This window comes from Zalophus californianus, chromosome 6, assembly GCF_009762305.2.
Source record: "Zalophus californianus isolate mZalCal1 chromosome 6, mZalCal1.pri.v2, whole genome shotgun sequence".
NCBI classification, from domain to species: domain Eukaryota; kingdom Metazoa; phylum Chordata; class Mammalia; order Carnivora; family Otariidae; genus Zalophus; species Zalophus californianus.
This window is the reverse complement of record NC_045600.1, coordinates 73155057-73417653: the sequence shown is the minus strand read 5'-3', so window position 1 is coordinate 73417653 and position 262597 is coordinate 73155057. Positions and strand designations below refer to the sequence as shown.

Genomic DNA, 262597 nt, shown 5'->3' with positions numbered 1-262597 from the left:
CCCTCAGTCAGTGGGGAACAGGAGCCAGTGGATAAATATTCCAGCTTCCTGTTCTCCCATCCTCAGAAAACCCTGAGAAGCATTATGTACCTAATCTCAGTTACACATCTTTCTACTGGCTTTTTCTTAACGTCTCACTCTTCCACTTTCTCACAAGTCCTGTCTCCTGGAATCATTCCCCAAAAAAACCACATCCAAGTGTCTACCACGGGGAGCCCAAACATCAATAGTACTTACTATTCCATCTACGTATAGTTCACAAACAGAGGACGCCTATCTATGGTGATAGAAGTCAGAGTAGTGGTTACCTAGAGGGGGTTAATGGTTGGAGGGGGTATGAAGGTTGTTTCTGGGGTGCTGGTAATGTTCCATATCCTGATAAGGGTGGTGTTCACACAGGTATGTTCATTTTGTAAATCTTCATGAAGCGGTATGCTTAAAATGCATGCATTTTATAGCACATATGTATACTTTAATAATAATAAGAATGCAGGTGTTGAGGGGTAGAACTGCCCACTAAGGGGAGAGTGCGCTTTGTAAGGGAAATTGGACTTACAGGTATTGAAAGAGATTAATTTTTCTTTAAAAAAGATTTTATCTATTTATTTGAGAGAGAGAGAGAGCATGAACAGGAGAGGAGGAGGAGGAGAGGGAGAAGCAAAGCAGACTCTCTGCTGAGCAGGGAGCCTGACACAGGGCTTGATCCCAGACTCCCAGACTCCCAGGATCACGACCCGAGCTGAAGGCAGATGCTTAACTGACTGAGCCACCCATGTGCCCTGAATGAGGTTAATTTCAATGAGCACATCCATCTTTTTTGGATAATGCACTGTCTCTCTCATCCTTGGCAATCAGACATGGATTATTAGGGATTTGTTGGAGGCACTGGGAAAGGATTGTGAAATATTACAGTGAAAGCAGGGGCAGTAAAGTTCACCTGCAAGAATGCATCCCCTTGGGGGGCGCCTGGGTGGCTCAGTTGGTTAAGCGACTGCCTTCGGCTCAGGTCATGATCCTGGAGTCCCGGGATCGAGTCCCGCATCGGGCTCCCTGCTTGGCGGGGAGTCTGCTTCTCCCTCTAACTCTCCCCCCTCTCATGTGCTCTCTCTCTCTCTCATTCTCACTCTCTCAAAAATAAATAAATAAATCTTAAAAAAAAAAAAAATAAAAAAAAAATAAAAAAAAAAGAATGCATCCCCTTGGGACAGGCCCAAGACATTGCAACATTCCTCCAGGTGTGTCCTGCACAGCCAGTTTCTCCAGCTTTGCTGGGCATTCAGTCTGTTTCCAAGACTGCCTCATCCAGGGCTGACCCTCCCATACTTTTTCCTTTCCGGCCCATTCATTCAACATATTTTGATGTATCAGACACTCTGAAACACTTAGGGTAATATTTAACAGTAATAGATGTAGCTCCTGCTCTCGAGTGCCACTCTAATAAGAAAAACAATATCAAGTAATCAGATTGCTGAGTGTGGCTGTAATTAGTGCTACAAAGAGATTCTTGGTTCTGGGAGACCCTGCAGGGCGGGGAGGATTCCTGGAGAAAACACTTGAGCTGAACTCTAGGGGTGAACTAAGTTCACTAGGGAACCAAATGGACAAAGGTGGAGGGAGTGAGCATGGGGAGTGAGAGGCATGAAAGTTTGAACAAGGGAAGTGAGGAGCACGTGAGAGAGAGGCTGGACAGGCAGGCAAGGAAAGACCGTGTATGCCATGTGCACTGTGGTTAAGAAGTTTTGTCATTATGTTTTGAAAAGATCACAAAGGCTGTTGTGTGGAGAAGTGATTGGAAAAGGATCACAGTGGCTGTGGGTATACAGGAGGGTATCGCAGTAAACCAGGAGCAAAGGAATGACAACTTGGACTGGAATGGTGCCCGTGAAGATTGGGAGAAAATAAAAATGATTGGACACACATTATAGGAAGCACAGGAGCTTTAACAGTAGCTATAAAAATGGCATGTCACTTTTATTTCTGAACAGAGCAAATATAATCAAGTATTTACATCAGCTAGATACAGGAGTATGGATTATGTTAAGCTTGGTGGTTGTTCTTTCACTAGCATATTTCTTAGGAAAATGGTGTGTGGTTATGTTGCAACTGAATTGTGCCTAGGATATTCTGAAGCTGTTAAGTATAAATACTCTTCAAGGAGAGGATTGAAGATTGCCAAAATGTTGCAAAAAAGAGGGCGGGGTGGAGGAAAACATGGCTATGGGACCACAGACACCCAAAAGGCTTTGCAAGGAAGGCAAAAAGAAAAACCAGTGTATACAGGGCAGGCAGGAGGCTGCCATCTTGGTGGAAAAAGTTAAAACAGCATTCCTCAGATACACCAAAGCTAAAAACAAAGCTTCCCTAGGTTTGTAGAGATATAGGGAAAATAAACCTTCAAGTGCATTCCTCAGATACACCAAAGCTAAAAACAAAGCTTCCCTAGGTTTGTAGAGATATAGGGAAAATAAACCTTCAAGTCATTTGTGTGAAGACTGATTACTTTGCCAAGTGAGGGACTGTGCTGGAGGGTTAAGATTTTGAAGGAAAGATGCGTATCTTTACACTTAGGAGAGTGCATATGAGGACAAGACAGGATAAACTTCAGAGTAGTACTGCCATGTGCCTCAACCACAGGCTGAAAGGGAGATAGTAGGGACCAGTGTATGTACCCAGGCAGTTGCTGGGTCCCACCAGGGGAATGAATCAGGACTGTATGCCCAGGATAGGGAATGAAAACACTGACAGCAAACACTGAAGCCATCTCCGTAGGTGGTCAGGTAACAGTGAGCAAGTTAGGTTGCTGCTTCATCCCCCCACCCCGCCAACCCCCCACCCCGGAGAGTCTAATAAAGGCTGCTCCTCCTTCTGCCCAAGAGAGCAGACCACTGCAGCATTTCTAGCAGTTAAGCAGGTAACTTTTGGCAACTAAAGCCCAGCAGCTTGTCACTTTGTGAATGACCTAGCTGCTGCTACAGAACTTTTGTGGAGTCCATATAAAGTTCTGGGAAAAGGGCACGTTTGGCTGGCTGAGGAAACTAACAAAATGGAGTATCGGGGTTCTGAGTAGGGAGAGGAACACTGAGTGAGGTCGGGCAGCGAGCTGGCTCTAGCTATCTAGCAGACCTCTGGCTCCACTACAAGCCCTCTGGGTGGGTAATTTCTCCCAAGTAGGGTCAGGAGAGGCTTTAAGGATCTCATTCATAATCCTTTAGAGCAGGGAAAAAATAGGCAGAAAATGTAAGACTTTATGGTCCATAGGAAGATTTCTTGGATGGGAACTACTAAAGCTCTTTACCAAGCAGTAAATGGGTGGGAGTTTCTGAGTCACTGAACTTGACAGGTAGATTCTCAGGTTCAAACTTTTTTGGTCACTTATGTCCCACATTCATACCAGAAACTCATTATCGAGGCTTGTATGAATCTGCAAAGGTGACTCAACCTGTCACTGAATCCCTTTCACATTAATAAATCCTTTTGGGAAAGACCAAATCCTTTTTAGGACTTTTCTTGTAATGACATTGCCAGGTGCTTCTAATGGACCATGCAGGCATCCTGGTAGAGGGTCGGAAGTTGTATAATCAGGGTATTATCCTGACAAATAATGATTTTTACAAGATATTTGTAAAGTTTGAGATAGAAGAAATAATTTATAATAGTGCCCCTGGGTTCCCCAGGAAGAGCTAAGGAAAATGGATGGGAGACTATTCTCTGTATTCTTGCTACATTTCTAAAGCCCAACCATGTTGCATAGCCCAGCAGAGTTTCTGCTCTCAGCCAGGTGTTTTTCAACACGTGTTTGCAACTGTTAAGTCTATGAACCACTCTAGTATTCAGTGTACAGAATCAAGAGAAAAATGGTTATTTTACCTCTTGTTAAATTTGAGAGAGAAGGCGCTGGGACCCTAGTCTGTTATCGTGCTTTGGAAATAGTTGTGTCATTTTTTGATTCAGGATGTAAGCTCAAAGATACCATTTCCTCTCCTTGGGTCCAAAATCCAATGGATAAGCCAGATCACAGGCTGAAATGTTGGCTCTACCATTTAATACCTATGGGGCTTTCAACAGGGCACTCTTTGAAACTTACGAATTACTTCCATACATATGTAATAGGATTGTGTGAAAATCAACTAAGATTTTATCTTAAATGCTTGCCCAGCATCATTCTTGGATGCACAAGGCACCCAATGACAAGATGGGCTCCCACTTAAGATTTTATTTTGCGAGAAACATTGCTAAATGAAAGTAACACACACTATGTCTGTACTTGTAGATGTCCTACCAGTCAAGTATTCCATGTTCGTCTACGATGTTCTAAGGAAGTCTTCAACGTTGAGGTCTAGGGCCTAGAAATACGTATTTTCAATGAACTCAGGACATGGAACACCTCGGAAAGTCACATTTGGTTCACCTAAGTTACAGCTAACGTATCAGTATCTGTACATTTTAAAACTACTCATTTTGTAGCACTACACTATCCAGTAAGAGAGCCACACTATTCAGATTAAAAATAAACTGAAAATCCGATTACTCAGTCACATTAGCCACATTTCAAGGGCTTAGCAGCCATAGAACTAGCACATTAGTCAATGCATCTCTCCCTCAACCCTAGCTTATCTCACCTTTTAACCCTATCCAGACACCTCTCCTTCAGTGCTTTCTATACTTTGGCCATAGATTTCAAGGCAGGTACAAGCTCACCCTTTCACCAGATGCTGTCATTTTAAATAGTGTCACCATCATGCTTTCTTACTTTGAGCACTTGTCTTAACCCACTTAACACGACATGAACATTCTTGTACTAACTTATTAGCCAGCCAGTCACCCAGACACCCTCTCTAAAGGCCCTAATTCCTCCCTTCTACCTTATTTACCTTGGAAAGGACACTTTGCCTCTCAGTGCACGGGTTCCCTGTGTTGCTAGCAAACTGAAAATTACTGTCGAGTCCCAACTGCAGACATTTAATTGGTCTGGAGTACACACCTGGGTGCCAGGATTTTAAAAGCTCCCTTGGTAATTCTAATGCACAACCAAAGTTGAGATCCATTCAACAACTAATTTAACATACTATAACAGTATTTTTATTCATTTTAGGTTTATGAAAGTCCTGTAAGAGTCATTTTGCACAAGCAAATTTTTGTCAAATCTTCAGAACATTTCTATTTCCTTCAACTTCTTTGTGGGACTCCTAAAAATCTTGGGCTTCTACTCCTATTTAGTTAGCTACTTGTCTTTTTGGCATTCACCCCATTACACTATCCCTTCTATTGTAGTCCTGACTTAAGGCAGAAGCCCACCCCAGCTCAAACAGGGCTTTAACTCCAACTCTCTACACAGGTCCTGCTTTTCATAATTGGGATATTGTTTTTTGATTAAAAGTTACTAATGCAACCACATTTTCTTTTGAGGCCTTCCTGATTAGGATTAATTTAACTAAAATTCAAACATGGAATTTTCCAACACCCCTAATTTATTCTCCTCTCTAAACATTTGGAATTCTGGCATCCCAGTCAGGTATACATCTAAATCTAGCCTTTTCTGTACAGTTTAGCTGGCCCAATTCTTACTTTATCCCAAGGTCTTTACAAAACTAAAACATTCTCCAAAAGAGTGCCCCTTATTTGTCAAATAAACACCACAGTATAAATAATACCTGTTCTCTATGAGATATAGCATTGATAAAACAAGTGAGGTTCTTTACCGTTACTTACCAGCCCATTCTATACATACGTAGCTCATGTACTGGTCACTCATTTTTGTCGTATCTGTGTTTACGATTTTTAACTGGCTTCAAGGTATCACGGTACTTTTTTTTCTTCCATCTAAAACTCAACCTAATGCATTTCCTTGGCCAATGTGATCTGATCTAGGGTCCAGAAACTCAAACCCCATCTGACAGTGGCACGGGTGAATTTCCCTCACATTAAATAAAAAGGTCAACTTCTATGGCTAAATTCTTCATTCTCCCAGGCCACAGGCAATGATGATTTCTGATTCTCCTAAAAATACAGTGATTTCCTACTTCCCAACTACCTCCACAACACATCCCACCATATCATCCAAGTTACCTAAAACCACCAGTGTTTGTGAAGTAGTCTCTCAGCAGTTCCATTTCTTTACTTAGCGTATCGTATCTGCGGGCTTTGCTTCCCCTAGCTTACTCTTTTGAATCAACATCTACTGCTGAGTTAATTCACTAGATTCCTTTACTGATATTTTATAATTACTCTATGGCTAGAATGATGCTTACTTTTATCTATCCTTCCATTACATTCTCAATACTCATTTGACTGCGTTTTAATTCCTTTCTGATTTACCGTAATTCTATTGTTCTTGTATTTTCCCATTCTCTTACACCTAGTTCCATCTGTTAAGGGAGACTTTAAAACATGTATGTACTGACTAGCACTACTAATCCTTGCAGGTTTCAGATGTTGGGGTGCCAGGTGAGCTGAAATCTATTGGGAACCCTCTTTTCAAGTGTTCCAAATGTCATCCATTCCAATCCAACAGCTTTGTTAGCTCCTTTCACTGGTGAAATAGCAAATTAGGAAAGTACCTTTGCCAGTGAACTCCATAGAAGTCTCCCCATTAGAAATTATGTAGCATCAGAAATGTTCCAAAGGGATTTCATTTAAGTCATCCACCTTCTTCATCCAATCTTGGCTGGACACTGCAATCTTAAAGGCTTCCAGGCTATTTTCTTACATTTCCTGGGCATACTGGGTAAACCATTATTCTGAATTTTATAATACCCAACAAATGCATCACCATATTTTACTGTTTTTAAAATCTTACTTCTAAATAGCTTAAGGCCTTGGCCTTTGAGATAGTTACCCCAAATTCCCTCTAGACAATTAGCTGACTCTGAAACTGTCAAGCTTTTCAACCCCACCCACACTGCCAACCCACTGCTAACCCTATGAGCCGGCTGCTTGCTCTGCCTCTATTTCTACTGAACCCATTCCAATCTCTTCCTGGGGCCCAGTTAAATGTTAACAGTGACTATAAGCCTTCATTAGATCAATCGTCTTTAAGACAATGGCCTCTTTTTTAAATAGCTTGTAGTGTCTGCATTTGATCAGCGAACTATACACTATTTCAGTCATGTTTCCTTTTCTGTAAGTTTTGGCCTAGGAGCCTGAATTTCCAAGTATTAGAGGAGTATAACCCATGATTATAGAAACCTACAGTACTGTTCTCTTAGTTCCATAGGGAAATTTAACTCCTAATAGCCTGAGACCTAGAGTATGAAAACTCTTCCCCATTATGACAAACTGGAAATGTCTTGGCATTTTATCAATAACCTTGTGTGTGTGCATATTTTCAAAGAGCATATGACCATTTCTCTAAGCTTTCTACAGTTTCTTTCAATACTTGGTTTCATATGAAATTAAAGTAGACACTTTCATGCCTGGTCTAACTGGTTCAGCATCTTAGAAGTACTGATGGCTAACATTATAACCTTAAATGGGTTTTACTAACATCTTAGAACCTTTACCCTTTCTTCTAAGCATCCAGCTTATTTTCTTTTTGGGATTATGTGCTGAAAGTGAGTTTGTGTAACATGAAATCATGTAAGATCAGAAGACAGGGTGGGTAAAAGTATTTCTGACCAAATTAACCCACAAAAGCTACTTTTGTACTATGGATGTCGGGTCCAAAGGGGTAGTTCACCGTTCAGCCTCTTCCTTCTATTCTGGTTTGTCACCTGTTATATAAAACGATTTTTGAGATCCTAACAGGACAGGACTTCTGCTCACAGTAGATTGGATATAAATGCCTTTGTTGCATGCTGTGAAATAGCAACTTTCTGGGGAACCCAAGGTTTGTGTGAATGGTAATAGTCCAAACTAACCATGTTCTTGTCCTGCTCTGCTGGAACCAAGTATAAAACATAAATAAACCAGACCTTTCAGGATTAGGCAAGCGTTAACAAATCTAGAAGCTGTTTAATAAATCCATCCTTAGAAGTCTAGGTGCTAATTAGTATCATGCCTAAAAAAAAAAAACCAAACCTGAATTAATCACATAGGAGGGAGGGGACAAAAATTATTTATATGGATTTAACTAACTGAAATTAAATGTTCTCAGTCACCTGGGAAGGTATAAACTACAGAAGAGCAGGGAAGAAAGAGCTTTTCTATTTTTGGGAACTTGGGAGGCACAGACTCAGAATCCAGAAAGTAACTGGGACTCTAAATGGCAATTAAAAGGATAAAGTGGAAGAAAACAGAGGTTTCATTCTCCAGTTGTTCTAATTTTCCTAAAATCGTGATATGGTTGAACCTCTTCCATTTAAGGACAAAACGATTTAGCACACAAAAAAAGATCTCAAAAAGGGTGCCAACTGGACCACAAAACATCAATGAAAAAGCTTAATGTAATTCCCAAACCTTTTCATTAGGATTAAAAAAGCTATTCTGTGCAAGAATCTCCACTCCACATCAAAGTTACTGTCTCCTTAATGCAATACCCAACCCAATGACACATCATTTGAGTAGTGTATGTTGGTATGAGTGATGACTATGACTCAAAGAAAAATATATCTAGTACATTCTAGGGTTTTTGTGGAGGCCGCTGCAAAACAAAGAATTTAAACAATTGTAAAATACAAAAATAAAAAACCAGGTGTTTTTTTTTTTTTCTCCAAATTCCTGGTTTAATTAGGACTTGTTTATTTTGAGAAAAAAGGGTCCCAAACATCAGGCTGTTCACAAAAATAACCCACAGTATCAACTTTAGAAAACAAATCTTAAGACTATTACACTAATTATTTTTCTAGAGGATGCATTTGACATGCCAACTCTCATTCACAAAAATACATTGTTACATTTGTGTTGAACAGCCCCACATAGCTCTCTTATGTGGGGTATAACACACATACCTCTAACTCAAAGCTGCTCTCAGGTGCTACTCAACTAATGCGATTGCCTCTGCAGTTAGGGAAGCAACTACTGAGCTCATGTATGAATGAATGGAAAGAACTGTACTCCCTGCATAACAAGAGATTATTTTGGAGACAGTTGATAAAAACCACACATCCTTTTTATTGTTAAGTCATAAAGAGGTATCAAAATTAAAAGCAAAAATTACAGGGTAAGACTTAACATAACTACTAGGAGCGTCAAAGGAAGTGAAAATGGGACTAGGCGCAGGGCAATATGAATTAATGTAACATGGGAAGGACAAGGATGGGGAGAACAGTGAGCATGTGCTGAAGATACTAGGGGAGAGGATCTGGTGAAAATTTTGATCTTAGACAAGCGCCTAGATAAAGAAATAATGGGACAACATTTCTAAACCCCACTATGTGCTTAAGAGTCATCCTCGCCATTGGCGCTGTCTCTGTCATCCTCTCCTTCCTCAGCCTCTTTTTCATCATCCTTGATCAACTCCAGCTGTGAGAAACAGACACAAATAGGATGGAGTTAGAGGCACTCCATGTGTCCCTGCTCCCCCCTCCACCACCTCTTTCTTTCCTTTCCCGTGGTTTTCACCTGGTCATCCCCCCGATCTTCATTATCATCATCATCCAGTAGGTCCCCCTCCTCAGCAGAGTCATCTGCACCCCCCTCAGACTCCATCTTCACATTAGTCTCATCTTTCTTCAGGGAGCTGCTGCTCTGCTCCTCTTCTGACTTATCATTCTTCATCTCTACTGGGGATGAGAAGGACAAGTCTGTCTAGGGGCAAGTAATGTCCACAGGATGTAGACAATCCCCACTAATGATCACAGAACTGCAGCACAAATCTAAATCCTCCCACACAAATGCCCTTCCCAATTCAAATTCCCCAAGTTTCATATTCAATTGCTTTATATCCCACTATTCCAACATATACCTTCAACTACCTTTGGTAACTAACCCAACTTTACACCCAACAAGCGGCAAGACCATTTACCTCCTTGTTTGCTCTGTTCTTTCTCAATTTTTTCCAGGCTTTCCAGTAGAGAATCCACTTTTTGTTTTATCTGGGTCAACTCCTTCTTAATGGTCTGAAGGTCATCACCTTTCACTTTAATACAAATAAAACTCTAGATTAGAATCAACTCTACCAGAAGCTACCAGATGCCAAACACATTTCCAACTAAACCATATGGCAATAGCCAGCAGATCCCAGGGGAGAAATGGAGCCAAGATCATATACTGTCCCAGTCATGGGGATCCTCATTTTTTTAGTTGGTAGCTAAAAACTAAATCTAATGTGCCTACTCCCTTAGCAAAAGTATTCTTTCTTTTGTAGGCCCACTACAGACCTCAATTATATTTGAAAGCACTTTTTGTACTGTTTGACTGACTTACACATTTTGTAAATTTACAAGTGCTTAGCTCCCTAAAGTCTAAAACTTTAATTGGCCCCCTAATCACTACTATCTTCTCCTCTTCCATTGTTTTGCTTATACAAAGCCATTTGTACAAACCCCATTATTAACTACATTAATTTCCCTATTTCTACTTTTAGTATTTTTTTTTAAGGATTTATTTATCTATTTTGACAGAGAGAGAGTGAGAGAGGGAACACAAGCAGGGGGAGAGGGAGAAGCAGGCCTCCTGCTGAGCAGAGAGCCCAACGCAGGGCTCGATCCCAAGGACCCTGGGATCATGACCTGAACCAAAGACTTAATGACGGAACCACCTAGGTGCCCCAATTTCCTTATTTCAACACATAAGAAATAGAATCACAAAGCTGCAATAATAATACATACACTTTCCAGACTTGGAAGAAGATCCTCGCTGTCCACTCTTAGAATTGAAGCCACTTTTGCCCCTTCGTGAGGTGTTTCCTGATACACGCTGGCGTTTTGAAGGAACTACAGCCCGAGCAATAGGAGGAGGAGGAGGAACACGTGCTGGGTAACTATACATCCTATTGGATAAAAGGAAAACAGAATTCCTTCACAACTAAGTCAGCAAGATCGATCAGTGACCTTATAAAATAATAATGTTCACTGTCCCTCAATTTTTTTGCTAATTTCATTCAGAAGTCCAGTAAAAACCTACCTTCTTTGCTGTTCTGAATATAGCAGCTACTTAAAGAAAATACTACATACACACATGCATATCCAATGATAGTTGGTTGGCTTTAAGTGATGGACATAAAAGGTTCCTCTGTACTCTGGCAGTATTAACAAAGCATTACTTTGTATAATGAACAGCCTACATATGTATTTGTGTGTATATACACAAAATATGTATTTTGTGATTTTACTCTCTCTATATATGCTACAATAATTCAATAAATAAAACATAGAAACAATCCCAAATAAAATACAAAAAGGGACTGCAATTAACGGAGTCTGCAAACAGTGGTATTTATTGTGAGTTAAATCCCATCAGTTAGCGATACTAAATTGAACCATATAAAACTGATAGTATTAACCAGTTTTGGCCTACAAAAACAAAGAGCCATTCATATGTGTTAGCTTTGTATAAAAAGCCATGGTCCATTCTAACAACATTTAAGCAGAGGATGCACTCATAGTTCCAATTCCAACAGGATGGAGAATACTGTCTGTTTTGTTCGCTTACATCCACTCCGCAGCACACATCAGATCTCAAAAAAAAAAAAAAAAAACCACCCACTGGTTACTTAACTGCTGCTTCCACTGGAGAAGTATCCCAGTGACTGCTAACGATACACCTCGAAATGATGGCTTGGTAATGACTTTCATTTTTGTAAAGAGAAAATTCAAAGTACAACCAAAAAACTTACATGGATAATAGTTCTAGAAAACCTCTACATTCCATGTTTTTATTTTTACAATAGACTGGCAGCATAAGGTAAGACCTACCATGGAAAAAAATCTTTTTAATTCTGTTCTGCACCTTTTTAGTAGCTAACTTTCCTCAACCCAACTTAATCTTGTTTTTTCCATTCCAATTTTAATATACTAGTAGCTCATTTTTTTCCTAGGAGTACCTATGACAGGAACATTTTCCTAAATTAAGAAAGAGCACATGGTACACTGCCAAACAAGTGAGGGTACAAGTTAGTAATTTTCAACCAAGCAGTTTTTAGTCAAGACCACCAATACTTTTTCCCTTGAAGCACGGTAGTTATTAATTTGTCAAGTACTAAAGAAACAACGATGTGGTATAAGTTACTAAAGCACTCATAATTCTTGTTCTAAGTTCTAAGGAGCACTTTATAAAGTTTTGAGTCCCAGGAAATAAGAAAATGTAGGATTCAGAAAGTATTATTAGTGCTTCTACAGGTTTCTTCTCAGCGAATTTTTTTTAAAAAAGATTTTATTTATTTGCAAGAGAGAGAGAGAGACGGCACATGCAAACGGGAAGCAGCTGTCCGAAGGAGTAGCAGGCTCCCCGCTGAGCAAGGAACATGATGTGGGACTCGATCCCAGAACCCTGGGATCATGACCTGAGCCAAAGGCAGATGCTTAACCAACTAAGCCACCCAGGAGTTCTGCAGCAAATTGTAAATGAGTTGTTAATTTATCAGTTTTAATTGGTTTATGGGAATTAACACAAACAAAAAGTGTACTTATTATAACATTTTATCACTACTTTCCATACATAAAGCTTTTCTTCTTTTGGCCCATTAATGCCCCACAGTATAATAATTCAAAACTATAAAATAAAACAAAATAATTCAGAAACCACTCTCCTTTGTGCAAGATGATGGTATTTTAAAAGCAATTTCTGGAGGTAAACAAAGGTGAGTTATCTTTATCTTTGGGCATGAAACATCTCATGACCCAATACTGCTGGATCTCACCTACCTATCCCTTCCCAACCAACCCACTCAGCACCAGTCTCTAAACCAATTATCTTGCCATTCCAGATTCCCTCTATTTGTAGGCACTGGAACTTCCTTTTGAACCATACAGTTTCACCTGATGCAGGTTAATCATCACAATGAAAATGAGGCAAGAAATGCACTTTTAAATCTGTGTAATGGCCCCACAAATACAAATCGAAGTCAAATGCTCTAGTTTTCAGAAGAAAAAAGAAGTTTCAGAAGACCAACTGGTAGTGCTAAAGGGCTTGTAGTGCCATGGAACTTAACTGCTGCTCAAGCAAAAATGGGACTCATGAAACACTCACACAAAGATTCCCCTAAGGAAGTTTAAGCAGATCTTCCTTGTAAAATGTCAAAGTGCACAATTGTGAAAACATGAAAATTATGCCTACTCTGACAACACTCCAGTTCAAAGGGATAGGAAATATTACAGCTTCAAGAACTAGTTGCAAATTAAGTAACCATTTCCCTCCAAGAAAACCTTGCTTATCAAGATTAGTATCATGTGCTGATTCCCTAGTGATAAAGCCAAAATCATTAAAAAGTCTTCATGAAACTTTCATTGTAACAAAAGGAACAAGCACTAAATCCCAAGAGAATTATGACTGCACCCTAAATCAGAATTCTGGACATTTAAGTGTTGATATAAAATCTAGCCCAAATAAAAAAGGTCATTAAGATACCATTTTAAAGAAATTAAAACACTTCTGGATGCACATTAGCTAAGTAATTATCTGAACAGATAAGACAAACTGTCCTAATCTCCAAGCAAAACATAAGCATTACAAGTCATTTATTAAAAATAGAAGTTAACAGAGGTGCCTGGCTGGCTCAGTCAGTAGAGAATGAAACTCTTGGTCTCGGGGTTTTAAGTTCCAGCCCTATGTTGGGTGTGGAGATTACGTAAACAAATAAAATAAAATAAAATAAACATCTCTTTATTTCAGCTCAGGTCATGATCTCAGGGTCATGGCATCAGCTCTAGGCTAAGCAGGGAGTCTGCTTTTCTCTCTCCCTCTGCTCTTCCCCCCACTTGTGTACTCTCTCTAAAATAAATCGTAACAAAAATAAAAGCTACATGCTATAATTTATAGGTAAGAGCAATCTAATAAGATTACTCCCTCCTCCCTGTACAACAGTGGCTTATCACATTCAGTTTAAATATGCAATCCCATTATAATTTCATTCAAGTGTCAGGAAGTATTTTCTTCTGCTTCATTATTTTTTATCTACAATGAATTTCAAGATTATGTTTCTCCCTGCTTACCCCTGATTTTTTCCTAGGACTGATTTTACAGGCTACCTACCATGTTGTTTGGGCTTTAGAATGTGTGAGGATCTCCCAAACTGCTAAAATACTATGAACGTACCTACTCACAATAAAGTTAAAAATCACTGATGCACGAACAAGACCAAATCTAAAATGAGTGCTCATTTCTCAGAAACGAAACTCGAAACTCTATGCCACACACGGGGCTCGAATTCACCACCTAAGAGTCACCGACTAAGTCAGCCACCTAAAATGTGCTTTAGAGAAGTCCAGAAAACTAAGTACAAATTCATGAGATTCAAAAAGAAGGATTTTAAGAAAGTGATATGAACAAAATCCCAGTAAGTATCAGTAAAATGTAGTCTGTGGGATCTAGAGGAAACCATGGGAAACAACAGCAAAAATTATGTACAGAGTTTAAGAGCCAAAGAGCAGCATCCTAGCTCCAGTATTTACTAGTTAAATAAACTTCCAGTTGATGAGATACTCACCTCAAACTCTAGCCACCATGACTCTAGACATAAACCAGTGCACCAACAATTCACTTAGAGTTGAAACTAAAGCCCTGAGTGAAGACTCTCTGCTACTGCAATTGTTCTAAGTTTTATTCTCGTCAGTGGGCTCACTCTCCTGTGACAATCTGCAACTTCAACTAGGTTTCCCACCATACCACCCAGGGTAAACCTTCAGCACGCACTCCTTATATACTATTAAAGAATCAAGGCTTTCAGTAATTGGTATCTCTGAACATTATAAAATATTTCTGGATAGTTCTTTCCCATTCTTTGTAAAAGCTTCTATGAAACTGTATTTGAATGACTGGATAACTATTTTCCATTATCTTTTAAAACTACCAAAGTACAACCCCTCAGACTTTAAAAAAAAAAAAAAATCATGTCATTCATTTTTAATGTAGTAAAAGTAACACAGTGAAATTACCTTAAATGCACGATTAAAGATTATGGTATAAAGTTCATTTTAACATGTAGACAAATGCTTAACTAAAAACAAATTTTTTTTAATTAAAAGATTATTTATTTGGCAGAGAGTGAAAGAGCACAAACAGGGGGAGCAGCAGAGGGAGAGGAAGAAGCCAGCCCCCTTCCGAGCAGGGAGCCCCATGCGGGGACTCGATCCCAGGACCCTGGAATCATGACCTGAGCAGAAGGCAGATGCTCAACCATCTGAGCCACCCAGGCCCCCAAAACTAAAATTTTTTTTATGATCCCAGGACCCTGGAATCATGACCTGAGCAGAAGGCAGATGCTCAACCATCTGAGCCACCCAGGCCCCCAAAACTAAAATTTTTTTTATGATCCCAGGACCCTGGAATCATGACCTGAGCAGAAGGCAGATGCTCAACCATCTGAGCCACCGAGGCCCCCAAAACTAAAATTTTTTTTAAGTTCACCCTAATGTAATTTTAATAGTCTGTATTCCTTTAAATCTCAAAGATTTATGAGTAGCCTACTGACTTGGCTTTATTTATATAAGAATAAAGGGGGGAGCTTTAAAATGTCTATGTAATGTTTAATTCAGGTTTACATTAAAATGTAAATATGAAACTCATGAAAAAACGGATCCCAAAAAACCTGTTTTCATGTTGCCGAAATGCTTGTTGTGCTTAAAAATAAATTTTTATAATTTGTGTTTTATTTCTGAAGAAACAATTTCTAAGCCTTACTTGCAGGTATTTTTCCACAAACATGCTGCCTTGGTGAGTCTTCTTGGGAGAAGCTGAACTGAATAAACTGTGAACTTAAAACTTGTTTTGCTAATGCAATTTATGAATGGAGTGCCAATTACCAATATAAATTTGCAGAGTTGTACTTTATGTTCCTTAGCTTTGTGTTGCCTTTAACCAGTGGTCCATTAAAGATATAGATGATCTATACACTGAAAAACTTGAGCAAGCCCTGCTCACCTCAATGATAAAGGGACTAAAGGACAAACCAGTATGCTACAAAGGATCATTCAATATATAGTGGCACCCAAACTATTAAATTTTAAAGAAAAAACAATTTTGTAACTAAAGGAAAAACAAAGATTACCTAACCACCTTTGTGGGTTTAAGAACACTGCCCAAAGAACAATGATCAAGGCTGGGAACAGCACATGCATTCCCGCTTACAAAAAGGAGGAGTCCCGAGTCCCACATCGGGCTCCCTGCTGCTCAGCAGGGAGTCTGCTTCTCCCTCTGGCCCTCCCCTCCATGTGCTCTCTCAAATAAATAAAATCTTAAAAAAAAAAAGGAATTAACAGACCCTGTACATGTAGAAACAATGTTGCCAATGAATAAACGGTTCTACAATCTTTCAGAAAGAATTGTCGGTTTAGTATCTGGGGGTATTTTTGCAAATTCAAAGGTAACATTTGAAATTTTCAATACATACAACTGAAAATTGCCTCACTGATTTATTTACAACTCTGCGAGAGGGAAAAAATAGTTAACTATACCTACTCATTTTAAGATGCACCCAATTTTACATATTTAAAAAAATAAAAGCTACATCTTAAAATTTAGAAAATATAGTGATTTGTCTTGATTCATCTAGGAAGCTATGTTAACTCAGGTGTTTCCAGAAAAGACAACTTGAAAATTCACCTGAAAATTTTCTAAACAAAAAATAATCTGAGCGATAAAATATGTGGGCTGCTTTGATCAATCCATTCAGGAACAGTACTGGATTGAAGACTGTTCAGGGGGAAAAAAAATTTTTTTTTTTTTTTAAATCTTTGCTTCTGCTTACATCAAACTTTACATCCAGGTGATAATCTTTAATAGACACAATTTCCCAAGAATTACGACCTTATTCATTTGTCATAATGTTAACATATATACTACTCCCCAAATGTCACTTTGGGTCTTTTACAAAGATAGTGTCTTAAGAACTGTCAGTGTGGCACAACTTCTTACTTTTTTTATAAAACCAAAATTAAAAAAGAGTATTTATTGAGAATACTGTTTACAGACCATATGTTAAGAACATGTAAGCACATTCATTCCTGTATTCCTCATTTTACCAAGGCAGGCCAGAAGAGTACACTTCTTTAGCTTACAATAAAATTTAAGTAGTTGTCTGAGAACACAGATTTGTGGTATGCCAAGGGCTAGGGTGGAGAAATTGATTAGGAAAAGTGCTACATGGTGAATTTTTGGGAAGGATGGAACTATCTCTATCTTGATTATACTGGCAGATACTGTATCTTATTTATACTATGTACGTTAAAACTGTACAGAGTAAATTCTGCTGTATGTAAAAAAGTGACCTATTTTTATCTTTCTCCATTCTTGAAATCTCCCTGTAATGTTTCTGCCCAACCATTATCAAAACCTACCCTTGTTGAAGTCACCAATGATCCCCACACATTTTTAATTCTTCGTATTACTTAACATTTGCAGTTCATCCCTCTACTCTTTTAATACATATTCACACAGCTGGGACACTTCAAGCTTCTGGTTTTTCTCCAGGTTTCTTCCTTTATGGCATTCTCAATTACCCATACTGATTCCTCTTTCCCGGGATCTCCACTTTCTATCTTCATTCATCCAATATTGTGGGGTTTATGACCTATAAGCAGACACTACTGTGTCTCCGCATAAACGGAGATTATGCCTAACTAACATCTCTCAAAGTGAATTAACATAATTAATTAACTTTGCCTAATTAACATCTCTCAAAGTGAATGTCTAATAAACATGTCCATGACCAATCTGTGAATATTCACTCCCCAATCTTGTTCCCATGTTTTTCTCTTATCACTGTTTCTGTAAATTCCAAGTCTCTGGTTGTCCAGGTCAAAACTTTGGTGACATCTGATTCCTCCCCGAGCCTTCACACTGATCGGTAAGCAAATCAGTCTGGATTAACGTCAAAACTCTCCAACAGCTTCCCATCTCATTTAGTAAGAGCTAAAGATGCGTTAACTTGCTTTTATGTGTTCAACCAACCCATCTTCTCTAAGACCATTTATTTTCCACCATAGCACCCTTTGTGAACACAACAATGCCTCTCCTAAAGTGGCCTCTAGCAAAGAACGTGTCACAAACAACACTAACACAACAAACTAAACTATCTTTATAGCTGGAAAGCCAGGAATACTGACCTGGTTTTTTCCTAGCTTTATAAAGACTATTGGGGAGTTTGCCTCTAGGAAAATCAGGCAAACGTAAGTTGAACATAATAATCTACCACAAAAATCGCATCATTTTCCAAGCTATTACAAAATAAAAATCAGATCTTGTTCCAATAATGGATGTGATAAGACTATCATGTCATACTTGCCTTAAGGAAATCACAAACAAGAATTTCCACTGGTAAGTTTCTCCTGCTATTACATATTTTGTACCCTAAGAATCTCTTTCCTTTGCTAAACTCCACTAATCTGACAGTAATAGTACATTATTTTAAGGTAATAAAGGTCCCAGAAAAAAAGTTTTATATCTGCCTGAATAAGTCAAACTCTTATTTGTTGGACTTTTTCATTCCTTGGATTACAGTTCTTAAGAGGGCATATCAAAATATAATCTTATCCTATTTATCAAAGGCTACCTTCTCTTTCCCTGAAAATTTAGTTTCTTGGATAACCCTAACCCATATTCCTTGTCAGCATTGTTCTGTTTAAAACTGCAGTCTGAGTTCTCTAACCTCCTGCTTGAAGAGAAGTCTTCAGTCATTACAATTCTCATACTCAAAACTACTCAAAATTCATTAGACCCAGTAAGGCTTAACTTTGCAGCACCCTATACCTGCAGTGTCAAGCTGAGCAATCATTAGCCACATGTGGCTATTCAAATTAAAATCTCAGTTCCTTAGTCACATTAGCCAAATTTCAACGCAGAAAAGCCATATTTGACTAATGTCTACCACACTAACCTTGTAGATATAGAATATTTCTATCAGCACAGAAAGTTCTATCGGACACCGTTCTATTTTGTTGTTTCCACAGATATCTACCGCCTATATATCATTTCCAAACACAGCTTAGAATACTATAATTGTTCAGTCTATAATAAAACCTTAATCTTTATAAACTAGTAAATGTCCTTAGTATAAAGTGATAGTTAACACATCTCCTGTGAACACAAGGCAGAATAGTGAAACTATAAAAAACTGAAAACAGTAATAAACCTCAAAAATGTCAGTATCAGATACTATATCCATAGATGTGTATTTACAATATATAAGGCCTTACATTCAACAAGAAAACCCAATATAAAAACGAGCAAAGGCTCTGAATACATTTCTCCAAAAATAAACAAGTATCTAGTAAGAACACAAAAACTCAAAGTCATTAGTTTTTTTTTTAGTAATCTCTACATCCAATGTGGTGCTTGAGCTCACAAATGAGATCAAGAGTTGCATGCTTTTTCGACTGAGGTAGCCAGGTGCCCCTCAACATCACTAGTTTTTAAGAAAATGCAAATTAAAACCACAATGGGATAACACTGCTCACCCCTGAACTAGTAGTTAAATAACAAGGACAGATAATAATACAGCAAATGCTGGCAAGTATGTGGAGAGAGTAGAACGCTCATACATGTGGCTGATGGGAATGTAAAATAGTACAAATGCTTTGAAAGACAGTATGGCAGTACCTCAGGTTAAACATGGAGATACTGTTAAGACCCAGCAATTAATTCTACTCTTAGTATATACCCAAGAGAGATGAAAACTAAGTCTATGCAAAAAAGTGTGTATACAAAGGTCCACAGTAGCATCATTCAAAATGTGAGAACATCTCCAATGTCCACCAACTGATGAACGGATAAACCATATTTATCCATGGTATCATCCATACAATGGAATATAATCCAACAATTATATTGCTGGGTGGTTCAGTTAGTTAAACCTCTGCCTTCAGCTGAGGTCATGATCCTGGGGTTCTGGGATCAACGTTGGATTCCCTGGTCAGGAGGGAGTCTGCTTCTCCCTCTCCCTCCCCACCCCCTCCCTGGTCATGCTCTTTCTCAAATAAAATTAAAAGAAAAAAAAAAGGAATGAAGTACTATCAAATGGTACAACATGGATGAACCATTAATAAGAGTAAGAAATCAATCATAAAAGACAAATACTGTACAAATCCACTGATATGAAATGTCCAGAATAGGCAAATCTATAGATAGAGGTGGTTAGTAGTTGCTAAGTCTGGGGATAGAAGAATAGAGACTGTTAACAAGTGTTTGTTTTTGGTATGATGGAATGTTCTAACATTAGAACACGGTGGTCATGACCGCACAACTCTAAATGTACTAATTTGAATTGTATACTTTAAAATGAATTTTATAGGGGTGCCTGGCTGGCTCAAGTCATTTAAGTGCCTTCGGCTCAGATCATGATCCCAGGGTCCTGGAATCGAGCCCCACATAGGACTCCCTGCTCAGTGGGGAGTCTGCTACTCCCTCTTCCTCCCCTACCCTGGCTCTCACTCTCAAATAAATAAAATCTCTTAAAAATTTTTAAAAATAAAATTTTATAATATGTATAAATACATCTATCTCAATAAAGCTAAATTTTAAAAATAAAAAAAAAAATGTCAAGGAGAATGACAAAATCTACCAAAATCTAAGAGTATCCTGAAACAGAATCCTAAAACAGCAGAGGCTATCTTTCAATTAGAGGTTATAACCAGAACGGCATTTAATTCAGAATCATACAGCAGATTCTCAGGGTCTTTTTGAACCATCATTTGCTTATCAGGTGTTTATAATGTCTCAGCTTTCATACTATAGCCTACTGTCAAACCTAATAATTACTTATTGTTTCCTGCACTCCCAAGTCCTCAATAGAAGAATGAGAATTACTTGGCTGTCCATGACTGAGGGTCAAATGTTTTCCCAGGAAAAAGGTATCTTCCACCTACTTACAAAGAGTCCAAGACACACAGAAAAATAAGCAAACAGCCCAAAATGAATGCTAAGTGAAATAAAGAATGTACTACCAAAATTTTAAGTCAATAATACCAGGTTTATATTGAAAGTACATCTGTACTAAAACTATGCCCTCAACTAAAATCCACCTAGCAACAATGACATGATCATGTTCCAATGCAAAATAAAACCATCAGAGGGGCTCAGAGGAAATCCAAAATTTCACCTTATGCTTAAAATGACATCTACGAAGCCATCCCTTAGCTTTCCCAACTAGCTAAGAACCGCGTTGGTCTGAATCACATGCCTTTCCAAGCAGATGGTCTCACCCAATTCAAAACCTAAATACTTTATGTGCTCTTCCTTCAGGTCCACTGCTACTCAGGAATATCAGAAAAATGGAAAAAAGGAGGGAGGCAGGATGATAGACCCACTAATCCGAGTAACATGGGGGAGAGGGGCTATGATCTACAGTCACTATTTCTACAATTTATTAATCCAAAACCTAAAACTCTTGTGTGCCTAGAACAAAGTAAGGGCTTAAATATTGGTTTAATATGATGGCTAGCCTCTTTCACTTGTCTAGCATTTTTTTTTATTTTTTATTTTTTATTTATTAGAGAGAATGAGAGCGAGCAAGCGAGCATAAGAGCGGGGAGGGTCAGAAGGAGCAGCAGACTCCCCGCTGAGCAGGGAGCCCGATGTGGGACTCGATCCCGAGACTCCAGGATCATGACCTGAGCCGAAGGCAGTCGCTTAACCAACTGAGCCATCCAGGTGCCCCTGTCTTGCATTTCAATGGAGAATTCTCCATCACTGTACTTCACCCTCAACTACTTTCCTCCACTGTCTACTGGGATACCTTCTAGAAGAGCTGTAAGAGAAGTATCAACAAACTTTTTCCCCAAAATTCAAACTCAAGCCCTCTAAACCTCCCTTTCATGTAACCTTTACTACTATAATCTTAGTCATAAAAGATAAAAATCTAAGCTATACTTCATTATTTTCTCCCTTCAGAACACTCTCAGAACTTTAACTCAATTACACCAAGACCAGTCTACCTCAGAAATTCCTATACCTCCTCTCCATTCCAACATTTACAATGTTAACTACTTAATACATCTTTTTTCCCCTCCAATTTCTCTTTTCTAGCCATGAAGCTGTTTCTAAGTTATTTCTGCCTACAGGACATATGCCTAACGTGCCATACAAAGCCCTCCTACAACCAACACTCTTTTTTCTTTTAAGATTTTATTTATTCATTTGACAGAGAGAGAGAGGGACAAGCAGGCTCCCCACTGAGGAGGGCGCCTGATGTGGGGCTCGATCCCAGGACCCCGGGATCATGACCTGAGCTGAAGGCAGATAGATGCTTAACCAACTGAGCCACCCAGGGACCCAACCAACACTCTTTCCAATTACAACTGGTTGCTTCCCCAAATACAACCAGGGATATTTACAACTCTGTACCTTTACCCTATCTGTGGCAAAACCTCCTACTTAATATCAAAAGCCAGCTGAAATATACCACTATGTGAGAACTACCTGGGGGCTCTTTAAATCTTACGAGAGCTTGGAGCTTCACAAAAAGAAACACTACTCATCTTCCTATGACACAATCCTATACAATGAAGGGAACATAGCTGATATTAATTCCACGTCACTTTCTTCACTGTATCATATAATGCTTGCTACAACAGTTTATTAGATAACATATGGCTTGTCATACACGCACTATATTTCGTATGTAAATTGATGTATTCCATTCTTTTTATTCATGGTGTGCTGGCATATTTACTTAATATACTTTGATATGGAATAAAAATAGCACTCTGAAAAAGCTCTAATGGAAGAATTTTTACAGTCCAGTCACTTATACATTGTTTATTCATGTACCATATGCAATGTGTGATTTTTATTATAAAGTCCTCAGAGATCACACTGAAAATCAGGATCTTTTTGAACAGTCATTTATCAGGTGTTTATTGTGTCTCAGCTTTCATATTATAGCCTACTGTCAAACCTAGTAAGACTGTTTCCTGTGTTCCCAAGTTCTCAACAGAATGAGGAGAATTACTTGGCTGTCCACAACTGGGTAATGTTCCTTTTCATTTAAATTGACATATGACTGGGCGCCTGGGTGGCTCAGTTGGTTAAGCGACTGCCTTCGGCTCAGGTCATGATCCTGGAGTCCCGGGATCGAGTCCCACATTGGGCTCCCGGCTCAGCAGGGAGTCTGCTTCTCCCTCTGATCCTCTTCCCTCTCGTGCTCTCTAGCTCTCATTCTCTCTCAAATAAATAAAATCTTTAAAAAATAAAAAATAAATTGACATATGACTCTCATACCATAGAATAAATGTACACAAACTTGTGCAACCATTACCACTATGTAATTCCAGAACAATTTCATGGGTTATCTTGTAAGGGAAAGAAAAGTGGGACCACAACTGATGAAAATCCATAGAAATCTCAGTATTTTTCTAAAAATGGATGGTTTTTTACTTAAGGAAACACTAAATATTTGTGGCACAAATAGTAAACACAAGTCAAATATGATTTTAATAATGCCAGTTTAACTATGGCAAACATCAATTCCATGCAGATGTCAGCCTAAGAACTTTCAGATCTACTTGTAGTATATTCCAATTTTGCTTAAAAGGTTAAGATCCCTCAAAAAAAGAGAGCTTTAGGGCACCTGGGTGGCTCAGTCATTGGGCGTCTGCCTTCGGCTCAGGTCATGATCCCAGGGTCCTGGGATCGAGTCCCACATCGGGCTCCCTGCTCGGCGGGAAGCCTCCTCCTCCCTCTCCCACTCCCCCTGCTTGTGTTCCTGCTCTGTCTCTGTCAAATAAATAAATAAAATCTTAAAAAAAAAAAAATAGCTTTAATGCCCATGTATCTCCAAAACGTGCTGAATATTTTTTTTTAAAGATTTTATTTATTTATTTGACAGAGACAGACAGCGAGAGCAGGAACACAAGCAGGGGGAGTGGGAGAGGGAGAAGCAGGCCTCCTGCCAAGCAGGGAGCCCGATGTGGGACTCGATCCCAGGACCCTGGGATCATGACCTGAGCCGAAGGCAGACGCTTAACGACTGAGCCCCCCAGGCGCCCGCTAAATATTTTTATTACACCACCTTTGGCACGAGAACACATACAGCCTTCTAATGATCCATAATTTTAAAAGTGAATGACTAAAACTCAATGTAGAGATTTTAATTAAATTATAAATAAATTTCAAATTCAGTATTTCAAAGCAACTGCTCACACAAGGTCCTACAGCAACAATTTTCCTAAAAGCAACAAGATTAGCAATACGACACAACTGAAACTGGATCTCTGTCAGAACCTTCCAAGTTTTCAGACTTTCAGCATCAACAAACAGTAATGTTTTGCACACAGGCGTAACTTATGCAACTCCGTTTTATACAGATGCCCATCAATAGTCATCATTAAACAACAACAACAAAAACTACCTTTGGGGCTGTATCCTACCAGAAAAAAAATGTTTTGGTTAATGAATCTTATATGTGAAACAGAGTGAACAGTATGTCTGTCAGATATTAATACATCTAACATTTATCAGCAATTTTTATTAAAATTCATCCCAAAATGTCTAACACCTATAAAACTAGGAATGGCCTTAAGAACAGAAACAGAAGACAGGCCTAATTCAGGTAATCAGTGAAAAAGGTAACTTACGGAAAAAAACCTAATAATCATTTTGACTTTTCATCATTAAAATGCACAATCTGATCACTGTAATAATGCTAAGATATTAAGAACTACATTTATTTAACTTTGAAAGAACAGCACCATGTACTGAGAATCCTCTCAAACTATGGTAATCTTTAACGATCACAGGTAACAGTTTTAACTTTTCCACCTATACCCTGAATTAAAATCAGTGCAGAATGTAGCATAAAGCTACAGAATCTGATCCCGTTGTCTCCTCAGTAAACAACATACTAAAATATAAGTCACTTGGTTAAGTCTTAAACATTTGATTACCCTCCAGTTTTAAAGGTAAAATATTTACAATCCTTGGGACTTGATCACAAATGCCCACTCAACCCCCAAACAAAAATACAGGTCTTTCTAACTCTCTTAAATAAACATTGTTAATTACGTACTTCCTGGTTTCTAAAGTGTTTCTCCTTATACAACACCCAATGCTTCCTGCATTCTTAAAATTTGTTGAAAATCAGGCTAATGATAAAATGCATAATGCCTTTATGAAGTATTCTGCTCTTCTTTCCCACACCCCCTCATGTTCCCTCATCCCTAAAGGGAAAAAAAAAAGAAAATAGAACCTGAACATGCCTGCAAATCTATCCAGCAGGTCAGAGAAAATACAGGTGGCAGAGAAACATGCTAAAATATAACCCACAGGGCGCGTGGGTGGCTCAGTTGGTTGGGCGACTGCCTTTGGCTCAGGTCATGATCCTGGAGTCCCGGGATCGAGTCCCGCATCGGGCACCCTGCTCGGCGGGGAGTCTGCTTCTCCCTCTGACCCTCCCCCCTCTCCTGTGCGCTCTCTCTCGCTCTCTCAAATAAATAAAATCTTTATAAAATAAATAAATAAATAAAATATAACCCAAAATATCAAGTCTGTGGAAAGCAGATGAGATTAAGAAATATTAAGTATAAATGGTACTGGAATTTTGTTTATAAAAGCAGTCTTTATCTTTTACTACTGTGCACTATTCTCTTTTTTGGGGGATGAGGGGAGAGAGGAAGAGAGAAAATCTTAAGCCGGCATCACGCCCAGTGTGAAGCCGAAGGAGGGGCTCAATCTCCCAACCCTGAGATCAGTTCCTGAGCTGAAATCAAGAGTCAGATGCTTAACTCTCAATCTATTCTTTTACATATATGTAAATTGAGATGTTTTAGAAGACAGAGTTAAAAATAAAATAAAAAGGTGTCTAGAAAACAAACACTAACCATTGTTCATTTCACTATGCATTAGTTGGTTAAGACTATTGTCACACATAAAGAACAAGTTATGCTACAGATGTTAGTTTTCTGGGAAGAGCACTGGTGGGGTATCCATAGTCCCCTAATTTTACTAAGTGCCAACAAAATTATATATGCCAGTGTTAATAGGATTAATAAAACTAATTCAGAAGTATAACTTTCAGCAAATTTAGCATATAAGAAATCTTGATAATAAACAGGAATGAATCCTCATGGTCTTCACTGATTGGTTGTTAATAGTTACAATATTTCGGTGTTGTTACATTTATAATGCAATTTTTAATTTTTTTTTTTTTTTAAGATTCTATTAGAGAGAGAGAGAGAGAGAAAGCCCAAGTAGGGGAGAAAGGGTAGAAACCCAATGTGAAGCTTGATCCCAGGACCCGGGGATCATGACCTGAGCTGAAAGCAGACACAACCCACTGAGCCACCAGATGCCCTTAAAATACAATTTATCTTTCAGGTTTCCTTTAGTCTTCATAGCCACTCTATTAATAAGCATTATTTCCATTTTAGGGATAAGAAAATTGTGATTACATATGACTTTGGTCATAAACTTCTTTGCTAAATATCAAGTCTTTAGATTCTTCAACTGTTCTTTCCTAGGCTATCAGCTGCCTCTCTACCATTAAGAATAAGTAGAACTCAAAATCAGAGAAAGCTAGGTAACAAAGAAATGATCTGGGGCGCCTGGGTGACTCAGTCGGTTAAGTGTCTTACTTTGGCTCAGGTCATGATCTGGGTCCTGGGATGGAACCAGTCATTAGACTGCATCAGGTTTTATGCTCAGCAGGGAGTCTGCTTCTCCCTCTCCCCCAGCTCATTCAGCCTAATAAAATCTTAAAAAACAAAACAAAAAAACCCCCCAAAACCTAAAGAAATGCCATGTATGTCTTGAAACATTTATGTGAATTTTGTGTTTTTAAGGGTATGCCTAAAGAAATTAGGTAGACACTGATTTACCCCCTTTACATAGGAAGACCCAGAGCTTTCAGCTCATCTCAGAGCCAATTTTCCATTCTCCTTTATTTTATATTTTTTTGGCTTTTTTTAAAGATTTTATTTATTTGATAAAGAGAGTGAGAGAGCACAAGCAGGGGGAACAGTAGAGGGAGAGGGAGAAGCAGGCTCCCCGCTAAGCAGGGAGCCCAACGCGGGGCTTGATCCCAGGACCCTAAGATCATGACCTGAGCCAAAGGCAGACGCCCAACCATCTGAGCCACCCAGGTGCCCCTCCATTCTGCTTTAATAAAGAATCCAACAGTTGATTTAGGATCATTATGTTAGCAACAAAGACAGTAACAAAAGTCTTAACCTTGCAAACTATCTTCAGAATGACTTCTGAAGAAACTAATTTTCCTGACTAGTTCTTTTTTTGACTAAACAGGTTTATTTTCCCATCACAGACCTTAGTAATACACTTGAATCGGCTCTTTACCAGGTATTGCCTGGTTGCTCGATTAGTTATCGTCTTTTTCTACTGGCTGAGATTAGAATGGAAGGAGAAAGACATTACTTTTCACCAACCCTATATAAAATCAAGCAATACATCAGACTAACTAAAGTTATTCTCTTGCCTCTTGAAAAACTCAAGAGTGAGGCCAATAGTGGCACTGCCACCAACTTTTAGCATCAAATAGCAGTGGCAAGGTATTTCTGCAAACATCTAAATTTCTTCTCTATTCTGTTTACAGCTCTTTTCAATTAACCCTTCGAAAGTCCTCACTCAAAACAATCTTTTCCTAACTTACTTATAGTGGGATGATGGTAGGGACGGTCCAAAGTTTTGCTGCCTCAACAAGACAACTAAAAGTAAAACTTTAGATGGCTATTCTCATGAAAAAGGATTGTACATGTTAAAATTCTCTATACACTCAATTTAAAACGGGAAACAGGAGTTTGTGTGACAGTCTATGGTATACCCCCAATTATTTGTATTATATATACATATATATCAATGTATTAGAATTTTTCTAAAGGGAGCCATGGACAAAGATATAGGCTAAGAATTACAGAAATAAAACTACTTCCTCATACCTTCTTACTCTTGACTCTGACCTCAAATTTCTTCAAAAAAAAATATATAAAGATAGCAGGAAGGGAAGAATGAAGGGGGGGGAATTGGAGGGGGAGACGAACCATGAGACTATACACTTGAGAAACAAACTGAGGGTTCTAGAGGGGCCGGGGATGGGGGGATGGGTTAGCCTGGTGATGGGTATTAAAGAGGGCACGTACTGCATGGAGCACTGGGTGTTATACACAAACAATGAATCATGGAACAAATGGAACACTACATCAAAAACTAATGATGTAATGTATGGTGATGAATAAAAAAATACATACATACATATATATACATATATACACCAATACTCAAGAATCTACCTATACCATGTATACCAGAATCCCTACAGGTGTAGTTGGGCATGAGTATTTTTTAAGCAGAGTGTGTGTAAAGGGCAGCTGCTTCAGATTAATTTAGTAGGTCTCAGTGCCTTCAAATCACTCACCCAATGATCACATTTTCAGTAGCAAAGAGATGCCCAGATCTGTTCTCATTTTATATTTTAATATTTTCAAAGTATGAGAATCACCATAGTTTTCAAGATACGTATTCAAACATAAATAGACACAAAAATGTTAAGAAATCTCTAAGGACAAATGAAATAACCATTCTGATGATGCATGAAGAATACTCAAATCATACAACCTTAATATGGCATTTAAAGATCTTAACAATCCAAGCCCAAACTATTTTTCCAGTCTTATTTTTTTGACCTATTAATGACTAGCTTGTTGCAGTCCGTATCTCTCTCAAACACAAAAACTATACATGTTCAGGCCTTACTCAGTGTTTACTGACTGACTTGATTCCATTACCCAACTCCCTTGGCATGACTAATCAACTCAGTTCCAAAAGTTCTAGTAATTCTTATATATATTAACATCATACTTATGATTGGAATACTGAAAACCTAAGATGAAAAATAGCAAAGGAAAATTCATACCAGATCAAGCTCAATGTAGGAGTATGCTCCATATACCTCCATATAATGCATAATTAAAAAAGCAGGAAACCAAATAAACTTAGTATCTCCTTAATGTTCATGAGGACTAACGTTAACAGAATGCCGTAGTATTTTTTGTGTATTATGTCATTCCCCAATACCTAATTCCTGTATCGTCACATCTAAATCTCTAATTCGTAATTGTCCATAATGTATCCCTATCCACACATCTTCCAATTTTATTTCTCAAGTCTCTTCAACAAATACTAATGTTCTTCTGAAGGTGCGCGCACACACACACACACACAGAAATTAACCATTGTTCCTACCACCTTGGCTTTTAGAATGGTGTCAACCACCACCCCCAATCTACAGGTCTTCAACACTTTATATAACCCCTAAAGCAATTTATATTGTTAATTCATTTATGTATGCTTACTGTATCCTATCTTCTATTAGTTGGTTTGCTCAAGGGAGACTTACGCATCTTTTTTTAAGTAGTTTTGCCGTAATGCCCTACAATGCAAAGCCAAATGGCAAGTGTGCACTAAGGAAATAATGAAGAGAACATGGAAATGCTAATTAAGTCCTATTTTGTCATTTGGCAAGTCTGGCACACACACTCAAATATAATACTGGACATGTTCCCATATGCCCTGACAATACATAAACTTATTCTTTGAAATCAACAGAAATGTCACCCTAGTATACCCCAGACAATTTGTAGGAAGGTATTTTTCATTTTGTTTATCAAGAGGGTACTTTGACAACATGTTTGTTGTTTGTAGTTACTACCGAGAGAATGCTCATTACAAAACAGAAAAATAAATGGGTCTTACTAAATGGCTGTTTACCAGAATAGACAAAACAACTTTAACATACCTGTCATAATAATCTCGTTGAAAGTCATAGTCCAAGTCAAAAGAGGAGCTGAAAAATAAATACCGAAGAGGATTAATTTGGAGCTGTTGATGGAAATTCACAATAGCAGATGGGAAAAACAAAAACAAAAAACCATGCAAAACCAACCATAACAGATCTAGAGATTAGCATGGAATAATCCTCAATCATTCAAGCAACAAATCACTAAAATTCCAATCATCTTAGAAGCCACTGGACATGCAGCAGCTAATTTTGCAAATTTAGCCACAAATCTACAATTTCAACATAAAACATAATAGCTAATATAAGAACACTAAAAAATACAATAGTAAACCAAACATTCTTATGCTACCCTCCCTCCCTTTCATAGTTCCCAGCTACTTATACAAACTAAACAACTCTCGAAAGATTTCATTGTATGTTAAAAATAGCAAACTGCAGTAAGTAAAAAATCTCAGGGAATTCTAGTAATTCTCTGGGAAATGGGCGAAAAAGGAGGCATACTAATACAAAATTAATAAAGCATCATTTTTACACAGATAAAACATATTACAGTTAACCCTCCCCACATCCAGAAAACAGATAGAGAAGATGCCCACTGATGGACACAATGCAGTTATAAATAATAAAGTTCCGGACCTGAGTAGAGGGGACGGAGAAGGGTGTTCTGGTACTGACCCGTACATCTCCGCTGCAGATCGTTTCACACCTGCTTTTCCTCGGTTCACTTTTGGCTCTGCAGCCAGATTAATATCTGAAAAAACAAAAAAGACAGAAACTTATTAATGACAACTCTGTTGGGGCAGGGGTAGGCTAGGATCTTAAACTACAGTACTTAAATGTGTACATAGTATATAAATCAACGAAGGCGAAGGCCGAACACTGTATCTCATCTTTCCTTATGTAAGGCTAGGACTTTGTACTTCAATACTTTGTCCTCTGTACCATAACATAAGAAGTACTCATTATATATAAGACACACACACACACACTCATATATAAGACATGATGACATTTGTCTTTGGAATCTTCTACCCTCAGCTCCCGCTAAAATGAAACTATTAAGAGCATATATTAGGAATCAATGAAATGCCTCAGAGATAATAAAATATACAGCAATTCACGAATTATTAATACCCTCAAATTATCCCCAAAGGTGAATTTTCTCCTTACAAACAGGATCAGCTGTAAAAGTTGAATAAAAATAGTTAATAAATACTATTTTGGAGGGGGGCGCGCCTGGGTGACTCAGTCGTTGAGCATCTGCCTTCGGCTCAGGTCATGATCCTGGGGTCCTGGGAACGAGCCCCGCATGGGGCTCCCTGTCCGCCAGGAGCCTGCTTCTCCCTCTGCTGCTCCCCCTGCTTGTGTTCCCTCCCTCGCTGTCTCTTGTCAAATAAAATCTTTGAAAAGGAAAAAAAAAATTTGTAGACTTCATTGGAAAAAAAAATACTACTCAGGGCGCCCAGGTGGCTCCGTTGTTAAGCAGCTGCCTTCAGCTCAGGTCATGATCCAGAGTCCTGGGATCGAGCCCCACATCGGGCTCCCTGCTCAACGGGAAGCCTGCTTCTCCCTTTCCCACTCTCCCTGCTTGTGTTCCCTCTCTCGCTGTGTCTCTGTCAAATAAATAAAAATACTATTCAGTGAATTGCTGAACCTTTACATAGACATTTTGTGTGTGCACTTGTGTGTCTGCATGCACACGTACGCACACACACACACACACACCAAGGGAGACTTAAGGGAACAAAAGAAAAGTCCTGGTTTCCATAAACAACTGTTATTAACTAGTCCAACATGGCCAGCTATAACCCTGCCACCCACTGCCTACCAAACAAAAGAATTCATGATCTGTTTCTTATTCTAACAAAAATCCGTTGGTCAAAAACCAGCTCTCCAAAACTTAGTTCATCAAATGACCAACTGAAAAACAGATTTTTAGGACACTATTTGAACACCATTACATTTATGAAGAATCTGCAGAGTTCTTGGTTCACTAAACTCATTTCCAATTTTTAGCATCCAACGTTAACAACCTTGCCTTTACAGTTGACTTTTTTATTTTAAGTAGGCTCCAGGCATAGTGTCCCCCAGCCCTACCCCCAGCTGGCCCACTCTCTTAAAGAACCTCAACTCTAAAAATGCAATTAGTAATCTTAATTTTAGTAAAACATAAACAAAAAGGCATAGTTATTTTCAAACTGTGGTACTAAGCACACAAAATTTTTTCTTAAAAAAAAAGCACTTCCTATTCTGCCTGAAAACTAGAGAGAAGCAATTAAAATTGAATGATAAAACACTCCTGATGTACAGTGGCTTTTATATAATTCCCATTATTTCAGTAATTGGCAAGTCAAGATTTAGGTCAAGAAATATATCAAATCACCTAGAATATCCTGCGGTGCCAGAAAGCAAGGATGCAATGAAATTGTAAGACTAAGGTCTCAAGGACACAGGTTACACTGGCCACAGATGAAATATTTTGAGCTGTAAAACAGGGTATGGAATGTACTACAACACACCAATTTAAATTATTAGAGGTATTAATATTATGGGGGCACCTGTCTGGCTCAGTCAGTACAGCATGTGACTCTGATCTAGGGGTTTTGAGTTCAAGCCCCATGACGGGAAAGAGCTTATAGAACTTACTATAAAAAAAAAAAAAAAAAAAGGCTAGGCAACCCCCTCAGGTCCTTTCCCTCCTTGGGAGCTTTGTAGTATCATTTTGCTATGGCTCAATAAACCTTTGCTGCCCACCCCCCCACCCCCGGCTAAAAACTTTCCATAATGAATGCTATTTCAGAAAAAGCAAATATTAAGGAGTTGTTCATTTTAGAAGAGTTATGCAGAAGGAAATCAGAAATCCACTCTACTGCAACCCCTAATGAAATACCTAATCAATGATCATCAATGGATGATCACCATTAAGGTGAAAAATTGATGGGAAACTTTATCACAGATGGATCAAGATCGAAAACCTGAATCCAGGGGCGACTGGGTGGCTCAGTTGGTTAAGCGACTGCCTTCGGCTCAGGTCATGATCCTGGAGTCCCGGGATGGAGTCCTGGGATCGAGTCCCGCATCGGGCTCCCTGCTCGGCGGGGAATCTGCTTCTCCCTCTGACCCTCCCCCCTCTCATGTGCGCTCTCTCTCTCATTCTCGCTCTCCCAAATAGATAAAATCTTTAAAAAAAAAAAAAAGAAAAGAAAACCTGAATCCAAATTATCCTTAACATCACTAAAAACGGGCAACCATGTTAGGTTGTAATCATGTTAGGTATGATACAATATAAAATGCATTAACATTATCCATTGTAATTGAGTCAAGCCTCTAGATCTGCACAGTCCAATATAGTAAGCAGCTGCTAGTCACAAGTCTGAATTCAGATGCATTTTAAGTATACATGTTTGTATTTCTACTGGACAGCACTGCTCTAGATCTAGCATTATTACACAAAACAGAGATAGAGAAAAATTAAATGACACCACGAAGAATCAAGTCAGTACACAGTATGGAAGACACTGAGGCTTTCTTCAACAAATTAAATGTCACAAATTTTTTAAACAAGAAAGGAAGGGATGGGGAAACTCAGATTTAAAAGACACAGGGGCAATTAATCAAACGCATGTGGACACAGATTGGATCTTGATTTAAAAAAGTTTGAGACAATAAAGGAATCTAAATATGGATTAAATATTTGACAGTATTAAGGAATTACTGTGAGGTTTTTTTAATACGTGGTAAGAGCAGTGTGGTTTGCATTTTGTTAAACGTTCTTATCTGGTTGGATATATGCTGATGTCTTAAAATTACTCTAAAAAAAAAAAGCCAATAGAAACAAAAGATGAAAACAAATTAAATACTAGTTTATCTGTTAAACTAGGTGAGATGTGGGGTGCCTGGGTGGCTCAGTCGTTAAGCGTCTGCCTTCGGCTCAGGTCATGATCCCAGGGTCCTGGGATGGAGCCCCGCATTGGGCTTCCTGCTCAGCGGGAAACCTGCTTCTTCCTCTCCCACTCTCCCTGCTTGTGTTCCCCCTCTCGCTGTGTAAAATCTTTTTTTTCCCGCTGTGTAAAATCTTAAAAAAAAAATAAACTAGGTGAGATGTACTTATACACATTCATTAAATTCTTCTACTTTTGTTAGTAAATTTCCATGACAGTTTTTAAAAAAACCAAGTATCAGAAAAACCCGTCTTCATTTTATGATGCAAAACTCCTGTTTTAGTTCATTTTCGCTGCAGCCATTTTACAGATGCCATTTTATACATGTGTTTTCCTGTACTTCGGATATAGGACTAATGGGTATGAAAATTTCTTATGTATTCTCAATTACAACTATTCTATGTATCTTCAATGTCAAGGATTACAAGGCTAACTTCTAATATTTTTCCTTCCCAATCTAGTATGGTTAGGATTTTTAAAAATAGTATTTAAGAAGTGTTTACAAATTATACAAAACTTTTATTCTAGGATGAAAGAGCTCTTCATGAAAGAGCCACTGAGAAACCATAATCAAACGTTCAAAATAGTATAAAAAGTGAGGGGCGCCTGGGTGGCTCAGCCAGTTAAGCATCCACCAACTGTTGGTTTTGGCTCAGGTTATGATCTCAGGGTTATGAGATAGAGCCCCGTAAGGCATTGTGCTCCGTCCTCAGGGGGGAGTCTGCTTCAGATTTTCCCCCTTTCCCTCTCGAAAATAAAATAAAGAGGGAGCCTGGGGAACTCAAGTTAAGTGTCTGCCTTCGACTCAGGTCATGATTCCAGGGTCCTGGAATGGAGACCCACATCTGGCTCCCTTCTCAGCGGGAAGCCTGCTTCTCCCTCTTCCCGTGCTCCCCCTGCTTGTGCTGTCAAATAAAATAAAAAAATCTTAAAAACAAAACAAAATAAAATCTTAGAAGAGCTGCTCCTGCTATGAAGAATAATGCTGTTTACTACAAGAATGGAGCTGTCACTTATTAAAAAAAAAAAACTGTTGAAACGTTACAGTAACTCATGTTATGTAAGAAGTATTTATTAAATGCTACAAACATTATGAAATGCTCAAGTTTTGTGTAGTCCTGTTAGGAAACACCAACATGGAAACACTTAAGGGGACAAAAATCCACTGCAACCTGAAGAGAGGAAGCCAGGTGGAAAATAAAACATTTAAGGTGGAATTAAACTTGAACATTATGCATTAAAAAAAAACAAATACAAACTCCTGAATATGCTGAAAACAAAATGAAAATTTAAATAAGCCACCACAAGAATAATCAGAAAACTCTCAATTAAAAAAAGTCTCAATTATGAATTGCTATAAACTTTATAAATCTATAGTAATTTTGTTTAACTGCTAAGCAATACCTTATCAATAATGGAACTAGCCATTCTTTGGCACTCAAGATGTCTGTGTGCTTATTCCCTCTTATTCGTAAAAAGCAAAAAGAAATAGACTTTTGTCTTACAAACCTTTCAGCTTCTCTAATATTCACACCCAGGAAAATATAAGCTATATAAAATTAACTATGATTCTGACAGCAAATCAGAACTGATTTGCAACTGATACGTAGGTAGAAGACTATTCAAGGAGATGAAATTCTACCATCAGGAACATACTTATGTTAGCTCTAAGTCTTATGTAATGAGATCTTTTAAAGATTAGAATATAAACATCTGAGCAGAGATCAGATCTCATCTTTCAAACATTTGAACATGGTAGATCAGGAGACCCCTTATTGGGGAAACTAACAGCTAAAACAAAACCAGTTTGTACTGCTAATGCTAAAACATATTCAACAGTTAAGTAGCTTTCATTGAGTGTAACATGCTAAACTTTTATTAGAAGCTTCTCACGAATCATCCTAATTAATCCAAATTCTTGGTAACACCGAAGTACTATTACCTCAGGTTAAGAACAGAAATAGACTTACGTACTCTACCTCCATTTTAAGATGAGAAGGCTCAGCCAAATTATGTAGACTGCCTAACACAGAGTTGTGCCAAGCAATCTGACTCCACAGCCCATGAGTGACTAAGCTATATTGTCTTTGCCATTTTACTGTCAGCGGGAGGACAGCTATTTAGGGAGCAACTGTACCTGATGTAGTATTATCATTCCTATCCTCCTGACCTTACTCAAGACCAGCAACTCGTTATCCAGTTTCTGCTACACAAAAAAGAATAAAATCCTTATTTAGCCAATTATACCTATAACCTAACATTTTTTTACTTAGCTAAATGGAGAGAGAGAAAAACAAGCATGAGCAGGACAACCTTGTATCTCAATTAACAGTCAATGAAGAAATTCAACCCAGATCTTACCTAAAACCTGGCCAGCAATCATTCTGCCATCCTCTCCTGCCACAGCAGCCCGGGCATTTCTCTCATTAACATACTGAACGAAGGCAAAGCCCTTATGGACAGAGCAACCAACAATTTTGCCGTATTTTGAGAAGATTGCCTCCACATCAGATTTCTTGACCACAAGAGTATTGAGATTCCCAATGAATACACGGGAGTTCATGGAGCGAGGATCTGTCTTGTTGGTAACATTGCTGGCCATTTTCTTTGATGATAAGGTTCCTCACAAGGCCGAAAAACTAGAAGGAAAAAAAATGCATTCAGGTGGGGAAAAAAAGATAAAATCAAAATACTCGATAAAACTTTCTACTCTTTATTTTGAACCACTGTGACTGACTAGAGTGTCAGTCAACATATAAAGGGCTCTCACAGCAGCAAGTACATTACTATTTTAGAGAGAGAGCTCCTGAATATATGCATCCTTATACAAATGCAGCTCCATCTTCCCTAGTCTATTCCAGCAGTGCTAGACTACCATTTCACGGGCCAGTGGGTGGGGAAGACTACTAGCAACACAATTAAGGACATTATTCATTTCAAGTGAGCCCTCTCTGTTCTAAAGTCCTCAAGCAATTTAGAACCCCTTAAGCTCTCCACCACCTTTTCATTGTATTTTTAACCTTCCCTGTCATACTAACCTAACCATTCTCTGCCATATATCAAGAATTCCACCTTCTTACACATTGCTATTATTAAAATGAGGCTCACCTATTCCAAATTCTGCCCACAAACCATTCTTTAGCTCAATTTGTTCTACAGACACTCTCCCCCCTTCAAGTATAAACTTTATTATACTAAGGCAATATATACACCCAAATCATTCACTCTGGAAATATTTATTTCTGGTACATTAATTGATTTATAATATGCCAGAGATACCTTAAGTAACAATACCATCATATTACAGAATGCAATGACTCTTGACCTACTTTTTATGTGATAATCTACAAAATACAGCTAGGTATTTGTTAATACTAGATGGTGATGATGATAAAACTAGCAGGTAAAACACTGCATGAATCAAAGAGGACCAGGAGAACTAAGAAGAGTACAACTTTCCTCAGACTGTTTCAAAACAAAAAATCATTTTCTATGTATATGAAGGTTCAGTCATAATTACGTGAAGATTCATGATACTATCATCTTTTAGGTCTTTTTCAAGTGGAAACATTTTGACATTCTTTGAGTTTTATCTGCTGCTCCTTCCCACTCCAACTACCAAAACTAAACAGGGTTTAAGATAGGCCCGCATTCTTAAGATTTATTTCCCATTCATCCCTTTGACACTCAAATCAGATACCAGTGTCTAGTATGTTATCTTTCCAATCCCCAAAAGAATGACAAAGTAGTTCATGGATTATGTAAAAATATCTTCTATATACATATATATGTGAGAAAAGAGGTAGCATAACATCATTTATACAGATACTTATATTCTGATCCTTAAAACACCTACTCATTTCACAACTAGTACCTAGATTTTTTAAAGCTGTTAACAACTGCTTTTCCCTCCTAGCCTTTCTAAAATTCAAGTAATTGTCTTTACTTGATTTTGGTTTCTGAATTATAGCTTTATAAACAATAGTTAATTTTTTTAGACTAAGCAATAAAAATTTACCAAACAGTAGCACAGAGTCACCAACACTCTTTCAACTCTAAGTATGAGTCCCAGAAAGCATCTTTAGAATGCCAAAAAAAAAAAAATGTAGTGAAAGGCCTAACTGGTTTCAAATATTACTTGCTGGTTACTAAGGTATACTATTATTTTAAGTGGGAAGAACTTAAGCCAGTTTTCTATGAATATTTTCACCAAAAATAAACATATATTCTACATATTACAGTAAATAATAGTAAGTATAGGAAAAATCTTCCTAGGATGAATTAGCAATTACCTTAGGGGAAAAAGGATGGTTCTACATGACATCAGGAAACTGAACAAGAGTGTAAAACACCAGACAATAACGTCCTCTTCAAATATACTCCTTGGAACCACAGAACGGAAATTGATTTAGATGACTATTTTCTCACTTTTTACAAAGATGGTACATAGCTAGTACCAATCTAGAAGTAGACAATTCATTATATATGAAGAATGCCTTAGGATAGTAAGGATTAATACCCATGGAACTCCATTTGGAAAGGCTGGTAAAGAAACATCCAGATACACAAGTAAAAAGGTGCTAACAATGGTTGCCATCTCTGAATTTAAGTACATAATTTAATCTGTTTTCTCCAATTCTATGTGGTTACTAAATTTGCTACAGGAATCACGAATTGTTAACAGAAAAATAATACTGACTTCAACCTCAAAAGCTTGGCTGAAGTCAATGGAATAGCTTTCAATGCCCATACTTAATCTAAGGATTTAATCACGATCTGAGCAACAGTAAAAACAAGTGCCCACAAAGGTCCATTAATCCTGCTCCAAGGAACACATCTTCTAAAGAATTACTACAAATTTAAACTTTTCCCTGAACATTTATTATCTGTTAAGTATTAGGTACCAAGGCTACCTCAGAGGAAAAATAGGGAGAGACAGGAGTCCTCTGAGTTTACACACTGATACCACTGTTCAAAGTTTTATTGAAGAGGGAACATATTTCCCAAATTTTACAAATAACCAAACGAGCTTAGGTCACATTTCACCCTACCTCTGATCATTAAGGTACCTTACCCATGAAATCTCTGCTGGGGGGGAGGTGTAAAATGGTCAGTATCCTAAATGCAAAGAAACTATTGTGGGCCGGGGAAACCCCTCGGTTTCCTAGAAGAAAATAGCAACAGCAAAGCAGTTTTTGAACCTTTCTGAATCCCCACCTAAAAGCAACTAGATAGTAAGCTTGAGTGTCAAGGAACCCCAATGGTACTCGTAAAAACATCCTAAGATGCCAGAGCAGCTTAGTCTCTAAAATCTCAAAACTCAGAACCCCATGTGCAGCATTCCATTCTTAAAACCTTTCCAACCCCCAAAAGTTAATTATTCTAACTTAATCACTTTAATTTTACTTGTGAGGGAGCAAGCGCATGAGCAGGGGGAGGGGCTGAGCAGGGAGAGAGATGAGGAACTCGATTCCAGGACCCTGAGATCATGACCTGAGCCCAAGCCAGACACTTAACTGACTGAGCCACCCAGGCACCCCTTTTATGGCTCCTTTTAGGTAAGTTTCCCTTCCATCCCTTTAAATTCGAATTTATTCTTTGAAGAATACAGGGTACTTGACCTGAAGTTTCCCAGTCTGGATTTTCCACAATTTCATACTCTTAGTACAATTCCACATATTCTGTTTTTTCCTGTAATTGGAATCTGGGACCAAAGACTTGATCAGATCCACATGTGAATCTTCTGGAAGACTATATAAATGACGGGCGCCTGGGTGGCTCAGGTGGTTGGGCGTCTGCCTTCGGCTCAGGTCATGATCCCGGGGTCATGGGATCGAGCCCCGCATCGGGCTCCTGGCTCAGCAAGGAGCCTGCTTCTCCCTCTGCCTCTCTCCCTGCTCACGCTTTCTCTCTTTGTATCTGTGTCTCAAATGAATAAATAAAATCTTAAAAAAAAAAACAAACTATATAAATGACATTGTCTTTTTGTGGTTATTAATGCTTAAATTGTACATCTTAAATATTATAGTATCTTAGGTTTATCTCTATTACTTAGAACAAGTTTCTCTTGCATGTTGGTTAACAGTTTGCCTGTGCCCTCTATTATTTCTAGAGTCGGTTCTAAGTTGGTTTTGCTGGGTATAAAATTTAGCATTGCATTTTCTTTCTTTAAATATGTTATTATTCTATTTACTTCCAAACTGTTAAAGTGCCTGTCACAGGGTCATTCCAAATTGTAAACCTTGCTGGCAAAATTGTTTTTACAGGCTTTAGTAGTTTACAGGGTTTTTACTTTATGCTCAACGGAGAGTCTTTTCTCCCTCTCTCCCTCTGCCTCTCCCCCTGCTCGAGCTCTCTCAAATAAATCTTTAAAAAAATTTACAAGTAGGGGCGCCTGGGTGGCTCAGTTGGTTGAGCGACTGCCTTCGGCTCAGGTCATGATCCTGGAGTCCCGGGATCGAGTCCCACATCAGGCTTCCTGCTCAGCAGGGAGTCTGCTTCTCCCTCTGACTCTCTTCCCTCTTGTGCTTTCTATCTCTCATTCTCTCTCAAATAAATAAAATCTTAAAAAAAATTTACAAGTAAAAAAATAGAAATAAAAGTTTCAGAAGAAAACGGGTTAACTTTTGCTTTTTACCTTACCTCTGTAGTGTATTACAGTCTACATGCATTTTTAATTTTTAACAACCTGGTATTCTAATTACCAACAATTGTAGTCTTTAGAATAATCTGCTAATCACTTTAGGGGCACCTGGTTTCCTCAGTCAGAACATGTGATTCTTAATCTCAGGGCTGTAAGAGATTACCATATAAAAAAATAAACTGCTAATCACTTAATGTGGGAATTACGATTAAATGTTTAGTCAAAGGGTGCCTGGGTGGCTCAGATGGTTGAGTGTCTGACTCTTGGTTTCAGCTTGAGTCATGATCTTGGGGTTTTAGTCCCTCGTTGGAGTCTGTGCTTGGTGGGGAGTATGCCTGGGATTCTCTTCCCATCTCCCTGTGCCCGCCCCCACACCGTGTGCATGCATAATCAAGCTGTCTCTAAAATAGATAAATAAATCTTTAAATAAATGTTTAAGGCAAAAGCAGTATTACACTTGTTCAATAACAGGAGACATATACAAACTATTCACATAAAAATCATACTTAGCAAGACTCTGCTTTTGGTTAATCCTTATCACCTACAGTTCTTCAGTAAGTCCAGTTCCTCAAACCAGTTTATGAATTCCACCACCAGAAGTTTCTGGCACGTTCTAAACACTCAATATTTCCTCACAGACAAAATTAGTCCAGTCATATCCTTTTAAGTTTTCTCAGAGAAAACATTTTTTCAAGTTTTTTTTAAAGATTTTATTTATTTGACAGAGACATAGTGAGAGAGGAAACACAAGCAGGGGGAGTGGGAGAGGGAGAAGCAGGCTTCCTGCAGAGCAGAGAGTCCAATGTGGGCGAGCCCCAGGACTCTGGGATCATGACCGGAGCCGAAGGCAGACGCTTAACTGAGCCACCCAGGTGCCCCCATTATTTCAAGTTTTAATGTTAATTCCAGTTAGTTAATATTAGTTCCAGGTGTTAAGAGAAAATCATTTTTTAAGGACGTTTACGTATTATGTACGTAAGTAATCTCTACACCCAATGTGGGACCTGAACTCATCCCAGAGATCAAGAGTTGCCTTTTCTTCCAACTGAGCCAGCCAGATGCCCTAAATTTTAAGTCAAATTCATTCTTCTTGTACACAGAATAAAAAGTCTCTTTCCTAAAATTGCTTTCAATAAAGAGAAAAATCAAGAGAGTAGATTTCCGGGGCACCTGGGTGGCTCAGTTGGTTAAGCTTCAGACTCTTAATTTCAGCTCAGGTTATGATCTCAGGGTCGTGGGATCCAACATTTGGGCTCCACGCTGGGTGTCCGTCTGCTTAAAATTGTCTCCCTCTCTCACTGCCCCTCCCCAACTCATTGTCTCTCTCTAAAAAGAAAAAAAAAAGAGGGTATATTTCTGAAATGATTATCTTCCTGGATACTGTGCATCTGTTTAATTCACTACCGATGATTAAGTGGATCTGGTTTCCAAGCAAAGCAGAATTTAAACACAATAAAATACAATGGAATGAAATGAACATTTTCCTAATGGTTATTTGGGTAGTAGCACTCAAAACTGTAGTCCATGGGTGCATATGAATACAGGTGTTTGTATACTATATATTTTACATTTACATATACACGTATTTTCATCCCATTTTTTTTAAACATGGGGCATGAACTCATGACCCTGACATCAAGACCTGAACTGAGCTCAATAGTTAGATGCTTAACTGACTGTGCCACCCAGGTGCCCCTCATCCCATGATTTTTATTATCAAAGAATCACTAAGGCATGTCTTATCTCGTGGGGAGTCTGCTTCTCCCTCTCCCTCTGCTCCCTTTTGTTCTCTCTCCTGCTCTGCTCTCTCGATCTTAAATAAAAAAAACAAACCAAGAGATTTTAGTAGCAGTGTGAAGGACAAGAAATGCTTAACATTTGTGGATATATTCAGGTGCCCCTGAATTTAAGTTACTTTAAAAATTAACTGAGAGACGCCTGGGTGGCTCAGTCTGTTAAGTGTCTGCCTTCAGCTCGGTCATGATCCCAGCGTCCTGCTCAGCGGGGAGCCTGTTTTTCCCTCTGCCTGCTACTCACCTGCTCTTCATTTTCTGACAAATAGAAGAGGAATGTTTCTATTTCCACTCCTGCCATTCCAATTACATCTTAAAACCAGTCAATAAAATCTACATCTGGTAACAATGTCAAACCAGTCAAAATTTTTAACTGTTCATTCTGAAGCTCGTGTTATTCTGATTCTTTGCCCTGTTGAGACAAACCTAACTTGGATTTGCAATCTAGGTAAAAGTTTGGTAAATGTTTGTAACAACTACCCCATTTAAGTTAGCATTAAATCTTTCCGCTGGGAAGAGGTGCAGTAGGTGGGAGAGGCAGACTGCACAATCTGATTATTATGAGAGGTACAGGATTCAAATAGTCTAAAACAGGTTATGATGTTGAATTTTGCTAGGTGCGGGGCCAAGTTCAATTTATAACTGAAATCAAGCCTTTAGCTTCCCTTCCTTTATTTGCAGGGCAGTATAACTCCACCTGTAGTGGAAACTGATTGGAAAGACAAATACTTGGCAAAAACAGTGCCACTTATTCAGACTGTGTTCAGTATTGTATTTAGGCACATTTACTACAAACAAAAAAGCCCATCAGAGAAAATAGGTAACAAGCCACAAAAAATTTCAGCCAAATCCTCTCCCTGTTCATCTTATTCACCTAGGCTACTCAGTTATACTTACTCATATCACATTATGTTAGACCCCCTCAAAAAATCAAATACAGTATCTGTATGGCTTATGAAATGTCAAATCATACTAACTAGGGAACAAGGGAAATAACTTGCCTCAGACAAGAAAATTCAGAACCGTACCTTAAAATTTGCATTACTTCCCCTGAACTAGCCTATACATTCAATTTGAATTAGATGCAACTACCATTATGACTGCTATTTCCCATCTTTCTGTGAATATAAAAAGCAAAATATCACTAGATGGCAGCAACGAGTTGGCAATTTTATAAAAAGATGACCAAATCTAGAGTCCAAGGTTTTCTATTTCACAGTGCCTTTCTTTCACAACATGTCAAAGTTTCTCAGTACCTTTTGGATACTACAAACTTCCCCTTTTACTTAGGGCATCATCATCTGCACTCAAACAAACTGAAGTTCCTATTTTGCCCATTTAGGTTACACATTACTCTATCTGGCCCTCCTTTGTTCTCTGCCTATGTGTCTTTATTGCACTCATCAATTATTTCCCTCTGGCTAAAAGGAACTGTCCATGTGCCTGCAAAAAGAACAGTATACTGCTCCATCCCCAAAACTTATTATACATCAAAACACAGATATGATATCAAGGTCAAGACTACTACCATGAGAAAATAGAGTATCATGGTACTTTTAGAACATTTTCAGGACACAAAAAGCTAAGTTGGCCATTTTTATTTTCTAAGTAGGTTCCACACCCACGGTGGAGCCCAACACAGGTTTTGAATTCATGACCCCGAGATCAAGACCTGAGGTGAGATCAAGAGTGAGATGCTTAGCCAACTGAGCCAGGTGGTGATTTTTTTGATAAGCTATTCTAACTGCTTTGCCTAAGAATTAAAACTAAGAGAATACTCGAGATACTACAAATTACAGAGAGAAATAGGTAATTCAATAAATGGTAGCACATAGCTATTAAAAACCAAAAAAAATCCTCGAAAAACATAACTCAGTATACCAAAATAAATAGATGGATCAAAATGTAAATGTAAAAAACTACATATGCTGTTGTCAAAACCTAAATAACAGAAAACATCCAACAGTCCCAACAAATATGAACAGGAAAAGGGGCAGGAAATGCAAAAAAGGAAATCATAAACATGAAAAAGTTAAGAATTAATTCAGAGAGGGGCGCCTGGGTGGCTCAGTTGTTAAGGGTCTGCCTCCGGCTCAGGTCCTGATCCCAGGGTCCTGGGATCGAGCCCTGCATCGGGCACCCTGCTCGGCAGGAAGCCTGCTTCTCCCTCTCCCTCTGCTTGTGTTCCTTCTCTGTCAAAATCTTAAAAAAAAAAATTAATTCAACTGTCGATATATGCTAGTATCATTGGGGAAAAGCTTGTTGGGCAGAAAAAGATTTACAGGATCTCAAAGTATTACCCAAAAGAACACTGATTATAAAAGGGGAAAAATGTACCTTTACAATGGAAACATAAATGCCACCACTTAAACCAGCCGATCTGACATGCCTCTTAGTTTGACAAAATTAAAACACACATCACCTATGCAATATTCTTGGTAAAGTATTTGAACCTGCACATAGGGAAACAATTTCAAGTTTGTAGAGACATTATACAACAATATTAACTGGTTGGGACTCCTCAAACACACATACATACATACAACATAGAGGCCTTTTCTAGATTAAGAAAGCCAATGTGTGAACCTTGACACGGGATTGCGAACAACTTTTTGGTGACAGGGAATTTCATTATGGACTGTATACAAGAGAATATTATATTGTATCAGTGTTAATTTTCACTGGCTTGATAATTATTTGTGATATAGATTATCTTTATTCTTAGAGGAGATGCAGGCATGTTCAAGTTCCTAAGTGAAGTATCATGCCTAAAACTTTTAACATCATTCAGGAAGGAAAAAAATAACAAAATAAAACACCACAGATAGCTGAGAGCAAACATAGCAATCTACACAGTAGCTACCAGAACAAGGCTGGAAAACGGATGGTGTATCTTACATACCTAATATTACCGGTTCCAAAGTTTTTTAAAGCTTTTATTATAGCAAACGGAAAAAAGATACATACCAGGTCACACGCTTTAGCAGTTGCCAGAAAATAGCAAAATTACATTTTTTGTCGTATTTTCTAATATAAAAATCATCCAATGGGGTGAAAAGACATGGCACTACCATGGCTATAACTAAGTAAACCAGTACATTTCTGTAGGTTCCTATGAAAATTCTTAAAAAGTGCCAAGCAATGGGCAGGCCTACATACTTGCATTAATTAAGCAGTTGGCAATGTTAAATTTCAGGTCATCCTATGTTTGGAATTGAAGGAGAAAACTGAACATCTATTAAGTTCTAAAAATCCCTGTTAACAAAAACCATTACATAACCACTTAACAAAAACATTGTAGAAATCTACATGAAAAATGTTTACAATACAAAGACTCTAAAACTACATTTGGTAATGATTCCATTTTGCTAAAAATGTATCACAAAAAATATAGGTATACAGGTGCACCTATAGCTGTAAGAAATGAACCAAAAACCCAAAATACTAAGTGGTTAAAAAAACATATTGTTTTATATACATATTTCCTTCAAGTTTTCCTTAATAAGCATTTTTATTATAAAAGATTGTTCCTGTCAAAGTATAAACGTATGACAAATTTTAAAATCAAGGTCTTCTAGAAAATATTCCCAGAATCTCAAAGAAGGAAAAACTAAATCATGTAGTTCAACTGCCCCACAGTTCTTGAGGATGTTAAAATCCCCTTACAACATCCTTGCTAATAATCTAGCCTCCTGAGAACTGCCACCAAAGTCAAGGAATTCACGATATTCAATTCTAAAACTTGATTGGCTTTTAACTAATTTCTTCCTTTAGTTCCTTCCATCCCTCCTTTAATGTCCATTCATTAGCCTTAAATTTTTCTTTAATGTAAATCATCTTACTCAAACTGTTCCCTATCCTCACCATCTTTTACAAAAATAAAAAATGGTGCCCTGTAACAAATACAATTTAATCTGTCAATGTCCCTTTGAACACAGTAACAATCCAAATTTGGTTGCCCTTTCAAGGATGGAACACACGGGGCGCCTGGGTGGCTCAGTCATTAAGCGTCTGCCTTCAGCTCAGGTCATGATCCCAGGGTCTGGGGATAGAGCCCCGCATCGGCACCGGACTCCCTGCTCAGCGGGAAGCCTGCTTCTCCCTCTCCCACTCCCCCTGCTTGTGTTTCCTCTCTCGCTGTCAGATATACAAAATCTTTAAGAAAAAAAAAAAGAATGGAACACACTCTGGATGCTGTCCAATGCTACTGTTTCTGGTAACTTTTGCATTGTCAACACATGCAGAATTCACTAGGTAAACCCCCTAATTCTTACATTTATTAATATAATGCTAACTTACTGTATTGGGACAACTACTTCGTTGGGTTTCTTTGCATCTAGTATAGAGCTTTACATTTCAAATACCATTTCATCCCCCTACAGTTCACTGCCCTTATAGTTCCAGCATGAAGCTTCAGATTTTGATTTTGTTAAGTATTAACAATCTCTTACAATTATATATTTTTTTTTTATTTGACAGAGAAAGAGAGACACAGTGCGAGAAGGAACACAAGCAGGGGGAGTGGGGAGAGAGAGAAGCAGGCTTCCCGCTAAGCAGGGAGCCCAATGCGGAGCTCGATCCCAGAACCCTGGGATCATGACCTGAGCTGAAGGCAGACGCCTAACAACTGAGCCCACCCAGGCGCCCCTACAATTATATATTCTTCACTGATTTGTTCACCATACTGAGGAGTCTTACCCTTATCATTTTAAAAAGTATATTAACACAATTTTCCTTCAATAGCAAAAATTTTTTTCATGTTATATACTAGTTTTAAAACAGTGACAACCAACAAAGTCAGTCCCAACTATCTTTTTGCATATTTTCTGTATACTGAAAAGTCCTACCCTGGTTTAGTTTTTGAGCAGGACCCAGGTTAATAACTCAAAAAATTGCAGAACAAAATTTAGGTAAAGCCTATTATAAAACAAAAAAAATTTAAACCACAAAGGAAGATACAAAAATACCTATCCCCACAAATTCAAGCCATATCCACCATGACCAGCTTCGCTTAAAATAGTGACTCAAGAGAACTTCCTAAACATAAAAATTCAACACATCCCCACATTAAAATACAAAAAAACTAAAAAACCCTGATGTCTGCAATACACATTTGTTCACAAGTTCTTAGTAATGTATACAAAAATGCATGAAGATAATAATACAACCTAATGATTAAGAGCTCTGAGACTTTGGGATGAGACAGACTTTTTTCAATTTTGAACTCAACCCCTCTGAACAGTGTACACTACCCTTTGGGAAGCCAATTCCTTCAAAAACCAGATTCAACTGCAAAATGAGTATCATTGACAGTGTTTAGTCTCATAGGTGAGATATGAGGCATAAATGAAGTACATGGTGCCTGGCACATAGCAAGTATTGCCACTGCACCTGCTGCTATTACTACATCATTTACTATTATTGGCAAATACCAACAAAAAAATGGGGCAAGGACGCAAACAGGTTATTAGCAGATAATACTAAAGGTCCATGGAGATTTAAAAAAAAAATTCAGCATCACTGTAACAGAAATATAAATTAAACCAATTATCATACTTCACTTCCCAAACAAGGAGAAACATTTTTAAAAGTCATTTTAATCTATTATTTCTATGAATTAGTACCTCATTTTCACAGGACAATTAGGACTTTAATCAAAAGCCTTGACCCTGTGAATGTTCTTCGACTCAATCTCACTTTTGAGAACTCATTTTAAGGAAACAAGGATGTCAACATTTAGAAAGTAAGTGTGTGACTATATGGGACTGGCTAAATGAACTTCAGTGCATCAATCCAACTGAATACAAGCAGCAACAATTATTTAAAAATGACAATGTACTGGGACGCATGGGTGGCTCAATCGTTAAGCGTCTGCCTTCGATGGAGCCCCACATCAGGCTCCCTGCTCCACAGGGAGTCGGCTTCTCCCTCTCCCACTCCCCCTGCTTGTGTTCCCTCTCTCGCTGTGTCTAATAAAATCTTTAAAAAAGCAAATAAATAAATAAAAATGACAATGTATTGACACTGAGAGATGTTCAAGATGGTAAGGAGCATACACAGTATACAGCTGACCCCTGAACAACACAGGGAGCTAGGGGCACCAACCTCCCCACTGTGCAGTCAAAAATAAACCCACATGTAACTTGACTCCCCAGAAACTGTTGACTGGAAGCCTTCCAGTAAGTTAACACATATTTTGTATATATATTATATACTGCATTCTAGCAATAAACACAAAAATTATTAAAATCATATGGAAAATATACATACAGTACTATGTATTTTTAAAAACTCACATAAGTGGACTCATACAGTTCAAACCCGTGTTGAGTCAACTGTACAAGTTATCTAAATCAATAGACATCTCAGGATGTAATAGTACTCTTTCCTCAACAACCATACTGCTTTCATAATTTTTTCATTTTGCAAAGATAGCTTAATGCTACCTTGAGATTTAATGATTGTGATACACAGCTTGGCCAAAATCAGTAAAGATTTCTATAACCCCCTAAAAAGAAGTTGTAAAGGTTAAGTGCTTCCCTTCCACAAGAGCAATTCAAAACTATATAAAATCAAGAAAATGGGCATCCCCAGATCAAATTTTTCAATGGGTATTGTGTTTCATAAATTGGGAGTCTCTCATTGGTAGTCCCACCAAATACACTTCTCTCTAGTCTCAACCTTCATAATCAACTGTGCCATTATTAAATGATATTCGTCTGCTCAAGAGTATTACATGAGACTTAAAAGGGGGGAGAGGGGGCCCTGGCTGCCTGGGATGGTAGAGCATATGACTCGATCTTGGGGGTTGTGGGTTCAAGCCCCATGATGTGCTGCACAGAGATTACCTAAAAATTAAAAAAAAAAAACAAATCAAGATCAAAATGGGGGGGCACACGCCCGGGTGGCTCAGATGGTTGTCTCCCTTTGGCTCAGGTCATGACCCCAGAGTCCTGGGATCGAGCTCTCCATCAAGCTCTGCATTACATCAGGCTTCCTCTCCCTCTGCAGCTCCCTCTGCTTGTGCTCTCTCAAAAAATCTTAAAAAAAAAAAAAAAAGAAAACCCCAGCATTTCAGAAGCCTATATAATTATTTTAAAGATTTTATTTGACAAAGACACAGTGAGAGAGGGAACACAAGCAGAGGGGTGGGAGAGGGAGAAGCAGGCTTCCCGCAGAGCAGGGAGCCCGACGTGGGGCTGGATCCCAGGACCCCGGGACCACGACCTGAGCCAAAGGCAGATGCCCAATGACTGAGCCACCCAGGCGCCCCAGCCTATCATTCTTTTTTTTTAAGATTTCATTTATTTATTTGAGAGAGAATGAGAGACAGAGAGCATGAGAGGGAAGAGGGTCAGAGGGAGAAGCAGACCCCCCGCTGAGCGGGGAGCCCGACGCGGGACTTGATCCCGGGACTCCAGGATCATGACCTGAGCCGAAGGCAGTCGCTGAACCAACTGAGCCACCCAGGCGCCCCCAGCCTATGACAAACATCTATTTACTTTGGGAACATTTTAAGCCATTCAAAAAAAGAGAGGTTCCCAAATCTACACGTATCAAACAAGCATTAGAAATTAATTTAAGGGGCACCTGGGGTGGCTCAGTTGGTTAAGCGGTTGCCTTAGCCTCAGGTCATGATCTTGGAGTCCCAGGATGGCACCCCACCTCAAGCTCCCTGCTCCGTGGGGAGTCTGCTTTTCTCTCTCCCTCTGCCCCTCCCCCGACTTGTGTTCTCACTCTCAAATATATAAAACCTTTAAAAAAAAATGTAAAGGAGTGCTATTAACAGGAAAAGAATTATGATCAACATTTCAAAATTACTTCAGTAAGGTCAATAAATTTCGAATGGGAACTAAAACATCTAGAACATATGCAATATATAAAAATAAGAAAAAATACAAGGCGGCCTTATAATTTCTAGTATAACACTAAAGTTTTTTGAATGAGAACACACGGTTTAATCTGTATAAACCCGTGGTTAGAACACTATCTTTATACTTGAGATTCATGCTTTACATTTTAGGGGTCTGTCTTAAATAAGGAATTTCCTTTAAATGGTTTAGCAAATAACACTGAAAGAAAATGGAACCATGGCAATCTAGGTGGAAGGTATACAGAAAATTATACTGTTGTATGTTTGAATATTTTAAAATATTGGGGAAATGGAGAATATGTTCTCAGTTATTATAATCAGATCTACACTGACCTGCAAAATTATGTTTTTAAAATATCACTCTCTTCAGCTATCATATACCACCAAGAAATAATTATAGAGTGGTCACATTTTATCAGATATGATTTGCCTAAAAGCTCTGATAATTCAAAATACATTTCAGGATGGCATTTATTTCTATTACTAGCTTAAGTGGTATCACCATTCACCCAGTCTACCTATTTGAAATTACTTGATTCTTAATCCTATTTGTAATTTGGTGAGTCATTATAGTTCAAATCTTACACATAAAATGGTTTATTTTTTACACTGCATTATTTTCAAATTTACATAAAATGGAGCCATACCATGATCCTCAACTTCCCCCCCAAACACCAAAAACTCTTGCCAGAAAGCCCATCAAAATTTCTCAATCACGAGCAAGCAATAAAAAGGACTGCAAGTGGTCTAGACCAGTTTCTCTTTACCCATCACAGTTCTAGGACAAAGCATGAAATTGTGTATTTCTATGAAGCTTCCAGATGATGATGATGATGATGATGTTGATGTTGTTGTTGCTGCTGGAGCAAAGACCATATTCTGAATAGCAAAGGTCAATGATACTTACTGACAGAAGACCCAATTTTTACTTATCTTTAAATTATCTTTGAGTTCCAACAAAATGTACTTTAAAAAAAGTCTACCATGGGGACGTGTTTGAAAACGTCCCATTTTTCACAGAATTTACCAATACTATGTTTTGTTGTGTTACACCCCAGTGGGACCTGGGGAAGCACAGAGCTGTCAAATCAAATGTATTAGTATTTCTGCAATCATATGCATAATCATAGTCACTTAATTTAACAGACTATAAATGATCTCATGTCAACTGAGGTCAGGCTGTCACCAAACTGTCAAACTATTGAAAAATTTTTCCATAAATTTTTAAATTTCTGAATTGTAAATAAAAGATCTTTGACCAGTAGAGGAAAATTATTGTATAAAGAAATTTTTAATAAGGAAATCCAACTTAAATTTACAACATTCTCCATCACTCAGACCTAAATAGCTAGAACATAGAATTATACCTAAATCTGCAAATTAACCGTAAAATATAGAGGAATCCTATCTTTTGTTACCCTGAGCTCAATTTTATCACAAATGAGAACAAACATGCCAAGATTCTCTCAACTTAAAAAACAAACAAAACTTATCTCTAAGAACTTCTCAAAGTCCAGAAAGGACTAAGCAAAAGTCAATCATCCTTGTTAATACTCCCACAAAAATAAAACACAATTGGGGAATGCCTTTCTCAGTCCCCACAGTATTTTAGGGTCTTAAATATTTGTGTGACAATGACTGCATTTTTAAGTCCTTACCGTTCAGAAATAGATACTGATAAATATCTACAGATAAAATATATAAAGGATTTACTTCAAAATAACATGAAGCAGAGAGGGTAGATGCAGGTATAAATGAAACAAGATTACCCAAAGACTGTTAAAGCTGGACAAGTTCATGGAGATTATACTCCTCTGGGAAATTTTCCACAAAAATGAAAACAGCACCAAATATATACATACACAGATCTACAAGTAAAATAATTAAGGGTATTTACAAAATTTTATTTGTCAAGACTGCTCAATTACGTATACAAGGGAAAAATGGGAAAAACATTAAGGGCCCAAAACAGAGTTCTATTTAAGTAAAATATTACAGAAGTATGCTATGTATGTAGCTATTTAAATTTTCAGATTTCTACTAACTTTATGTTATTATGTTCACATGAAGTAAAAAATTTTTCTGTACTTGAATGTGCTGTATGTTTTGAAAAACCTATATGCATACTCACGAGAGAATAACTTTAAAAAAAAGATAAAGTCCTTCCAAATTTTGTCTACAACCCTATCACAGGAAACACAATAGCCTATGCTCTCAAATGAAAACTTGTTTCATTCCACCACAGCCAGACCTATTTTAAAGCTGTTTTTCAACTTAACTATAAAACTGCTTACTAAACCCCTAGTACATAGGCTGTAGCCATTTACACCGAGCCACAGGAAAGTTGAAGCAGATCTACCTAAGTTTTGTCTTACTTAAATGAGAAAATACCGTGTTGCTCATTATTACTCTTCAAGCACACAGTGACTTTCCTTCCAACCCTAACAATGTTGTTATACCTGTATCGTTCAAGGTATTTCCCTATACCTTTACACAGATAATAAACTTCTGTAATATGTGCGATGGTGAAATGTGCTCAAATACCCAGTAGGGAGGGGGAAGCTTGCAGGGCTGAGTGAGGGAAACCATCAGTGAGGCCATGACTTTTAAGAACCTAAATGAAATGAGCAACCAAGTAATCTTAGGAATGTCTTGAGGAAGAAAATTCCAAGAAAAGGTTGACAGGACCATCTGGCATTCAAGACTCAGTAAGGAGGCAATGCGGCTAGAGCAGAACACACTAAGTACATTATTAAGGGAGGAGGAGCACAACATGTAGGGTATTAAATCACGCTGAATTTTTAAACTTTAACGTTGAAAATAGGAAGCCATTGATTTTCAAGCAGCAACTCCTTCAGGCAATACATTTTTCAAACATTACATTTGAGTAGGACCAATCTAGCTACCACACACTGGTGGGGACGGGCAAAAGAAACCTAAACCTATTCCGGTAATGCGCAAGAGACGATTACAGCTTGAAACTAGACCAAGCCATGGCAGTGTGGTCAATACTTGTAATTTAAAGGAAGCGCTGACAGGATACTCCACAAGGCCAAAGGTGAGGTCTAAGAAAAAAGACAAGGATGGCTAACCAAGTCTGACCTATATGACATAAAAACTGGAGTTTCATTAACCAAAACGGGCAACACTGGTTTAAGAGACTAGCAGGAGCCCAGTTTGGGACTTTTAAATTGGTAATAGTTAACATTCAAGGAGTCGTCAGCTAGGTAACTAGACACACTGGCATGTCATTCAAAAAGTCCAGGCTGGTGATGCAAGCGTGGGAATCTCATTAGCTTATAGATGGTATACAAAATCATCTGATTGAATGAAATGACCCAGGGAATGTGAGTAAAGAAGTGAAGGAATGAACAGAGTACTCCAACAGAGCAGAAGAAAAGCCAGATACAGAACAAAAACCTAAAACTATATAAAAAATATTTCAAGGAGGTAAGTGGCTCAACTGGTTAAATCACACCAACTGGTCAAGTGTGATGAGGACTACAAGACGACCGCTGGATTTGGCAATACACCACTCTGGGATGTGTATTTTTTTAAAACCACAAATGCAATTATTTATTTCAACTAAAACTTTTAGGTTAAAGTGTTTAGTTCCCTGAAGTACGATCACATCCAAACATTTCATAAAATTATACCACAAAGCTACCTCTATCTAATTTATTACCTTGGACTCTTCATCATGTCATTTAAAGTGGTAAGAATAAACAAGGGGCGCCTGGGTGGCTCAATCGTTAAGCCTCTGCCTTCCGCTAGGGTCATGATCCCAGGGTCCTGGGATCGAGCCCCGCATCAGGCTCCCTGGTCCGTGGGAGGCCTATTTCTCCCTCTCATTCCCCCTGCTTGTGTTCCCTGTGTTTTTGTCAAATAAATAAATAAAATCTTAAAAAAAAAAAAGAATTAAACAAAATATATTAATGATGGTATTTAGTTGGAAACTCTTTAAAAAGATAAGTCCGAAGCAGTTTTTTTGGGGGGAAGGGGGTACCTTTAGCCCAACTGAAGATTTTTCAAAATATTTCATTATGTCAAGTAAAGATCAATCAATCTAGTATGATTAAGAGTTGAAATCTGTAGGCTTAACGGCCTGGGTTGAATCCATGTGCCACCATTTATTAGGTATGTCTAACTGAGCAAATTTTTAAAATTGTGTTTCAATATTCTCATCTCCAAAATACTAATGATAATACACAAAGTTTATGATGATTAAAAAAGTTCCAAGAACATTAACAATGATGGACATATTCACAGTAAGGTGTCCAGATTACTTCCAAAAGGAAAAAATTGAGGGTCTACTTCATTTTTCCTTTCAAATAGAGAAGTGATCAGTAGTTTCCTAGAGTCTGATCAACCTGTCCTCTTCAAACTAATTACATCTGCTCATTAAATACACACACAAAAAACTCATTTGAAACAACTGGGCAAGTATCCCCAGGCCTAGGATTACTACTTTTTTCTGAGAGATTAAAAGACAGTGACCTACTCTGATAGGTCTAATATAGCGTCCTACTCGACCTTTGTCCTCATTACTAACATTCCCCAGACAATAGCCAGAAGGAAATTCCAAAGTTAATAGGATCTCAGCATTCTCCAAGGTCCTTCAAGATTCCCTTTGTTCCCAAGACAACCTAGATATTAAGTAAGATCCTACAAGAACCTGTATACCATGCCTGCTAATTGCTTACCTTTCCAACTTTGTCTCTTATTCTATGCATTCTTGGTGACTATTCTCCAGTAGTTATTTTTTGCTCTGAAGTCAAGATTTCCCTCCATTACCTGTGCTTTCAGGTAGGATAATCCACTTCTAGATAATTTCAACATCAATTCAACGTCACTTCACTGGAAGCACCCTACCACCTCCGTATTCTAAATTTACTCTCTTCTTTCCCTTCTAGATTATATAGTGCTCTTTGTCACTCAATTTCTCCCCTCAATGCTCTGTCCAAAAGGACAGGGGACAGTATGTTTTGTTCATCCCTATGCCCCAGCCTGGTGATTTTCAGAATAAGCACTCAAAATTTGTCTAATGAATAAGCATCTCTACTTGAATGTTCCATGTGCGCCTCAAAAAACCCATTGTTTAAATTGCTTTCTCCTTTTCTTACCCTAATCTGCTCCCTTCATCTATGCTGGGAGTCACGCTGAAATCTCTTGCTCATTATCACAGCAACCATTAATCAAATCCTTCTAAATTTATCAGCTCCTCTAGTCCCAATACCACTGCTTTTGACCAGGCCAGCTTATTTTTCTGTGTATTTTACTATCTTCCTCATCACCTACCTCCAATCTCATTCTCCTCTAAGCCATTTCCACATCATCAGAATGACATTTCCAAAATGAAAATCTGATCTCACTCCCTGGTTTAGAACCTTTCAATAGCTCATCAGTAGTTTTTGGATAAAATACAAACTCCTTAGCATGGCATTAAAATTTTTATAATCTGGCCTTAATTCTAAGGTTCATTTCAGTTCCCTTTCCCTTAGAAGCATTTCCTGCCCTTTAAAGAGTCAATCAGGTACTCATTTTTACATGCTTCTATAGGTTCTATGTTTACCCTCTGATCACATGACGACATTGTCTCGTTCATCTGTCTCCCTCACAAGGTTCCAAGTCCCTGAAAAACTACCATACCTTTTTGTGTCTCCCCAAACCAGAACATGACCCACAAGAATTTGTAGAATTAACAAGGACGGACTGATAGTGAACAGCAGCCACACAATGACAGATGAGTAACAGGTAAAAATAGCTTTCATGTAACAGAGGACATTATACTTGGACCTATAAAAGAAAATTTTCCATTCCTCTTCCAGATAACCTCAGGACATTTTACTTAACTTTCTCCCATTCTGTTTTCCTTTGAGGATGCCTTCAGTGTTGTTTTATTCTTTTAGTACAAATAAGTAGTATGTGATTTATCCTAGTAACACACAGCGTTGAACATGCCTTTAAAAAATCATTTTCTTCCTTAAGTTCAAAATCTACAGCAACTCTAAAGTGAGTTATCAAAATATTCCACTGCAGTCAGTAAAATACTATAGGTTGTGGGGTGCCTAAGTGGCACAGTCGGTTGGGCATCCAACTCTTGGTTTTGGCTCAGGTTGTGGGATCAAGCCCTGCACTCAAGTGTGGAGTCTGCTTGGACTCTCTCCCCCTCTGCCCCCACCTTCTAAAATGAATAAATCTTTAAAATACTACAGGTTGCTAAAATTCTTAATTCTTTAGGTACTCATTCCTTCCCTATTACTATTGGGAACGCATTAGATTCCCCAACATTTGCTGGGCCACAAGTCATCACTGAAAAAGAGATCAACCCTACACCTTTCCTGATTTGGATACAGGTTCAAGAAATTTCACTGCTTTTTGAGATTAAAAATCTACCTATCCTTTAAAACAAGCAAAAAAACCTCCCAGTGAGATAGCATTTAATATTACCGCATGTTTCCTGTGATTTGATTCATGTTAAATTTCAGTAACAAAAGTCTAACTGGAGTACAATCAAAAACTATGGTCACAAACCCAAGAAGATTATTCTGAATGACAAAATTTTTACTAATTTGCAATAATCTAAGAATAAACCCATCTAATATGTCCTTGTCTTGCTATTTAAAACTAACCATTTTCATTCTGAAGTATATGTAAACTTCAGCTGCTCTTTGCTATTATCAGAAATTCTCAGTCAGCCCAAGTTAGTTACCTCATAATTCCATTAGCTTATAAAAAACTGAGCTGGCATCCTTTGGGAAACATCTTGAGATACACAAAAATCTTAACCCAAACATTTCCAGAAGCTATCACCTACACTGTATCAACTAGACTTAAATGGGTGTTATTTCCTAGTCTTTGCAATGAAACCAAGTGGACCTCACACCTCTTACCATCACCCAGGAAGGGTGTGCATCTGTTCCGAAGGCCCCCCTGGCTCCAGGTCATCCTGGCTGCTGCTGTTCCAGGCTGGGCATCCATGTTGCTGCAGCTTGTGGTTTGTGAGGGGTAGTAGTGTACAGGAAAAGCAGGATGGGATTTCAAGGGAAACAGGAAGAAAATGGCTTTCTGGGAAAATGCCATCACCATCATAGGTGTTAAGTAGTACCACACACATTTTATTGCAGCACAGTTTAAAAATTTAACAAATGAAAGATTAAAAATAAAAAAAACAAAAATAAAAAATAAAAAATACAGACGTCCAGAGATGCTCTTAAACAGTTAAGTTAAAGATCAGGAAAAATAAGGTCACAGACTTAACAGCCAGTAAAATTCTTTCGAGCGTGGGGAAGGGGATGAGGGCAAGGGTGGGGTTGGGAGAGAAAAGGTTTATGTGATCAATCCACTTAAAAATGCTAATGCCTTCACCTTCTCTCCCAAGATGCAAAACTCCAAAGTCAATCAGGAGGCCGGAGAAATTCTTATAAACATTCAGAAAAACTCGATTTTAATCCGGTTAAAAATCATCAGTGTCATTATCATCATCATCATCACCATCATTAAGTATAATAATAATAAATAATAATAGTAACTAGTAACAACAATAAAAAGGAAATCAGCGGAAAGTCAGGAAAAATGTAAAAAAAAAATTGGAATAACTTACTGTAGCTGAAGATCAAAAAAATCTCACTGTAAAAAAACAAAAATAAAAATAGCCCAGATTAGAAAAACGGGAGGTGCAAAAATGTCAAGTCAGTAAAGTTCATTTCTTTTCTTTTTCCAAAAGCAGTTTCCACAAAAACCGCAAGGGTAAAGTTCTCAGTAGCAGACAAGCAAAGCCCTTTCCACATCATCAATCAATCTTAAAAATACACGAGGAAGTAGAGAGGTCAGTTTATGAGAGGCTAAAAGGCTCCTCCTCCTCTAACCCAACTGCTGCAGAAAAAATAGAATAGAAATTTTAAAAATTACATCTTAAATCCAAGTCCCGTTTTTGGAAACAGTTAAAAAAAAAACACCTGTAAATTTGCCGTAGTGCACACCAAGTTGCATCATTATGTTTAAAATCTCTTTATAAAATCAATTTTGGAATGGGAATGTGTGTGTTCTGGAAGGGTGGGGAAGGGAGGTTAAAAATCAAAGCTGAGCTCCAGTGAGTAGGGATGGGGTTCGCCTTGCTGCCCTGTGAAAGGAGAAGGGACAGATTGAGTCAGAGTTCCTCAGAAATGTTGTGCCCTAAACCCCCAAGACAGAAACATCTGTCCATTGCATGTAACACATTTTGGTAAAGCATAACATTACACTGGAAGGGAGAGCCTCTACAGAACCATCACCTCTACCAGTGACTGTCTTCACAATTCAATTATCAGTAGGTGACAAAAATTTACTAAATATATGCCTAGATTCCCACAAGGGTCTTAAAAATAAAAATCTACATTCGAACATTCATTTGATAATCAGCAGTTTGGACAAAGAAATATAGAAAAGCCAGGCCAACAGACATGAAGAAGTGAGCAAATGTCAAATAATCAAAATTATGAAGGGGAATGGTCTACCATGAAGATACATACTAGAGATGACATCTAGTCTCAAAACCTGTAAAGTGATCAGACTACAAGACCTGATAGGTTCTATAGGGGGAAAGTTGTTTATGTAAGGAGCACATCATAAAAATTAATAAATAAGGAGCTCATCATTCCAGTGACAGAATGAAAAACCAAATGGAGAAAAGATTACTAGAGTTACTGAATAATGTCATAAAGTAAGTGAAAATTATGGTGCTTAATGGATTTGTTTTTGTGGTCTGTTTATAAGCTAGTATACACAGCTAATTCGCTAATTCCAAGACATGAATTCTAAGAATCTGACACACACACTAAAAAATAACATGCATGACAAATTGTTTCATCAGCTACAAGATTTGCAAGTAGGCTGTAGGTTTTTTAGAAAATCAGAAGGAAATCACTGCCCTCGTATTTTAATATTCAGCCAAATGGTCTTATTCTTTACAAATGTCAGTAAACTAGGGGTACCTGGCTGGCTCAGTTGGTAGAGCATGAGACTCTTGATCTCAGAGCCATGAGTTCAAGCCCCACGTTGGGTGTAGAGCTTACTTCAAAAAGCAGGAAAAAAAAAAAATCAGGGCAGCCTGGGTGGCTTAGTTGGTCAGGCATCTGACTCAATTTCAGCTCAGGTCATATCTCAGGGCTGTGAGCTCGAGCCCTGCATTGACCCTGGAGCCTGCTTAAAAATTCTCTCCCACTCCCTCTGCTCCTCCCCCTCAAAAAAAAAAACTTAAAAAAAAAAAATAAAAATTAAAAAGTGTTCCTTGAGTCAATTATGTGTGGATGACTACAGCAACAGAACAGGTACTAAACCTCTAAAATTTTAACTGTAAATTTTTCCAAGAGTGTGGGACTCAATCTCAGAGTTGTGGGTTTGAGCCCCATGTTGGGTGTAGGGATTACGTAAAAATAAAATCTTCAAAAAAAATTGTACAAACCAAAAAAGTTGTAGAAAACGCACACATTTGAATATTATCTCTACGGCAGTGTTTGTGATGTCCAGTTATGGTGAAACTTTCAATTTTTTTAAGTCACAGCTTGAACCCGGTACTCAGAATCTTCAGGGTATGTTAAGTAACTTTGTGGCTCGTCTACAAATAAAGCCTTTGCACATGTGTTGCAAGACAAACGCTCACCAAGATGAAAAGAAGCATTTACATTTCTGAAAGTCAAGAGGTCTTCCAAAAAGTTACGTTAAATTTATGAGCTACCAACTCAAAAAAAAAAAGACCAGTTTTAGTGCCTAATTATAATGCTTTGCAATTAACAGTATACCTAGTAAATTATACTTTGTCAAACCTCTGGGAGGTTTGGATCCCTTCCTCTAAAGCACTATTCTCAAAGTGTGGGTTGCCAACCAGCACCAAGTGGCACTTATTAGAAATGCAAATTACCAAGGCCCACACCAGACTTAATTAGAAACTGGTGGTGGAGCCCAGCAATCTATTTTAACTATTCCCCTTACTGATTCTGTTGGTTCACATTTAAGAACCACTATGAGAGTTTAATGGGGAACCCCTACCCCATAGTTAAGAGTGGTATAAAGTAAATCCAAGATCATCATGACTTACCATAGTAAATGCACCAAGAAAATGAAAAAACCCCATGGTAATCCTTTTTGCCCTTTATAAGCCCCAACTTTCTAATATCTAAGAGAACACTTGCAGTTACACTACATCACATAATGCTGGTTTTCACCTGTCAATTCTCTAGTATGTAAAAACCATCATCTTCCCTGACCCCAATCAGAATGAATATACGTATTAAATATGAACAAATAATGTTCTCCAAAGACAATTATAAAGCTACTTCAAGATTGTTATTTAGATATCAATATATAAAAACTGCTTTTAATATAACTTTATACACTTCAGCCTTCTGACAAATGACTTGAGTAGAAATCAAATTAAAATAGGTAAAATGTCTAAGCCCCCTTAAGTATAAAACTGAAATCCCTAACTTTTGATTTGCCTAATACAATAGCGTGGGAGTGAAGGAGATGGGGATACAGTTCTCTTCTCTTAGGCCAAGATTCTTTCAACTGTCTCTCCCCCGTTAACATCTTAGATAATGACTACTTAATATAATTTTTATTAGACTTAACGATTTTGGATTTATTCCTTGCTTGTTCTTACAGCAATTCCATCCAAAATGAAGATGCATGCATGCATGCTATGTGAAACCCACTAATGCCCTAATCACAAATATAAGAAATGTTTAAAATCTCTGCAGAAGGGGCGCCTGGGTGGCTCAGTTGGTTAAGCGACTGCCTTCGACTCAGGTCATGATCCTGGAGTCCTGGGATCGAGACCCGCATCGGGCTCCCTGCTCAGCAGGGAGTATGCTTCTCCCTCTGACCCTCTTCCCTCTCGTGCTATCTCTCATTCTCTCTCTCTCAAATAAATAAATAAAATCTTTAAAAAAAAAAAAAATAAAATCTCTGCAGAAGGAATAGCAACCAACACCAAGCATTCCAGTGCAACGAGCATGGGAAACACAAAAAGGTTGGAGACCTGCAACTTAGGCATCCTTCTTAAATCCTTCCTCTTTAGCCACATGAAAATGCTATTAAAGCCTATCTGAAAACCCCTTCTAAAATTGTTTCAGACATTAATTCTGGGGCCAAATCTTTCCAGATGGATAGTAACTCAAAGGAACTGTTTCCTTGGTACATGCTGATCCCAAGAAACCCAGTATTTCTAACAGGTCAAGGCAAGAAAAGTGCCCTTCAGTTTTCAATTTTTACCAACTGTTACTAAATATTAATTCCTTACATTTCTATTTGCCAACAATATTTTTATTACGTTTATGAGTTAAATCAACTAATCACTGCCCTTATCTCATTTCTAACAGTTCTGCAGTGAATAAACTTTAGTTTTAAGCACATGTAATAATATACATGTTTATGTTTTTCCTAAAGAGCAATGCTTTTAATCCCTATTACATTATCTACACAGTGAGGGAGTTGACAAATGCATTCACCATTCCGGATAAAGTACTTTTACCTTCTATCGATTTCCTAAGGGATGATTTTATCCTTCAGTATTGGTTTAAACTTTGCGTAAGTTTCTGTGAGAGAACACACTATGAAAATGAAATCTTCCCCTTCCCCAAGTATCCAAAAAAAAAAAAAAAAGCAATCTCTTGGATAAGTGAATATGATACTACTTAGAAACACCTATGTAATTTTTATAAACCTAGCGAACATTTTTCGTATGTTTCAGGACTTAGCAAATAGTGGGCACAATTCTACTTTCTTAATAAAAAGTATGGTTAACTACATACTTTTCAGATAGATATTTTGGAAAATCAATGCCATAATACCCTGAAAGTCAAATTTTAAGTTTATATTAGGATGTTAAATTAATAACTGCCAATTCTCATAATTAAATATTTTTCCCAAGTGCAGTTTGGGAATTTCCAGTTACCCCTAGTGACTGCTGTAATTAGGTTCTCGTAAAAAATTCAAATACAGTACTATCAATACCTACTGTTCCAATAGCTAGGTAAAAACCACTTGACTAACCTAGTATAGAGTCAAATTCCTTAGTAGTTCCGCTACTGATTTATTATGACCCTGGCAACCAACACTCTTGTGCCTGTTTTCTGTCTGAGAAAGATGATAGTACCTACCTCAAGCAAAGTTCCACTAACTTATATATTTCAAGTGATTTGTAACCTGCAGATAAAAAGTAAGCCAGCTTTAATTATTACTGTTAATATATAAATGAGATTACAATATTTTTAAAAAATAGAATTGAAAATAACTACTTCGAGGTCCGCCGTTGCTCAGAGAGGTGTAAAATAAACAATGATCAGTAAAACATTAAATCTATTGTTATAATATTTACTACTCTTACGCCCTGCGGTACGCTCCAGAATTTAGAGGCTCGCGGTACAGTATCTACTTGGTAACCCTTACCCATCCCCCGCCCAATTTTTAAATTTAACAGGAAGCATCAGCATTACGTGAACTTCAACTGTATTAATGAGCATCTCGATCTTCCCTTTCATCTCTCTCTCGGAGTCCTCATGGTCGTAGAAAATGAAAGAAATGCAGCCGTTAACACAGAAAAAGAGCAAAAAAGAAAAAAGACGTTTTCCCTGCCGATCGTGGCCTAGAGGACACTAGGTTATATCTGCGCAAGGGCTGAGGCCTATAAAACTTTCTCCTGCATAAAACCCAATGCCCCAACGCAAACAGAATAGATGGAGGCCTGGTTACTCTACCGAGAGGGTAGGATTCCCTCGGTCTTCTCTCCCACACCCCCTCGCGCTCGCCGAGGAACCCAGCACCTGCCCTGCTTCTGCCCCCTCCACTTACCAGGAGGGGGAAGGGAGAAGAGATTCGATTCTGAATCTCCTACTCCCGAGTTCTACGTGGAGAAGCCAACTGCTGCTCGAGGTCGACAACGCAGCCACACCGTTCAGTCTTCGTCTCTTCACAAAATGGCCCCCGAGTCTCCTCTGCCGCCGAGGCGAAGGCCTAGCCCCCGCCCCGCTCCCGAGAATCATGCTATTGGCTGCGACTTTTCTCGCTCCCGCTTCTAATTAGACAGTTCTACCGCTCTTCACAATTCTGCCCAATCACAATCAGCAGTGGGTTAGACTATGCAGGAGAATTTCCACATGCGTGAGAGAAACTAGTTTGTAAATGGCTACTTTTCCTGTCATTTATCACCTGAGAAGTGCTTATTGGCCACTGTACTTGACGAAGCACTGGGTGGTAACGCGCCTTTGTATCGCGCACCGCTTCACATCCGGGTATCTGGAAGATCTGATTAGCGGCTGTATTCTCCTATCCCTGCTCCTTAGAGCGCCTAGACGAAGGCCCGCCCAGATCTCGGAATTCCCGCGGCGCGGGGGCGGGGAAAGGACTGGGGGATTTTGTTAGGTATCGGCTCGAAGAATCTGCTCTAGCACCCGGCCTAGGAAAAAGGTGGCGCGCTTAGTAAATCCTTCACCGAACGTAGCTAAAGAGAGGACTTTTCTTAGGGGAGGGAGCAGTGAAGACCAGGCTGCAGAAAACTCACCAACCCTACAGTTTTTCAACCCTAGATCCCTTCTCAGTTCTAGACTCATGTCAGCTCCCTCCTGGATCCACTTGTCAGCCTGTCAAGCCCTTCTTCAGACAAACCGTATCTCACCCAAACCAACTGACTTCCTTATTCCTTTCCACTACAAGAAGTAAAGGAAGTCTAAAGTGCTGGCCTGGGATACTATGCCCACTCTCTGGCCTCCAGCCATCCTGCTGATACCCTACATGCCAACCAAATTGGCTTACCCCTCCGTCTCCCCCCGCCTCCCGAAATGACCTACCATCTATACTGGGTGGGATCACCACCTGCCCGGTCCCTCTGGTTATATTAAAGCAGCCCTAAACTCAGTAAGAAATAGGTCCAGCTCTTCTAAGGAAGGAGATTCCCTTGTGCCGTTAAGGAAAGGAAGATGCAGAACACCTGATGACGTGATTACATCTGTATCCATTTTAAGGGGTAAATGTATATGTGAATGCAGTTTTATGCATTAGCTTTGAATTAATTCTGAATTGCAGATTCACAACGAAGCTGTCTGTTACCTGTCAAATGACAAAACAAACAATTTTGTAACTAGCTTGATGTCCTTCCTTCCCAAGGGAAAACCACCCACGGATTGGGAGAATACAGTGCCTCACAAGTAATGGAGCCTTCTACTAGAGGGCGTTTGGGCAACAGCGACTTTTACAGAGCATTAGAGGCGGCAAATCAAAACAGGCCTGGAGATGCATATCTCACCTTATTTACAAAGGTCAAGGAAGAAGGAAGTAAGTTTGGGAGCCCAGCGTTGACTTGGCTTTTGGGGATTGGCTGACAAACTATACAGCGTTTCCGGTCAAGAAGAATTTAAATGAACACCAAAGTTTGGGTTTCCGGGACGTGACCCCTGGCAGGAGGGACTCCATTTTGGACCTAGAAATTTATTTTAACGTCCCTCTGGGGAGCGGACCTCTTACCTTTTTAAGTGGTATGCCTTTTTATACTACTAGATTTTTTGCCATATGCATGTATTGTTTTTCAGCTAACTTGAAAAGCAAAAACAAAAGCATGTAAAAAAAAAAAATACCAAAATACTAATAGTGGTTCTTTTTGTGGGAGAATTACAGGTGCTTTTTGTTTTTTTAGGGTTTTTTTTTTTGCTTGTGCTTTTCTGTATTTTCCAAATTGTCAACTCTGAACAAGTAATCATCCTCCAGGTGCTTAATGCCAGCTCAACTGCCACATTGCATTGGAAACTCACAGCTCTATTAATTTTACACTCATCTCTCCTCCTGGATGGTAAGGTTTTATTAAAAAAATGTTTATTATTGAAGTATAGTTGACAATGTTATATTAGTTTCGGGTGCACAACCTAGTGATTCCACAGTTTTATACATTATGCTATGCTCACCACCCACAGTAAGTGTAGTTACCATATAATGTCATTATAATATTATAGGCTGTATTCACTATGCTATACTTTAAGAATCTGTGGCTTATTTCTTTTATAAATCGAAGTCTGTACCTCTTAATCTCTTTCTCCCTATTTCACCTATCCCACCAACTCTCTCCCCCTCTGGCAACCACCAGTTCTCTGTATTTATGAGTCTGTTTCTGTTTGGGTTTTTTTTGTTTTATTTTTTAGATTCCACATATAAGTGAAATCATATGACATTTGCCTTCTCTGTCTGATGTATTTCACTTAACATAATACCCTCTAGGCCCATCCATGTTGTAAATGGCAAGATCTCATTCTTTTTAATGGTTTAGAAATATTCCATTGTGTGTATATAAACATATATATCTTTATCCATTTATCTATTTTAAAAAAATTTTTTTTAAGATTTTATTATTTATTTGAGAGAGAGGGATAGAGCACAAGCAGAGGGAGAAGCAGGCTCCCCACTGAGCAGGGAGCCTGATGCGGGGCTCGATCCCAGGACCTTGGGATCATGACCTGAGCTGAAGGCAGACGCTTAACCGACTGAGCCACCCAGGTGCCCCCATTTATCTGTTGATGAACACTTAGGTTGCTTCCATATCTTGGCCATTATAAATAATGTTGCAATAAATACAGGGGTGCATATATCTTTTCCAATTAGTGTTTTCGTTTTTCCTAGGTAAATAGCCAGTGGTGGAATCACTGGATCATATGGTATTTCTATTTTTAGTATATGTGCTGCCAAAGCAAGCACAGGTATTTCTATTTTTAATTTTTTAAGGTACACCCATACTCTTTTCCACAGTGATTGCACCAAAAATTTACATTCCCCACCCTCCCCAAATTTACATTTTCCTCCATCAGGCCAGGAGGGTTCCTTTTTTGCACATTCCCACCAACATTTCTTATTTCTTTTTTTTTTTTAAGATTTTATTTATTTATTTGAGAGAGAGAGAATGAGAAATGGAGAGCATGAGAGGGAAGATGGTCAGAGGGAGAAGCAGACTCCCTGCCGAGCAGGGAGCCCGATGCGGGACTCGATCCCGGGACTCCAGGATCATGACCTGAGCCGAAGGCAGTCGCTGAACCAACTGAGCCACCCAGGCACCCAACATTTCTTATTTCTTCTGTGTTTGATTTTAGTCATTCTGACAGGTGTGAGGTGATATCCCATTGCGGTTTTGGTTTGCCTTTCCCTGATGATCAGTGATGTTGGGCATCTTTTCATGTGTCTGTTGGCCATCTGTATGTCTTTAGAAAAATGTCTGTTTAGGTCTTCTGCCCATTTTTAATTGGATTATTTGTTTTTTTAGTATTGAGCTGTGTTAAGTGGTTTTTTTTGTTTTTTAATTAAGTAGTCTCCATGACCAGCAAGGGGCTTGAACTCATGACCCTGAGATCAAGAGTCACATGCTCTACTGCCTGAGGCAGCAAAGCATGCTGCTGTATAAGTTCTTTATATATGTTGAATATTAACTCCTTATTGGATATGTTTTGCAAATATCTCTTCCCATTCAGTAGGTTGCCTTTTCCTTTTGTTGATGGTTTCCTTTGCTGTGCAAAAGTTTTTTATTTTGGTGTAGTTCCAGTAGTTTATTTTTGCCTTTGTTTCTCTTGTCTGAGGAGACATTATCCATAAATACCTTGCTCAAGCTGATGTCAAAGAGATTACTGCCTGTATTTTCTTTTAGGAGTTTTACGGTTCCAGGTCTCACATTTATGTCATTAATCCATTTTAGTTTATTTTTGTGTAAGTAAAGTGTAAGTGGTCCAGTTTTGTTCTTTTGCATATAGCTGTCCAGTTTTACTAATACCATTTATTGAAGACTTTTTTTCCTCATTCTATATTCTTGCCTCCTTTGTCATAGACTAATTGACCATGTAACTATGGGATTATTGCTGGGTTTTCCATTCTGTTCCATTTATCTATGCATCTGTAACCATATTTTTTCAATTGCTATAGCTTTGTAGTGTATCTTGAAATCTGGGATACTGATACGTCTAGTTTTGTTCTTCTTTCTCCAGATTGCTTTGGCTCCTAGGGTCTTTTGTGGATTATTTGTTCTAGTTCTGTGAAAAATACTATTAGTATTTTGATAGGGATTGCATTAAATCTGTAGATTGCTTTAGCTAGTATGGTCATTTTAATAATAGTAATTCTTCCAATCCACGATCATGGCATTTGTTTCCATTTATATCTTCAATTTCTTTCATCAGTGTCTTACAGTTTTCAGAGTATAGGTCTTTCACCTCCTTGGGTAAGTTTATTCCTAGGTATTTTATTCTTTTTCTTTTAATTTTATTTTATTATGTTATGTTAATCACCATATTCTTTTTGATGTAATTGCAAATGGGATTGTTTTCTTAATTTCCCTTTCTGATAGCTCATTATTCGTGCACAGAAATGCAACAGATTTCTGTATTTTAATTTAGTGTCCTGAAGTTTTACTGAATTTATTTATTCTAACAGTTTTTTTGGTGAAGATTTTAGGGTTTTCTCTATGTAATATCATGTCATCTACAAAGAGTGATAGTTTTATTTCTTCCTTACAAATTTGGATGCTTTTTATTTCTTGTCTGATTATTGCAGCTAGGACTTCCAGGACAATGTTGAACAAAAGTGGCAAGAATTGACATTCTTCTCTTGTTCCTAATTTTAGAGGAAAAATTTTCAGTTTTTCAGCATTGAGTATGATGTTAACTGTGGTTTTGTCAAATATGGCCTTTATTATTTTTAGGTATATTCCCTTTAAATCCACTTTGTTGAGAGTTTTTATCATGAATTGGATGTTGAATTTTGTCAAATGCTTTTTGTGCATCTATTGAGATGATCATATTGTTTTTATCCTTCATTTTGTTATTGTGATATCTCATGTTGATTGATTTGTGGATTTTTAAAAAATATGTATTTATTTTAGAGAGGGAGTGAGGGGATGCACATGGCTGGGTGGGGGAGGGGAGGTGCAGAGGGAGAGGGAGAGAGAAACTTAAGCAGATTTCTCATTGAGCATGGAGCCCCACATGGGGCTAGATCTCAGGACACTGAGATCATGACTTGAGCTGAAACCCAAAGTCCCAACACTTAACCGACTATGCCACCCAGGTATCCCCTGATTTGTGGATATTGAACCATCCTTGTGTCCCTGGAATAAATCCCACTTGCTTGTGGTGAATGATTTTTTTAAATGTATTGTTGAATTTGGTTGCCAATATTTTGTGGATAATCTTTGCATCCATGTTCATCAGGGATATTGGCCTGTAGTTTTTCCTCTTGTGATGTCTTTCTCTGGTTTTGGTCTCAGGGTAATGCTGGCCTCATAGAATGAATTTGGACGTTTTTCTTCCTCTTCTGTTTTTTGGGAATAGTTTGAGAAGAATAGGTATTAACTCTCCTTTAAATGTTTGGTAGAGTTCACCTATGAAGCCATCTGGTCCTGGACTTTGGGTTTGGGGGAGGTTTTTGATTACTGATTCAATTTCATTACTAGTAATCAGTCTGTTCAGATTTTCTATTTTTTCCTGATTCAGTTTTGCAGACTTGTAGGTTTCAAGGAATTTATCCATTTCTTCTAGGTTGTGCAATTTTTCGCATATAAGTTTTTGTAATAGTTGCTTGTAATCCTTTATGGTTCTGTGGTGCCAGTTGTTGCTTCTCCTCTTTCAATCCCAGTTTTATTTGAATCCTCCCTCTTTTTTTCTTGATGAGTCTGGCTAAGTGTTCTTCAATTTTGTTTATCTTTTCAAAGAACCAGCTACTGGTTTCAGTCTATTTCATTTATTTCCACCTTGATCTTTACTGTTTCCTTCTTTTTACTGACTCTGGGCTTTGTTTGGTTTTGGATGATAAGTTTTTGGAGGGGAGACTTTAATTCCTTTTTTTAAAGATTTAATTTATTTATTTGAGAGAGGACATGACAGAGAGAGAGAGAGCACGAGCGCATTTGGGAGTGCACAAGCATGAGCAGGGGGGGAGGAGTAGAGGGAGAGGGAGAAGCAGACTCCTGCCAAGCAGGGAGCCTGATGCGGGGCTTGATCCCAGGACCCCGGGATCATCACCTGCCGAGAGCAGATGATTAACTGATTGAGCCACCCAGGTGCCCCGAAGGATTTAATTCTTATTACTCTCTGTATTCCCCTTGCTTACTACATATCCCAGGGCCTTACACAGAGTGTTTGAAATTTGTATTAATCAGTAACTTTTATTTATCAGGAGAAATTGTTATTTTCTCAGGACACACAGGTAAACTGTCCTTTCTTTATTATATATTTTATATAGCACTTACTCAGAGGGACCAGAGGTTTGGTTGACCTGTAATTCATGTAACTACTGACTTAAGTAAACAGAAATAATCACTGTTTAAAAAGAGACAATGTGGGATCCCCGGGTGGCTCAGTTGGTTAAGTGTCTCCGGTTGGTTCAGGTCATGATCCCAGGGTCCTGAGATCAAGTCCCACATTGGGCTCCTTGCTCAGCAGGAGTCTGCTTCTCCCACTGTCCCTCCCCCTGCTGTGCCCTCTTTCTCTCTGAGAAATAAATAAATAAAATTTTAAAAAAAGACAGCAGGCCCCAAATGGAATCACCTGTGCTGAGCCACACTACCAAACTGAAATTTAATACTTAACCTAATTGCAGTTTCGTTCTCCCCCAGGAGTATAATCTTAACCAGTCAGTCTGAAATTGCCTGATCAGCACCAGTGAGGTAATCCACCTGATAGACCCTTTTGTCCTCCATAGGAAGTGACCTTGCCTGAAATAATCCTTTTCCCCCCCATTTATGTCTTCCTTATCTCACCCCTTCTCTGCCTTTTGAAAACCTGTCCTTCCTGTAATGCTTTGGAGTTCCTTTCTATTTCCTAGACAGGATGCTGCCCAATTCATGAATAATTGAGTGAAGTCAATTAGATCTTCAAATTTACTCAGTTGAATTTTGTTTTTTAACAACACTAACATGTTTTATTACTCATTGTTCTTGTTGAATAAAAATATCTATAAAATGTTAATGAAACCTACTTACTTTCATTTTACCAGAAATCTGTTTTGCTGCGTGATCTTTGTCATGACCTATTTATTAACCAGCACTGTATTTGATGCAAGAGAAGTACTTAAGAGACCATTTATGTTTTCAAGGAGTTTGTTTCTTAGGTGGTGTAGAAGTAGAAGATATAGGAAGAATTAACAATCAATCCCTCTGTCAAATAACTTAGAATTTACTAAGGATGGGAAAACAAGTGAAAAATAGCATAATACAAGACAGAATGCTAAGCACCATGTTGATGACAAATATTTATGATTCTTTTAAGGCTTTGTAAACCTAGGTGAGTAAGTTGAAAAGTAGGAAGTGCCCTTGATCTCTTTTGCTTACTCGAAACACCGTACAGTTCTAAAGTTGAATGCTTGCTTCTATTGGGTGGTTGTGTATAATAGAAAGAAAGCCATGAGCCAGACTCCAATAATGGAGGTGGAGTGGGGGAAGAGGTAAGGAACAGAGAAGCAATAACTCCTTACCTTGTGATAAAGAAAAAACAGAACAAAACTGAACTTTTGTGGATACCTGGGTGGCTCAGTTGGTTAAGCGACTGCCTTCAGCTCAGGTCATGATCCTGGAGTCCCAGGATCGAGTCCCACATCAGGCTCCCTGCTCAGTCGGGAGTCTGCTTCTCCCTCTGACCCTCTTCCCTCTTGTGCTCTCTATCTCTCATTCTCTCTCTCTCAAATAAATAAAATCTTTAAAAAAAAACTGAACTTTTGTTTTTTAATTCAAGAGGTAATTATCTTTGAAGAAGGTTTTATGTGGTTTGGAGTTATTACCAATGTAATAATTACCTTAATACATTACCAGGGTGATGTATCCCCTGCAACCTTCCCTCCTCCCAATTCCAAGCCACCTGCCAAGAAGAAAGGAAAAGCAGCACCAGCTGTGAAATACATAATGTACTTTTTCCCTAAGTTATTAGCTGAATGTTGTACTCGGTATCACATGCTCTCATTGTACTTAATTATCTACATTATTCCATTCAACAAGTCAAATGGGACTATACTAGTCAATCGTCATTGCCTCTTTTCCTCTGCATCCTCCATCAGCCAAGGATGTCCTTCCTATTGGAGAGTGAGGAGGTGGTTTCTGATGAATCCAAACAAAGCACTTAATTTAAACCTCACAGAGCTCTCTGATATACCCAACAGTACTTTATAATTCTTTGCAGTCATTTGGAAACCTTTCCCAATGTTTGCAATCTATCTTCTACAGGCAACTTTATTCTATGTGAAAAATAACATGATAAAGATATTGCACATCACTTTCAAGATCCTTCCTCTTTTACTGCCTTGTGTTTCTCCCACACTGAGGCTGTCCCCCATGCTGATTCTGCAAATTACTGTCATGGTAATCGTCTGAAAGTATTCACTTTTTTGTGTGTGACTCCCACACTAAAATTCTATAATAGCTCTCTGTTGCAGTCCTACATTTTAATTGTTTCATTCACAGCTCTTCCGTGACCAGCCCCACCTTACCTATCAATGTTACCTATCAATGTTATCCCCCTCCCCCCCTCCCCGCCCTGCCCCACACAAGACCCTGCGCCTAGCTAGCACCTGCCGTCCTTGGACTGCAACAGGCCACACTGCCATTCTCTTTGCCCACAGTCCAACTATTCTTTAAAACCCAACTCAAGTCCCAGTTAATGTTTTTAAAGAATATAGATGCTTCAACTGCTTATTCAATCAACCAATACTCCATGGGTTTTTTTAACTTTGTTTTCTATACTCACCAAACCAGATATAATGTAATTCCAGTACTCAAGCTTTGTACCCCTTCTCAGACTCATTTCATAGTTATTATTTACCCTTTAACAAGGTAGTACTGTTTTTTTTTCCTGTAATCCTTTTATTTATGGATCCCATTTTGTGCTTGGTGTGTGTGTGTGAATCGTAAAATTTAATAGGTTGATGATTTGACTCACTGTCTGACATGGCATTTTGTTATACCTATTTCTGTTTTCGTTCCAAAGGCCTTTGGCAGTGGGTAAAATCATACTAGGGCGGGCGCCTGGGTGGCTCAGTTGGTTAAGCGACTGCCTTCGGCTCAGGTCATGATCCTGGAGTCCCGGGATCGAGTCCCACATCGGGCTCCCTGCTCAGCGGGGAGTCTGCTTCTCCCTCTGACCCTCTTCCCTCTCGTGCTCTCTATCTCTCATTCTCTCTCTCAAATAAATGAATAAAATCTTAAAAAAATAAAATAAAATAAAATAAAATCATACTAGGGCTTCTCCGAGTAAACCCAGGTTACTGGAGGAAACACAGGCCATCCCAGACAAAGGGGACTCCTGACTCTCTCTCTCATTCACTGTTCTTAATAGATATGGGGGCTTCTCCCTCACTCATTTCCCAGGTTAATGGCTGTAATTGGAGCCAACTGTGATTAAGTCTACCTCGGGATGGAGACTTTAAGGAATATTCCCAAGCAGCTGCTAGAACTCCCGTTGTTTTGGGGAAATTCCCTGTCTTCTCTGGCCTGACATGGACTACCTATTCCTCCTAGGTGGCAGGAAAACATGGCGTCTGCTCCCCTGTTGGAGCTGATGAGCTCTATAGAACCAGGAACCCTTTCTCTGCCCTCTGACAGCACTTTGCCTCTTCTATCTCCCCCTCCCCCTTCTCCTGTTTCTGCACCACCTTGGGTGTTGCCTGCATAACTGGCTTATAGACCATCCTTGGTGCCTCAGGCACCATAGCTCCTCCCTTCACTGTCAAGGAGCAAAGAAGAACACCCCCTGGACCTAACACCACCCACTCTAGATTTCCCCACCAGTGCCTCAGGTAAAAATTGACAATGGGGAGGATCCAGGTGGAACATAACTCAGTGTTTGAACTAAGTTAAGTTTGTCAGTTTAATTAAGATAGACATGTCTCTGAGCATTGACCCCCTTGCTTTCTCTCTTTCATGGCAAAGTTTGGAGTAATCTTTCATCCGTGTGTACAGAGATTGCTGGCCATTCCCGGCACTATGAGTCTCCAGACTAAAACCCACCCTCCCCAACACATTCACTCCAAGACTTTTCACTGGGAAAGTTTAAAACCCCAGGGATCAGAAGAGGATTCTAATCACTTGAGGAAAGTGTAGAGTGGGTAACCATTCAAAAAGAATAGGAGTATTCAAATATTGATGAAGGATAGCTGGAAGGCAGGCAGGCAGGGACAAGGGGCCCCTGCCCTAAGAGGAAACCACCCTTAAAAGGATTTTACACCATCCTGGAAGGAGCCCTCCACCCTTTCCCATGTGATAGATGGGTGACAAAAACCTGATTGGATGAGAGGTGCAGTGGGTAAATCAGATTAAAACAGCCCGATAACAAGCCCATTAAACCCCTAGACTTAGAAACTTCGGTGGCAGCCGTCTCAGGTTCCTTCCCTCCTCAGGAGTTTTGTACTCTCATTCAATAAGCTGTACTCTCCTCAATAAGCCCTGCTTTGCTACCCACCAAAGGAAAAAATAAATAAAAATAATAATAAGAGATAACTTTTATTGAACAGTTACTCTGTGTCAGGCACTTTTCTAGGTGTTTTACGCAAATTAGTTTATCTGGTGATTTTATTATCCCCATTTTAAAGATGAGGAAACTAAACCACAGAGAGGTTAGGTAATTTGCATAAGGTGGCAGTTTTTGAGGTAGCTAAGATTCTGATGCTAGGAAGTGTGATTCTAGAGTGTGTGCATATAACCATTTTACAGCTATTAATAGTTTGCCAAGATGGAAAATCCTACCCATTTATTCAACAAATGTTTATGAAGTGCATGCTATGTAAGAAGTATTGTGCCACGTACTCTGCCAGGTCATAAGAACATAGAAATAAACAAAATAGTTGTGGTTCCTGACCTTCAGAACAGTCGAGTATTAATAATTAATTAATTACTTACAGTAAATTGTATTAAGTGCTACTAAAGATAAGTATGAGGTGCTGTGGAACCTGTATACTATAGGTCCTTGCCCCTTCAAGGAGATATTGTGAAAATAAATGACTTACTTTAAAGAACTTTCAGAAAAAAACTTTCTATTTCTTTCTTATTTCCTTAATTTCTTTTTCCCCCTTCCTACTAAATGTTTCTCCATCTTTTCCTTTGTCTTCTTTGCTCCTCTTCTAATTTTCATCCCATCATTGACCTAAATCTGGTTTCTTGTAGGTTAAGCCTTCTTAACACACTTGCCATCTGTTCTTCTGGCTCTGAAGAACAAGATTTTATCCTCGTAATTTTTCATTAGGCTAATCTTTATACAGCTTACAGAGTGCTTTTCAGCCGACAAGCCTTACATTTCTTTTTTTTTTTTTTTTTAAGATTTTATTTATTTGACAGAGAGAGACACAGCGAGAGAGGGAACACAAGCAGGGGGAGTGGGAGAGGAGAAGCAGGCCTCCCGTGGAGCAGGGAGCCCGATGCGGGGCCCGATCCCAGGACCCTGGGATCACGACCGGAGCCGAAGGCAGACGCCCCAAGCCTTACATTTCTATTATGGTAGAAATTGACCTTTTGAGCACACATCTTAATGTTATAAAAATACTATGTGGGGAACGCCTGGGTGGCTCAGTCGTTTAAGCGTCTGCCTTCAGCTCAGGTCATGATCCTCAGGTCATGAGCCCATGATCGGGCTCCCTGCTCTGCGGGGAGCCTGCTTCTCCCTCTGCCTCTCTCTCTCTGTCTCTCATGAATAAATAAATAAAATCTTAAAAAAATTACTATGTGGACTGGTTCAGATCCTTTCAAATATGAAATTATATTTTATGTCGTAATTATCTTTCACATGACTAACCATTATAAAGTTTACCCAGGTATTTTTTATTTATTTTTATTTATTTTTTTAAAGATTTCACTCATTTATTTGTCAGCGAGAGAGCGTGCACCCTAGCAGAGGGAGCAGTGGAAGCAGGCTCCCTGCTGAGCAAGGAGTCTGATGTGGGACTTGATCCCAAGACCCTGGGATCATGACTTGAGCCGAAGGCAAACACTTAAGCAACTGAGCCACCCAGGCGTCCCTATCCGGGTATTTTTTAAAACATAATTTTGAGACCTGTCTAAATGTCTTAGGAAGATTTCCAATTGAATGATTTTTCTTTAAAGATTTTATTTATTTATTTGAGAGAGAGCACGAGAGGGGAGAGGGTCAGAGGGAGGAGCCGACTCCCTGCCGAGCAGGGAGCCCGATGCAGGACTCCATCCCGGGACTCGAGGATCGTGACTCGAGGATCGAGGATCGTGACCTGAGCCGAAGGCAGTCGCGTAACCACCTGAGCCACCCAGGCGCCCTCCGATGGAATGATTCTTATCTATCCTATTCCACAACTCCTCCCCCAGGATACTGCCTTTTTGTCATTTCAATTTATATTCAGAAACCTAAAATTCAGAACATACTCCCCTGCTCACTTCATTGTCCAAAGAACCCTGAGTACTGTTCCCTTCTAAAGAGTGGTGAAAATAGAATAGTAGGAGTTAAAAAATGGTGAATTTGGGCGCCTGGGGGGCTCAGTCGTTAAGCGTCTGCCTTCGGCTCGGGTCATGATCCCAGGGTCCTGGGATCGAGTCCCGCATCGGGCTCCCTGCTCAGCGGGGAGCCTGCTTCTCCCTCTGCTTCTCTCTCTCTCTCTCTCTCATGAAAAAATAAATAAAATCTTTAAAAAAAATGGTGAATTTGCGGAATGAAAAGAAATGCCAAATTGGGGATAATATCACAAAGAAAGGTAGCATGCCTTTGAATTGGCAGATTTGAGCAATGGAGGACTGATCATTAAAATCCCTTCCCTTTTTTAAAAATTTAATTCCAGTGTAGTTAACATGCAGTGTTATATTAGTTTCAGATGTGCAAATAGTGATTCAACAGTTCCATATATTAGTGCCCATCAAGGTAAGTGTACACTTAATCTCCATCACCTGTTTTACCTATTCCTCCCCCACCTACCTCCCCTCTGGTAACCATCCCTTTATTCTCTATAGTTAAGAATCTGTTTCTTGGTTTGTCTTTTTTCTTTTTCTCTTTGCTGTTTTGTTTCTTTTGTTTCTTTTCTTTTTTTAAGATTTTATTCATTCATGAGAGAGACACAGAGACAGAGACAGAGAGAGCACAAGCAGGGGGAGAGGCAGAGGAAGAAACAGACTTCCCACCAAGCTGGGAGCCTGACATAGGGCTCTATCCCAGGACCTGGAGATCATGACCTGAGCCGAAGGCAGACTCCCAACCATCTGAGCCACACAGGCGCCCCTGCTGTTTGTTTCTTAAATCCCACATATATGTGAAATTATGTGGTATTTGTCTTTCTAAAATACCTAGGAATAAACTTAACCAAAGAGGTGAAAGACCTGTACTCTGAAAGCTATAAAACATTGATGAAGGAGATTGAAGATGACACAAAGAAATGGAAAGACATTCCATGCTCATGGATTGGAAGAACAAATATCATCAAAATGTATACTACTCAAAACAATCTATAGATTTAATGCAAACCCTATCAAAATACCACCAGCATTATTCACAGAACTAGAACAAACAATCCTAAAATCTATATGGAACCACAAAAGACCCCGAATAGCCAAAGCAATCTTGAAAAAGAAAAACAAAGCTGGCAGTTTCACAGTTTCGACTTCAGGTTGTATTATAAAGCTGTAGTAGTCAAAACAGTATGGTACTGACACAAAATTAGACACATAGATCAATGGAACAGAATAGCCCTGAAATAAACCCATAGTTATATGGTCATTTTTTTTTTTTTTTTTTTAAGTTTTGGGTGCCTGGGTGGCTCAGTTGTTAGGCATCTGCCTTTGGATCAGGTCATGATCCCAGGGTCCTGGGATCGAGTCCAGCGTCAGGCTCCTCGCTCAGCAGGGAGTCTGCTCCCTCTCCCTCTGCCTGCCGCTCTGCCTACTTGTGCTCTCTCTATCTCTCTGTCAAATAAATAAAATCTTAAAAAAAAAGATTTTATTTATTTTTTGACAGAGAGAGACACAGCGAGAGAGAGAACACAAGCAAGGGGAGTGGGAGAGGGAGAAGCAGGCTTCCCGTGGAGCAACGACCCTGATGCAGGGCTGGATCCCAGGACCCTGGGATCATGACCTGAGCCTAGGGCAGACGCTTAATGACTGAGCCACCACAGGCGCCCCATATCATCAATTTGATAAGGAAAAATCTGTGTGCTAAGGTGGCTGACTGAGCCAGCAAGGGAGTCCCAGCCCCTGCCCTGGGGCTCTCTGCTTTGCTTCCCCAGCGCACCAAGAGTGCCCAGTATGTGGAAGTAGAAGTGTATAATTACCCCCTTTGTGTGTGCTCGGGGCTCAGACCTTTGGAAACCACTCTCCTCTGAGCCCCCCGGCATTAAATAAACCTCCTATTCTCCAAGATCTCCGGGTGCTGCTTGGTTCTTCTGTCGGCCGATTCAGTCCAGGTTCCATAACAAATTAATCTTTGAGAAAGGAGGCAAAAATATGCAATGAGAAAAAAACAGTCTTTTCAACAAATGGTGTTGGGAAAACTGGACAGCAACATGCAAAAGAATGAAACTGGACCACTTTCTTACACCATACACAAAAATAAACACAAAATGGATGAAAGACCTAAATGTGATATTTGAAATCATAAAAATCCTAGAGGAGAACACAGGCAGTAACCTCTTTGACATTGGACGTAGGAATTTTTTTCTAGATAAGTCTCCTGGGATAAGGGAAACAAAAGCAAAAATAAACTATTGGGACTATGTCAAAACAAAAAGCTTCTGCACAGCAAAGGAAACAAGCGACAAAACGAAAAGGCAACTGACAGAATGGGAGAAGATATTTGTAAATGACATATCCAGTACAGTGTTAGTATCCAAAATATATAAACAACTTATACAACTCAACACCAAAAAAATAAACAACCCCCCAAATAATCCCATTTAAAAATAAGCAAAAGTCCCTTCCCTTTTATGTGACTCCTCAAAAGCAAAAGAAAGCCTTATTAAGCTTGTCTGAGAAGGTTCCCAATAACTGAATCAAGTATCAGTTTTCAAATTCAAATTTAACCTTTGTTTAAGTAATCTCTCCACCTAATATGGGGCTTGAACTCATGATCCCCATCCCGAGATCAAGAGTCCCATGTTCTTCTGACTGAGCCAGCCAGGCACCCCTCAAATTCAAAGTAAATAAACCTAAAACTGATCTATGGTGATGGCTGCATTAGTCAGTGAAGTTACTAAAAAAAACATTGTATTTTACACCCGAAACGGCCATATGTAAAATATACCTCAATAAAGTTGTTTTTTGAAACTGGAAGGAAAGGAGTGCCTGGGTTTCAATTGGTTAAGACTTTGCCTTTGGCTCAGGTCCTGATCCCAGAGTTCTGGGATGGAGCCCAGTGGCAGGCTCTCTGCTCAGCGGGGAGCCTCTTTTCCCTCTGCCACTTCCCCTGCTTGTGCTCTCTCTGTCAAATAAATAAATAAAATCTTTAGGGGCGCCTGGGTGGCTCACTCGTTAAGCGTCTGCCTTCGGCTTAGGTCATGATCCCGGGGTCCTGGGATGGAGGCCTGCATCGGGCTCCCTACTCAGCTGGAAGCCTGCTTCTCCCTCTCCCACTCCCCCTGCTTGTGTTCCCTCTCTCGCTGTGTCTCTCTCTGTCAAATAAATAAATAAAATCTTTTTTAAAAAATAATTAATTAATTAATTAATTTAAAAAAATGAAACTGGAAGGAAAAAAGGAAATAACATTTAAAAATTTAGTCCCTTAGTCACATTAGCTACATTTCAGGTACCTAATAACCACATGAGGCTAGTCAGTACCATTTTGAACAGCATAGGTCTAGTACATAAAACTTTCTCCATGCTGTTAAAAAATACTTTCTTAAATCTGTTTCAAAATACTTACAACAGATATATATAATAGCCAAAATAGAAAATGTGCAAAAATTAATATCCTTAATATATCAGGGACTCAAAAGAAATATATAATGAGGGGATGGGAGAAACGGGCTTTCAGTTATGGAATGAATAAGTCACAGGAATAGAAGGTACAGCGTAGGGAAGGTAGTCAATGGAATTGTAATAGCCTTGCATGATGACAGATGGTAGCTAGACTTGTGAACATAGCATAAGGTAATAGATATGTTGAATCACTATGTTGTACACTTGAAACTAACATTGTGTGTCACTATACTCAAAAAAATGTTTAAAAAATGAAATATACAGTGATAATATTTTTAAAGTTCAAGTCAAGTAGCAAAGAAATGCAAATTAAAAGAACAATGAATTCATATTTTCATTTATGAAGTAGGTTTTTTTTTAAAAGATGTTTCTAATAGTAAGAGAAGAAATGAACGCTGCTGATAGGCATGTAAACTGGTATGACCTTTTGGAAATAAGTAACAAAGACCTTAAAAATAGGCATTCCCTTTGACTTAGCAATCCTAATTTTAGTAGTTCATCTTAGAGAAATAATTATGGATGTAAGCAAGGTTTTATCTATGAGAGTTTTTAGTGCAATATGGTTATAATGACAAAAAAGTCAAAATGATTAAATAGGTTATGTATTTATAGAAATATTAAGCAGTCCTTTAAAATCATATAGTAGACTACTTAACACTTGTAAATGTTTATTGTTCATTACATACTGGTATTGAAAAATAATGACTTTTTAAAAATAGAAGATGATAAATGATCTAGAGTAATCAAACCTATAGAAACAGAAAGTAGAAGCATGGTTGCCAAGGGCTAGGTAGGGGGAAGGGAAATGGGGAGTTGTTGTTTCAACTTGGGTAGTTGGGTAATGAGTTTCAGTTTTGCAAGATGGAAAGGTTCTGGAGATTGGTTGTACAATAGTATAAATATACTGTTAAAAACAAAACAGGACCCGAATGGAGCCACTTATGCTAAACCCCATGTCACCAAACTTGAGACTTGACTTAATTAGAGTTTTGGCTTTCCAGAAATGCAATCTTAAACCAATCAGGAATCCCCTAATTAGCACTAGTTGGTTAATCTGTCTGGTAGACCCCTGCCATCCCCAGTAGGAAAATGACCTTATAATAACCAACCAGCTTTTTTTGTCTAGTATAACTTCCTTGTTCCTGTTTTCTCTTGCCTATAAAAGTCTTTCATTTTGGGTGCCTGGGTGGCTCAGATGGTTAAGCATCTGCCTTTGGCTCAGGTCATGATCCCAGGGTCCTGGGATCGAGTTCCGCATCAGGCTCTCTGCTAGGCAGGGAGCCTGCTTCTCCCCCTGCCTCTCTCTCTCTCTCTGACTCTCATGAATAAATAAATAAAACATTGAAACAAAAATGGCATCTTACCAGATGGCTTTCATGTAACAGCAAGGTGCAGAATTCATTAGTGTTGAGAGAAAAGTCATGACGAAGAAAACACAGAAAAGATGGGCAAACCAAATGACGTAAAGTCAAATGAATAAAGAGCAATATTTTAAAAATAAATAAATAAATAAATGAAAGTCTTTCATTTTGTACAGCTTCTTGCAGCTCCTTTCTGTCTTTTAGATGGGATATAGCTTGGGGTGCCTGGGTGGCTCAGTCAGTTAAGTGTCTGACTCTTGATCTCAGCTCAGGTCTTGATCTCAGGGTCATGAGTTTAAGCCCCACTTTGGGCTCCAGGCTGGGGGTGGAAGCTACTTAAAAAACAACAACAACAGGAACAACAACAAAAACACAAGCAAAAAGATTGGATGTGGCCTGACTCTTGACTTGTTGAAAAATGCCGGTAAGATCTTTAAAATTTACCCAGTTGAGTTTTGTTTTTTAATAATACGTAACACTACTGAACTGTACACTTAAAAATGGTTAAGATAGTAAATTTTATGCTATGTATTTTCATACAATTAGAATTTTTTAATACTAAAAAGTAAGATAAATGATCCTGTTTTTATTTAAATATTATATATCCTTTTATGCATATGCAAACAAAAATTATAGCATTAGCTATCTCTGTGTGATACGATTATTAGTACACCTCATTTTTTAAAATTTTTCTGTTCAAGTCTACCGTCAACATGTATTACTTTTGTAATCAGAAAAATGTTATGATATCTCCCAACTCCTTTGTAATGACTTTAACATGGAACAAGTCCTTATATTCCACATTAAAGTACATTAAAAAGTACATTAAAAAAGTACACCCAGGGTACCTGGGTGGCTCAGTTGGTTAAGCAGCTGCCTTCGGCTCAGGTCATGATCCTGGAGTCCCAGGATCGAGTCCCACATCGGGCTCCCTGCTCAGCGGGGAGTCTGCTTCTCCCTCTGACCCTCTTCCCTCTCATGCTCTCTATCTCTCATTCTCTCTCTCTCAAATAAGTAAATAAATAAATCTTAAAAAAAAAAATACACCCAGGGGTGCCTGGGTGGCTCAGTCAGTTAAGTGTCTGCCTTGGGCTCAGGTTATGACCTCAGGGTCCTGGGATGGAGCACTGTGTCAGGCTCCCTGCTCAGCTGGGAGTCTGCTTGTCCCTCTGCCCCTCCCCCTCCCCTTTCTTAAATAAAATCTTTTTTAAAAAATAAAAAATAAAGTACATTAAGCCTAGTGAAAAGAATATCAAATGGTCTAAATTCACTCTAAGATGTAATGAGGATAGCAAGGAGAAAAGCAGGAGGTAACTGGTGGCCTCAAAGGGGCAGGAATAAATGTTTAAAAATTTTAAAAAATCAGGGGCGCCTGGGTGGCTCCGTTGGTTGAGCGACTGCCTTCAGCTCGGGTCATGATCCCGGAGTCCTGGAATCGAGTCCCACATCGGGCTCCCAGCTCAGTGGGGAGCCTGCTTCTCCCTCTGACTCTCTCCCCTCTCATGCTGTTTCTCTCTCACTTGCTCTCTAATAAATGAATAAAATCTTTAAAAAATTTTTTTTAAAAATCAGAGATACAGAAAAGAGAGAGCAAGATCGCCAAATACAAACTTGGCCTACTTCAAAATTTTGCCCAGCGCTATCTCTGGTTAGATCATCCAAAAAAGGAGAGAAGACCTAAGATTTCTTGTGAGATAGCTTGAGCAAGAAGCAATTTTAGGCGCAGAAAAGGCTTCTGTCACTTAAACTTGGGAAAACATGTTGATTTTCTTATTTTCACTGGGAAATTTATGTGTTCTAGGTCATTTATATACTTCCTATTTGTCTCCCTCATTTTTATTTTATTTTATTTTATTTTAATTTAATTTCATAGGATAGAGGGGAAGTCATCCGAGGCCCATTAACATGTGCTCACCCTCTTGGGAATCTCTGTACTTCATGGCAGTAACCAGAATGGAGTTTCCCAATGCACACACCGAGTGTGCATAAAAGAGAGAATTTCATATGACAGTTGAGACCATCTGCCACTTAATATATGGTATGAATGCAGTGACCACCCATGCAGAATTTTTAAGAACATCTAATTTTCACATATCAAGTTCTGTTGCATAATTACAGCCCAGTGTTCAGTTTGGAAATTATGGTCACACTGAACTGGGAGATAGACATTCTTTTACTTTCTGGCACATGGGGATTGAGCAGGCACTTTGATTCCACCAATGGATCAGGGTTTGTTCTCTCCAGAGAGATCTCAGGGCTCCCACTGTTATTGCCCTTCAGGAAGAGATTTAAAGATCATTCTCCCAATACCAACAAATTTTATTAACCTCAAATCAAATAAATGTCTTCAGCTTTAGTTTTAGTTGAGAAACTGGTATGTTAAGGAATCTTGTAGCTGCACTTTCTTCAACTACGACACGCATAGAGAAAAAGCAAGCCTTTAAGCTCAGATCTATAAAGAGTTAATATCTCAAGAGCTAAACAGAACTGTATTAATTCCTCTCTTAATCAGCCAGGAGGACAAGAGGATTCTAGAAGACCAGAGGACACCGGAACAGTCAGAAAAGAATTAGAGTGAGCTCTCTGGAGGAAGCAAGAACTGTAAGTTTATATGTAACACACATAGTCCCCCATTTCTTTCCCTAGGGTGTTTTTGAGAAGAGTGAAATAAGTTTATTAATTTTGTACTGTGTTGCCCGTCTACCTGGCATCCAGGCACCACACGTCACTAGGTCATCTTTAATCCTGTCACCTTCTCGACTCCATTCCATATTTCACTAGGTGGCAAGTCTTTTCATTCTCCTTCCTCAGCGTCTCTGTGATCCATCCCATTCTTCCATCCCACTGCCACCATCCTTCCTAGTCCAAGGCCACTTGCCTGAACCACAGCAGTATCCTTACATTCCTCCTTTCTGCCAGTCTCTCTAACTCACTAACGCCAGATCAATCTTCCTAAAGCTTTTCCGCAGCTCTAACTCTATTGCTCTTGTGCTCAAAATATGTAATTGCTGCTGATTATCTGCAGAATGAATAGAACTCCTCTGACTTATATGCAAGGTCTTCCAAAATATGCCTCCTTTCACTTAAATTCCCACAGCTCTCTTTCTCAAACTTAGCATGCCTACCTGCTACTGTCCAAGACCACCCTGCTCTTTGCACACCCCTGCACAGTCCATTCAGACTGCCCTCTCTGTGGAATACTTTGTATCTCCGCCTGCCAAAATCTCTGCCAGACTCCAACAATCCCCCCTCCACTAAGCTTTATCTGGTCCTTCAAGTGAATGTGAGTCTTCCTTTACAGTCTTATTTTGCTTTGTTCTTCTCTGATTGACTTTTTGTATTTTACCTTTTTTTTAAAAGATTTTATTTATTTATTCATGAGAGACAGAGAGACAGAGAGAGAAGCAGGCTCCCAAGGAGCTGGAAGCCCAATGCGGGACTCGATCCCAGGACCCTGGGATCATGACCTGAGCCGAAGGCAGATGCTTAACCATCTGAGCCACCCAGGCGCCCAACTTTTTGTATTTTACCTTACAGTGAAGAATGTGCTCTTCTCGTTTCCCCTCTTAATTATTTACCTCCTAAGAGCAAGGGCTCTATTTTTCTTCTCCCTCTAGCAACTGCACAAAATGGGCATACAGTAATACTGGTCAAATTAAGTTCCATCCAAATTCCAGGAATTCCTGTCATCTTTTCTGAGCTTTCATACAACCGATGCTACAATTACAGAGCCTGCACTTTTCTCCACAGCCTCTCTTTATCTCTGCTCCAAGTTTCTTTCTCAATACTTAACATCTCATTTGCTTCTATTCTCTTACATAAGATCAGCTCCTCCTGGGTTCTCTTGCTCACTATAAAAATATTTTTTAAAGGTCTATTCATCATTTGTTCCTTCCTGCCCACAGAACTTCAACTCAAAGTAGCCCCACTGCAGCCCCCCTTTCAGGGACTTGACTTTTTTGGGGGCCTGATAGAGTTAATTCCTTGTACAGTGGGAAGACTTGAATTCCTAATCCATATTCAATTGGAAATAGTTAAAACCCTACTTCTATATTTTGTCATACACGTGTACTTAATCCATTAATTTTTAAAAGAGGGGAATATTTTTGCAGCATCATTTCCTGTGCACTATTGAAATGCTACTGGCATTCCTTTGAGCAGATTTTCCACTTGATTTTTGAAATTTTCTTATTCCTCCTCTCTCCTACTCCACTCAGTGATACCACTATGGCTTTCACTTCACTGTGTCCTTGGATATAGAGGTTAAGAATTAATACAGAACTTCGTAAAATCATTAAAAGCAATTCCTAAAAGGAAAACAATTTCTTCTATGATCCAATGTCATAATAATGCATCTGCTGAAAAATTATTATACATCTGCAGGTACCAGGCACTGCGCTAAGCACTCTATATGCAAAGATGGCCTCAAAAGAGCTTACGGACTAGTGAGGAGACATAATGTGCAAGCACTATAGAGAACTGACTTATATTCACCAAAACACAAGAAAATCATATATAGCATAATATAAATCAGTACCTTATACAGATAAATACACTGTAGACTTATCAATTGGCCAGAGACTAGTTCAGTGGACAATAAAAACAGCTAGCATTTACCTAATTTGGAGACTGTACTAAATACCAACCATTATGCTTAGCTTTTTATAGGCATTATATTAATTGATCCTCATCATAACCATATGAGGTTAGTATTTCATCCCTGTTTTATAGATCAAGAAGCTAAGGAAAGTGGTTAAATAACTTGTCCATGGTCACACATGATGAAAAATTGTGAATCCGTGTCTTTCTTATTCTTAGGCTCTTGATTATAGCCATGATTTACAGTTCATTCTCTCCAGATTTAATCAGAGGTGAGTACAAAATCAGAGGTGGAGGAGCTGGCTGTATAATTTTAATTGTTGGTGTCATCAAGCGGGCTTTATGCATCTATCACAATTAAAGGGTTATTCTTTGTTCTCCCTCACCCGAGCTTCGCCCCAGTGCACTGCAATTGTGAATATCACTTCAAGGGAATTCTTTCAGTTTTTCATTCCATTGAGTTCAAAACAATTGATAAACCCTCCTTACATCTACTCTCCAATCCTTTTTCCCTGAGAGATTAAATCTGGCCACTTCATTGGATTTGGATGTTCCTTTAATCATGCCTCCACTGACGCTCTCTCCTAGGTTTTCTTTTCTGGTATTCTGACAGTGTTCAGGTCTTTATTGGAGCTTCTGTAGCTTCTGTTTTTTCAGTAGTACTTCTCAGTTGCTCCACAGTGCCACACAGCTTTGGTGGTGTATTGTGGAATGGTCAGAAATGAGGACAATCTTCTCTGGGCTCAAATAGTAAGGAACTACAGGATCTCTTCTTCTGCTATAGTTCTACTTTTACAAATGGCTTCAGGTCCTGAGGACAAGGCCTGTAATGCAATCACCTCTCCTTTTCCTTCATGTTGCTTCTCTACAATAGGAGGCTGGAAAGACTGGATAATTTAGCAAATTTGCAAAAGCTACCTTAAATGTGAGATTTACTTTATTTTTATTTTTTTTAAAGATTTTTATTTATTCGACAGAGAGCGACACAGAGAGAGAGGGAACACAAGCAGGGGGAGTGGGAGAGGGAGAGGCAGGCTTCCTGCCAAGCAGGGAGCCCGATGCGGGGCTCGATCCCAGGACCCTGGGATCATGACCTGAGCCGAAGGCAGACGCTTAACGACTGAGCCACCCAGGTGCCCCGAGATTTACTTTAAAATAAAATGGTTTCCTTGATTGCTTCCATTCTGTTCTAATCTTAGGACTATTGTCTAACATGTGAAAAGACATCCACTTGTGGGTGATTATTTAGTTTCTTTAAAATAGGTATGCTGTAGGGTGCCTGGGTGGCTCAGTCATTAAGCCTCTGTCTTCGGCTCAGGTATTGATCCCAGGGTCCTGGGATCAAGCCCCGCATCGGGCTCCCTGCTCAGCGGGAAGCCTGCTTCTCCCTCTCCCGCTCCCCCTGCTTGTGTTCCCTCTCTCGCTGTGTCTCTCTCTGTCAAATAAATAAATAAAATCTTTAAAAAAAATAGGTATGCTATAAAATCTGTATAGATCCATTTAAAATTATGTCATTAGAAAGGTATACTCCACTTACTATGGTTTTAAAAAAATGAAACATTACAGAATGGAATATGAATGGTCCAACTGAAGTTAAATTATCTAGAAAGTAGATCAACAAATGTTAATATTCTCTTTCAGTGGTAAAATTTCTCTATTACATTTCTCTATTTGTTCAGAGTAAGCTTGTAGGGGCACCTGGGTGGCTCAGTTGGTTAAGCGACTCCCTTCGGCTCAGGTCATGATCCTGGAGTCCTGGGATCAAGTCCCGCATCGGGCTCCCTGCTCAGTGGGGAGTCTGCTTCTCCCTCTGACCCTCCCCCATCTCATGTACACTCTCTCTCTCTCATTCTCGCTCTCTCAAATAAATACATAAATAAATCTTTAAAAAAAAAAACAAAGTAAGCTTGTAAACAAGCCTCTTCAGTTGACAAGTCAAGCTAGCTTCTGCAGAAAGGGGGTATTTCTTATACAGGACATAGGACTCTTCTACAGAGCCTAAGAACAGGAACAGAGACAGGTCTTGAAAAAGACTAGAATCAAGAACAGAAAGCTTCAGGACTTTTTGACTCATCTCAGCCACTCAGTGTCATTCTCTCTCTTGATTTGTTTATTCATTTATCTATTTATTTATTCAACATGTGTTTATTAGAAGCCTTCTATGTTTCAGGAGCTGTTTGAGCACTGGGAAATAGAGGTAAACAAAATTAACCAATTTTCTGCCTTCAAAGTTGTCCTATTTTAGTGAAAGAAGACAGACAATAAACAAATATAAATAAAAGAAGTTTTGAGTATGCTAAGTGTTACAAGGGAAATAAACAGGGCAACATGACAGCATAACTGAGGAAGCGCTCACTTTAGTCATGAAGGTCAAAGAAAGTCCTCTTGGCAAATGGAAAGATGCTGAAAGACTGAAGGATGAGATGGAAACTGCCATGTAAAGAGCAAGGGAAAGAGCATTCCTCTAAAGGATGAAGGCTTTAGGGCAAGCAGCTTGATGGTTGGGGGAGCAAAGAGGAGGCCGGTGTCCAAGAGTGTTGTTTGCTAGAGGAGGAGATGTTCAAGGTAGGGATCTGAGAAACAGGAAAGTCAGATCATGGAGGACTTTGTCAACCATGGTAAGGAATTTAGATTTGATTTGATTTGATTATTCATTTATTGAGAAAGCACATGAGCAGGGGGGAGGGGCAGAGGGAGAGAGAATCTTAAGCAGGCTCCATGCCCAGCACAGAGCCTGACATGGGGCTCCATCTCATGACACTGAGATCATGACCTGAGCCAAAATCAAGAGTCAGATGCTTCACTGACTGAGCCACCCAGGCACCCCAGATTTTATTTTAAATGTAATGGAAAGCCATTAGGGAATTTTGGGCAGGAAATGCTATGACCTGGGTTGTCTCACAAAGATCACTCTGGATGTTTCAGGGAGAATTGATGGGGGGGGTGGGGAAATGGGGAGAGCATTAGAAAAACATGGTAGTCGAGGACAGAATTGAATTATAGTGGTAGCTGTGGAGACAGCGTGATACACTTTTTAGGAAATACCTAGATGACAAAAGGGAGGAATCAAGGCTTTAGGAATTAGTAGGATGCTAATGCCACTTATGGGGATGAAGACTGGGAAATTAGGTTTGAGAGAGAAATCAAAATTCCCGTGTGAGACAATTGAGTTGAGATAGAAACTCATGCAAGTGGAAATGTTTAAAAGACAGGAAGGTGTACAAATCTTAAAGTCAGAGCTGGAGATAAAAATTTTGGAAGCAACAGTATTTATTTTCTCAAATTTTTAGTTAAGTTCTAGTTAGTTAACATACAGTGCAATATTGGTTTCAGGAGTAGAATTCAATGGTTCACTGCTTACAGCACCCAATGCTCATCGTAACAAGTGACCACCTTAATACCCATCACCCATCTACCCTGTCCCCGACCCACCTCCCTCCCTCAACCGTCAGTTCTCTATCATTAAGAGTCTCTTATGCTTTGTTTCCTTCTCTCTTTTTTCCCCCTCCCATGTGTTCATCTATTTATTTCTTAAATTCCACATAGGACTAAAATCATATAGTAGTAGTCTTTCTCTGACTTATTTCACTTAGCGTAATATACTCTAGCTCCATCCACGTTGTTGCAAATGACAAGATTTCATTTTTTTGATGGCTAATATTCCATTGTATGTATGTATATAAATGTCATATATATATATATATGCATCACATCTTCTTTATCCATTTTTCAGTTACTGAACACTTGGGCTGTTTCCATAATTTAGCGATTGTTGATAACGCTGCTGTTGATAACGCTGTTGATAACATTGGGGTGCATGTACCCCCTTGAATTTGTATTTTTGTATTCTTTGGGTAAATACCAAGTAGTGCAATTGCTGGAGTATAGGGGAGTTCTATTTTTAACTTTTTGAGGCACCACCCCCTTAGTGTTTTCCACAGTGGCTGCACCAGTTTGCATTCCCACCAATAGTGTAAGAGGGTTCCCCTTTCTCTTCATCCTTGCCACCTGTTGTTTCTTGTGTTGTTCATTTTAACCATTCTGACAGCTGTGAGGTGGTATATCATCGTGGTTTTGACTTGTATTTCCCTAATGATGAGTGATGTTGAGCATCTTTTCATGTGTCTGTTAGCCATCTGGATGTATTCTTCTTTGGAGAAATGTCTATTGACGTCTTCTGCCCACTTCTTAACTGGATTTTTTGTTTTTTGGGTGTTGAGTTTGATAAGTTCATTATAAATTTTGGATACTAACCCTTTATCAGATATGTCATTTACAAATATCTTCTCCCATTCCGTAGGCTGACTTTTAGTTTTGTTGATTATTTCCTTTGCGGCACAGAAGCTTTTTATCTTGATGAAGTCCCAATAGTTCATTTTTGCTTTTGTTTCCCTCTCCCCCAGCAACATGTCTAATAAGAAGTTGCTACGGCCAAGGTCAAAGAGGTTGCTGCTTGTGTTCTGTTCTAGGATTTTGATAGTTTTCTGTCTCACATTTAGATCTTTCATCTATTTTGAGTTTATTTTTGTATCTCGTGTAAGGAAGGGGTCATTTCATTCTTCTGCATAGTGCTGTCCAGTTTTCCCAACACAATTTGTTGAAGAGACTCTTTTTTCTATTGGATATTCCTTCTTGCTCTGTTGAAGATTGGTTGACCATGAAGCAACAGTATGTATGTATGTATGTATGTATGTATTTATTTATTTAATTTTATTTATTTATTTGACAGAGAGAGAGACATAAAGAGAGAGGGAACACAAGCAGGGGGAGTGGGAGAGGGAGAAGCAGGCTTCCTGCTGAGCAGAGATCCCAATGCAGGGCTCGGTCCCAGGACCCTAGGATCATGACCTGAGCCAAGGGCAGATGCTTAACAACTGAGCCACCCAGGCACCCCATGAAGCAACAGTATTTAAAACCAAAAGACCGATACTATAATCCAGGAAGAAGTGTTGACCAAGGTGTGAGGCAATTCTACAGATAGGATTTCCCCAGTTATTAAGGCTATAGAGAAGAACATGGCCATACCAGAACTTCCAAGTATACGTAATAGTTCTAGTCATCCAAAGAGGCTAATTTAACTTTCTCAGTCCCATTTCCAACCATCTGAGGAAGAGAATCTGATTGGCCCAGCTCGGGTCAAACTGGTTACTGAAGGGTCAGTCCCTGTAAATGGAGTGGGGAGGCAGGGATCAGAAGATTCTTTCTTAGAGAAAGGGGATGGTCACTTGCTTCTAGGATTAGCAAACACTTAAAAAATGACCCAAAATGACATGCATCAATTCTATAATCAGAAAAATGGATTTCATTTTAAATAAGTAAGGTCATTATTACTTAATGCTTAGTCTTACCCTTTTTTTAAAAGTAGGCTCCACACCCAATGTGGGGCTTGAGCTCACAACCCTGAGATCAAGAGTCACATGCTCTATGAACTGAGCCAGCCAGGTGCCCCAAAGTATTTTTTTTTATTTTAAGTAATCTCTGCCCACAATGTGGGGCTTGAACTCATGACCTGAGATCAAGGGCCACATGCTCTACTGACTGAGCAGGCCAGGCACCGCTTAGTCTTACTCTTTAATAAAGAGTGGTCAAGGAACGCCCAGGTGTCTCAGTCGGTTAAGCGGCTGCCTTCAGCCCAGGTCATGATCCCAGGGTCCTGGGATTGAGTCCCACATCTGGCTCCTTGCTCAGCAGGGAGCCTGCTTCTCCCTTTCTCTCCTTCTGCTTGTGCTTTCTCTGTCAAATAAATAAAATCTTTAAAAAATAAAAAAAAGAGTGGTCAACACCACCACAAAAAAATGCTAGTGTGTCATGTACTATCAAGAAAGTAAGGGGCGCCTGGGTGGCTCAGTCGTTAAGCGTCTGCCTTCGGCTCAGGTCATGATCCCAGGGTCCTGGGATCGAGCCCCGCATCGGGCTCCCTGCTCAGCAGGAAGCCTGCTTCTCCCTCTCTCTCTGCCCCTGCTTGTGTTCCCTCTCTCGATGTCTCTCTCTCTCTATATCAAATAAATAAATAAAATATTAAAAAAAAAAAAGAAAGTAAGGGGCGCCTGGGTGGCTCAGTCAGTTAAGCAGCTGCCTTCGGCTTGGGTCATGGTCCCAGGGTCCTGGAATCGAGCCCCGCATCAGGCTCCCTGCTCAGCGGAGGGCCTGTTTCTCCTTCTCCCTCTCCCTGCTCAGGGGAGAGCCTGCTTCTCCCTCTCCCTCTGCCCACTGAGTGCTCTCTCTCTATCTCTCTGTCAAATAAATAAATAAAATCCTTAAAAAAAGTGTTGATAAATTCATACATACAACTTAAGTACAGCCTGCAGAAGATAACCTAAAGTTGCATATAATTGACTGGATTTGCCTTTATTTCAGTGTCCTCTGGGACCTATAGCCTGGGAACTGATAGGACATCACATCTGCTGTGGACAACACATCAGTAGACAACTACCTCTGATGGTACCAGCATCAAAAGGTAAATTGTGCCTGAAGATGAAAGTCTTTTAAAATCAAAACAATGTTCAGTCTGTCATTGTGGGGCATCTTGCTAGGCTCCAGAGTGACTGCTTTGCTCTCAGCTCTTTTCTTCAATCTTCTCAACATTTTATTTCTAAATTATTACAACAGAAGTTTTACTGTGCAAATTTAGGAGGTGAAGCTAAATACCGCCACAACAAAAGCTGAGAACAAATGAGTGGTCCATTCCTCTATCCATGTTATTAGCCCTTCACTCTCGCTAAACAAAGGTGGGCAATTTTAGATGAAAGAGCACAGCCCCACAAGAGCTTCTTCCACACTTACCTTTTTTTTTTTTAAGGTTTTATTTATTTATTTGACAGAGACACAGCGAGAGAGGGAACACAAGCAGGGGGAGTGGGAGAGGGAGGAGCAGGCTTCCCGCCGAGCAGGGAGCCCGATGCGGGGCTCGATCCCAGGACCCTGGGATCACGACCTGAGCCGAAGGCAGACGCTTAACGACTGAGCCACCCAGGCGCCCCTCTTCCACACTTACTTTAAGATATTTTTTTAACTTTGTCCCTACTCTCCCACCCCTCAGTCACAGTTACTATTGAATCCATTTTTACTTGATTTCACTTCTATAAAGTTTTTTCTTTTTTTTTTTTTTTTAAAGATTTTATTTATTTATTCATGAGAGACAGAGAGAGAGAGAGAGAGAGGCAGAGGGAGAAGCAGGCTCCCAAGGAGCAGGGAGCCTGATGCGGGACTCGATCCCAGGACCCCGGGATCATGACCTGAGCCGAAGGCAGACGCTTAACCATCTGAGCCACCCAGGCGCCCTATAAAGTTTTTTCAAGGGTAGGGTGCTTTATGCACTGCCCATGGGGTGTGTAAATGGTGAGGTCATTTTGGAAAAAAACTTGACATTATCTAGTAAAGTTGAACATGCAACTTTACTTCTGGATAAAAAATTTGCAGAAATGTTTGCATATGTGTACCAGGAGACATATACTAGAATGGTCACAGCAGTGTTATTCATAAGACAAAAAATGGAAACAACATAAATGTCCATAGTTCAGGAAATGAATGCACATGGCTATATAGTCATACAATGAAATAACAAATGTATTTTCTTTATAATAAAATTATAATTAATATAAAAATTTATAATATATAATAAAATTATAATAAATCTTATTATTATTAATATATAAACAAAATTATAATAAAATTTCTTTATAATAAAATAAATAAATCTAATTTTCTTTATAAAATTATAAAGAAATATAAGGCAGTTAGTAGTTATAGAACATTTAAGATAGTGGTCACCCCTGGGGGAAGAAGGGAATAGTAGGGTGGGAACTTACAGAAGGTTCTTCATGTACTAGTAATGTTCTATTTCTTAAGCTAGTGTGTATGTTTGTGTACACTTTATTATTGTCCAACCTGCCCACATATGTTTTATTTCCTCTTTTATATGTGTGATATGTATACACTAACATTTTTATAATAATATACATAATGCATTTTGTTTATAATACATTTTATTATACATAACAGTTTTAAATTGGGCTATAACTTACATGCCATAAAATTTACTCTTTTAAAGTGTACAATTCAGCAATTTTTACTATATTCACAGAGTTTTTTGCATTCATCCCAACTAATTTAAGAACATTTAATTACCCCAAAAAGAAACCCTGTAGCAGACATTTCCCTTGTCCCCACATTCTGCTCCTGATAATCACTTATCTGCTTTCAGGCTCTATCAGTTTGCCTATTCTGGACATCCTTTGTAAATGAAGTCACATAACATATGCTTTTTTGTGAGTCTGGCTTCTTTCACTTGTCATAGTGTTTTTAAAGTTCATCCGTGTTGTAGCATTTATCTTTATACCTTCTTTCCTTTTTATTGCTGAGTAATATCTCATTGTATGGGCATACCACATTTTGTCTATATATTCATCAGTTGGTGGACATTTGGGTTGTTTTTAGTTTGGGGCTATTATGAATAATGCTGCTGTGAATATTTGTGTACAAGTTTTTTGTGTGGACATGTTTTCACTTCTCTTAGGTATATACCTAGAAGTGGAATTGCTGGGTTATAGGGTAGCTCTATGTTTAACATTGTGGGGAATTGCCAAACTATTTTTAAAGCAGTTGTATCCTTTTATGTTCCTACCAACAATGTATGAGAGTTCCAATTTTTTTCATATCCTCACTTGTTTGTTTCTTTTTTTAAGATTTTTTTATTGATTTATTTGACACAGAGAGAGAGACAGCTAGAGAGGGAAAAAGCAGGGGGAGTGGGAGAAGCAGGCTCCCAGCTGAGCAGGGAGCCCAATGCGGCACCCGATCCCAGAGCCCCGGGATCACGACCTGAGCCGAAGGCAGACGCCTAATGACTGAGCCACCCAGGCGCCCCTCATATCCTCACTTGTTATTGAAGTGATATCTTGTGTGGTTTTTAAAAATTTGTTATTTCTCTTGTGGTTTTGATCTGCACTTCCCTAATGAATAATCACACTGAACATCTTTTGTGTCTTTACCAGCCCCTTGGATAGCTTCTTTGGAAAAAATCTCCTTAGATCCTTTGTCCATTTTTAAATTGAGTTATTTGTCTTTATATTGTTGGTTGTAAGAGTTCTTTATGTATTTTGGATACAAATCTCTTATCAGATATATGATTTGCAAATATTTTTCCCATTCTGTAAGTTGTCTTTTACTTTCTTGATAGTGTCCTTTGAATCACAAAAGTTAATTATTTTTTTAAAGATTTTATTTATTTATTTGACAGAGAGAGAGACAGCAAGAGAGGGAACACAAGCAGGGGGAGTGGGAGAGGGAGAAGCAGGCTTCCTGCAGAGCAGGGAGCCTGATGCAGGGCTCAATCCCAGGACCCTGGGATCATGACCCAAGCTGAAGGCAGTCGCTTAACTGACTGAGCCACCCAGGTGCCCCCACAAAAGTTAATTTTGATGAAGTTCAATTTATCTATTTTTTCTTTTGTCACTTGTACTTTTGGTTTCATGTCTAACTTCATAGTGTCGTATTTAATACTGCCTAATCCAAGGTCACAAAAGTTTACTTCTGCGTTTTCTTCTAAGATTCTTGTAGTTTCAGCTTTTACATTAGGTTTGTGATCCATTTTGAGTTAATTTTTTATATGGTGTGAGATAAGGATCCAACTTCATTCTTCTTTTTTTTTAAAGATTTTATTTATTTAATTGAGAGAGAATGTGAGTGAGAGAGGGAGAGCATGAGCAGGAGGGAGGGGCAGAGAGAGAAGGAGAAGCAGGCTCCCCACTGAGCAGAGAGCCCAACGTGGGGCTTGATCCTAGGACCGCAGGATCATGACCCTAGCTGAAAGGAGACGCTTAACCAACTGAGCCACCCAGGTGCCCCAGATCCAACTTCATTCTTTTGCATGTGTATGTCTAGTCCTCCAGCACCATTTGTTGAAAAAATGATTCTTTCCCCATTGAATTTTCTTGGCATACTTTTTGGAAAGCATTTAATTGTAAATGTGAGGGTTTACTTTTGGTCTCTCAGTTTTATTCCATTGATCTGCATATGTATCCTGTATCAGTATTATGCTGTCTTGATTATTGTGGCTTTGTAGTAAGTTTTGAAATCAGGATGTATGGATCCTCCTACTTTGTTCTTTTTCAAGGTTATTTTAGCTATTCTGGGTTCCTTGCATTTCCAAATGAACTTTAGGATCAGCCTGTCAATGTATGGGGAAAAAAAGCCAACTGGAATTTTGATAGGGACTGCATTGAATCTGTATATGAATTGTGGAAATCTTATCAATATTAATTCTTGAAATCCATGAACATGGGATGTCTTCCTAATTTTTTTTTTTTTTAAAGATTTTACTTACTTAAGGGCACCTGGGTGGCTCTGTTGGTTAAGTGTCTGCCTTTGGCTCAGGTCATGATCTCAGAGTCCTGGGTTAGAGCCCCCTGGGGGGCTTATTTATTTGAGAGAGAGCACGAGCAGGGTGGTGGGGAGGAGCAGAGGGAGAGGGACAAGCAGACTCCATGTTGAGCATGGAACCTGACACAGGGCTTGATCTCATAACCCTGAGATCATGACCTGAGCTGAAATCAAGAGTCAGACTCTTATCCAACTAAGCCACCCAGGCACCCCACATTGATTGATTTTCATTTGTTAAACCAAGCTGTATTCCTGGATCCGTTCCATTTGGTTATAGTGAAAAGCCTTTTTATGTGTTGTTCAACTCAGCTTGCTATTATTTTGTTGAGGATTTTGTATATGTAATTATAAGAGATATTGATCTATAGTTTTTTGTGGTATCTTTGGTTTTGGCCTCAGGTAATAAGTTGGGAAGTGTTGTGTCTTCTATTTTTTGGAAGACTTTGTGAAGGATTGATGTTATTTCTTCCTTAAACATTTGGTAGAATTCATCAGTGGAGTCATCTGGGCTTGGGATTTTCTTTGTGGGATGTTTTTGGTTACAAATTCAGTCTCATAAGTCTGTTCAGATTTTCCATTTCCTCTTGAGTCAATCTTAGTAATTTGGGTCTTTCTAGGAAATTGTCCTTTCTACCTAGGTTATCTAATTTGTTGACATACAATCGTTTGTAGTATTCCCATATAATTATTTATTTCTTTAAGGTTGGTAGTGATGTCACCTCGTTCTTTCCTGATTTTAGTAATTTGAGTCTTCTCTCTTTTATCTTGGTCATTCTAGCTAGTTTTGTCAATTTTGTTGATCTTTCAAAGAACCAATTTTAGTTTTGCTAATTTTCACTATTATTCTTCTGCCTCCTGTTTCATTTATTCCTGCTCTAATCTTTGTTATTTGCTTCCTTCTGCTTGCTTTGTGTTTAGTTTCTTCTTCTCTTTCTAATTTCTTAGGGTGAAATTTAGTTGATTTGAGATCTTCTTTTTTAATGTAAGCATTTGTAGCTATAAATTTCCTGTTATCTGTTATCTCATCCAATAAATTTTGGGTTGTGTTTCCATTTGTTTAAGACATTAACAATAAAACATGTTTAATTAAAAAAAAAAAAAAAGGACCCATGGTGGGACCTAGTCAAGCTGGGTGGTAACCAAAGCCACATGTCTAGAGCTTGTTCAATTACTGATGCTAAATGGATCATAATATTTTAATAAGTGAAAAATCTAGGGGTGCCTGGCTGGCTCAGTCAGTAGAGCATGCGGCTCTTGATCTTGGGGCCATGAGTTGAAGCCCCAAATTGGATGTAGAGTTCACTTAATAAAAAAGAAAGGAAAAACCAAAAAAGAAAAATCTACTGTGTTCAGTATGCTCTTCAGCAGTGCGCAACTTGGGATTTTGTGCTTCTCAAAGCTTTAAGTGTTCCACGAACTGAAATGTGAGCTGGCTGGGATAATTTTCAAAGTCAGAAAAGTTATAGTACTGGTGACAGAAAACCCTGTGCAGGGACTGACCACCTAGAGAGTCAGTTTTGAGGCCATCCTCATGAACAAAAACCCAAAATAACTTAATATTTCTTCAAAAGAAGGTGCCAAAAAAATGAAGGACGTACATATTTACTTTGTGGGAAAGAAATTTTGTAGGTTTTATTACAAACTGTGTCAAATTTTCTTCCTAAAAGTAAATAAAGTGCTTGTTTTAAATGAAGATTTTCATAAAGGTTTATGGTCATGTTAAAAATTCTATTCCTAGCCGGGCTCCTGGGTGGTTCAGTCGTTAAGTGTCTGACTTCGGCTCAGGTCATGATTCCCAGGGTCCTGGGATCGAGTCCCACAACGGGCTCCCTGCTCAGCGGGAAGCCTGCTTCTCCCTCTGCCACTCCCTCTGCTTGTGTTCCTGCTTTCGCTATCTCTCTGTCAAATAAATAAATAAAATCTTAAAAAAAATTTATTCCTAGTGATCATTCTTTCCTGTTAAGCTAAGTGTGCCTGGCAATCAGCTGCATTATTTTGTAAGTTCATTGATTTGGAAGTTATAGCTTTCTTATTCACCCCATTCTAAGCAATCTTGAATTTATTTTGGAAACTTTGCTTTGGGAGAAGAGAAACCTTTTTTTTTTTTCATTGAAGTATAGTTGACACACAATGTTACATTAGTTTCAGATGTACAACATAGTGATTCATGAACTCTTTATTTATGCTATTACCAGTGTAGCTACCATCTGTCACTGTACAACACCATTGACTATATTCACTGTGTTGTACCTTTCATCCCTGTGACTTATTCATTCCATTACTGGAAACCTGTTCTTCCCCTGCCCTTCCCCCATTTTGCCCATCCTTCTATCCCTTCCCCTCTGGTAACCACCAATTTGTTCTCTGTATTTATGGGTTTGTTTCTGCTTTTTGTTTATTTTTTATTTTTTTTTAAGATTTATTTATTTGAGAGAGAGAGAGAGCATGAGCAGGGGGAAGGGCAGAGGGAGAGGGAGAGAATCTTAAGCAGACTCCCCACTGAGCATGGAACCCAACGCATAGCTCAATCTCATGACCCCAAGATCATAATCTGAGCCAAAACCAAGAGTCAGAGGCTTAACTGACTGAGCCACCCAAGTGTCCCTTGTCTATTTTTCAGATTGCACATATAAGTGAAATCATATTGTATTTGTCTTTATCTGACTTATATCTTTATCTTATTTATTTATTTATTCATGAGAGACAGAGGGAGGGAGAGAGAGTGAGAGAGAGAGAGAGAAGCAGAGGGAGAAGCAGGCTTCCCACTGAGCAAGGAACCTGGTGTGGGACTCGATCCCAGGACCCCAGGATCATGACCTGAGCCAAAGGCAGACGCTTAACCAGCTGAGCCACCCAGGTGTCCCAATAAATAATATCTTTTTTAAAAAATGTGGAAGTGCTCAAAAGCTCATGGAGATATTTTAAAATGACACCAGAACCAACTGAAAAGGCTCAGAGTGGCTGAATCTGGGACAATTTGGGTGTCAAAATGAATGATATTGATGGATTATAACCCACTGAATAAAATAGGAATCCATGAGAATGCATAGGTATAGATAAATATAATAATAAATAAATATAGTAAAGAGAAATCTTTACCCTAGAGTAGAATTCCAACTAATAAATGTAGAAGGAATAATGGAATTAGAATTATACTGTGGGTATGTCCTTGTTTTAAGGAAATATACAAGGAAGTGTTTAGAAATAATGGGACATCATGTGTACAATTTACATCCAAGTGGTTCCAAGAAATGATAGAGAATATATGTAATATTTGGGGCATCTGGGTGGCTCAGTCGTTAAGCATCTGCCTTCAGCTCAGGTCATGATCCCAGGGTCTTGGGATGGAGCCCCGCATCGGGCTCCCTGCTCAGTGAGAAGCCTGCTTCTTCCTCTACCACTCCCCCTGTTTGTGTTTCCTCTCTCGCTGTGTCTCTCTTCATCAAATAAATAAATAAAATCTTAAAAAAAGAGAATATATGTAATATTATATATTGTGATATATATATATATATTTGGAAAACAGTTTGACAGATTTTTTAAAAGTTAAACATACACATATCTTATGACCCAGCTGTTTCACTCCTATGTATTTACCCAAGAAAAATTAAAACATGTCCACACAAAGACTTATACACAGATTTTCATAGCTGTTATATTTGTAATAGCCAAAACCTGGAAACAATTCAAATACCCACCAACAGTAAGTGGTTAAATAAATTATGGTATGTCTGTACAGTAAAATGCTACCAGCAATCAAAAGGAACTATTGATATAAGAAACACCATGGATGAATCTCAAAATAATTATACTGAGTGAAAGAAGTCAAACCACCCCCCCAAACTAAAAAATAAAACAAGTACATAATGGATGAGATCTATATAAAATTCTAGAAAATGGACATAAAGCCCTACTGGAGGTTGCCTGGGGACTAAAGTGGGATTGGGGTTAGGATGAGATGGAGAGGAATAGCTCACAAAGGGGCAGAAGGAAACTTGGCAATGATGGATATGTTCATTATCTTAATAGTGATGGTTTCACAGTTATATAAATATGTCAAAATTAACCAAATTTTATACTTAAATATATTCAGTGTATTACATGCCAATTATACTTCAATAAAGCTGTTTTTTAAAAACTTACTTATCATTTCCATAGGCTAGACCAGAGAGGTGTTAGTGGTGGCTGAGGTGGTTCTGAGACTAAAGTTCTGAGCTCTTTCTTCCAGGAAAGGAGCTATATTTTGAGTGCTGGGGTTTTAGGATCTTTCCCATGAGATCAGAGCTGACTCTGGGCCAGTGAACACACACACACTTAGACCAAGCAGATGTTCTATGTCCAGGAGGCAACTTTGGGGACAGTTTCCCGGACCACAAAAACAAATGAGATGATTCTTGGTAATCAAGAAAGGTTTCTATCCTTTACCTTAGTAAGGGTTTGAAGATGGTTTTAGGCACAATCTTTGTCTAGGTCCAGATTATCTAGTAAGAAGAATAAACAGAAGAGTCATTAAAAAGAAAAATGAAGTAGACTAACAGCCCTATTTGATATTTTTATAGAGAATGTACTTTCTAAGACTCTTAATCATTGGAAACAAACTGAGGGTTGCTGGAGGGGGGGGATGAAGGAATGGGGTAACTGGGTGACGAACATTAAGGAGGGCATGTGATGTAATGAGCACTGGGGATTATATGAGACTGATGAATCACAGACCTGTACCTCTGAAACCAATAATACATTATATAGTAATTAACTGAATTTAAATTTTAAAAAAGAGAATGTATTTTCTAGACAGGACGTTGAGTCATACCTTATGCTGGAACAATATGGAATGATATTCCATATCCAGGAATGATATGTAACGATAAAAAGCTCCATTAGCACACATTTCATATCCTTCCTGAATTTCCTCTCAAACACTCGAATCAAGATAGATTGAAGCCCTTTGGACAAGATGCGATGAGACACCTGATGGGTTAAAAAAAATATTACATGGAAAAATAATCTCTGTTTACCCTGTCTTGGGACTTTAGGTAAGAATATAAAAGCTCAACCACCCTTGAGCAGAATGAGCCGGGAAGAACTGGAGGACAGCTTGTTTCGTCTTCGTGAAGAGCACATGTTGGTGAAGGAGCTTTCTTGGAAGCAACAGGATGAGATCAAAAGGTACCTGGTGTTCTCCTTAAGTCTTTAAAAGCTGGGCTAAAAAATAAATAAATAAAAATAAAAGCTGGGGAACAAAGGGAAACGGGCAAGTAAGAGAAGGAGGTTTTTGTTTTTGTTTTAAAGATTTTATTTATTTATTTGACAGAGAGAGACACAGCGAGAGAGGGAACACAAGCAGGGGGAGTGGGAGAGGGAGAAGCAGGCTTCCCGCTGAGCAGGGAGCCCAATGCAGGACTCAATCCCAGGACCCTGGGGCCATGACCTGAGCCGAAGGCAGACACTCAACGATTGAGCCACCCAGGCGCCCCATAAGGAGGTTTTTATTTGCAAAATGAAACCAAAAATCATATTGATCATTTATTGTATGCAGGCATATTGTAAGTGCTTTATATGTATTAAGTAGCTTAATATCATAAATGCAATTAACTTATTTAATACTATGAGGGAGGTGCTATTAAGTGGAAAAGGAAACATAAAGAAGTAATTTGCCTAAAGTCACAGCTAGCAAGCGAGTGGTAGCACTGAAAGCTCTTGACTCTGAAATTATACCACGTACAGTGACCTTACAGTATCAGCTTTCAAAAGTGGATCTCTTGGGTGGGGACCTGGAGAGAATTCTGAAATAGAGTGTGGATAAATAATCAGATGGGAAGAAAGGGAGTTCTGAAAGTTCAGATTTCATCTCTAGGACATATTTTGAGGATATTGGTGTCAGTGTCTTCTGGCCAAAGACTAGCAGGAACATACCTGTAGTTTGAGCAAGTTGGGTTTATTACTCATCACAGCTAGAGAAATGCACACCATGGGGAACTATGGTCATTTCAATAAGAATGTGTTGGAAAAAAATCTATTATAGGATTTGAGTTTCAGTTGAGTGATTTGTGGGAGGGTCCAAGGTAACAGGAGTTTGCTCCAGATTTGATACTGTTAGAAAGCAGGGAGAGAAAGGGGAACCCTCCTACACCGCTGGTGGGAATGCAAGCTGGTGCAACCACTCTGGAAAACAGTATGGAGGTTCCTCAAACAGTTGAAATTAGAGCTACCATACGATCCAGCAATTGCACTACTGGGTATTTACCACAAATATACAAATGTAGGGATCCGAAGGGGTATGTGCACCCCAATGTTTAGAGCAGCAATGTCCACAATAGCGAAACTGTGGAAAGAGCCAAGATGTCCATTGACAGATGAATGGATAAAGAAGATGTGGTATATATACACAATGGAATATTATGCAGCCATCAAAAGGAATGAGATCTTGCCATTTGCAACGACGTCGATGGAACTGGAGGGTGTTATGCTGAGTGAAATAAGACAATCAGAGAAAGACATGTATCATATGACCTCACTGATATGAGGAATTCTTAATCTCAGGAAACAAACTGAGGGTTGCTGGAGTGGTGGGGGGTGGGAGGGATTGGGTAGCTGGGTGATAGACATTAGGGAGGGTATGTGCTATGGTGAGCACTGTGAATTGTACAAGACTGATGAATCACGGATCAGTACTTCTGAAACAAATAATGCAATATATGTTAAGAAAAAAAAAAAGAAGAAGAAGATAGTAGGAGGGGAAGAATGAAGTGGAGTAAGTCAGAGGGGGAGACGAACCATGAGAGACGATGGACTCTGAAAAACAAACTGAGGGTTCTAGAGGGGAGGGGGGTGGGGGGATGGGTTAGCCTGGTGATGGGTATTAAAGAGGGCACATTCTGCGTGGAGCACTGGGTGTTATGCACAAACAATGAATCATGGAACACGTCAAAAACTAATGATGTAATATATGGTGATTAACATAACAATAAAAAATTATTAAAAAAAAGAAAGCAGGGTAAATTCTGCATTTGAATATCTCAGTAAGCTTTTTTTTTAAGATTTCTTTTATTTATTTGCGAGAGAGAGAGAGAGAGAGAGAGAGAGAGTGTGTGAATTGGGGGAGGGGCAGAGTCAGAGGGAGAGGGAGAAGCAGACTCCCTGCTGAGCCCAGGCCCCCCCCTCCCAAGATCATGACCTGAGCCAAAGTCAGATACTTAATCGACTGAGCTGCCCAGGTGTCCTGGTATCAGTAAATCTTATCTACAGGGAAGGTAGACTAGAGTGAGGCTAAAGCTGTAATTGGTTAGAATAGCAGTCACTCATTAACCAGGAAAAGATAATGTTTGGTATTTTGTGTGTGGCACAGTGAACTTGTTTCTGTCTGTGTTTAGACAAAATTATGCAGTGGCCTTGTTCAGTATCACTCTATAATGGTCTCGGTGGCCTTGTCTGATATTGGGGTGTTCTGTGAGATTATGTCCAACAGGATAATAACATGGCCTAGCAGTGAGCACCAGGCCCGTTTCAAACAACACTGGGAACTAGTTATGTCAGATCAATTCCCCAAAGTCAAGAACAGCTTTTTGCTTTCTCACTGGTAATCCCCAAGAGTGGTTCAGAGCTACATTTAGAATCTACAGAATACAGGGGCACCTGGGTGGCTCAGTTGGTTAAGCATCCAACTCTTCATCTTGGCTTGGGTCTTGGTCTCCGGGTTGTGAGTTCAGGCCCTGCATGGGGCGCCACGCCACACATGGAGCCCACTTGAAAAAAATCTACAGATACAGGCTTCCATTGTATGCCAGCACTCTTCAAAGTGGAGATTCTTTTGCACTGCGGAGAACTCAAGAATCTGGTGAAAGCAGGTTGCGTAGGCCAAAAAACTCTTGCTTCTTGGTTGATAACCAAAAAATACTTGAGATTGTAGATATTAAGTGGCTAAATTAGATTCTATCCCCCTGACTCCCCTGGCTTTGGGCAAATTACCTGGCTATATTTCATGACTTGATTTCTCTCTCTGGATATAATGACATGTAATAATAACTAACTCCTACAGTGCTTACAACACACAGGACTGTTCTAAACACTTCACATATATTAATTTATTTAATCCTCATAACAATCTAATGAGGCGGGTGCTATTTTTATCTTTATTCATAGATGAGGAAACTGAGCACAAAAGGTTAATGACATGCTGAAAGCCGCATAGATAGTATGTCAGAACTGGCAGGCAGGGGGCCACAGAGTCTGATGGCAAGGATTGAAAGCATGATTTTAGGTCAAGATGACAAATAGTGGGGGTGCCTGACTGGCTCCATCTGTAGAGCATGCAATTCTTGATCTTGGGGCTGTGAGTTTGAACCCCACCTTGGATGTAGAGATTACTTAAAAAAAGGAAAAGATGACAAACAGTGATTGACTATCCAATGTAAGTAAGGCTGGGTGTATACTAAGGGCTATTGAGGTATATACTAGGGGCTGTAGAGGAGTAATCCTTAAAGTTGGGCAACGTATACAGGGGTGTGCGGACAAGTGGGGGATGGGAGAAGTAAATATTAAAATTTCTTATATTTAATTATCTCCCCTTTAAAAATTAGTCTTTTTATGCTGTAACATGACCACGGTTTATCAGGACAGAAGTATATGCATATAATTTAAAAATAAATGTACAAATAAATATATTGAGGTGTGGCCCAACATTTTTTACTAAGACAGTTGTGTAATCATTGCAATAGAATGGACAGAGATGGACACCACAATGTCCCTGCCTTCCCAGAGTTAATTGGGGATAGAAAATTGATTTTTAAAGTGTAACTAATAGACCACAGTAGATAAATTTGTATCACCGATCAGTTCATGATTATGTGCCACCAGATCAACTGGAGAAATAATAACATAATTACAGAAGGAGGAGCCATCCCCACCATCTCTACTTTTGCTCATAGGTTGAGGACGGCCTTGCTCCGCCTGACCGCGGCGGGCCGGGGCCCGAGGGCGGATGTGGCGGAGGCAGAGCAGCCGGCAAGGCGGCGGCGGAATGCGGGTTGGCTGCAGCCCCTTGCTAAGAACCAGCGCCCCCTGATGCATGGGCTGCAACTGCAGTACCAGCGTGTCGGCCCACCTGGTCGCCGACGCTCCCAGCCGCGGGTCCGCGTGGGACACAGACAGCTCCACACCGCCGGTGCCCCAGCGCCCGAGAAACCCAAGAGGGGTGAGGTTCAGAACCAAGTTTCCCACATTGCTCAGACACTGGGAAGGATTGATCTGTCAGCCACATTTTCCTCCTCACTGCTTTACTTCACCCACCACCCCATTTTGTCTTTTTGTTCCTAGTGCTTCTTACCTCCCTAAAACCTTTTTGTCCTGGGTGGTTTGTCAGGTTCGAAGTTCTCAGTTCAGCACGAAGTACTGCCGAGGAGAGAATCAGACAAAGTAAACAGGAATTTTGCCGGTCAAGTTCTGCAGTGGGCCTAGAAAGTAGATTAGATAATGTCCCACTCCAGTCTGAGTGGCAGTGATCTTAAGACAGGTCCCTCTACAAGGCCTATGGGACCCTGGGCTGAGTGGCCATGCCTCTAAAACTGGGGTTCTTTGCTTTTTGGGGGGACGTGGACTCCTTTGAAACCATGCTCAAAGCTAGGTCTCCTTCCAAGAAAAGTGCACGTATACATAGTCAAAACTGCATACAATTCCACCAGTTCAGGGGTGTACAAAGCCCATTCCTGAAGTCCAGGCCTAGAAGTCAGGCTGTAAGTGAGCACTTGAAATTTCTCTTCTTTCTGTATATTCCAAATGGCTGAGAGTCTCTGGCTGTTGAAAACCCAACACTGAATTAAGTAAAATGTTTTGTGTAAATTTCCTTCACCTAGCCTACTCACTCCATGGGAATGGGGTGTCTTTACCCTGGGGATTCAATGTTAGATTTGTTTCATATGGTTCTATATTTTCAAACTCCCTACTGGAGCCAAATGAATCTTTGCAAAAACAGCTAAAAGTAGAAAAGTGAGTCTCAGTTTCAGTTCAGTTTGACTTCAGCATTATTGAGTACCAGTTGTATACCAGGTACCAGAGATAAAGATGCATTAGACACACAGTCCCTTTCTTCTTTGCACCCTTCTTCTTCCCACTTATACTCCCTTACTTGGCAGATTGTAGTCCCTCTGGCTTAGTAAGTCTGTAGTTGCACATCTACGCAAGAGTAAAGACTGAGAACCTCTCCTTTGGGATCAGTGGTCCTTATGGGGATTTCCCCCAGGTCTCAAGGCTACCTGTTTTTAGCACTTGGTGTTCTGGAGAAATCTGTTGCAGAGTCTGCATCTTCTGTCTAAACTTTCAGGGCCCAGTGACAGGCTGAGCTACACAGCCCCTCCCACATTCAAGGACCATGTGACAAATGGGAAGACTAGAGGTGAAATATCCAGTGAACTGTGAGTTCTTTTCTTTTATCCTACACTGTTACTCTTTAAGCTTTAATTGGAAATACATCATTTAGGGAACAAGTGAATGTTGGCAATTTAAAGTCTTCCCAGCATAATCAGAGAAGGTGAAAGTCAGCCCTAGGTCAAATTTCAACTTCGTTGCTTAAAAGTGGGAAATAAGCATCTCTCTGTCTTTGAAGGAAAGGCAAATAAAAGCCCTTTCCTAAATGAGGGTATTCCCTCTCTTCCCCTTTCTATTTTTCTCCCTTAGGTCGTAATTCATTTATATTTCTGTTTGACACTTGAGAGCTGTATTTTATAAGATTATCCATCGCACATACCAAATTAATAACTCCTCTAACTTCTCTTCATACACGTGAGAACTCAGTTCTAAATCCCTGTAAGAGCAATTTCTACTTCTTCTTTTTTGTGGGTAATGTTCCTAATTCTAAGAATGTAATTTCTTTCAGTAAAGTCATAATTATGACTAAACTCATTGGTCTGTGCATGCCTAACAGTGCTCATGTTATGACCAGCAATACTATGCTAGTGGAAGAACCACCCAAGTCTCCTGAGAAAATGTGGTCCAAAGATGAAGATTTTGAACAGAGAAGCTCTTTGGAGTGTGGTCAGAAGGCCATGGAACTTCGGTAAGAGTGTGGCATTCCATACCTCAAACCATATGAACTGAAAAAGTAACAGATTTTTATTCTTATTAACTCTGGCAGAGGAAAGGAGAATGCTTGGGATTAAATTCAATCTTAAATTCAGTCCGAGAAATAGATGTGGATTCCCATGTGGGTTAAGAAATGGATTCACCTAAAGAGAATGTTTATGTTTATTGGAAGATTTGCTGTTTCACATCACAGAAGGAAAACTTTTTCATCCTTATCACCAGATAGGGGTTCTCAGTCCTCACTGTACATCAGTCTTTTTTGGAGAACTTTTTTAAAAGTAGACTTTATTTTTTAGAGAAATTTTAGATTCACAGCAAAAATTGAGCAGAAAGTATAGAGATTTCCCATATACCACACACCCACAGCCTCCCACTCTATCAACATCCCATACCACAATGGTATTTTTGTGATAGTAGATGAACCCATACTGACACATCATTATCATCCAAAGTCCATAGTTTACCGTAGGGTTCACTCTTGGTGTTACACATTTTATGGGTTTGGACAGATTGTATAGACATGTATCCATCATTGTAGTATCATAGAGAGTAGGTTCATTGCCCTAAACATCCTCTGTGCTCTGCCTTTTTATCCTGCCCTACCCCTTAGCTCTGGCACCACTGATCTTTTTGCTGTCTCTATGATTTGTGCCTTGGCCAGAATGTCATATAGTTGGAAAAATACACTATACAGTCTTTTCAGATTGGCTTCTTTCACTTAGCATATGCGTTTAAATTTCCTCCATGTCTTTTCATGGCTTGATAGCTCATTTCCTTTAGCCCTGAATAACGTTCCATTGTCTGGATGTACCACAGTTTATTTATCCATTCACCTACAAATGACATCTTGGTTGCTTCCAAATTTTGGCCATTATGAATAAAACTGCTGTAAACATTGATGTTCAGACATAGTTTTCAATCTGGAGACCTTTTAAAACTACAGAAGCCTGGAGGGATGGTGGGTGGGTGGGTGGGGTAGGTTAAATGGGTGATGGGGATTAAGGAGGGCACTTGTTGTGATGAGCACTGGGTGTTGTATGTAAGTGATGAATCACTAAATTCTACACCTGAAACCAGTATTACTCTGCATGTTAACTAACTTGAATTTAGATAAAAATTTGGAGGAGAAAAAAATGTTCTATTCCAAAAAAGATAATATTAAGAAAATAATGATATATGAGGTAATACAATATGGAACATACCACACAAAAATAAATAAATAAATTAATTAATTAAATCAAATCAAAAGCTTGTGTATCTTATAATATAATATATTTCATATAAACAGATCCTGAAAATTAAAAAACAAACCAACCAACCCACAGAAACCTGGGCCCCACCCCAGAGATTCCCTTTCAATTATTTGGGGGAGGACTTCAGGCACTATAGGTATAAAGATTTCCCCAGATGATTCTAAGAAGCAGCTAAGACTGGGAATCATTGAGATAGAGTCTAATGAACCCAAATCTACCTCAATACCTTAGAAATAATAAAGAAAGCATGGTCGCCTAGGTTGAGAAATAATAATCTTCCCCTGTGTTTCCCTCCATATCCATACCTTTCTGGTTTCTCTAAGGAAACAGGACTCAGACTCAGCTGGACTTTATAAGGTTTATGGGAAATTGTGAGCACCATAATTTAAAAAATAGCTATTATGTTTTCTCATAACACAGGGTTTAAGGTTGGTGGCGTCTCTATTGAATCCCAGCTAATAGGAAGGGAAATGGGAGAAAGGAGATTATTTACCGGGGTGTACATTCACTTCCTACTTCTGGTATGCTGTGGGCGAGGTGAAAAGGCAAGAGGCAAGAGGAAGATATTCTTATTTGGTACAGTATTGAGGGGAAGGGTGTTTAATTCTGTCCATTCACAGAATGTCTTAGCATTGTCTTCTTTCTCCAGAGCTTCCATTAAGGAGAATATAGAGCTGATTCGGCTTAAGAAGCTCTTACATGAAAGGAATACCTCATTGGTAGCAACAAAAGCACAATTAACAGAAGTTCAAGAGGTGAGCTGCCAGGGCAGGGCAGTGTGGGATGGCCTGCGGCCCTCAAATCTCAGACCCCTGGCGTCCTTGACTGTTTGAGAAGCCTTGCTGGGCCCAATCAGGCATCCGGTTCCAGTGGGGACTGTCTGTCACCAGTTTGGGGGGGGAAAGAGTCAGTATTATTTTCTCCATTTTATACATGGAAGACCACAACTGAGAGAAATAAATTGTCACACAACTTATAGGGGATATTCAAATCCAAGCCTTGTAATTCCAAGTCCATTCTTTTCCCAATACTTCCATTATCTCTCTATTAGGAAGAAGGCTCAAGCCCTGCCTTCTAAGGTGGAATTAAGCGGGGTTAACTTGTACCAGAGTTAAGGTCCCGGCCAAGGGCCACACCAGAATGTAATTAAGGTGGGAAGCCAAGAGCAGTCACAGGGGAAGGGCAGGAGACTAGGCTTTACTGAGGACTCACCATGTGCTGGACTCTGTCCCAGTTGCTTATAGTCATGGTCTCATTTAAGCCTGACACCAGCCCTCAATGTAAGTACATTTAACCGATGAGGGAACTGAGACTCAAAGAAGTTAAGTGACTTGTATAAAAGTCATAAAAATACTAAGGGGTTGAGCAGGTTTTGAGTCCAGGTTCATCTGGCACCAAGGCTCCTGCTCTTTTCTCATTACCACACAAGAAACTCATATACGAATGGTGGAAGTGGGGCATCAAGGGTCTAAGTGATAGATCAACACCATTCTTTTGTTGAATAAATATTTATTGAGTATCAAGAACTGTGCAAAGCACTGGGACACAAAGATTACAAAGTAAGACAGCTCCTGCCTTCAAGGAACTTACCGGAGCAAGAGAACAAGATGTAAACAAATATAGCTATCCACATAAGGAGTATTGGCAGGAACATAAGAGACACAAAGACACAAGAGTCAGATCCTCAGAGAATGGGGTGCGGGATCCAGAAAGGACTCATAAAGGGGTATATTCATGAGCCAAATATTGGGATACTGAAAGATTAGCAGGTGTTAATGAGTGTGCAAGAGAGGGGAGGGTTTTCCAGGGGAGGAGAGGTGTAGGCTAGGGCACGGAGGTGAGAAACATCAGGGACTGGATCATGGAAGCTTTATCAGGATTTTAGACTTTATCTCATAGACAGTGGAGAACTGTAAAAAGGTTTTAAGTAAGTTGATAATATGATCAGTTTTTTTCCCCAAAGAGATCAATTTGCCTTTTTTTAATGTTTGAAATTTTTTTGAAATACATTTTAATAAAGAAATGATACTTTAAAAAACTATTATAAAGCAATAATAATGATTAACTTGGAGTAGTAGAATTATAGAGGACTGATATCATAGTCTTTATATTTTTCTGAAATTTTCAACTTAATCAGAATCACAAACCCAGAAGGAAAGATCATCTGGCCGTGGAGTGAATAATAAAGATTGGCTGGTACAAGTAAAGTGATCAGGTAAAAAATGACTGCAGTGCTCTAAGAGAGACAGCTGAGGGTCCCAACCAAGGCAGTGAGAGAGGCCCACAAAGAAAGGGCTGTATTGGGAACTTCCAGAAAGTAGAAGAATGGACTTCATCACCAAAAGGGAATGGGTGGAGGAAAAGGGGAAATGAAAGACGATTCCTGATCTCTAGCGTGGGCAAGAAGATGATGGTGGTGTCATTCATCTAGATTGGCTACAGTTAGCACTGCCCTGGGTACTTCTGTTCTGATGGGGATGAAAGGCATCTTCACGAGGTCAACCCCCAAACCTGTGTTTTGGAGAGAACTATGCATATGCTTGTATTCTTTTGACTTGGTTAATTTTGGTAGCACTTACAGAATGTGGAAACATGGGAAGGAAGATAATTTAAAATTGTATGGGCAGATAGCAATATTTGTAGGATTACATTTTATTTTTAAACCCCATCTATTCCTCATTGCTTTAAAGGAAAAAAGGAAGCAAGCCATTCTAAATCTTTACCCATGTTAGTGGTAGTGGTAGAGATGACCTAAAATGGTGAGTACTCACCCACAATTGTTTAAAATGTAGGTTTTACAATTTGTTTTTCTCCAGCAGTTTGTCTTTCTAGTCATTGTTTCTTGCACACATACTTAAAAAAGTTTGCCTTGTCTCAATCCCTTAGCAGTAAAATATGGTGTTTGGTAGCACAGACTCTGGAACCAGACAGGCTGAAAGTAAAGTTCTGCCTCTGCCTCTTGATAGCCCTATGACTCTGAGCAAGTGACTTAGCTCTCTGAGTTTTGGGTGTCTCATTTTTAAGGTTTCAGTAATAACAACTACCTCTCAGATATGCTGTGAGGATTAAAAGATAATATATGTGAAATAATTATAATGATCATAATGTAACAGATAATGAAACACACAGTACTGCTCAACCAATAACAGCTGTTGTAGTTGGTTTGGTTAGTGTTGCTTTTTCTGTTTCTAAAACTGGAAAGAAAACTCTCTGAAGCATGCTGAGTAAGAGATAGCACCTACTCTGAAAATAAATCTTTTTCTTGGATATTCCACCAAATGCAATACAAATGTGAATACATGACCCTTCGTGCCTTTTAAAGAAATTGTGTCATCGGCTGTGTTCACAGACTTGCTGGCAAGCTAGGGCAAGGGGAAAGTAGCAGCAATTAGTAAACAAGTATACAAATTGACTTGATTTATAAGAATTTTTAAATATCTCTTAAACTAACCATTTAAACATTTGCTTTACAGAGATAAATATCAAAACAAATATGGAGTTGATAAATCAGTAGAACAATATGTATTTCTTTCTTTCAGGCATATGAAACTCTGCTCCGGAAGGTACTTAATAAAGATTGTTTAAATCTCTATTTCTTAGTAGTAAGAGTAATAAACCCCCCCAAAATTTGTGTTAATCTTCAAGTAACACAACACCAGAATTTAGCCAAGTAAATCAAAGTTATTATGACCTAAAATTTCTATTAAGACAAATGTCCTATTACTATGATCAGAATATATTTACTGTGCCATTTTCATTAAACTGAAATATGAGATCTGAAATACATGGAATAGTATTTTTCAGCCTATTGCTAGAGAGAATTATATAGCATTTGTTCAGAAATTCCTAAGAGTATTCCTCTAGCATGTATAAGGTGATGAAATATAACAAAGGTGTTGCATACCTCCTCTGATGTTCTTAAATGTTCAGCGCCATTCACTCCTGTGAATGGGGTGCAGGTGAAGCCAGGTGAATGGCCATGATGAAGAGTTACTAAAGCAGAGTTACCAAAGCAGAGTTTCCAGCATGAACAGCCACAGCTGTTCCTCACCAGAGAACTTCTGCACACTTCTGAGTTAACAGGTCACTTTGCTAGGTGCAAAAGAAAGAGTGTATCACCCTAAGAAGCAGTCGGATAGCTTACAACATAAAGGCAGCTATGAAAAGTTATCACTTCACTTAGAGCCAGGGTTTAATTTGAACCTTGGGAAAATTCATGCTCCAATTATGCATCATAGTTTCCTGGAGTGGAAAATTCTCACTAACGGGGAAACGATACTTCCTGAGAAACGCTAGAGTGATAAACAAGGCCAATTTACAGTGCAAAGGCACCATGCTATTAATCAAAGCCATTCTTCTTGACATCCACTAGGGAATGCTAGGGTTGCCAGTATCTTGAGATCATTTCTACTGAGTGATATGACCATTCCCAGAGCAACTTTCCTTTTGCCCCAGAATCAGGGAATCCTGAGTGCAGCCCATGATGCCCTCCTTGGGCAAGTGAATGAGCTCAGGGCAGAACTGAAGGAGCAGAGCAAGAAGGCTATGAGCTTGAAGAGCCAACAGGAAGATGTGTCCATCCTGCAGAAGACACTGAAGGAGGTAAATAATAGTAATAATTGAAAGGTGGCATCAGTTGTAAGTTACATTTCAATTTCAGAGATATTGAAAAGTGTATCTTAGCAACACTATGGCTATTTCATTTTTTCAAATGAGAAAAATGAGGCTCCAGGTGGTTAAATAATTTGCTCAAGATTACACCATTAGGGAGAAAACTGGGATTTATAGGGTTTTTTTTTTAAGTTTTTGCTGTATTACAACGTTCTGTTGCTTCCTTAACAGTAGAAACCCAGACACCGTGAAAATTTGCTTCAGAGAATCCTCATTATTTCCTGTAAAAGTTTCTATCACACCAGCTGGTTCAAGTCTTTCTAGTTTAATGGCTCCTCATAGACATGAGACATGAACATAGGAAGCCTTCTACCCAAGCCCCACTCTGCCACAGAAGAAGGGAGACGTGCAAGGCCATGGGTGTTACAATTTTTATCTCAGGCACCCTCCTGTCATTCTTAGTTTCAGGAGAGAGTTGAAGATTTGGAAAAAGAACGAAACTTGCTGAATGACAATTATGAAAAACTCTTAGAAAAGTGAGTAACAAGTTTGGGTCCCAGAGCACTGTTTGTTATAGAAGACAATTATAGAAAAGTGCCCTCACATTCTAAAATAATGCCTAGTGTGGATAAGGGGAAGCTGGTACTCAACACTGTTAGAATATAAATCGGCACGGTCTTTTTAGAAGGGAATGTGGTGCTATCTATCAAAATGTTAAACATGGGGGCACCTGGGTGGCTCAGTCGGTTAAGCGTCTGCCTTAGGCTCAGGTCATGATCCCAGGGTCCTGGGATTGATACCTGCATCGGGCTCCCTGCTCTGTAAGAAGCCTGCTTCTCCCTCTTCCACTCCCCCTGCTTGTGTTCCCTCTCTCACTGTGTCTCTCTCTGTCAAATAAATAAATAAAATCTTTTTTAAAAAAATGTTAAGCATGCATATACATGTATTTGCAAAAATAATGTATAGTTTTTTTCTATTATAATTTTTTTTATTATGTTACGTTAGTCACCATACAGTACATCATTAGTTTTGGATGTAGTGTTCCATGATTCATTGTTTGCGTATAACACCCAGTGCTCCATGCAGTACGTGCCCTCCTTAATACCCATCACTGGACTCACCCATCCCCCGCCCCCCCCCTCTAAAACCCTCAGTTTGTTTCCTGGAGTCCAGAGTCTCTCATGGTTCATCTCCCCCTCTGATTTCCCCGCCCTTCATTTCCCCCTTCCTTCTCCTAATGTCCTCCATGCTGTTCCTTATGGTCCACAAATAACTGAAACCATATGATAATTGACTTTCTCTGCTTGACTTACTTCACTTAGCATAACCTCCTCCAGTTCCATATAATAATAAGATATAATATAATATAATAAGAATGTTAATTACTACATTGTTACTAACAGTAAAAAAAAAAAGGGGGAAACATCCAAATTTCCTTTGATAGAGATTAAATAATGTTGCATCCCCACAATAAAATACTATTAAGCTGTTAAAAATGAGGTAGACTTAAAAAAAATGAGGTAGACTTATATGTCTAAGATATATTATTAAAAGAAAAGTCAAGTTGTAACAGTATATGTTAACTCTGACTTACTTATGGGGGATGTGTGTGGTATGCCCGGGTGAGAGAGAGAATCTGCAAACCTCTCATGAGATGAAAGGATTGGAGTAGGGCAAAGAGGCACCTTCACTTTTAATCTATATACTTCTGTATCATTTTAATTTTTTTATAACAAGCATATATTCATTTATTAATTTTGAAATTTAAAATACCTGGAAGTTTAGGGGCATCTGAGTGGTGCAGTCGGTTAAGCGTCCGACTCTTGGTTTCAACTCAGTTCATGACCTCAGTGTCATGAGATTGAGCCCCACGTTGGGCTCTGCGCTCAAGGTGGAGTCTGCTTAAGACTCTCTCTCTCTCTCCTTCTGCCCTCCCCACCCCTCCCCCGCATTCTCTCTCTCTGAGAAATAAATCTTTAAAAATAAAATAAAATACCTGAAAGTTTAAAAAGAAGTTAAATGTGCCTTCTTAAAGGCAGTAGGGGACAGATTGGAGAGATGGTATGGGAGCATCCTGGGAATATCTGATGCTCTTCAACTCAGTGAAACAAAGTGGTGTGGGGATTATTCACTTTGAAGAGTCTATGTAGCAAACATTACTATTAGCCCCTTCCCTTCATCACTCAGAATGTTATCTGCTTGGATCATCATGTAATGTATGGCTAGGAGGTGCCAAGAATTTTTTTTAAAGATTTTTTTTGTTTGTTTATTTGACAGAGAGAGACACAGCGAGAGAGGGAACACAAGCAGGGGGAGTGGGAGAGGGAGAAGCAGGCTTCCCGCGGAGCAGGAAGCCCAATGTGGGACTCGATCCCAGGACCCTGGGATCATGACCTGAACCGAAGGCAGACGCTTCACGACTGAGCCACCCAGGCACCCAGAACTTTTTTTTTTTAAGTGGGCTCCATGCCCAGTGTGAAGCCCATTGCAGGGCTTGAACTCACAACACTGAGATCAAGAGTCAGACGCTTAACCAAATGAGCCACCCAGGTGCCCCCAGAACTCTTAATACTAACTTAAGCAAGTTGTTCTTGGACCACATTTATTCAAATGAAAAATAGGAAGAAGACATCTGCAGAAGTAATAGCTTGATTATCAATGTCACTTCACTTATGTAAATAATCAAAGACAGACCATGTGTTTTACACTCAAAATGGGTCTGCCCTGACAGCTAGTCACAATGGTGTGCAGGGTACAGTCATTGAAAAAGGTAGTTCCTGCCCTTCAGTGTAGTAATTTATAATCTAGTTCAAAGGCAAGTATTCTCTAAACCAGCCATTAGTGAAGATAGAGGAATGGAGTAAGGAAAAGAGGAATATTTTGTTTCTCATTTTTTTGAAAGTCTATTTATTTAAGTAACCTCTGCACACAACATGGGGCTTGAACTTACATCCCTGTGGTCAAGACTCATGTGCTCTTCCGGCTGAGCCGGTCAGGTGCCCCTGTTCCTCATTTTTAATTCAGTAGGCCTGAGAATGTCTTGGTACACAGTACCTGAAGAAAACCATCATGCTGGAGAAGTTCCTTGGGAAATAGATGTGACTTGGGTTGTTTGCTCAGTGGGCTATCTGAGACCTAAACAGAAGTGATACTGAGGAACTCCTCAGTAGAGCCCCGAAGTTCCAAGGCAGTTGGTAAATGACAGTTACAGAGAAAGCACGGACAGAAAAAACATGTAGGGGAATGAATGATGCGCTAGGCCCAGGAGATGCTGAAACTGTGTAATAAAGACGTCACATCACACAGCTTTGAGTATTTATCCAACTTTCTCCTCGCTCCTTACGTGCTTCCCATTTTCAGCATGCTGGACAGCAGTAATCAGCCTCACTGGAGCACTGAGCTCCTAGGAGAACAGCTACAGCAGAAAGTCTCTCAGTTGCAGGACCAGCTGGACAGTGAGTTGGAGGAGAAGAGGAAAGTCTTACTTCAGCTGTCCAGAGAGAAAGGTAGGTCAGGCTGTGAAGACCTTTCTCAAGTGAGGCATCCTCTGTGTCTGGTGTGGGAGAAGGGACCTTGGGCCAGCATTTCTCCAGTCCTCTCCAATCCCCTCACCTGATCCTATTTTTGTGTGGATCAGAGATAACTAGCATAAGAACACTGGCAAGCTGGCAGTCAGATCAGATTTACAATCAAGAAAGCATGACACCTACCTTACACACAGAGGTTTTTATATGTAATGAGTTTTCATTTGAGAGGATGACAACTCTTAAATTTATTGTTTTTATTTATTTATTTGCTTTTTGAGAGAGAGAGAGAGAGAGAGAGAGAGAGAGAGAATCTTAAGCAGGCTTCGTGCCCAGCATGGAGCCCAGGGCGAGGCTCAGTCTCACGACCCTGAGATCATGACCTGAGCCAAAATCAAGAGTTGAATGGATGCGGGCGCCTGGGTGGCTCAGTTGGTTAAGCGACTGCCTTCGGCTCAGGTCATGATCCTGGAGTCCCACATCGGGCTTCCTGCTCAGCAGGGAGTCTGCTTCTCCCTCTGACCCTCTTCCCTCTCGTGCTTTCTATCTCTCATTCTCTCTCTCTCTCAAATAAATAAATAAAATCTTTAAAAAAAAAAAAGAGTTGAACGGATACTCAACCAACTAAACCACCCAGGCACCCCGTAAATGTATTGTTCTTAAACATTCACTTTATTTATTGAAAATGCCTTTTATTCTTACCAATTATTTTAAAGGTGACTGGGAGTCTTGCTTTTTGTTTTGTTTTGTTTTGTTTTGTTTTGTTTTGTTTTGTTTTAGCACCTCAAACTGTGAAGCAAATTACTGCTCTTGGTTGCTACTTCCATTTTTCCTGTCTTAACTCTGAATCACAGTAGATAGTTATTCTGAACATTTTTAAATACTGTCAAAGAGACTGTTGTCTCACTTCTTTTTGCTAGGCTCGACCTTAATATTTAGTCATATCAAGGATAGATTTCATTAGATTCTAGTATATTCACATAGAAGAGTGAAGGAAAAGAAATATCAAGAAAAATAGAGCTAGGAACCATAAAGGGTTAAAGCTCAGGAGCACATGCTAAGGACCTTGTAGTATATATGAGATACAAAGTATCGTAAGGACTTTGGGATAATCTAATCTAAACTCCCTCCTCTAATGCATGATAATGAAATGATCACTAAACACTGATCACCTTCCTTCCCTGAAACACCCATACCCACCCACCCAAACACAGGCATGCAGAAATGCCCAAATGCCCATTCTCCCTCCCTCCAGGTCAGGGTGGGACTGGGAGGTGTCCCAGGGAACCGATAGCATGGAAGTCAGAATGGAGTTGGGGAGATACTGGTTTGGCTGGTGCTAGCAAAAAGTTTGCACTGTAGGGCACCTGGGTGGCTCAGTCAGTTAAGCATCTGCCTTTGGCTCAGGTCATGATCTCAGGGTCCTGGATCGAGCCCTCTGTCAGGCTCCCTGCTCAGTGGGGAGTCTGCTTCTCCCTCCCCCTCCACCTTTCCCCTTCACCTCATGCTCTCTCTTTCTCAAATAAATAATAAATAAATAAATAAAATCTTTTTAAAAAAGAAAAGTTTGCACTGTAGAGGTACCTGGCTGGCTCAGTTGGAAGAACATGCAACTCTTAATCTCATGGTTGTGAGTTCAAGCCCCACATTGGGTGTGGAGCCTACTTAAAGTAAAAATTTAAAAAAGAAAAAAAAAGTTCGCACTATCCCAGTCAGTCAAGTGGCTCTGTTTGCTGCTGGTGGTGGTTGTATTGTTTTTTTTTACAGTTCTGCAGGTGTTTTTTGAGTCCCAAGTGTCAGCTCAGTTTACTGGGTCAATAAGCTGGAACCCCTCTGTAGAAATAAGATGAAATTGCTTCTCTAAAGGTAAATTTATAAAATAAATTAAACATCAGTGGGAAAATTTAATTAGCACTTGGTCCAACTTTAAGCTTGATTTCTGATAACTACAGAGTTTCAACTTTCTGGATGATTTCCCACCCCCCACCCCGCAGCTCAAAACAAGGATCTGCAGCTTGAAGTCACCAATCTGCTTCAGAAGCATAAGCAGGAAGTAGAGATCCTCCAAAATCAAGAGACAATTTCCCAGTCTCTTGACAGGCAATCTGAACCAGCCACTCACCCAGCTCTATTCCAAGAGACCACTCCAACAGAGGTAAGAGCATGCCTAATCAAGTCCCCTGAACAGAGGGATCCCCTGTATAGAGGGATGTCTAGCAAATACCCCTGGAAGAGACAATGCTTGAGGGCAGTCTTCAGAAGGCCGTGAGAAGGCTGAGAATACAGATAGCTTCATGAGCTCCACACATTTTTCCCACCCTTTACAGCTCACAGCATTTAGAATGCTTTTTCAGACAAGGACTTGCAATGATCTGCAGAAGAGCCAACAAGCTATTAGAGGCTGTGTAACTTACTGCTGCTACTGAACATGAGCAACTAGGGGAGAAAGCCCTTGTGAAGTGCCACAGTCCCCTTTTACTCCTGTTGCTGGTATTTTCCTATTACCAACAACTGCTTTGAGGATAGTTATCACCGTGCCTCTCATATTTCTGTTCCCTTTTACCCATGCTTTTCTCCCGATAGCCCTGTGAACCAAAAAACCAAGAAGAAAAGAAACTGTCCCAGATGCTAAGTGAGTTGCAAGTGTCGCATGCGGAGACCACGCTGGAACTAGAAAAGACCAGAGACATGCTCATTCTGCAGCGTAAAATCAACGTGTGCTATCAGGTGCAAGAAAAGGTGGTACAGGAAGGGGGTAGATAAATGGGGACTTGGGGACCACTTCCACACTGGGAATTAAGTGAGGCCCTAGTTTCCAGGGCTGTTGCGAGGCGATATGCTGCTCCGTGCAACACAGAATGTGCCGTCCTTTGACACACTGGAGGACTCGCACGTGCCTGTGGCACCTTGGCAGTAGAAGCTGGTGAAGGGGCCAGCTAATGAAAACAGCAGCTAATGAAAACCAGGCTTCTGGTTCCAGTTTCCCCAGAATCAGGAAACTGTTATCCTATGGCACCAATAGGACAACTGGTCCTGGAGGAGTCTGTGATGACCCCAGGATTTTTTCTAGTGGATCAGTCTGCCCTGTTAAGGAGATAGCGGAATCTCCTTCACCCGAACAAGTGCCACCTTTTTATTTGGGCCCTTTGGTGCTGGGCCACTGAGATAGAAAAGTTCAGACGTTATTTTTTTTTCAGGAGGAACTGGAGGCGATGATGACAAAAGCCGATAATGAAAGTAAAGATCAAAAAGAAAGACTGGAGAGGTTGAATCAACTGCTAGACCTCAAGAACAATCGTATCAATCAGCTGGAAGGTATTTTGAGAAGCCATGGCCTTCCGCTATCCGGCAAGTCTTAGTCCTTTGTTCTCATCTTGGACCCGTCACGTAGCTAATGCTTGTGCTGCCTCTGTGCGCCTGCCTGGAAGGAGGCCTTTTGCGTCTCGGCAGGAGACACGTCCCTCCTGTTCTTCGTCCTGCCGTCTTTGGTGTTTTCACACATGGGTAGCGCCTTCTTTTCCTCTTTCGTGGCAGTGTCTTCCTCTGATTCCTCTGAAGAGTTTCAACAGGGCCCAGTGATTGCTGAATCTGTTTTGAGAATTGAGAGCATATCACTGTCGGCCCCCAGGTTGGCGTAACACACTTCCTCTCTCAAGGTTGTTTCCTCAACCCAGGCCAATATAGAGCTTTATCACTCATCTCTCATCATCCTTTTCTGTGACTTCTCTCTAAAAGTCTCTCGGTTCTTTGTTGCAGTTTGAGGATGTCGACGTGACAGGGCAGCTGGCCAGACACTTATGCAAATTTCACAGTGTGGTACTTCCTTTATTTAGGACAGTTGCTGCTGACCAGGAGCTGGTCTCAGTCTCAACTGTCAAGAATGTTGGCTTTGTTATTAGACTCAGTTTTCAGAGACCTGACTCACACTAACCAAATTCACCAAAGATCGATATTTAAATCAGAATGTTCATTTATTATTTTATGATAGTGGCTGTTTCATTGCTGCCATGAGATGGTCTGGAACTAGTGTTCAGGGCAGTCCTCTCTCTGGGAAGCAGAATCAGGAAGAAGCTTACTTAGTGAGTGCGGAGCTAGAGTGAAGGGAGGTGGGTCATGCTGGGGCATGATTTATCCATGCCAAGGGCCAATCTATTAAAAAAGTCGCTGCCATGTAACAAAGGAAATCCTCCCTTGGATTGAAATTCTCATGTCTTTCAGATTCAGGGTCTTTCTCCTGGGACAGTACAGGATAAATCCTCTTATCTACTTCTGAAGACTTATTTGCTTTAACTTATAGTTCTTTCATTCCTGGTAAGATCAAGGAGTTTTTCATATGTGTACCAGTTATTTATATTGTGTCTTTTGAGAATTGCCTGTTTCTGTCCTTTACCTGTTTCTTGATAGCATTTTATTCATTTGTAGAATTTTTTTATATGCTAAGATTTTTAGCCGTGGGCCGTGGAATGCAAAACTTTAAATCTATTTTAGTTACGTTAATCTTATCAGTTAAGAAACCATTAATCTAATCTTTTTGTACTCCATTTATTTTGGGCAGGAAGACATTCTGATGTGTTCAAAATATTTTTATTCTACTACATTAACTCTCAGTATATGAATTTCATCATCGACACACATTGTGATGATTCAAATAACTCCCCGATTTGAAGCAGACTATATATCAAAGTTTCTGATTGGTTGGACATGGGAAGTAATGCACAGATTTGATAGACTGTCTTACATATCTTTTCATCCCTTTGCCAGTATTTTCAATCTATTTCCAGTAAGTTTCCTCTCCAACTTTTTATTCCATTACTCTTTGACTTAACAGTGGATTTTTTTTTTTTTTTTTTTTTTTTTTTTTTTGCCTTCTTGTGTTGAAACTAAATTCTTAACAGTGTAGATTCTTATGACTGATCTGGCTGGAAGGGAAATCATTTCTTGGTGGAGCCCAATGTCATGTAGTAGGCACCATGACTATATCTTGGTATTCTCTTGATGGCCCACATCCCAAATTTTTGGAAATACTCCTATGTTGTGTTTCTAGTGCTTCTCTATTGGAATTAACAATTAATTCATAGGACTTTGCTGTAAGATAAAACAATGACATCTGTAGATGAAATTGTGCCTCCAGTGTTTTCCTGAGCTTAGCATTTACTTTCCAGTCATTCATTTTGTACCTTATCTCTAAAGCAGGCCTTGGGTTAGTTGGCCGTCAGAAATCAAAGCTCCTGGTTGTCATTCTTTTGCTTTTCTTTTTGAATTACATGGTGTCTCGAAATCATCAACAATTTGGACGTTCATCATGATTTTTATTCTCCTTCTGTCCAACTTATTTTACCCTAAGGAAGAGCTGTCTATGCTTTAATGGATAGGCAGTTTTCTTTTCCCTCTAGAACAGCTCAAAGATGTGGCTTATGGCACCCGACAGTTGTCCTTATGTCTGGAAACCCTGCCAGCTAATGGAGATGAGGAGAAAGTGGACATTTCTCTGCTGCATCAGAGTGAAAATCTTTTTGAACTACACATCCACCAGGCCTTCCTGACATCTGCTGCCCTGGCTCAGGCTGGAGACACTCAACCTACCACTTTCTGCACCTATTCCTTCTATGATTTTGAAACCCATTGTACCCCACTAGCTGTGGGGCCACAGCCCCTCTATGACTTCACCTCCCAGTATGTGGTGGAAACAGATTCCCTTTTTTTGAACTACCTTCGTGGGGCTTCAGCCCAGCTTGATCTACACCAGGCTATAGCCAGTGAGCACCACACCCTTGCAGCTGGATGGATTTGCTGTGAGAGGGTGCTGGAGACTGTGGAGAAAGTCCATGGCTCTACCACACTTACTGGTAAGTGCTGTTGGTTTCCCACAGCTCCCAGGACTAATGTGGAATTTCCCAGAGTCTATAGTTGCTCTTCTGGTGGTTTCCCATTTTCTTCCTCAGCCTTTATTCTTAATCCTCGCCACACCATCCGTATCGTCCATGCCTTTCATGCTTTCTGCTATCCAGGAGCTGGTGGAGAAGACTTCGGGGTGCTAGAATACTGGATGAGGCTGCGCTTCCCCATAGGATCCAGCCTACAAGCAGGCAATAAGCGAAAGAAAGCTCAGGCCTACCTGTCAGCCAGTGTGCTTGGAGCCTGGGAGGCGCGGGAGGATAAGGTGAGAGAAAGGATGTGCCCAAGCATCTCAAAGGAGCCACAGCCAAGCAGGTCATGAGAACAGCTCAGTCTTCCACTCTCAATAAGTATTTGCTGAATGTGAATGAAGGAAAAAAACTGTCGTGCCATAACCAATCCAGATTCTTCCCTTGGTCAAGCTTGGGTTTGAAATGAAATTGTACCCTTGGAGCTAGCTGCCTCCCCCCTGCTGTGAACAAACTAGCTTCTCTGTTCCATTCTCTAAGATAAGCCTTGAGGGCCAGCACCTCTCTCAAATAACTATCTGCCAGAGCTAGTGTGCAGGCCCAGGAAAGTCATTAGGTTTCTGTGACCCAGTCAGAATTCAGCAGTTCCTTAGGTCATAGCTCTTCCTCATCAAGGGTGCTGGGCTTCAGCTACAGGTCTCTCAGGCTGCCCTTTTCCTTCATCCAAGACCAACATCTCTCCAGTCCAGATCAGAGACTTGGAAGCATCAGAATGAGCTGCGGGTGGAAATCATCAGATGCTACGGCCTCCGGAGTCGACAGCTGGGAACCCAGCCCAGTCCATACGTCATGTACCGCTTCTTCACCTTCTCTGACCACGACACTGCCATCATTCCAGCCAGTAACAATCCCTGCTTTAGAGACCAGGCTCGATTCCCAGTGCTTGTGACCTCTGACCTGGATAAATATCTGAGGCAGGAGGCCCTGTCTGTGTACGTTTTTGATGATGAAGACTCAGAGCCTGGCTCGTACCTTGGCCGAGTCCAAGTGCCCTTGCTTCCCCTTGCGCAAAACAAATCCATTAAAGGTGGGAGATCGAGGTTATTACATCTTTATGCTCTCCGCCCAGTGTTGTCTTCGTGTCTTACTTTTCTTTGATTACTTGCTTGGAACAGTCTCTCTTAAAAAACCTGCTGAGAGGATTTTAGAATATGGTCAAGAGCAACAGAGCAGAAGACTCATTGCCTCACCAATCCTATGGAAACATTGGCTGCTTCTGCTCCCCCCCCCTTTTTTTTAGCAACAAAAGCAAGGTTCTTAAGTGGGTAGACCCACCAACCTGAAGTCCATACATCCATCTCTGAACAAACCTTTTCTGACTCTGTAGTGCTTGCCAGTATTTGTGTTTACTTACGGCCTATTGTTGCTTTCTTTCTTTTTTTTTCTAAATATTTTATTTATTTGACAGAGAGACAGTGAAAGAGGGAACACAAGCAGGGGGAGTGGGAGAGGGAGAAGCAGGCTTCCCGCTGAGCAGGGAGCCTGATGCGGGGCTTGATCCCAGGACCCTGGGATCATGACCTGAGCTGAAGGCAGACACTCAACAACTGAGCTACCCAGGTGCCCCGGCCTATTGTTTCTTAGCACATGACTAGATACAGACTATAAGCTGTGTCCTTAATACTCTCCCATAATTTTCTTGCTTCTTCTAAGCACAAGTTAGACTTTCATGCCACATCATGACAAAGGCAAATTTCTTGGATCTTTTTTTCCCCAATATGGAACTGATGTGAACTTAGGAAGGGTCAACTCTCTGGTTCCGGTATTGGGAGGGTGAGGCAGGGGTGTCTGTGCTCTCATTACCAAGTATGGTTGGGTCTAGCCAGTACCAACTATGTTTAACAAGCTTCTGGATGTTCCAGAAAGTGTGTGAGGCCTCCCTCCTTCTGATACCACAAGAGCTAAAAAAAAAAAAAAAAAAAGCCGACACTTTTCTCACAACTCATTCTTTGCCAAAAAGAAGAGGCAATATGGGCCATCTGTTAAATTAATCAGTGTTACAAATCAGAAGTCTGGCATTTAGAAAAAGCAATTTTGCTGAAGTTTTCTTGGCTTTTGTTATTTTAGAAATAGGGACCACTTGAGTGTAGATAATGGTTTCTTCGGTCTACCTAAGGCTTAGCAAGCATTAGGTAATAATAATAATGCATGTTTATTAGCTGGGTGACTGATGACAAGCAAGGTGTATCTTTCCATACGTCTTTTGACTATCCCTTCCTGAAACCTGGAGGTACCCATCTTCCCCCACGAATATTCTAAGTGAATATTAATATTCACGCTATTTTATGTTACTCCTGAGTGTGTTATCATTATGCTTATGTAATGGATGTTAATTAATGACAAACAAAATATGGTAAAATTCAAAATCGGGGAAGAGATGAGGCTCTGGTAAATTCTTGCCTACTTAATGTGATCAGATCTTATTAATGTCTGTTTGTCTCTCAGGTGCTTTTAACCTCACTGACCCTGCGGGGAACCCCAGTGGATTTGTTGAGGCGAAACTGGATTGGAAGTCTTTCTACCTACCCCCAGAGAGCTTCCTGAAACCAGAAGCTCAGCCTGAGGAGAAGGACACCAAAGACAGTTTAGAGATTTCATCTGAAAAGGAAAAGGCTTCTTTTTCTCCCCAGGTAGCAGATCTCCACCAATCCTGTGGAGCATAGTTGAGGAAAACAGTATTAAAATTGTAGTATAAGAAATGCCTCCTGTGAATGTCACGTGTTCGGCAAACTTATTCTGCATCCCTCGTAGTGCTGTGAGCCTACCGAGGAAGCAAAACCCTGGGTTTTATTGTTGGGAGGAGAGAGAGATGGCATCTCTCAGCTCTGTGGCAGGAGAAGCATGAAGTCTCATGCTAGGCTGTTAAACTCTCATCTTGTAAGGCTGTCTCTGATCCTTCTATTTAGGACCAGATGGCACTTGCTGAGATTCCCATTGAAGCTGGCCGGTATCAAGCTAAGCGAAAACCTCCACAGGTAGGAGAAAGAAAGGAAAGGGAACATCAGGTTGCAAGCTACTCGAGAAGAAAACATGGCAAAAGAACAGGCATCCAAGGGAAGAACAGAATGGAATATCTTAGTCATAACATCTTAACCGGAAATATACTACAAGTAAGGCCTTAGAAACCCTGCAGAGTTAAAATATGGGTTGTAGGGTCCCCAGATATATTATTCTCAGGTAGAAGCAGACACCCAAGATCAGCAATAATCATGTTTTTTTTTTTTTTTGTGGCCAACATGTGTTTCCTCAAACACAGGTAGTTTAATAAAACTCTGAACTGTTCACTTAATTTCAATGTAATTTAATTCAACAGCTTATGGACTCTGCAATTTATACTGAGAATTTTACCAGTCTACCTCAACTGTAGTCAAAATAAGTTAAAGAGCAAATATTTATTGGACACCTACTACATGCTTTATACTGTCTTTTCTTCATAGGAAACTAAAGTTACAATGTAGCACCTAAAAATATATGAGATTGTAAATATATATTATCACAAGATTAAATAATATGATTATGTTATAATCATGTATATTGTATTGGATAATTACATTAATATATAATTATTAATTTTATGAAATTATTATAATTATATAATATATATACAGTTGATCTTTGAACAACATGGATTTGAGCTACATAGGTCCACTTATACATGAGGGTTTTTTTGTTGTTGTTGTTGTTTTTTAAGATTTTATTTATTTTTTTGACAGAGACACAGCGAGAGCGGGAACACAAGCAGGGGGAGTGGGAGAGGGAGAAGCAGGCCTCCCGCAGAGCAGGGAGTCCGATGCGGGGCTCAATCCCAGGATCCTGGGATCATGACCCGAGCCGAAGGCAGATGCTTAATGACTGAGCCACCCAGGTGCCCCTACATGAGGGTTTTTTTCAATAAATATAGTATTATGAATATATTTTCACTTCCTTATGATTTTTTTTCCTAATTTTTTTTTACAAAAAGTTGTAAGTTTATTCCCATAACATATTCTAACATGTGTCAAAGTTTCAAGCAGGTCCTTTTGAATCTTGAATAAGAAATTAAAACATTCAGCATTAATTAAAAAGAAGGGTGATGATGGTCATTTATGGGTTTTAGTCTAAAATGAAAATGCAGAAAACCTTTATTTTGGTGGCTATGTGTTGATGCCATATTTCTCCTTGTGAAGCTTCAATTGCTCTTCTTTTTTGTGTCCATCTTCTTTTTTTTTTTTAAGATTTTATTTATTTGACAGAGAGAGCACAAGCAGAGGGAGAGAAAGGGAGAAGCGGGCTCCCTGCTGAGCAAGGAGCCCGATGTGGGACTCGATCCCAGGACCCTGGGATCATGACCCGGGCCAAAGGCAGCCACTTAACCGACTGAGCCACCCAGGCGTCCCTGTGTCCACCTTCTGAAATGCCCTGTTGACATTATAGTACAAAGCCACCAGGTGTCTGTTACAAACATTGAATCCTGAAATATGATCACGTACCTTCTTGGCATCAAAGATGTCTTCACAGACCACATAAGCTGTTTCTCTAGTTTTGGGTGTGTTCCCCACTCAGATTTGACGAATAGGTCGATATTTACCAAATATATCATACATTTCTTCAGCTGTGATTTTGTATGGCAAATTTCTTATATGTAAAATCCGATTTACTTCAGGTGGAAGTCAAATGTTACTCCTCTTGGCCACTTGCATCGCCATCTTGGTGGTCTGATAAGGTTACTGCAACAAACACTAGAATTCTTCCAGACACCTCTGGAGCTCACTCTACTCTTTTTTTTTTTTTCCAAATTTTTATTTAAATTCTAGTTAGTTATAGTGTAATATCGGTTTCAGGAGTAGAATTTAGTGATTCATCACTTACATGTAACACCAAGTACTCATCACCACAAGTGACCTTCTTAGTACCCGTCACCCATCACACTCCCTTCCCTCCATCAACCCTCATTGTTTCTCTATTGTTTGTTCTCTATCATCAAGAGTCTCTTATGGTTTCCTTCCCTCTCTTTTTTTTTTCCTTCCCATATGTTCATCTTTTTGTTTCTTAAATTCCTCATATGAGTGAAATCATATGGTATTTGTCTTTCTCTGACTGACTTCATTTAGCATAATATGCTCTAGCTCCATCTACACTGTGGCAAATGGCAAGACTTCATTCTTTTTGAAGGCTGAGTAATATTCCATTTTACACACACACACACACACACACACACACACACACACACACACACACACACACACACCACCTCTTCTTTATCCATTCATCAGTCAATGAACATTTGGGCTCTTTCCATAGTTTGGCTATTGCTGATAATCCTTATGGTTTTCTTAATATTTTCTTTGCTCTAGCTTCCTTTATTGTAAGAATATAGTATATAATACATATACAGAATGCGTTAATCAACTGTTTATGTTATTGGTAAGGTTTCTGGTCAATAGTAGGTTATTAGTAGTTCAGTTTGGGGTGGGGTCCAGAAGTTATATGCAGATTTTTGGTGTCCCCAACCCCCATGTTGTTCAAGGGCCAACTGTAGTTATATTTGTTGTCCTTATTCTGAAGCAGATGAGCTACACTGAATGGAAGTTCTCAGGGCTTAAGAGCTCCAGCGATGACGGTTTAAAAGATCAGCAAATGGAAGAGGAAATAACATCATCGCACTCAGCAGTGATGCAGAAAGAAGCCCTAAATCCTGTAAATGGTATTGTCTTTTTTAAAATCTAATTTTCTGTTTAATCATTAGATTATTTTATCAAGTCAGTTGTTTACTTTTTTTTTCATCTTGCATTGCTAAACTTTTCATGGAAAATGAGTACTGAAGACCCTAGACTTAGTTTTATGTTACAAGTGTGCCGGTTAGGCCAACCAAGGCTGGAATTCTCAAAGTAACTTTCTATGTATTTAAAACTTGTTAGCTTGCCAGTTTAGTTACCTAGCAAGTATATCTTGTGAATTAAAGTTACAAAGAAATAGGAGAAGGAGTGTGATTGGCTTATTTGGGATGTTGATCCAAATTTTTTTAATTAAGGCAAAGCTTTTTTGTTTCTTAAAAGCATTAGATAGTCCATAAGAGAGGGAAGAATTACCTAGCCTCGATCAGGAAGATGATTGAAGCTCAGAGAAGTGAGCTGGAACTGCTTCAGCCCTGAGACATTGCTAGTTTGAGACATTGCTAGCGGTGGAGAGACAGAATCATGCTTTTGGTGGAATTTTGGGGTGGGGAAACAGGATGCAGTCTGAATCTGGGGTATGCCTAGCATAGGAAGATGTCTACCCTGGGCAGAACTGGCCACTTTGGTCCAGGACCCAGAAGGCAGCAGCATTCTGAGTCTCTTATGTCCTGAGAGGTAGCACTGTGCTTTGGGCACTTGCAGGGCTGGAGAGACAAGGGCTGACCCAGTGCCCACCAGGACTCCAGACACCGGAATTATCCGACACAGCCTGTGTAACAGCTGTGCTTACTAGCTTCATGGAGATATAGCTGAATTTTAAAATGTCAACAAAGAACTGGAGCTATGAGAAAAATTGAGATCATAAGTTTTAAAAAATGTTTTGTCTTAAAATAATTTCAAACTTATATAAGAACTGCATGACTAGGACAGAGAAATTCATCTACACACCAGTTCACACAAATTCACCAACTTTTAGCATTTTCCCACTTTCTGCTTTATCATTTATTCTGAAGCATTTGAGAACAAGTTGTACATTTCATGCCCCATTACTGCTATATATTTCAGTAAGGAAAAGAAAATTATATGACCACAGTCAAGTTACCAAGTTTGCAAACTTATCATGGATACATAGTACCTAATGTCCAGTTGAGTCTCAGAATTCGCTGGTTGTCTCAATAATGTCCATTATTAGAAGTCTTTTGTCCGGGCACCTGGGTGGCTCAGTTGGTTAAGCGACTGCCTTCGGCTCAGGTCATGATCCTGGAGTCCCGGGATCGAGTCCCACATCGGGCTCCCTGCTCAGCACGGAGTCTGCTTCTCCCTCTGACCCTCTTCCCTCTCATGCTCTCTATCTCTCATTCTCTCTCTCTCAAATAAAAAATAAAATCTTAAAAAAAAAAGAAGTCTTTTGTCCCCTTATCTAATCCAGAATCATACATTGCATTTGGTCATGTCTCTTTAGTTTCCTTTAATCTGGAAGAGTTCCTCATCTTCGTCTTTCCTGACAGTTGACATTTTTGAAGAGTATAGGTGAGCTGTTCTGTAGAGTGTTCCTCAATTTTGGTTCATCTGATGTTTCTTTGTAATTAGATTCAGGTTATGAATTTTTTTTTTTTAAAGATTTTATTTATTTATTTGGCAGAGAGATACAGAGAGAGGACAAGTAGGCAGAGAGGCAGGCAGAGGGAGAGGGAGAAGCAGGCTCCCCGCCGAGCAGGGAGCCCGATGCGGGGCTCGATCCCAGGACCCTGGGATGATGACCTGAGCTGAAGGCAGCCGCTTAACCGACTGAGCCACCCAGGCGCCCCCAGGTTATGAATTTTTTTATGGGAATACCACAAAAGTGATATTGTATCCTCCTCACTGCATCACATTAGGAGGTACATGATGTCAGTTTGTCCCATTATTGGTGATGTTAACTTTTATCACTTGGTTAGGAAAGCATCTGCCAGGTTTTTTCAAAAGTTATCATTTTTGCCTTTATAATTATTAAGTAATCTATTAGAAGATATTTTGAGACTATATAAATATCTTGTTCCTCATCAAATTTCACTTGATAATTTTGGCACTCATTTATGGGCTTTCTGACTGAATCACAAAGTCTTTACAAAATACATTGCAAATTTGGGAGTGAATCAATAGAAATTAAAGAACTGTTCAATACAGAAATTTATCAAAGGAAAAATGGGTCAAAAACAGATTAGATACAACTGAAGTGAGAATTGTTAAAAATATTCAGAATAAAGCAAGGAGAGACAACAAGATGGAAAATATAAAAGAGGAGAAGAAAGATATAAAGGATAAAATGAAGAGGTCAAACTACATATAATTAAATGTAGAAGAGAAAGAAGGGGGCAGAGGCAATATTTAAAGTGATAATGCCTTGGATTTTTCTATAAATAATAGAAGATATTAAGATTCAATAAAATGGGTGCCTTGGTGGCTCAGTTGGTTGAGTGACCGCCTTCGGCTCAGGTCATGGTCCCAGGGTCCTGGGATCAAGTGCCACATCAGGCTCCTTGCTCAGCGGAGAGCCTGCTTCTCCTTCTCCCTCTGCTGCTCCCCCTGCTTGTGCGTGCTCTCTCTCTCTCTCTGTCAGATAAATAAATAAAATCTTTAAAAAGAAGTTTCAATAAAATGAAATTCAATGAAAGTAGGATAACTTAAAAAAAATCCAGATATAGGGGTGCCTGGCTGGCTCAGTTGGTGGAGCATGTGATTCTTAATCTCAGAGTTGTGGGTTCAAGCCTCATGCTGGATGTAGGGATTAGTTAAAAATATTAAAATTTAAATTAAAAATTTCAGATCTAAACATATCAGAATCAAGATGCAGAAAGTAAAATCAAATAGAAAATATTAAAAGCATTCATCTAAAAGAAAACAATAGGGGCACCTGGGTGGTTCAGTCAGTTAAGCATCCAACTCTTGATCTCAGCTCAGGTCTTGATCTCAGGGCCATGAGTTCAAGCCCTGTGTTGGGCTCCACCTCCACACTGGGTGTAGAGCCTACTTAAAAATTTTTTTTAAATAAAAAAGAAATAAAAGAAAAAGATATCCATGGGTCCATTGGTAAGATGGATAACCGACTTGTCAATAGCTACAACTATAGCCAGAAATTAATGGCAAGATACCTTCAGTATGCCGAAAGAAAATAATTAACTGCCAACAAAGAATTCTCTACACAACAAAAATATTCTTCCAGAATGAAAACAGAATAGACATTTAAAGATAAATCAAAATGGAGAATTTGCTTCCAAGCCACATTTTAAGGTTCTTCTTTAGGCTGAAGGACACTTATCCCAGAAGGAAACACAAAGATGCAACAAGGAATGAAAAGCAAAGAATATGAGTTAGTTGAAATGACTGTATAAAGCAAAAATATCAGCTGTGGGGTTTAAAATTAAATAATGTAGTGGGTTCAACAGTAGCCCGCAAAAAGTTATGTCCATATTCTAAACCCCAGAATTTGTAAATGTTACCTTACTTGAAAAAAAGATTTTTTTGCAGATGTAACTAAGCTAAAGATCTTGAGATGTAGAAATCATCCTGGATTATCTGAGTAGACACACAGAGAGACACATGCAGAAAAGGAGGCAATGTAACCATAGAGGCAGAGTTTGGAGTGATGTGGCCACAAGCCAAAGAATGCCTGGAGCCACCAGAAGCTGGAAAAGACAAGGAAAAAAAGGAAAAGGCAGATTGTCCCCTAGAGCCTTTGGAGTGAGCATAGACTTCCCAATACTTTGATTTTTGACTTCTGGCCTCCAGAACTGTGAGAGAACAAATGTCCAATTGTTGTTGTTATTGTTTTCTTTTCTCATGAATCTTTTCACCTCTACTTCTCTTCTGGAGATACAGACATTTCATCCGGAACAAGCTTAAGTGACTTGTACATGTTTTACGTAAGCTGGGGGCAAAACCAAGGCTAAAATAACATCTGGCCCAGCAACTAACATCACTGAAAAAGCGCATAGAAAGTTCACTCTCTCCTTACTTTATTGTAGAATGAATGACTCTACAGAAAAAAAAGAGAGAAAAAGGATAAAACGAGGAGATCTAAGCTACACTTAATTAAATGTAGAAGAAGAGAAAGAAGGGAGACAGAAGCAGTGTTTAAAGTGATAAAGAAGTAATTCACATAGGCATTCAGAAAATGAAATCATGAGAAGAAGGGCTATTTTTTCTGGGTTCTCAGTTGTTACCCTCATTAGTTAGTTGTGGATTGCTTTCTTTGATGACTTTCAGAAGCTTCTGGATTTGAGCATTAGATTCACCTATCTTGCATCCAGAGGGGGCAATTTTGAAGTTTCAAGGCTTCACACAGCGTCTACTATACCACCAAGGAATTCTCGTCCAGGTCCAGTGTGATCAGGTTCTGTTGCTGCTGAGGGCAGTCGAGAGTTCTACACAACTGAAAGAAGTGATGGCACATCCCCATAACCACACACATCTCAGGTTACCCAGTGGTTTCTTCAGAACCTTACAAAGAACTACAGTAATTCCTATGTGTGTCAGTCCCAGATACAAGTGTATTAGCTTGATTTGTGTTGGAGTCACTTTGATAGATGATTGCAGCCATCACTGGTTAATGTGGCAGCATCCTAGCACCAGAGTATGTAGCTTATAGTGACTCAAGCCCTCACACAGAAGTTTCATGCTGCCGTCCTATAGAGCATTCTTTGTGAAGAACAGGTGTGCCAGCCTCTGGTTGATGACTAAAGCTGAAGAGAGCTTTTGCCACAGTTTACTGTGAGGTGACGTTCTCCAGTGACAACCTCTGCAAGAAAAATCAAACCCAAAGAAAGAAATAATAAAGATCAGAGCAGAAATCAATGAAACAGAAAAGGAATGAGAAAATCAGTGAAGCCAACTTTGAAAAGATCTCAACAAACTTGATAGCCTTAAAAACAAAGCAAAACAACAAAGAAAACTTGATAAGCCTTTATCTAGAATGACTATACTAATTAAGATCCAACCAGAAATTGCTTAGTAATTTGAACAGGAGAAGTTTAAAGAGTTATTAACCGTAACAGGAGACTGAACTGGGTGGGGGTGGGTGAGGACTGGCTAGTAAGAAGTAAAAAGAACTCTAAAAATACAGGAAAAGCAGACTTAAAGAGCATCCATTAATCCCCAGGGCTGAGACAGAGTACCCAAAGAAGAAATAGGTCTGGTAGACAACCCCTTTCAGGGCGGAAATCCAGACCTCACTGGAAGGAGTGAAGTCATGTTTTATTAAATGGCACAGAAGTTTGCTGTGCCCGTACATCAGAACTCCAAGAAACTGTGAAGTTGACCTCTGGAACATTGCAAGCAAACCATTCAGAGAAGTACCATGCCAGTGGCATTTCGGTGCAAAGCTACTTTGGCTGGGGGGTGGGGGAGGGGGAGGGTATACCAGAGGAACTGCCCACAGGGAGGTGCCATATACTACAGGCCCCTGGAAACTGCTAGAATTGGATGTTGCAGAAACCATGTGCTGTGGGTGCCTGGGTGGCTCAGTTGGTTAAGCGACTGCCTTCGGCTCAGGTCATGATCCTGGAGTCCCGGGATCGAGTCCCGCATTGGGCTCCCTGCTCAGCAGGGAATCTGCTTCTCCCTCTGACCCTCTTCCCTCTTGTGCTCTCTATCTCTCATTCTCTCTCTCAAATAAATAAATAAAATCTTTAAAAAAAAAAAAAAAAGAAACCATGTGCTGCTAGAAATGTGTTCTGCAGGAAACTGTGAGTTGCTGGAGCCAGGTACTGAGTTGCAGAAGCCTGTTGTAGGAGCCTGGTCTACAGAGTCCTTCTCTTCTGCAGGAGTCAGCCTGCACATTGGAAACAGGAAGAGAAGCCTTTTCCTCCTCCAGTGATCCTTTCCTGCTCTCTACTGACAAAACTGAACATGGTTCAGATGGCAAAGAAGAAATATTTACAGGGTCCAACTCTATCATTGCAGAGCAGATGATGAAGTTTTTATTTTGAGCTGAGAAGCAATTAATTGATAATTGGCCTGCTGATCAATTAAAAAAAAAAGAGCAAAGACACAAGTTAGCAAAATCAAGAATGACTGCAAGGCCACTACAGACTCTACAATTAAAAGGGTTACAAAACTTTATGCAACTTAGATGGAAAAGACAAATTCCTAGAAAGATACAAATTACCAGAACTGACTCAAGAAGAAATAGAAGATCAGTATTGACATATAAAAAGTATAGACAAGAATTAGTCATTTTAAATCTTCCCAAATAAAAAAGTCCAGTTCCAGATAACTTCACTGATGAATTCTGTCAATATTTAAGGAAGAAAAAATGCTGATCTTTCATAGTCTCGGAGAATAGTAGAGCAAGGGAAGCTTTCTAACCGATTTGGTTATAAAGTGGTATTGTCTTGATACCAAAGCAAGCCTAAGACATAAAAAAAAAAAAAAAAGACAACTATAGACCACTATTCAACATGAACATAGATGCAATATCCTAAATGAAATATTAGCAGACCAATCCAGCAAAATATAAAATATAAGGTTGCTCACCATGATCAATTGAGATTTATTCCTGGAATGCAAATTTAGTTTAACAGCAGAAAATTGATTTAATACACTGTATTAATAGAATGAAAGCTTTATGATCATCTCAATAGAGAAAAAAGCATTTAAAAAAATCCAACTCCTATTCTTTTTTTGTTTTGTTTTAGATTTTTTAAAATTTATTTATTTAGAAAAAGAGTGTGAGCAGGGGGAAGGGCAGAAGGAGAGGAAGAGAGAGAATCTCAAGCAGACTGCCCTGAGGGCAGAGCCCAATATGGGGCTCAATCCCATGACCCCAAGGTCATGACCTGAGCCAGAACCAAGAGTTGGTGGCTCAACTGACTGAGCCACCCAGGTGCCTCCCAACTCCCATTCTTGATAAGAACTCTCACCAAACTAGTAGAAGGAAATTGCTTCAAACTAATAAAGAATAATAAAACCTGTAGCTAACATCCTACCATGTGGTAAAAGACGGAATGCTTTTCCCTTAAGATTGAGAACAAAGAATGGATGTCTGCTTTCACTACTCTGTTTGAACATTGTAGTAGAGATTTCAATCATGTAATAAGGCAAGAAAAAGAAATTAAAGTCATACCAGTTAGAAAGAAAGAAGTAGTGCTACCTTTATTTGCAATTGACATGATTTTGTATATGATTTTGTATTTACAAAATCATAAGAAATCCACAAAATGTTTTTAAAAACTAAAAGAAAGTGAACAACATTGTAGGATATAAATCAAGATACTAAAATCAATTATATTTCCATATAGTATCAATGCACACTCTAAAGTGAAATAAAAAAACAATATCATTCCAAAAGAATAAAATATTTAGGAATAAATTTAACAAAAGAAATGCAGAACCTATATACAGAAAACTACAAAAGTTCCTGAGAGAAATTAAAGAAGTTTAAAATAAATGAAGAAATGTACCATGTTTATGGATTCGACCACTCATAATTGTTAAGATGGCAGTTCTCCCCTAGATTTATATAGAAGTGCAAAGAATTTAGAATGACCAAAACAAGTTTGTAAAGGAACAAAGTTGAAATTTTTACACTACCTGATTTTAAAACTTACTATAAATATAGAGTAATTCAGACAATGTGGTATTAGCATAAAGATACAGATCAGTGGAATAGAATTGTGAAACCAGAAATAAACTTTTACATTTATGGTCAATTGATTTTCCACAAAGGTCCCAGGACAATTCAATATTTAATCTTTCCATAAATGGTACTAGGACAATTGGATATCCACATAGAGGGGGAAAAAAAACTTAGACCACTACTTCACATCACACACAAAAATTAACCAAAATATATCATAAATCTAAATATTAGAACCAAAACTATAGCATTTCTAAAAGAAAATGTAGGATAATAAGCTATTTGACCTTATTAGACAAAGATTTCTTAGATATGACATCAGAAGCATGATCCATAAAATTAAAAATTGGTATATTGGACTTCAGCAAAATAAAAAATGCATGCTCTTCAAAGGATACCATTAAGACAATGAAAAGATCAGCTACAGATAAGGAGAAAATATTTGCAAATCACATTTATGTTAAAGGACTTGTATCCATAATCTGCAAGGAATTCTTGTAACTCAATAAAAAGACAACTAAATTTAAAATGGTCAATAGCGGGGGGGTGAGAGGATGGGTTAGCCTGGTGATGGGTATTAAAGAGGGCACGTTCTTCATGGAGCACGGGGTGTTATACGCAAACAATGAATCATGGAACAGTACATCAAGAACTAATGATGTAATGTATGGTGATTAACATAACATAATAAAAAAATCATATAGGAAATTAAAAGAGAAAAAATAAATAAAATGGTCAATAGAGGGGCGCCTGGGTGGCTCGGTCATTAAGCAGCTGCCTTTGGCTCAGGTCATGATCCCAGGGTCCTGGGATCGAGCCCCGCATCAGGCTACCTGCTCAGCAGGAGGCCTGCTTCTCCCTCTCTCTCTTTCTCTCTCCCCCTGCTTGTGTTCCCTCTCTTGCTCTCTCTCTCTGTCAAAATAAATAAATAAAATCTTCAAAAAAATAAAAATAAAATGGCCAATAGAGGGGCACCTAGGTGGCTCAGTCAGTTAAGCATCTGGCTCTTGATCTTAGCTCAGGTCTTGATCTCAGGGTCGTGAGTTTAGCCCATGTGCTAAATAAATAAAAAAATAAAAAATAAATAAAATGGTCAATAGATTTGAGTAGACATTCACTAAAGAGCATACACAAATGGTTAATAAGCATACAAAAAGATGCTCAACAGCATTAGCCATTAGGAAAATGCAAAATAATATCGCAATGAGATACCAGTACACACCAGCTAGAATTTATATATTCTAGAGGTTGATTGTACCAAGTATTAGTGAAGTTGTAGAAAAATCGGAACCTCATACATTACTGGTGGGAATGTAAAACGGTACAACTACTTTGTTTTTCTGTTTTTGTTTTTGTTTTTAAAGATTTTATTTATTTATTAGAGAGAGAGAGAGCACGAGAGGGAAGCGGGTCAGAGGGAGAAGCAGACTCCCCGCTGAGCGGGGAGCCCAATGTGGGACTCGATCCCGGGACTCCAGGATCATGACCTGAGCCGAAGGCAGTCGCTTAACCAACTGAGCCACCCAGGCGCCGAGTACAACTACTTTGAAAAACATTTGGCTGTTTCTTAAAACGTTAAACATATAGTTTACAATCCAGCATTTCCTTTAAGTATCTATCCAAGAGAGCTGGAAACATGTGATCACCCAAAGACGTGTACCAAATCCTCATAGCAGCATTATTCATCATTCAGAATAAGGAAAGATGTCTTAAATAAAAAACAAAATGTACTAGTCATAAAGAAAATATTGATAAAGTCAACTACTTTATTTTTTTAAAGATTTCATTTGAGAGAGAGCACGAATGCACATGCATGAGCACAGGGGGAGGGGCGGAAGGAGAGGGAGAAAGCTGAGCAGGGAGCCCGAGGTGGGGCTGAACTCCTTATGTGGCAAGCTTCTGAATAAGTCAATCTTTGAAAAAGAGGATTTGATTCTCAGTAAATGAAGCCAAAACCTAGGTACTCAAAACTAGTGGCCAGATAATAGATTGAAGATGTAGGTACTGGGTTAAATAGGGTGCTTGGAAATAGTTCTGTAACTGCAGCCTTTTGTCCTGCAGATAAAGAATCCTGTGAACAGTCTTCTGAAGTCAGTGAAGCACAAACTACAGATAGTGATGACATAGTGACACCGGTCTCTCTGAAATGTCCTAAGGCAGTAAGTACACCAGGGTAATCATGGAGTGTGAGACAAGGTTGTAAATAATGACATTGTGCTTAACGGCCACAAAGGTGAAAATAATCCAGTTTTATTTTTTTAATTTCTTTTAAAGATTTTATTTGTTTGTCAGAGAGAGAGAGAGAGAGAGCACACGCAGGGGAAGCGGCAGGCAGAAGAAGCAGGGTCCCCGCTGAGCAAGGAGTCTGATGTGGGACTCGATCCCAGGACTCTGGGATCATGACCCTAGCTGAAGGCAGATGCTCAACCCACTGAGCCACCAACGGGTCCCAATAATCCAGTTTTAATGAACCCGATGGGAAATTGGAGTTATTTAGTTAAATTTACATTGTGAATGAATGGAAATGTCTTGATACAGTCTCTGATGAAAGGATCACTTTCTTGATCTGGTATAAATGAGGACTTGCTTCAATACTTCTATCCTTTATTTGGATCCCTTGCCTGCCTCCTTCATTGTATACTGTGATTCATCTCCAGCCTGAGTGATGCCCATTTCCTCAATCCACCTAAGGAGAGCAGGTTTACTTTCGGAGGCGGGGGCTAGAAAAGAGGAAAGGATTATTTGTGGGAAAGCTCAGAAAGATCATTCAGTTTCTGAAGTTTTTGACCTAATCTTTATTTATTTATTTTTCTTTAGATTTCATTTGTTTATTTGACAGAGACACAGCGAGAGAGGGAACGCAGCAGGGGGAGTGGGGGAGGGAGAAGCAGGCCTCCTGCTGAGCAGGGAACCTGATACAGGGCTGGATCCCAGGACCCTGGGATCATGACCTGAGCCTAAGGCAGACGCTTAAATGACTGAGCCACCCAGGCACCCCTTGACCTAACCTTAAAACCTGAAATTGCTGGGGCGCCTGGGTGACTTAGTTGGTGAAGTGTCTACCTTCAGCTGAGGTCATGATCCCAGGGTCCTGGGATCGAGTCCCACATCAGGCTCCCTGCTCAGCGGGGAGTCTGCTTCTCCCTCTGCCTCTGCTACCCCCACCCCCGCCCCCTGCTCGTGCTCTCTCTCTCAAATAAATAAGTAAAATCTTCCCTTAAAAAATAATAAAATAAAACCTGAAATTGCAATTATTTATTAAATATTACAGTCTCATATCTCTTGTGGAACTGAGGATACATACACACACACAAATATATATATGACTAAATATCTGCAGATACATTTAACAATCACTGTATTAGAACCTCGTGGGGTTATAAGTGAGGTAGGAAATAAATCTCTCTCTTGAGCCAATAGAATGCTCCCTGACACATTTGTAGTTGCTCAATAAATATTTGTTGAATGAGTGACTGAATGAAAGATTGAAATCTGATTGAGGATTATGAACTTCATTAGAAACATTGTAAGTATAGTGTGACCTAGAATCAAGTGGTTAAATTATGTGATAGAAACTCTTAAGGTTTGTAAGAATTCAGAAAAGTGAAATTATTGCTGTTTTGTAAAGGTCAGAAAACTCTTCCTGGAAAGTGAGAACTTGTACTGAGGATTTGCCGGCAACTAAAGGATATTGGAGTAGGAAGAAACCACTCAAAATCAGTAGCCTTAAACAGTTAAGATAGCAAATATCTTCTGAACTTTTATCTCTTGTATCTTTCTTTAGCCATTACATAGTTAATATCTTGAGAAATGCTTATAAGATGGATCAGAGCCATAGGCTGTTGGAATGGGACTATAAAACCTTAGAGATCATAAAGGAGAAGATTAACTAATGTGTCCAGGATATAGAGCTAGTTAGCAGAAGAGCTGATCTCCAGTAAAAGTTTCTAAACCAAGCCACCTCTCAGATCAACCTGAAAAGCAGTCAGCTGGTCAGCAAGTTTTTGAACTACAAGTCAGACATTACATTGAAGATATTATTCAGAATTAAAGGCTCCTAAATAAGATCTCTTTCTGGAAAACCTTTGTGGACCCAAAAGTGCTATTTGAAGAACTAAATATGAAAACTGAGCTTACTGGGGTGCTTGGGTGGCTCAGTCAGTTAAGAATCCGACTCCTGGTTTCAGCTCAGGTCATGATCTCAGGGTCTTGAGATCAAACCCCACATCAGGCTCTGTGCTCAGCGTGGAGTCTCCTTAAGATTCTCTCCCTTTCCCTCTGCCCCTCCCCTGCTTGCGCTTGCTCTCTCTCACTCTCTTAAAAAATAAAAAGGAAACTGAGCTTACTTAGCAAAAACTGAGTGTTATTATCAAATTAAATTCACAGCACAAACACATATAGTTGACCTTTGAACAATGTGGGGGTTAGGGACATGACCCCCTGCACAGTTAAGAATCCACACGTAACTTTTTTTTTTTTTTTAGATTTTATTTATTTGACAGAGAGACGCAGCGAGAGAGGGAACACAAGCAGGGGGAGTGAGAGAGGGAGAAGTAGGCTTCTCACCGAGCAGGGAGCCCGATGCAGGGCTCGATCCCAGGACCCTGGGATCATGACCTGACCCGAAGGCAGACACTTAACAACTGAGCCACCCAGGCACCCCTCCCCACATAACTTTTAACTTCCCCAAAACTTAACTACTGACAACCTACTGTTGACCAGAATGCTTACCCATTACATAAACTGTCAATTAACACATATTTTGTATGTTATATGTATTATATACTGTTTTCTTATGATAAAGTAAACTATAGAAAAGAAAATGTCATTAAGAAGATCATAAGAAAAAGAAAGATTTATAGTACTATACCGTATTTTTTAAAGGTTTTATTTATTTATTTGAGAGAGAGTGTGCGCATGTGCACGCGAGCAGGGGGCAGAGCAGAGGGAGAGGGACAAGCAGACTCCTTGCTGAGCACAGAGCCCAATGCGGGGCTCAGTCCCACAACCCTGAGCTCATGACCTGAGCTGAAATCAAGAGTCTGACACTTAACCGAATGAGCCATCCAGGTGCCCCTGTACTGTATTTATCAAAAAACAAAAACAAAAACAAAACCCCAGGGGCGCCTGGGTGCCTCAGTCGGTTAAGCGTCTGCCTTTGGCTCAGGTCATGATCCCAGGGTCCTGGGATTGAGCCCTGTGTCAGGCTCCCTGCTCAGCAGGGAGTCTGCTTCTCCCTCAGCCTCCCCCCCCCCCCCCGCCCACTTGTGCGGGAAGGATACTTGAGCTCTTTTTTTTTTTGCTTTCTTTTTTTTAAAGACTTTTTTTTTAAAGATTTTATTTATTATTTGACAGAGAGACAGCAAGAGAGGGAACACAAGCAGGGGGAATGGGAGAGGGAGAAGCAGGCTTCCTGCTGAGCAGGGAACCTGATACAGGGCTGGATCCCAGGACCTTGGGATCATGACCTGAGCCGAAGGCAGACGCTCAACTGACTGAACCACCCAGGCGCCCTTTTTTTTTTTTTTTTTGCATTCTTATGAATGAAATTAAACAGTACATGTTTTTCTTTTTAAAAACTTCTTATTTTGAAATAATTATAGATTTGTAAACAGTTGCACAAAAATGTACAGGCAGATGCCAGGTATCATTCACATAGTTTTTTGCATTTTTTTTTCTTTTTTGGTACACACTATTCTGAAATGTGCATTTACCTTCAGTAACATTTTGGGATTCCATCCAAGTTGATATAATTTAGCTTTTTCTAGTTCATTTCTCTTAACTGCTGATCATTATTTTGTTAAAATAATATGTGACCTTTTATTTAGACAGACGTCAGTGGGCAATGCTGATTGCACTTCTATGCTATGCACTTGATATTCGTTAACTCACTAAAGCCTTACAGCAGCCCTGTGAGTTGTTAACTCCTTCTAACAAGTAATTATGGAGTACCTGTCTTAGTATTTGCCAGGCTCTGTGGACACAAAATGGTGAATAAGACAGTCTTGGTTCCTTCCGTCTTGAATCCCACATTCTCCTGAGGGAAAACATATAAATCAGTGAGAAAATAAATAAGATTATTTGTTGACTTTAAATACTATGAAGAAAATAATTTGAGGGGCGCCTGGGTGGCTCAGTCAGTTAAGCGTCTGCCTTTGGCTCAGGTCAGGATCCCAGGGTCCTGCTCAGTGGGGAGCCTGCTTCTCCCTCAGCCTCTCCACCCGCTTGTGCGCTCGCGCACTCTCTCTCTCTCCCTCTCTCTAGCTCTCTCGCTCTATCTCAAAATCTTAAAAAGAAAAAAAAAAGAATTTGAATAATAGTAATGGGAGGGGTTGAGGCACCTGGCTGGCTCAGTTGGTAGAGTGTGCGACTCTTGATCTTGGGGTTGTGAGTTTGATCCCCACGTTGGGTGTAGAGATGACTTAAAAGTAAAATCTTAAAAAAAAAAAAGAAAAAATCTTAAAAAAAAAGAAAAAAGAAAAAAAATCTTAAAAAGGTTGAGTTAGGTAAGGTGTAAGGAAATACTTCTCTGAGAAGGGGACATTTAAACTGAAATTTGAAGTGTGAGAAGGTAAGAGATGGAGGGAAATTGTCTCAGACAGAGGAACTGGCAAATGGAAGGACCCTGGTGTAGAAGAGAATTTGGTTTATCTGAGGTACTGGAGATCAAGAGATGGTTATAGGTCAATAAAACTGGGGGGCAAAAAAAGAAGAAGAAGAAAAGAAGAAGAAGAAGAAGAAGAAGGAGAAGGAGAAGAAGGAGAAGAAGGAGAAGGAGAAGAAAAGAAGAAAGGAAGAAGAAGAAGAAGGAGAAGAAGAAGAAGAAGAAGAAGAAGAAGAAAGAAGAAGAAGAAGGAGAAGGAGAAGAAGGAGAAGAAGGAGAAGGAGAAGAAAAGAAGAAAGGAAGAAGAAGAAGAAGAAGAAGAAGAAGAAAAGAAGAAGAAGAAGAAGAAAAGAAGAAGAAGAAAGAAGAAGAAGAAAGAAGAAGAAGAAGAAGAAGAAGAAGAAAGAAGAAGAAAAAAGAAGAAGAAGAAGAAGAAGAAGAAGAAGGAGAAGGAGAAGGAGAAGAAGGAGAAGAAGGAGAAGGAGAAGAAAAGAAGAAAGGAAGAAGAAGAAGGAGAAGAAGAAGAAGAAGAAGAAGAAGAAGGAGAAAAGAAGAAGAAGAAGAAAAGAAGAAGAAGAAGAAAAGAAGAAGAAGAAGAAGAAGAAGAAGAAGAAGAAGAAGAAGAAGAAGAAGAAAAGAAGAAAAGAAGAAGAAGAAAGAAGAAGAAAGAAGAAGAAAGAAGAAGAAGAAGAAGAAGAAGAAGAAGAAGAAGAAGAAGAAGAAGAAGAAGAAGAAGAAGAAAAGAAGAAGAAGAAGAAGAAGAAGGAGGAAAGGAAGGAAAGAAAGGAAGAAAGAATAAAACTTCGTAGCCAGACTTTGTAAATGAGCCCTGACAGGAACAAATGTTTGATGACCACACCTTGTCACTTTTGTTATTGTACAACCAGGTAACTACAATAAAACTGGAAAAAGAAAAAAAAAATAATGTCACAGTGAACATCTCTGTTCACATGTATCTTTGTGTATTTGGCAAATGTTTTTGGGGGATAGATTCCTAGAAGTGAAACTGCTGGTTTTAAAAGGAATGTGCACTTGAACTTTTTTTTTTTTAAAGATTTTTATTTGAGAGAGAGAGAGAGAGAATGGTAGAGAGAGCATGAGAGGGAAGAAGGTCAGAGGGAGAAGCAGACTCCCCGCTGAGCAGGGAGCCCGATGCAGGACTCGATCCAGGGACTCCAGGATCATGACCTGAGCCAAAGGCAGTCGCTTAACCAACTGAGCCACCCAGGCACCAGCACTTGAACTTTTGATGGATACCTCCAAATGATCAGCCCCCAAATGATAACCACTGTCACCCTATGGTGGCCTTTTCCCCCCAGAATTCTCAGTTCCTGACTTTAATGGAATGAGAGTGTCTGTAAGGGAAGGAATCAAAAGTAATTTGGAAAAATTTAGATCCAGGTGGCATAGAGAAGTAACAAAACACCTGAGGGGTACGTTAGATGCCGGGACTATGGGGGCTGGTGAGGCCGACTTGTGGTCCTAGAACACAGGGAGCTGACAGCCTGGGAGGTGCTGTCCCCAGAAGTAAAATGTGACACAAAGTAATTTAAAATTTCCTAGTGTCCACATGAAAAGTGTGTAAAGAAACAAGTAAAGTTAATTTTAATAATATATTTTATTTAACCTAGTATATCCAAGGTATTATCATTTCAATATGAAATCAATATAAACAATTGTTGAGACACCTTACATTTGTTTTTTTCCTGCAAAGTCTCCAAAATCCTGTGAATTTTATGCTGACAGCTCCCAATTCAGATTAGTTACATTTCAAGTGCTCAGTAGGCACATGTGGCTAATGGCTATTGTGTCATAGAGCATAAGGTGGGGTGCCATATTTTCCAGCTACAAGTTGACATCCCTAGACAATGAAATCAAAATAGGGGGTCCCAGCCAGCACTTTTTTAAAAACAAACAAAAAACTGAGAAAAAATAAAATACAAAATAATAATTTGCATCACACCTATTGAGGTTAAAAATTGTTTAAGGAGACTTTTATTTCAGTGATTTCTTTTTATACACATATATAAATATGCATAGGCCAAGTTGTATAGTTTGAAACCCACTGGTCCGGTGGCTGTTCATTTTTAACTACGGGAAAAAAAATGTTCATCCTCATTAAGCATAGGAGGCTTTTTTTTTTTTTTTTTGGTAAGATGTTGCTGGAGATCATTCAGGTACTTATATAGCTATGAACACTTTTCTTTTTTTTCCAGACCTCAGTGTTTCCTAAAGTGTGTTCTTTGGAAAATTAAGCCCAGCCATGTCCAGGAAAAAAACAAAAGTGATTGTATAGTCAAATATGTTTGGAAAAAACTATCTTTGTATCATCCTCTAAAAGTGTCCTGATGCATATTAACATATTAAAGGCTGTACGTCCAGTTAGAGAAAGCTGGTAACTTTGTTAATCTTGATTTTCCAAAATGTATTTTTTTAAAGATTTATTGATTTATTTTCAAGAGAAAGAGCGAGTGGGAGGAGGGGCAAAGGGAGAGGGAGAGAATCCCAAGCACACTCAGTCCCTGCTAAGCAGGGAGCCCAATGCAGGGCTCCATCCTGTGACCCTAAGGTCATGACCTGAGCCAAAACCAAGAGTCAGACACTGAACCCACTGAGCCACCCAGGTTCCCCTCCAAAATGTATTTGATCACAGAACCACTCATTTGTAAAACACCTATTCCTCAGACACCTTTGAGAAGTTCTGCTTCGTTTTTATGAAACTATAGGGCATAGGGTTCTCAGCTTAAAAATAATTGCAACAGGGGCGTCTGAGTGGCTCAGTCTGTTAGCCATCTTGGTTTTGGCTCAGGTCATGATGTCAGGGTCATGAAATTGAGCCCACGTTGGGCTCTGTGCTCAGCAGAGAATCTTCCTGAGATCCTCTCTCTCCCTCTGCTCTTCCCCCTGCTCACACACACTCTCTCCAAAATAAATAAATACATAAAATCTTTTTAAAAATTAAAAAAAAATTACAACAGTGGCATTGGAGAACTTTCTAGGGTGATGATTCTGTATCTTGAATAGGGAGTTGATTACACACTTGTATATATTTGTCAGAAGTGTACATGTTAGGTTTTGTATTTTACTGTGTGTAAATTATATACATAAATGTTTAAAAGTTAAACAGAGGGGCACCTGAGTAGCTCCGTCGCTTAAGCATCTGCCTTCGGCTCAGGTCATGATCCCACGGTCCTGGGATCGAGCCCCACGTTGGGCTCCCTGCTCAGTGGGGAGCCTGCTTCTCCCTCTCCCTCGACCTCTATTCCCCCTCACCCGCTGCTCATGCACTCACGCACCCTATCCCAAATAAATAAAGTCTTTTAAAAAATTAAAAAAAATAAAAGTTAAACAGATTGTCAGGAGCCATCCTAGGCAGTGTGATTTAAGAGTGGCTTTTATGCTTTTTTAATGACAGTCGCTGTAAGAAATACATTTCTACATTGTGCCCAGTACAATCATATATAAACAAAAGCTTTAAGAAACAGGGCTTACCATTTGCCATGAACTCTCATATTTTCTGTCCTATTCCATTCCATTCTATCCTTGCCTATCTTATTCTTTTATTAAAAAAAAAAATGCTAGTGAAACCCAAAACCCACCTAGCTGACCCGTAAGTGTTAAAACCCACATTTTGGAAAACATAATAGTTTTCATGATGGGGATTGTAGGAGGGTTTGTGAGGGTTGTTGAGAGGGCAACATCAAGTAGCTTTATTTTCAAGAGTCACCCAGGTTGTTCTGAAGTAGATTTGTTGAGAAATACTGCCTCTGGCTTCCTAGGAGAAGGCCTAGGAGCTCCGCCTGCTTCCTAAGAGAAGCAAAGATGGGGGTGGGGGTAGATCTTTGGAGAAGTGAAGGCATTGGCCTGGCAACCTAGGGCACGGGAGAGTCCCCGCAGGTGACAAGGGAGAACCATGGCTGGTTGGGGCCATCCCAGACTGACCCCTTACTAGCGTCAGCACAGCACTTGTTGCCACACTGTGGAAGGGGAGGACTTCACTTGGCCTTCAGCTTCTGTCTTGAAACTCGAAAGATGTCAGCCCTCCCCCTGGTGTCCCTAATGCAAAAATGGATACAGGGACGGTCCAAAGAGAGGACGGTGGCTGTGGCAGCAACTCTGAAGCAGGGCTGGAAGGACAGGTGTTGCCATGAGGGGGCAGGCTGCTGGGCGGCCTGCTCTATGGCAGGCACTTCGTGGGCACAGGAAGCTCTGGGCAGTGGCTTTACCGGTAAACTGATTCTCAAGCATGCGTGAGATAGGGGCAACCCTCGAGGGTCCCCTCCCTCTTCGGGAGCTTGGTGCCATCAGCTGTCACTCAGTAAACTTTGCTTTGCTGCCCACCAAAAAAAATTTTTTTAAAGGGTATATGAGATGGAATATGGCTACGATTGCTGTCTGAGGGAGTAACGTGTTCATTAGATGGAGTAGAAACACTTGGAGCATCGCTAACCTATAGGAGATAAATAAGAATTTTCCTTGTCAGGGTTCAGAGAAGATGTGCATTGAAATTGTCTCCCTGGCCTTCTACCCAGAGGCTGAAGTGATGAGTGATGAGAATGTCAAGCAGGTGTATGTAGAGTACAAGTTCTATGATGTACCTTTGTCCGAGACGGAGACCCCAGTGTCCCTGAGGAAGCCAAGGGCGGGAGAAGAGATCCACTTCCACTTCAGCAAAGGTGAGGCATCCCTTGTGCTTGGCTGGAAGAGGAGTCTGAGGGGTCAGAACTGCCCCTCACTTCCAATGGGGTGGACGCAACCTTGTTATATATCAAAGTGATAGATGCATATGGTTTTACTTATGTGTTTTGTTTTTTATTATTTTAAATAAGTTTTTTATTTTAATTCCAGTATAGTTAACATACAGTGTTATATTAGTTGGAGGTGTACAACATAGTGCTTCGACAATCGTGTACATTATTCAGTGCTCATCATGATGAGCATACTCTTAATCCCCATCACCTATTTCCCCCATCCTCCCTGCCCACCTCCCCTCCAGTAACCCTCTGTTCTCTATACTTAAGAGTCCGATTTTTTGGTTTGTCTCTTCTTTTTCCTTTGTTCATTTGTTTTGTTTCTTAAATTCCACGTATAGGTGGAATCATATGGTATTTGTCTTTCTCTGACTTATTTCGCTTAGTCTTATACTCTCTAGATCCATCCACAGTGGCTGCACCAGTTTGCGTTCCCACCAACAAGGCAAGAGGGTTCCTTTTTCTCCACATCCTCGCCAACACTTGTTGTTTCTTCTTCTTGTTCGCTAGCCATCCTGACAGGTATGAGGTGATATCTCACTGTGGTTTTGATTTGCGTTGCCTAATGCCAATTATGCATATAGTATGCATATGCATTGCATAATGAGTGATTTTGAGCATCTTTTCATGTGTCTGTTGGCCATCTGTATGTCCACTCTGGAGAATGTTCATGTTTTTGCCCCATTTTTTAATTAGGTTATTTGTTTTTTGAATGTCGTGTTGTATCAGTTCTTTATGTATTTTGGATACTAACCCTGTACCAGATATGTCATTTGCAAATATCATCTTCCATTCAGTAGGTTGCCTTGTAGTTTTGTTGATTATTTCCTTCACTGTGCAGAAGCTTCTTATTTTGATGTAGTTCCAATAATCTATTTTTGCTTTTATTTCACTTGCTTTGGGAGACATATCTAGAAAGAAGTTGCTCTGGCTGATGTCCGAGAAATTACTGCCTGTGCTCTCTTCTAGGATTTTGATAGTTTCAGGTCTTGAATTTAAGTCCTTAATCCATTTTGAATTTATTTTTGTGTATGATGTAAGAAAGTGGTCCAGACTCACTCTTTTGCATGTAGCTGTCCTGTTTTCCCAACATTGTTTGTTGAAGAGACTGCCTTTTTCCCGTTGCATGTTTTTGCCTCCTTTATCAAAAATTAATTGGCATATAATCATAGGTTTGTTTCTGGGTTTTCTGTTCTGTTCCATTGATCTATGTGTCTGTTTTTGTGCCAGTAAAAATACTGTTTTGATTACTACAGCTTTGTGGTATATCTTGAAATCTGGGAGATTGTGATACTTCCAGCTTTGTTTTTCTTTTTCAAGATCGTTTTGCCAATTTGGGGTCTTTTGTGGTTCCATACAAATTTTAGGAATATTTGTTCTAGTTCTGTGAAGAATGCTGTAGGTATTTTGGTAAGGATTACATTAAATCTGTAGACTGCTTTGGTTAGCATAGACATTTTAACAATATTTGTTCTTCCAATCAATGAGCACAGAATATCTTTCCATTTGTTTGTGTCATCTTGAGTTTCTTTCATTGTTGTTTTATAGCTTTCAGAGTATAGTTTTTCACCTCCTTGGTTAAGTTTATTCCTAGGTATTTTATTAATTTTGGTGCAATTGTAAATGGGATTGCTTTCTTAATTTCTTTTTCTGTTGCTTCATTATTAGCATACAGAAATGCAATGAGGGGTGCCTGGGTGGCTCAGTCAGTTAAGTGTCTGACTCTTCATCTCAGCTCAGGTCTTGATCTTAGGATTGTGAGTTCAAGCCTAGTGTGGAGCCTACTTAATAATAATAAAAATAGTAACAATAATAATAAAGAAATGCAACAGATTTTGTATATTGATTTTGTATCCTGTGACCTTACTAAATTCATTTATCAGTTCTAATAGTTTTTTGATGGAGTCTTGAGGGTTTTCTATATATAGTATCATGACATCTACAGATAGTGAAAGTTTTACTTCTTCCTTACCAATCTGGATGCTTTTTATTCCTTTTTCTTATCTGATTGCTGTGGCTAGGACTTCCAGTACTGTGTTGAATAAAAGTAGTGAGAGTGAATATCCTTGTCTTATTCCTGGTCTTAGGGGGAAAGCTCTCAGTTTTTCACCGTTGAATATGATGTTAGCTGTGGGTTTTTCACATATGGCCTTTATTATGTTGAGGAATGTTCCCCTTAAACCTACTTTGTTAAGGGTTTTTATCATGAATGGATATTGTACTTTGTCAAATGCTTTTTCTCCATTTATTGAAATGATCTCTTATTGATAGGCTGTATCACATTGATTTATAAATATTGAAACACCCTTGTAGCCTGGGAATAAATCCCACTTGATCATGATGATTTTTTTAATGTATTGTTGAATTTGGTTTGCTGATATTTTGTTGAGGATTTTTGCATCTATGTTCATTACAGATACTGCCTTGTAGTTCTCTTTTCTTGTAGTGTCTTTATTGGGTTTGGAATTTTGATGTTTTCCTGCCTCTTCTATTTTTTGGAATAGTTTGAGAAGAATAGGTATTAACGCTTCTTTAAATGTTTGGTAGAATTCCCCTATGAAGCCGTCTGGTCCTGGACTTTGGGAGTTTTTTTGTTACTGATTCAATTTCATTGCTGGTAATCAGTCTGTTCAAATTTTCTACTTCTTCCTGAATCAGTTTTGGAAGGTTATTGGTTTCTAGGAATTTGTCCATTTCTTCTAGGTTGTCCAATTTGTTGGCATATAATTTTTCATAATAATCTCTCACAATCCTTTGTATTTCTGTGGTGTTGGTTGTTTTTTCTCCTCTTTCATTTCTGATTTTATTTGAGCCCCCCCCACTTTGATGAGTCTAGCTAAAGGTTTATCAATTTTGTTCATCTTTTCAAAGAACCAGCTCCTGGTTTTATTGATCTGTTCTATTGGTTTTTAAAGTTTCTCTTTCTTTAATTTCTGCTCTAATCTTTATTATTTCCTTCCTTGTACTGGTTTGAGTTTTGTTTCTTCTTCTTTTTTTAGTTACATTAGGTATAATGTTAGGTTGTTGGTTTTTTTGTTTTTTAATTTTTCTTGCTTCTTGAGTTAGGATTGTATTCTTATAAACCTCCCTCTTAGAACAGCCTTTGCTGCATCCCAAAGGTTTTGGACCATTGTATTTTCATTTGTCCCCATGTATTTTTTTTTTTATTTCCTCTTTGATTCCTGGGTTGACCCATTCATCGTTTAGTAGCATGTTATTTAACTTCCATGTATTTGTGCTCTCTTCAGATTTTTTTCTTGTGGTTGATTTCTAGTTTCATAGCATGTGATCGGAAAAGATACATGGTGGGGCACCTGGGTGGCACAATTGGTTGGGCATCCAACTCTTGGTTTCAGCTCAGGGCATGATCTCGGAGTTGTGGGATCAAGCCCTGAATCGGGCTCTGCACTCAGTGTGGAGTTTGCTTGGGTTTCTCTCTTCCTCTCCCTCTACCCCTCCCACTTGTGCACTCTCTCTCTCTCTAAAATAAATAAATCTTTTAAAAAAAGAAAAGAGGGGAGCCTGGGTGGCTCAGTTGGTTAAGCGACTGTCTTCAGCTCAGGTCATGATCCTGGAGTCCCGGGATCGAGTCCCATGTCGGGCTTCCCACTCAGCGGGGAGTCTGCTTCTCCCTCTGACCCTCTTCCCTCTCGTGCTCTCTCTCTCAAATAAATAAATAAAAAAGAAAAAAAGAAAAGATACATGGTATGACTGATATTTTTGAATTTGTTGAGACTTGTTTTGTGGCCTAATATGTGATCTATTCTGGAGACTGTTCCATGTGCACTTGAAAAGAATGTGTTCTGAATGTATCTGTTAAGTCCATCTGGTCCAATGTGTCATTCAAAGCCACTGTTTCCTTGTTGATTTTCTGTTTGGATGATCTGTCCATTGATGTAAGTGGGGTTATGCATATGGTTTTAAAATATCAAATAGGCCTAGAAAGATTTTTAATTAAAATTGAGCAGTCCCTTTTTCCATCCCTTTTCCACAAATCATTCCCTGTCGTCCTCCCCATTCTCCTCAGTCCACCACACCCCTTTTCACTTTTTCTGCTATTTCTTGTTATTTAACTCCATGTTTCTGAATAATGTTTCTGTTGCAATTTCCTGACTCATCAATTTTAGATATTATCTGCTGACTTCTTATCGTGACATGTAAAATTTCTCTTACACTACACCCATTTTCTCTTCCTCCCATAGAGTTGGATCATAACTTTCATTTAATCCAATCTTAATTGTTTCCATTATTATGGATATGTAAATATTAATTCTTCAGAACCAAGTAGTCTGCCATGGTTATAATCCTTTTTTTGTTTATTATTTTGTCTCAATTTTTCATTTGCTATATCTTCATTATGCCCATTGTAATTCTTTTCACATCCTCCAACAGCCTTTCCAAGTTTTCAAATAATCCAAACCTGTCAAAAAATGTATCAATTTTTTTTCCTTGAAGACCTTTCTTCAGCCCACCATTCAGCTATTATCCTGCAATTTGGAGAATTTGATTTAATTTTCTCCTATACTGGATTTCTTGTCTCCTGGGTTCTCTGTCATCCTCTGATTCACTTTTATATTTTAATGGGTCATATTTTCCAGTAGCTTTTAAAGAAAGAGTACGTTGGAAGGAAACATTTTGAGACCATCGTGCATGAAGTCTCTTTATTCTACCCATATATTCAATTGATAATTAGATCAAGTATAAACATCTATTTTGAAAACATTCTTATTCAGAATTTTGAAGCAGTTGGTCCATGGTCTTTGCCAAGAGTCTATCCTTTGTATGAAAACTACCTCTACCTGTCCAGAAGACTTGAATATTTTATTTTTTTTAAATTTTTTATTGTTATGTTAATCACCATATATTACATCATTAGTTTTTGATGTAGTGTTCCATGATTCATTGTTTGTGCATAACACCCAGTGCTCCACGCAGAACGTGCCCTCTTTACTACCCATCACCAGGCTAACCCATCCCCCTACCCTCCTCCCCTCTAGAACCCTCAGTTTGTTTCTCAGAGTCCATCGTCTCTCATGGTTCGTCTCCCCGTCCGACTTACTCCCCTTCATTCTTCCCCTCCTGCTATCTTCTTCTTTTTCTTTTTTCTTAACATATGTTGCATTATTTGTTTCAGAGGTACAGATCTGTGATTCAACAGTCTTGTACAATTCACAGCGCTCACCATAGCACATACCCTCCCCAATGTCTGTCACCCAGCCACCCCATCCCTCCCACCCCCACCACTCCAGCAACCCTCAGTTTGTTTCCTGAGGTTAAAAAGTCCTCATATCAGCGAGGTCATATGATACATGTCTTTCTCTGATTGTCTTATTTCACTCAGCATAACACCCTCCAGTTCCATCCACGTCGTTGCAAAAGGCAAGATCTCATTCCTTTTGATGGCTGCATAATATTCCATTGTGTATATATACCACATCTTCTTTATCCATTCATCAAGACTTGAACATTTTATCTTTCTCTTCAGTGTTCTTAAATTTCAGGATAATGTGTATATTTTTCCTGTAATTGTTCCAGCCATCCAGGGGGCTCTTTCAATCTGGAAGCTTATGGCTTTTAGTTCTGGGAAATCTTATTGCATTTCTTTGATAATTTTGTCCCCAGGATTTTCTCATTTTCTTAGTAGAATTCTTGATCTTCCAAAGTGATCCTCTAACTTTCTCATTTTCTTCCTATAATCCTACCTCTACTTTTTTTTTTTCTATTTTTGGAAAATTTCCTTAATTTTTTTTAAGATTTTGTTTTTAAGTATGGCTCAGTCAGTTAAGCATCTGACTCTTGATTTCGGCAGAGGATATGATCTCAGGGTCATGAGATTGAGCTCCCTCCCCATCAGGCTCCACACTGGGCATGGAGCCTGCTTAAGATTCTCTCTCTCTCTCCTTCTGCCCCTTCCCCCACTGCCTCTCTAAATAAAAAAAAATAAATAAAAGATTTTATTTTTAAGTAATCGCTGCATCCAGTGTGGGGCTCAAACTTACAACCCCAAGATCAAGAGTTGCATGCTCTACCGATTGAGCCAGCCAGGTGCCCCCTCAAATTTCCTTAATTTTATCTTCCTGTCATTGAAAATTTATCTTAAATTTCTTTTTTTTAAAAGATTTTATTTATTTATTTGAGAGAAAGAATGAGAGAGAGAGAGAGAGAGCACACATGGGATGGGGGGAGGGTCTGAGGGAGAAGAAGGCCCCCCCGCCGAGCAGGGAGCCCGACGCGGGACTCGATCCTGGGACTCCAGGACCATTACCTGAGCCGGAGGCAGTCGCTCAACCAGCTGAGCCACCCAGGCGCCCTGTCTTAAATTTCTAAGAACTGTTTGTTGCCGTCTGTCCCGCCCCCCTTTTTTTCCTTAAGTGTATCTGTCCTATGAGGTAGAAGTTTATTTCTTACCTGTATAAAATGAATTCTGAAGGGGGCAGTGTAGGACCGAGGCTACGTGATTCTGTCAGGGTCCAAACTCCTATCCTGCCTTCCTATCAACCTAGCGCCTGTGTTCCATCCTTTGGTGACCCTGTCCCCCTTAATGGCCGCCAGGGAAAGGAAGGAGGCCTCCCAGTTGAGCCTGTTAAGCACGTTTCACATAACACGATAGCTAGAATTGAAGCGTGCAGCCAAACCCAGCTAAAACAGAGGCTGGAAAACATACGCTAGTGTATTTGCGGCTGCAGCCTTCCCATATAGAAAGGAGGAGGAAGGGGAGGGTGGGTGTTGAGACAGGTACCTCGAGCTGAACCTGCTGCAAAACTCAAACCTCTGGGTGGCCCTAAAAAATCAGTCTCCTGGGGTTCTTCCAGCGGTAGAGCGGCGGGAGCACACTCACCTTGGCGCCACGGCAGAACAGAGGCCTCCTTTTCATCAGGGTCGACCAACTTTCTTAAAGGGCCAGATAGTAAATATTTTAGGCTTTGTGGACCAAATGGTGTCTGTCACAGCTATTCAGCTCCGTCACTGTAGTTGGGAAAGCAACCATAGATAATATGTAAACAAATAGGCATTGGCTGTATTCAGTAAAAACTCTATTTACCAAAACAGGTGGCCCACCCATGAGCCCTAGCCTGCCAACCTCTCTTTTCTGTCACACGGTTTTACATATACCTCTTATGAAAGTCTTAGTGCCCAAAGAGCAACGGTGTATGATACTTTGCTTTTCTCCTCTCTTATCCTTAATACAGTGATAGACTTGGACCCACTGGAACAAAAGGCCCGAAGGCGGTTTCTGTTCGCCATGCTGAACAGACAAGATCCTGAGCAAGGACGGTAAGCATCTTTCCACTTTGGAAGAAGGGAGATATTATCCACACAGGAGCTCAGGAGTTTAATTTGGTTTTGTGCTGATATTGAATATTCGAACAACTTCTTTCATATTAATTTACTGAATGGATTTCTCATCTCTTTGAGTCTGATTCATTTTTACAACTACCTGATAAACCATAGGAGTCTCATCGGTGTAGTCCATCTCTCACCCATGCCAGCCCCCTGATAAGCACTATTTTTGTGGCAGCAAGTACTTGAATACTAACAGTGCTCTATGAGGAATGGCCAAAACCTTTTGACATTCCCAGATAATTTATTTCCCACAAACACAGTACCATTGCTAGCTTGCCAAATATTCTGTCTTTATAATATTAATTTCATATTTAGTTTTTTTTTTTAAGTGGGCTCCACACCCGGCATGGAGCCCAGTGTGGGGCTTAAATTCATGACCCAGAGATCAAGCCCTGAGCTGAGATCAAGTGTCGGACGCTTCATCAACCGAGCCACCCAGACACCCCCCATATTTAGATTTTTAAAATTATTTCTCCACAGGATTACTTTGAGTTTGATGTAACTGAAATAAGTTCTAGGTGTACTATCAATTGTAGGAAAGTGCCCTTGTTATTCCTCTGATCTGAAGAGGCCTCCATTTAGAAGCTCCCGATGAAATGCACAGGACATAGTTATACTAAGAAAATTATTCGTTGTTTAGTTGAAATTTGAAATTCAAATTTAAGTGGGCATCTGTTTGGGGTTTTTTTGTTTTTGGCAAGATCTAGCAATGTTGCCTCCTTTTCAAGTGTGTGGGTAGGAAATAATACAGGGCTGGGGTTTAATTTGCATTTACTTTGTCTCCAGTCAGTCATAGAAAAGACTGAAAAAGGAGCCACTGAAATAAACAGTGAATCTGACTCCGGTATCACTGTGCACTTAAACAGAGAGAAGTTGACTGCTAACTTTTTGGAATGGGAAGCGTTTGGTTGTTTCCCTTCTGCATCAATGTTAAATTTAGTTATTTTCTTTTCTTCTCGCAGCATTCCTAGAATACGCTCTTCCTTGATTCCCTTACAGTGGTAGCTTTTCTTCTTTTCTTTTTGTAACCTCCTATTCAATTTTAGATTTCGATTAATTTTACCTTTCTGTTTGCCAGCGTCGTACAGTGGACAGAACATTGGCTTTGTAATCAGAGAGACCTGGTTTTGTTTTTTTGTTTTGTTTTGTTTTGTTCTGTTTTTTAGAGAGGCCTGGTTTTGAATCCTGACTCTTCCACTTACTAGCTCTGTGATCTTTGAATATTACTTAACTTGAAGCCTTGTGTGAGGATATAACTGAAATAATGTAGTTTATATAAAGCATCTGGGAGGCGCCTGGGTGGCTCAGTCAGGCGTCTGACACTTGGTCTCAGCTCAGGTCTTGATCTCAGGGTCGTGAATGAATGAATGGATGGATGGATGGATGGATGGATGAATGAATGGATGAATGAATGCCCTGTACCTAGAAAGGGGGGACTTGGGGTCAGGGAGTCAGCATTATCCCTTTGAATTGTTGAAGTTCTCAGTAAGGATACAGAAGCATCATCACAAATGAATATTGCCTCATGAGCTAACAATGTATCACTTTCAGAATTTCTTTTCAGCTTAGTCTTGCTTAAGCTGTGATTTTAAAACCTTGAATTTTTAGTCCTATTCTTGCTCCCTTACCACTATTTGCCACTAGTATTTGCTTTTAAAAAATTAATAGGGATACAGAATGTCCAGAATAGGCAAACCCAGAGAGACAGTCGATTGGTGGTCTCCCGGAGCTGAGGGAAGGAGAACGGGAAGTGGCTGCGTGGTGGCTGTAGGATTTCTTCTTGGGGCGATGAGCATGGCCTGGAATTACTGGTGATGGTTGGGCAACACTGTCATTTTACTAAAACACACTGAATGGTACACTTTAAAATGGTTAAGATAATGAATTTATGTGTGAATTTTATCTCCAAAAATCAAGTAGGTACTAGTTTCTAGAATTCCTTCTTTGAGGGGCCGAGTCAGGAGAATGAGTGCCGTTGACTACTAGCCGCTTGCACTCTGGCGCCCTGTCTCCAGACTTACAACTCAAAGGGATACACTTCTTATACATTTTACAGTTGTGTATGCTTCTGTTTTCCTTTGCTCCAGCTCGATACCCAACTTTTATTTAGAAATCTAAGAACTCTTCTAATTCTCCTATAATCTTGGTTTTTGTGCAAACACCTTCACTGTCCATGACAAATCTTTCCTCAGAGTTGTAAGCACTCTTACAAGGCAACCTATCTGAACAGTCTTTTGTGGGGTTTTTGTTTTGTTTTGTTTTAAAGATTTTATTTATTTGACACAGAGAGAGCACAAGCAGGGGGAGCTGCAGGCAGAGAGAGAAGCAGCCTCCCTGCTGAGCAGGGAGCCCAATGCGGGACTCAATCCCAGGACCCTGGGATCATGACCTGAGCCGAAGGTAGACGCTTAACCGACTGAGCCACCCAGGTGCCCCATATCATGTTGTAGTCTTATTTACAGTAAACTTGTGGGGTTTTTTTTTTTTTTAAGATTTTATTTATTTATTTGACAGAGAGAGACACAGTGAGAAAGGGAACACAAGCAGGGGGAGTGGGAGAGGGAGAAGCAGGCCTCCCGCGGAGCAGGGAGCCCGATGCGGGGCTCGATCCCAGGACCCTGGGACCACGACCTGAGCCGAAGGCAGACGCTTAACTGACTGAGCCACCCAGGCGCCCCTGTCTGAACAGTTCTGAGACAAGTTCATCAACTACATCATCTTGAGTCTTAGTTCCCTCTTCTCCAGGCCTGTCATTACTTTAAAATACACCAATTTCTTACTCTTTCGCCACTATAGTTGTGTAAAGTGGAGGCAAGGGAAAAGTGATTCAGGGAGAACACTGTGTTGTGTATGATTACTTCTATCCTTATATATGTATTGTAAGCCTTACAGTATCAGCAGTACTGAGTTAAATGGAACTTTTCCTTTAGTTTAAAGTTTACAGTGGTAAGTGATCCCATGGACGACGAAAATAAAGAATGTCAAGAAGTAGGTTACGCGTTTCTGGAACTGTGGCAGATCATGGAATCAGGAAGAGATGGTGTAGAGCAAGAGCTAGACAGTGAGTAATACATTTTCATGCTTCTCAGTTTCACTTATTTCTAAGGAAATCAGCCTAATCACGAATACTCCTGTTTTACCTTCAGTATATAATTACCACTATGAAGTTGATGATGATGTAAATTGGATCGAAATCCCTACAACTGTATTTATTTCTAGATTGAGCATGAGAGTAGTCAGTTGCATATTTTAGCCCATGTACCTCATGACAACTGGAATACAATCTTTTATGAACTCCAGGGTTTGAAATCAGGGAACTTTGAAAAGACCAATTCTTTTGATTTCAGTCAGATTTAAAGATCAGAATTCCTGATTTCTCTTAAGCATATAAGGTTTGTAAAGGCAGCCAACACCCTCCTCTTGTAATGTCTCTTCCATAGACACCCACTCACCTGCTCCCTCACACCTCATGGTATTTGTTACCGAGGTTTTTGGGGTGGGTTTTTTTTTTTTGGTTACCAAACCTTAACCATCCTGCTTCAGAAGTGTCTGGACTGTATCCCCACTTCCACCCCATTCCCATCTGCTACAGTGTTTCTTTACAAAAAATTTGATCACCATTCTTCTTAAATCCATTTTTAACATTGTTTGCTGCAAGACTGGCATGCTTCAAAAAGATCTGCCTCTGAATGGGCCTGTCCTGTCCAGTCCGCACTGCTCTTACCCTGCATGCCTGGGATTTCACATTGACCTTATCTGCGAGGCTGTAGTAGGCCCCGAAGATTACCCGCTCGACCAATGGTTTTTGTTGTTTTCTTTTTTTTAAAGATTTTATTTGACAGAGACACAGCGAGAGAGGGAACACAAGCAGGGGGAGTGGGAGAGGGAGAAGCAGGCCTCCCATGGAGCAGGGAGCCCGATGTGGGGCTTGATCCCAGGACCCTGGGACCATGACCTGAGCCGAAGGCAGACGCTTAACGACTGAGCCACTCAGGCGCCCCACCAATGGTTTTCAAACTGCCAGTCCTAACCAACCAACCAATGGGTGGTGAAATTAAATTAGTAAGTCATGACCAGAACTGGGCGGGGGGGGGGGGGGGGGGGGGGGACTGTAGAAAATATCAGAGTGCTCTGCACCTAATTTTATGACACTTTCTTATGTACGTGTGTACTGAGACATGATATAAAATTACAGTAAGACTTGAGGAATACTCTTCAGACCGGGGGCTAGAGTTCGAACTAGCTGGTAGACAAGAGTCTTCATTTTATTCCTCTAATACCTTTCCAGCTGAGATGCTGGGCAAGTTGTGTAACCTCTCCGTGCCCGTTTTCTCAACTGCAAGGTGAGAATAGCAGTTGCTCCATAGGCATGTCCCGAGGACTGAGGGAATGCTTAAGGAGGCTTGCGGAGGGAGAGCAGTGTTGAGGACCTCGCTGGCTGGCTGGCTGGCTGCACAGGGCAGGTGGGATCTCTGTCATCTGTTTTCTTTTTTTTTTTTTTAAAGATTTTATTTATTTATTTGAGAGAGAGAGAATGAGAGATAGAGAGCACGAGAGGGAAGAGGGTCAGAGGGAGAAGCAGAGTCCCTGCGCCAAGCAGGGATCCCGATACGGGACTCGATCCCGGGACTCCAGGATCATGACCTGAGCCAAAGGCAGTCGCTTAACTGACTGAGCCACCCAGGCGCCCTGTCATCTGTTTTCCAACTCGCACTCCCAAGTGCAATTCCTGTCGTCCCCATTCCCTAGACATGCTGTACTCTTCCTGGCTTCTGGGCCTTTATACAGAAGTAACATCCCCTGAAGCCTTTTCTAGTCGTGACCTTAACATTTCTAAAGCCAATGAATACGTCTCAATTATTTTGATTTTTTTTAATCATCAAAAGAAAAATTTATAGTCATTTCTTTATTATGGCTGCCCTTCCTTCCACTCAAGACTTTAATCATATTGGTCTGATTTGAAAAACAAAACACTGCTTTCTAGCCCTTCTCTCCTACAGCACTTTCAAACTCGGGCTCCTTGAAGTATTTGCTGAATGGTCAGTCAGTGCAGTAAGTACTGTTCTGGCACCGCCTACACTGGTTAAGATCATGTTTTCATCCAAACACTTTACTGACTCTGTTCTTACCGGTTTTCCTAATTGTCCAATCCAATTGGTTTCCTTATTCATCCTACTTGACCTTTCTAAACCTCTAATATTATTGCTCATTCTTCTTTTTGAACTCCGTTCTCCCTTTCTTACACCATTTGACTTTCCAGATCACTCTGTGGGGGATCCTTCTGTTTCTTTACAGGGTCTTCTCTCCCGATTTGAACGTTGGGGTTCTCCTGGTTCAGTTCTTGGCCTTTTTTTTTTTCTCTCCATCTACCCTCTTCCTAGGTGTTTGCATTCACTCCCAGGATTTTAATTATAATCTAAAAATTAAATCTAGGTTTCCAGTCCAGATTTTTAATAAAATCTAGACTTACAGTAGACCAACAATCACTACTTCTATGTTCCCTTAGTACCTAAAACTTGACTAGCCACCATCCAGTTATCCAAATTAGAATGGTCATCCTTGTTTTCAGCCTACTCCTCACTCCCAACATTTAATCACATTATTTTTAGCTCTCAGATGTTCTGAATCTGTCCTTATCTCTCCATCCTATTATATTTGACTCCTTTCTCTCCTGAATCACTGCAACAGCCTCATAACTACCCTCCCTGATCTGCTCATGCCCCCAATTGTATTCTCCAAATAATAGCCATTTTTTTGACCCCAAATAAAAATCACTTCTATACTTTGGTTAAAACCAGATCCCTTAGAAGACAAACAAGGCCCTTTATGATCTGCCCCTGGCTTATCGATATTCTTTTTTTTTTTTAAAGATTTATTTAGAATATCTTAAAAACTTAGCTCAGGGATTGTCTCCGGAAAGCCTTTTCCAAATCCCCCAGCTTGGCTTAGGTGCCACTTCTATGTGTTCCCAAAGCACCCGGAGTTTTCATCAGAGCACCTCGCATACTGTTCTGTGCTCTCCCTTCTTTTCCGCTAGACTGAGCCCCTGAAGAAACGAGGCAGTGACCTGTAGTGTCCCCATCCCCTCACACGGCACTTGGCAGTTAAGTGTTTCCTAATTGAACAGTGCTGCCACCTGACCTGTTTGCCTTTCCTCTCCCAACAGTTGTCAGCCCTGAAGATCAGGCCACCCAAATAGGAAGGCTGAAGGTGTCCCTTCAAGCTGCTGCTGCCCTCCATGCTGTTTACAAGGAGATGACAGAAGATAGGTTTTCGTGATGGAGCAAGTACTATTCCATTCTAAACTCTCGGAACCACAGTAAAAAAGTCTCTTATAAAGTAACTTGCTGTGCCATGAATTTGGTTTACTGTGATGTCTGGTATCTCTCAACCTAATGACAAAAGCTTAGAAGGACGAAAGTGAATTTCTGTGATTCTCCCTGGACAAAGGCATTATTCTCTAACATCTCAGCACTCTTCCAGGTGAGAAGCAGGCCTGCTTTCGGGAACTGCAAAAGAATGGTCACAAAAGGTGAATTTACAAAAACAAAACAACAACAAAAAAAACCACAGTTTATTTATCTTTTAGTTCTTCCAAAATTGAAAATATCAAGTCCTACTGCTAAGGAGAAAAAAACAAACAAACAAACAAAATCCGAGACCCCTCCCCCCCTCTTCTCTTAAAGTCACAGAACACAGAAGGAACTGCAGTGGGACAGGTGGGTGCAGAGAACCGGGAGGGGGAGGATGGCGAGATAAACTCCCCAAATACTTAAAAAGCTGTTCAACAGAAACTGTGATAAATACAGGACAATGCAAGACAAGTAAAAATAAGGAGCAGCAGTGATGAGAGGCTGTGTTGTAGACGTGGCCTCCCTTCCTCTTCTCTTTTCTCATCAGGGTATTCTAGGCCCCAGGCATGACCTGCCCCTTCCAGATCTAAATGTTGATTCCTCTGAGCCTCCTTCTAGGTTTCACTAGAAGCAGTGCGTGAGGCACAACCATTCTTCCTCAGATACATCAGAAAAGAAACAGTGGTAATTTTGCTTCTACCATGGTACCATGTGTGAATTTGTGAGGAGGATGAAACCGAGCCAGGGAGCGCCACTGCTTCTTAGGTCGTCCAAGGCAACAGAGATACCTCTACCTGCGTGAGGCAAAAAAGCAGGAAAACTCAGACGGAGGTACCGGCCCGATCTGCCTCACTAGCTCAGATTGTGTGGTTTATCACAACTATTAGCAAATTCCAAGAACCTTTTCTTGAGTACTGCAAAGATGGGATGTAAAGAGATGTGAGGAAGGTCATGGCAGGAGGGCAGGATGGAGGCTTGGATCTGCTGGTCAAGAACCATGGTACAGGTAGTTAGGGGTCACCTCGTACCAATGTCTTGGAAATACAGCTTTGAGACATCAAAGAATAAGATGTCAGAAGCCATCGATGTCCTGGCAGAAGGTGGCGGGAAGAGAGGAATGAAACGGTACTTAGTAACAGCGGAAGCCTCTGCCCTTCTTCAAGAACACCTCCTCCCTCGCCATCTGGATGGGGCCACTGGCACGTGTCCTGGTGGGCCTGGAATTCCCCGAGTAGATTGGTCCACACAAATGGCCCCCTAAACCCATAAACACAAATGGCAAAACTTCAAAAAGAAAAAAAAGGAAAAATACAGTTTCTATGTCATGTAAAATTTGTAGGGGTTGGCTGGATAAAGAATGGAGCTGAGGACCAAAGTTCCGAAGTTACTTCCTCTTTTTCTTGGGGGGTGCAGAGCTGTGTCTGGAACCACGGTTAGAGCCACGGCCTGAACTGTGCACAGATGCCTTCCTCTTCCGGCTCATACTTCGACTCTGTTCTTCTTCTTCCTCGTAACGACTTTCACGGTCCGCTAAATAGGAGAAAGACGCACTACTAGTTAGCGATAGGTTCGCTTTGATACCTCATAGTACGTGATAGCACGTGCTACTCGAGTGTGTACTCTGGTGTCAAACTTAGGTTTTAACCTGTTAATCTCCGTCGCTTCTTGGTTGTGTGATTTTGGGCAAGTACTTAACCTTTCTGAGCCTTGGTTTATGTATTCATACGACAGGAAATTGTTTTACGATTAAATAAGGTAATCTAGGGCGCCTGGGTGGCTCAGTTGGTTGGGTGACTGCCTTCGGCTCAGGTCATGATCCTGGAGTCCCTGGATCGAGTCCCTTATCGGGATCCCTGCTCGGCAGGGAGTCTGCTTCTCCTTCTGACCCTCCCCCCTCTCATGTGCTCGCTCTCTCTCATTCTCTCTCTCTCAAATAAATAAATAAAATCTTAAAAAAAAAAATAAGGTAATCTATGCAAGGTGCCTATCCCAATGCTTGGGACCCAGTAGATAATATTTCCCTTTCACCTTTTAACTTATATCTGGCATCTGGTTTCAGAGTAATTAAACTAGTATTTATAAAAACAATCCTAACCCAGAAGAGGTCCAGAAAATTAGACTATTACAGGACACATTTGGAAACTGGCCTAATTCTGGAGCCTTCCAAGACTATGTGGCTACCCCAGGAAGAAAGCATCAGGTAGACAGAGTCACGCCACTTGGAAGAGTGTGAACGCATTCTAGAGCTTCTCTGCTTCTCTGCTCCTCTGATGAAGTTGTAGCTGTAACTCCACGTGAGTTTTATAGTGTTCTTTTGTTATTCGTATTAGGCAAATACCAGCTCAAAATACTAAAATCTGCGCCTCAAAAATAAACAAAAAATAAAAAATTTACCTTTCCGGGCTTCTTCCTCCAGTTCATCCCAATCCTTTCCACTCTCTTCTTCACTGCCCAATGATTCCTTGGAATAGTCTAAAATAAAATTAAGCATTAGTCTTCAGACAGGAATGCAATGGCGGAATTCTTCCCTCCTTTATGAGTTTCCAGAAATGACATTAGATTAGAAAGCCATGAAAAATTTCCCCTACAAAGACTAACCTGATTCTTCAGCTTCTGATGAATAGTCTTCATCACTATCCTCCTCCTCCTCTTCATAGTCATCCTCTGAAGGATTAAAAGTCTCATCTTCGATCTCGGATTCTGAATCCCCTTCCTCAGCATCACTGCCCTGGTGAGTCAGACAACATAATACTATTTCCTGGGTTCTTTTTTTGACATTCACTTGATTAATGAATGAATTCAACCCATTTAGCACACCAGCATTATTTCTTTTTTGCATGAAAGAAACAAAACCCAAAACCCCCGAGTGACCAAGAGATAAACGGGCTAATGTGAAATTGCTAGGAAAGTGCAATTACTAGATAAATATCTAATTTGTATTTCTTAAAGATGCACTTCACCCTTCCTTACCCAGGAAAATTAACCACAGAAATACTCTTGGTAATAATGCATTATGCAGAGGTGGAAGAACCACTTCTTAGAAAACAATTTTTGCAAAATGCCCTAAAGTTACACCTGAAACTGATACTATGCTGTATGTTAATTATACTTCAGGGAGTAATAGTAAGAAGTAAAAATGCCCTGAAGAATTTTTTCCCAGTACTAAGAACAATTTTGCAATTTCAAAGAAATCTGAGTGGCTACCAGTCCCCAGTCAATTTATCATCTACCTGTAAAACTAACCTGGAGAAACAATACAGTAAGACCAAGCTCCCACTCGGTCTGCTCCCTTCTGTGCTACTTACATGGCATTTCCTAGCCGCCCAAATGGTAATGGGCACCACCATGTACCAGAAAAGAAACCCCACACTCACGCACCTCACCCTCAGGCTCTAGGAAAGACCAGCCACCTTGTTCGAAGAAGCCCTCGGGGTCGTCGACAATGGTCTTCATGATTTTAGTCCAGTTGAGGGACTGCACTCCTTCTGTGTACTTTAGGTCACAGGAACTGAGAGACAGGACATTATGAAGTCAAAATCAATTCTATGTATTTTCTGAGAACGTACTGTGTCATCTTGCTCATAAGCATCTCTGAATGTAGATAACCTTTTCCTCAATATAGGGGAGCAGATATTCTTTGCACTATGCCACCAGAATAGACCCAAATGGCTGACAGTTGGTCTCTAGACACCAGCCCTCACGACAGCGCAGCATTCCAAATGAAGCAACTCTGTCTCTTGAACAAAGCTCATCATCTTTTTGTTTTTCATGTTCTCTCGTAAGCACCGACTTCCCTGTTCCTCCTTGAGCCTTTTCTCCTCCTCACCTATGCCTTCCCCTCCCTGACTCACTCTTATTTGCAAGTAGTTTCAACTTACAACCATTCCTAGGATTCTCACTTTTCAGCCATGATCATTCACACCACTGCAGTTCAGAAATAGCAACTGGTCCTAGCTCCCCCTCCCCAATCTTCCACTGCTTTCTTATGTGTTGCTTATTTGATGCAGGGTCTATTTGAAGGTAGGGATAAGTTTTCTGTTTGTTTAGTACCTAAAGTACCCTGTATTAAGATGTTCAAATGACTTTACTTCTGTTGAGGAGAGCTCAATCAATTCAAGTGGGTGGGAAGGAAGAGAAAAGGAAACGAAAGAAATGACAAGAGTGAGGATCACAACAAGAAACCGCCGGCACAAAACCTATCTGGGAACTGCTGCTGTAAGTCCGTCACCGGCACTGCATCATACACACCGTAACTTGCGCTTCTAGCCACGGCGGTGTAACAAGGGCTAGATTTTTACCTTTTCACTTTTAAACAACTAGAAAGCCAAACGAGATATGAAACAGTTTTCAAACGCTAGCTAAAAAGCAGCACAGGACTATAATCCCCTAAAGGAGGAAACGTACAGGGTTCTGTTTTAGAACTACCCAAGTTTTCTGCCTGGAGGCAGTTCCCAGGCTGCTATGCAGGGAAGTGGAACCCAGTCAGAACCTGAGAGAGAGAAGGATTTGTGGAGGCTGAGACAGCTAGAATTTTGAGGCAGGAGTACTGGAGGAGAGAGTGACAGAAAAAGCTCTGGAAATGTGCAGAGGGATCCCCTTCAATCTCTGGCTGACAGCATATCTCCAACATGCATGAGAGGAAGCTAAGTAGAGCTGGGCAAAGCAGCAGGCCAGATAATTCCCAAATCTCACACTGAGCTGGAAATAGTTCCTGCTGTACCAGCTTCAGGGGAAAAACCTTATAACACACAGTGAATCTGAGCCCTCGAAAGAGTACTGCCTCAGCAATGGGGTAAATTGGTCCTAGACCAAAAAGCTGTTCTGAACCAGCACTAGTGACATCTGAGAACAAGTTCTGAAAGATCAAGTGGTATCCAAATCACTCAACTATACCTCGAACGAAATCTAGAAAAAGTTTTAAAAACCTAGCACACAAAAATGTGTAGTCACACTGGCAATTGATCACAAATTACCAGACACGCAAAAAGGCAGAAGAAAAATCAACCAATAGAAACAGACCCAGAAAATACAAAGATGGTGGATGGAAGTATCAGATAATGTTGTTTAAAAAGTTATTATAAATGAAGAGAGAAACTTGAAGATGTTGAGAAGTGAAGAAATATGTGTCTCAGAAAAAAAAGGGGGGGAACTGAGCAAAAATATTTGAAGAATAATGGCCCCCTGCTTGTCCTCTCTCTAGAAAGAAAAAAAAAAATGGCCAAAACATTTCTAGATATGATGAAAACTACACACCCCACAGATGAGAAGCCCAACGCACACTAAGCAGAATAACCATTAAAAACAAAACAAAACACAGCAAAGCACCTAATAAACTATTAAAAACCACTGATAGAAACAGAAAATAAAATATCCTGAGGAATCTGTACAGAAATATGAACAGTGACAGCAGACATCGCAGCAGATATCTGAGCTGGAAGACAATGGAGCAACATCTCACAAATATTAAAAAAGACTGTCAAAATCCTACATCCAGCAAAAAACATCATTCTGAAATGAAAGGGAAATAAATACTTTCAAGAAAAAAGCTGAGAGAATTTGTCACCAGAAAACCTGCAACTCAGGATGCCTGGGTGGCTCAGTCAGATAAGCGTCTGCCTTTGGCTCAGGTCATGATTCCAGGGTCCTGGGATGGAGCCCCACATAGGGCTCTCTGCTCAGTGGGAGCCTGCTTCTCCCTCTGCCTGTCACTCTCTCTCTGGCAAATAAATAAAATCTTAAAAAAAAAAAAAAAAGAAAAAAGAAAACCTGCAGCTCAAATGCTAAAGAAGGAGGTTTATGAGGCAAAGAAAAATTAAAGCAGACAGAAGGCTGGAACCACACAATGGAGTGAAGAGCACTAGGAATGGTAAATACATAAGTAAATATCCAAGACTTTTTTCCCCCCTCATTTTATTAATTAAGAGATAACTGCCTGGGGGCACGAGGCTGGCTCAGGAGAGCAAGCAACTCTTGATCGTGGGTCATGAGTTTGAGCCCCATGTTGGGTATAGAGATTACTAACAAAAACAAAAACAAACAACAACCAAAAAACCAACCAAACCAAAAACAAAAAACCCCAAAAAGACCTTAATATACAATCATAAAAATTAATCCAATAGGCAGCATATAAAGAGGAGAAAAGCAACAAAGAACAGAGGAGAAAACCAAGAGCAAGATGGCAGACTTAAAACCCAACCATATTGTCAATGATAAATGTAAATGGTCTGTTTTCACCAATCCAATTAAAAGTAGAAGAACAGATTAAAACAAGTGAGACCCAAATATAGGTTGTCTCCAAGGAAGCCACTTTAAACATATAGTTAAAAAGTAAAAGGACAGCAAAAAGACACGTTATACAAACACTAACCAAAATAAAGCTAGAAGCCCATAGTAGTGACACACCAAGTAGATATTGAAACAAGGACTATTATCAGGAATAAGGAAGGACATTTCATCATGATGAAAAAAAAAAAATCAATAAAATTAAACCTCTAGGCAGACTGACAAAAAGAGGAAACATGATCCATATTAGGAATGAAAGAGAACACCATTATAAATTATACAAATACTAAAATTGATAACTTAGATTAAGAAGACCAGTTTGTTGAAAGACACAGGAGGATTCTAAAATTCACATATAACAGTCAATGTAATACAGCCAATTTTTTTTTAAAGATTTTATTTGTCAGAGACAACATGAGAAGGGGAGAGCGGCAGGCAGAGGGAGAAGCAGGCTCCTCGCTGAGCAAGGAGCCTGATGCGGGACTCGAAACAGGACCCTGAGATCATGACCCAAGCAAAAGGCAGATGCTTAACCAACTGAGCCACCCAGACGTCCCTAATATATTAAGCCAATTTTGAGAAGAAACATATTTAGAAGACTTACACTACCTGATTTCAAGACTTACTAAAGCTACTTATGACAGCGGTATAAGGACACACAGATGCCAATGCAACAGAACACCATCCGGAAATAGACCCTCTCCTACACGGTTGATCTTTTTACAAAGATACCAAGATAATTCAGTAACTAGGGGATAATCTCATCACAAATGGTACTAGAATAATTGGCTATAAGTATGAACCTTGACCCTTACGCTACAGTAAAAAATTAGCTCCAAATGCATCACAAACCTAAATATCAGGCCTGAACCTATAAAACTCTAGGAGAAAACAGAAAATGTTTATGATTTTGGGTTAGTCCATTTATTAGATAAGATGTTAAAAGCACAAATTACAAAAGAAAGAATAGATTTAACAGATTTCACGAGAATTTTACACTTCTAGTCTTTAAAAGACACTTGAGAAAATGAAGAGGCATAGAAACTACTGAAAGAAAATATATACAAGGGGAGCCTGGCTGGCTCAGTCGGTTAAGTGGCCGACTCTTAATTTCAGCTCAAGTCATGTTCTCAGGGTCCTGGGATTGAGCCCCGCGTCCGGCTCTGCGCTCAACAGGGTGTCTGCTTGAGGACTCTCTCTCCCTCTCCCCGGGCTCACTCTCTCTCTAAAATAAATAAATCTTAAAAAAAAAAAAAAATACAAAACCTGTATTTGGTTAAGAATTTATATCCAGTCTAAATAATTTTATTTTTATTATTTTTTTAAAGATTTATTTGAGAGAGAGAGAGAGAGAGAGCGCGCGCGCATGAATGGGGGGGAGGGGCACACGGAGAGAGAGAATCTCAAGCAGACTACACGCTGACCGCAGAGCCTGACTCAGGGCTCGATCTCACAACCCTGAGCAGAAATCAAGAGTCAGATGCTGAACTGAGTGAGCCACCGAGGTGTCCCTATCCAGTCTAAAGAATTCTTACAACTCAGAAAAGCAACCTCCTTTTTAACATGGGCAAAAAATACAAAGTTACTTCCTCCAAGACACAGAATGACACATAAGCATATGAAAAGATGTTCAACATCATGGGTCATCATGGAAATGCAAACAAACCACACTGAGACAGCACTGCACATTAAATGGCTAACATTAAAAAGATAGACAAAACCAAGTGTTGATTAGGATGCACAGCAACAATTCTCAAATACTGCAGGTTTTCTGGGAAGTGATTTGATAGTTTCTTACAAAGTTGAACACAGACTTAACCACAAACCATAAGACCCAGAGGTGCCATAGTTTAGGTCATCTACCCAAGAAATGAAAACCTGCGTTTACACTTTAAAGACCTGTATGTAATGTTTATAGCAGCTATTCGAAAGAGCCCCCATATGGAAACAACTCAAACGTCTACTAAGTGGTAAATGAAGTATGGAATATCCATGCAATGGAATACTCCTCAGTAATAAAAAGGATGCACCCAACAACTAAAAATTTCAAAAGCACTGAGCTAAGTGAAGGATGCAAGATACAAAAGATTACATACTGTAGGCTTCCATTTATGTCAAATTCTAGAAGAAGCAATTCTATCACTGTACAGTGATATAAACCAGGGATACAACTGTGGGAAGGGGAATGACCATAAAGGAACTTTTAGGAGTGAAGAAGTATTCTATATCCTGATTATGATAGATTTGAAACTGTATACATTTGTTACAACTCCTCAAATCACATACTTAAATTGGTGAATTTTATTACATGTAAGTTTTCCCTCAATAAAACCTGTTTTTTAAAAAGTCATATACATTTACACATAATATTTGTGACATCACACCACCTACCTGCATGTTTCTTAGGAAAATGCTCAGGGAGACCATAAATTTGTATTGTTCTCATAACTTATTTCTACATTCTCTCAACCCACTTCTTAAGAGGAGGTTTATATTTATAGCACTTCCCCTTCACAGGTAATGGGGGCTGAGGGTGGAGGGCAGAGCGAACTATACTCATGGCTACCCAGGCCTTACCCTTCACATCTAGGGAATAACATCTCCTGGATACGGAGTTGAGAAACTGTTTTAGCTGAAGTGTGTAAATATGGATGTCAAAGGCTGAAATAAAAATAATTTCTATCTCCTCTTTTAATAAAAACAAGAGAAAGAAATATGCCTCCCTTTTTATAATTAAATTATTACATGTCTTTAGGTTTTTTTATATACGTATCAAGGAGAATAAAAAAAATCTTGGGACTTCGTTTCTGTATGTATAAGTATTCATCAACTACTGTTGGAATTTCAGGAAAAAGTTATTAACTCTTTAATAGATTACACATTTTTAAGTCCTGGGCTATAACTCAACCCAAAGGCGGTTTTCCCTGTAAGTACACCAGCACACTTTATATACAACACAGCACACTCCAGTCTGTAACCCAGGGCCCGCCGGGTAAACGGGGGACCGCAGCCAATTTACTTACTTCAACCACTCCTTGATGGGGTCCAGGGAGGCTACCGGGATGGCGTTGATCATCGTGACTTTCTTGCTGTAGTCCTTGTACACTATCACCATATCAAAGTTCTTCAGGTGAAACTGAACCCGCTCAAAGTGAATCAGCTCCACTTCATCCAAGGTCACCACAAAAGGTGGCTGTTAGGGAGAAACTGGATCACTAACACATAAATCCCCTAAGGCACCAGTCTTCAAATTCTGTCAGAATCTTTTTTTTTTTTTTTTTAAGATTTTATTTATTTGAGAGAGAATGAGCACTCCTGTTTTTTTGGGAAAGACTAAAAGCAATACAACGTGCTGAGAAGCCTCAGTAAATGGATTTGTAAGATCAAAATCTTTCCTCGAGGAGAAAAAAATTTAAGAAAACTTTTAAAAAAAAGAAAATAAAGTAACTGTCAAAAATGAAAATCATCAGAAATAATAAGGACCTAGTTTTCAAAACACCTATGCTTCCGCTTTCCTTTCTCTAACAATTTTCTTACTAAAAGGAGGTAAGGAATACTCACCCACTCTGTAGCATTTACCAGCGCACTACTAGTGGGCTGAAGGAGGCAAGTACTCCTGTAAGGAGCTCCATTAAATCTGAAAAAGAATAAGAAAAAAGACTCAAGTAAGATTGGGCCCATTGCAAGAGAAATTTGCTGCCGCAATAACACTTCTTCCTTTTCCCACCCCAGCATGCATACCGGAGAGTCATTTACAGGGGAAGCCTCTCAGTCTGAGCCACTCACCCCAGCCCTAAAAATGTTCAAGCAGGAATGGATGTCTCAGAGGTTTTCAATCAAAGGAAAAAGGGAATGATCTGTTATGTTATTATAAAGGAAGAATAACTAATTTTTCTAATAGCTAGACAACCAGACTTCAGGCCAAAAAGATGAGGAGATATGTTACCCCAAGTCCCTAAAAGGCACTTCAAATTCCAGTTCCTCCTTTGTTAGAGCCTCTACTTTCTCAATGAAATTTTTAAAGGCTGTTTTCAGTTTGTGCCTCATTTCTCGTTCCATCTGCAGAAGAAAAAAGAAATACTAATTAACCATAGCCATCACTTTACTTGTTAATAGTACATCCCTTCAAAAAGTCCGAAGTGCTTCTATAGTCCTTAATTCTCATACCCACGATGCCAACACGGATACTGTCCTAGAGGCCACTACACCGTAACTGCACAGCTGAGGCGGCAACTGACGTCTAGTCCACAAGCAACAGCATTAGGCCAACCCCGCACACACTCGAATGGTTCCACAGAAAGATTCAGGGGTTGCTCATAAAAGAAGACTACTGAACTCAGATGTGAAGCACAGCTACGTCAGTACCCTGCACATACAACAGGAAATGTCACAGACCTGCTCAGCATAGAGGTCATCTCGGTCATGCATGTGCTGATGTTTGCCCAAGTCCGTGGTGATCTCTCCCACTTCTGTGTAGAACTGCACATCTGTGTGCCGCTTCTTCCCGAACATGATGGCATTCTGGGGGCAGAGCAGAAAGCACAAGAAAGAAGTCAGAAAACTCAAAGTAGCAAATAACGACAACAAACAACATGAAAACAGAAATAATACCTATGGTGGAAACCATGGCATTTATGTAAAGATAGTTAAACCATCCCTGGGGTCATCATAAATAATGACATTTGGGAATGTGAGAGCGTATGAATTTTAAAAAGTACTCCTATTTATTAGGATGGACTTTAGAGATTATGCTGGAAATAAACTGTGTCTAAAGCAACATTTTTCTACTTCAGAAACAGGAATTTGGAGAAAACCTCATGTTTGGTGGTCATTAGGTATCACACCAAAGGAACTTACATGCTGAGCACCTTCTAGATTTCAGACACGGTGGACTTTATAAACATTATCTCATTCAATCCTCTTAATAATCTTACGTGACAGGTGATACCACTCATCACTATTTTAAAGGAAAGAGGGTGACACAAAGATCTTGCCCAACGTCTGACAGCTAGTAAGAAGACAGGTGTACCTTGAGGTGAAAGTGCAAGACAATAATCATTTCTCCATCACATGGCTGAAACAAAGCATGCTTGATGTTATTGTACAGGATATCCACTTTGTCTCCTCGAACAGAGGTGAAGCGGAAGCCTGGGGACAAACAAATGAACCTGCTAAACGTCAAGTGGCAGCATGAGTGGAGGCCAGAAGACACTGCATCTTTCCTGGCTGATGTGGACAGGCCAAAAACTATACAGGGCTTTCCGTTCCTTGCGCCCATACAGCAATGTCAGTAGATTCCTCCCAGCGTTTCCCTGGTGTACTCTATTTGATCATCTACAAACGTGCCCCAGAGACAAAGCCCAGACCCATGAGAGATCATCCATACCATTGACATGGGCCTCCAGTGACCCCTGCATCCTCTTTTGGGCAATGTTTGGGCGAATGTATAGATCTTTCAGTTTGGGATTACTCCGGTTGAGATTGATCACCAGGGAGTCTTGTTTCACAATGCCCTAAGCAGAATGAGAATTAATGTGAATCCTCACGTATGTCTCCTGTGTCCGCCAAACCCACACGTATCCTGTTGCAGAAAGGTCCTTTGTTGGTGTTCAAGCTCACCTCCTTCTCCTTCTCTTCTGCTTCCCGGGTCTTATAGCGCTTCTGTACTTCCTTTATAATTCGGAAAGCATTCTGGAGGTTCAAGGCTGGTACTGTCTGCTCTCCAGGTGCCTTCATGTTTGAAGCTCGGTACGTACTGTTATAAAGGGGAAGCCAGAACTTATATAAGTTTCTGTATCAGGCTGGGTAACTTGCACTCTCTGCTCTATTTTTAACTGACTCAATATCTTTTAGGAGAAAAAGGTACCAGTGAATGGCAGGACAATGTCTGGAAAGCTGAAAAACATCTCCCTTTCTTCTCTCTTAAATAGAGAATATTATAAATGGCTAATCCACTGGGTGGGAAATCACACTGATTTTTCAAATCTGGCATAGTCAATTTCCTATTTATGATTCTACTGCAAAACATGTGTAATCAGTTTAACATATTTTCATGAGGATTACAAATTGGGTTCCATCCTCAAAACAGTATAAAGCTAGCAGGATGATCCTAAACAGGTGCCACCAAGGGAGGCTCTGCCATTCATAAGATGAGGGAGGACACAGCACAGACAATGAAATGTTTCTGAGAATACTGCTCCAACCAGCAGGGATTTGGGGATAGTCTTTTCCTGGGGACTCACATTTCCTTGACAAAAGTGGCTTCTGGGTTAGGAAAGATGTTGCCCTCATTCCTGCCCAGAGCACTGCCTGGGCAATAAAAGTTGATTCGCAAGTAAGTATAATCTCCTTCCACCGACATGCTTATATTCTGCTCAAAGAAAGGAAAAGCATTAACAAATAAACAGGTTTCTTTCCAAATTCAAGATTAGTAGTTATGGGGACACAAAGTTAAGTTGCGAGTTACAAGATGACTGCTAAACCCAGCCTGTAAACCTCGATCTATCTCTAATCAACTGTACCTTATATTTTTTATATGACCAAATGTGTGCTTCCAAAAGAACCACTGACTTCTCAGAGCACCTGGAGCCACATGTCCCACTACACATTAAAAAATGCTTAACGCAAATGATATTTCTAGACTAGACCACTGAACTTTCTAACCAAGTGAAAACTGGGGAGGAAGGTGTGAAACAGGAGGTAGGGAGAGGAGGAGCCGATAAAGTGAGAAGGGCAGAGTCCAAAGGAGCCGAGGGTGGGAGGGATGGTGCAGTTCGAAAAAGAATCTGCGGAGAGCACAATTCGTAGTTTCCAGAACAGTCCGGATGGAGCCTGACTTGGCGCTCATACCTTGATTGTGGCAATGTGAAAGGGCGTCGCGATACCGAACACCGGCATTATCACAGTTTCGTATTTCTTATCGATATAGATCTTCATTTCCCGAATATGTGGTTCCTTAGGCATCAAAGATGGGTTTTTATAGGACACGTTAGATTTGCGAGCTCTGGAGTGGGGATAAAAAATTTTTTTGAGAAACTTCTACAAATCACATGTGAACCTAAGACAACCTCGCTGCCTGACACAAACGCTTACTTCTGAATCTGTTGTTCTCCTTTCTGTTCTGTCAGTCGCCTCTTTGCTTCCTCATTGAGTTGAGCTGCCAGTTCCTTTTGATGGGCTCTTCGTTTCTCTTCTGCAGTCATCTCGTTCTGGAGAAAGACAAACCCAAGTCAGCAGAAGTGTCGCTCCTACAAATGTACCCCAGATACGAACCACAGGACAGGTAGAGAGCGATGTAGACTGAAACCGTAAACTCACTCGTGTTCTTTCTGTAAGTAATGCTGCCCGAGAACCTCTTCCCAACAGGTCCTCAGCCTCATCTTTCTCCTCCTCCTCCTCCTCTTCATCCTCATTCTGTGGGGGAAAAAAATCATACTCAGAAATTGGGTTTTAATCTTTTTAGCCAACACAATTTTTGCCTTTTCACAGTACCAAACTTCCTACACCACTTATCTTCCTTCTTCCTACCTTTAGAAAAATCCCCACATTCTTCACTTTCTTCTTCACAGAAGTGAGAACAGTAGCTGGGCCATCCTGGAATAAAAGGAAGAAGTCAGATATTTATAAGAGCATTTAAATGAGGCACTTTCACTTTCTAGCCTCGTATATAGGAGGGCAGGGCTTTGAAACTTCTGGATACTAAAATCTTTGACAATACATACGTACAGATTTTATCTTCCCAACCTCATGAGGAACTATAATTTGGGAGACAATACTATCTCAGATAATGATTAAGAACACAAGCTTGATTTGAAACCTGGCTCAATCACTTCCTAGTGGTGACACCTGGCTACGGACTGCTTCCGCTCTGTGTCCCAGTTTTTTTATCCAAGGGTAGAGTATCTACTGCGCAGGATGTTAGAATTCAATGAATTACTGCATAAAAGTCCTTATATATTAAGAATACAGAAGTATTTGCTATTAAGCTTAAGAATCAGTTCTGATAAAAAGGCCACAAAAGCCCAGAACAAGCAAATCCTTAGAAAGTGGTTTAGTCATTACCTAGGTTTGGGGGGCTAGGGTACCGGGTTTCCTTGTGAGGTGATAAAATGTTCTAAAATTAGATTGTGGTGATGGTTGCATAACTGAAAATCACTAAGTATCACTGAATTATACACTTTCAGTGGGTGAATTGTATGGTATATAAACTGTACCTCAATAAAGCTGTTTTTAAAGTAAAATAAAAGAATCAGTTCCCGTTACTATCATTACCAGGGTTCAAGCCACAAAGTAATGAATGGCTTGGTTTAAATCACTCCCTGTACTTGAATGACAGTCTCTGTTCCTAGCTGTATTAGGTCACTGTCCCGGATCCCTGCCCTTCAGCTAGCATTTGACAAACACTTTCAAGGAAAAAACCCATAGAGTACAAAATGTACCTCAAATGTCAGTTCACGAACACTCAAAAGTTGATGAAGCAATACACACCTCATCCACAAGCACTGTGTCACCGATGAAGAGAGCATAGGTTTTCTCTTCTGGTTTCTTCCCTTCCTTGTTAGTCAGATCTGAGAATCCCAAATTGATGCTGAAAACCATCCCTACAACAGCAAACAGGAATCAGTGTCTAACTGTGAGAGAATGGAGAAGGGTAGATTTTACACCAAAAAGGGGGGAATAAAGCTAAAGGAAACTATTCAAAAAAGTATTTTCCTAAAGCTGTAAAACTCACCTTTTTTCAGTTTGTACTGATTTTTACTATTAATTACTAAAGAGCCTTCACGGAATTCAATTCCCATTCCGAACCTAAAAAAGAAATGAAGAGAAACTTCAGCAATAGGCTAAAAGATCTCTAACATGTGTCAAGTACAATATATTCTATTGCAATTTTCAGGATAAGGCAGTCAAACATGTTGAGTGATTTGCCTCTGCTCATCAGTCAGTTAAGGAGCAGGATTTCAGGACAATATCTGGGCTAATAATATGTTGAAAAGAATTTCCTAATTAAGTACCTCATGTAACATTTATTACATCGAGCCTTCTTTATTTTAGCTTACTCACCCATATTTAAATTTTAATATTCTAACATGAAATCAAATTAAGAGTTTTCCTATAAACAACTTGGCAGACTGTTAATGGGTACATTACCAAGACTGTAATTAGCGGATTAAGCAAGGCGATCGTTAGTGGAATGTTGATAACTAGGATTCATTAAGTCGCCTGGGCCAGGACTTGGTACAGGTTGATATATTTCCTCTTGTCCATCAGAGAAATCCAGAAAGAAACTATATATCCCAGACTAATTTTCATCTAAAGAAACTGACCAGAGCCTTTATTTCCCAAAATGTCTTTGGTTCTGTAAGATGTTCTTAAGTATTTCTAAGTGTTCAATGCTCAAATACACCTGAGAAATGCTGAATTAAATAAAAATTGAAAAAAAAATGTAAATAGTAGGATATCACAGAGTATTTCATTTGCAAACGTGAGCTGAGGTGTTCTAAAAGAGGAAATGTAGTAAGTAATGTGCCCTAACACTAGTAAGTTAAGCTAGAACACCTACTGGTATCTACTACATTGGTCTGGAAAAATCTCCGTAGATTTTTCCCCATCCCTGGGAGGAGAAATGAAATCTTTCTCACATTCTCTGATAATACTATATGTTTGGCATATGTTTAATATTTAATAGTCAATAAATGATGGGTGAATCAATCTAAGAATATTTTGCCTGACCATGGCCAGTCAGGAAAATTGTCTCAGAGTGACAATGTACATCATCACATCTTACCCTAGATTTTTGGTGATTTTGTTCAGCAGCTCAGGCTTCTGCTTTTTAACCACGTCCATGACAGCATTATACACGTCACATATCTTCACACCTAATGACAAGACAGAGAGGAAACAGTGTCTTTCAGGAAAAAAAAGTTTGATTTGGTTCGGTTTATCAACATTTTTTCACCTGTCCCCTAAAGCAGAGTTTCTCAAAGTGTGAACTAAGAAATTCAGCTGTGGGGTGCCTGAGTGGCTCAGTTGCCTGAGCGTCTGGCTCCTGATTTCGGCTCGGGTCATGGGATCAAGCCCCAGGTGGGGCTCTGTGCTCAGCATGGAGTCTGCTTGTCCCTCTTCCTCCCCACCAGCCCCTCCCTGTGCATACGCGTGCTGTCTCTCTCTCCAAAATAAATAAATTAAAAAAAATTTTTTTAGGGGCGCCTAGGTGGCTGTCATTAAGCATCTACCTTTGGCTCAGGTCATGATCCCAGGGTCCTGGGATCGAGCCCTACATCGGGCTCCCTGCTCCGCAGGAAGCCTGCTTCTCCCTCTCCCACTCCCCCTGCTTGTGTTTCCTCTTTCACTGTGCCTCTGTCAAATAAGTAAAATCTTTAAAAAAAATTAAAAAAAATTTTTTTAATTTATTTGAGAGAGAGTGCATGCATGCACACGAGCAGGAAGAGCAGAGGGAAGGGAGAGAGAATCTCAAGCAGACTCTGCACTGAGCATGGAGCCTAACTCGGGCTTATGACCCTGAGATCACAACCTGAGCTAAAACCAAGAGTTGCACACTTAACTGACTGCACCAATAAAAATCTTAAATTAAAAAAAAAAAAAAAAGGCAGCTGCCGAAGTGGTAGGGATTAGAAATTTGCATTTTTAAAAACGATTTACCTAGTCACTTAAGTCATTACACTGCTTGAGAATCACTGACTCGGGAGAACTATGGGATGCTAGGTAGTCTCAGTGAAATAATTTGAGTTGATAAATGGCATGACATTAAAGTTACACATTTTGGGAAAAACAGGACTACTGAATGGGTGAATTACTATTAGAAGGACTCCATGCTTAATTTTTCACGATCTAGGATATGAATAGACATTTCAAGCCAGAATAGTCTAGATATGGTGGCCTCAAAGGGGTCCTTATCCTCACCAAGCTACCTGTGACTACGATTTCCAATGGGATTTCTCAAGATTGACTTGGGATCGTAAGGAGGAATGGTGTCTAGAAGCGAGGGCACATGGGTGGGCTTATAGAGTGGCTTAAAGGTGGAACATATAAAGTCCCATTTAGCCAACTGGGAGCGTGGAGTTTCAAGACAAAAGAGGTGTGGTGTCAAGCACTTTGCTGCCTTTTGAGGTAGACGATTGCTTGCTTAGCAGAGTTGCTATTAGTTCTGTTCTTAGACTATGATTCCTTATATCCACTTGATGTAGAATTAGCAATACAGGTTCTGTTGCCAGAGATACTAGTTCTCAGAACCTTCTAAAGAAAAGTATTAAGGCCAAAGTATTTTATGAAGATCTGGACACAGAGGCCTAACCAGTCACAGTTTTTTGTAAGCACCAATGTAAAACCAAAGTAACTACTCATGCCTAAAAGAAGACTGAAGAATGAAATGCTAGGATGATTCAAGGTTAGTAAAATCCGATTCTATTTTAGTATAAGAGCCTCAGGAATAAAAAAAAAAAAAAAAAAAAAAAAAAAAAGAGCCTCAGGAATAGAAATGCACATAAACACTAGAAACATTTTTGTTAACATCATTTCCAAACCTTCTTTTCTAAGCCACCTCACCATGTCTTAATTCCTTTAGCAGTTCCTCTTGAAGTTGGAGCAAAAAGTTGTAATTTTCTTGAACTTCCTGAGAAGGGTCAACCATCAAAGTGCGAACAAGGTTGGAGCAGTAAGATTTGAAGCGAATACCCATGGCACAAGTGATGGCCCCAAAATGCATGTGATTCTTGTCACTAGAGACCAAAGGAAGAAGTATTTCATTACGCAAACTAGCAAAGTCCTTAGTATCACTGACATACAACATCTGTAATCACTACCTTTCCCTGCTCTATCCCAAAGCTGAAGCAGAAGGACCTAAACTTTTTTTTTTTTTTAAATAAACAAACCAGGTTATAAGGGAGTAAAATTAGTGACAAAAACTTATAGAATAAAAATTCAGTGAAAAGCTGAGTTGTGGTGTCCTAAATAGACAAAGAATATACCAAATTCTATTCATTATAGTTCAACAGTGCAGGGGAAAGCGTCACTTATCCACCAGCCACTATGAACTGTAGTATTCATTATGAATTAGCCCTAGTCTCTTCAGCCTGAACAGGAAAAACAGCATTCTCTACAATACTTCTAAAAATTAGAAGAATTACATTATGGCATATCTAATAATACCTTAATGGTTTTTCTCAACATGTTTTGCATTTTTTCTTGGTATTTTTAATCATCTGGAAAAGCAAAATCAAATAAATGCTCAAGTAAGAAATGAGTACCAATGTGAAATAAAATAAAAATAAGCTAGGGCGCCTGGCTGGCTCAGTCTGTGGAGTGTGTGACTCTTGATCTCCCGGTTTTGAGTTTGAGCCTCACACTGGGTATAGAGATTACTTAAAAATAAAATCTTAAAAAAAAAAAGAAAAAGAAATATGCATAGAATAATACACCAAGATAATGTAGAAGGCGGACTAATGGTTATTCTGTCTCTTCCCACTTTTCTGAATTCCAGCATGAGTCCAAGAAAAAACAGGCCAAAAGTTGAAACGCTCTGGTTATTGTTACATTTTGAAGTTCCCGTACTTACCTCACCACACTGAACTTGAGATTATAGTTGCCACCACTTTGAATGATAGGAGGGTAACACATTTCCACAGTAGAAGGGTCTGCCCCAGCTAGGTATTTTTTCTCTTCAATGGCCTTTTCCACAGACTCAGCCAGTTTGCTGTGTCGAACTTTCTGTAAGCATGCCCAGAAATAAAACAGTATTTACAATATTCATCAAACAGTGGCAAAGAGTTTTGGGTTTTTGGACATTATTGTTTGAAGACAACACATACCCTGATATCACTTGGGACGCTAAGAAAGTCTTATGAAATGGTCTACATGTCAGATAACAAGAGGTATACCTGCAAAGCCGATTTTGAGAACAATATGTGAATTTACAGCTATAGAAGGAATTCTCAAATAAAATACTGAATAACCTCAAGAAACTAAAGCGCAGGTTTATAGTTAGTTTGAAAGAGAGATGGCAGGGCGCCTGGGTGGCTCAGTTGAGCGTCCAACTCTTGGTTTCAGCTCAGGTCATGATCTCCAGTTGTGAGACTGAGCCCTGCAAAAGGCTCCCTGCTCAGTAGGGAGACTGCTTGGGATTCTCTCTCTCCCCACCTCTGCCCCTCCCCCACTGCATGCACAGGCGCTCGTGAGTGGTCTCTCAAATAAAAAAATCTATGTATCAAAAATACATTTATGTATTAAAGGCCTAATTTCAAAGAAACTGAACACACACCAAAAAGCACTGCATGGGAGGGACTTATTTCTGCTTCATTAAAACAGTAAAGACTTGCCCCTCTCCATTTACCTCATCTGCGTCAACTATTTCCATGACTCTTTCCTTGAAGAATTTGTTGAAGACCTCAGAGGTGATGCTAGCTGCTTTCTTCATTAGGTTGAGTTCCCCATCCTCCTTTACAGCAATGGTATAGGCCACAACTGCACTGATATCTATCTGCAGTCAAAGTGATAAGAGTTTCTAACATGTAAACAGAGAATTGCTAAAGAAATGCATTGCTCCCTTGGGGCGCCTGGGTGGCTCAGTTGTTAAGCATCTGCCCTCAGCTCGGGTCTTGATCCCAGGGTCCTGGGATCGAGCCCAACATCGGGCTCCCCGCTCGGCAGGAAGCCTGCTTCTCCCTCTCCCACTCCCCCTGCTTGTGTTCCCTCTCTCGCTGTGTCTCTCTCTGTCAAATAAATAAAAATCTTAAAAAAAAAAAAAGAAATGCATCCCTCCCAATTTGACTATTATCAGTGAATATATCTGGTTATTTAGCAAACGATTCATCAGTAGTTTACAAAATACTGAACTACTCTTTTCTTGGATTGAATAAACAGTTAAAATAGCTCTTTATCAGGTCACAGTGTGTATTCTAATAGGTATTACATTAATGAATCATTTAAATGTAAATGTAAATGATCCTCTCTAAAGGATTTTGTAAAGGCTGAAGGAGGAAGACAGGCAGTAGAGCAGTGAGAAAAAATACGTATTTTTTGGAATAAGAGATTTTTGTTTCCCTCTGAAATAGCGGAACTATCTTCCCAATGCCTCACCCCTGACTGAAAAGTCAAACTGCTTACTGCTAAGCCAAACAGAATGAAAAATGGAAATGTGAAGGAATGCCGTTTTCCCAAAACAAATACTTTGCACTATCTGTTATGGAAGCCTGTCACACTTTTGTCTTCCCAACTGCCAATTTGTTTGTTTCCAGGAGTATTCTTACTTTGTCAAAGCCCTCTTTGTTGAGGCAGTCATTCCAGTTCTTCATGAACTCTCCAGGGAATTTGTCTTTGCTGAACACTCCAATCTTCTTGCCATTCTTGCTTTCTTTAATGGCTTCAATCATTTTGTCAAAGCTGCTCTTATTGCTTTCATTCTATCAGTGCCCCAAAGAAAAAAAGGGGTTAATCAGTTTTAGAATTAGACATCTATGTTCTACTAGTAACAGGCAGAGACAAATATTTGGAACCCCAGAGAGAATAAATTCTCTCCTCATGCCCCATCTACTTCCTTACGACAGACCATGACACACTAAAAGTTAACACAAAATTCCTTCGGATATTTTTATATCCTGAAGTGCCACGTAGGTTGACAAGACTATTCTTTTTCTTTAGGAACAGCTAAAACACACAAGGTGAACAATATTCTGAGAAAAAGTGCCAGAAAGTACAACAAAAAGATTACATGTGGGGCGCCTGGGTGGCACAGTAGGTTAAGCATCCATCCTGGTTTCGGCTCAGGTCTGCTCTCTGGGTCATGAGATCGAGCCCAGTGTCAGGCTCTGCACTCAGCTCAGAGTCTGCTTAAGACTCTCTCCCGCTCCCTCTGCCCCTCCCCTACCGCAGCACACGCACCCACAGGTGCCTGTGTGCATGCTCACATGCTCGCTCTCAAAAAAATCTTAAAAAAAAAATCATGTGATAAAAACTGAAAAGGAAGTATATCTGTTTCCTTAAGGGCATTTAAAGTTATTTATTCTAGGGGCACCCAGCTGGCTGAGTCAGTAGAGCATGTGGCTCTTAATCTCAGGGTGGTGAGTTTGAGCCCCACAGTGGAGGTAGAGATGACTTAAAAAAAAAGTTATTTATTCTAATGAAGGTACTAAGATGAAAAAAACCAGCTGACAGTATCCTCGAGAATGGACAGATAAAGTGATTCTGCTGCAGAACTGACAGGGTTATTGAACTTTTTTCTTCTTAACAAACACAACAAAGATGTGACAGAACTTTGTAACTGCAACCACAGTCAGCTAAAATCTTCCTCTGTATTCTTTTAAATTCTTAGAAAGCATTTCTATTCATCACTTTAAACATTCTCTCATATTTATGACACGTTCTTTATTAGTTCTGACCTTTTCCCGTATCAGTAGAGTGATAGCAGGGGCTCCATTAGCATTCTCATTGCCCTTAGTGTTGGCAATCTGTTTTAAAAACTCCACTTTCTTCTTGCTGGCCATAAAGATGATTTTGTCATCACAGAAGACCATGATAGTATCAGTCAGTTCATAACCAAAGAGCCATGTCTATAGGAAAAGACAGTATGTGACAACAGCATTTACAGATAAAAAAATTGATGCACTTATTCAGAAATATTTATAAAATAAGGTATCCGGAATTAGCTTCAAAATAATACAGATGTAGATACAAATGAAATGAAGCTGGCCAAGAGCTGGCAATTTATTGGATAATGGGTACGTGGGAGTTCAATATATTATCTACTTTGATGTTTGAAATAGTCCATAATAAAGACCATCACTTCTTTTGGATAATTTGTGTTTACAGGATATACTGTTGTTTAATAGGACAGAAATGCATAAAACCAGGGACAAAGTAGCACATCAGGGAACTGCACATTCTAGCTCCCCCAATGACTGCCAGTTGCCTACCAATTATTCATTTCTTCTTCCTCAGAAAGACGGGATTGTTAGCTGGGCACACTACTCTGCATGAAGACTATTTCCCATCCTTTCTTGCAGCTAAGTATGGCCATTAAGTTCTGGCCAAGAAGTTGTAAGTAGCAGTATTCTGTGAGACTTCAAGCAAGTCTCCTTATAAAGGGAAGGAGGTCTCCATTTTTTTCCCCTTTCTCCATTCTTTCTGCTTGGAACGCAGATATAACGGCTAGAGCGCTAGCAAATTTTGCACCACGGGCTGGACTCTGTGTATGGCAGAGTGGAGACCTTAAAAACCCTGCGTCCCCAAAGACTAACTAAAAGAAAAAGAACTGGGCCGCTATGTGGCTCAGTCGGTTAGTCGTCTGACTTCGGCTTAGATCATGATCTGGGGTCCTCAGATCAAGCCACGTGTCCGGTCCAGCTCCACACTCAGCGGGGAGTCTGCTTCTCCCCTTCTTTGCCCCTCCCCTCACTCATGCTCCCCCTTCTCTCAAATAAATAAAATCTTTAAAAAAATAAAAGAGGAAGAACTGTTTTGCTTAATTCAGTTAGATTTTGGTTATATCCCAATTTACAGACTTCTCTTTCCTTATGTTCTAAGCACTCTCCAGTAAACTTTTATGTTTCTTTTTTTAGGTGAAGTATAGTTGTTTCTGTCTATAGAAGAATGTGTTTACTTTAATTCTTTTTTTTTTTTTTTTGGGGTCCACTCACCTTTTAGTGATGATGGAAATATTCTCTACCCGCTCTAACATGGTAGCCAGTACCTGAGTACTTGAGACTTGGGATTGAGGAATTAAATTTTTAATGTGGCTAGTCACTATCATGTGAACAGCGCAAGTCGATTCAGGGCTAAGACTGCCATAAAGCGCTCACCTGTAAGGCAGTTGATTTGGCATAAACAATTTCTTCATCAACACCCACTGATACAACAATGGCATCAACGTTGGCATATTCATCTTCTCCTTTCTGAAAAGTAAAGAGTGGGTAATTTGGTCATTGTCTTTTTATCCTCGTAAAACTGGGCTACTTCAGTATTTACTCAGGGTATATATAATTTTTTTCCTAATAGAAATGCCAACTTTGGGGCACCCGGGTGGCTCGGTCAGTTAAGCATCTGCCTTCAGCTGAGGTCATGATCCCAGGGTCCTGGGATCGAGCCCTCCATCGGGCTCCCTGCTCCGCTGGAAGCCTGCTTCTCCCTCTCCCTCTCCCACTCCCCCTGCTAGTGTTCCCTCTCTCTGTCTCTGTCAAATAAATAAATAAAATCTTAAAAAAAAAAAAAAAAAGAAATGTCAACTTTAAGGTACATGTTCGCTTGGCAGCCTCACAGTCATTAGTTACTCTGTTTGTTAAAGAGCTTTATTGAGATAGAATTCACAGACAACACAATTCAACCATTTAAAGTGTGCAGTTCAATGGTTTTAGTGTATTCAGAGTTATGCAACCATCACAGTCTAATTTTAGAACATTTTCATCTCCCCAAAAAGAAATCCATGAGCAATCACTACACATCTCCTCCCAGCTGTATGCAATCATTAATCTAACCTGTTTCCACAGATTCGTCTATTTGGGACATTTCATATACATGGCCTTTGTGTTTGGCTTCTTTCACTGAACATGCTTTCAAGGTTCACCCGTGTTATAACATATGTCAGTGTACTTAGTCCTTTCTGTCACTGAATAACAGTCTACCACATAGTATCTATTCATCAACTGCTGGACATCTGGGTTGTTGCCATTTTTTGGCTATTATGAAAAATGGTGCTATGAACACTCATGTGTGTTTCTGTGTATACACACTTGAGTATATAGCTAGGTGAAGAATTGCTAGGTCGTATGTTTAACTCTATGTTTAACTTTTTGAGGTTAATGGTTTAACCAGACTGTTTTCCAAAGTGACTGTACCATTTTATCCTCTCAACAGCAATCTATCAGGGTTCCAAATTCTCCACATTGTGACCAACCTTTGTTGACTTTATTAGAGCCATCCACTGCATGTGAAGTAGTAACTCACTGTAGTTTTGATTTGCATTTCCCTGACAGCTAATGATGCTGAACACCTTTTCACAGGATTACAGACCATTTGTCTACCTTTAAGTGCCTATTCAGATTCTTTGCCCATTCTGTAACTGAATTATTGCTTTATTAAGTTGTAAGAGTTGCTTTTATATTCCAGATATAAGTCTCTTGTCAGATATGACTTGCAAATTTTTCTCCATTCAGTGGGTTCTTTTCACTTTCATAATGATGCTGCCCTTAGAAACACAAAAATTTTTAATTTTGAAGGACTCCCAAATTATTTTCTTGTGCTTTTCATCTCATATCTAAGAAGGCTTTGTCTAATCCAAGGACATAAAGATTTACTTGTATTTCTATAGCAGTTTTATAGTTTTAGCTCTGATATTTAGATCTAATGATTAATTTTGAGTTAATTTTTGTGAATGGTATGGGGAAGGGGCCTAAGCTCATTTTTTTGCATAGGGATATCCAGTTTGAAAAGACTGTTCTTTCCCCATTGAACTGTCCTGGTCAAAAACCAAATTATATATTTTTAAAAAAGCAAATGACACTGGGGCGCATGGGTGGCTCAGTCTGCTAAACATCTGACTCTTGGTTTCGGTCATGATCTCAGGGTCATGAAATCAAGCCAGGCATTGGGCCTTGTGCTCAGCAGGGAGGATGCTTGAAGTTCTCTCTCTCTGTCCCCCCTCACTGGCGTGCGCTGTCTAATACATACATAAATATAAAAAAAAAAAATCAGGTGATGCAAATATGAAGGTTTGTTTCTGGATTCTCAATTCTATTCCATTATCTATGTTTCTATCCTTACACTAACAGCATATTGTTTTGATTATTGCTGCTTTGTAACTAGTTTTGAAATTGAGAAGTGTGAGTCTTCCAACCATTAACTAGCTACTCTTGAATAACTCTGTAAGACCAACAGACTGGTAATTATGGGCTAGATGGTCAAATCTCTAACTTGCCCTATAAAGTCAAGAAAAACATCTATAATAAGACTCTTCACGTCTAGGCTTCTGGTTGCCAGTAAGAATCCAAATATAATATCAATTAAGATTTCTGTTGAATTTCTCTACCACAACAAAATAAACACAGGACAAAAGAGTTACCACATAGAAACTATGTATTCCCCCACTGATTTTCAGTGAGAAAACGTTTTCCTTCAGGTTGGTAAAGTTTTATCATTAGTTCTCACTGATGATGCAAAAGCAATGGTAGTTAAAACACCTAGAGCTTTAACATGAATCAAGGCAGTGGCACCAAAGTAATTCTTTACTACTGCACACTTCACCACTGGAAGGGGGGGATGGGCAGTTTCTCTAAGAATGTCTTTGATGCAGCAAAAATGATTAATAGTAAGAAATCCCAATCCTTGAGCATGTCTTTTCAATATTCTGTGTAAAGAAATGGGACGTACACACAAAGCACTTCTATGTGTACAGTTAAGTATGATGGCTGTCTTAAGGAAAACTACAATTATTTGAATAAGAAGTTGAAGGACCCATTTAGCAGACCTGGGTATCTAGCATACATTTTCTTGAAAATGAATGAAGTGATCCTGTTGTTTCAAGGAAAATGAATGATGTCTTATGTAGTTAATGATAACATTTGAGTTTTCAAGCAAAAATTAGAATTCTGAAATAGTTGACTTGCCACTGTGAACTTAGACAGCTTCCCTACTTAAGACTTTTCTGATAAAACTAGTGGTGATATTAACAAACATGATTCTTTGAAATCATATAATGAAATGTGTAACGTTTAGAAGATCTACACAACTGAGAGAACCAATGCATGATTGTTACAAAGTCATACATGGGTAAAGGATCAAAGGTACAATAACCTGAGTATAAAAAGTATAATATTGTGGTTTCAAATTCTAAATTACAACTAACTTTTACAAGATTTACAAGATTTTACTTCTCGAGTTTCAACGTAACAAAGTATATCCATAATTATCTTAAAAGGTTATGAAAATAACCCCCCCTTCCAGCTTCAAGTATGTATGATTTTCTCTCTATACTTGATGCAACCAATATAAAGAAAGGCTCACTGGGGTCCTGAATAATTTAAGAATGTAAAGGGTCCCGCTATCAAAGTCTGAGAACCACTGTGCTATATTATTCCTATACCATAGCACATTAACACACTAGTCTTGGCATCAGACATTCTCTCCTCTCAATTTTTGCTACATATACTCCAATTCTTCAATAAACCTGGATTTTGTGGCAATAATATTACCACTACCTTGATAACCTCCCAAAATTTGCAACAGGCGCCTGCCTATATTTAATGCTTATAGGTTCTAGATACAGATCAATCTATATCCCCCACCCCAAAATATCTATCTGCAAAAAACACCACTGAAATTAGTCAAAAAGTCATTGTATTTTTTGAAACTTGAAGTCTTGGTTCAGTCAATATTTTTCAACAAAGAAAAAGGTATCAACATGTATAAAAATTCAAAATACACAGTAATACATTTCTTAAAAGCATATAGAGTGTAATCATGTACCTTAATCACTAATAATATGGGAAAATCAACCAAAGGGATCTCAATAAAATTGAAAATAGGGAGAGAGAGAAAACGGCCCACATATTCAGCTCTTTCAAGCAGATGTGGAACCAAACTCAACCATCCCAAGGATTTCAATTCGTATAAAATGCCTAGTTTTCCTTTGCCAATCACAAAGGTGAGAGGATGAATCCTAATTTCTCTTGGAACCCAGCTGCTCTGACCATTTCATACAAAGTTCTTGACTGATTCTTCACAAAAACCAGTGGGCTCTAACTCAGGAGAGAAATGCAGTAACTGGAGAATTTTATGTATTTAAAGATAATGAATTTAGAGAAAATTTTTCTTAAAATGTGATTCAATGAAAAGGGTTACAATAAAACCAAGTATCTTAGACAGCAAAATCTGGGATGCTGTTTCGTATTTTCAAACCTTATAAGGAGTACAAATGCTTTATACAGATCACATCTGAAAAGAGTCTTCTGAAACTATGGGAGATTTTTAGTTATTTGTTTATAAAACTTACATAAGTTACCTGAAGTAACATAACACAGAATAATGTAAAATATTTTTTATAAATTTTATTTTATATATATGTGTATATACAATATTTTCAGATTAAATTGTGTCTGGAGGGGCGCCTGGGTGGCTCAGTCAGTTAAACGTCTGCCTTTAGCTTAGGTCATGATCCCAGGGTCCTGGGATGGAGCCCCGTGTTGAGCCCCTGCTCAGCAGGGAGCCTACTTCTCCCTCTCCCTCTGCTGCTCCCCCTGCTTGTGCTCTCTTGCTCTGTCAAATAAATAAAATCTTTAAAAAAAAATGTCCGGAATTTATTACTTTTTATTTTTAAAGATTTTATTTATTTGACAGAGAGACACACAGCGAGAGAGGGACAACAAGCAGGGGAAGAGGGAGAGGCAGAAGCAGGCTTCCCGCGGAGCAGGGAGCCCAATGCGGGGCTCGATCCCAGGACCCTGGGATCATGACCTGAGCTGAAGGCAGACGCTTAACGACTGAGCCACCCAGGTGTCCCTGGAATTTGTTTTAAAATATTAGAGTAGAGTGGGCTGGTTGAAAAAAGGAAAAAAGAGAAAAATGCTACACGGCTAACACAGCCCTTGTCCCAGGACCAGTCCTACATCCAATTCCAAGTGGCAGCCTGGCTATTAGAGGGAGGTGGGGCTCAACTCTGTGCTGCTTAAATGGCCTCAGACTCCCACCTGATCTCTTCTGCTTGGGCTGATCTTCAGAACTCAGACCTGAGACCTGGTCAGATCTGGACTTGTGATCCCTGTGCTCCCCCTTCTAGATGAACCATCTTGCAGCAGTGACCCCTGGTGTGCACAGATTCTCAACATCCACCAAACCCTTTCTGTCTCCAAATTCTGCCACCTTCCATTCTGTTTGGTCCACTCGATATCCAAGTCTTGCTGCAACAGGTGTTCCAGATGGGAATAACAGTTTACTGAGCAGCCACTTTTTTTCTGTGCCTTGCATTTATTTATCATCTGTAACCCTCGCGATAAAAATTGACATGCAATATGCATGACCATATTCAAAACCCCGATCAACACCTGGCACACTTAAAACTCCCACACAAATCTATAAGCAGTCCTCACACTCATGATAATTCAGACTTTTTAAAAAGTGCTGAAAGCCTAATTAAAATACACATTAAACGTAAAATACTTTTTATTAGCATACAGCCATAGCGTATCAGATAAAATTATACTTTTCCTACCACCTCTATCTCTTTCAGTTAACAAATCAGATGAGAATTTCATTAGGATCCTAAATATAAAAATGAATCCCTCTGGAAGGTTTCTGATTTTTACCTATAAAGAGACTTAGGGTCATTTGACAAACTTTTCAGGTAAGATGTTAGTATTGGTGACTTCTTAAATTTAACAGAAATTTCTTCAGCAACTGCAAGCAATAGGTATCAAGGTCTGCCTACTGTATTTAGAGACACTAAAGCCTATTGGTAAGGGCTCACTGAAAACAGACTGCCTGGGTTTGAATCCCTAATCCCACCGCTTGTTGTGACCTAACCTCTCTATGTCCCACTCTCCTCAATCATAAATATTGCTGTGAGAATTAAATGAGCTAATGTATATAAACTGCTTTGAACAGTGCTTAACTCACAGTAACTACTATTTATTTGTCATCATTATTATAGACCAAAAGGCTATTTGTTAAAAATTTTACTGTGTACCACACCACTACAGTTACTGGTGTCAAAGATTGGCTGTCAATTGCATTATTAGTATAGAGTATGTGCACAGAATATTAGTACAGAATATGTGCACTTTCTGAAAGTCTGTGTACAACTCATACAGGAAATGATTTTAGGTGATCCCAGATGTGGCTTTTAAATATTCAATTACCTAGCAAAAAAAGTTACCTATTTTTCTCTTTAAATCTACTTGATCATATCAAGACTCTACCTGTTTAAGAAGATATTTACAAATGACATATCTGATATAGTGTTAATATCCAAAATATATAAAGAACTTATTCAACTCAACACACAAAAAACAAATAATCTGATTAAAATTGGGCAGAAGAGATGAACTGACATTTCTCTAAAGACATACAGATGGCCAACAGACACATGAAAAGGTGCTCCACATCACTGATCATCAGGGAAATGCAAACCAAAACCACAATGAGATATCACTTTATACCTGTCAGAATGACTAAAATCAAAATTACAAGCAACAAGTATGGGTGGATGTGGAGAAAAAGGAACACTGTGCACTGTTGGTGGGAATGCAAACTGGTGCAGCCACCGTGGCCAACAGTATGGAGTTCCTCAAAAAGTTAAAAATAGAACTACCCTATAATTCAGTAATCGTGCCACTGGGTATTTACCCCCTCCCCAAAATACAAAAACACTAATTTGAAAGGATATGTGCACCACTATGTTTACTGCAGCATTATTTACAATAACCAAATTATGGAAGCAGCCCAAGAATCCATCAATAGATGAACAGATAAAGAAGATGTGGTGTACATATATACACAATGGATTATTATTCAGCTGTAAAAAAAAAGAATGAAATCTTGCCATTTCCAACGACATGGACAGAGCTAGAGAGTATAATGCTAAGTGAAATAAATCAGAAAAAGACAAATACCACATGATTTCACTATGTGGAATGTAAGAAACAAAACAAAGGGTAAAAGACAAACCCAGATACAGACTTTTTTTTTTTTTAAGATTTTATTTATTTATTTGACAGAGAAAGAGAGTGAGAAAGCACAAAAACAGGGGGAGCGGGAGAGGGAGAAGCAGGCTCCCCACCGAGCAGGGAACCTGATGTGGAACTTGATCCCAGGACCCTGAGATCATGACTTGAGCAGAAGGCAGCCACTTAACTGACTGAGCCACCTAAGCGCCCCTAAACTCTTAACTATACAGCACAAACTGATGGTTACCAGAGGGGAGGTGGGTGGGGGGAAGGGTGAAAACAGGTGATGAGGATTTAGAGTGTACTTATCTTGAAGAACAGAGTAACATACAGAAGCACTGAGTCACTATATTATACACCTGAAACAAATATAATACTGTATGTTAACTATACTGGAATTAAAATAAAAATAAATAAAATTTAAAAAAAGATATCTGTTTAACGCTAGTCCTTAACACCTGCTACAATTTAATAATGCTGTTGTGCTTACATTGTCTTTATTTTTTAACAGCTACATTTTATTTCTGGAAAGTGACACAACTTTCCATTCATAGTGATGTAAAGTATCCTTTCTGAATATATTTAGGTTTAAAGAGATCAACAGTTTTTGGAAGATGAAAAGAGGACAAAGAGTGGGAAATGACTAAGCACAGTTGTGGCAGCTACACCCCAAGAATATTTGACAAATATTCTCACTGGTAAGGTACCAGTAGATATGCATATCTCAAAGAGCCCCAATGAACTCAGAACTTAGGAGGCACCAAGTATCAGGGATAAGGGAACAGGGTACATCGAACTTGGATGAGTTCAGGACTAAAAACAGAAGGTCTGGTCAGTAAGTTTAAGAGAGGGGAAACCCCTCTCAACCCCCTACCCCACCCCCCAGGTTCTTGTAAGTCCTGAGACAACACCTAATCCCTATGCAAGAAGACTTTATTCTCTGGAAAAATGGGCTCAAAAAGGCTATAGACTCAAATATTAGGCCCAGTAGAAGGCAAGTACTAATTTTTAGAAAATTAAATGAAAGTTTGTATTTTGAATGACCATAATTGGGAACAAATGTCCCGAAGAAAAGAATTGAGAGGATTTTTCTTTGCACATCCTCACTGAATTCAGAAAGAACCTTCAGGTACTGACATTTGGGAGTCCTCCATGGAATAAGCAAGCCTATTCACTCTACAGTTACCCCTAACTAGTTGAGAGGCCCCATTCATGCAGAGCTGCCAACCAGTTCGTTATGGCCTTATTCTTAATATAGATGGGTATAGCCAAGCCTTATTTTGGTTTCTGTGAAGTCTCCAATACGTAAGAGAGAAAGCAAGGAAACTCAGAGGAAACAGACAGAGGACAGAAGATAAAAATTAAATTAAAACACCTCCTATAAGATAAATAAATACAGCACATCCATGAAACAACAAAAGAATAGACAAGAACTCCTAGAAATTAAAAATGGCTGAAAATTTTTAAAAATTCAATAAAAAGCGGGAAAATAAAGTTAAGAAGCAATACTGTAAACAGAAGACAGAGCTAGGAAATAAAACCGAAAAATAACCAACAAACTTAAGCTGAGACCTAAACCTCCTGAATGGAAATTTCAGGGGAAAACAAGAGATCACTGAGGAAACAGAGGGAAGAAAGTACCAATAATGAACAATTCTACCACAGAAGGGCACTGAGTCCCGAGACTAAACGGGCCCCCTACTTCCCAACTCAATGCAAGGAGGGGAAAGAAAAGAAAAAAGACTCCTACCAAGGCAGTGAAATATCAAAACCCAAAGCATAGAGATGATTCTAAATGTTTCAGAGAGAACAGGCTATATATATTGGATCAGGAAAAAGACCCATCTGCCTCTGAAAAGTAATACTGAAAAAGTCTGAAGGCTGACAAATAGCTTCAAAATTCTGAGCTGAATTCTGAGAGATTTTCAACTTTGAATTTTATTCCCACTGAGCTGTATTACTAACCAAAAGTGAAGACAGAGTAAAACTTTTTAAGACACACAACAGCTCAGGAAACACATATTCTCTATCTATATCCTTTCTTAAGAACCTCTTAGAGGAAATGCTCTAACAAAGAAAAAACAAATCAAGACAAGGGCTGTAGGACATAGGGGACCCAACATTGGAAAGTCCCAAGTTCAACGGGCCCGGAGTACAACCTGCACAGACAGAACAATATAACATAAGGCTGCGGGACGGGAGAGGTGCGGGTGGCTAAAAAAACAAACACAGAGTTAATAAAATACCTGACGAGTGTGAGAATGTTAAAATAAAAGACTGATAAGATTATGACAACTGCAGGAAAAAAATGGGGCTAGCGATATTTTAAAAAGGAATAAAATTTAGGATCATTATCAGGAAAAATGAAAAACTGTAGAGAAGGAAATTGTACTCTATGACTTCATCTAAGTGAGCAAAAAAATGTAAACTGACTACTGATTTTAATAAAAATTGTGAAAAAAACTTATCAAGAGGTGTAGATATGTGATAAAGTATAATAAAATATTGTTAATCTAGGTGGTGGGTACACAGGTGTTCACTATAAAATTCTTTCACTTCTGTATGTTGGAAGCTTTTTATAACCATTTGTGAGGAAGAGATTTAAAAAGTACTAGGAGGTAGAGAAGTTAAACTAAATTTGATAGTAATACAAAAATTAAACTTAAATCTTAAACTACCAAAACAACAGTTAATACCGAAAATTGACAAACGAAGAAGTAACAGTATATAGATAGGTTTTTTTTTTAAAGATTTTATTTATTTGACAGAGAGAGAGAGCACAAGGAGGGGGAGTGGCAGGTGGAGGGAGAGAGAGAGAAGCAGGCTCCACGCTGAGCAAGGAGCCCAAGGAGCCCGATGCGGGGCTTGATCCCAGGACCCTGACCTGAGCTGAAGGCAGCCTCTTAACAGACTGAGCCACCCAGGCGCCCAATAGTATTTCAAAATATGAAGCAGAAGATGTGCGCACTTCAGCAGCACATATAGAAAATATGAAGCAAAGAACTAAAAGTCATTGCTTCTGGGGCAGGTGACTAGTTTTTAAGGTTTTGAGAACTACCTGGTTTTTAAAAACCTATACATGTATTACCTTTTTTTTTTTTCTTAAGTAGGCTCCATGCCCAGCACGGAGCCTAATGCGGGGCTTGAACTCATGAGCCTGAGATCAAGACCTGAGTCAAAATCAAGAGCTGGATGCTTAACTGACTGAGCCACCCAGATGCCACAATGTATACATGTATTACGCTTAAAAACCATTTTTTTAAAAGATTTTATTTATTTGAGAGAGAGACACACCAAGAGAGGGAACACAAGTAGGGGGAGTGGGAGAGGGAGAGGGTAGGCTTCCCGTGGAGCAGGGAGTGGGAGAGGGCAGGCTTCCCGCGGAGCAGGGAGCCTGATGTGGGGCTCGATCCCAGGACCCTGAGATCATGACCTGAGCCGAAGGCAGACACTTAACGACTGAGCCACCCAGGCACCCCTAAAAACAATTTTTAAAGAGCAAGGTACAGGGGCATTGGGGTGGCTCAGTCAGTTAAGCGTCTGCCTTCAGCTCAGGTCAAGATCCCAGGGTCCTGGGATCGAGCCTTGCATCGGGCTTCCTGCTCAGCAGGGAGTCTGCTTCTCCCTCTATCCCTCCCCCTGCTTGTGCGTGGTATCTCTTTCTGTCAAATAAATAAATAAAATCTTTAAAAAAAATAAAGTGCAAGGTACATATAGATAATAAGAAATTAGCAGAAATTGTGAAGGTAGTATCAGAATGATAAAGATTGTGGAAATACTGCGGCATAGGAACAACCAACTTCCTTTGAACCAAGGTATTACATTAAAAGAGGAAACATTTTTAAGTCCCTGGTTATAGCTAGGATATAATTTATCATCCAAACCAATACAATTTGGAGAATACATTACATATGGGATTACATAGGGACAACAGGTGAACAGTTCTAGGAAAGGAAGAACTTACGGCCACTTACGCATAGCCCGGACAGAAGTCCCTTCAAACCAAGAAACGGTTGCATGAAAGCTCAGAAATTGCCACCACTGTTCACTGAGTGCCTACTACACACCAGGCACCACACTTGGTAATAGGGATAAAAAATAAATGTAAGAAAGTGGGTAACTAGAGTAGACTATAAAAGTTGAGCATGCAAGAATAAATGAATCCCAACCTGTCCAGGCATTTACTTCCATCTAGCTCTCCTCTTCTTGAAGTCAAGAGACCAGTGCATTACTTAAACCTTTCTCTACCTCAAGATAAAAGAGCCATGAAGAACAGAGATGCGTAGAAGTAACCCATTATCATTGCTCAAAGTAGTATGGGTATTGCCTGTATTTTAAAGAACCGTCCTAAGCCATAGACAGTAACTGCCTAGCTTTGGAGAGCAATCCAGAACACAAAGCTTGTCCATGACAAAAATCAGGAGAGTCAGAAAGCGGCAACTGAGAGAAACATTGACACTATAGCATATAGTTTTCTCCATAGGCACAAACTTTTTAGGGTTAGAGCCACCCACCATTTCAATCCTGACTGATGGCATACAGACACATGAATGAATGCACTGGATCAGCATTCCTTTTGAAAACAACTGCAAATTCTGACATTTTACAGAATTCTTTTGGGATAAGAGGCAAATGACTGACGTCAAGGTTCACTCATAGCAGGATGCCGAGAGGTAGGTCTCAAATGGGTTATAGGTATGCCTGGATATTGTTTCCCTTGGTTCTCAAAAAGCTGGAACTTGGGGCACCTGGGTAGCTCAGTCAGTTAAGCGTCTGCCTTCACTCAGATCATGATCCTGGGAAGGAGCCCCTCAGCAGGGAGTCTGCTTTTCCCTCTCCCTCTGCCCCTCCCCCCCCACGTGTGTGCTGTCAAATAAAAAAAAAAAATCTTAAAAAAAAAAGCTGGAACTGCAGAATGGTGACTAACCTCCTTCACCTCATACCCCATGTGGTACTAATCATAATACCTGGTTAAAAATGATCACAATGCTGAAAAGGTGGGAGCCCTGAATAAGGACCCAGTTAAAAGGTCAGAGGAGAAGCCCACAGCCCACTCTCATGACCCACCACTACCCCCTGGAGTTTTCTAACACAGAAATAGACAGGCGCTACACACCCTTTCTGCTCACAGCAGTTCTAATTTAAAAAATAAGAGGCAGGGGCGCCTGGGTGGCTCAGTTGGTTAAGCGACTGCCTTCGGCTCAGGTCATGTTCCTGGAGTCCTGGGATCAAGTCCCACATCGGGCTCCCTGCTCAGCAGGGAGTCTGCTTCTCCCTCTGACCCTCTTCCCTCTCGTGATCTCTATCTCTTATTCTCTCTCTCTCAAATAAATAAATTCTTTAAAAAAATAAATAAATAAGAGGCAGGACCGGACCAGACTCAAACATCCAAGTACAGTCATAAAACAGTAATAACTTCTAGTCACTACAGAGATCTCCTGATTTTTGACTGAGCTTTTTCCTCATCTCTCAAATGACACTATTTCTCATTGATGTTTTAGCAATTTCTATTGAAACAGAAGTATGTGATGCTACAACTATTTTTAGGACATAAGTACGAAAATTGTAATTAAGAAATAATATCTTCCTGGGACGCCTGGGTGGCTCAGTCAGTTAAGCGTCCGACTTGACTTTGGCTCAGGTCATGATCTCAGGGCTGAGACTGAGCCATGAGATGGGCTCCGCACTGGGCATGGAGTCTGAGATTCTCTCCCTCTCCCCTCACTCATGCCCATGTGCGCTCTCTCAAATAAAATCTTAAAAAAAAAATTAAAAGAAAAAAGAAATATCTTACTTGCAATAGCCTCACAATATGTATCTAACCCAAACTCAATTTGCAGATAAGTGAGATAAGGAGCCACATTAACTCCTGTTCTTATTTAAAAAACAAAACAAAACAAGGTTAGTTTTTTGGTTTTCTTCTACTCTATGTGGCTGAAGAGTTGGAGCTCCCACACACAACACAGTTCTGAAAACCTTATGCTTGAAGGTATCTAACACTAAAAAGTATATATGGCACCCAACTAGTTTTCTAGTTTGTGAACTTTTGTCATAATGGGTAGTTCTTTGAAGATGGATGCTGACAATACAAAGCTTGGGATTTATATAGTTAACTTCAACTTATTCCCTTATCTCAATGCTAGTTTTCTTATTAAAAAAGGAAAAATGTAAAGAAAAACTGTATTATGCACCTATATATTTCATTATCTTTCTGCTACAGCTAAGAGAATAAGCAAACAGAATTTACCCCATACCCCAGACAACCATGATCTATGCTTAAGCAGATCAGAATGAAAATACTGTAACCTGGAAAGGCTGTCCATGCAAAAAGGAATTCTACAGGTGGGTTCTGGGCAGTTATTAAAATTTACAGTTACAAGAAAGCAGAAAGTTTATTCAAGTAAGATTTCATATTAGCCACAAATTTTGCTAGTGAGTACATTTTATATGGATCTCGCTCATAACTCAAACACCATTAACATGTAACATACCTCTTCAAATGATGTAAGTAGGAGGGCCAAGATGAATTTTACTGATTTTTGAGAAACAAAAAATTAGGGCCAATAATTTAACTTCCCTGGATTTAAAGATTATCATTTAATATTAAGTTTGTTAATCTGTCTTCGGGCCTTAAGTTTTTCCTAGTCTCATGTTTTGCATTTATCTATCATGTAAGGGAACTCTGAGCTCTAAATTAATCTCAGCTTTTGTGAATGGTCTAGAGAAGATGAACAACTTGATAAACTCTGAATCACTGTGACTAGAAACAATCTCTACATCAAAGATGTGTAATTTCAGGGTCTAGAGGTGGAAGAGAGGGCTTCTGATTACTGTACATTTATACTTACTGACCTCTAGAAAACAATGCGGCTTTTAGAAAGAGTTTTTCTAACATGGATTATGTTAAAATTTAAAAATGTAACAGTGAAAGAAACTGTGAAACATTCATTAGAAATTAACCAATACAAAATTTTCAAATTAAAACTTATGTTCATTATTTGTATAAAGTCCTTATTTTTCCTTTTCATAAAACGCAACAAAGAATCCATTTTATTTACTATTATCTAATGCATTTATTTTCAAAAGATGAAACAGACACATGAACCTTTAATACGAATGGCTGGGAACTCACCAATTTTAATAGCTTGTTTTTTAGTAGAGGGTCTCTTTGAAAGGCAATTTACAATGCTGAAATCAGAACTGATCATTTTTGTCAGGACGTTTTTCAGGTTTTAAAAAGTCTTTATTAGTTTTAGTTTCCCTGGATGACAGAGTTCAGAGGCCAGACTCAAGACAGCTCAGCCTGCACCACAGGATGCAATCAAATATATGAACTGATAAATTACTATCATAAAAATAAATTTTAACCGTGGACATTTTTCAAGCGGCAAAATTACCCAATCATTAAAATACTAGGGACTGCAACAGCTTTTTCTCAACACGTGCCCCGGATACTCTACCAAGGAGGAGAACTAATGAGGTTTTAGGCATCACATCGTTTTTGCATTACTAAAGCTTGCAGGTTTTCAGCATTAGGTTTCTCTGTTACCCACGGCAGGGCCTAGAACATGAGACGGTTGCGCGTGATTAGTATTTTTTTTTTTAACTCCAGCAAAAGCCCCGCAAACGATAAACACGAAAAGCCCGATCACATCCTACCAGCCCCTCCATCCACCCTTTACGAAGAAGGTTGTAATTCTGGCGGGACCTGGGGCGGAATACTCTGGTTCTGGAAGGACAGAGCGAGTGCGTGGGTGTGTATGAACACTGCAGGAGGGGGGCAGCAAGACGTGATCACGGAGTGGGAGGGAAGGATGATGCCTCTTCTAGGGCGGGAAGAGACCGTGAGAGGAGGCTGTTTTGCATGACCAGGGCCAGCACGCGGGGAAGATGGTGGTGGCCGCAGGGCAGGGTGATTGCGGGGGATTCCCTGTTCCGGGGCGGCGCTGGGGGCGGCCTGCGGTGAATGGTCCTGCAGCAACTAAAGGGGCGCGACACTGAAACCGGGAATTCCCGACGGAAAAGGAAAAAAGGGCGCCGAGAAACGGGGTTATTATGGGATGGCAGAGGGGGCTCCCCAGGGAAAATTACGGGATCTATCTCACCCGCCAATTGCTGTACAGTCTCTTCACTCGCCGGTAATAAGCGTCTTTGTCCAGAGTCACAGCCATAGCCACAGACGCCGCTCCTGCTCGGGTTCCGAGAATCACGCGAGGTCCCGGATCCGCCACCCGCTCTCGGCCCCGGAATCCCGCACTCTCCCAGTGACCCGGAAGTATCGACCTCAAAGATGCCCTTTCCGCTTCCGGGTCCCGACAGCGCTTGGGATTTTTTTTTTTTTTTTTTTTTTTAAATCTCTCTCCGGAGGTTGGAGGAGAGGAAGACAGTGGGGAAATCAACAAAATGTGCAACACAAAGAGTCTAGATTTTCGCGGGGTTTTCTTGTCAACTTAGCAACAGCCGCACGCGAGGCGACGTCATCACGTGACGCTCAGCCCCGCCCTTACTCTCAGCCGTGCTGCGGTTTCCAGGAGCTCCGATTTCTGGCCCAGGCGGCGGCGGAGGCGGCTGGGCACTACTGAGGCGGGAGGCCTGCCGTGCCTGCCCCGCCCCACACGAGCAGCCGCGCGCCGCTGCAACGGCCCCACCCACTGACAAATGAAGGGGAAGCGGAAAGAGCGGGATCTGGCGTGGGTCGGGAGTGGGAACTTTAGGTGCGTTTCCCTCCTAAATGGTGGGGAAGCAAAAGCCTCTGCTGCTCCAGGACTTGGAAGGATCCTTTGTGGCGAGGAGAGAGAGCACTAACCAGGGAGAAAAAGCCCACAAAACTCTTTGCCTTAGGGAAATAAAATGCCCAGGCTTCATCTGAGCGCTGGGATGGCAGGGGAAGAGTCTTAAACAAATGGTTTGAGGGGCTTCACACAACCCAGTCGACCTGCTCCCTCTCCCCCCCCCCAACCCCGTCCTCCGCCCTGGCCCAAGTCTTGACAACGTTCCTTCCAGTCAGCCTGTTCCCTTGCCACAGTTCATGAAGTGATGCCGTTCTTATGGCTTCCCCAAAGCACCGTTATTTCAGTTAATTCCAAATACAAGGTACATGGTTCCTTGAAGAAATTCTTCCTTCTCATTTCTTCCAAGAACTTGGGAGTTTAAATCTGGTACATTTGCCCACTATTTAACTTAAAACAATTCACTTGCTTTTAGCAAGCTGGATTGACTACACTTACATATATCCTTTAATGGAGTAGAGATGACTTGTCCGTCCTATCCAAGATAGCTGTATTCACAATAATGAACTTTAGGAAAGTGGTATTGAAATTACCCATCATGAATTCAAAATTAACATTTATATTGGGTTTTAGCAAATATAGAACAAGGGAAGAATGGAAAAGGATTAACTTAAATTTATTAATGCCAAGGGGAAGGAAGGTAACAGTTCCTGACCCTCCAGCTGTATCCACAGTTCGGCCAGGAACAGGCTCCGCCAGAGGCTAGGGCCAGCGCTACATAGTCTGTGGTTAATGGAGGGGTTTAGGGAGGGGTGAGCACATCAGCTGCTCTAGTCTCCTTTCCTTCCCCAGAAATGAGGAAGTGGTCATGTATTATTTTAGGAGTTCCCCCTGCCCACCCAATCCTCTCAAATTTGGAAGCAATCAGGTACAAGTTTTCTTTTTCCTTTTCACCTCCTGGAGTCCTGGGTTTCCCCACATCTCCCCTGCCCCTCCCATTTTTCCATAGTCCAAGGGCCAGAGTAATTGAAAATACAGCAGCCACCCAAGCAACGGGGACCATGCTGGGGCTTCAGTCATCAGCATCTTCACTTGAGTCTGAGTTGGCTGGCATCATAGGATCATCAATGAGTGAGAAGTCCCTTTCTGAGCTATCATAGCCCTGAGATAAATCATCATCATCATCTTCATCCTCATCGTCCTCATCCTCCTCAGGCTGCAGTGGTGGCAACCTCAAGGCAGTACCAGAGGTGGTAGTGGCTGGTGAAGAAGGGTAGCCAGGGGCTCTCAGGCCTGGATGGTGATGGTGGTGATGGTGGGGGTGGGGGTGGTGGTGGTGGTGATGAAGCATGGTGCTGGAGTCTACATGAGGGGATGATGCTGCACCACCCATCACAAACGGCATAAAAGGCAAAGATGCAGAAGTGGCACTGCTGTGACCCAGGGATGACACAGACTGCAGGCCACTACTGCTGTGTTGGAAGGTATTATGCAGAGATAGGGACCCAGTGCCTCCACCCTGCATCAGGGCCATCATCTTTGAAAGGTCTGGTCGCATCCTACGGGCCCGCTTCTTGCTGCTGTCTGGCGTAATAGGCCCTGGCAAAACCCGGTTGAACACAGTTTCAGCATGGTGACCCTAGGAGGAAGGAGCAGAAGATAGTAAAAACAAAGAAAGGAAAAAAGCAAACTAGAAGTCAACAGAGTCCTAGCTTGCAAGCGCTTTTTCACTGAATATCTTCAGGAGGGACAAAGCAAGCATAGTCAGATGAGGTTAGATGGTAATAGGAGGGGGAAATGCTGGATACAGCTGCTAGAAGCATTCCAGTGCTAAAGCTAAAATGGAGACACTGATACTGACACTTATGTGAACCAGAGTTTTGCTTGTTTCCATGACTGCATTGTACCTTTACTCTATCCAGCCATTTCACAGATGCTTACCTTTGTTAACAAGGAGACTGAGTAAGCCAGTGAATGAATCAGTATTTGCACAGTACACTTTACTGATGGCAGGTTGTTCACATGCTCTTACCATGTGAAGTACAGCACAACTATATTGACATTTACAAAACTATTACTCATTAGCACACCAGAGTGTGGTAAACTAAAGACAGGTCAGGTTAAGACTTCTTTCTGGATGTCTAGAACAACAAAAAGATTGTGGGGAGCTCCTCACGAAACTTAATAAAGTGTTTTTCACATTGATAAAAAACATATCTACTGAATTTTAAGTTGCTTCTTCTAGATGTTGTCTGTAAATTATTTTATTTTTATTTTTTAGAGAGAGAGAGAAACCAAGTGGGCAGGGAGGGGCAGAGGGAGAGAGAGAGAATCTCAAGCAGGCTCCACACCCAGTGTGAGCCCAACACAGGGCTCAATCTCATGACCCTGAGATCATGACCTGAGCTGAAATCAAGAGTCAGACACTTAACCAACTGAGCCACCGAAGCACCCCTGGATATTCTGACTGTAAATTTTGACTAAGTATACTGAAGCTGGAACTTATTACTTCTAGTGCCTCTGCTTTGCTAGACCTAAGTATAATACTGGGTATACTGGCATTAAATTCAGACATTTGGTATCTGTGTCTCTGGACTCTACTTACCAATCTAAGCCTAACACCTGACATGGGAATATACCTTTCTGATTTGGAAAACTAAACATCTCAATACACTGTATTTGTGTAGACTTTTAAAATATAACAATAAAAGCACCTAAACTCCTGCAGGTACCAGTAATAATACACCATTAATTCTGTCTGCATTAAGAATTCTGTACTGGGGGGTGGAGGGCGGGGGGATGGGTTAGCCTGGTGATGGGTATTAAAGAGGGCACGTTCTGCGTGGAGCACTGGGTGTTATGCACAAACAATGAATCATGGAACACTACATCAAAAACTAATGATGTAATGTATGGTGATTAACATAGCAATAAAAAAATTTAAAAAAAATTCTGTACTGGGGCGGTGGTGCAGTTAGTTAAGTATCCAACTCTCAGTTTTGGCTCAGGTCGTGATCTCAGGGTCGGGTGATTGAGCCCTGCAATGGGCTCTGAGCTTAGCACAGAGTCTGCTTGAGATGCTTTCCCCCTCTGTTCCTCCCCCAGCTCACACGCTCCCTCTCTCCCTCTCTCTCAAATAAATAAATTCTTAAAAAAGAAAAAAAAGAATTCTGTATTAGTCATATTATGATTTTCTGTGATTCCCTAGGATCTTTCCTTTCTTAGATTTATCAACTGAGTATAAAGAAGTAGCAAAACACTTGAGGGAAAAATAGGTAATACTGGAGGAAAAGCCTTTTTTATAGGCTGCTCTATAATGTGAAATTCACGACAGAGAAGGCACCAGCCTTCCAGCCATCAGTCTCCCATATCAACCACTCTTATTCTTGGTCCCATGGAGGCTATGAGGAAAAGTTAAAATATTCTTCTATGGTAACAGTATTTATATGAAACCACTTTCACCAATGTAAAAATAATAAGCCTCAAAAATGGACCTCACAAATAACTACAATGTATAAAGTAACAATCTAAATTTGTTAAATGCAGAAGATGCATATTGTTCATTTGGAAATCAATTTTGTTAAAAGACACACCATGTGGTTTTAGATATAAACATATATGTGTAAAGATGTATATAAAAGATCCAGTGGGGGATGATTAGATAAGTGCTAATCATTTTAAATGACTGCTTACCAAACCATGATTTAGTATGTTTAAAAAAAGACAACTATTGACCAAAGTAAGGCAAACATAGCAAAGAGAAACTTTTACAGTCACATTTTGTTGCAAAGAATTATGGGTACCTCATCTACCAAATGGCCTATAACTAGGATAAAAGCCTAAGTACATTTGAAAATAATGGAATAACCGAAGTTATTGTTAACTATAAAACATATTTTCCTGTCCTTTTTCCATTACTAGTGTTATTATCAGTGATTCTCAACTTCCTCCATGTTGGGAAATGCTATGATTATTGTCCCTGGTAGGCCCAACATCACTTCTAAAATGTATAGGATCATAAAACTTTTAAGAGACTATCTGCTCGTATACCCTCAACTTTTCAGGATGTTCAAACTGAAAAGGTTAAAGGATTTGCCAAAATCCCTTAGTCAGAAGAGCAGAAAGCATTGACTGTTCCAACACATCTTACTCATCCTTACGTTTTAATATGCTTAAAGTGCTCAAGTTACTTTTAGAATTCTATGCTCCTCTACAGATGATGGTGACAAGGACTGTAAAAATATCAATAAAATTACCCTAGTTTCCTGATTGGTGGACTGAAGATATATTTTTCCATACACTGGAAAAAAGGAAGTAACAACATGAATTATTTCTCCAGTCACATCTAATGTGGGAACAAGAGTGGTAATGCTTCAGTTTCACTCACCTTTCTCCCATTCCTAGAGTTAGCTGTCTGTACTGGTTCCATTCCCAAACAGTTCAATTCTGCCTTATTATTTTTTTTACATCTCTGCCACTTCTGTTTTCTGCGATCCTCCATATACTGAAATAGAAAACTGTTAGTTATCCTAGAGGAATAAAAATCTCTCTGGAGTAATTATTAAGGTACTAGTGTCTAGTTTGACAACAAATTCTTATTGCATGGATAAATTAAGGATTAGTCCCAGTGGAAAACTGCCATTAGCAGATCTCTCCCCCCAAAATTAGGTAGTTATATAATCAATAATAAATATTTGCCTAGTATTTAGTTTAATAAGTGCTTTAGCGTTATTTTATTTTGATCCTCACAAAAACTCTGTGAGTTAGGAAGACTGGATATTATGGTATTCGGCAGATACAGAAAAAAATGACATACTATGGCATGCTTCCTCCCTCTCACGCAACTTAAATACCACGGGAATGACTTTAAATCTTGCTGGATGGAACTGCCACTCACCGCTAGAAATCGGGGATCGACAGCGAACTCTGGATGACCCTGTAACCACATCTCCAGTTCAGCCCGGCGAGGGGCATCCTCACCCACCAGCAAAGTACCATCCACCTTATTGATGACAGGGATCCGGGTCTCCAGGTCCACATCAAGGTGATTAGGCTCTTCCATGCACTCCACCTCCAGCTGCAAACCCAGAATCCACCCCCATGAGCACATACTCTTCTTTGGGGCAGGGAGGGAGGGGGAGCAGAGCCAATGGTAACCATAAAATAATTCTAGTATCTTCTAGTCCCTTAATCCCAACTGCCTTCATCAATTAGTGAGAATAAAAAAACCTAATCATCATGTCAAAAACTCTCTTCCACTCACCTCGACTAGCTTCTTTCTGTTTCCCTTCTTCTTATGAAACAGAGGATGTCCATCTCCCATTACTCCATTAGCCATCAACTTGTGCTTCTGGAATGTTAACTTCAATCCTTCCTCCTAAGAAGACAACCCACCCACCCAAGATGTCATATGGCACATGTTTTTAAAGTAAATATTAAGCTTTGGGGATCTTAGGGTAAGGGTCATCCTCTGGCTCAATGATGAGAAGGCCATCTGACTAAATAGTAGAAATTAGAAATGTATCTAAACTTATATACTTTTTCCATAGAAAGATTTCGTTTCTTGACCTAGTGCCCCTCAGGTAGACGTAAGAGAAGAATTTATCTCAAAAACACCCCACACCTGGTATCTCAACATTAGCATGGCAACTCATCACAGGGGCAAAATCCTGGTAATTCCTATCACATACTAGTTTAAGAAATTTTTCTTGGGGTGCCTGGGTGGCTCAGTCAGTTAAGTATCTGACTCTTTTTTTTTTTTTTTTTAAGATTTTATTTATTTACTTGAGAGAGAGAATGAGAGAGAGAGAGAGCATGAGAGGGGGGAGGGTCAGAGGGAGAAGCAGACTCCCCGCTGAGCAGGGAGTCTGATGTGGGACTCGATCCCGGGACTCCAGGATCATGACCTGAGCCAAGGGCAGTCGCTTAACCAACTGAGCCACCCAGGCGCCCAAGTATCTGACTCTTGATTTCAGATCAGGTCTTGATCTTAGGGTTGTGAGATCAAGTCCCATGTTGGGCTCCATGCTGGTGTGGAGACTACTTTAAAAAAAAAGGAAAAAGAAAGAAAAAGAAAATTTTCTTGTTGAGTACTTAAGGACCAGCTAATAGGATTTCAATAGGGAAGATGATCAGGAAAAATAAAATTTCCCATCTATAAAATAAATAACACTGATTTAATTTCACTAAGAATGACTTCTTATTTTTAACTTAATAAGGCCCACAATACTTAGGCATTATTTTACTAGCTTTCCCACAATTTGATTTCAATCTTTAAAAACCAGGTTTCTAGGATCTAGAAACAAGCCACCCGAAAGAAGCCTTGTATCAATTATATTTCTTTCAAAACATATGGGTTCTTTTAATCCGGTCCTTAGGAGATACAAGATCCCTTCCTTTACTGCAATGACTTTTCCTCAATGGAGCTTTGTGAACTTTAATTTTTCTCCCCTCTTTTTATTTTTACTTATTTATTTTAAAAAATTTCAAGTCATCTCTACACCCAACATGGGGCTCAAACTTACAAACCCCGAGATCAAGAGTTGCGTGCTCTACCGACTGAGCCAGCCAGGCCCCCCAGCTCCCTTCTCATTTTTTAAAGTTAGCTAAGCAAACAAGTTTAATATCCCCTTAGTGAAGTAGTTAGCAAAACTCTGGTCTCCTTCCCCACTTCCCAGTGCCTAAATGCTAAGCTTACATCTTTGATCTGAACTGTAAACTCCTTTTCATCCATGCCTCTGCGAAGTTTTGTGAACTGAGCTGCTGCTGTGGTGACTGCGGACACTTCCTCCTCTGCCATGGAAGCTGTGCTGCTACTTCGTGGTGTGGGGACTGGAGAGTCACCATATTCTCCTGGAGTCAATGAGGGACTGTCTAGCAAGTGGTTGCCTGGCCCCAAAATTCCTCCTGTTACCATTTCCTGGCTCCGGCGGCTAGAAGGCCACTTCCCTGAGAGTACAGCCTGGCAGACGAGGTCAATACGGTTTATAAGGACACGATCCTGAGTGGGGGGAAAAGAAATCAATACTGGTTTTAGGGCCTGAGTACCAGCTATGTGATTCTGTGACAAACAATAGGGCCATCATTAGCAGGATGGGTAAAAATCGTAAGGCAGAAGGAGGGAGGTAATAGTATCAGATCCCTAAGTCAACTGGGAAGAGTTTCATGAAAAAATGTGTAGCACTAAATACAATTAAAGAAACCCAGAACCATCTATTCCTTGTTCCTGGTTTTTGTTACAGTATATTTCTAGACTGTATGTCTAGGCATGAGGCTGTTACCTTGGGCCACTCAGAAGCTCTTTGTCTTTCTTGTAGCAGCAGAAGCTCAGGGGTCATCTGTTCTCCATCTTCATTTGGGAATCCATCTTGGGACATAGTGAGGGACAGAAGACTCTCTTCATCATAGAGCTTTGAGCGGGACCGGTCAGCAGCTAGAGATCATACAGAATATGAGCAAAGAGAGAAGAATAAAGTTATATATAAATGGAATTATATGGGCTTTAAATAAAGGCCCAAAGAATAACAGATCTCTTCTGGTGTTCTATCAAATCAAAATCCAAATCTCTCCCAGAGGATGCATTTAGAAAAGAAGGGAAAGAGTTGGGGGGGGGGGGGGCGGGAGCTGGAAATAGGGAAAAGGGCCAACAGCCTGTCACATGCACTCACTTAGCTTTTCTTCCTTCTCGTCCTCACTCTCATCAGTGCTGGAGCTGGAGCTGGATGAGGATGAGGAAGAAGAGGATGATGGTGACAGCTTACTCAAGTCCAGTTCAGAGTCTGAATCATCCTCATCCTCCAGTTTGACTGGTGGAACATTCCGGGAAACCAGAGGGGTAGTATCAGAGGGGGTTACTCGCATCTCATAGTCTTGTGGGGTTGGTCGGCTCCTGGCCACCACCTCATGCTCTAGTTTTAAAGTCAGACTCTCCAGACTGGGGACCTGGGCAGCTGTCTCCTCAGGTGGCTTTTCAACAGGAGCATCTGGGCGCAGGGGCAGTGGTGAGGCAGTGCGCGAGGTATACTGCTGGTGTAGCAGTGGCGTAGAGCAGCGTGACAAGGATGGAGCTGGTGCTCCTGCCTGATGGTTCTGCATATAATTCATACGGGCAGCCAGAAAAGAGAAGTCTGGGTCCTGCATGATGTTGCAGTCTGTTTGGCTCACCCCATGGCGGGCTGCCCCTCGTAGAAGCTCCCCATCATGCCGAACAGGCTCCCACCATTTGGGCAATTCAGGACCTGGAGGCTGACATAATGCCAGCCGATCTTCCAGAAGGGGATGGCATAAAACTTGTTCCCGTAAGCGCCGAAGCAATTCAATACGGTAGAGAGTCCGTGAGGCCCTCTCCTCAGTGATGGGCTCAATGAACAGATTAGGGTCCGGGGGCTCTGCAAGACATGGGGTGGGAGGAGAAACGAACCACATTAGTTTCTGTTGCCATCCATCCCCCCTCACCCAAGACTCTCCAGCCTTGCTTACCATCTCCAGCTGCTGGCGGAAGGCGGCACACTTGGCGACACATGGCCACAAAGCCATGGAAGTACTTGGTAAGGCTTTCGTCTGTTTTTTTGTCGAGTCGGGCAAAAGTACGGAAGCGATCCCAATGGAACTGCATGGTATCAGGGTCATATTCCACACCGAAGGTAGACACTACTCGATAGAAATCCGTTTGTTCACGCCTTGTCCATCTAAAGGGAAAAGGAATCAGGCAGCAGTGATCAGAAAAACACAGGGAAACTGGTTACTTCTTAGTGTGGTTTAGAATACTTGAATAAACAAAAAATTGAAAATAGGGACAAAAAAACAAAACAAAACAAAAAACAGCCCAGAAGACAACAGAAAAAGTAGTTAAGAGGTACTCTATAACATGCAAGAATTTAAGACTAGCCAGCTAGCTAAGGGAAAAAATACGTGGGCAAATAACTCAATGAGAATGGCCACCTTCCTAGGAGCTGTGGTTATGCACACAAGCGAGTTTTTTTGTCGCAGAGGAGTAACAACCAAAGGCAAAAAAGATGGTCCCTCTGTAGGGAATTCCAAATAAATCCTTCCTAAGATGCTTTTCAATATAGGACCCATAGCCTGTAGCTGAAGGCAAGCTTACACCTCAGCCCAAATTCCCAGCCACACTTTACCGCTGCTGCTTCTCCCGCCGCGCAATTTCTTTTAGCTTGAAGGCTGCCTCACAACGCCGCCGTCTCCGGTCCCCTCGTTCTGCAGCCTCTATCTTCATCTGTTCTCTCTTGTAGCTGCGCTGATAAGCTGTTACTAGGCGCCGAAGCCTAGCTGTCAGAGCAGAGCCTGGAGGCCAGAAGAGATGGCCTGGCTGCTGGGTTACCTGGGCTGTGGGAGGCAAAGCAGAATGAATAGGAAGTATAGGAAAGGTAGTAGAGATACCACCAGTATTTCAACCCACCCAAAAGCAAAGCTCTTAGAAATCCCAGGACAGGACAGAATTCAGTTAGTAATTCCCCAACCCACCACCCCACACAAAATTATACTAGTTGACCTAGAAGTTTACCTTCATCTCCATCAATCACTGAGATCTCCTCATCCATCATCATCAAGGGATCACCCTAGAGAAGGAGATCCACCCCACAGGATGGAGGGGGGAGGGAAAGGGGGAGGAAGTTGGCATTCTGAAATCAATTTCTTATGTGTGTCCTTCTATGGCACCAAAGGGATCTAGGAAAATTTCTAATGAACCCTCACAAAAAAAATGGAAGCAACCAACTAAAGGAGTAAGAAAAGTAGAACCTAAAAAAAAATCAGTTGCTATTAATGGCTTGAAAATAAAGGGACTCAGGAATTTAGCAGTCAAATAATATATTTCAATATCCAGCTTGGTCCCACCTCCTCCTCCACAAAGTCATCCCTAGTCTCCCCCAGCTGGTATATACTTTATAGTCTCAAATAGTAGTTACTTTCTGTTTTGTATTATAAATTAATCAATATACTTCAGAATCCAGGGAATGGGAGAATACTTAACTATTTAGTCATAGTAGAGCAAAGCTACTCTCAAATAAGAATTCCTCACCTCATCATCTTGGTCCTTCGGGGGACCCTGGAGTGGTTTATATTCAGGATCTTCACAATCCTTATCAAAGTCAACCCTAAAATTATCCAAAGGCATAAAAAAAAAAAAAAAAAAGAATGTATCTTCTTTCACTAAGAGGAATTTAGGATGAATACCTGGCCAAACATACAATCCAGCATGGAACTATGGTTTTCCTTCATGCTCAAAGAGATGGCAGGCCAGGTGCTAAGCTCTGAGTAAGGTTAAATAGAGCATCCAACAGGATGAAGAATGGGAAAAAACTGACAAAGTGCCATTCTAAATTGCTTGAATCTGAAATGAAATACTTTGGCCAGAATACTTCCTTTCTCTTGATAGCCCTTTTCATTGTTTACCCATTCTTCTCCTCTTTCCTATTTAATTGTTACATTTAAATAGTCCATGTTTGCTTGTTTTACTTTGCTCTATTGAGTAGAAGGGTGACATAATAAACAATTTGTGATGAATAACCAACCCAATTTCCTTTGAGGGTCCTGCACTAAGCAAACTAAGGTTGTGATCATCAAAGAGAAATCTCTCAATTGCAGAGTGCATGGGTATTCATGAATTAAGCCAAATATTTCACATGCCCCTCAGGTCTCCATGTGAGAAGTTTTGTTAAACTCACTGGCACCCAAATTAGGGCAACACTGCCCTACCTGGTGACTCAGTATTAGCATGGCAACTCATCATCGAGACATGTATCCAGACCGAGTATATATGCCTGTATGTGTCAGTCACCATTGCGATATGATAAACCAGGGCTAAAACCTCCTGAGGCTCTACCACGTAAGTGACATAGGAGAGCTGCATGGATATTATCTTCCAAGACAACCAGTTCAGTTGTCCTTTCAGCTACTGTGGCTGCACAGAAAAGCATTGCAAAAAACAAACAAACAAACAAAAACACTCCAAAAAACTGAACAGAACATCAAATAAGCCATTTGGTATATGTGCTGCTGAAGCAAGCACGTCAAATAAGCCATTTGGGAGTAACATTCATTTTCACCCTTGGTTACATCTTATGGCAAATGTGTGGTTTTAGCCTAGTTTACGGAGTCCTTTCTGCTGGTCCCACTCTTTGTTAAGAATTTATCATTAATGAGTATAACCACCATTAAGAATACCAATGGGTTCAGTCAAGGCCAGAATTATGTTATCACTTTGCAGAAGCAACTAAGAGCCTTTCAAGGGGTAGACTCAGAACTTCAAGAGAACTAAACACCAATGCTTACCCTTCTACTATGTCAGAGAAATTATCCAACACTCGATGTTCTGCTGCAATGGCTTTGTCATCTGGTCGCCCAGCCTTTTCCAGGAAGCATAAGGCTGGGTCTGCCCTCATAGTATTATATTTCTCATAGCCTAGAAGAAAAAGGACCATAAACCAAAGAAAAGATTCACTTTGCCTAAACTGCGCTGGAATAATTTAAATATATGAGCTACTTACTCAAAATGCAAAATATTAACTTGGACAGCTGTTGGGTTATATTACTGTATTGAATAGTTCTATAGCAATTACAAAGAGTTTTATACAAAGAGTTATGAAAGATAGGAATTTTTTTTTTTTATTCATTGGAGACAGAGATACAGAGCAAGAGAGCAGGGGCAGTGGGGAGAGGCAGAGGAAGAGGGAGAAGACGACTCCCTGCTGAGCAGGGAGCCCGATGTAGGGATCAATCTCAGGACCTGGAGCTCATGGCCTGAGCCGAAGGCAGACGCTTAACCATCTGAGCCACCCAGGCGCCCCGAAAGATAGGAATTTGATCAGAATATTTATAGAATGGTGACAGATTTACATAGCCATTTAACTGGTAATTTTTCTATTATCATTCTTACTACACAGATGGGGAAAAAAGTAAAATAATTAGGGCTAAGTCACAAAATTTTTTTTTTAAAGATTTTATTTATTTCTTCATTAGAGACAGAGAGTGAGAGGCAAAGGGAGAAGCAGGCTCCCGGCTGAGCAGGGAACCTGATGCGGAACTCGATCCCAGGACCTCAGGATCACGACCAGAGCCCAAGGCAGACGCTTAACCGACTGAGCCACCCAGCTGCCCCTAGGTCATACATTTTCTTTTTTCTTTTTTTTTTTAAAGATTTTATTTATTTATTTGACAGAGAGAGACACAGTGAGAGAAGGAACACAAGCAGGGTGAGTGGGAGAGGGAAAAGCAAGCTTCCTGCAGAGCAGGGAAGCTGACACGGGGCTTGATCCCAGGACCCTGGGATCATGACCTGAGCCGAAGGCAGACGCTTAACGACTGAGCCACCCAGGCACCCCTAGGTCACACATTTTCAAATGAAGGGTAAGAAACACGTGCAAGGGGTGCCTGGGTGGCTCAGTCGGTTAAGCATCAGCCTTCAGCTCGGGTCCTGATCCCAGGGTCCTGGGATCGAGCCCCACATTGGACTCCTCCTCAGCGGGGAGTCTGCTTCTCTGCCTCCCCCCTTCTCCCACTGGCTTGTGCGTCCTCTGTCTCACTCACATTCTCTCTCTCAAATAAATAAGTCTTAAAAAAAAAAAGAAGAAGAAGAAAGAAAGAAATACCTGCAAACAAAGAGGCACTGGGTATCTGATGAACAGAGAATGAATGAATGAGTGAATGAACATAATTCAGGGTGTTTGGACTCTTCTAAACCTCCTCGTCCCAAAAGTAAATTTAAGGCTAGAAAATGTTCACAGTTTTTCTTATCCATCAAAGTTCTTCAAAACATGTGGTTTAAGTGCCATTATTTATATTTTATAGAAATAAACAGAAAAGTATTTTAAAAAAGAAATGATATTCTAGTTCACTAAGTCACTGGGCTGGAAGTTAGTTAGCACTCACTGCTTCTAATACCTAGGATTTGTTGTTAGGCTAGACTGAAAAGGGAGTACTCTCACTTCTTGTACTTTATTTTTATTTCACTGTAGCTCACACTTCCATCAGAATAACTGTTGAATATTTAGACATATGGGATGCTACATAAGTAGAACATTTTCACACAAATTAAGCATGGTTATTATTAATAGGAATGGGCATATATTACCTCCCCAGATTCGTGGAACCTTAACTGAGATGCAAAACATACAGACTGATAACATGGATTAGAGAACAGATGGAAGACTCCCCACCTTAGGATTTAACTATCCATCTGGCCTTTTTGAACATCTATTTATAGGAACTAATTGCTTTGCTCTGGATATTTAAGAACTAGTTTCCTATTCAAACATAATTTTATTGAAGATCAATCAGAGAACTCAGTTATTGGCCATGAGCATTCTGCTATGTGTTCCATCCATGGAAGTAAGTCAACAATAGGAAAGGAATAAACTAAGGAAAGGTACCCACCATGCTTAAAGACTCCAATGAGCAGGGACTTGTCAGCCTCACTGTCCCACCATGTTGTTGGAACCTCCAGCTGATCCACTACTGGGAACCATATGTCAATCTCACTAAAGGTGTAAGAGAGCAGAAACAGCACAGCAATGAAGGGAATTAAAATGACAATCCTTGGAAAGATTATTATACCTATCTTCTTTTATCCATTAATTTAAATGCTCATGGATCTATTTCCTTCCACTGGTATCCAGCATAGGATCAAACACCTGATATACAGATCTTAATTACCAGTTATCCCAGATAGTATAGAATGAAATAAGTAAACCAATCTTTTCTGGAATAAGGCAGGGTATAAAGAGAAATACATAAAGAAAAATATAGCATAACCGTACCTGGCAATGGCACCCCCTAACACCTTCTCTGCCTGGTCTCCAATAACCTCCTGCCTCAGATAATATAGCATTCGTACCCGCAATAGCACCCTAAAAGGGAGGGAAGAAGAGCTGGCTCAGTAATAATGCAGAAACTTTAAGATGGAAAATGCTTTAGTCTTTGCTAATTTCCATCCTTACTTGTTACACTGATGTTTTAAATGCTTCTTATAACTCTCATCTTGGAACAGAGTATCAGGATTATATTTCCGGATCCAATCTGCCTTATGGATATCAAAAGTGCTTTGCGACTTTACTTTTTTCCCCTTTCGTCCACGGGGCACAGGGATAGACAGACCTGGGAAAGGGGAAACATTGAAGACTTGGATTGAGAAAAACCCTTGGACCTGAAAAAGATTAGATAACCTATAGAAATATGAAAAGTAAAGAGTTGATAATTACCTGAATGATTCTGCAATTCTTTTGTCTTGCCATTTTCAGCAGGGCTAATCAAGTCCCAAATGAAGCCTTTGATATTTTCATCCCCACGATAGTGCAGAAGACAGTATACAAGGATGGCCCGGCAAATTGTCTCCACATCTCGTTCAGTCATACGTCGCTTGAAGCGTCCATGAGACAAGATATCTCGCCACCGTCCCCAACTAGAAAAACAGAAAATTGTGTTAATATTTTCCTGGGGACTCCCAAAAGGTAGGAGACAAAGACATCTGGGGAAAACATGGTAACAGAATAAAGTTTTTTCCCATTATCCCCTCTTTGGTCACAGCCTCCAATTTGAAGGGCAAACAGAGTGTCCATCAGGATGGAAATACACTACCTCTAATGGCAAGGTGGTTTCTTACCCATATACCAAGAGGTGCTTTTCCACCCGAAAGCAGTCAGTGCGCCCATAGGTATGATGTCGGTCATGTCGGCGAGAGCGTGGCCGCTCATCATCTTCACTTTCCAAATCAGAGAATTCCACTAGGTCATCATCTTTCAGAGTGCTGAAGTGGCGGGTCTGTTTTCGTACTCTAGGTGTGTCAATCACCAAGTTATTCTAACAGAGAACAGAAGTAGAAGAGTAACTCTCTTCGTGACAAGGCCGTGGGAAAGGAATTAAGACAATTGTGGATTGAAATAGCCTCGGATATAACATTTGTAGATACTCAAAGACATTTTTTTTAGGACATGCAAAATAACCTATAGGGACTCAGAAGTAAAGTTAAGCGGTAGGTATCTAAGTAGTTTTCTGGGGCTTCCCATGCAGAAAGTTTTTACAATGGCTTATATACAATATACATCATAAACCAAGGTCAGGATCAAAGAATCAGAGCAGCTACAAAGGCTCCTGAAAGTAATGTGTCTTCTGTAATACTTCCTCCCTAAAAGAAAAGGAAGCTTACCTTGCTATTAAGCAGATCCATGTCCAGGTCAGCCTTTTTGGCCCACTTCTGCCAAAAGTTGGGGTCATCCAGAGAAATATCAGTCCTATTTTCAGAAGCAACAAAGCTTGCCTAGTGAGAACAAAGAACACAGTTGACTACAACACTTTCTTGAGCAATGGGAAACCAGTAACTATATTTAAAAAATACATTTAAATTCTAGAAGATTCCAGTCTCTACCTCCGTTTCCTTAGCATTTGCCACAGACAGAACATACCTTGGCAAAGGTTGAACCCTTTCCTTCAGACTCGATGGTGATGGTTGTGGTTCGTCTTAACAAGATCTGGTCAATGTCTTCTTCACAAAACTTGGAGCCCTCATCATCTTCTTCCATTATGGCTGCATATGCCCCTTTTCGTAAAAGATCTTCAATCTCCTTCTTGGAGAACTGCTGGATCTGCAAAATCCAATAGTAAAATGAAAAAACTAAGAAGAGAAAATTATCTAACCATATCATAATAACTTAGTTCATTATGTTTTAAGCAGTATTTTAAGAAATCCAAACAAGGTGGTCAGATTCCTGTGCAAAAAATAGCTTTGTCTCCCTCTAACACTATGACCTGCTATAAATATATCTATAGACTAAGAGGACTCACTCCGGTAATGTTGCCATCCCGACCACTCATGGACTGAAGCACAGCCTTATCCAATCCCAACTTGAGGCTAGCCTTATCAAACATCTCTCTCTCATAAGAATTACGAGTGATGAGACGGTACACCTTCACAGCTTTGCTCTGCCCAATTCGATGACACCGTGCCTGGGCCTGGTTTAAAAGAAATGGAAAGAAAGGGCAAAAATGACATAAAATTGGGGTGGGGTGGGGTGGGGGAGGGAGATGGGATTCAAAAATACTAGTTCACATCTATAAAGCAGCCATGAAATCAACTCAAAACCAAAAGTCAATTTTAAGATGAAATTATTGTCCCACCAAGTACACCAGGCATCAGCAAACCATGGTCTGCACATCCACCTGTTTCTATAAAGTTTTACTGAAATGCAACCCCACCCATTCATTTATATATTGTCTACAGCTGCTTTTGTACTACAAGAGCAGAGATGAGTAGTTACAACAGAGACTGTATGGTCCCCAAAGTCTAAAACATTTACTATCTGGCCCTTTACAGAGTTTGCCACCCTTACATGGAGACTGCCACCCTTAAACTAAGTAAACAATTCCATACTCTTTGAAGGATATGTCTTTCTAAGAGATCCTGATCCTGTTGAAAAACCTCTTAGGTTAGGTAGTTAGCTCCTAAGACAATGATTTCCTCTACCTGCAGGTCATTTTGTGGATTCCAGTCTGAATCAAAGATGATGCAGGTATCAGCAGCTGTGAGATTAATACCAAGTCCACCAGCCCGGGTACAGAGCAGGAAGACAAAGCGGTCTGAGTCAGGCTTGCTGAAGCGGTCAATAGCTGCCTGCCGAAGGTTACCTCTGACTCGCCCATCAATACGCTCATATAGGTACCTATATGGCAGTTACAGAAAAAAAATTAATTGGTTAAGCAGAAAAAGAAGCCAAAAAAGCAGATTAGGATCAATACCAGTAATTCTGTATCTCTAGCTGACCAAAAACCTTATCAGAAATTTGAGAGTGAGAATCTTAAATACTTCTTTTATCCCAGTCCTGGCCAACTTTTATTAAACCCAGACCCTCCTACTCTTTGCAGTTTTTTGAAGCTACAGTAAATACAAGGCAAGGGATGACTCTTTTCTTACCTCCTCTGGATTAGATAATCCTCTAGGATATCTAGGCATCGTACCATCTGGGAGAAGATCAGAACCTTATGACCACCAGCTTTAAGTTTTGGAAGTAACTTGTCAATAAGAACCAATTTGCCAGCTGAACGAACCATGGCCTGCAAGTGGAAGTCATGAGGTATAATATGGCAAGCTTCTCGAAATTCTGTTAGGATTTTTTCTTCTGCACCTGCCAAAAGAAAAACCAAACTTGATAGTGAGATCCAGAAAAACATACTAAAGCTATAGTTTACTTAGCTGAGATAAGGAAGCAAAGAAAAGTAATCTGACTTGAGATAAACATTCTTTTCACAGAGAATTTCAGCACCCAAAAAATCCTAAATCATCTTCAACTGTGTTATACAAAATACTGCAAATAAGTCAGACTTAAGATTGTATTCAGACAAAACACCTGTAACAATGAGGACTAGAACAGTACATGCAAACAACTACTACCACCCTACTGGCATCCAAAACAGAAACTACAAAATGGAGTAGCGATGAGAACATTTATCCAGAGAACAGAATGACTTGAGTTCTTGTTCATGAAATTCTGCACAGCAAATCCCATATAATTTTGAAGATTATGCAGGATCAAGGGGGAAGAACTAGAGAAAGACATTCCACATAAGAATTGTTTTAGAAGAGAGATGCCTGAGGATGCCTGGGTGGCTCAGTCAGATAAGTCTATGCCTTTGGCTCAGGTCATGATCACAGGGTCCTAGGATTGAGCCCGGCATCGGGCTCCCTGCTCAGCAGGGAGTCTGCTTCTCCCTCTCCCCCTGCCCTCCCCACCCCACCCCTCATGCTTGCTCTCTTTCTCTCTCTCTCAAATGAATAAAGTCTTAAATAGATAGATAGATTAATTAATTAATAAATGGTGCTTGGGTGGCTCAGTCAGTTAAGTGTCTAACTCTTGATTTTGGCTCCGGTCATGACCTCAGAGTCGTAAGACTGAGCCGCACATCAGACTCCTCACTCAGTAGAAAGTCTGCTACTCTCCCTCTCCCTCTGCTCCTGCACAGGTGTGCTCCCTCTCAAAAATAAATAAATCTTAAAAAAAAAAATTTGTTTTAAAAGAAGAATCCCCTTCCCTCCCAAAATTAGGCTGGATCAGTCAACGTATCCGCTGTTCCTGAGGAATATTATTAGCAAGTAAACACAGGTGATACAGAAATGCAGGCATTGTCCAGGAAGTCTCTCACCATTGATGAGGTACGGGTGGTTGCAGCATTTGCGCAACTCCATCATCGTATTGAGTAGATTAGGCATGTTCGTATGACCTGCCCCCTTGGACAGGAAGGAGAAATTCTTCTCCAAAATAGCCCGGTAATATTTCTTCTGGATGTTGGTCAACTCTACTTCAATGATAGTTTCCTGTTTTGGTGCCAGGTTTTTTTCAACATCCTCTTTGAGTCTTCTTAGCATCATTGGCTTGAGAATGGCCTGTAGCTTTTGAACCTGTGTCCAATACAGGAGACAAAAAGAAATAAAAACTATGAGGACAAACATTCTCACATTATATGGAAACATAAAGAAACACAATGACAGCTTTCCATTATCTGAAAAATGTGGATTTTGTACAATGCCACAAATGATGTAGGCACAAGATTATAAGAAGTTCAGAGAGGTCCTTGCTGCCCATGGTAATAGATGTGTGCCTAGTACAAACTTTACCTTTCTTGTCCAGACAGACTTCCTACCTGTTCCTCTGTCTTAAGATCCCCAAAATCCTTGAGGAACTCTGATTCTGAAGGAAACTGTGAAGGTTCCAAGAAATGAAGCAAGCTGAACAGTTCCTCCACAGTATTTTGCAATGGCGTTCCTGTGAGTAGCACTTTGTGTTCCTAGAAATGGAGAAAACAAAAAAATGGTAAAACTCAACAACACAAAGGACTTCTGGGGTTTTCTCTTAAATATATAACTTTAGCTTTAATTTCGTTATCTATAAAATTATGGGAATGGACCAGATTACTATCTTAACTTTTCTTTCACTTGTTCCCTCTTCTGATAAACACAAAACATTAAAAACAACAAAAAAAGAAAAAAACCTTGATATTATTTAACAAGAATTTAAATGTTAAGATTACAAGCAAATAAATAAATACTCAAAACTACAGTTTTTTTTTGCAATTACATATGCCTTTCCACACTCAACTCCCCACAGATATCCTAATATATCCCCCTCTAGGGAATGTACCTGTGCTGGATTAAATATGGCCATTAATTCTTTGTAGTTCCTCCTATCAAGGTTCAACCCTTGAATCTGGGCTTGCCTTGTGGCTTGCTCTGACAAAGAGAATGTAGCAGAAGTGATATTGTGTGAGTTTCAGAGCCTATACCTCAAAGGCCTTGCAACTTCTGCCTTTGCCCTCTCTGGATACTGCCCTGATTCTACCATGTCAAGAAGCAAAGTCTGGCCTACTGGGGGATGACAGGTCATGTGGAAGATGACCCAGGAGCCCACCAATTGCCAGCTGCAGCCACATTACTGAGTACAGGCAAGACCACCAAAAGGGATGGCCTAGCTGTGCCCAGCCCAAGTTGCTGAACTAGAGAATCCTAAAAAAATAATAGTTTGTTTTAAGCCACTAAGTTTCAGAGTATTTATTACGTACCAGTAGGTGACTAATACAGTATCCCACCTCTCCACCTAGTTAAGAACCACTAACACACAACTACCTTCCAATTCTAAAATTTATAGGACTTTTATATGACTTTCAGGTGTCCATTCCCATAGGCTACACCCACCACCCAATACTAGGATCCTGATTTTTTTTTTCTCTGCTTAGTTATATTAATTCCACAGGGAATTAGGGTTATTTTAATTCCAGGTGTTTCCGCCCATAAGTCAATGTGAGGAACTCACCAAGTCCATGTGCTTGAGGCTATCAAGCAGCTTGCAATTACGGTTCTTTAGCCGATGGGCCTCATCAATGATGACACAACGCCATTCAATCTCACGAAGCTCAGGACAGTCTGACAAAATCATCTCAAAAGTGGTGATCAGGGCATCAAACTTGTATGCACCTGGGATGAGGCGCCCCTAAGCATGAAGGCAATAAAGTTAAGACCCAATATGTACCTAAATGGGGACCTCTTCTGCATTACACATTCTCCTTTCTATATTCAGGCAGGCTCAGCAGGAAATACAAACAGCACCACCACCAATCTCTGCTGCTGTGTATTTTCCTGATAAATAGTGGCAAATCACAGAATGTAAGATACAATGTCTCTTCAAGATATTCAGTTTCTTGGGTAAATGACAGACATCACTGAATAAAGCTAGACACTTTTGACCACTAAGTCATGATTCTTAGACCTAGATCTTCTGGTAGTTAACACTAAAATCCACAAATGTTGGGCACTGTTGAAATATACAAGACAAAACTGAAAGTGAAACAGGTAATATCCGTTACTGTCTAAAAACAGGAGAATTGAATCAGTTTAACAAAATTAAAAGCAGCAAAATGTGGACTAAGAAAGGATGAATAATTCAAATTTTTATTTTCAAATTTGTATAGAACAAACTACTCTTAATGAAAATTTTAGTACTTGAAAAAAAAAGGAAGTGGCTTAAGTTCACCACCTCAATACTTCCTTGATGAAAACTCATCAATGCTGATAAAATTCTATTTAAAATGCATGTATTCACAAATAGAACTTCCAATGGATCAAAATTCCACTGGATAAAAAGAGCAAAAGATAAAAAAATTCCCTGTGCAATCTAGACAAAATACCATAAATCACCTCAGAAAATCACAATAGAAGTCTTTTATTCACGTAAAAGCCTCTAAAATACCAGGTCCCTTGGCCTGCTCTCTCTAAACCATTACATTCCCATGATCTACAACTCACCCGTGAATCTTTGCAGTACATTTCATATTGCTGGATCATCTGACGGCTGGCCAGACTGCCATGGTATACAATAGTGTTCATTTCTGTCCATGTATTGAATTCTCGCTCCCAATTAGTAATTGTGGACAGTGGGGCAATGACCAGGAAGGGGCCATGGATGCCCACATTATATACCTCCTGCAAGAAGGCAATGGACTGGATAGTTTTGCCCAGTCCCATCTCATCAGCCAGGATACAGTTTTGCCTGAAGATTCATCATGGAAAAGGAAAAGCATGTCAAAAAAGATACCATCTTTTTAAAAAGTACGTAAAAAGGAATTATTTCAACAGAAAACAAAAATAATTCCAGACCAAGCCTACATTTCATGGGCCTACTCTTTTCTGTACCTGTTATACCAATTAAAGAGCAGCCAGTTGACCCCTTCCAACTGATATTCCCGTAACTGGTTTCTGTTTTTATATTCATGTGACAGCTCCAACTTCTTCCAGGCACTTGCCTGTGGACGAGTCTACAAAAGAGAAAATTTGAATAAATGGGGTGAAGACACTAACAAAATTAGGAAAACTTACTAGGTAGTTCTAGTACCTAAAATCGATTCAAAAACACGGATTAAAAACATTTAAAATATATTCAAAATTCATGAGTTCATAATAAAGTTTAAACTAAAATAAAGTTTAAAAAGCTTTTTAAAAAAAGAGGAAAACCAAAAGAGGAAAAACCCAGTGGTCACTTTTGGACGATGCTAGAGAACTACGTCATTATTTTGAAAATTGGGAAATAAAGAAAGAAAACAAAGCATTTATCCTCCTTTCCTATACTATCTGTATCTCAGAGTAACCAAATAGTAGATGAATCATATTTCTTTTTATAGTAGATTCTGGTCAACAAATGAAAACATGATACAATTAAAAGAACATCATTTTGAAATCCTTAAAGAACAGGCTGAGGCAATGCTCATAAATGACTAATAATATAAAAAAAGATAACCTGAAAGAATCACCTATGAAGCAGATTTAGTGCTCTCCCTTCCCCATTTGATCAAACCTTTAGAAGAGTGGTATCTAATGGAACTGTCTATCATGATAATGTTTCATATCTGCCACTAGCCACATGTGATTACTGAGCATGTGAAATGTAGCTAGTGGCTACTATATTAAGCACAGTGCTAAAGTTCCAGTGGACAGCACTGTTCTATATCTAACCATTTATGAAAAAATATAAGGAACAAAGAACACGTTAGAAGTTTCCAAGGGGATGCAACTGGTAAACTTCAGACTATAGAAAACCCTAGAGAACAAACCACCTGATTTCTTGAAGAAAAATTGTAAAGGAGGGGGAAACTAAAATTAAGAGACATTTGAGACACATTAACTGATAGCAATATATAGACCTTTATTCAAAATCCAAACCAAACAATTTAACAAAAATTAGAAGGCAATCAGGGAAATATATATAGTAATTGGTGATTTGTTGATATTTAGAAATGGTTAAATTTTCTCAGGTGTAAAAGTGGGATATTTACCTTTAGACATAAACACTGAAATATTTACAGATGAAATAAAGGAATCTGGGATTTGCTTTAAAATAATATGGGAATTGGTACATTACACTATTACTTTTGTGTATGTTTGAAAATTTCAATAAAAAGCTAAAACAACACATAAACTTCTATAAATAAAAAATTATATTATTGCCTACATGGGCTTTACATTCTAAATGCAAATGTACTTACCACTCTTTTGAGTTCTGGGTGCCTTGACTGGATCCGTTTAAATTCTCGAATCTTGCCCTCATCAACATCCTCTTTCAGCTCCCACGTACTATCCTCATAGGGCAGAGAGCACCATTTCACCAGGTAGTAAATTACAGGCTAGGGGAGAAAAAGCTAAAGCCTTAATAAACTGATTCTGTGTTCTCTGCTGTGGTTAGAAGGTAAGAATTTACTATAGAATCAGATCACAAAGTGTTAATACCTAAAAAGTGCTTAAAAAAAAAAAAAAAGTCAGGCTAGGAACACCAACCATAGGCTCACCTGCGAGGCACTGTACTATTCATGGCTTTGATCATTTTTCCAAGCAATTTATCAGAATCTGTTCCAAGAGGCAAAGTTATACCCAGTCGTTTCTAGAACACTAAGCACTAAAACATTATGCTCATCAACGAAGCAAATGCAAAAAATAAAATAATTCTATTCCTATATTAGGAAGTGAATTAGGTTGAAACTAAAAGGTAGGGCTCTGCTCCATACTATTATCCTGGCACCAAATTTAATACAGTGGAAGAGTGGAAGCCAGGCTACTTTTCTAAGTGAGGAACAGATTAAACCCATTAGAGCAAAGCAGGGCTGATATCACTGGGCTTCTGAGCTTCTGTAGCTCTGAGTGCAGGTGCTACTTCAAAGAGCAGTCATATGGTAGAAAAGAGATTTCCTTGTGAGCTAGGAGATAATCAGGAGAGCGTCACTGAAGACAGGTAACAAGAGAGAAGAGAGGAGGGGCAAATGCTGAAGCTCCAACTCCAAGACTGTGCTCTATGTAGGTGTTCTGCTGCAAAGGGACAAGCAGTGACCTAGGGTAAAATGGCTCCTGTTCTCACTTCTCAAATTGATCACTGCCATGACTGCATTTCTATTTTTGGTTTACATAAAAAAAGGATTAGATGGGGCCTAGTGTAATCAACAAGAATCTAATACCCCTTAAAACAGCCAGCAAGAAGTCTGAAGATATAAGCACCTCGACAGAATCACAGATCAAGGAATCCCTAGAATTAATCTGTTGCTCTTTTCCTATTTTCTTTATTATAGAGACTCAGGTCATTTTCTACATAAAGCCATTTGTCCAGGTCACACATTTCCAGTAACATAACTTAACTTTTCCAATGACTTTATTATTTATAATACTGATTTCCACTATTAGGTCATGTAAAATGATGACAAATTAAACTTATTTTGGGGAGGGGGAAAAATGGGTACACAGAATGTTGTTATCCAATGTTGGGAGCACAAGTTATAGTACCAGAAAACTAAAACATTTTCATCTGTCTTGCCATTTCCAACACAGTCCAAAGATCAATTACTTTTGGAAGAGTAGTAAGTATGTTGGTAGAGAGCATAAAATGTTTAAGGCTGAGAAGGCTGAGATCCTGGAAATGATAAGAATTTAACAGTAGCTAACATATCCATTCTAATAACTAGTCCATTCCCCACTCACCTCTCCCTAATGAACAATAAACAATAACTCCCACCCCAACCCATAAAAGCAGAATATGTATTTTCTGAGGCATGCTTGTCAGGATTTGAAGACACTGAACTGTAATAGGCCCTGGACATCTAGGTTCTGAGTGACCCTAAAGGCTTATAAAATAGAGTAAACACAGAATTTTACAGAGGGAAGACTTGATTCTTAGGTCCTGTAAGGGTGATGTATGGAAACATGTCACTTAGCTTGTGAGTGAGCCTAGCTCACCACCAAGCACTGACATTTTAACAAGGTTCTGTTGTTCTATACTGGTCATTGGGTAAGCAGGAACTGTCAGATGTGATAAAAACTTGATGAAATGTGGCCCTACCAAGAACTGCTACTTTAAGTGAAAAGAAAGCGATGAGTTCTAAGGGAATGGTGGTTCACAGTCTAAGTAAGTTTGAAATAAATTTAAAAGAGACAATGTTGAATTCACTGGTGTCTTAGATCTTTACAACTCTTATATGGAAAATAATAAAAGTGATTTATGAAACTGTATCACCAGGTGTTTTAGCACATGTAAAATCTGCTAACAGAGCTTTAGTGCGGTGATTCCCAAATCAAGCAATGTTTCACAATACCTTGGAGAACCAACTTGAAAATACAAATCCCTGGGTCCCACCCAGAGACCCACTGAATCTGAATCTGTGGGAGTGTGATCCCATAGTCTCTTTTCTTTTCTTAAAGATTTTATTTATTTTTCAAAGAAAGAGCGAGAGAGAGAGCAAGAGCACAAGCAGGAAGAGTGGCAGGCAGAAGGAAAAGCAGGCTTCCCGCTGAGCAGGGAGTCCGATGCGGGGCTCGATCCCAGGACCCTGGGATCATGACCTGAGCCGAAGGCAGACGCTTAACCGACTGAGCCACCCAGGCATCCCTCCAATAGTCTGTTTAAAAGTACAGATTTAAATGCAGTAGATTGGTTTTAATGACAAACGAAAATGCATTCTATTGATGGTAAGTTCAAAAAAATAACTCTCAACGACATGGAGAAAGCTATTAGTCTTGTGCAGGCATTTTTATATTTATAAATACGGAGATTTGTGACGTATCCCTAATTCTTCTCCCCTTCTATCACCCTTAACTGGATGTCAGGGGTCTCCCATATAAAATCTAAGAGAAAACAAGATCAAGGTGAAGGAGTACTTGTTAATATAGCTCCTGGTACTTATAAATACAACTCTCAGATGTTTGACTTTATGAGAAGCTTTCCTTTTAGCCTCTCTCCCTATTCCCTTATCTTCCCAATATCATCCTAAGGAGCCCTCAGAAAAACTCAAAAATACCTTTTTGTCCAAGGGATTTTTCAGCCATATCTGCATAATAAAGGATGGGCAAGCAGACAGCAGAAATCTCTGAGACCTTTAATGTTCTTCCATGCCCCAACTCACCTCCCCATTGTCTTTGTCAATACTGTGAGACTCATCCAATATCCTATCCACCTCTACATAGTCTGGATTGAAGGGTTCTTCATCCTAGAGGAGTTACGAAACAAACAGTAAGACCAAAAGATAACTGTCCAGTAAACCTAACCTTCCACCCCACCTTTACCTGATGATCTTACTTCAAAACATTTTTTTAAAAAGACGCCTTAGAAGGAGTTCCCCATTTTCACAGTATCAAATCCTAAAAACTTAATTGAACCTGCACCCATCTTCTCACCTATTACCAGAGCAAGTGTCTCCTACCAGAGGCCATTCTCTCCGTATATGCTCTGGATATACCATCCCTTCTCACCTTCTTAGGGAGCCCTCTTCTGGATTATTCCCATAAACACACAGATGTACTCTACTATTTCACATCTTAAAAAGACCTCCTTTACTCTTCATCTGTCTGCAACTATTTTTCTGTTCTGCTTCATACCCAAACTTTCCCAGCAGTTTTAACCACAAGGCATCCTCATGTCATCACCTCCACTGTCCATCCACTGCACTCTTCCTTCCACTTCCTTCACACAACTAAACTACTCTTGTCAACGTCATTAATCTCCAAATTGCCAAATATAATGAAACATTTCTGTCCTCATCTCACTTTACCTCTACAAAGTATTCCACAATTCCTAGTTCTCTCCTTTAAGCACTCTCTTCCCTCGGCTTTTCTGAGACACTATACTCTCGTCAGTAGCCCTTCCCCCTTTATTTTGGTTTTGGCCAATTCTTGATCATCTTCACTGGTTCTTTTTCTTCTACATCATTGGTATCCAACTTTGGGTGTTATCTGAAAATAAATAACCCAAGGCTCTAAAGAAAGTTCTTAAAGAAACTTTAAGGAAAAAACTCTTCCTTCTTAAGACACTTCTCTCCCTCTCTTGCTTTTTGTGACATATCTGCTTCCTAATCTTTCTCCTGCCACTCTGGCACACAGTTCCTTCTGCTTTGCCTGGACCTCTGAATTTGGGAGAATTCTTAAGCCTTGGTTCTGGGCTCACATACATTCTATTATAGAAACAACTTTCATAAGAGAATATAGAACTATTAGAATGTAGAGAAATTCCTTCCCCCCAGGTGACTTTAATCATTATTAAGGTTTTCATAACTATTTATATGCTGATAAAATCCAAGTTTTAACTGCAGCCTGAAAAACCCAGATTTGTGTATCTGTGCTTGCTAGAGATATGTTAAGGAATTTTAAGGTTAACACAGTCTAAACTAAATTCTTGATTTTCCCCAAATCGGCTACTTCTACCATCTTCCATACTTCAATAAAGGATCCCACCTCAAACCATTTGCTCAGACCACAAACCTGTCTATATAAGCCATCACACCAAGCCCTGTCAAATCTAATCTATCCATTCTATCCAGGTGAAACCACTCTACTCTAAGCCATGATATTTCCTTCCTTACTGCTCATCAGACTTTCATGCTTAACTCTTCTTCAATCCACTTTCCAAAGTCTAGGTGATCTTTTAAAAGTGAACACTGGACTATGTCTTTGACTTGTTTTAAACAATGTAATGATTTTCCTCTTCACTTAGAATAAAAACAAAACTAAAGCCAAACTGCTTAAAAGGTCTGTATGCACTGCTCGCCTAAATTTCTGATCTCATTCTGGGCCATTCACTCTCTTTTGTTTGTCAACTGCACTGTCTTTTCAGTTCCTTCGCCTGTCTCAGGGCCTTCAAATATGCTGTTTCCCATGCCAGTGATATTATTTACATGGGTTCATGACCTTGCTCCTATTCATAATTCAATTTTCAGAGAAGACTTCCCTAATTATCCAAAGTAGGTGTTTCTTTCCCCTCCCCTTATGTCTCCTTGTGCTCTTTCTTCTCTGGCACTTAACACAATTTGAATTATTTTTTAGTATTTCTCTCTCCCCAATCAGACAGTGAGCTGTATAAGAACACCGACCATGTCTGGTTTGTTCTCCATAGAGACTAGCACATGATAAATGATGAATAAACGAATGACTGATTTGATTAAATGGCCTACCTATATATGGAGGTTTAATTGGCATATGAGTTAGTACTAGAGACTGGTTCAATAGTCACAAATTGGACATCTAATATCAGCTGGAATGGGATTACAGTTTCATTGTACATTTCACAAATTATGCTTTAAAATAACTTAGATGAAAAAAACACAACCCAATTATTACTTTCATATAAAAAGAAATTATAAAACTACATGGTCCTACTTGCCCTCTCCAGGTGATGTGAGAAATAGTTCATTTATTTGCAAACTTGGTGGTATCAAGTTAGCTTTATCATATGTATTCAGGCAGAACTGGATTTTTTTTTTTTTTTTTTTGCTAAAACTATGCATTCAGTTCCTTCCTTCCCTCAATCTTTCTTTTTTGTTTTTTTCAAAGGTTTTATTTATTTATTTGACAGAGAGAGAGACAGCGAGAGAGGGAACACAAGCAGGGGGAGTGGAAGAGGGAGAAGCAGGCCTCCTGCTGAGCAGGGAGCCCAATGCAGGGCTTGATCCTAGGACCCCGGGATCATGACCTGAGCTGAAGGCAGACGCTTAACAACTGAGCCACCCAGGGGCCCCCTCCCTCAATCTTTCTTACTATACTTTTTTCCCTTTAGCTCTAAGAAGCTTTGAAAAAGAATCTGTCTTCTCAAGGCACTTAGTTCTGTATATATAATAAAGATGAAAAATCCCAATTCAGCAAAGGCATATGTATACAAAGCTTTCAAAGCAAAATGGACAGTTAAAATATGGCTCAAGAGATCCTTATGCACACGCCAGTGTTTAACCAGTAGTAAGAATGGTTATGGTAAATTAACGCTCCTTTATTACCATTTCTTGTTATACTGGATTAGAAATGTTAGAAAATAAATGTTCTTTCCTAATGATATGGTTGCTTATGCCTACAGATACCACCAACCGCCAGACAGACATTAGAAGAATGCTCCAAGTGGATCAGAGGTCAGTTTAAAATCCGTCTTGAAAACATATCACGAATACTGAGCAAGTCAATATCAAAATATCCTATTAACTTAAAAAAAGACCACATTTAGACCTGGTTAAACAATGCATGGGGCAATTTAGTAAGGAAAGTCCAATGATCAAAATTAAGACTTCATACCCATATATACAAAGCAACTATAAATCTTAAATAGTCAAGACTGATAACCCCAGTAATTTATGCTTCTGTGAAATAAATGATAGGCAATACCTCATGGAAGAAATGTCTCATCTGAGCCATTTTGGTTTTGAAGCGCTTTAGTTTTTGATGGATCCTTTTATCCTTCTCTAGTTGGGAGATGGTAGCCCATTCACAGTGTAGATAGGAGCTGAAGGGGATGGAAATAGCTGGTCATGCTGAGAAAAGGGAAGTGGGAGGCTAGACTTGGGGATAAGCCAGAAGCAGGCACAATGAGTACAACATACTTAAGTGGGGAGACAGTGTCCTAGGTAAGTGCTTCTTAAGCTTGATTTTGCACACAAACACCTGTGGCAGGCCTGAAAGTTCACATTTCTAACAAGCACCCAAATGATGCTCAGACCACAGTCTGAGTAGCAAGATCTTAATGTTAAACTAAGTTATACAGGGCCACAAGGGATTTTATCAGGAACCACCCTTACCCCACCTTCCTGTTGGGAAATAGGACGAATCATGCCCATTCCCGAACTATACTCTCTGAATAGACATTTTCTTCAATGAAAACAACAATTTGGGCCAGGAGACTATTAAAAGGGGACACATTCCCACCCAGTATGGACTATACAGGAGAACTCTTTACAACCCTGTGGAGTTTATTGTGAAAAGTTTTTTGCATGGATCACATACTAGTTCTTGTACTTGACAAAGAATTCTTCTGCCTCAGTATATTGTCCAGAAGGAAGCTGAGAAGAAAGAAATTATAGTTATTAATAACCTTATTTGTCAAAAAGAAGAACCTTAAATTTTCACTACTCAAGGTAGAGCTTCATACCAATGTTCCTAGAGTGTATTACTGACTGAGGGATTAAAGAACTAATCTAGTACTCCAACATAAGAGATCTGATAGCTGGAAAAAATAAGCCTTTATCCATTCTAAACAGATACGCAAAAGAAGAGCAAAAAGACAATTCCTATTTTCTAGCTAACTTCCCTCCACCATATCTCATAATTATACTGTAGTAATATACCCTGGCATCCAAAAGTGTTTATTAAATAAAGCCTGTGAATGCAGGATTATGGGTTGACATGAAGATTAAGGCCTCACCTCCTTCTTCACAATCCGCATGGAAAGCACTTTATCTACTATGGCTGCATCTTCTTCACTGGGATTCTCCTGTAGCAAAAAATGCAGTCAGTCAACAGACACTGTGAGAAGCAGGACAACCTCTCATATTGCTTAAGTTCTCAGCTTACCACAAAGAACTGCATGGAAGGCAAAGTTTCGCCATCTGGTTCCTGCACTGGTTCAGGGAGGATAGGCTCAGTTTTTATTGGACCAGTTACGTCCACTTCTTCTTCTTCTTCATCATCTGTGATCTTTATATCCAGATCCTCTGTATATTTTTTTCGTTTAACTTGGCGGTTTGACCGTCTTTTCTGTAGCGGCAAGAATGGTTAAAATAACTGTGTAGGTATCTCAAAGAGAAAACCTTTGAAACTATTTGCCTACAGTCGTATACTTAGACTTACTCCAAAATCCCTATGAAAAACCAAGCCAAAAAGATAAAGAGCTTATTTACCAAATTATGTGATATCAAACCATATAATTTATTTTTTGTACCAATACATATTAATTTGCCAAACTCTTTTATCAAAGAACCAGAATCCACCTGAAAGTAACCTGGCTACTACTGGCAAGAAGCTCTGGTAAAATGAAACAGGACTCAACCTGCAGGGTCCAATGCGCTTTCCATAAAGAGCAACTCTGAACTGCAAAGGTGCAAGAATGTTTTGTTACTAATTTTGCTTTTTGTTTTAGTTCTAAGGTTTTTTTTAATAAATAGAATCATAGTATATGGTGATTATAGTATTGTTCTGCTACTTACCTTTTTGTTAACAGTATTTCTTAAAGATGTTTTCCATATCAACACATTTTAGATTTACGTTATTCTTTCAAGTGGTTGAGCAAACATTTTTGTAAGATTTTATTTATTTTAGAGAGAGAGAGCATGCGTGCACAAATGTGTGCACAAGTTGGGGGAGGAAGAAAATGCCAAGCACACTCCACACTGAGCATGGAGGTGGACTCAGGGCTCAACCTCAGAACCCTGAGATCATGACCTGAGCTAAAACCAAGAGTCAGACGCTCAAGTGACTGAGCTACCCAGTCGCCCCGAGTAAAATATTAATACGTTGTAGCTCATGATAAAAAATTGGGTAGGATAGAGAGATAAAATTATTTTTCAATCAATCATGATTATATCTCTGAAAAACACAAATAAAATGAATTATTAGACACAGAACTACTGAAATTAAGCAAACTTCGCTGGCAAAAAAAATTTTGAAAAATATCATTCTTATGTAGATTGAGCCATAAAATATAATGAAAGAAAAGATTCAGGGCGCCTGGGTGGCTCAGTTGGTTAAGCGTCTGCCTTTGGCTCAGATCATGAACCCAGGGTCCTGGGTTTGAGTCCCACATTGGGCTCTCTGCTCAGTGGAGAGCCTGCTTCTCTCTCTCCCTCTGCTATTACCCCTGCTTGTGCTCTCTCTGTCAAATAAATAAATAAAATCTTTAAAAAAAAACTGAAAAAGGAAAGAAAGAAAAAACTCTATATATGAAAACAAGAAGATTACTTATCTAAAGAATTAAATTTAGTAAGAAATATATAAAATCTATATGAAGAAAATTTTAAAACACTCCAGGAGGACTTAAAGACTTGAATAAATAATAAAATACATTGTCCTGCAATAAGAAGACCTAATTCTAATTATATACATTACATAAATATGACAAAATAAAATTAACAAAACTTTTTAATTAGATAAGCTGATCCCAAAATTCAAAGAGAGAAATAAACACTTAAGAATAACCAGGAAAGGGGCACCTGGGTGGCTCAGACGGTTGGGCGTCTGCCTTCGGCTCAGGTCATGATCCCAGGGTCCTGGGATCGAGCCCCACATCGGGCTCCTGGCTCAGCGGGGAGCCTGCTTCTCCCTCTGCCTCTCTCCCTGCTCATGCTCTCTCTCTCTCTCTCTCTGTATCTCTGTGTCTCAAATGAATAAAAAAAAAAAATCTTTAAAACAAAAATAACAACCAGGAAAAACAGCAAAAGTGTGCTTGGCCTTACCAGATATTAAGGACACTAGAGAGCTATACTAATTAACAAAAGTTGGTACCTCTCCAAGAAAAGATAAACAGGTCATTGAAATAATGTCCAAATATAGACTAAAATACTTATGTGGATATAGAACATGATAAAAATAGCACTTCTAATCAGTGAGGGAAAAGTAGATTATTCTATAAACAGGATTGGAAACAAATGACTAGCCATTTAGAGGTTGAAAGAAACTAAATTACATAAAAATAAAAGATTTCAAAATCTTTTTAAAAAATCTTAAAAAAGGGACACCTGGGTGGCTCAGTCAGTTAAGCGACTGCCTTCGGCTCAGGTCATGATCCCAGGGTCCTGGGATAGAGTCCCGCATCAGGCTCCTTGCTCAGTGGGAAGCCTGCTTCTCCCTCTGCCTGCCTTTCCACCTGCCTGTGCTCTCTCTCTCTCTCTGACAAATAAATAAATAAAATCTTAAAAAAAAAATCTCGGGCACCTGGGTGGCTCAACTCATTTAGTGTCTGCCTTCGGCTCCGGTCATGATGCCAGGGTCCTGAGATCAAGCCCCACATCGGGTCCTTGCTCATCAGGGAAGCCTGCTTCTCTCTCTACCACTTCCCCTGCTTGTGTTCCCTCTCTCGCTGTCTCTCTGTCAAAAAATAAATAAAAATCTTTAAAAAAAAAAAAAAATCTTAAAAAGACGTAGCATTTCTAAAAGAAAGCATGGAAGAATTTTTTATAATCTCGTAGTAGGAAAGATGTTTCTAATAAATTGATCAATTTTACCTTGCAAAAAATTTGAGCTATTTACATATCATAACAAAGTTGAGACAAATAAGAAACTGAGGGGGAAAACACCAAATGATCCATTTCCAAGCACAGAGTTCTTTTGACTAAGAAAAAGATCCGTAACACAACAGAAAGATAGGCAAACATCATGAATAGACAGTTAGTAGGAAAAAAACACAAATGGCTTTAAAAGTAAAAAGATGTTCACGCTCATAATAAAATAAGTACAACCGAAACCTAAACTGAGATACCTTTTTCTTTTTGTTTTTTTGCACCTAACAGACTGGTAAAAATCAGAAAGTCTGATCAAATACTGAAACAGGAACTTGTACATACATTGTTGGTTAGAATACACATGGGCATAACCTCTATAAAAGAAAATTTGACAATACCCTTTGGTCTAGAAATTCCACTTCAAAGATATTATCCTACAAATAAATCTGCACATATATACAAATCTTTGTAGCATTACTTGCAGTAGTAGAAGACCAAAGAAAACCTTAATGCCCATCAGTAGGGGACTAGTTAAACAAATTATGGTATAGTCAAAATATGGAATACTATAAAAGTATTTAAAAAGAATGGGTAGTTGGCAAAACCAAATACTGAAGATGTGGAACTGGAGCTCTCATTACCGGTGAAAGTGTAAAATGACACAATCACTTTGGAAGTTGACAGATTCTTATAGAGTTATAATGTTTATATGTGTAACTACCCTATGGTCTAGTAATCCTATTCCTTAGCTAGGAGAAATGAAAACCTGTGTCCAAGAAGTACTAAGACTGTTCACTGCAGCCTTATTCATTATAGCTCCAAATTGGAAACAACCCAAATGTCCATGAATAGAATAGATTTGCAGTTATTTATTTTTAATTTTTATTTATTTATTTATTTATTTTTGTTTAGTAGAGTCGCATACCCTACTGACTGAGCCTGCCAGGCGCCCCTCTACTTTTTGTTTTTTATTTATTTGACAGAGACAGACACAGCGAGAGAGGGAACACAAACAAGGGGAGTGGGAGAGGGAGAAGCAGGCTTCCCGCGGAGCAGGGAGCCCGATGCGGGGCTCAATCCCAGAACCCTGGGATCATGACCTGAGCCAAAGGCAGACGCTTAATGACTGAGCCACCCAGGCGCCCCTCTACGTTATTGTTTTTAATTGCCATGTACTATTCTATCACGTGGATTTTCAGAATTTTATTAACTATTTCCCCCCATGGACAATGAATTTTTGGACATTTCTGCTATTGTAAATATTGCTGCAATACATACTCAGCATTACATACTTTTGACAGTTTCCTAGATGCAGAATCATTGAGTCCAAGGGGGCTGACATTTTAAATTTTGTTACATACTGAAATACTGACTCGCCAAAAAGATTGTCTCAACATTCCCATCAACTGCCTGAAAAGCGTCTGTTCCTTAACTCCACTGCCAACGCTGGCATTACCACTTATGGGCTGAATTATACCCCCCAAAACTCTTTTAAGATTTCATTTATTTATTTGAGAGAGAGTGAGAAATAGAGAGAGAGAAGAGAGAGCAAGAGCAGGGTGAGGGGCAAAGGGAGAGGGAGAAGCAGACTCCCTGCCAAGATGGGAGCCCAACACGGGGCTCGATCCCAGAGCTCCGGGATCATGAACTGAGTCAAAGGCAGACACTTAACTGACTGAGCCACCAAAGCGGCCCAATCCCCCAAAATTCTCATGTTGAAACCCTAATCCCTAGTACCTCAGAATGTGACTGTATTTGGAGAAAGAGCTTTAGAGAAGTGATTAAGTTAAAATGAGGCTGGTAGGGTGAGCCCTAATTCAACTTGAATGGTATCCTTTTAAGAGGAAATGTGGACACATAAAAAGACACCAGGCATGTATGCACTGAGAAAAGACCATGTAAGGACACAGTAGGAAAGCAGCCTTCTACAAGCCAAGGAGCGAGGTGTCAGAGGTAACCAAACCTGTTGACCCCTTGATCCTGGACTTCTAGCCTTCAGAACTGTAATAAGATTAATTTCTGCTCTTTAAGCCACATGGTCTGTGGTATTTTCTTATGGCAACCCTAGTAAACTAATACACCACTTTTTAAAATTTATATTCTTTGTATTACAAAGACTTGCCTTCAGTTTGTCTTTTAATTATTTCTTTATTTAACCTTTTTTTACTTAACATACACATATATAACTCTTTCCATGCCCTCTTACCATGAGCTAAGCACTGTCCTACGTGCTTTATAAATGCTTCCATTTAGAAAAACATAAAAATAAAAATAAAACAAATAAATGCTTCCATTTAATTCTCCTAACCACCCTACTTGGTAGGCATTAGTATCTGTATTTTAGAGATAAGGAAACTGGGGCACCAAGAGGTTAAATAAACTTGGCTGAAGTGACAACGTTAGTAAATAATAAAGATGAGAACCAAGGAATTCTTGCTCCAGAGGTTATGCTCTTAACCACTATGTTATTTGTAGATTTTTTTTGTTATACGTGCATAATTTTTATATAGTCAAACATACCAATGTTTCCCTTTATGATTTCTCAATTTTAATACCCCCTTAGAAAGATCTACACTACGTGATAATTATTTTAAAAAATCCATCCATGTTTTACAGGAAGTTCATGATTTCAAGTTTTACATTTGGACCTCTGATTAAACTAGTATTTGTTTGGGGCACCAGGGTGGCTCAGTCGTTAAGCGTCTGCCTTCGGCTCGAGTCATGATCTCAGGGTCCTGGGATCGAGTCCTGAGTCGGGCTCCCTGCTCAGCAGGAAACCTGCTTCTCCCTCTCCCACTCCCCCTGCTTGTGTTCCCTCTCTTGCTATGTCTCTGTCAAATGGATAAATAAAATCTTTAAAAATAAAATAAAATAAACTAGTTATTTGTTTAAGTAGTGACACAAGAAATCCGGTTTTATTTTTTTCCTACATGGGGAGCCAGTTGTCCTAACATAATTTATTAAATATTCTTTCTTTCCATTGATTTATAATGGCATTTTAATTCATATACTAAATTCTCATAACCATTTGAATCTATTTCTAGACTATTATCTTTATTGATGTTATTTCTTCTCTAATTCCATGCTCCTAGTAATTATTATTTCATACTATATCTAATATCTGTTAAATCTAATTTTTGCCTCATTTTCCTTTTCAATTGTATCTTAGCTATTCTCACATGTTAATTTCCACAGAAAAACCCAACTATCAGTTTGCCAATGTACTGAATGTATATCAAGAAAGAGGGGATGCTTTTCTGAGTATTAATAGCTAGGGAAGCCCTTAAAGTTTGTTTAGTAAAAGCCTCCATTTACCAAGGAAAAATTCAGATACAGTAGCTAAGTAAATTGGCCAGGCTCATAGTGCTACTAAGAAGTACCATGGGTCTTCCAAATCTTAATACTAGGGGATGAGATTCTTTGTATGGTTGGAAACCAGAGCCAAAGGTGGTACCATAAAGCAACAATCAGAGACAGAGGACTAAACTTCTGGTCCAGCTTCTTTTATTCTCTTCCAGTGTTTCTCATCTTCAAAAGGTAGGAAAAAACATTGTGCCTAAGCACCCAGTTCACACAGTCAGAACCCTGAAGTGTAGAAAAGGTAAGGCAAAGGGATAAATGGACAGTTCTAAGAGAAACCAAGGTACTGACATAGCCGTAACAAGCATGTAGCATAATTTCATACTTGCTTCGTTTTGGAAACACTGGAATTTCAGAAAATGACTACTGCTATTTTTTTTTAATTTTTTAAAGATTTTATTTATATTTTTGATAGAGTGTGAGCACGAGCAGGGGTAGGGTTAGAGGGAAAGAGGGAGAAGCAGACTCCCCACCGAGCAGGGAGCCCGTCGTGCGACTCGATTGCAGGACCCTGGGATCATGACCTAAACCGAAGGCAGACACCCAACCAACTGGGCCACCCAGGTGCCCTGACTATTGCTGTTGTATAGTATACTATAGTATAGTACAGTATAGTAATATGCTTTTTGCCTAAAAAACCAAAAATTTAAACAACACAACCATGACCAGGTCCCTCCACTTTTACCTTTTGGGCCTACCTTTCTTTTAGAAAAATTCTTGAAATGTGCATAGGCTTACAGTCTCTTGTATCTATTCCTGGTTTGTCTGTCAGAATTAAACTTGATTTTTCTAAGTTCTTTCGGGATCCTTTTACCTGAATGCTGCTTTCTTCATCTTCTCGGGGTGATTGGGCAGGCATGACTTCTACATCTGAATTATCAGATGAGGTATTACGCTTTCTCTTTTTACCCACCACAGGGGTAATGGTGCTAAAAAGGAAAAACCAAATTCATTTTCAGTGAGGGTCTTCATTTAGGAGAAGAAAAATATAATTAATCTAAACCATCATCTATGAAACTTTCTAATAGAAGTGTCTAGCTCTTCAGTCAGTAGGACACACAGCTATGGAATAATGTGTTTGAAAAATAGAAGATACTTGGGTTTTGAAACCAATGTCTGACCTTTACACCAGATTTGACGAATCCTTTCTACTACTGTACTCACAAATACCTGAAGGAAGGTGTCATAAGAAAGCAGAATACTGGCCCAAGAATTACAAGGCCTCACTTTAGTTCCAGTTCTGTCACTAGCTGGGCATTAGTTTCCTTATTTGTAATATAAACACCAAAGATAATACCCAGCCTGAGAATTGTTGAGGATTAACTAAGATAGGCAATATAAATTTTTTTAAAGCTGAAAAATCCTCTCCAAATATAAACCATTATTATAATTCCACCACAAAGCCTGGAGAATCCTAGGGGGTAGAAGCTAGGGAGAAAGGAGTGAAGCCACAAAAACATGGAAAGGAAAGAGAAGACAACTGTGATAAGCCCTGGTTCTGCCAACCCTGCTTAAGGCTGACAATGGTTGCTAAATCTTCTCTAGTTCACAGATAAGATTTAAGAACAGGGCAGCTACACCTCCAACAGCTTTTTTACTGATGCAGGTGGTAAGGGGATAGTGAGATATCTCTTTCACACTTTAGTGATAAAAAATCAGGAAGACGTATAAAGTCAGCTTTTAAACATAACCCCCAACTCAATAATTAGCTATCTTTTCTGTGCCTTGTTTCTCTTCCAAAATATGCTAATTTGCACATTTCTGTTTAACAAATCATATAAGCATTGGGACAGACAAAAGAAAGGCCTATCTTCTGTGGTAGATATATCACCTTGAACTATGCAGCTGCTAAATACAAGTACATCCTAGGGGCGCCTGGGTGGCACAGCCGGTTAAGCATCTGACTCTTGGTTTCAGCTCAGGGTCATGAGATCAAGCCTGATGATCAGGCTCTGCACCGAGCACAGAGTCTGCGTGAGACTCTCTCTCGCTCTGCCTCTCCCCCTGCTCTCTCAAATAAATAAACAAATCTTAAAAAAAAAAAAAAATACAAGTAGTTCCTCTCAATACTAATTTTTTTTTTTTTAAGATTTTATTTTCCTAAGTAATCTCTACACCCAATGTGGGGCTCAAACTTACAACCCTGAGATCAAGAGTCACATGCTCTACCGACTGAGCCAGCCAGGCACCCCTCAACACTAATTTAAAAACAAGTGCACTGTCCTCAAATGTCCCAACAAATTAGCAAAGGGTTGTACTCACTTCAGCTTACTCTTGCCCTTAGTTTTGGAGGTACCAGATGTTTTGCTCTTCTTTGGCTTTTCTTCCTTGAGTCTCTCCCCACTGCTCTTCTTCCTGCGTTTCTTCTCACCTTCTTCCTCAGGCCGAACACTGGGCAACTCATCCTCATTTAGGACTCGAGGTATGTTCTGCTCACCCCGGGCACGGGCCCTAGCAATAGCTTCTGCTACAATCCGATTGGCTTTCTCTTGCTTCTTCTGGTGCTCCAGCCTGCGGTTTTCCTCCATTCCTATCTTGCCCCCAGTATGAGGAGCAGAGCTTGCTGGTGAAGACAGAGCTGCCACTTCACTGGCACTTAGAACTTTAACTACGGAGAGCCCAGAAGAAGCCCCTTGGGAAGAGCCAGCCTACAGAAATAAAGACACTAAAATTTCAACATGCTGGTAGCTAAATGGCCTAAATAAAACCTAGCTCTAAAGAAGACAGGCTAGAAATGTTCCATCTCTAATTCCTCAAGAATCAGACTCAGATCAAGTCTTACTGAACTTGGACACAGAAGAGGGGAAAAAAGTGTTTTTTTTTTTTTTAAGTTGAAAGGGGATGAGAAAAGGCAAGAATTGTGCCAAATCAAACTTCAATATCCTTTAGCCATGCTCCTAATGTCAATAAACCTCTCCATTATTCTATGGCCAATGCTGATCTCTAAGCCGAAAGTAAATAAATTCAAATTCTACTCTTGGCCTATCTTTATGGCGGGGGGGGGGAGTTAATAATCACTTGACCTCTTTAGGACAACTTCCTTATCTTTCAAATGAAAGAATAATGCCAATCACTTTTACCCCCCCCACAACAATATTAGGAAAAAGACTATAAGTGAAACAGCGCAAAGACAAATGTTAGATAAATCACCTCTTATCCCAAACCTAACAATGACCCTCAAATCTTTTCATATAATTAAAACAAAGTTCCCACAGGCAAAAGAAAAGCCTGCATTTCAGTTCAGAGGCATGACTCCAGTGACCCCACACTCAACAATTAGTGGTTGCTCAGGGGGACAGCAGGGGGCTACCTGTGGAAGTCTCACCTGTGGCTGCAGCACCACCTTGAGTGGTACTGAAAGTCTTTGTCCTGGGCTTTGTCCTGGCCCCATTATCTGAGCCTGCTGCACAGAGGACAGAGTCACAGGCTGGGTTGAGGGTGGCGGCGGCGGCGGCTGCGACGCTGGTGGCTGTGGTACAATCTGGATTTTCTGCTGTGGCTGTTGCACCTGCAGCTGGATTGTTACTACTTTGGCGGGCTGCCCCTGAGCATTCTTGGCTTGGGTCAGGGCTGCCAGCTGGTTGCCCTGTAACACTATCTTGCCTGGTAGACTCCCTAGAACGACATGCCGGTGTCCTTGGGGACCTCCAGACTGTGGCTGCTGGAGGACCAGAGTGATGCGTTTCGATTCACCCTAGAGTGAAGAAAGGAAATTGCAAGAGAGGTGCAACATTAAAGAATGGTATACTCTTAAATATTTACACCAGTTTTCCTCATCCTAGAACCATCAAAACTGAGAGTTAGAAGACATAACACAATTTATTTTGTTCATCCTCCTATCTGTCCTGATTGAGTCTTCTCTGTAACACCTCTGCCCAGTGGTTATCAGGCCTATTTTTGACAAACTCCTGATGGAAGGCTATCTTCTAAGGTAGTCATTCCATTTTCTGGCAGTCTATTAGAATGAAAGTCTTTATAATCCACCTCCTCACAGCTTTTTTCCACTGGTCCTACTTATTTTAATGCCACCCTCTTCCTCACAAATGCCTTTGGCTCTTTATTCAGAGGCTAGCACCTCTACGCTCTTACAATAGAAACTAGCCTTTTCACTGGATAAAGGAGGAAGACAATCTCAGTAATAAGAACAGGGAAAACATACACATAGCTTCTGTAAGTCTTGCAAATATAAATAAATAATGACTCTTTGTTCCCATAGCATCCAGTATTTCTCATAAAACTTTGTATTATACAGTACTGTGAATTCTTGTTTACTGTCGGCCTTCCTGGCAGACCGTGAGCTCTGTAAGGACAGGGACTGTGTCTGTCTTGTTCAGCACCAGCTAGGCACAGAGTAAACATGTAATAAGAGCTCAAAAAATATGTCAACATTAACTGCTTGCACCTAATAAGTAGTAAGTACATGGCTGTCAATGCTGATTTTTTAAAATAGCAAAGGTAGAATTTAAACAGGATTTCCTAGAGATAGGTCTCATGTGCTCTCTTCTCACACAGTTGCTGGGCCCTCTACTAAACCAAAATTCACCTCCCCCTTTCACTCAAGTCACCTGGGTAGGTGTAGAGGTCAGTGTAACTGCAGGCTTCAGTGGGGGCCCTGTGGCCCCAGGGTTTCCAGCAGGAGCTGAACCCTTAACTGGCTGTAGGACCAGCTGCTTTACTGGTCGGCTGGGCTGGACAATGCGCTGAACAGTAGCCTGGTTCCCAGGGACCTTGGCGGCCAACACTGTATTACCAGAGACAATGGAAACACCTGGTCGAAGGGGAGTGCCGGTTAGCACTTTGGTAAAAGTAACTTTTCCACCATTGGCTGTGCCAGCCACCAGGGGCTGAGCTGTGCTGGTGATACCTTGGGCCTGAATTTGTGCCACATGGGCACCAGTGACTGAGGAGCTTGGTGGGGCCTTAAGGATAACAATCTTAGGGGCTGACTGAGGTGGTTGCCCTCCAGCACTACTGGAGGAGACAGCTGTGGCAGAGACACCCATGAAAGGATTCCCTTGGCTCAGGATCTCCTGGCTCTTGGAGACCTGCAAAAGTCCTGATGTTGGCGTCGGTGTCTGTAAGACAGGTTGGGCTGGCTGCTCCTGGCTGACGGGCTGAGTGGTATAATCATGCAAAGTTAAAGATTCTGGAGCTGGAGCTGTTGATTCTTTGGGAAGTTCTGTGGGGGCTGTCTCGTCTGGTGGGGGGACCAGGTCATTTGCTGATGAATTCTCCACATCACCACCTCCACCATCCTGGTTCATCTGATCCAAGGAGTCCAGAGAGCTTGGCAGTCCAAGGGCTTCCTCAATGGGGTCTTGTGTGACCTGGTTGAAGCTGTCATCAGTCAGAGAGTCCAGGCCAAATAAATTTGGGTCATCAAACAGATCCATGATGGGGTCTGCCATCTTGGGAAAGCAATGGAGGGTACTTCCCCAAGGTCTAGGGAGGGAAGGGGAGGGGGGGTACTGGCTCTCCCCTCCCCTCCCCTATTAAGAAAAAAATGTACACAATGGAAGAGGACTACTCTTCAGGTAAAGAGGCAAGAAACAAGTGCATGTCAGATTGTCCTGACCTTCATGGAGCAAGATGGCTAGGTCTTCAGAGGAAGATGGTGAAACTCCTGTTGTGAGAAGACAAATGAAAAATAAGCAAAGTTGGTGACCTCAAGGAAAACTTCTCCTTCTTAGGTACCACCTTAATATCAACTGGCATCAAAATAATAAGAGAAGACGGAAATGCGAGGTAATCTGAGGACAGAGACACAGCAGAAAGAACACCCACATTTTTGCTTCAAACTAAAACTATAAAAGAAATAAACCAAACCCCTTTTTGGGCTCTTACACCTACACACTTTGAAGTTTCTGTCTGTCAAGATCTCTCGGCTGTCTCCGTCCATTTCTTTTTACAATTATCATTCTTAGGTAGAGATCAGGGAGTTTAACATTCACTCACCTTCTCTTTCAGGTAATGTTGACAGAACTTAACAATATACCAGTAGCATTTCAATGACTGTAAAGGTTTCTGAATATATTGCCTTTCATAAATTTCCCTTGTATTTTAAATGCTTTCGCTTACCACTGGCAAAAATAACCACTTTTAACCAAGCTCTCAGTACAATCTTGCTACACTTTTAGTGTAATTTTACCCAGGAAGTTTCCCAAACTTTATTCTAACATATCAATCTATATATACTACTTCTGTTAAGTCCCCTCCCCATTTCTCATATTTGTGATCAAAAACTTCCTCTGCAAGAAGTTCAAAGAATTTACATTTTAGTTCCACTTTTTTTTAAAGATTTTTTATTTATTTATTTGACGGAGAGAGACACAGCGAGAGAGGGAACACAAGCAGAGGGAGTGGGTGAGGGAGAAGCAGGCCTCCCGCCGAGCAGGGAGCCTGATGCGGGGCTCAATCCCAGGACCCTGGGATCATGACCCAAGCCGAAGGCAGACGCTTAACGACTGAGCCACCCAGGTGCCCCTTTAGTTCCACTTATAGTCCCAACTTTCTCTCTCATCATTTCCTATACATACCCTACATTCCAGGCCAACTAGACTACACAGTTCCCCCATGTGATTCCTATCTGCATCTTTGCCTGTTATGCTGTAGCTTTTGCCTAGAACACATCCTCCTCCACTCCCAAGCATCTCTCCCAGCTGAAATCTTTCCTACACTTTCAAAGGTCTTCCTTCTATTCCAAAAGGTGAGCCCAGAACCTCTGCCCTTTTCACAGCAAAGCAATTTGTGATGACTTGGTTCTTTCACCTTCCTTAAATATTCACAGTGTTGTCTGCACCTATTTAAAGCACTTACACTTAATATTTTACCAAAATGACCAGTCTCTTGTCCATATTCTCTGAAGGCCCAAATGGTTCCTTTGTGCAATTAAAAGCTGCCTGCTCCTTAAGATGCTTGTCTGCCATCTGCTGGAAAATTGTCATACTAAACATATTATCGATGATGATAATGAATATGTGCAATGCACACTGTGCACAACCCTGCATGGTGGCCCAGTAGCTCTTTCCCCAAGAGACAAAAAGTTCCTGGATGGTAAGAACCATGTCTTAGTTATGGATCCCTAAAGAAACAGGAGAATATCACATACACAGTAGCTATTCAAAAAAATACTTAATGAATTAATATATTTGCTTGCAGTACATGGAATGAACCATTCAATCCTTATAAAAACTGAATGGTATTCCCTGACTTTAAGATGAGACAGTAGCTTCCCGTCTTGAAAAACTGTCCTACAGGTGTGCCTGGGTGGCTCAGTCGTTAAGCGTCTGCCTTCAGCTCAGGTCACGGTCCCAGGGTCCTGGAATCAAGCCCGGTATCGGGCTCCCTGATCAGAGGGAAGCCTGCTTCTCCCTCTCCCACTCCCCCTGCTTGTGTTCCCTCTCTCGCTGTGTCTCTCTCTGTCATATAAATAAATTTAAAAATGTAAAAAAAAAAAAAGAAAGAAAAACTGTCCTACAAAGAACTAAAAGCATGTTCACTGAATCCACATCTAAGGATTTAAGTTCATGAAAATGTTGGAAAAAGGAAAAACTAAAACAAGGAATTGAGTACACCACAATATAACTGAACTATATGAAAATATTAAATTTCTTTGTATATGATGTCCATACTTGACAATTCACAAAAGCCTTGCTTGATAAGACCTTTTCTCTTAACTTTTAGAAGACACCAGAGAAGAAATTTGTCAGTGACAGAGTACAGACTTTACTGAAAACTTTTCCATACAACCCACAAACTACTTCGTCCCTTCCTCAACTTATTCGTTATCCTTATGAAACAATAAAATGTGGGTAAATAGCCCAGAAACTCAGATATAAAAAGAAGAGACTGATCAGTAGTTGGCACAACAAAATTACAAAGCACACATGGCATCTCCACCAATGTTAAACAAGATCTTCCTTGCTTCAGTAATTGTATACGCTTCATATCTCCGCAGGATCCATATCGCTTCCCACTTTTGGCTAACCTATTCCACCAGCTCATTCCAGCCTCTCCTAATACCTGCCCCAAAGGTGCTCCAAATGACAATGAGAAAAGTTATACGTATTTCTTGATTTAACAAAAATCTACTCAAAAATTTTATGAATTTCCTCAACATTACCATCAGCTTTTTTCTAGCTATGCCCTACTTGGCTACCTATTATCTTTCATCTCCTATTCACTGCCACAGAAGTTACATTAAATAGATCTAATTAGGTGTCATACAAAAACCACAGGGGCACCTGGGTGGCTCAGTCCTTAAGCATCTGCCTTCAGCTCAGGTCATGATCCCAGGGTCCTGGGATCAAGCCCCACATTGGGCTCCCTGCTAGGAAACCTGTTTCTCCCTCCCTCACTCCCCCTGCTTGTGTTTCCTCTCTCACTGTGTGTGTGTCTCTCTCTCTCTGTCAAATAAATAAATAAATAAAATCTTTTAAAAAAAAAACTACAATAAAAGTTTCACTAATTAGAAGTTTATGCTGATAATAGTTTATAACCTGCCTCTTCTTCCATGGGGGATTTTGTCCTTTCCACTATTCCTTTCCTCCAAAGCAGCCTGATCTCAGAGAGAAATCTCATTTTTTTCATGGGAGAAACAAGGCTAACAGTTTCTGAAATATTTCCTTACCCTCATGCAACTCAAGTTTTTAAAAGTCAATCAATGTACGTATCATATATGTCCCTTCCCAATTTTGGGGCCAAATTTCTACTTCCCTGGTTCAGTCTGGGCCTGATAATTTAAAAACATCACCAGTGGCTTAATGCCACACCACCAAGTTTCACCACTTCTCAGTCCCCTTGCATCAACTCACCTCTACTGATCTAATTCATTTTGTACATATTTTTTAATCCTAGTCACCTGATTCTCTTCTAACTCCCATGTTTAAGTTGTCCTTGACTCTCAAAGATGAAACCTCCCATCATACCTCTAACTTTCTTCAACCCTCCTTCCATTCCTACTTTCTGGGTCATCCTGGCCATATCCACATCTGGCCTACTCTACCAAGCTCATCTATCCCATGAATTATCTTTCTATGGTTCAAATATGGGTAGTAACAATAAATAGATGTTAAGGGGCGCCGGGGTAGCTCAGTCGGTTAAGTGTCTGCCTTCAGCTCAGGTCATGATCTTGGGGTCCTGGGGTCAAGCCCACGTCCAGCTCCCTGCTCAGTGGGGAGTCTGCTGCTTTCTCTCCCTCTACCCTCCCCTCATACCCCACCCCCGGCTCGTGCTCTCTAATAAAATCTTAAAAAATAAATAAACAGATGTTAAGCTTTCAAATATATGAAGCACTCAGATATCCCTAAGTAAAACCATTGCCTAAAGAAGTCATCCTAGACTTCTTTCACATTGAGAATGAAAAGCCAGTCATGGCCTACCACTGCCTCAAAGAGAAATACATGTATAGGCTCAAAAGGAAAGACAGAGTTTGATGATCGCACTTACTCACTTCCCATAATTTTAAACTAATGACAGAAACCTTGGGGGGAGTTGGGGAGAAATGAAACATACCAGCCAGTTAAGTTAGAATACGAAGCCACCTATCTATAATCTCCATATAACAAGCCAGTTAATGCTAAATAATTTATATAACAGCCTTTCATCTCACCTTCTTTCAAAGGGGGAACTACTCCTCCATGAAGTAAGTATAAACTGATGTTCTTCTGCAGATTTACCACCTTTGATATACTTCCTTTTTTTTTTTTAAGGAATCTATAAAATCCCAACTCTCCTATTTTACCAGTCTCCTTTCCCTTGCCTATTTCAATAACATGTCCACCTGATCATAAAGGACTTCGTTTTCATTCTTTGTATTTTCCATTGCAATCTCCCCATACCTTTCAACAAAGCAGTGATTCTTGATCGGGGGATGAAAGATATGTGTAGTTTGAAAGTGCATACTCAATGTCATAATTTTATATTTATCAAATGGAAAAGAAAGACATATCTCAAGGTTTAGGGTATTTATATTCAACAAAACTAAAAATCTTCTTGGCCAGTGAGGATCTGTAAAAGACAACTGGGGGAAGGGGGTGGAGAAGCATGCCTGGATGGGAAGGGTTATCAACATCTCTATGGTAGGGTAAGATTTCTTATGGTCTCTCAAATGGAAGTTTATCATAGTGTATTGTTTATGATGGACAAGAAACACTGCAACAGAGATTAGTCCAGCTGTCCAATAGATGAAATTATATAAACTGAACTGAACTACAGACATCCATTTTCCAGACTTCTCTGGACTGCTCATCCTCTTAGAAGATAATGAACTAATGCCATATTGACATATACTGACCTTTTTTTCTAATATGCACTTCCAGAAAGTACCACCCATGCCCACTTAACCTCTAACTACTCAAAGATTCAGAAAAGAACAAACTATTTTACTTCAAAGTATAAATCTTGTTACTGGAAACTGTATCCTTTCAAGAGGCTCAGCTGAAGACAGACATAAACACATGTTATTGAAACACAAGATGGTTAGAAGCAGCTTAATCGAAATGAGAAATCCCTTGAAAATAAAATCATCAGAAGGCCTAAAATGAAAATCACCAACATAGTTTTTAAAAAAGAAAAATTTAAAAACTACCATGGAGACATAGTAAGACCCAGAGAGTCTCAAATCTAATAAAGAAATGGTAAATAAACATCCAAGGTGAATGTAATAACAATTTAGGGTCAGCAAGGGATCAGGATGTGGAAGGACATAGAGCATAAGAAATGGAGCTATTAACTTGGAGCCACTCAAGACATTTCCTCAAGAAGATCAAGATCCTAGGCCATTTTCTCTATCTTCACCATTCTCACTGCCAAATATGTGGCTACTCTGTTTTTGTTTTCCCAATTGCTTAAAGAAAAAGCACTCACACCTCAATCAGGGGTATGGACATTTGGGGGCAAACATGGCTGGTAAAGTGAGCCTTTCTTAATAAACAGAGAAAGTAAAAAGGCAACTATGAAAGCTAAAACCATGTACGTATATTAAGGGTCCAAAGGGGAAACTACAGAAATCATGTACTCATATGAAAGAAGAGAAGGGGAAAGGTAAGGAAGTGAGGGGTTGATTGAGAGGGAAACGCTACTGGGGGTGGGGGTGGCGGGGACCCGGGTACATTACCTGCTCATACTGCCGGGGTTGTTGCCAGTAAGGCCCATACAGCAGAGGGGGGATATTTCAGACAACTGGCGTCCCCAAAATAGAAATGAGGTACATGCACTTGACGGAGGGAGCTAGCGGGGTGCCCTCCTGGGTGGGGATGGCCAAGACGGGAAGATGCGGGGCGGGGGGGGGGGGGGGGTGGTGTGTGGATGCCCGGGTGGGAGCAATGTTAGGGCGGAAGCTACAGGCTGGAAGGTCCGACAATAACCTGAAGGAGAAAAGGAGCTGTGCCTCACCCCAGCGGGCTAAGAGAGGTGCCTTTACCTGCAGCGGCCGTGGGGGGCCGGTTCGCCCCTCTCGCTGTCTCTCCAGCACCAGTTCCCCCCTCCTCCTGCGCAACCTAACTTGATGCTCCCGCCCGCCCCGCATCTTCATTGGCTAAGCTCTACTGCCACTCACAAGAGGCGCAAGGACGCAAACCAGCGCAAAGGGTGGGACTAGGGAAGAGCTTCCCCCTCCCCCGCCACCACGGGTTAGGTTGAGAGCGCACGGAGAGGCCTATCCGGTTTCTAGGGCCGAGGCGAAGCCTGCAGCTTGCTTGAAAAAAAGGGGCCTGGCCAGAAGCACTGTCTCCTGCTGCGGGAAACTAGTCCTGGGGATTAAATTCCTTACCACCTACACTGTATTCTGCACACTAAAGAGCGTAAACCCGGGAGGGAAGGTTCCACACTATGCCAACTCCGCCTCCCAATGAATCCCCTTCCTTCTAGCAACCCTGTCTATCCCTTCTCCTGTAGTGACTATACCAGATTCCACTCCCCATTAAAAGGGGACAAATCTTCCCTCCATCATGGGAGTGAGTCAGCCCAGTTGCTGTTATATGAGGCCTTTTACTCCTAAAAGATAAACACTCTTTCTGCCACAACCATAATGCTGGTTTGTATTCTTGATATTCCAACCTTTGGGCAGCAGTATCACTTTCTAGAAAGTAATCCCAGGTGCCCTCTAGCAATTCCCAGACCCCACCCCTCCAAAACACACATCCACTCTTCACCCCTAAACCTGATCTCTGAGCCTCACATCACTTCTCTTGAAACAGCCTGTTTGACATATTGGCCAATATCCACTTTGCAATGCCACTTGAGACCACTCTAATTCCCAATGACACTAGTCAACTCCAGAATGATGGTACCCAAACTTTAATCCCTCAAAGTACACAACCGCTAAAATCAGCTGCTTACCTCCTGACTACTAGTTTCCCCTGAAATGAAACCAGTCTCAACACTGATATCCTGTTTTCTGTACTCTAGGACATAACTGAGGAAGGTCAACTTGGCCTCACCTCTATTTTTAAAGATCCTAGCATTACCACTACTATTAGGAACACCAATACCACTCCTTTAAACAACAATACTGTTTTCTCATTCACTCAGACTCAAAACCTCAAAGGCATCTCTGAAACCACCTCCTGTATCCATCATCCAATCATTTGCCAAGTCCCAGGGACTCTCCCGAAATATGTCACAGACAGATTTTGGAGCTGGCAAGGACTTTGGTAATCGTATCAAGTCAACCCTCTCGTACAGATGAGAAAACTGAGGCTTAGAGAGATGAGTGATTCCACTATGAAACTAAGAGGAAAGTTAGGATTCATCTATCTGACTCTCTTATTTCTGCTGCCACCTCTTTATTTATGCAATTACTTACATTAAAAAAAAAAAAAAACCTCTTAACTGATCCCTTCCCCTACGAATCCATTCTGCTACCAGATTAATTTCCTAAAACACAGTGAGTTCAAATCAGTCTCCTCCTTAAAAACTTTCAAAGGTTCCCTGTTACTTAAGATATAAATCTTAAGACTACATCTTGCCTTTCCAATCTCATTTCCCACTATCCTTCTACATATACACTGATAGGCTAGCCAAAAAACAAAAAAACCCAACTTCCTATTGTCATATATTTTTCTTGTAGCCTAGCTAATGCTATTGTCTTCAAATTATACTCCATCCTTATTTCATTTCTTTGCCTCATCAAAATCTTACCTCCTAAGATCTACATCAAATGCCTCTTCATTGTGTCTACATTTATTGAGCATAGAATACACTAACTAATGTGGAAATATTAGAGAACCAAAGGTGAATAAGACATAATCTCTACCCTCAAAGAACTCACAACACGTAGGAGTATATTTGGGTATATAAGTGGGGAGAGGTTGGAAAATAGGGACTACAACAATAGTGACAAATGTAAACAATCATAATACAAGATGATAAGTGCAATGAAATAAGCAGGGGGCTATTACAGGAATACAGATGAAAGGGACTTATTAACTTAGAAGGAAAAGGTTACCAAGAAAGTCATTTCTTGGGCGCCTGGGTGGTTCAGTTGGTTAAATAACTGCTTTCGGCTCAAGTCATGGTCCCAGAATCCTGGGATCAGGCCCCGCATCAGGCTCCCTGCTCCATGGGGAGCCCACTTGTCCCTCTCCCTCTGCCTCCAGCTCCCCCTGCTTGTGCTCGCTCTCTCTCTGTGAAATAGATAAAATCTTAAAAAAAAAAAAAGTCATTTCTTAAAAGATGAGGAGTTAACTAAGGAAGGTAAAGTGGGCTACAAGAAAGGAGTATTCAGGCAGTAGATATAATAAGGGCAAAGTTAAAACAAAGCACAGCAATGGCAAACAGCATGAGACTTGTAGAGGAAACTCTAAGGAACTCTAGTTCAGTCTTGCCCAAGTGTAAATCACAAAAAGAAATTAGATGAGCTTGAAAGGATAAGGTAAGGCCAGACCCTTCAAGGAAGCATTTTCTGATGCTCATTTCTCAACCACCGATGAGGAGCCACTGAAACAGAATGACAAGATCAGAACTGCGTTTGGGTTAGCTAAGTCTGGCTATTGAATAGAGAATGCATCCGGGAAATGAAGGGTCAGAGGACATAGAAGCAGTCAGGAGGCTGCTGTGGTAGTCCAGAAAAGAACTGTATAGTAGAAATTTCATTTTTTTTTTTCTACTCAGCAACAAAAGCCCCTTTCCTAATAGTAGGTAATAGGGGTAATAGCTCAAGGTAGAACTCTCAATGGAAGGCTGGATCTTACCTCTCACTGTGGACTGTTAGAGGAGATGGGAAATCAGAGTGGGGGCTGGAGGGAGGGGTCCCACTTCCTCTTCCCAGCAAAGACAGAGTACACACGTGACCTAGACTAGCTTAAGTGGACAGTCCTTCAGAGAAATTTGACTTTGCAGAGGTAATACAAAGATCCAGAACCAACCAATTAAACAATACTCAGCAGTAGCAGACACTAGAGTTCTACTACAGCATCCTAAATAGACTATTCAGGGGTACGACCTTGGACATGTTCTCTATCTCTAACCTCCCTTAGTTTCAGATCATTTTCTAAACCAGATTGTCTAGCATTCATATTGATTTTGTGAGCCACACAATATCTTTCTAATAAATCACCTTTCTGCTTAAGTTAGCCAAAAGATGATTTCTGTTGTTTGTAACCAAGAACCCTAACAAGGCGATTAGTGCCTGAATCACAGCAGTGTGGGTCAAAAGGTAATGATAAGTAAGGGACAGAGCTGAGTAACAAACATTTAAGGGATAAAAATGCATAGAATCTAGAGTTTAGAGAGAAAGATGACTTCAGCCATGTTGAGTCCGGCCACGTTGAATTTGAGTTGCCTAGAGCAGGCTAAGTAGTGATATTTGATAGGATATTGGATATATAAATCTAAAAGTTGGCTTGGTGATAATTTAGAATTCTCAATATCTAAATAGTAGTTTTAACAGTAGAGCTTACCCGGGGAGTATGTAGAACAGAGCAAGTATACAAAAAACTGCACCAATACTGTTGGGGAGACAACAGGGAATGTTGGGGTCTATGAAAGACTGAAGAATCCATGACCATCCCAAAGAGAGTAGCTGCTAGTCAGCTCTAGTTAAGTGTTGCCATATGGAAATGCACGTCCAAGGTTGAGCGAGAACTTCAGATTTTTCAAATGCCAGAAATAGAGTTTTATGTAAATCTAGGTTTTAAATGCATACAACTAATTAAAAAAAAAAAAACCAACATTTTGAACATTCCGCAGGCTAAACAAAACACTTAGCTGGAAACCCAAGTGTTGAGATTTTTGAGGTAGAGTGAGAAAGTTAAGGAGGAACCCAGGAAAACATCAGGATTTAAGAATCAGGGGTGCCTGGCTGGTTCAGTCAGAAGAGCATGAGGCTCTTTTGGGGGGCTGGGACAGAGAGAGGGGGAGAGAAAGAATCTTAAGCAGGCTCCATGTGCAGCACAGAACCTGATGCAGGGCTTGAACTCATCACCCTAAGATCATGACTTGAGCGGAAATGAAGAGTCAGATGCTTAACTGAGTGAGACACCCAGGCACCCCAGAACAAGCAACTCTTGATCTTGGGGTCGTGAGTTCGAACCCCACGTTGGGGGTTGAGATTATATACATACATACATACATACATACGTACACACATATATAAATAAATAAATAGGATTTGAGAATCTGAATAAGTGGGCACTGGGCTGGCTCAGTCAGTAGAGCATGCAACTCTTGAGCTCAGGGTTGTGAGTTCAAGCTCCAAGTCCGGCATGGAGTCTACTTAAGCGGGGGGGCTAAAATAGGTGGAGATTAAGGAGTACACTTACAGTGATGAGCACCAGGTGTTGTATGGAAGTGTTGAATCACTATATTGTACACCTGAAACTAATATTACACTGTATGCTAACTAATTGGAATTTAAATAAAAACTTAAAAAAGAATCAGAATAAGCTATACCTAAGTAGGTAGAGAAGGAAAAGCTAGAGAAGCAAACAGTGCAATGTCACAGAAGCAAACAGAGTAGAGAACTGTCGGGGGAAAGAGTGATCAATGATATCAAACAAAAGCAAAAATGTCTGACAATTTAAAATGTCCACTGGATGTAATAATTGAAAGCCTTCTGATCCCTACTTTTCATTGTCAAGCCCAAAGTAATCAGTTCCTTTTGAGCTTTCGTGCCATTTTGTTAAGTATTCTTTTAGGATAAGTATCTTCTACTTTATATTTTAGTTATACTTGTACATGAAAATATAATGAGCTTTGAAATCAGAGGGACCTGGGTTCAAATTTCTGTCCCACCAAGTAAATTAACCTTTCTGAGTCTAGTTCATTCTTCTGTACAAAGGGGAATCAAATTACAGGGCCATTAATGAAGACTGATGAAATACCTAACACAGTATTTGGCATATAAACACTATGTCCTAGGAGACAGTCAACAAATGTTGCTGGATAGATCGTTGGGGAAAAATTTTGGTTTTGCCAGTGTCTCCACCTACCTACCTAGGAGATGCTAGTCAGCCTTTGAGAGGATCACCAAAATAATTTGTTAATTTCAGCAGGTACTTGAATGTGCACTCAGGCTCTCTTCCTCTATATTAAATCTAATCTAAGGCAAACAGGAATAACTACATTTTAGATTCTAAAGTCTGAAGATTATGTTCAACTAACTGGCTTCGGTCAGCCTAAACCTGCTATAGATAGATGTTCTAAGTCAGAGTATTCAACCTTGAGTGGTAAGAGACCTAAATGCTCTCAGGGATCAAAAGAAAGGTCACAAAGATTTTAGAAAAACCACTCCCGCTCTCAAACACTTTTTTCAGATTACTTCCAGGACATCAGGATGACTTTTCTGGTTTTCCTTCTACTTCCCTGGCCACTTCTGCTTTGCTACTCTTCTCCTCTACCAGGCTTTCATTGTTGAAGTTCACAGAGGTTTGATCCTAGGCCCTCTTTAATTCTCATTCTACACTTTTTTTCAAGAATGTCTAATTTACATACATGGCCTCAACTATTACTATTTCCTTCAACAAATTATCTATATGTTTATATCTTTCCGCAAGATGTCAACCCTGAACCCCCAACCTGTACATCTACTTGCCCCAAGGCTTTTCTTGGTAGTGTCTCCAGTCTCCTATTTCTAGTATATGTGCTGCTGAAGCGAGCACTGTCTCCAGTCTCCTTAGCTGACCCACCTGTCCAACTCTTCCTTTAACAGGCTTATTTTTTTTTAAAAAGATTTATTTATATATTTGAGAGAGAGAGAGAAAGCACACTTTTGTGAGTTGGGGGAAGGGCTGAGGGAGAAGGAGAATCTCAAGCAAACTCAGCACTGAGCGCGGGCTCAATCTCACAACCCTGAGATCATGACCTGAGGTGAAATCAAGAGTCCAATGCTTAACTATCCTTTAACAGGCTTATTACCTCAAGGAGACTGGTTCCTTGGTAGTCTGTCTAGTCTCCTTCATCCCCACCACCACACATGCACATACACAAGGAGGGTAATCATTCTCCAGCATCTCCCATTCAGTCATGGCTGCAGAGACCAGAAAACCTCTTCCTCATGACCCATATCCATTATTTGAAAATCCTACCTTTACCTCCTAAATATCTCTCAAATGCATCCACTTCTGTCTCTACTGCCATTCTGGATCAATTTATTATCCTCACTTCTCTGAAGTATTGCAAGTGCCTTCTAACTGGTTCCTCCATTCTATTTAATTCTTACATACCCTTCAAAGTTCACTTCAACATCATCATTTCAAAGAAAAGCTTTCCCTGATGTTGCAGATAAAAAACAGCCAAATTTACTGAGTATACATTACATGCCCAGCACTGTTCTAAACAATGAAAATGCATTAACATATTTAATTTTATTAAGCCTGAAATAACTTTTTTTTTACAGATAAGGAAACTGAGGCACCAAGAGATTAAGTAATTTGCCCAATATCCCACAGCTAGTGAAAAGTGGTTCCAGGGGCGCCTGGGCGGCTCAGTCGTTAAACGTCTGCCTTTGACTCGGGTCATGATCCCAGGGTACTGGAATGGAGCCCCGCATCGGGATTCCTGCTCTGTGGGAAGTCTGCTTCTCCCTCTCCCGCTCCCCCTGCTTGTGTTCCCTCTCTCGCTGTCTCTGTCAAAAAAGAAATAAAATCTTAAAAAAAAAAAAAAAGGTGGTTCCAGATTCAAATTTAGGCAGTGTGGCTTCAGAAGTCACATTCTTAAATACTTTACTATACTATGCTTTAGGTTATATGCCCCTATTATAAATTCCCCTGTAATATCCGCAACTTTTTAGAGTAGAGATTGAATAACTCGTTATATAATTAATTGTTTGATCCCCCCCATTAGAATATAAGTTCCACAAAGGCAAGAACTGTGTATGATTTGTTCATTACAATATTCCCTTCGCTTATCAGGTGGGCATTTAATGTACTTTTCTTGGAGTGTATTTTCAACATCCAGCCAAAGGTGTGTGGGAGTGGGGCTGCGGAGAGGTAATGGGGAGGTTTCTGAGCAACAGCAAGGGCTTCTCTCCGACTGCAGATAGTAAACGGGCAGAGGCATGTTTCCTACCAGAAACATTCAGAAGAGGCATTTTAAAATCATAAGCATCTTCACTTTTTAGAACCTGGGTTACATGCAGTATACACAAGACTATTTTCCATGTATGATAATTACTGTTAAAAGTAATGAAATTTTAGTGATTTCCTTTAGGCTTGGGACCATAAAGCCTCAGTGGTGGCCAATTTAAAGCTGTGGCAAGAGACAAACATGACACTATACACATATGACCCCAAAATAGGGCGTGGATTCATTTTCAAGTCAGTTTCACTGTAGATTTTTTTCCAGTAAAACTCGAGAGTTTTGGCCTAAGTCTGAAGACAGAAAATAGGAGCCTAATCTTTGAGGATCACTGCCCTTAAGCTGACTTAGCTGGAAAAGTTCTTCTTCACTGGCACATGGTCACCAAGGTGAAAATAATATTCTGAGTTCCAGCTGAGGAATATCTAACTGGATCAATATATCCGCCTTGTATGATGCTACTTGTGGGCATCCAGCATAAGTAACAATATATATAAATTTAGGTAACAAAGTCCCATTCTCCTTATGGTCCCCCACCACACACACACACAGCATTCTTGCAGGCCCCATTTTAACTGGGCCAAGTATATGTACATTTGTTCAGCCTAACAGAAAAATGTAAATATTTACTTAATTATTTATGAGGTATTGTTTCATTGCAACATTTATGTTAAAAAAGTATATGTGGTGAAGGGAGGAGAAATATTATAAAGCACTTTTATTATCACACCCCTGCCTCCAGGCACAAAAAATGACCCCAGGGAGATGGGACTGATGAAAATTTAAATTTAGTGGACTAGTTTGACTTGCATTGGCTAAAAAATAGTTATTTGCAAGACTGACCAAGTGAATTTCCTCTGTATAGCTTAAAGTATTTCACATAATCTTATCTTCAAAATTAGTTAAATAAAGGAAACAAACTATTATTCTTTTTTTTTTCCTTTTAACAGAGATACAAAGACAAAAATAAATTTTACATTCCCAAGGTTCTTCAACTGTGAAAGGTACAGCTTTAACAGGCTACCGAATGCCTCCTTGTCTTGTGTGGTCAAAGACAGTTCTCCCACAGGGGTCAGCACTGAACTTTTCAATGGGGGAAGGCTGGATCATGAATGGAGTTTTGAAGTCCGACAGACCAGAGTCCTACTCCTGGCTAAGTTACCTAACCTCACAAAGTCTTATTTTTTCTCTTCTGTAAAATGAAGCTAAAATCACATATATTTCAGGGTTTACTCTGAAGATTAAAAGATAACGTACAATGTTTGGCACATAGTAGGCAAATGAAAAAGGAGTTTATTATTCCCTATCCAATAATTTCAAAGTATACCATTAAAGGTCTCTCTCAAAGCAAATCACTCCTTAGAGACTTGGCCGTGCTGGTCTGCTAAGCAGAATGGTGGGATACTGAAATAGATGTAAAAGTTTCACAATTAGAATAGCAGGACTGCTGGGCATGATAAAAAGACTCTGAGAAAGCAGTACAGCCCTTTAACCTTAAAACCATGGAAAAGACTTCAACCAGCCCTGGTGTCTAGAGCAACATCCAGGTAATTCAATTAATCATTTTTTGTGTTTGTAGGAATGAAGCCAGTGTCTATCTCATGGTACTCCATTTACTTCACAATGCCTACTGTGGGAACATACAGGTCTCCAACTGACTAGGCTGCCCCTTGATAGTTCACATGCCCAGATCCAACTGCCTCGACTCTTGACTTCCATTACTTTCAGGACAGCCATGAATGGAAGCAACCATTACCTATTTAAGGCCTCATGAAGAAGGTGCCCCCCCACCCCCAACAGGAAGCATACCTGAAAAACAGACAAAAGCACTACATTTTATAGGTGAATTGATATGTAAATAAACAAAGAGCTGACTAATGTGCTCAGCTCCCCAAAGGAAAAAAAGAATAACTAAATACTGAGTAGAAGCAATGAAGAAGAAAACACTGAGTGAAAGGTCCATGCTCATGGAACGTGGTAGCCCCTGTTTAAAAATCCAGAAAAATCTTCCCATTCAGTTTACTTAAGTAGCTGTTTTACTGCTGTATATCTGGTATCTGTAATGGAAAATGAAAATTATGTTCTATTAAGAAATTTTGTTATGATTTGGGCTCTAAATAGGCAGCTCAATTACTAAAATCACTGGTTTCTTCTAGAACCAACCAAAATGAAACTCCCATGTCATCAATGGGACAATGTACCTCTGAACATGTCCCAAAGGAATAATCCCCAAAGACACAGTGTATTCCCAAAGTTGGTAATGGAAGAAAAAATGAAAGCAGGATATTCCAAAGGTTTCTATAATGACCATGAGAGACAATTTGAAAAACCTGTAAGACTTTATAGCTCCTGAAGGTCCTTCCTCCCGGATGATATTAAGAATTCTGTTAATATATAACCTTTCTCAGGAAGATACTGACATAGGTTTAGGAAAATTACAGACTCTCAAAACAAAAAGGTGTTATTACAGAATGACAAATTACTAGAATATTGGGACATTACCAAAAGAATTATAACTATTACATTTAAATTGCTGACATACAGGGGAGAAAAAAGCACAGTCCCCTTATTACCTAGTAATTTCAGTAGTATGTCGTTTAATTATCTTTTTAAAATGAAATAAACATTGAAAATACCAAATGAAATGCAACTATACACAATAAATTTCTCTGGAAAGGTATAATTCAGGGATGTTTCATTCTTTTTTTTTTTAAGATTTATTTATTTATTTCAGAGAGAGAGCATGCAAGGGAAGGGGTAGAGGGAGAGAATCCTCAAATTCCCTGCTGAGCACGGAGCCCCACTCGGTGCACGACCCATGATCACGACCTGAGCAGAAACCAAGAGTCAGACGCTTAACCGACTAAGCCACCCAGGTGCCCCAGGGATGTTTCATTCTTTCAATGACAAAACCAATCTTTTCCTAATAATTATGCATAAGAATAAGGAAAGTTTAAAATTTGGGTTTTTTTTTTAATACTTTTGATTATGAGTGAGTCTGATGTTCTGGAAACTCTTATCAAATTAATGAGAATATACTTGGATAGTCTGAATTTGAAGGGGTTAGAACATTATCTAGATTGCCTTATGTCAACTCTACTGCTTGGAATATATTCCAATATATCTAGCCTGCGGAAGACAAATGTAGAGCAATTATCTATGCCAGTCTACTTTCTGTTTATGTCTGCTGTATTTTTTTTATTATATCGTAACATACATTGGTAGGAAGAAATTAACTGCTTTATTTTTAAAATCTCCTACTGCAATCTGAAGACAAGAATTAAGATATTTTAAAATTAGTCTAAAAAAAACTGAAAAGGGGGGCGGGGCGCCTGGGTGGCTCAGTCGTTAAGCGTCTGCCTTCAGCTCAGGTCATGATCCCAGGGTCTTGGGATCAAGCCCCGCATCGGGCTCCCTGCTCTGTGGGAAGCCTGCTTCTCCCTCTCCCGCTCCCGCTCCCCCTGCTTGTGTTCCCCCTCTTGCTGTGTCTCTCTCTGTCAAACAAATAAATAAAATCTTTTAAAAAAATAATAAAATAAAAAACTGAAAAGGCATAGAATTATCAGTCTAAAAAAAGATATTTTAAAGTTAACCATTTTCCTTCATGTGACATTAAACAACCAAGAGCCTAGTGAAGGATAGAAAGTGATGATAATAAAGAGGGCAAAAGAAATGTTAGCTACAGAACAGCTTCATGAGAAATCTCGGAGACTAACACACTTTGTAGTTTAAATTGAAAACATCCAGGCAACTACAAAGGGGCAGACTTATTTTGCAACACAAATACAATGAAAATCTTAAAGGCAATATGAAAGAGTGAGAAAACACAAAAAAGAGCTCAATTACAACTTGACACACTTGTACACACAAAACAAAAGAGAGGTTAAGGTGGGGAAAGGTTATCCAGGATAAAACTTAGAACGTAATAAACGATTAAATAAACCTTTAGGCAATAGTAAATGGTTGATACAACAGCTTTGTTATATAAAAATACAACTGTCCCTTGAGTACCAGGATACCAAAAGAACACATCTTGAAAACTAGGGTCTCTTTGAGGCCTCAACAAGACAGAAGCAAGAAAGGCACAGTGTCAGTGAATTAAAACAAAAAGCAAAGTGAACAAAACTGTAACAGAAGTTTGAAGGGAAGACCACCAACTTTGTGAGAAAAAGAATAAAAAATTAACTGACGAGGAGACATAAAAAGTTTTTAAAATATGAAACAATACTTTATCAATGAATCGACTGCTAATGGTAAAACAGTAAACACTAGGTTGGTCACAGTAGGTAAGTCATGCAAAGACCTGCAGATCAGGGACTTGCCCAAATGCAACTCCAGAAGTGGAGTGACTTTTAGGGGTAAAGATGAGGGGCCAGAAAATATATGTTTGTTTATTCCCCAGATATCAGGCTCAATGTAGGCTCAGAAGACAACTCTTGCAGGGCAGTGGACAAACAGTATCTTCAAAGCATTAACATTCATCTCAATGCTCTAAAAATGTTACAGCCTTTCCACAGATGACAATATCAAATCTCATTCTTTCAGTAAGCAAGTACAGTTCTTGGCACCCACAAATTAATCTTAAGTGGCAGTTTAGCTTTAAAAAAAAACTCACCCTTTTCAAAGGAGATGGGTACAATGGTTTCTTTTATTTTTATTTATTTTTTTTAAAGATTTTATTTATTCATTTGACAGAGAAAGAGAGCGAGCGAGCGAGAGAACACAAGCAGCGGGAGCAGCAGGCAGGAAGAGAGGGAGAAACAGGCTCCCCGCTGAGCAAGGAGCCAGACATGGGGCTCGATCCAAGGACCCCGGGATCACGACCTGAGCTGAAGGCAGACGCTTAACCAACTGAGCCACCCAGGCGCCCCATGGTTTCTTTTAAAGACTAATTCCCCTTCACCATCCTACCTTACCAATGGGAAACTCTATCTTATCTATCAGAGCCTTCGTATAAAATGTCAGATTTTTTTTTCCTCTTATAACCAAAACTCTGCAGTGGTGGTGACCACAACACCAAGATTCTTCCACCCCATCACCTGGTGGTGCTGCAGAGAAGACTGTCCCAGAAAATACAACATCTGTATTTCCTGGTGATTCACAACCAGTTCAGTAGATTTCTATCTATTGCTATCATTTTTTTTTAAATTTTTATTTATTTGTTTATTTATTTGTCCAGAGAGAGAGAGTACAAGCGGGGGAGCGGCAGGCAGAAGAGAAGCAGGCTACCCACCGACAAGGAGCCTGATACAGGGCTCGATCCCAGGACGCTGGGATCATGACCTGAGCTGAAGGCAGACGCTTAACCGACCGAGCCACCCAGGCATCCCTATTTCTATCATTTTCTGTCCATGTCTAAATAAATAGATTTTATCGATTTGGGAACTGACAAAATCAAAAGATCGGATGCACAGGATAGATCAAACACTGGCAAGGTGTGAACTGTGCAAGTATCCATACACTGCTCCATCAAATCCCTGATCTCAATCCATTACTCCTCTGCTACTTCAGTTTTAGACCTTCCCCCAGGCCTGTCTCTTCACCCACGCCTACCCTCTCTTTGGCCAATGTCCTTCATCGTGCCTTGCAGACCCACTGGCATGCGTCTCTTGCAACCCAGGTCTTCTTAAATAGAAAATGTTTTCTTTATAACTCTCTTTTAAGGGGTGGATAAGTCCAAAATACCACAATTTGTTCTGAAGCCTGTTTGATGAGCACTACAAATGAAATTCATAAGCAGAAGACATTAATTAACTAACAGAGGACCTTATTCAAATCCCAAACTCACCTTCTAGCATCTAAAGTGTCCCACACCAGATAGGACCTCAGCCGACTCTAAGAATAACCCAGTCAGAGAACCCTGACCGAACTGAGAGGCTCAGAACAACACGAAGAGTAAACAATTTCTGGATTCTGGTGTGAGAGTAGGATGCAATAGACATTGATAACGCAGCTCCTCTGGCTTGAATTTGGGGCAATTCCATTAGGACAACTTCTTAAGTCTTCGACTCCTACCTCACTATTCTTAGTCACTTAAAAAAGATTGGTCCGCTAAACATCTATATGCCCATACACCTCCACTATACACTTCTTTTAAGACCTTAATCACTTTAGGACTGCCCCTTAAGGGCAGGAGCTGCTGCACTTGCACAGCTGCTGCAATGGCTGGAAAATTTCCTGCGACACTAGAGACAGGTAAATAAAGAAATTGCATTCGCTCCGAGGCAGGGGGAGGGGTCTTCTGTTAGTGAAGAGTTTACATAATGCAACAGAAGACCAGTAAGCTCTGCAGACCTGTCAATGGAGATGCAAAGCTTGAGCTCCTCTCTTCCCACCATCTCTAAACACTCTCCAAAAGCCTGATCTTCCCTCCCAAAGACCCACAGAAATTACACCTAATAATGTATAACAAGGTACACACCCTCACCCCAAGCTTTCCTACACACCTTTATTATTAAAAGAGAAAAAAAACCCTAACCTCCCACTTCTGAGACCAAAGTATGGAGTAACCAAACGGAGCCGGGGAGTTTTCTCTCCGCTGAAGAGGCAAGGAGAACAAGGAGCTGCCTCAAAACTACACCACGCCCAGTAATGCAATGACAAGCCCTAAAAACCCCACAGCGGCGGGGCAGCCCCCTTCGCGGCTTGGCCCAACTCGGGCCCCGCGGCCCAGCAGCCGCCCTCTCCCCCGGCCTTTCACAAAGAAGAATGGTTCAGTCCAGAGCATCACCCAGCACCTGATCCCTCACAACTGGGGGACGGGTAAGAAGCGGGGGAGCGAGGAGGAGAATGAGTTACTGAAACCAATTCTAAGACCTTTAGTTTTGCAAAGACTCTTGGACCAGCACTGATGAGCAGGCGTGAGAGGGAAGCCTACCTGAACAAGTCCTGGTGCTTCCTTTCCAGCCAGCGTTTCAACTCACCCTTTCGGAGAACAAGGCGCCTTCCGGCGGAGCATGGCCAGCCCTCGCCTCAATCTAGCTTGCTGGTAGTCCATTCTCCCTCGGCTCCGCCCACCTACGCGGCCACCCACCAATGGCAGGGCTGACGCCCGGCCTCTTCCAGCAAGGTAGTGTGAGTGCCATCCAGGAAGTCTCTCCAGGGTGGGAGGTCCTAAAAGGCTGAGAAGGGTACGTAGGCAACCACAGATATGCCTGATTGAAAATAAAATCTGGCGGCAGCTTGTCTTTGACTGCTCAGTTCACAGGCGTTCAGGCCTCTCGGCATCTTTTTTTTTTTTTTGACCCCCGCCGGTGGGGGCGCTCTAAACTAAAACATTTAGTTACCTGTTTGGGGAAGCCATCTTGGATCCGGCCAGTGCCTTGGGGACGGGGAAGAGGAAGGAGTATTTAAGGAATTTGAAGCCCTTTTCCGAGTTCTGTCGACCTACGTAGGTCCAGCCCCAACATACTTTATGTAATCAGAATGTCCCCAATCACGACGGTCAGGAATAGGGCTTAATGTGGTTACAGGCAACTACTCCCCCTTTTGAGTGAAGAGATCTTACCAAACCAAAGCAGCAACAAAAATCAATTTTTGGGAATGAGGGTGGGTTTTCACCTCACCCCTCAGAATATCAGCATAAGACCAACGTAGGTTATGTATCTATTCTAGGTGCTTCTAATCCTAATGCTTCAGTTCAAGTTTTCCAGCATTGGGTTTGGCAGTACAGACGACTGAGAGTCTCATATAAATGACCAGGATTTAGGGAAGAATTTTTTTAAAAGACCCCAAATTCACCAACAGACCCAAATTACGTGTGAGTACCGACAGAGCACATGATAGGAGCCTCCGAAGAGAGATTATATGTGAAGGGGGCCATCAGGGGACAGCCTTAGAAACAGTCCGCCGAGAATAATTTCCTGGTAACAGCATTTAAACTAGAAAGGAAATAATTTTATTGTAGGAGAGGGGCGCCTGGGTGGCTCAGTCTATCACTCCCCCTTCTTTATTTGACAGAGAGAGAGACAGCGAGAGAGGGAACACAAGCAGAGGGAGTGGGAGAGGGAGAAGCAGGCTTCCCGCCGAGCAGAGAGCCCGATGGGGGGCTCGATCCCAGGATGCTGGGATCATGACCTGAGCCGAAGGCAGACGCTTAACGACTGAGCCACCCAGGCACCCCTAAGTAAGAGCTCTAAAAAAAACTTTGTCGGTGAAATTCTCTTGTGCTCAATAACACTTCCCTGTATTTCCTAGTATAAATTTCTACTGCTATTACAAACTTGCTACAGGAAGGTTTTGCTTTTTGAACCTGTGAGTGAAGGGAGTCCTTTCAGATCACTAAAGGTATTTCTCAAGGAATAACATATTTGCAGTCACACATCATAGAACTCAGAGACGGTAAGGAATCATAGGAATCAATACTTTATCACAGAAGTGGTAAGACTCGGTCAAATACATTTCCCTGTATATTGAGCAAAATCCGTTAGCCAAATTTCTCCCTGGCTACTGCTATCATCGTTATCAATTTGAGGTTAATATTAGAATTTACCAAAACAATTTACCAGCTGTGGCTTTGGTGTTTGTCTGTAGATGCATATACAGCAATGATCTTATGTTTCTGGAATGAAAACCAATAGGTTCTTTTTTTTTCTTATTTGGTACAAAATAAACCTATCAAAGGAACTAGTTGCAGGCATTTATGGAAAAGGGAAAGGCTGTGGCCTGCTCTACTAATTTCTACTATCTGCAATGATCTGTAAGTAGTAGTATTTAGACTACTTGCTATAAACAGGATTTCCAGTGATCCTGCTCGCCCCCCCTTTTAAGTAGGCTCTATTCCCAAGGTGGAGCTTGAACTCAGGACCCAAAGATCAAAAGTTGCTTCCTCTATCAACTGAGCCAGAAAGGTACCCCTGGTGCTGGCCTTTAAAAGCCAAACACCCTCATTACTTCATAATTACCATTCTTCATATGGAGGTGGGGGAATTTACTTCCTATAATTTTTCATGACCATTTCACTCCGAATATCAGCAATGATCAATACAGGTCATGAATTTGCCCAAGTAGTTTTCTCATGCTTTCCTTACATTGGTGAAATACCCAAGTATAGAATGTTATGAGTGTTTTGGATTTTAAGTTTAATTTTTTTTTTTAAAGATTTTATTTGACAGAGAGACACAGCGAGAGAGGGAACACAAGCAGGGGGAGTAGGAGGAGAAGCAGGCTTCCCACTGATCAGGGAGCCCGATATGGGGCTCGAACCCAGGACCCTGGGATCATGACCTGAGCTGAAGGCAGACCCTTAACGACTGAGCCACCCAGGTGCCCCTAAATTTAATTTTTTTAGTAATCTCTACACCCAACATGGAGATCGAACTCACAATCCCGAGATCAAGTCCCATGCTCTTCCAACTGAGCCAGCCAGGGACCCCTCACTTTCCATAATTTTAAACCAATGACAGAATCCTTGGGGGTTGGGAGTTTCTGTACAGAAACTACAAAGTTATATTTAGTTTTGTCCCAGGTGTGAGGGGACAGGCTAACCCCAAATTCAACAGCCTCAAATCCTTTTTGGAATGAGGTAGGATTTTTTTTAAAAGCATAATCAAAGCACTACACCTAAAGTCCCCCAACTTCTTGTGGTGTAGTATTTATTATTAC

At 39.9% G+C, this 262597-nt stretch overlaps 4 protein-coding genes, 1 long non-coding RNA gene, 2 other non-coding genes and 1 pseudogene across 27 annotated transcripts; 1 reads left to right on the top strand and 7 right to left on the bottom strand.

The window, feature by feature from the left end:
- Positions 1-8632: 8632 nt before the first annotated feature.
- Positions 8633-63003, bottom strand: HNRNPC (heterogeneous nuclear ribonucleoprotein C). 12 transcript variants are annotated; one of them, XM_027571881.2, is made up of 11 exons: positions 62852-63002; positions 62161-62206; positions 57982-58145; positions 57627-57652; positions 36076-36353; positions 30410-30524; positions 29771-29818; positions 10707-10867; positions 9902-10015; positions 9499-9659; positions 8633-9399 (listed from the first exon to the last, which is right to left on the bottom strand). In XM_027571881.2, exons 5-11 carry the CDS (start codon positions 36314-36316, stop codon positions 9316-9318), a joined length of 924 nt encoding a protein of 307 aa, XP_027427682.1. In that variant the 5' UTR covers positions 36317-36353; positions 57627-57652; positions 57982-58145; positions 62161-62206; positions 62852-63002; the 3' UTR covers positions 8633-9315. The 12 variants fall into 12 exon arrangements, with proteins under 12 accessions (XP_027427682.1, XP_027427684.1, XP_027427681.1 ...); XM_027571883.2 differs by lacking the exon at positions 62161-62206 and having other exon boundaries at positions 62852-63003; XM_027571880.2 differs by lacking the exon at positions 57982-58145.
- Positions 63004-91315: 28312 nt separating this feature from the next.
- On the top strand, positions 91316-159985 carry RPGRIP1 (RPGR interacting protein 1). Of its 3 annotated transcripts, XM_035728289.1 has the most exons (19): positions 91316-91334; positions 100291-100423; positions 106191-106304; positions 108233-108338; positions 111123-111146; positions 112039-112185; positions 112657-112730; positions 115555-115700; positions 117713-117873; positions 118302-118445; positions 118916-119066; positions 124088-124272; positions 124549-124752; positions 127187-127325; positions 136973-137070; positions 145999-146191; positions 153457-153541; positions 156541-156671; positions 159777-159985. In XM_035728289.1, the coding sequence occupies exons 1-19, from the start codon at positions 91316-91318 to the stop codon at positions 159887-159889; spliced, it is 2367 nt and encodes a 788-aa protein (XP_035584182.1). In that variant the 3' UTR covers positions 159890-159985. The 3 variants fall into 3 exon arrangements, with proteins under 3 accessions (XP_035584182.1, XP_035584184.1, XP_035584183.1); XM_035728291.1 differs by lacking the exons at positions 91316-91334; positions 100291-100423; positions 106191-106304; ... (2 more) ...; positions 112039-112185; positions 112657-112730 and adding exons at positions 121112-121564; positions 121727-121878; positions 122327-122669 and having other exon boundaries at positions 115379-115700; XM_035728290.1 differs by lacking the exons at positions 91316-91334; positions 100291-100423; positions 106191-106304; ... (2 more) ...; positions 112039-112185; positions 112657-112730 and having other exon boundaries at positions 115381-115700; positions 127190-127325; positions 159777-159983.
- LOC113910532 lies at positions 110713-115284 on the bottom strand. The gene is made up of 3 exons (XR_003516081.2): positions 115145-115284; positions 111488-111675; positions 110713-110945 (listed from the first exon to the last, which is right to left on the bottom strand). It is a non-coding gene; the product is annotated as an uncharacterized LOC113910532 (long non-coding RNA).
- LOC113910530 lies at positions 125764-126327 on the bottom strand (annotated as a pseudogene).
- A 179-nt stretch (positions 159986-160164) lies between the features above and the next one.
- SUPT16H (SPT16 homolog, facilitates chromatin remodeling subunit) lies at positions 160165-198310 on the bottom strand. The gene is made up of 26 exons (XM_027572817.2): positions 198011-198310; positions 183054-183146; positions 181635-181805; positions 180507-180659; positions 179591-179737; positions 178817-178968; positions 177808-177980; positions 176030-176120; positions 174977-175050; positions 174733-174845; positions 173773-173838; positions 173563-173658; positions 173338-173453; positions 173095-173248; positions 172488-172615; positions 171865-172000; positions 171632-171758; positions 171275-171393; positions 170641-170766; positions 170192-170304; positions 169807-169882; positions 169269-169438; positions 163342-163471; positions 162562-162691; positions 162358-162435; positions 160165-161493 (listed from the first exon to the last, which is right to left on the bottom strand). Exons 1-26 carry the CDS (start codon positions 198074-198076, stop codon positions 161348-161350), a joined length of 3144 nt encoding a protein of 1047 aa, XP_027428618.1. The 5' UTR covers positions 198077-198310; the 3' UTR covers positions 160165-161347.
- Positions 198311-199293: 983 nt separating this feature from the next.
- On the bottom strand, positions 199294-259980 carry CHD8 (chromodomain helicase DNA binding protein 8). Of its 8 annotated transcripts, XM_027572815.1 has the most exons (39): positions 245901-245948; positions 240054-240101; positions 239044-239219; positions 237804-238172; positions 236741-237126; positions 235293-235407; positions 228477-228659; positions 228328-228396; positions 227910-227965; positions 227295-227412; positions 224060-224143; positions 221165-221302; positions 219819-219940; positions 219432-219675; positions 218443-218619; positions 217277-217420; positions 216779-217034; positions 215553-215763; positions 215106-215301; positions 214427-214594; positions 214048-214227; positions 213792-213902; positions 213249-213445; positions 212848-213047; positions 212587-212767; positions 212407-212496; positions 212024-212127; positions 209924-210053; positions 208671-208746; positions 208155-208209; positions 207769-207976; positions 207113-207321; positions 206302-207021; positions 205915-206066; positions 205332-205634; positions 203898-204011; positions 203532-203711; positions 203022-203138; positions 199294-200273 (listed from the first exon to the last, which is right to left on the bottom strand). In XM_027572815.1, exons 4-39 carry the CDS (start codon positions 237867-237869, stop codon positions 199707-199709), a joined length of 6627 nt encoding a protein of 2208 aa, XP_027428616.1. In that variant the 5' UTR covers positions 237870-238172; positions 239044-239219; positions 240054-240101; positions 245901-245948; the 3' UTR covers positions 199294-199706. The 8 variants fall into 8 exon arrangements, with proteins under 8 accessions (XP_027428616.1, XP_027428615.1, XP_027428614.1 ...); XM_027572814.1 differs by lacking the exons at positions 239044-239219; positions 245901-245948 and adding an exon at positions 259872-259978; XM_027572813.1 differs by lacking the exon at positions 239044-239219 and having other exon boundaries at positions 245901-245971.
- On the bottom strand, positions 204208-204296 carry LOC113910783. Its single transcript, XR_003516269.1, has one exon. It is a non-coding gene; the product is annotated as a small nucleolar RNA U6-53/MBII-28 (small nucleolar RNA).
- Positions 209277-209386, bottom strand: LOC113910782. The gene has a single exon (XR_003516268.1). It is a non-coding gene; the product is annotated as a small nucleolar RNA U6-53/MBII-28 (small nucleolar RNA).
- Positions 259981-262597: the final 2617 nt, after the last annotated feature.

What these genes read in the sequence shown, in the direction of transcription:
- HNRNPC (XM_027571883.2), bottom strand. Translation starts at nt 36,316, where the DNA reads ATGGCCAGCAATGTTACCAACAAGACAGATCCTCGCTCCATGAACTCC. An exon ending in CAACGAGATTATTATGACAG is followed by an intron (nt 10,868 to 29,770) that starts GTATGTTAAAGT and finishes TTTATCCAATAG; the next exon opens with GATGTATAGTTACCCAGCAC. An exon ending in TTCTTCCAAGTCTGGAAAGT is followed by an intron (nt 10,016 to 10,706) that starts GTATGTATTATT and finishes TTTGTATTAAAG; the next exon opens with TGAAAGGTGATGACCTTCAG.
- RPGRIP1 (XM_035728291.1), top strand. Translation starts at nt 115,463, where the DNA reads ATGCTGAAACTGTGTAATAAAGACGTCACATCACACAGCTTTGAGTAT. An exon ending in CCATGGCCTTCCGCTATCCG is followed by an intron (nt 119,067 to 121,111) that starts GCAAGTCTTAGT and finishes TTTTCCCTCTAG; the next exon opens with AACAGCTCAAAGATGTGGCT. An exon ending in AGCCCTAAATCCTGTAAATG is followed by an intron (nt 127,326 to 136,972) that starts GTATTGTCTTTT and finishes TTTGTCCTGCAG; the next exon opens with ATAAAGAATCCTGTGAACAG.
- SUPT16H (XM_027572817.2), bottom strand. Translation starts at nt 198,076, where the DNA reads ATGGCTGTGACTCTGGACAAAGACGCTTATTACCGGCGAGTGAAGAGA. An exon ending in TTCACATTGCCACAATCAAG is followed by an intron (nt 172,616 to 173,094) that starts GTATGAGCGCCA and finishes TTCTTTGAGCAG; the next exon opens with AATATAAGCATGTCGGTGGA. An exon ending in TCTTGCACTTTCACCTCAAG is followed by an intron (nt 170,767 to 171,274) that starts GTACACCTGTCT and finishes CTCTGCCCCCAG; the next exon opens with AATGCCATCATGTTCGGGAA.
- CHD8 (XM_027572808.1), bottom strand. Translation starts at nt 239,886, where the DNA reads ATGGCAGACCCCATCATGGATCTGTTTGATGACCCAAATTTATTTGGC. An exon ending in TGACCTCTACACCTACCCAG is followed by an intron (nt 238,173 to 239,043) that starts GTGACTTGAGTG and finishes TCTTCACTCTAG; the next exon opens with GGTGAATCGAAACGCATCAC. An exon ending in ATCTTAAGACAGAGGAACAG is followed by an intron (nt 217,035 to 217,276) that starts GTAGGAAGTCTG and finishes TATTGGACACAG; the next exon opens with GTTCAAAAGCTACAGGCCAT.